This window comes from Oreochromis aureus, linkage group 9, assembly GCF_013358895.1.
Source record: "Oreochromis aureus strain Israel breed Guangdong linkage group 9, ZZ_aureus, whole genome shotgun sequence".
NCBI classification, from domain to species: Eukaryota; Metazoa; Chordata; class Actinopteri; order Cichliformes; family Cichlidae; genus Oreochromis; species Oreochromis aureus.
The window spans coordinates 22,925,264-23,183,237 of NC_052950.1; the positions used below are offsets into that span (position 1 = coordinate 22,925,264).

Sequence of the window (257,974 nt, forward strand, 5' to 3'; positions counted from 1 at the left end):
CTTACATACTTGGCTCCAGGAGACCTTCCCAAGTTGTGTAAATATATAATTCGCCTTTTAAACTTTTCTCCGAGTTCTTTGGACTCAGTATTGATTCAGTATATAATCTCAATATTGCTCAATCCAGTGAGTGCTGTCAAAAAAATCCTTTTTATTTGGCCAAGAGAAAGCACCACCTGTAGTAAATAATGCCTATGTGTATGTGATCTTCTAACCCCAATTTTATATTAAATATCAGTAATGATTAAAGTTATGTTTTCCTTTCAAAAACAAGGATATTGAAAAAACTGGCAAAACAATTAGTCATTAATTTATTTACAAAGACTTTCTACAAAGCCAACAAATGGGTGAATAACACTGACTTTAAATTAAGCTTCCTCTCAGCAGTAAAGCAGGCTTGTAAACAGATTACCGAACTGACGTCAGCATCCCGAGCCAGAGGTCACTTGACCAGATGCAGCACCGGTGCACAAAGAGAAAAATCCAGCTCGCTGCCTCAATGGATGTGCTGTGCTCGGCAAGACTGTTTACAGTGCGCGTTGCATAATCAACAAACAGGTAGCCAGCTAACTAGTCAGAACAAATGAGACAGAGTAATCCATGGGGGTTTTTTTTCCCATTGTTTTATTGCTCAGCAGTAAAAAGTACAGTGTGTATACTACAGTACAAAAAATACATAATGTTGAACACTGCTCCACCGTGCCACTGAACATTTTTGTAAAATATCCACTTTTTGAGCGTGCAAAAAAACAACAAGCCCGGCTGTGAGCATCCAATGCGGGAAATATCAATATGTTTAGCTGTGTTGTTCGCCATCACCTCTTCACCCGGTGATCTCAGAACAACATCATACAAAGCGGAGAATCTTCAGCGACAGTAGAGGCAGACAGCATTGATTACTGAATAAAACTGCAGCGATGCAAAAGTAAAAACAAATGACAGAAGGACCACAGATTTAATAATGAAACTAAATATCCAAACGGACTGTTGATTAAATCGCCTCTGTACGTGCTCACAGCATTCTTCATTTGTCTCAGTATATTTTTTTATTTTTTGTTTTTATTGCCTCTAACACAACCTTTGACACAGTTTGCAATACTGGATAAACACGCCGTTTATGGAGGGAGACACTTACAGTAGCAAGGGTGGTAAAAATGTTTCCTACAGCAGCGAGGAACTCTTTCTCGCACATGACCGGTAGCCACTCCACGATATGCACGAGAGACAAACAGACGGGACAAACGTACAGAGGCACACACAGGAACGGACGCACAAAAACTGAGCTGAACGTCGCACAGAGTCTCGCTCAAACTTTAAAGTAACCGTGACATTTGGTTAAAGGGGCGGCACGTCGCAGCTCGCCTGCTCACACGCACGCTTCAGTGCACCTACATGCACACGCATACTGATATATAAAGGGCCAACTTAAGGAATTAAGACATCTATGTGGTCCCTCTTCGGAGAAGCTGGTGACGCATGAGGGGGAAAGGCCGTTTTAAGTCCGCTCCATGTTTATTGAGAGCTGAAAGCTGCTATTCAAAAATGCTGGATGCTGGACTCCACATCGCCCAAAGACCTGCTCAGACTGACCGATAAGATCCAAGCCTGTATTTATCAAACTGCCGATTGATAAAATTCACCTAAAAACGAACTGCAGAATTGGTGAAAGTGTGTGTTTCCATGCTATCACTGTCTGCTGCACACCACAGCTCCGGTCTCCACTGTTTTTGTCTGTTTTTCTGAGGCTAAGGTGTTTGGATTCATCATCCATGCACTGCTGCCTGTGTCAAAGCCCCTTAGCTGCTATATCATTCCTAGGATGTACCTTAAAGTGTAGCAGCTGTATACCTGATTTCATCTAATGTTTAAATTTCTGTTTAGAATAATATTTTTTTTAAACCAAACTGAATCAGTGAATTCATAAAGGGCCCAGCTCCCAGAAACATCTTTTCACTTTAGAGAGTTTTTATTGCTTTGCTTAAACTGTGACCATGAAGTTTAATTCTTACTTTCAGAATAGAAACATATTGACTCTGCAAATTAATTTTAATGTTTTATTTTATGTATGTTTAATAACCAGGATGCCACTACAGCTTTACACCGTCCCCTCAGACCTCCTAGTCCTCCCGGTGCCTGGCAAAGCTTGTCTGTCTCTGTGTTTTAGCCCTGTGATTGACTGGCTCCAACCTCTCAGTGAACCTACGCTGGAAAAATGGCCAAAAAAATAGATGGATGTTTAATCATCTTCTTATTTAGAAAATTACCAGATAAAAGAACATAAATTTTTAATATTAAAATGTGCTGTACTGGGTAAAATCTTGCAGTTGTCGGGTCAATCTGTGTATCTGACTAGTCTGAGCAAACTGATCATTTGAAAGCCACTCTTAAGGGTTGAGTCATTTTAATGCCAGTCTTTACTTTTAGTTCTAAATGATCACTTTAGTAAGTTTGACAAATACAGGCTCAGATTTCACAACCATTATTCCTCCATATATCCCTGCCTCTCCTCCCCCCCGACTTATCTAGGTGCTTATTCAAGTTCAACAGGCTATAAGTATTCAGGGATTGATTTTAAAGGAAAGTTAAAATTACAAAGAACAGCTTGAATCTTTTTTATAGCACATGTGTCTCTCTCTAAAGCAGATTTCGTGTGGCAACATCCACAGTGCACTCACCATCAAGCCACTGCAAAGAAACAAAACCACATATACTCTGTAATTTTATAAAGACAATAAAAACCTTTATCACAATTAAGCCTTTTGTAGAAAATGTACATCAGAAAAATACGCAGGTGCATCCTCGTAGTAAATAAGCGTCTGTTTACGCCGCTCTTCTTTCAGGTTGCTCTTTGTGTTTGTGATATACAGTATAAAGTCAAAGTCTCTGAATATTTACCACATATATAAAATAGACAAGAACAGCAGGGGAAGAGGAGGACGAGGATCCGCACAGCTTCTCGCCCCTCTGTGTCTCTATATGGCAGAAGCTTTGTCTCTGTTGATGAAGAGGGTCTCCTGGCAGAAAGGGTTAACCAGGACCACGCTGCTGCCGCTGTAGTCTCCATTAGGGGGTAGACAGGTGTCATGATCCTGCAAGAGCACATGCACAAAATAAGACGTAGTGAAAAAAAATGAAAGTAGGTGTAACTGTTAAACAGCAGCTCTAATTCATGATTCACGCTTCGGGGCTCACCGTTAGCGCACACTCTACTGTATCTGAGTCGCTCTACAGGCGACGAGCAGCAAGTTTAGCGTGGAAGAGGACAGAATAAAATATGGGTTTTGTGCACATCAGGGCTTTTAAGGAGATGGTGAACAAAGATATGTGAAAAAAGCTCAGTGATCAGAGATACAAAGGGGAGGTGGTGGGGAAGATGTAAGAGCCTCACAAGTGGAGAAACAAAAAGGGAGAGGTGACTCAGAAGAAGGCAGCAGAGGGTGTTAATCTAAGTGTGCTGAGTGATGGTGAGTCAGCAGTAATGAGGTGGTGCAGGAGGTCGTTGTGAAAAAGTCTTAAAGGGCTTTTTCATCCAATCACATCGAACTACAGGAACACCATCATCATCACCATCACCATCTTCAGGTTTACAATCATTTCTGTCATTTTCCTACAGCACCAGGGAGGCTACAGTACGAGGCTTCTGCTCTACGGACACGTGTAAACAACACCTGAGTGTCACCAAGGGCATCCTACACACGATCCAACCTCAGCTTCCCTCTCCTGACACCTCTGACAGGCAGCAAAGGAATGCAAATTGAGGAGGAAGAGGAATAAAATAAAGGAAACACACAGAGAAGATAATAAACATGCAAAGAGAGCAAGCAATGGTGCATAAAAATATACGGTTAAAAAGAATAGAGGGGGGAATTTGCACAGTATAATATGCCTCTGTTATATCCCATCTTTTCCAACAGATGGCGCTGTCATGCACCTAAAAACAAGATATTGCACTTTCTGCTTTGAGCTGGACTAGCCTACAAAGCCTTATGGATTGTTTTCCTCAGTTTTGCATACATATGAATGGGTTAGTAAAAAATAAAATAAAATTGCATGCTGCCTTAAAGTTTTCAAACCCACTTTAAAAAACACACTGATTAGGGGAATATGTGTAAAATTATCATCATTAAGTGCAAAATATTTTTAATTAGTGGGAGACAGTAGCTAGAAAATGACCTGGTTTGCAGATTTTACAGTGTAAAAGCCTTATATCACTTTATTAAAAACCTGGGAGCTTCTGGCGTGGAGCGTGATATCAGATATAATGATTTGCAGAAGCAAAGAGGATACACAGGATTCAAGGAGTTTAAACTGTCAGATAAAAATCTTAGGTCAAATATGTTGGACATCTTATTATATTTATAGGCAATGTCTGACGAATTATAGGACAGCGAGTTCACGGAAACTTCATGTAGCTTATGGACGACACCGTGAGGTCAATACTGAAGAAACCAGATTGTTTTTATCTTGTTTTTGTGATATATGATTTGTTTTGTTTCTATGGACTATAAGTCTGGAATGAATAAAGACTGAATTCATGCCAACGCACTATTTTAAACAAACTAATAATATAATACAGATGGGAACAAGATGATTTTACCAATCCCAAAGCTACTTACAGCAAAAAATAAGTGGGAGTACATGTGCTGAAGGATTAAGCTGTGAATTTAGTGAATCAATGGAAACGCTGCCAATTAGTAGAATTTCTTGGTTCAGAAGATTTCTACCAGAGCTCAAAGCGACATGAGAATTAAAGAGACCAAAGTTTAGCTTGGATTATCCATTTGTTCACAGCAAAACATAAAATACGTAACATGATGGAGAAGGAAAGATATGGAAGACATGTTATTTACCACAAGACCATGATACAGAACCTTTAAAATGAAAAAGCAGACCTCATCAGCTGCTGGTTTATTGATCTATGAAGCCTAAATGTGTTTTTCTGTTCTCTAAAGCAATTTTTTAAAATAATATAAACGCATCATTGCTTCAAAGATTTCTTTATGTAGTCAAAAATCCTCAACCAGACCAAAAACATTATAAAAAAAACAGCTCAGTGTCATTTTATTAAATACACATATGTGAAAAACCCGATCATTAAATTTCATCATTAAATTATTATCCGTCTTTCTGATAACTTGAGAATGACTGAAGATCTTTGATCTTTCTTAAGGTTTATTTATTGATTATGTTTGACAGATTTTTGTCTTTTATTCACATTTTTTTGTCTGCAGTAATCTGAAGCACCTGCAGTGGGTCGCACCACTCATGTTTATGAAACACTGATCTTGGCTTATTAATGCTTTTCTTTTAAACAGATTTAAATATAATGAATGCTTGTTGGATGCCTCAAAAATATCAGAAAATTAACTTTAATTTTTAAATCTTTGGATTTTTATATACTGGTTTCTATCTTTTGAGCATGCACAGACCGATATTATTGATAAATATAACTAAAATGATGCATCACTAAAAGTTTGCGGTCTTGTATGTAATTAAACCCACTCAGCTGAGGTTTATTAATTACTAATACCAAGTTACTAATAATGTATCAGTAAAGACTACTCAGTATACCGACACTGAAGCCAGTCTTTGAGATTCAGTTGCTGCTGTAAATTTAAGTGAATACTTGATGTGAAGAACTGTCTAAGAATCAGATGCCCTGAGGGGAAATTTGTCTTTTGCTTGTTCCAAATAGCATCCTCGTTAATCGCAGCGGCACAGCGTCATGCTCAAGTGGCTTCAGAAGGCCTCGGGGCTTGCTGACAGGGGAGATTGGACATGGATCCTCTTGTTGTTTCCATACTCATTAAACGCATTCTGCTGACCGATAGCGAAACATCAAGTAAATGTGCAGCCGCTTTAAGTGTGTGCGGTGCAGAGCAGTAACAGAAATGCAGCCTAACAGTGTCAGTAGTTTGTACCTCACTCTCCAGAGTGTGTATCTCTCTGGGCAGCTCCACGGCGTGCCTGCTGAAGTAGTCCATGGTGATGGCGTTGTTCCAGTAACTGAGGTTGTTCTCCTGACTTGACGACTTCTTCTTCCTCCTCATGCAGCACACAGTCAACAGCACAGCTACAGCAGGCAGAGGAAAAAAACAGGCTTAGCACAGAAACGGGAATAGCTGCTGCTTCAAAAAGCCTCTGAAATCACCCACACCTGCTGCTCGGCAAGAGGCTGTCATGTTTCAGGACAACGTGCTGCAGTTGGAAATCAATACTGCAAATTCTGAGCTGCCAGTCGTTCGGTGAAAATATACGAGAAGGCTTTCAGGAATCACAAAGTAAAAGTACTTCATTTTCAACGGACTGGAGTGCACAAAATTATATTTTGCCTTGGGTGGAATGGCTTTTCACCGGTGAAAACTTTTTAAACCAAATTAATTTCATAAGGAACGGCCCTGAAGTGTAACTGGAGGCTGTCAAAAGGGATTCTGGGAAATCTAGGAGCTGACTGAGACAAATGAAGACAAGAAAAGTCAAAACTTAAGAATGAATTAAACTCACTTCAGAAATGTAATAAGATTACTAATAACGGTTAAAATATGCACGTGTTATAACAATGTGATTTACTTGCTACAATATAAAATACTGTGACCTGGTGCGGTGTCATTTAAGGAATTTTTTTCCCAATAGTGAGATGGGAGGATTAACACATAGGCTGCTGCTGAACCATTTAGGGTTAAGCACATTAAAAAAAACAAAAAGTAGAAGATGTCACCTTTTAAATGATTTTCATGCAGTTTTTCTTAAATGTTTTAACTATGGCATGCGTAAGCTTAAATTGGATGAAAGAAGGTGGAAGCTAAATCGATAAAAAACCCTGCCCTAACAGGGAACAGGTCACTGCAAGCAGGTGAATGTAAAGAGGTTAAATATGAATCTCAAGCCACAACCAAACAAGGGAAACCCGCTAACTCAGACATGCCTATCTAACTAAGGGCGTTTCCCTTTTTCTTCCAACTCTTTATGTGAAACTACACTGTGGCTTCTGTGGCTTCTTATTTAATATACAAGTGTGAAGGTGGTATAAATCTTGTCCTCTAACTCTCTGCAGTAAAGCAGACGAGTCAGATTCTTCAAATACCAAACCATTTCTTTCAGACAGAATGTGACTCTCTTTATTTTCCAAGCTGCTCTGGTTTTACTTACAACACGAGGACACGAGCACACTGATGGCCAGCACGATCCACACAATGGCCATCCTGCTAAAGCAGATGTCCTTTTGGGATGACGTGGAGTCGATAGCAGTGCCTGGGATGTGGCCAGGTGTCGGGATGGTGATTGGCAACTGTGTGATCTGGAAGTTCCCGCTGGTTGTGGAAGTGGGCTCTGAGCTGTTTGCCTGCTGTTCCATCTTGACTGATGTGCTCTTGGAGAAATGCTCCCCATATGCAGTTGCAGTTGCATTCCCTAACAGGTCAGTGCTGTTACCTTGAACAGAACCTTGAGACTGACTTTCCACAGTGGTGATGTCGTTCGCTGCAGTGCGAGTGGCTGGCGTGAGTGTTAAATTCTGTGTTGTGACGCCCGTCTCGGTGGACAGGGTGCTGGACGCAGTGAAAGTTTGATTCTGTGGTGGGCTCTTGACAGTGACAACCAACTGAGCAGTGGGGGGCTCGTCCACTCCATGCACCTCGCGAAGGGTGATGGCGTGGTGCGGGGATCCTACAGCATGCTTCCTGAGTTTCAGGCCTCGTGCAGCATCAGCATCGACTGAGAGTGAAGAGGGGGGCTGCAGGCGTGGATCATACCACTGCCCGAGTTCCTCTACACTCAGCTTCTGAGGCCCTGTGTGGTTTGCATCGAGTGCATCCCCTTTGTCTGCTCCAGAGAGGGACGCAGGTGCCAGGGGGCTCGGGGCCCCTATAGCAGCAGATTCCACATCTATATTTGGCATCTCTGCATTAGGAAATTTAGGACTGCTGCTGCTGCTGGCCTGGTTAGTGCTGACTGTAACTGGGTTATGGGCCCTGACCAATTTGTGCATGAGACTTCTGTTTACAACATCAGAGCTGGGCTCTTTGGGGTGATTCACATGACTGCCAGTGCTCACAGTGTTTGGGGTGACTCTGTCATAACTGGGAGGATCCTCACGAGCTAAGTTGGAAGTTTGGGCAAGCCGATGCAAGTGTAAAGGGGGAAGAGCAGCCGTAGGAAGGAGGGCATTTGTGGGTTGCATGCCTTTGGGTGACCATTCCCCGCTACTCGACCCGTCCTGATGCCAGTCTAGGGGTGGAGGTTTGGGTGAGGTCAGGGGGCTGCTGTGTGTGACTGCCATGTACACAGAGTCCTGGGGCGTATGGCTGAGGTACAGCTCCTGTGCTGATGACACCAGTCCTGCTGGCAGTGCTAGGAATGCTAGAACACCTGCAGAAGCAAACAGAATAACACAGAAATCCTTTTTAGTCTCACGAACTCTTGATTGTTTCCTGTAAAGTTGATTTTTTAAAACGCTTTTCTCCCGTGCATTTTGTTTAGCAAACCTAGATGAAGCTGCAGCCCTGCGGCTATAACTGACTGCTCGGCGAGACGTGTGGCATTGTCTTGCATTCATTATGCTCCTTAGCCTTTAATCTACTGAAGCATTGCGTGTGTCAGTCACCTAGTTTAACTAGATTGCTTTATTAACTGCATTATTCACTAGAACAGCGCTACTGCGTGTATCTGTGCATAGATAAGGTGGCAGCTGGGACGGAGAGGATGCTCCTCTCTTTGGATGCGCAGTTCTCTTGTAATAAAACAGCAAGATACAGCTGCAAATAATATTCTTAGCAATCCAGTTTCTATAAATTTTCTTGTTTAAAGCAAGACATCAGGAAAAAAACAGGTTTTCTCATGTGTAAGTCATTAATTTGTCCTTTCAGATGACATTTAGAGTTTATTTTTTCACACATTTACCATTGGACAGACACACAAAATACCCGAGTAACCAGTAAAGTACCATATCTATTAGTTAGTTCATTAGTTAAAACTTGGATCCATAATTTGTTTTTTTATGGAGGGGTTTGCTTGTTCATGTATTAGTCAGAGCCAGATTTATAGCACATTTTATTCCTAAATACATGGACATATATATTGCTCTATGAAGTGTTAAAAAGAGATATTAAAAAATCCCTTCTGTATAAACCTTTGAGTTTAAAATGTCAACAAGCTGAAACTAGAATTTTTAACCTTACTTTAACCAAAGTTTATGGGAAATTATTCACTCTGGTACATTTAAATATATAAGGTCTCATTTGCATATTTAGACATGACGTTTAAAAAAATAGAAAAACAGTAATAGAAAAAGATGATTTTATCATAAAGGAAAAATGCTTACTCCGTTCACCTCTTACAGCGTCCTTTGTCATCATAAAATCGAGTCAACAGTCAGATGGTGAAATGTGTCTTGTTAATAGACATAATGACTTCTAATGATTTTCCTACAATTAATACAGTAGATTGATTTATGACAGTCTCAGTGTCAGTATTGCCTACTTAAAATGCTAAAGCCATCTCTAACAGCCTGACAGATTTGCTTTCTCAAGCTCAATCCCGTAAGGAGGCTGCGTAGTGACAAGACATTAGCAGGTGCCAGTGGGGAATAGTATTATCTAGACAGCTAGAAAGTCATAGAGGGAGGAATGTGAAAGGGCTTATTAATTTCCACATTAACTCTCTCCTCTCCACCCCTTATTTATACTTAATCACAACTAATCCGACACATTAGCAGAGTTCCCACTGTGTAGAGTCTATACATTCAGACAATAGACTATGCAACAATAAATATCATCTAAATTCTTCTCTGGTATACAGTCATAGCACAAAGAAAGCACAACACCTTCTTCAATTTGAAGGTTTTACATATCAAGACATAATAAAAAACATCTTGTCCTTAGCTGGTTTTAAAATTAGGTAAATACAACCTCAGATAAATTACAAAACAAGGTTTAGGTTTGCAAAGTTGCATCTGAACAAACTACAAGACTTCTGGAACAAAGCCCTTTGGATGGATGAGACCAATGTGGAGACGGCTGGCCAGCACCACATTAGCCAAAAACCAAACACAGCTTATCGGTACAAACACCTCATACCGACTGTCAAGCACGGTGGTGGAGGGGTAATGATTTGGGCTTGTTTTGCAGCCAAGGGACCTGGGTGCCTTGCAGTCATTGAGTTGAAGTCCTCCATATAGTTAAGTAAGTAAGTAAGTAAGGAAAAAATTATTTATAATTTTTCAAGACAAGAATCACAAAATGTTTCACAAAAAAAAAAAAAAAAAAAAATTCCAGGGCATTTAAAACAAAACAGACAAAAAGTAAACCAAATGCAATTCACAGATCCACAGAGTCAACAGATCTCAGACGTTCCAGGGAGTTTTTGCTTAGACTTATAAACAATGAATTACAGTATGCTCGGCTCAATGCACAATGCACAGCAGCAAATCTGCAGAAAGGATGAAAAAAGAAAAGAATCGAAGTGCCGTAATGGCCAGTCAAAGTCCAGACCTCTACCTGACTGGAATGCTGGGAACTTTAGAGACAGTAGAAAGTACATAAACAAATGCCTCCAACTTACTGAAGCTATGGTGTACAGGAGAGCGGGCCAAAATTCCTCTACTACTATGTGAGAGACTGATAAAGTAATACAAAAAAGAATTACTTTAAATTACTCCTGCTAAAGGTGCCTCTACAAACTACCGAATCATAAGTTGTGTTTAGTTTTTGACACACTGCTTCTCCAGTTTGTCTTCGTTATTGTTAAATGAATATGACACGGTGTGATATGTCATCCGTGGTTGATCATCTGAGGTTTATTTACCTTATTTTAAAATCTGTTAAGGACTAGATTGACTATATCTTGATCATTAGGAATGAAACAGGATGATTTCTTTTTAAAAAGACTGCGGGTTAGTGTGTTTTAGTCACAGTTACTGAAATAGGGAAGCGATTAAGTTAGTCTGACACCAACTACTGGCTTATTGCTTCAAGGTTAAGACCAGCATTACTTAACATTTATCTTAATGACAACAAATGCCACAAACAGGCCATTAAGCAGTGTGACATCACTTTTCAACTTCTCAGGCCTGTCTGTGGCACTTGGGTCAAATGTCATTCAGTCCTTCTGATGTCCAGAGTAGGAATGTCGAAAAATTCCCTAAAACCACTAAATACTAAAGAAATAGTGTATTCAGTGGAGGCCATATATTTATTTGCTGCTGATAAACTGGGGTTTTATGTTGTTTTGTTTTTTGTCATTAATAAGAAAGCATGTCAGTTTGTTTTAGAGGCTCATTTGAATGTTTTTACCAGTTTATGTACAAAAATCGAGTGCTGTGACCCACTCGAATGAGCTCTATCAGGCTTTAGTGGGATCAGATTTGACTGATTACACTAACGTGCAATCATTAAAAATCTTTTATGAAAAGCTGGCTTAAAGATTAGATGGAAAAAAGGAAAATACAATATATTTATTTTGTTGAAATCTTATTCAAGTCTATTATAACCTTACTAATATGCAACGGTCTTGCTGATGACAAATGAAAACCTCAACAAATACAAATGGACAGGGAAAGAACAGCATGTGTACACAGGCAGAGCTGTAGACCCTCAAGCAAGTAAATTTGAGGTTAATTCATTTTAAAAAAATACCTCAAAACACAGTCATGAGGTACTAATATGACTGAGAGGTTATGGCCATCGTTAAGGAGCAATGGAAAAAGACAGAAACAGAAATCTGGATAGAACGTACAACAAAGAACTGCAGTAAAAGATCGAAAACACAATATTAGTAGTATAATTTATTCGCCACAGGAATATTTTTTCCATTTTCTTCCACGAGGAGTTTAAAATACACTCGGGCAGAACCCCAAAGCACTGACTATTTAAACTCAGCCTCTGAATCATTAATCATATTCCTCCATACTCAATCACACAGACTTGCAGGAGAGAGGGTCCAGGCACTGCCTTCCATTAACCAGGTCTGTCACGTCTCTAATCCACAGAGCCCGCTCCAGACCAATGTCTGGGGAGACAACACGCGGGGCCATTGTTGATTTATGGATGCTGTTTTTTTCTCAAATTATCTTTTAAGCAGGAGGATAAAACGCAGCCTGTCAACTGTAAGGTGTTTAGTCTTTTACTGATGCTGGGTAATGTGAATCGTGTGCATATTAGGACAAAAATCAACCTCCGAAACGAAGCCGAATGACTGAATCGGGACTGAATAGGGAGGAATTAAATAGCGACTCCTTGGATAGGAAGGTGTAAGATGTCTCCGTGCAAACTGAAACCACGTAGATGCAAGAAGGCTTTAAATAAGGAGATAAAAGAGGTAACAGAGGCCGATTAAGAGAGAGGATGTTTATCATGATGGGGTCTGGCTTGAGTCATACCTTCAATCAGTACACAAGCCTGGTTGTCACAACCTGGCAACCTGACACTCTGCTGCTGAATAAAACATAGCGTCCTTTTACAAAGTTATGTCAGAAATGAACAAACTAAATGCACTGGCACAGATTCTCCCGGCTAGTTCAGGTGATCAGAAACCCTGCATAAAACATGGGCTTCTCTGATCTGTAACCAACATGGAGATTAATATTCATTTAGGACTTTGCAGTTTAGTCGAATTATATTTTATTAAACATCACATCTAAAATGTGAAAGGGCAAAAACTGATTTTTTTTTAAGTTAGCATGCACTGATGTCTGACTGCCCAAATATTAATTAGTGCAGGACACAAAATGAGGTCAACGTCAACCTTTAGATTCTGTTTTAGAGGCGTGGAGATTTATGATTTATTAGCTTTTCTGAGTGACGCTCTTTCTGACGTAACCCTGACATTTACTTTCATAATTACTGGGGATCAGTATGCTTTTACACTGGCGGACGCTCATATTAAACGTGGCTAAAGGTTCAAATATTAAGGTCAGTGTAAGCAGACCTGCTGTAAACACTCTACACTTGGCTCTGTATGACGTCAAAGAGAGGATTCCCTTAATGTCGTCATGTCAGGTGCACAGCTCTGTCCTCCAGTGAGATGCAAAGAAAGTTGTCTTAAATAGATCAGGTGGCCAAAGAAGGCAGTAGACATGCTCCTTCCTTCCAATTCTGTGATGTTGTGAGATGAAAGAAAAAAACATTACAGGACTCCTTCAAGGCTCTCTAACTGAAATTAGTTTTGTGGCAAGGTACTTCAGTGGCTAGCACTACTGCCTCACAACAAGAATGTTCCTGATTTGAGTCTGTGGCCTTCCTGTGTGGTTTGCATGTCCTCCCTCTGCCTCCATAGGTTTCCTCCAACAGTCCAGAGAAAATTAGGTTAACTGGTGATCCTAATTTAGCCATCGATGGGCAGAATCAGAGCTCTGGATGGTGCAGAGAAATGATACGTGCCGGAGAGTTTCTCACCGAACCAGAAGAAATATAACTCAATAAAAATAAATAGATTTATTTGGGGTGACTGCATGAAGAGTCACTGCTGCTGAGTTTCTTTGAAATACATTTTTTGAACACCACAAGGCAACTTCAATTTAGTGGCATTATATTTAAAAGAAGACAGGCATCTCCACAACAGTTATCTCCAGATACCCACAAATATCAAAACTGGACAGCTAGCAACAAAACAATTCAAATAGTGCCAGAGGCCAGAGGAAAACAGATATTTGATTTTGTGAGGAGCAGTCCCCTTAAACTTGATAAATAACCCTGTGTGCACAAGGTAAAAACAGTTATGAGACCCCCATGGCAGATAACTTATGCAATAACTTACGCTATATTGTGGCTGAAGCTTTGCCTGTGCATAATTAATACATTATTATGAATGAGGTAGTGGTTTATTATATTGTAATACTAAGAAATCAATGGGCAGCCACCAGAAAGGCTTTACTGCACCTCGGCACTGATCACTGAATCTGCAGGTCTCTGCAGGAGGAATTCTTACATTATACAGTCCGTCATTCTGCTTTGATGGCTGCTGCCAAACACGTCGGTCAAATACAGTTTAAATCTGGGGATGTCCACAGCACACTCATCAATCCATTCTGTGCTCGGGTTAGTTTGCAGTGATCCTCACAGCAAATGAGAGCCAACAGGTCCCCTCATTGTTGACTGCTTTGGATTTTTATGTTTTTTAATTTTTTTATGCAGTATTGCGTAAATCAACTTTCTTATTCAACAGTGGTGTGTTTGTGGTTTGAAAAAAAAAAAAGAGCTGAGAAATGCGATGAGGAGCACCTCCAACTTCTTGCAGATTGCTGTATCCCTACAACTGACTCTTCTGTGTTCAGCTGAAGACTAAAAGCAGCAACAGTTAAAAAAGCATACAGAACGACACAGCATGGCTGAAAGAAAATGTCGGCACTCCAACTGATGGTTTAGCCTTACTGGGCAGATTTAATAGGAATAAAATAAATGGAAGATGGTGACGGGGTAGTATGTCCACTCCTTTCTCTCTGAAATAGACTTTATGTGCAATGCACCCTCTGACGTCTACATAAACCCAGATTGCACAGGAAAGTCACGTGTTTAAAAACAGGAAATATAATAATATAATAATTGAGTTATTGTGTTTTCTGCCCTCTGCTACACCTGCATCTTCATTTTTTTCCTGAAAACAGGAAATTCATCTATTCCTGACCTGTACAGTCTGTGTTGTTGAATTTCTGTGTCTGCAGTGATTACATCTACCTGCTTGTTTTTACACATACACTGTGCTGCACACTGAGCCAAATGGGTGTAATTTATCACGACGGCTGTGTGTCCGGCTGATGGAGAGAGAGTGTGAGCAGGCAGAGAGCCTGGCCTGGCCTCCACAAAGACACATAGAGGAGAAGCAGAGGCGCGGGGTATTAACAAGAGAAATTATTGAAAAGACCGGGGAAGTAACCTGAGCTTCACAGACATCCATTACTGAGTAGAAGCACTGAAAAGAAAACGAGAATACGGAGTGGAAGGACGGGAAAAAGCGTGGAAAATGTGCATGAGCGGGCCTGATCGTGCACATTTTCCTGGGTGTTTGATCATGCTAAGACGTGGACAAAAGCAAAAAGGTTAGACATGAAAAACTGAGCTGGAGCAGGGCACACAGAGAAGCATTTGTCATAGTCAGCGGCACCCGTTTACTCAGCATGATTTTTTTTCCCTTCCACCCTTGTGCATGTTGGCTGTTTTCAGTCTGACATGATATTTTCTCGCAAGCACAAAAACACCCACAAAAGGAGTCAGACCACTTTCAGTGGCGATGATGAAAGAAGGAGTGAGGAGGCGAGTGAGGAGTTTGAATCTTCGCTGGTGAATTGAGGCTCTTTCTCCTTTCACGAGGAGGAGGCACCAACCTGTTGCCTTTGCTATCTATGTCACTCAGCCGATCACCATCAAGAAAAGCACATGCTAATATCACGAAGACAAATAACGCCCGGCTAAAACTGAAGCGAGACTGTGCCCTCGTTTATTTGACTAATGGTGTCAACCTGTTTTCCATTATCAAAGCGCAGAGGCAGAGAGGGAGGGAGGGGCAATTTATGCAAGAAAACCTGCTGAATTAGGGCTCTTTTGAGTGCATAGGAAAACCGGTGACATTCGCTGAAGTCCTCCATTGACGCCACGAGGGACATCAATAAATCATGTCGCAAAGCAGGCTCCCGTGCGCTGATCCAAAGCAGGCTTTGTCCCACTATTCATTCACAATTAGACTGAGAGGCCAAAGCCTCTGACACCGAATCTAAAGTTACACTGTGATAACCTAACATTTGCTCCTGAAGCTCAGGAATCCTGCCTTATGTTTTGAAGCCACTCATAAGCTAAGACTTCAATCCCATGGAACAATAATCTTCAGGTGCAGTGCATCATGAATCTTCCGGCTTAATCAATCATACTGGTGCACTTGGTGTGCGGCATGCAGGCTATCAGTGCTTATGCACTAGCCTGGCTGCATGATCAATCCTAAAGGGGGAGTGGGGGCTACTCGCAGAGGAGGCTGGGATATTTATCTTTCTTTCCAGGGGTCACCTCCTGCTACGTGCGACGGAGAACAATGTGGCTGTGACGTGTACGGCGACAATCTGCCTATGAAGCGGGTTCTGGAGGCAGGTTGGTTGTGCCGCATCATCAGTGGGCAGCTGCCAGTGCCACTATTCGAACTGGAGGCTCTACAGGAAGCCAAAAATAGGAGCTGCAAAATCATCCATCAATAAGGCTCGTGAGTCGTGGTTTGTCAGGCTGTACTTCTGAAATCCTTCTGTTCTGTCATCTCCCTGCTCAGCAGCATAGCGGGGAGTAACAGAACAGTATACGCAGGGAACAAAAAGCCTAGATTCAGTGAGAACCTAGCCAAGGTCAGGTTTAAAAAAAAAAACGAACTGCAGTGCAATGATAAATCCTGCATTAAGATAAAATACCTGACAGTACATTTTCTGTCTATTTTTGCCTTGGGTGCTGTTAAAAATAACTGTATAAGCAGTCTGTCTGTTATCCAATAGAAAAATAATTTGGGTGTAAACTGAATCCTTAGTTAATCAGTTAGGATAACATTTATTGATACCAATACTATTTTAACTTCATTTCAACTTTTCTGTCAGAAAACGTTTTCTGTCTCTAAACAAAGTACAAAAACGAACACCTGTGAAGTGATTTGTGACTCTCAACCCTTTATTTAATCCTTGAGACGAAATAGATGAAAAATAAATATAAATATCAGCTATTTAGATTTCCCACATAACATCACGTCACAGACTATTTTAGCTCCAGACTGTGGTGGTTCTAAAATGTCTTATATAGACAGTAGTTACCAAAATTATTAGATTAGAAAACTGTCAAAAACTTTGACAAAACTGAAAATTAGATTTTTATTTATTAGTTAAATAAAGAAGTGAATTCATCTTTTTATACCCAAATATTGTGCTTGATTAATTTCTGAGAAGTCAGAAATTAACCGAGCACAATATTTAACTGCTAAAACTAATTTTTCTCTTCAGGAATGCAAGTAAATAACTCTAATTTGACATCTTAATAAAAATAATAATAATGTGCTTAACTGTACTATTTACAGGTATTTTTTTTTTTTTTTTTTGTAAAACTGTAAATTTCAGTATTCATTTATAACTACAATATTTATATTTTTCCATTAAAAGTATAATTTCCTACTAACCCTACGTGTGGCTTAACCATCACAGAAACATCAAAAATATTCCTAGTTTGTTTCATTTCCAGCTTAGATAGCAGCTGTTTTACTTCAGAATTTCAAGAACTTGGTACATTTCAAAGGTTTTACTCCTTTATAAAAACCTCTTCAGAGCTTCTTGGCATCAATTAGAATAAAAAAGGTTGAGGTGACACGTTACATGTCGCTCCAACAGGCCGATGACACGTGCACAGTGCTGTGCAAGGCGGAAGATTACCCTCTGATGGCTCTGTGATGTACACAACTAGACCCAGTGCCAGTTTAGTGGATTTCATCCACCTCTCTCATTCCTGTCATTTATTAAAGATGGAAAATCATTTACTGTCACACCGACAGCTACTATAGGATCACCAGTTACACTGACAGGTATCTTTGGACAGGTTCAAACCTAGAGACTTCCGCTGTAAGGCAACTGACGCACCACTATGCTGCACAGCTATTTGTTATATTGGGTAATTTAACTACACTTTCTACCTTCTCTTAGTTTAGTCCAAGGTAAATGGACTGTAATTTATTGTAATTTCCAATATTCACCCAGGTAAACATCAGAGGGTACTTGGCGTTTAATATCTTGTCCAAGGACCGTTTGACCTGAAACCCCGGGGCTGTTTCTGAGGTTCCTCCTTAAAAATGACAGGCCCAAAGTGAATCAGCTATTTGTCTGCGATTACAAACTCTGTGTAAACTATATTGGTATCAAAATAAAGCTGACACTTGTGAGACTTCATCAGCGGTGTAAGCATCACAGCAGAGGCCATTGTGTCAAAGTAACTGAGGATAAAACACAGAAACGTATAAAGGAGTTTTTCCTGGCTTGGTCTTTTATAACATATAGCCCTCTTGAAACTTTGATGCAGTAGATCCTTTGGGGTTCAATAGGTTAATACAGAATTTGGGAGCTGGGGATTGAACTACCAACCTTCCTAATAGTAGGCAACCTATTCTAAACCCTAAGCCATCATAAATGACAAGACTGTGGGGGGCAATGGGTGGGAGCTCTGTGGCTGGAACAAATAGAATTACTTGCACTATTGCACACTATCCACACATCTGTTAACCTACTTTTATTTAGAAAAACAAAAAAACAACAACTTCAGAGCAATTTCAGATTCTAAAGTCGACTTCTACAGTCGATTGTGCATAATTAGACTAGACTAGATTAGACTAGATAATTAGTCTTGATTAGACTTTATAAAAAAAAGGTAAATGGACTAGTTCTTTGCTAAATAATGCTTCTCTACTCAAACAATTTAAAGCACTTTATACAACATGCCTCACTCACAAGCACTTTTTTCTGTCATCCACACATTCACACTCTGATGAATGCAGCAGAAAGCAGCACAGGGTTCAGTATCTTGCCCAAGGATACTTAGGCATGGAAAGTGGAGACCGGAGCACTCTGGGACAGAACAGCCAACTTTCCAATTAGTAGATGGCCTGTTCCACCTCAGGAACTACAGGCTAAACCACAGGGAAAGTCACAAAAAGTCACACAAAAAGTGACAATAAAAGAGTATTGGTACCAATTTTTGGTACTTTCACCCACTTGTGAACAATTCCCTTGGAATCATAAGTTCTTTTTAATAAAGCTGAACAAGCAGCAAAAAGAGAGCCGTTGTTTTTTGTATTCAAATGTTTTTTTAATACATGTAAATGAAGTAAGTTTATTACAACCTCCGCGTGTCCTAAATAGTGACTAAAAGCTGAGATATCTCTTTTGCTTTATAAGAGGTACAGCAAATGTTTTCATAAAGTGTTGTTAGTCAGAAATAATGCCCGTGCTGCATTAACAACCATAAATCCACAAGCAGATTGTTTCTTTGTGATCTCACTGAATAAAATCATTAACCAAAATGTCTGATATGCAAATGTACAAGAACTAAAGGGAATTACTGTATGTCCATTATGTCTCGTAGTCTAATGGGATAAACATGCTGAACCGCTGGTTTAGAAGCTCCAAATCACTAAACCACAGCCCATAATTAAAGATGTCCTCCTCACCGCCCAGCCGACCCTCCGTGGATCATATTTAGCCTCATTTATGCTAATAAAAACTACTCCACGGTAGCAGACAGCCCTCTATGGGATTCCCCTTCAATCCTCTGGGGCAAACGAAGATGGCTTTATCTGCAGCTCTCATCAAAATACCAATGAGCCCATATCACACCAGGCCAGCACACACAGCACGGCTCGTCTCCCCCAGTATAAAATCAGTCCGTATCTCAACTTTTGAGGAATAAAAGCTGACAGAGCCGAATCAAAGTAATCATAAAGCTTAAGAGGAAAGTTTTGTTAAAGGTAATCCAAGCCTTTAATTTAAAGCTTTGACGTGCTGTCACAGAACCACAGAAACAGATCGGATCCATCAGCTTCAGGCTGATAAACCCTTTATCAGCCGAGAGCTGTCTGACTAACTGCTGCTAAGATTGGATTATCACGCCTGGACAGCAAGCCATCAGCCCCGACTGACTTCAGTGGACCCACTGCACTTCTGTAACAGTTTCTAGTAGGCCTGCTGTGGTACTACTTCAATGTGTGCCACTACAGCTGCTACCATTGGTTACTGTACCTATGATACCACCAATATCTGCATTAATATAGTTGGTAATAATAAAAAACAAATAAAAAATAATAAAATAGAGTCTAAAAGCTCCTCTGTGATTACTTTTGAATTTGACCAAGCAGCAGCCTCTGAAGTTTAAAACGTTGGAGTTAAAAGTGGCCTAAAGCTCCAGAAATGAGAATATATTCACAGAAATGTTGTAAGAAAAGTAAAGATCATTCCCAAAAGAGTGCTTACATTATATTAATAGAAGACAATAAGCATAAAAAAACTGTGATGAGTATTGCTAAAGCATATAGTTAGAGCTGGATCAGGTGACCCTGAATCCTCCCTTAGTTATGCTGCAATAGGTGTTTGCTGCTGGGGGATTCCCATGATGCACTGAGTATTTCTTCTTTAGTCACCTTTCTCACTCACTATGTGTAAACAGACCGCTCTGCACTGAATCATACTTGCTATTAATCAGTGGCTCTGTTCGACAGCATGTCTTTTATACTGTCTTCCTTCTCTCTCCCCAACCGGTTGCAGCAGATAGCCCCGCCCCTCAATGAGCCTGGTTCTGCCGGAGGTTTCTTCCTGTTAAAAGGCAGTTTTTCCTTCCCAATGTCGCCAAAGTTCTTGCTCATAGGGGGTCATATGATTGTTGGGTTTTTCTCTGTATGTATTATTGTAGGGTCTACCTACAATATAAAGCGCCTTGAGACGACTTTTGTTGTGATTTGGCGCTGTATAAATAAAATTGAACTGAATCTTGAATTTCTCATAAATGACTGGACTCCTTTTGTGATTCTACCATATGACAAAATGCCGGCACAAATCATGGTTTAGTCAAGAATTGCCATGCACCAAAAAGTGAAAAGCAAGCAAAAACAACAAATAACAAACAAACCAATGAAAAGAGGTTCGTTAGCGCATTTAGAAGTCATGAAAGTTCACCAGAGGCTTCAAACCACATGTAATAACCGGCAGGAAATCACTTGGATCAAATAAGATAAGATTATTTCCATAATCCCAGCGAGAGATGACATCCCTAATATAGCCATCTCACACGCACAGCTCCGGGTGTAAGTACAGATGCTCCACCCACCAGCTTTGTTTACGAGGGGCAGCCAATCAGAAGTAAGTTGGCTATAAAAGGATGAACTGTGAATTATGCAAAGCGCTGATAGTGGAGTAGCCCAAGAATAACAAAGTGGAGCTGGAAATCAACATAATAAGGCCCCTCGGAGACAAGCTTAAGATCAAAATCGATCTGAAGTCTGTTTCATAAATGAGTGGAGCGGCTCAGCAGACAGATGAAATTGGGGTTGCACTGGGAACCAGATTGCAATCAGTGAAACGGAGTACAAGGAGGTATTTTAGAAAAACAAACCGCCACAGTATATAAAATTCCAAAGGAGAAAAAATGCTGAAATACTCACTAAATGCTAATATCCTTTTACTGCATCTATTTGTCACTAATAATGCTGCAGTCCACCTCCTGCTGCCGTTACACCTCCTTCTACCCTTTAATATGTATGGTATTTCTATTCAGAGTTGCACTGAGACGTTTTCAAAATGTTTTTTTTGTTCTGCAGCCCTCCTTTGTATCCGCAAGACACTTTCTTTCACACAAAGGCAAAAAAAAGGCACATGCCATGAGAGGAATCATGTGCCTAAAGCTGCTCAGTTAATCAGGAAAGCCACTCATTTTAGAATTAACATTTCTGTGACTCACAATAGAAGCTAAAACTTAGTATGACCATTGAATTAGCTTGTCAGTTTGAATCTGTGTGAAAGGGCCTTTCCACTGTACTGCTGGGAAGCCGTTTTTATTGCTACAGCTGCTAATCTCGCTCGTGACTTGGAAAACAAGAAAAATCCCGATATTCTTTTGGAACGACATATGCGTGCGTATAAATAAAGTGGCATCTTTACAGTAGCACAAACAGCCAAATTCCTTTGGTTTGCTTCTGGGTGTGTCCCAGCAGATAGACGAGGCACATCCTCTGGGACCTGTGGGACGGTCCTGGAGAAGGCTTCGATATGGGCAGGGCGGTGGAGAGGCGGAACAGGGAGGTCTGCAGATGTGGGCTCAGAGATAAGCGGCAAAGCTTGGGTAACAGGATAATGGCTTCCTGTTTGAATTTGAATTGTTTGTCAGGTTACAGGAGCTTTGAACGGGGACGTGTTTATCTGAGAATCTGGCGGAGAGAGAATGCGAAAACAAGAACAACAAAGGGTCCTTTTGCTGTTTACTGGGATAACGATTTAGCTTCGCCGAGTGTGACAGCAGCACCGGACCTGACAGGAAGACGAGAGATTAAACAGGAAGTTGTCTGGAATCTGGGCAGAGCGCTGAACAGCAAATCTGCAATTACATGACTCCATTAGAGTCACAGACGCTAACAGCGTCTTCGAGAGAATTTTGGCATATTCACTTTGTTAGTGGCTTTATAAAGATGACAAAGTATCCAACAGCACATTTCAAAAATACAAGACAAGAAGAAGTCAGATGGGAAGATTTCTCAAGCCCTGTGTACTCATTCACACATCGCTCCAACTGGCCTTTTCAAATTTTTATTTATTCTAGCTTTGGAGGCAAAAACTCAATTTTCTAAAACAAATTGTGACTCTCAGTTGTTTCAGATGTGTTCTTTCAGTACAACATGGTCATAGTAAGTAGTGCTGATAAAACTTCCTTCTCCGACACCCACTGTCCCGTTATAATATGGGATCATCTGTCCCAGTTCTTCTCTATCTGAAGCATCCCTGTTCATGCCTGCAGCCTTGCGATGTTAAGGCACATCTGTCTCCAGCAGATGGCTCATCCAGAGAAAGAAATGAGAAATTTCTCTGTACTGCACAGATGCAGGTGGGTCTCTCGTCTCTGCACACTTGATTGGGGAAACTCTAATGGAAGAGTAATGCGCCCGAGGAAATTCAGGGCTGGACTCGATCTCCAACTGAATGCATGACAGCAAACTGAGCTTTAGATTTACCAGGACAAATTCAAAAATAAAATCCACACAAAGCTAGTCGACAACTTCAACTCAAACTTCTCCTTTTCAGGTTAAACTGCTGCGGGGTGACCTCCCTCCACCTCTGCACCAGCTTAAAGCACTCAGCTCACAGCGGTCTAGTCCAAGTTTATCACTTCTGAGGGATTGAGGCAGATTTGTCAGACAGCCTTGGGCTCCAGCGCCCTGAGGTGGAGCTTGGGGGTGAATACCAGATATCATCAGCCCTTTCAGCTAACAGTCCTGGAGCCTAGTGGGTTTCAGTGTGACCAACATGTTCCATATTCATGTGACATTCTGTGGCGGTAGCCTGCCAGAACTTTGTACATCGGCTCCCAGAGCCTTGATCCTATCCTGTGAATTTAAAACAGCACAGACCTAAACTATGACAATAACTAAGGGGATCCAGCACTGTATGTACAGCATCTGATGTCCACAAACAGGGGATCCCTGACGGAATGGCCTTCAGCTATAGAGGAATTTATATAAATAATTTTCTTTTCTTTTTGAAGGTAGGTTGCCAAGAGACGCAAGACTTAAAGTTAGAGAAATTATGAAAACACTGGAATAATTCACTGGCAAGCGATAAAGAAACTGCACTCTGGTAATTACCAAATTACAACAGCTAACATCTGGAAAACTTCTCTGAACACTCCAATATAACCAGCTTGGGAATAGCAGCATAGATATAAACTGTATATCAAAGATGGACGTAGCCCCCTTGACATTAACTGTTGGTTGGTGAATTAGAGTTTTAAGGATTTTTTGTGTAAATTCGCATTTGCCACATTGTCCACAAGTCCACATTTGGATGAAAGGGTGAAGTGGTGATGAAGTTATCAGCTAACACCAGACTCCAGACTATATAGGGGCATTACACAGAAATGAATACATGTTAATTAGTGGACTGGACTGCTTCTTGTATAATGCTTTTCCACTCTTACTGATTGAGTATCTCGCTCATGGATGCTTCGACATGCAGACCAGAGAAGTCTGAGAGTGACCTTCTGATTTTTGTATGCTACTTGGTGGTAAGATATAAATATTCAAAATGATATTTTGAATGCTATTTCAATTAAAAAGGCTCCAAAAGGCTCCAACAGCAAAAATAAAGTGAAGGAGTCAAATTCAGTCACTTGAGCGGTGATGTGACTGAGCAGAGAGCCCCCCCCCCCCAGGCCGGTGTGTAACAGTGGCTATACCCATCTGTAATTTATAGAGGCTGTAAAGCTTTGATACACTTTCAAAAAATTAGTCTTTTTTGTGAACATTCAATGTGCGTTTCTGCTGTAAAGTTGAAAATTTTAACATGGGAGTCTATGGGGAGAGCCTCTAGTGCCCGCTCAAGGAAGTGCAGCTTTAAAATGGCTTAATTTTTCAGTCCTCTAGGTTAATGCTTGACTCCAAACCATTTTTTGCTTTCATTTTATCTTCACCTCTATGTTTCTATGTTAATTTCATATAAATCAAGCATGATAAAGCTGCAAATAAATAACCGAAATGTTTTAGAACAATTTAAAAAATGGTTTCTTTCTTCAAAACCAACCAATCTTTCTGTTTTGCATATGAAACGTCCACTGGCTTGCTGGGCCTCCCTTTTAACCCCCCACAGGCTTTACTCACTCAGCAGCTGGCAGCGCAGGACCTGTAGGCTTGTCTTCATGGTATCATGTGATCCGGTTCCTCCTCCACAGTGCTCATGGTTCTCTGAGAGAAACACAGCAAAAAGAAAGCAAGGTGAGACGAAACTCAGGGCTTGGATATCAACTCGCATTTAAATCATCGTTAAACGCCAGTGTGATAAACTGTGACTATGTATGGATAGCTTTTAGCAGAACAGACAGGGAAAAGGACGAGATCCCAGACAACATCGTCCAGCTTAACCTTGACAGCTTAATCCTTGTAATGACTGCCACCCAGCAGTTACACCTGTGAGAGCAAATGAATTCCATATTTCACAAATCCAGGTAGGACTGCAGTGGTGGTCAGCCTCAATGGTCGGGCTTCAAATCAGCATTGGCATCCTGCAGGCTGTGCTGGTCAGTAAAACCAATTATGGGGCATTAAACATTGATCAGTGAGCCTTGTTCTGAGACAGCCACTGCGTGTGTGTCAGCGAGACCAGTACCCAAGGGTGCTCTTTAGGAGAATGACTCACTGATGGCCTTCTGCTAAATAAAAGGCCATACACACACACATATCTCCATTCACCCCCGGAGGAGTGTGCGTGTGTTCATGTTTGCCTCCTTTTGTGGATATGCCCCCTCCAGGTTTAGGGCTCTGGTTGCGGGCAACCTGTGCTTCGGTGGGAGACGTGTGAGATAAGAGGGACGGATAACAAAAGCACAGGGCGCTGATCCTTTCAGAAGACTTTATTTCCCATAAATGTAGTCCCACTCAGAGGAATGAAAAGAGACAACACATTACATCTGAGTCATCCGGTTTATCGCTGTCACTGGAGAACATTTTAATGCTTGTAAACTAGTGGAGACCATAAATCTGAATGCAACCTTAAACAATTTTGTAATTTATTAAAAAGACTGTTAAGTAACAGGTAAGGAAGCAACAGATACATAAAATAATAGATACATAGATGGATGTTTTTTGTAATATATTATATGACATTCAAATATTTAAATTGCATTACAGCTGTGTTGTTAGAAGGATGCTTATATTGATTGACAGCCGGGTGTTGATAGCTGTCTGCTAGGCTAGCAAACAGCTAGCAGGTGTAATATCTTAACTGTGTTTGTTGGTGTCATTTTGAGTCTTTTTAATGCAATTATCTGACAAATAGCATGGGTTACCTTGCAGTCACTGTTGCTAACAGACTGTTTAAGAAGTCTGTGCTTCAGTTTTATTTGATTAGTGTATTAACTAGCGTCAGTTAGCAGATGTGATGCACTTGTATAGATGGACTTGCTAATCAAGCCTGCTAGTGTTAGCTAAACATTAGCAGGCACAACATTTACAGAAACAATCCTGAACAAGAGAAATCAATGGCTGGAGCAATATGGCTAAAGTTTTAAATGGAGCCTATATGTGGGATCAAAAAATAAATATATAAAGTAATACATACACACTTAGCATTAGTACTCCAGTACTGTTAAGAGACTGGAGGATTAAGAGTAGCTCCTGCAGGTACAACTGCCAGATACAAAACGTGGCAGGAAAATTTAACTTGTTAAATTTAACAAGGGGAAGTCATAAACACGAAATAATGGAGACAAGCTTCTATCAAATTACAAACGAGGAAAACAACTGCAAAACTGTAATTCTCCCAGCTCTATTTCCCTGTTACAAAAGACAAACAAAGACTAAAACGACAGGTAAAAAGAACATAATAAAATAAGCAACTAAACAGGCTATCGTGACACATCATTAGATGACATAGACTCTCAATTTTGCTCTCTTTCGCAATGTTTAGAAAATGAAAACAGAGATGCTCGCTGCTTCACTGCTCTTAACTCACAGCTTTGACTATAATGATATGAGCTTGGTTGTAATGGGCTGCAAGAATACAGTAGTAGTTGCAGCAGCAGCAGAAAATGAGTTTTTCAGATATAAATGTATGAAGAAATGGAACTAGCTACAACAGTCCCAAACCCATCTTCACTTTTATATGAACATGAGGATGCTGAGGTGATAGCATCTCACCACATAGCTTTACTCTCTCATGTGCTTTAATTTGTTAGCGTCACATTCCCGGTCTAATGAGCTCAATGGAAAGGTGCAAAGAGAGCAGCTGAGCCTCTCTACAGTAATTACGTTTCATCAGCGCTGCCAAACAGTGCAGACTCATATAGGTGATCCTTAACCTGCAAGGCACAAGTAGTGAGGCTGTGGGTAGGCGGATGGAGGAGACAAGATAGTGCCAGGTGGTGTTTCATGTATACTAGTCATCACAGAGGAGAGGAAGTTTTCGTTGAAATGCGATTCAGCTCTTCTGGCCTCCTGTTGTGGAGCTGGCTCATAGTTCAGCTCTGTGCACACCAGCAGGTAAAAGATAATAGCGCGTGACAGTCGGGGTCACGGCACTGCCAAAAATCCCAGACAGGATGAGAGGTTCATTGGCAGCTGTTGACAGATTTGTTGCTGCAATGCTTAACACTCGTTCACCAACCTGGATTCAATATCACTACCTCAGACTTCTTTGCAGCTGGGATTTGAAGGGATTGCAGGGTGGCTGTAAGTCACAAATGCAAGCAAAAAAAACATCTGTTTGCAGAAACATTAGACATTAGAAAAGCATTAGAAAGCATGTTTGGTTCGGTGGGTTACAAAGTGGCTTGCAACAACTGTAGGCACATCATAGATTAGATTTGTAGTCTGGGTATGCAGAATGGTTTGGCATAGAGAACATAGCTACAAGTACTATTAGCGCTTTCTGCTGTGTCATGTCATTGGACCAGTCCAAACCCAACTCTGTACCTTATTTTTGTATCTTTACTTAAAGCAATACTGAAAACCACAAACTGTACATAAAGGATGGATGTACCTTCTGGGGTCTAAAAAGCGAAGACAGTGGAGAAGAGCCTTAAAGCCTGGAGTTTTTCTAACAGGTGGCGACTCCACTGGTTGCAAAACGGCTGAAAATTAACCTAATCCTCACTTGACATATGATCTTAATAAAAACTTAGTTTATGGTGTGCCGTGTACAGTGACATCCAGAACGCTGAGCTAAATGTTGCAGTAATCATTTCCATCATTTATTTACAGTCTATGCTAACAACACACTTTAGGGTCCTAACTCCTTGTAAGTACTGCAAGTAGGGACCCTGATGTGAAGCATGTTTTCATCGGTTTATGAAAAATGCCTCTTCATGTGTATCTGATAAGCAACATCCATTCCCAGTTTAAATACCCAGTGTCCTAAACTGGTGAAATTGGGGGAAACATACAATCTTTGTCCAACTCTTAACGAATAAAAAGCAAATCAACAACAACAACAATTCACTGATATACACTGGGATCTTTGCACATAGCCACCTAGCTATGTGCTTCCTCTGAAGAGGGAAAAAAGTTGCATGGCAACTGACATGCACACAGCCATCACCATAGCAACCCTAATGGTAGATTATATTGAAATTCATTCACAAGGACATTTTTTGGCTCAAACACAATTGGGAAAAATGTTAAAAGAGTCAGATTTGGAAATTCTCACTCACCACAGGTAGAATGAGAAACCCAGTAGCAACCTGCTTGTCTCTGGGACTCTGCTTTGTGCTTGCAGCCCTGCTGACAGGGCCAGGTCTGAATAGTGTGTCTGGAGGGGGTACAGACTAGAGGCCAAAGCCAAGGTCACCCGAGACGGCACAATGAAATAAACCTGTCACTCCGTTGCACTGTGGCCACCAGCCACAGGGATAACAATGCTTTTAATTTTGGACTTCCCTCTATTCTGCGGTTATGTATAGGGGCTGTGATAGCAGGCTGGCTGCTTGCCCACAGTGGCTGCAGCCTGGCAGCTTTTCCACAACACAAGGAGGGAGGGGTGAGGAGGAGGAGGAGGAGGAGGAGGAGAGGGAGAGAGGGAAGTGTGGGAGTCGATGATGATGGTGTGAACCACACTGTTGGGCTCTCTCAGACAACTGATAACTGGACTTCCAATCACAACTCTTCTAACTGATGCCTTTTGTCCCTCCAGTTTTGATGCTACACCCTCACGGTTTGGGTTATCTCTTTGTTGTGAACTACAGGGAGCTTTCACACAGCTTCTGCTCAGGAAAGAGATACAAACACAAAATGTGGAAGCTGTGGTTTGAGAGTAATTGAAAAAGTGCAAACAGCAAAATACAGAACTGGCAACTGAAGCAGCAAGGCTAATGCCACCTTAGTCAGATCCTACCTCTTAAAGACAGACAGACAGACAGAAAATGTAAAATTCTGGTTACATCAGTGTACAAGTCATTGCATCAAACCTCCTCCTTGGTGTGATCTCAGCGGGTTTAGCTTCATCTTAAGCAGTGCAAAATCAACTTCCCCTCCACCCTGCCCTTCCAAGGCATCCCAGGGGACATGCCCAGTCAGAGGGCGTCACTTTTCCCTTTGATGCTGTTTTACCCTTTGATGGAAATCAGCAAACTGCTCCTGATAGCTGAATTCATGTGTTTCCTGCATTGCCCCAGCAGAGACTGTGGCTGCGCTTGAGGAGCAGTGACGGGAGTAACGCCTTATTGAGTGTTACTGTAATTACATTTTTCTGTAACACAGTAATGGAACAGATTGCTCTGCTAAATCTGGTAATAACACTGAAGATACCAATGAAACAATTATGCTGTTTCGTTTTGCATTAAATAATTTTTTTTCTTTCTTTCTTGTGCTCTTTTCAATCCGGAGGTGATGATGCCACACTGGCACCAAAATGACCATCTACGTGCCAGCATTCGCACGAGTTCAAGCCTGACTGTGCAAGCTGATTAGCGATTACAAGTTCTGTTATAAAACCATTATTCATCAGTGAGAAGTTTAGAAAAAATAACAGTGGCAGTTACTAAAACACGAGAGACTGGCTTACCACTGGGACTTTGAAAACGTAATTATCCAGCCTTTATACGCACAACTGAATGATTACAAGTATTGATTGGAGGCAACAACAGGCCCAAATTGAATACAAGCAGCAGAAAGAGCCGATTTCCAGGTATCTTTTTTAATCCTTCGATCCCTGAATGCATTGCCGTACTGCCGAGTCACTGTGCTGCGCTGTGCATGAGCGCTGCCAGTCGTGGCTCTGGATGACAAACCTGGCAGGATGAGTTGCTGGTGCTGTGTCATGAAGGCTAGGGGAGATTGTGCAGGTTATCAATCAGCACATTCACTTCCCTCCAGGCCCTCCTTACAATAAAGTAACACAGCAGCCATTAAAAGAACATTAGGCTCCCAGCGTGTCGTTCAGCCTCATGGTAAACTAGCAACACATCGTCTTCCACGTCCTGTCCAGTCTCGTGGTTATAACTTTAAAAGAAACATGCATGTATGGTGCTCAGACTAACATTTTGGACTATCTGAATCATATTGAGGATAGAAAGCCATTCATATTCATTTATTTTCTTTTTTTTTTGTTTGTTGTTTGTTTTTATAAAATCTTTTGTGGACTTTTAAAAATCAGCTGTATGCATTTTTTTTTAAGAAATTCTATTTTCTGCACAGAACTGAGGTAGCCTGATTCTAGATATCTAGATCACTGCCCTCATTTCCTGTTTCCTTATCAGTTTAAATAGGGCTGGTGTTTTGCTCTGGTGGTTGTTCTCATGTTTGGAAAGACATCTGCCGTCTCGTTTTGTGAAAATGACCACAAATGGTGCATCCGCTATGCAGATTTGCCACGCAGGTGCTATGACCTACAGAAAAAGCATCTTTTGGATCACCAAATACAGTTAGGTACCTAAGTACAGCTATCTGTATACATAGTTCCCCATTATTAGATGCTCAAAGGTAACTGGAGAGCTGGCTGACAAGCAGTTTTATGGCCATGTGAGGTTTTCTCCAGTTTTTCAGCAGTATATTTCACATTTACCATCAGACTGTGACGATACTGCTTGTTTTCGCATCACTGTCAGACAGCAAATGGTAGAGTCTAAGCAGCTCTGCTGGATAAACTACTCTTTATTTTTAAATTGCAGAAAATATTTTTTACTGTTTTTTTTCTTTAATAAAATATACCGGACATCCATCTGCTCCACGACAAGATCATGATGTCAGAAACCAAAGAGTATTAAGCTATAAATAAAGAGCTTAAAGCCCCAACAGTTCATGATAGCAGTTTGAACAGTTACAAACTAAAATAAAAACAAAGCCCAACAACAGAAACGCTGCATGTCATGTGGCATTGTGATTGTGCACATTGATTTTATGTTTTCAGTGAGCGAGCTGTCAGCTCGTATCCTTGTCTTAGCCATCTGCAAGTTAACATACTGTATATGTCAGAGCTGAAATTCCAGGACAGTATAGCATTAAAGATGACATGCCTGTCAATAATCATTAATATAGAAAGCAGCACAGCACACAGGCACAAACGTGTCTTTGTCGGTATGTTATTACAGATGCTATTGCTCTTGTGCCTCGTTGTCATGCGTGCCAAACACACAGAATGTCAGCGTCATGCTCGCTTCACGTCAGCAATGAATAAATGTGCTGCAGCTCTCGCCTGGATGAATGAATTGAAAATTGAAGAACTCCCACTCAGAAAGAGCTGAGCACCTGTGCTCAGGGGCAACTGAGGAGGAGTAGAACAACATCACCGGCCTCTTCATTACTCAGCACACACACAGACAAACACACACGCACACACAGCCTGGACCAATGACTAAAGCAATTCATCAGAGGAATCGTGTCCAGAGCCCGATCTGTGGGTGTGTGAACACATGTGAGACACAGACAAAGAGATAAATGGTAGCCAACCAGAATTCCTGCCGATTTGTACAGCTGCCGCAGAGTCCATTTATAAGCAGAATGTTTCAGAGTATCAGCTTCCTGTGCACCTCAGAGATGTTTTTACTCTCCTGGAGGTGACGCAAACCAAGCCTCAGCTCTGTGAAAGCAAATCTAGCATTGAATGCTAAAGCCCTTTTATGTTGTTGAAGCCATAAGCAGAGTGCAAGTCAAGATCTCAGCAAGGCAGAACCTCAGGTGTCAAGTAAGCCAAGGCTCACATCACTCAAGGTGAATGAGTTTGTAAATCTTTATAAGATAGGCTCAGCTCAAGTCAAAGTCTCAAATCTGGTCTTCAAGGAAACAAGTCAAATGAGCCCGGCAACAATACAGTCTCACTGCTTTGTTTTTGGGACTTACGCTGTCTGAAGCCTCAAGTCTTCAAGTAATTATTTCTCCAAATTGCTTCTCAGATCCTAATCTTCCATTTTTAAACTGTGTCCTTGTCTAACATCTCGAGTTAGATCTTTCAGGACTAAATACTCAAGTGGGTCAATTCTTTAGTAATCAGATTACTGTACATGACTATGCAGTATTTGTTATCAGTATGTCTGAATCTGTTTGTAGACCCTTTGCACACAGCCTGCGAGGGCAGAGGGATCGAGTTTATTTGATGATGAATTAGTTGGGTTGTTTTTTGTGTGTGTTCATAACCCGAAATCAGTCACATATCAGGACGCCTTTCAACCAAATGTCTCATCTGTGCTATTTGGATATCCAAGCTACACAGGAAGCCATGAAAATTCCCACAATAGGCAAAGTCAGCAAACTAACCATTTTCCTTCCTGATTCGCCAAAGTTCAAGTCAGGGTTTAAGTTTAATTTTGACTTTTGAAAACACTTGGAAAAAAAATGCAGGCATACTAAATAGGCAAACTCCACAAAGAAAGGTCCCAGCTGACCATCAGGTTGAAACCTGAATGAAAACTTCTTCAAGGTTTGTAAACCAAATATCACATAGCCTCAGTCCAGCCTCAGGTCTTTGGTTTTTTTTGGACATATGTAACCCTGAGGCGAACTTCAAGACAACTTCTTATTTACTAAATTCATAGGAAGGTAGTCTGTCCATCCATCAATCCATTTATTTAATGGTCAGAGGGGTGCTGGAGGCAGGGAACACCCTGGATGGGTTGCCAGTCAGACAACCATTCACACTTGTGGCCAATTTATTAACACCAACTAGCGTAGCAAGCATATCTCTGGGCTGTGGGAGGAAGCTGGAGAACCCAGTGAGAACCAACACAGGGAGGGGGAGAACATCCAGACCCAACGCTGAAAGGCTCCAAGCTGGTTGATGGATTCAAACCCAGGACCTTGCTGCTGTGAGGCAACAGTGCTAACCACTGTACCACCGTGCTGCCAAGAGAGTAGCCGATTCTCAAATTCAAGCCTTTGGTATTAAAGTGTTAAAAATATTAAATCACACTTGAGTCAAGTCATTACCTCTCACAAAGAGTGATCTTTACTCTTCTCTTCACCCAGTAGGATGTCGAATTTCGTTTATATATTTTATATTTATGTGATGTTACCTCAGCGTCAACACTGCCAGTCGCATCATCATCAGTGATGTGTCTGGCACGTCTTGTTTATTTATTTAAAAATCAATAAATAAAATATTTCCAAATTCTTTCTCAATTAAGTTTAAATCTCAAAGCAGTCAAGTCTACAGAACAGGTCAAGTTCTCATTTTGTTCACATAAATCCAACCTGAGTTCACGTCTCAAATAAGTGAAAACTCACGTAGAGCTAAATAATCTGTATTCTGTAAGAGAAGGTGTCGGCCCGGGCAGTACGGCATCACGCTGGGAGCTAAGAGAAGGCTAGACCCGCCTGACATACTCCGGCACACAGTGTAACACACACCTAAGGTCGGGCTTGGTACAAAGAGCGAGGCAGGTAACGGAGCCCCAGGGAAGAAGCTGTGACAGACTTGTTATGTCACTGGAAAAAGGACACTGCAGACTGAAAGGCACTTGGAATGATTGAGAGCGCTGTCAGTGGAGGGATTTGATTAAGTCAGACCTGACAGACTTCAGCGCAGAGGAAACACTTTATTAGTGATGCCCCAGCGTTTCTGTGCCCAAAGTTTTTGGATATTACGTCTTTACATACAAATGGGTCAAAAAAAAGCCTGAGGTGATCAACCACACCCCCTGGAGTGCAAAGGGTGGTTGATAGTAGGATGTTTATAACATAACAGCAAAAAAAAAAAAAGGTCAATTACGAAGAACTTCAGTGTACTAAACATGATGCATATAGCACAGTAGCTGATTTGATCTACTATAAAATCTCCCCAGTGGGTGATATTTGGCTTTTTTGTTATTTATAGCGCTCAGACACACACACTCCTGGAGACCTCGACACCTGCAACACCTGCAAATCTCCGCGCAGGCATATACCTACTCTCCTGAGAGTTATTGAGCCAGGCAGTAAAGGAACAGCTATTGGGATGCGGCTCACACTCACCACTGTCTGAGTCGTAAATATCCTCATCTCTGTCGCTCGTCCTCTTCTTCCTCTCTTTCTTCTTTTTGTCCTCACGTGACCCACAGACTCCCCCACCCCAGACTGAGTGACTGACTGATTGCTGCTGCGAGCGGCTCACTGATGATGAAGAGTAACGTGAAACTACAACGTGTCACGTCCCGCTACGCTTGTCACAACCGGTAAGAGAATCAAAAAGTAACATCGCTGCAAAAAAAAAAAAAAAAGGTGCAAAGGGCTTAGGATGACAGTTAAATTCACCACACTTACTGAATGCATAATGACACTTTCCGGAGTCATCCGGGGTTTGAGGCTGACCAAAATCTAGACACTCATAGAAATGCATGAAGAAAGTCCCCAAAGGAAATAATGACACACCTCCTTGCATGTAGATATTTAATCACACGCGAGATTATGTGAATGATCCGATTGATGTTCATGAAAAAGGACATGAAAGACATGTAAATAAACTCTTAATGATGGATTTCTAAAGTAACTTTTAAAGCTTTGCATCACATTTCTTTATTCGTCTACGTGCTTTCCTTTGAGGTTCTGCACTAATGAAGTAAAAAGGGCTGCTTACTGGTTTTTTCAACAATAAGAAAGGACAAAATGGGACAGGTCAGATGTCAGGTTGACTAGTATAAAAAAAAAACAAGGTGTCTGATTGGCTGCTTTGAGAATAAGCGAATAACCACCTGCATATAGAGCTGTGCTGCCTTACTGAGTTAAAACACTACTCTTTGCCCTTTTTCTCTTTCATATCTAAAACACCCGAGGAAAAACATTTGATCAAAGACTCGCTTTTGCCTTCTGTCTCAGAGCCAGCTCTCTAGGCCGTTACATCTCACAGCGTGGCTGTACGTGTCGGGTCAGCAGACAGACTGATATGTAAAATCTGTCTCTCCTGCCCTGTCGCATCGATTATTGGACCTGTGTCACTCGGTGAGGCCACAGTAACGGATAACAAGCACATAATCATTCTCGTAATGACTGTCTAAATTTATACCTGGAAAATAAGCAGGGAGAGCTAATCAACCAAAGACTTTTCATTTCTCTAAATCCTAAAGAATTATGGAGAAAAACAATTATTTGGATTTAAAGAGTGTGGTTTTTGACTTGAGCTTTTTTAAATTTACCTCCCCGGCAGCTAAGACAAGACATTTGCTGGCGATAACATTCCTATCTGTGTGTCCTCCGGCACACATCTTCAGCCATCTGAGCGCCTAAAGCTGGGAGACGTCAGAGGCGGTTACGGCTCTGTAGAGCGATCTCCAACAGCAGTTTCAACACAGGCCTAAATGTAAAAGATCAGGGAAAATAAACCCTGAGCTGCAAGCCCTTTCTCCTCGTTCATCTCCCATCTCTTTCTGCTTCCCACTTCTTTAATGTCATGTCATGCTTTCATCCAAATAAGTATCTTGCTCTTTCCCTTCTCTCATCTTTACTTCAAACTTGGGCTTCATGCTCTAAGTCCCCTGAAGCAAAGAGGGCGTTTTAAATCCGACTCTGGAAGCTGGAAAATGGGATTTAAAAAAAAAAAATTAAATGATGAGGAATAATTTAAAGACTTCCATCCAACATCTACATGAAGACACAAATTTTATTTTTATTTATTTATTTATGCTCTGTGTGCTTCCCTGTGCATATACTGAGTTTACATATATATACACTGTTGAATTGTTTTGTAGCAGCAGGAAAATAAACCAGGGCTTTTCAGCTGAGAAGAAATAAAAGTTGAAATTTTCAACTATGGCATTTAAAATTGTACAAAATAATGTTTTAACATTACAAGTAGATCAAATTGGCATTAATGTGAAAGGGAAACCCACTGAGAATTAACACTCAGATCTCAGAGGAGCAGTTTACACTTACACAACTGTTGAAATTCAAAGATGTGATAAAGAAAACACAGCTAGAGTGGCAACTTAACAGGTAGTTGGTGGAATACTTAACAGCCGAACATGTAGCGAAATGATCTAAAACATTAATGCATCTTTAAAAAAACATTTTAATACCGTTTTTACTTTGTAAGACATGTCGAAAAGTGGCGTATAATGTGTACCCAAAGGTATTCTGCATTGACAGTTATCCTGCAAATGTCAGATCACAAGAAAAAAAAGCCAAAGTGTTATTACAGCTGAAAAATTAAAGGTAAATGTCAAAATTTAAGTTGTATCAAATGCTCTAAAGAGAGAGAGAAAAGCAGACAGGAAGAACCACGGGGGATTTACAAACTAAATCAGATGAAAAATCAGGGCCCTTTGCTTGTATAACAAAAGGCTGACTCCGGAGCAGTACAAGAGAGCATTAGCTTTCCTCTTGAGTACATCTACTGTCCCCCGAATTCCCCGGGAAAGCTCCTCAGACGGTAAATGGATAGAAATTTAATTTGAGGCTATGCCTCCTGTACGTTCAGCTCAGAAAGCATTTTTACTGGCAAAAACAGCAAGGCTGGCATTGTTGTCACCAGGTGAGTTTGTCTGTGTGCGTCATCCTGGGAAGATGGGGTCCTGGTGGGTCCTCCACTGAGATCTAACACAAAGGCAGCTTAAAGCACTTTCGCTGGTATATGTGTGTCTGTCTATGGAAAGATTTTATCACTGCAATAGCATCATAGCGGTGCATGATACAATAATTAAAGATTACAGATGTATTGACTTTAGTTTATTAGGATCACTGTTAATTACAGTAATGCAGTTCCTGGGGTTCAAAAGAAACTGAAGTGGGCTGTAGTGTCAGATCCAAATAATGAGTGAATTTAGAGATCGGTGTGGTCTAACTCCTGGAAATAAAGCAGCCTGCATTCCTGTCACAACTTTATTATTTAAAAGCATTTTTGACCCTTTAAGTTTTATTTGGAACTATTCACTTTTCTTATTACCATTTCTAACATTTCCAAGGAAAAACTCAAAAGACAAAGCGATGCAAAACTTTTGATTGGCAGTGCTAATCTGTCAGAGTGCACAAGGTTGTATGTGTGACTGTGGAGCTTAGCACTACATCAGATTTCCTGTAATGCCAGAGACGTGGTTGTCCTCCATCTGACAGCTCATCTGCAGCAGGTCGAACACCTGTCACACTTCACTGTCTGTCAGGGAAGGTGATGGCAGACCAGCTGGTGGCCAAACTGCCTTTCAGGGCAAGCTCGCACAGTTTAAAAGGTACCCGTCGGTGGACACAGAGTGACTCAGCTGGAGGCTGAATAAAGTATTTTTCCCAATGTTAGACCTTTTTACCGAAACAATCTTTTGAATTCATTCAAACCGTACAAGAGAGGATTTTTGTATGGACATATATTCACCTTTTTAAAATCTACATTAGGGCTGTTCGAGAAAAGAGCCGGTCTTTCTGAATACGATCCTGCACATTTGCCTTAACTTTTGAAATAAATTCAGCACATGAAAGGAAGAAAGGGAAAAAAATCCCCACACTGGAAAGAAGTTGAAAATTGAAAGCAGAATCTTTTGTAAAGCCCGGTATGTGGTCTGCTAACTGAAATGTCCTTTTAGGTGAATACATGCAGGGAAAATGAGATTTAAAAATCAGAATCTTTGAACATAAAAGTAACACAAGGCATAGAGATGAAAGATCCCCAGTGGCAAGGCATTTCGATTCAACTGAACATGAATCTTATGTTCCAAAAGAGGTTTGTTACAAAGCTACACCTGTTTAACTGCTCCTTTAGACAAATATCTAATGAGCCAATCACATGGCAGCAACTTAGTGCACGGAGTTTTATGTAGACATGGTCGAGACGACGTGCTGAAGCTCAAACTGAGCATCAGAAATGGAAGAAAAAGGTGATTTAAGTGATTTTGAATGTGGCATCGTTGTTGGCGCCAGATGGGCTGGTCGGAGTATTTCATAAACTGCTGATCTACTGGGATTTCCCACACACAGCCATCTCCAGGGTTTACAGAGAACGATCAGAAAAAGGGAACACATCCAGAGAGCCGCAGTTCTCTTGAGGAAAATGCCACTATTGCAGTATCTGAAAACACCGATTCGTGGAATATTCTGTCATTGGTTTGGGATAGTGTGAAATGCCACAACATATTTCAGTATTGTTGCAAACATGGTGTGCCTAACAATATGTCCAGTGAGTGTATTACATTCATGAACTCTAAAGGTTTAAGACTAGAAACTAAAGACCTGAGTCCAGTCGTTTCTTGTGTCTTACTGTATTTCCTATATTACATTAAAAAATTAGTCATTTTTCTCATTTTGGGGGATTTTGTGGCTTTTGGTGGTTTAAACCTTTACTTATTATGTTGTTTACATAACACTTGGATTTTTCTGTATTCTTATCAATAACATTCTGGTGATACTAATATACAATAATACAATTTTTACATTTTCTATAGAGCATGGTAGTACTTACAACTAGAGATGGCACGATACCACTTTTTTATGTCCGATACCGATACCGATATCATAAATTTGGAAATCTGCCGATACCGATATGAATCCGATATTGTGTTTTTTAATCAATAAAACTGTTTTTTTTAATATCTTGCTGCATTTTGTATAAGTTCATACTCAAGTTTAAATAAACAACAACACTAAAGCTATTCTGTTATACCTGTGTGTAAAAAATACACTGCACCCAAAATATTTCATAGTTCAGCAACACTGATCAATCTAATAAACCTTACCTAACTTAAAAACCTAACTTAAACCTACTCCATCCTCCCTATTCTGGTATTTTAAAGAGTACTTAGCAGAAATATTAAGCAACCTAACTAATAGGGTTGCAAACTCCCAGCAAAAAAAAAAAAAAATAGGGAACCACCCACCCTCCACCTCATGATGCTTAATCGACGTAATCAACTTTAATTTGATGCAGGGTGGAAAAAATGCACAGAAACAAATTATTTTTCAAGAATAATTAAATAGATTCAACATCTTTCTTCAACAGAATTGCAGAATTCACAGACGGTACCTTCCCAAAGGAAAAAGTACTATAGCTTACTAGGGTATATAGACTTAAGAGTTACTATATATAGTAATGGACTTCTATACATTTTACATCAGATTAAAACTTTGGGTGTAAGATTCAGATAATTATTTATTAAAAGCTACATATTTTAAATGAGAATAAGAAAGAAAAGTATGTCTTTGTGCCCCTTTTCCCTGTTCATTCCCTATCGGCCCCTGGCTGCACTTTGCTAGATCCGCCCCTGCACAGTTACCAGCAGTCAGCTACGAGAAAAGGATCCTGGTGTAGAAAGTAATATTAAATAAATTCTAACAACAGCTTAACAAGCTTAAAGGTGCTGCTGTTGTTCAGCCGCTGGTTTCCTCTTTCTGGTGCAAAGTGGGCCAAAAACAAAGAAGAGAGACGGACTCCCGACAGAAAAGCCGATCAGCTGATCGTTAAGCAGTTTAACGATTGAAGTAGCGGCAGGAAGGTGAGGGAGAGAGAGAGGCAGTCGCTCCATATTTCGGTTGTTAAGCTTAACACGGGAACGCTTTACAAACATTCAGAGATGAACTTACACACTTGCTTTACTTCTCTCTGGGATAACTTCCTCGGAGATGAAATGCTGGTTTGGTAGCGGCTACAAATACACACAGCCGCTCTATCAGGTGAGCACACTGCTCCGACGTGCTACGGTTATGAGCCGAGTTACGCCGTGTTGCAAGTTTTGTGAGATGCTTTTTTTGATACTTAATGGATCGGATTACATTTTTTATTTTTCGCCGATATCCGATCCAGTAATTTAGGTCAGTATCGGACCGATACCGATCCGTAATATCGATCGGTCCATCTCTACTTACAACTACGTTAAACCATGACATACTATTGTTTTTTATTCTGTCGTGTTTTGATCAGTCTCCCTATACGTGTTTGAGATTGTAATTTGAGTACGCTGCTAAATTTGTATCACATTAACAACAGGAAAGAGTAAAATGACTGGCAAAGAGGACGAAAAATGCAAACTAGTTTTATAATGAAGACTTTAAAAAGTAAGCAAAGTCTACAGATGAACTGTGAACTTACAAGGTGTGACTTTAAAGCCTGTTTTTGATGTATTCGTCAGACAAACGTTAGCAGTCTCCGTGGGACAAAACATCCAATCACATCTTACTGTAACATCTGTTTTCTGCTCTGATTGTTAAGGCAGAAGGTATTTTTAGCTCCACATATTGAATAACAGCAGACACTTCTCCAGAGATTTAAAATTGAGACAAACAGACAAGCCAACAACAGAGCAAAATAGCATGACACAGCAGTAGCGCTGCAACACCGAGGGTGCTGTCAGCCGCCATCTATCCTCCGGCTACCCAGTGGACATCACGCTTCCCGCAAGGCCTCCCTGAATGCACCTTAGCCTTTTATACTAAGCAGGTAACTCAAAAAAATCAGCATTTAGGCAAGAGCACAAGCTTTGATACAAATGTTTGGCCCTGCGACAGCAGAAACACTTTTTTTGTGCACTGCAGCACAACTTGCTGCGACATTAAGCAGAGAAGGACCATTTGTCAAAGTGCTTCCCGCCAGAAATCCCTGATGTGACGCCGCTTCTGAGGACACTTTGTAGCCTTAAAACTAGCCTTAAAACTTCTTCCACAGAAGAAACGACGACCTCTGCGTCAGCAAACACTGCCTTCGCGTCCACACAACCTCTGCAGAAAACATTGGTTATTAAAAGCCAGCTCTCATATATAAGGAGGACACAATTTGGTCTGATGTTACTATGTCCAAATGATTCGTGTCATCTAACCAAGTGTCATGCATGAACATGAAAGCTATTTTATTTGCTTTGAGGCTTGCAGATTAAAAATGCAGCAGTGCAAGATGACAAACCAAGGGTTGTGCCTTCGGGGTATGAGCTACTTCCTACTCTTCTAGTTTTTACTTAACGCAGAACAAAAGGCTCGGGGTAGCTACCATCACAGAGGGAATAATACCATAAACATGCTTAATCCCTTCAAATAAACATAAGATGTAGCAGGGTGGGACAGTGTGCTTATTTCAGCATCCTGGGGGGTCGAGGACAAAAAACAAAAGATAAATGTAGGTATCAGTGCTGCTTAACAGACGGAGAACTGCTGAATTTTTAAGGGTCGCAACCCACATAACTGATACTTGAATGCAAGTCAGGAAACTGATGTCACCACCGAAGGAAATAACTAACCTCGGAAATCCTCTTCATCCAGTACTATTCAGTAATCTGGAATTTAAAGATGTAAGTGAGTGAAAATGTGACAATAGGCAGCGGAGTTCACGCTTTCCTGTGGACGTATCATCTGATAATCCAACTGCGAGTATCTATGAACCACACAGCAGCTACGTCTGGAGAATGGCCGGAAACGGGGCCCTTTGGCGCATTCAGGAATGTCCGTGAAGTAGACACAGCAAGTCCGCGTTGTACCCAAGAATTTGCATCGCAAAGCAGGAAATTCAACTGTTTCCACTCTGTCTCAACGCTTCCCGTCTCAGTTAATGGGCCCCAAACACAGTTTCAGGAGAAACAGCAGAGCATACACCTCAGAATCTCCAGGACTTTCCACACTCTGTACACACATTCCTGATTTTACCTCTTGACGCAACCTCTTGTATCATGACAATGGCAGGAACGAAAAGCAGTAGGGATGTTTTTTGGAGGCATGGAGGGGGGCTGGGGTGTGTATTGTACCTCGTTTCCTTGAGTGGTGCAGCAGAGATTGCTGAGAGCCAGCTGGGACGAGCGAACAAGAGGAGCAACATCCGTACGGAACATCCAAGGTCCCGAGATTTCCCGCCGGGTGATGACCACGTGTCCGGAGCCCAAACAGCGAGAGAGACGGAGGGAAAGATGTCGCATTGTTCTCCTCTCTCCTCCTCCTCCTTCCCCCCTCACCCACCACCATTAGTGAGACGGATTAACTCCAAGAGCTTCTAGTGTAGAGTGTGTCTGGCTCGCTGTATGCTGATACACACACAGACACTGCATCAATTAGACCTATTGTTATTCAGAGTGACAGACGAAGGCAGATGCGCTCTACAACAACACGACCAGGACAATTGGCCTGAAGCGGGAGAATTTACTTACGGATGAGCACCCCGGTTGCTCAGTTCACCAAACAGACTAAAGCTCTAATAAGGCAATTAAAGACTAAAACTGTGCGTACTGCAGCACACAACACCCAAACATGCCCGTGAAGGGCACACCCTGAGAGCGCCCTAGAGTCCTCACAGGGGTGACCTCTCCCTTCCAGCCACCACAGGAGCGAGCAGAGCAGCTGTAATGACTTGAATCAACATCTCCTGCAGCTCTGGGGCTGACGTTCACTCGGAGATGACAGATGATATGATGGCTTGGAGACCTGACAGGGTTGACATTTTAAAGTGAGATCCTGCTGATGCTGGTCTAGTGGGAGTCCGGTTGCAGTGCAGGAGGTGTCAGAGGGGAACATGTTTGACACAACATTTGGATCAATATCGCTGAGCAGAAAGCGCCCGATTATGCGGGCACTGTAATCAGGAAAGCAGCAAACGAAAAATCAGAAGTGGCAGAAACTGACAAAGTATCAAGCAGGTGTTTTCTCTCTCTCTCCAGTCATGGGAAAAGATCCACGATCCATCACAGTTTGCAGATTTCTGCCCACAAAATGACAAACATGATCCTGACCTTGCAATTTGAGTGAAGACCCATTAGGTGATCATCGTGTACAGGTTTCACTGAAATCTGTACACAATGAGGGACAATCCATTCATCAGTCTTTCTTCCAAATGAGCTATAAATGACTATTTTCACTAACAAATAATAAAAACTGAAAAAGACATTTACCATCTTAGTTTATCTAAATGCACATTTGTTTGTGCTGGAGTTTAAGTACCTCAGGATCTTGTTCGCCAGTAAGGGGAGAAGAGGGCGAGAGATTGGCAGACGGGTTGGGGGCACAGCTGCAGTGATGCTGATGGTGGAGAGGCAGGTGAGCATTAAAAGTAAAGCTCTGAATTTACTGGTCGATCTGTATTCCTGCCCTCACCTATTGTCACGAGCTCTGGGTAGTGACCGAAAGAACAAGATTGCTTATATAAGCAGTGGAAATAATTTTTCTCTGAAGAGTGGCTGGCCTCTTCCTCTACCTTAAAAAACCTACCTGAAGAGTTCAGTCATCTAAGAGAGGCTCAGAGGAGAGCCACTACTCCTCCACATCGAAAGGAGCCAGTTTAGGTGGTTCGGGCATTTGATAAGGATGCTTCCCGGGCACCTCCTGGGTGACGTGTTCTGGGCATGTCCCACACATTACATCTCTCTTAGTGATCCCCCAGATAGACTGCTGCTCCTGCGAGTCGTCCCCAGATAAGTGGAAGAAAATGGGTGTTTATATACAAGTTTGTTTAAAAAACAGATGTTCCTTGAATGGCCACTTGAAGCTGTTTCTAAATGGAGTCAGTCCATTCCCGTATTGAATGCATTAGTTTTTTACATGACTCTGTATAAAATCTTAAAGAATACAAGGTCATGAGAGGACTGGCACCTATCCCAGCTGCCAGAGGATGAAAGATGGCTTCACCTAAAAACTTCAAATATTTTAATGCAATTATCTGATGAGTCACATGACTTGCTGTGTGATTTGCTGTACTTACAGGAATAAGTCTGTGCTCTAGTTTGTTTAGTAAGTGAAATTTAATACTTATTTTATTTGTACAATAGTGTGCAAAGGTCTTGAGCCGCCCCTCATTTCTTTACACTTTGCTTCCAAGGAAACTTTCTTGTTGTTATTTTAAGTGTTCTCGAGCAGCAGCTCTCCAGGCTTTCTGAAGGTCTCTCAGAGTTTTGTTCCTGACCATTTCAGAGGAATATTTTTGTTGGAAAGCTGCTTAATGCGGACCTATGAAATACTCGATCTCTAAAAAAGTACCTAACTCAAGGAATGAACCAGTGTTGTGTCTACAAATAAAAGACAACTTAGCAAAGAACCCATTTTAAATAGTATCTTTAGGCACTTTGTTACTCACAAAAACACAATTTGTTCCAATTTCGTTATATGAATGTATAAAAAAGCCAGTTTGACAGGCATACAATTGTGTTTTTCCACCAACAAAATGATTCCTAAAGAGCTTTTAGCTGAAAACTCTGCATTTCTCCAACAGAAAAGTATCAGAAAGTCATGTTCAGTTGATCCATCTACTGTTCACTGAAGCATGATCAGACATGGTCTCAGTTGGTGGCTTCCAAGAAGCCAATCTTAAAGAAGGGAAACAGGGAGCAAACTTAAGGTATGCCAGATATGCAATACAGTGGAACCCCGACTTACGAAATTAATTCGTTCCCGAGGGTCTTTCGTTAGTCGAAAATTTTCGTAAGTCGAAGCACCCATCGTGCCTTTTGACTGAACGATAGGCTATAGGCTAATTGCTAACGGCAACAACAATACGTCGTTCAAGTGGAACAGCGAAGCACAAGTACGAAAGCCAAGGGGTTGTCACATGATTCGGAAGGCATTGTAGGCATTCTGGGCTCAGCCAATCAGAGCCAGCGGATTTCGTTACGCGGGCATTTTGCCGTAACACGGGCGTTAAGTGCCTTCGTAACTTGAATTTTTCGTTAAATGGGGTATTCGTAAGTCGGGGTTCCACTGTATAATATACAAGAACTGGACTGAAAATCAGTGGCAACAGCTCTGATGGAATGATGAATCCACATTTGAGATATCTGGTTGAAATCTGTAGTTGTCCATATATATTGAGGAAGTCAGGAGGGAGGTACAACAATGAGTTTCTACAGCTATTTGTAAAACACAGTGGAGGCTTTTTCATAGCTTGGGGCTGCATTTCACCCAGTGGTGTTGGTGTTGGAATTATGAAGACAGAAAAGAACCAACAGAGTTTGATCCACCATACAGTACCATCTCAAACGCATCTGATTGGGAACAGCTTTATTTTTTGTATGTCAATGTTCCCCCCAAAAAACTGCCAATGGAGAAAAGCACAAAGTGGAGCAAAATCAGTCATGGATTGGCCTCCCGAGAGTCTGCACCTCAACATTACTGAAGCAGTGTGGAATCATCTTGTCAGAGAACAGAACAAATGACAGAAACATCCAGAAAGAAGAGTTTTGAAGGTCCTTAAAGAAGCTTGGAGAAATATTACTGAAGCCTGCTTAAAGAAATGACAGGAAAGCTTGTCTAAGAGATTTCTGGCTGTGTTAAAGAATAAAAATGTTCCAAATACAGACTGGAAAGCTTGTTAGAAGTGAACACATTGTGTTTGCTTTACATACTGTATGTCCTGTATGTCTGCACATTTTAACATTCCCAATTCTGCAAAGCAAAATATAAGGAAATGAAGGGTAGTTCAAGACTTTTGCACAGTACTATATTCTATCCCCGGTTAGCAGATATTTGTATCTGTGTTGCATGCATACTTCGTGCATTTTATTAACCAGCTAACTGGCGTTAGCTAATAACTTGACACTTAACCTTTAAGTTAAAATGAGTCTGGGTACGGCAATGGCCAAAATAACACCTTTGAGGCTTCAAAACAGTTGTCCACAAATAAATGGGTGCTGTTACCATAGAAACTTCTATCTTGTATTTATTAATGGACTGTTTTTGATCAACAGTCTATTAGCCAAACACTTAAGCATAAAATTTACTGCACTAAAGCCTTCATCAAACATCTAGCACCTTATAAATTCTCAATTTTTTGTGCTTAAAATGTCCAATTACACACAGCCACTATTTTCTTCGTTGACAAAAATAATCCTTGCGAAACTGGGTTGATAATTGCTGTCCTGCTTACAGTGTCAGGCTGAACTGCTGTGAACAAAACAAGCCAATTATTCTGAAACCATTTTGATTTTTTCTTCAGAACACACAGGATCTGAGCCTTGCTAATAAGCCTCGCTTTCATAACTCTAACACCCCAGACCAACAGAGCACAAGTTATAACAGGATCCGTGTGCTGAGTAACACAATGATGGCGGTTATTTTCACCGAGGTTTGGAGCTCCATTTAACCTGACGCAAGAGGATCAAGATTAGGGTGCAAGCGCCTTAGAGGAACATTTTTTAAATACATGGGCTTGTTCCTATAGGTGTGAAGTAACATCAACAACTGAAGAAATTGATGCACGTACTGTATAAGTGGCTTTAGGATGGATTACACTCAAACAATATCCATCAAATATTTCCCGCTGATGCCAATCTGAAAAATAATGAAGCAATCAGTGCAACCACTCAGCATGCTAATTACCAACGCCAGCCCAGGACACCCACCGGCAGCTTCTCGGAGTGTGTGCATGTGCATGTGTGTCAGTTTTAAAAATGCTTTCCAGGAGAAAAATGTCTCACCAATAGACATTTAATTACCAGAGGATGAGGTGCTTTGGTTCTCCCGTGCCATTATTCACGGCTGAATTAATGAAGAGGTAAACAGCAGAGGAACAAGGCAGACTCTGCGTGGTTTGGATGATATCTGCAACACCCCTGCTCACACAGTCAGCAGTGTTTATTATGAATGAAGAAGCGGTTAAAAACAAGGGATGGAGCAAGAACTGTGGGTGCTTCAGACAGTTTATGATTAAGTGATGAACCACAGATGGTCCACGCCTCTTAGTTTTTACATGAAACAGGTGAGAAAATTAACAGTGTTTAAAAATTGATTGCTGTTTTCATCGGATAATTACACGGGATTGTCATAAATTTTTAAGACTTCCATCAGGGGACAAATAAGGAATGAGTAACAAATTACAGAAAAATCTACATGAACATAGTTAACAAGCGACTGTAACTAAGTAACTGGAGGAATAAACAAGACTTTTAATCAAAGAAGTATAGAAACTGCGATACATTTGTCATTAAACTTTGAACTCAAAGGTTTGTTTGCTGGACATGAATGGCAACTTTCATTTGAGTCATCAAAAAGACAGTTTGGATCTGGAAAAACACCCAAACTGTCCCCCTCTGATGAAAGGAAATTGGTTAGGATGCTCAGAAACAACATAGGAACCACCAAGGCTCAAGCCTGCCATGAACTGGTAGAGTATGGGCCAAGAAGGAAGATCTTGCTTCAAAATACCTTCAAGATTGCCTAAAATTTGCAGCTGCTCGCTTGGACAAGTCAGATCCTTCTGGAACACCGTACCAACTGTTAAGCATTGTGGTAGTAGCATCATGCAAGTGGTACTGCACCATTGCACAAAGTGGAGGGAATAATGAAGGAGGGCTACTTCCAAATTCTTCAACTTAACCTCAAATCAACAGTTAGATGGTTAATGGGCACAGTTGGGTTTTCCCATAGGACAACGATCCCAAACACACATCAAATTTGGCTTTGGAATGGATGAAGCAGGTTAACATGAATCAAAACCTAATTTATATGTTTCATAGTAATTTCCCTCCACACAAGATTTAGCTCAATACATTTTTTGTTTTCTGGACCTTCAGCTTCGGGATCTCTGACATCCAGTTTCCACTATTTTATAGGCCAGTTAATTAATCTAGTAAGGTATCAGTTTAATAAATGATATATATACAGCCAGTACTTTAGTCAGTGTACTGACTTACTCTCTAATTTACACTTTTGATTAGGCAAATTTAAGGTTTTTCCTTTAGAGTTGCTCAGATGTCATTCTGACCTTGGATGAGGTTATGTAAAAAATTTACATAAGTGCCTCTCATCCATGCAGTGGAGCTGGGGCAGCAGTTGTTTCATTTTAACATTGATTTTGTAAGAAGAGATTTTAAGTTAGGTCAAGATTTCTGCCAAAGTAATGATATAAAAACAGCAAATCTACAGTTTTTTAAAGTATGTTAAGCTCACTCCACATATTTTGAGGGATGAATATTGCAAAAAACACCTCTAATTTACCAGCAAGAAGGTGCTTGTGTTCTGATCTCTGCACACCTAAATCTAAATGTACAATTTTTAGAATAGTATCAGTATATATTTGTCTTTATATGTACACAACACCAAAATAACTCATGAACTCTTTCGATGACCAGTGAACAAAATGATTGATATTAGTCTTTGTTAGCTGCTCTCAGCTTGCATTTATTTTTTGGGAGAAAATTCCTGGGCTTACCAATGAGGAGAGTGACAAAAGCAAACAAACTGCTCCAGACAAAATGAATGTCAATGGCATTCCAGTGGCCTGTTTACAGCTATCGTAGTTAAATGTCAAATGGTTGGCCCCGCGGGGAGACCGAGCTGGCTGGGAGTGAATTTGTAGGTGTCTCCATGTCTCCGCCTCCATCATTCCACCGCTTCTCTCTTCTCTGTGATGCCGGACATGGGACAATATGGCGGCATGAGCAGTAGCATCTATTATTAGTTGAAGAGTGAAGAATGGAGCGAGTCCCCAGGGGAAGGCAGAGGTGGCAACCAAACCTCACGGACATTATTTTAGGAGTTTGTGTGTTGACAGTTGTGCGGGAGAGGAATTGTTTGCCACTGATGACAAAGCTTTGTTTGCGTCTTTAAAGGACCATTCCAGTGGTTTTTTGCACATTGTTTCTGTTGATAACTATAACAACACGGCTAACCATAATCTAAAACATGCAAACCAAACTGTAAATTTCTTACACATTCCAGACAGTCACTACAGTCTGTAAATTAAATTTACATTTTTAAAGCTGTGGAAGTCAGCCTCAGCAATATCAGCAATGCAAATAGTCAATGGATGAATAAATGTCATCTGCGCTTTGGAGTGCAAACACAAAAAATTAAACCCAGGTGGAAGGAGAGGAGGCAGAGAAATGGTCCAGCTTTTATAACCTGGAAGGCCTGAGTGAACTGAATTACTTGACAGGCCTCCCACGTGAGCCAGTTACCCTCTAAGGTTGGGATTATGCTGTGTACACACACAGCTGCAGAAACCACAGGTGCTTTGTTGTTCTTGTTATAATACCTTGTTCTTGCTATGCTCCTTAGTGTGCTACTTAGTATAACTGTGTTGTTACAAAAAGCTGAAGAGCTTGCATGCGGGCGTCCACGAGTCTAATCACGAGCCTCGCATTCTTGTGGATACGGAAAATATCCACTTCACACTACCAATGCAGAATGGCTTCAGATCATTTTCTATAAAGTCAGTGACATGAAGCTACAAACGGGCAGCTGTCCAAAGTTTAGCCTCAACTATGTTCAGCAGTGCAAAGATGCAAGGAAGCTTCAGCCATCAAATGCTTCAATATTCACACACAAGAAGTCCAAGTGCTACAGCTGCAGGGACTTGGTGACAACGTAGCTGCCCACACTTGGTTGTTCTATCATTCTGATGCTTGTAATGTAACTTTAGCATAGCATGTCAGCGGAGGGCTAGGACCATAGACTGTGTATAAAAGATGTTGCATCTTCCTGGTCTGAAAGGAGAAGCCTGTGTGAGTGGCTTTAACATGCATTTTTTAAATGGCCAATTAATTGGTTGCAAAAAGAACTCGGGCTGTTTATGAGAAAATGGCTCTCGGGCCCTTGCTCTTTGACCTCAGTAAACACTTTCCTGACTTCCTGGGCTCATTTCACTAGTTTAAAGTCCTACTAAATAAAACATGCTGTCTGTCTCTGTCCCCACCGGAGACATCGAAGCAGCATCCACCCTGGAAGGGATTCACAGCGACGGAGCGACCGGAGACCGTAGAAAACGAATGGCATTCAACAACGGGGCAAATAACTGCTGGCGGCACTAAGTGGGCGGGACCCGAGATAAACTCTTCCTGCTTCAAATGGCTCCCACAAGTGCTTAGAGGGGAGTTGGAATGTGTGCTCATAACATACACACTTATTATTTATTTTAATTTTACCTTTTAAAATTGCATCTTAAACTTCTGTGCTGCTATATCTCTATAGAGAAGGAGAATAAACCAGGGTGTGCTCATTGGCTAACAAATTGTCATTAAAATTGTCAATTTCAACGCCCGGACCAGGACGTCATTAACCAATGGGAGACATCATAGAGCCTTAGATGTTTGGAAATGAAACAGTCATGTAAAAATATTAGTAAAATGAAGGAGCCAAATACTGGTCTAAACCTGTCTCTCTCTATCTATATATAAATACATATAAATACTTGTTTATATGGTTATTTTTGTTGTTTTTTAGCTATGTCTGTGCAACTCAGTTCAAATAAAATCCCATTGGGCATCCACTAGCAGTTAGCATCCAGACTCAGTGCAGAAGACAGTACTATACAATTAACTTACTGTTAATGGATTAGATGTTTGCAACACAGGGATTCGAATGCATTAATTTCTAAAGAAATTTATAACTCTTGCTGATATCTTGTTATCTGTATTTACACGTGCTGCCTAAGCCAATAGAGAGATTTTAGGATTATAAAATGACAGAGCCTAAATTTACAAAACCATACATATGGTCCTGCAAGAGCACATTATGCAGAGGAAACAAGAAAAATATGGTTATTACAGCAGCAGCAGATGCATAAACTCTCATTACAGCGCTGAAAGGGAGCAGAAAAATAACTGCAGTTACTACAGCATGTTTGACATATCGAGCTGCAGTGTGTTTACAGCCCAAACAGCCCGTGGAGCGACCAGTGAGTCCAATTTATTTGCGGCTTCTGACAAACCCAAAACGTCAAGTCATCCCTTCTCCCCAAAGGACACCCTCACTCTCCTCTTTTGCGAGGGAGGAGAGGGGATGAGAGGAGGGGAGTCGTTCCAGCAGCTTCAGCGGCAGTTTCATTGGGTTCCTGCTGCCTGTCATTCACTGCACTGCTATTCTGTATATGAAATAATCTGGGTGTGAACATGGATCTTGTGGGCGAGTGATCCCGGGCCTTCAATTTGTCATTTTTTAATGGGCATTTTTTGTAAAAAACAAAACAAAAAAACAAACAAAACTGATATCTGTCCAGTCAGATTTTGCTGTTGCTACAACGTTGCTCCTGTCTGCTGCCAGTTCTGCCACTCCAGCATCAACGTCCTCCCTACACAATAACGCCACAGTCTCCATGGTGATGTACCTGACACCATTACCAGCATCACAAACACATTCACAAACAAACACACACAAAACAAGCAAAATCCCACTGTGTCACTTGACAGCTTTTTTTTTTTTTTTTTTTAACATGCCGCTCTGTGTATAGTAATTAATTTGCGGGGCCGCCTCGCTCCATCTTATTCTCTATTAATGCTGTCTCAGATTACCAGGCAGCTTTTTAGCCTCCTGAAGACACAAATCTCCGAGCCTAGAGAGGCAGACGGGGGAGAGAATGGAAGGAAACTGTATAAGCCACTCTGTCTAATTGTGGGTGACAAGTGCTGATATTTTCATATTTGAGGCGTTCTCCCAGAGGTGGTTAATGATCAGCTTACAATGAAATGTCAGCTCCTGTGACACCTTTGGATAAGAAGACATCAGAGGCATACTCGCCATAGTTTTGTTCGAATTTTGAACTGTTAGCTGTCTGTATAAATTAATTCCAGTGTTATTCTTACTGATTTTTTTATCAGTTGTACAAAACTGTGAAAAAGTCTTGAGCCACCCCTCATTTCTTTATAAGAAGGAGGACATGCCAGACTTTTCCGCTGCTTTTCCACTCTTTTTCAGTCCAGTCCTTCTACATGACCATTTTCAGGGGAATGCTTTTTTGTCTGATTAGCTGCTTAATCCTTACCTGTGAATCATTTCAAAGTGAAAAACTCACCTGATTCGAGGGATAAACCAGTCGCTACATATAGCATATAACAGTTTTAAATTTTGAATTGTATTTTTAACTGTAATTTTTTGTAATTTTTAAGATGATTTGATAAAAAAAAAAACCTATTAGTTGAAAACTTGAATAAGTGGCAGGTTCTGAAAGACATGTTCTTAAGAAAATGTACATACCTGGATAGAAAAAAACACTATGAAATACCATGAGTCATTAGGATTGCTGAAGCAGTGTGGGATAATCCTGACAGAGAACTGAACAAAAGACAGCCAAGATCCAAAGAAGAGCTTTGAATGTCCTTCAGGAAGTCTGGAAAACAATTCCTGAATCTACATAAAGAAATGTCAAGAAAGCTGTGTTGAAGAATAAAGGCGGTCATGTTGACTTTCAGGCTCATTAGAATTGTACAAACTCTGTTTTTGCCTTTTTGACTGTATTTCATGTTTCAATAAATCGCTGCACCTATATAAAGAAACAAGGGGTGGCTCAAGACTTTTGCACAACAGTGTATTTCATGTACTTAACCATTAAATTCAGCCATCTTGTTCTCTTGCTGATCTATAGCCAAAACATGTGATATTTAATTCCTGGCTCATTTTTTAACACATTACACATATACTATTACTAGAGTGTTAAAACTGTATTAAGTTTTTTAGTAGTACTGACTAGTATTACTCATGTATTTTAATAATTTTTTGTCTTTTACTTACCATTGCTTTTTGTTAACTGTTAACATTTCTGCTGAAACTTGTTAAGGTCCACGTTTTACGATTAGCTGATTTAATGTTTTCATATACTGCTTAGCTGCTGCAAAGGTACCCCCTGGGGTACTTGTATGAAATGGTGGAAATCACTGATATAACCTTAAGAGTTTCTTGGGAAAGAAATCTTTCCTGTTCTTTTGTTATGAAGCACAATCTGGCACAAAGTGCACTCTGTTACACTCGAACAAATCATTTTCCTATCTCCTACATATTTCCTTTTACCTCATGCGACCTTGCTCCGGACTTGGCTCCCACTTTGCTAACTGTGTATAAAGAACATCAGTTCTGCCACTCTTCAGCCCTTCAATCAGACTCTCCAGCATCCATGAAATGAGCCATATGGGGCATGGTCAGGGCATAGAAAGAAAGCAATGGTTTTATATACTCTGGAGCTTTTCTTTTCCCGGCTCCCTCTGCTTAGACCAAGGCATTTTGAACAAGGGTAGTGTAAGTGCTAGGCCTGGCAGCTGGCTGTAAATACACAGATTGTGTGTTTGTACAAGGAAATGCTTTGATTTGCAGAGCAAGAAGAGTAAAGATGACCCAGCATTTAGGACAAGACAGGGGAGTTGTTCCCCTTCATCACCTCAATCCACAAGAACAATTAGCTGCCGACAGTGACACAGGGGCCCAGTAATAAGCTCTAGCATGGCAGTGGGGGGGCACTTCATTCCCAAGCATATGGTGCCACTTTAATCTGCAGCCTCTATCAGACGAGTCTGGCTGGTAGACAAGGTTTCTTTTAACTGATTACATGCTCAAAAGCTTTGAGGCGAAGATAAGAAGCAAAGGACACACAATGTAAGAAATTCAAAGTCAGACTGACACGGGTTAGCAATTGCCAAATCAGAGGATCTTTGTGCTTTTTGGTGGTGCAAGAAGTTCAGAGCTGCTTTTGCACATATCCAGATTCAAGAAGTTGCCAAGGAAACTAGAACCTCTGTTTTTTGTTTTTTTTAACCTGATGGAAAAGCACTTTCCACAACGACAGGGCTGCGATTTGCTTCCTTGTTATCTGTGGTCACAACCTGCCATCCATTAGAGGTTCTGACTAATCCTCATAGGTGAGCCCAGCCTCACACCTGGTAATCACTGGGCTGACACCTTCTAGTATTGTCCCCCTCCATCACATGACCCCCGGAGGCCAGCAGGCTGGGTATTGCAATGGTAACATGCAGCTCCCCCAGGACTTTTCATAATCCTATTAGCCCCAGTCATCTGAAATGCATTAAAAAAATGTGCTGATTGATCCTAAACCACAAACCTTCGGCATCTTGATCGCAGCAGAGAACCTCTCGATGTTTCACTTTTCACATGTGGGTTTAACAAAGCGGATCCTTCTTCTGCGTCTAGTTTATTTTGCATGTGACAGAGAGACAGTGGATTAAAGAGGCTCTCAGATGGTACCGAACAAAATCAAACGCTGTTCAAACAGGATTCTGTAAGAGCAAAAGATGCTGAGCAACTGCGTCATTTAAAGAACTTGACTGTGGAAAAAAATCAAACACTCGTATAGACTGCAGGGGTAATGAACAGAGTTATGACCTCCTTATAAACAAATATGCCTCATTTCTTAGATTTCTTACAACGTTATATTGACTAAATCTATATTAAATAACCTGTGTGGTAAAGTATGGGGAAACACCAACAAGACTACACTCATCAGCCACTTTATTAGGTACACCTTGCTATTACTGGGTCTTTTTACCTTCTTAATTCTGCAAACATGCTGCAAACATTTCGCTCCATGTTGACATGAAAGCATCACACAGATGTTGAAGATTTGCCTGCTGTACCACCATAATGAGAGTCTCCTGTTCCACCACATCCCAAAGGTGCTCTACTGGATTGAGATCAGGTGACTGTGGAGGCCTTTTAGTGCAGTGAACTCACTGTCATGTTCACGAAACCAGGAGATGGATATACTGTGGTCATAAAGGGATGGATAGGGTGAGCAACAATATTCCCCAGGTGGTACTAAGGGGCTCAAAGTGTGCCAAGAAAATATCCCTCACACATTACACCACCAGCAATGTGAGCCATTGATACAAGGCAGGATGGAGCCATGTTTTCATGTTGTTTATGGCCATAATATTTGAATGAGACAGCAGAAATCAAGGCACTTCAGACCATGGAACGCTTTTCCACTCTTCCATTGTCCTATTGTGGTGAGCCCACGTTAATTGTATCCTAAGCTTCCTGTTCTTAGCTTTAAGGAGTGGCTCTAAAAAAGGTCATATTTTACTAAATGAATATAATGTTGCATTCAGCAGGACTCATAACCAAGAACTGAGATCATAAAACTCGTACAGAAAATATTTACGGATCAGCTGAGACGAATGATCGTTTTCCTTTAGGCTTCTTTACTATTAGACTTCATTTTTTTTTATCCCCTGCAGGATGTTTAAAAAATGGAAATTTAGGCAAATTCAGGACTGGCTTCACTTTTTAAGACACAAAACCTATGTCCATAATTTGTTACAGATTATCTGACACAGCACTTTACAGCATTTTTTGACATACATGACAAAATAGGTACTAGAAATACTGGAGTAAATATCAGGACAGTGACTAGCATGCATCTGCTGAGAACAATGAATATCTGAGCTAGCTTTCACAACAACAGTGTTGGATATATTTCAGTCTTGAGCATTGTTGTGGACTGAAAAACAGACCAACATTTTCATCCCTAGAGCCAGTCTGACAGCTGGTCTAAAAATAGCACGTTTGCTGTTGGGGATGTTAAACATGCAGAGCTATCAAACAAAGTTGATCAAGCTAAACCCCCTGAAAGCACCATCATTTTGCAGTAGACTGACTGTGTGGAAAACAAAAGATTTTGGCATTGTTCTCTCTGTCGTTTTATGGAGCTTTTAGTGCTCCAGACACCAGCCATCAATATCGTTAACCCCTCTTACACAACACATTCGCAGCAGCTTTTAACTTTGATAGAGCTTATGGACCCTTTTCCGCCCCTTGGGTCCCTCTTGGTATGGAGGGTGACCATCAGTGGATCAGTGGGTGGAGGTCCAGATTGGAGTGGCATGACTGCAGCTGGGGAATGCGAGGAATTCCTCTTGTAAACACCTCATGCTCGGACGGTCCCCACACACTTATCTCCCCGTGCCCGTCGCCCCCCTTTAATCATCGTAATGGTTAGTTATTCATTACCATTCTGTTTGAATTTCCTGTGACCTCTGCTTGCTGTGGGCAGGTGGGTCTTCTGCTGCTGCCAAGAACTGAAACCCTTTGTTTACCTGAGGCACCACATGGTATATTATTCACTTTGATACCCCCCAGTGGGCAAATAGAGCCTGTTCTGATACTACTATATACAATATGCTGGATTTCAAATGTCAACACCCTGAAAGAGAGCCGCTTTTTCTTTCCTTTCTTCTTTTTTTATTTAGAAGTCAGGCTGTTTTTCTCGAGCCCCGTCTCCTTCTGGTCCTATGGGAGCACTCTTTAACTGATAGGATCATAACCGGCTCTGGGGTACACTTTATTTTTCTTCTAGGTTGAATAGAGCTGCTTTTGGTTTCTTTCAGCGTGGCACCTTCCCCTGTAGTTCCTGTTTATGAACCCCCTCTCGGTTTAATGAAAGTAATTTCCAAAGCAGCTAAGGGGCCTTCGTTAATACTGGATGGCATTTAGAGAACACAGGAAAAGAAACACAGGCGCATGCTGGCTGGCTTTCCTCCCTTTGCTAAGGTAAAATCCTGTTTTGGCCACTTGCTGTTTTGTCGGACTGGAGGAAGGTGCAAAGTCCATTTAGAACGCATAATGTGCAGCGTGAGGGGCCCATGAGGGCCGCATTCCAACTCATAGTGTACCATTCTCTACCAGTCATGAGGGACGCCTGCTTACAAGCACAGGACCAGCTCACACCGCCATAGCCACATTCCCTTAAAACGTTCCCATCAGTTTGACTTTCAGTTTGCAAGAGTCAGAAACCAGATGTCCCTTTCCCAGGAAACTCCCTGATAAATTTGTGTGCAGCTCTGGATGTGATAGCTGATATTTTCTGGTTGTTTTTCGGTGTTAATGTTGGCTTTTCCTGACATTTCTGATAAGAAAGTAGCTGTGGATTCTGTTCAGCTCCTGGCCACTGCAATTTCCTTCTAAAGTTGACAGTAGATAGGAGTAGAAAGGCGTTGAAATGACCGACACTTTGACCTTCATAATAATACAGGGATCAGAAAGAAGTGGCAGGATTTGTGGGCGGTAACCTGTCATGTAACTCCTATTGTTAGCAGTTTATGTATTTGAACAGGTTTTTGGAGGCTTTCTACCTTTGAGCAATCGCGGGTGACAGAAACATGAATAACATAGAGTAAAAACTGAGAACAGATGGAAAAAAGGGCTAAATTTACTTCTCAATATTTGGTGTTTTAGCAAAGACTGTACATACAAGATGTACTGTGACATTACCCATTATAGGCTCTGATTTTAGAGCCCCAATCAGGCCATAACTATTTTGTCTTCTGAGTAAAGATACAGACTGAGAAACAGGGCTGTGCTATATCATTATCATCCGTGATGACCATTGATAAAGGTGTCATATGACAACATCAATGACATAGCGATGCCATATGTTTCCATTTCCTTTTTTTCTGTTTTATTGTGTGATAATTTTGTGCATCTCCTCATTATGTACAAGGTTAAGCTACTTTAGTTACTGTTAAACTAAAGTGTTAAAGTTTTCCATAAAATTTCCGAGTAAAATACTACGTAGGCTACTTTTGTGCTTCGATTTCACTTATGCTGTGTCACTACTACTGCACTACAATGCTGCTGCTGGTACCTTGATAGACTCACACTTTGTACTAAGTAGTCTATCATCAATCACAGTAGCTCACTGTAAAAGAAATGAAAATGTACTTTAATTTGTTTGCAACTATAACTCCATTGATAAAACATCCTTCAGTCCTTTTTCCCTACATAACCATAAAAATCATTATTTCCTTTAAATACCTGGATATAATTTTAAGTCTATATCACCTCCTAGCCAAGAACAGCCAAGAACAGAGCAAACTCAATGCAATATTAGCAGAAGAATTACTCAAACCCTAAAACCATATGTTAAATAATCATCTATTTTACTTTAAAATAAAGTATATCCTGTTGTGTTAAATAAGATCTCAAACTTGTGATAGCATAAACTCACTAGAAAGGTGTTTCCTGAGGTCTTGATCAAGTGAATACCAGAGTAATTTTCCTGTAAACTTCTAAACAATGACTGCTTTCTGTAACCAGAGTAGTCGCCACTCTATTGGCCAACAGGAATAATGCAGATTTAAGGCACTTACTCAATTCAGTTCACAACAGAGATCACTTCTAATATTATAAGACCTGACAATATGAGGAGAAAAGAAAAAAAGAAGAAAGCTCAAATATCTAAACAACTGTTCCCTAAATTGCCCAAAACAACAAACAGTTGATCTACTACAATGCTGTACTAATAATTCAGGTTATATGAAGTTACCAGATCAATTAATTACCCAGTTTGAGCACTAGATTTGGGATACTGTGACTAAAACTCGATGTGGTTTAACATCAACCTCCAACTACAATCAATCAGTTAATTAAGTCCAAAAATGCTGAGAAATAAAAGGTCTCTGAACTCTTGATGCTAACTGAAGCCAAGCTTTAAACTGAGTGGCCGCGTGACACGAATAACTGTCCTTACTTCTAGTTACATTAGACAAATGACAAAAACAGCAGTATTATGTAAAACTGGTGCCCAAGCATCATGGACAAAGAATAAATGTCCTCATTAGTGTTAAGTGCTGTGCTCATATGTTTCCTAATACGCATTCATGGTATCACAGCATGTCAGCTCGCACCGAGGAAGCTGTCAGCCGCAGATGTCAATACTCCTGCTGACCCTGCTCCCTCCCCCCCAAACCATTGCACACATGGCACTGGAGGATTGTCCCCCCAGAACAAAGGAGTGGGGGGTTTCTGTGGAGGACGAGCAACCAAACATTCCCGTTACAATGGGGAGAGTGGCCGGCAGGTTCAATTAGCACACACTTTAAACTGTTCTCTATACAAACCCACTGTTCTTGAACAAAGCTGAACCTCCACACTCCAATGGTGTATTTGGTGATGCAGTTTGTTCTTGGCACTATGGCATTTTAAGAGAGTTTCTTCTATTATCTCCTTTGTTTCTGCCCATGTTGTCTGAGAAATAAAGCACTCGGGACAGAGATCATCAAGCTGGAAGACTCAAGGCTTTCATTGTCTTCACAAACTTTATCCAAGAAAAAAAAAAAAAAATGGACGAATCAATCTCTACTCTCTTCAAGAACTAAGTGTCACCAAAAGTCCATTAAAACCATTGAGGGATGTTTTATTAAGTGATAATGTTCATTCATTTTAGAGGATTTTCAAGCATTTTAAGGCTAAGATCACACAGAATAAAAAAAATAAATAAAAACTATTCCTCAATTACATGATGATTTTTCCAGAAAGCAACACGAGCTCAACTTCTGACGATGGCATTTTCCAGTCTTGATATCAATATTCACATAGTGCAATGCATTATTGATGCTCTGAGCTGATAGGGCATGAATGAGGATATCTTGCAGTGACATGTTCTGCAGCACTGACAGTGATTTGAAGCCCAGACCTTCGTGTCTGTCACCGCTGATCATAATTGCCCGGAAACCGTGAGCAGATTTCAACAAATCGGACGTTTAACATAATCGATAAGCAGAGGTAAGAGCGATCAATAAAACACGCCGGATGCGCAGAGCAGCTGGAGGGTGATGTGTGTAATCTGAAGTACAGGGATGAAGATGTAGCCGACTTACCTACTGCACAAGGTGCGCCGTAACGTCGGGCAGCCTGCTCGGCGTATCCGAGAGAAATGCAACCCAAAAGCCGCCGTGTCACACTTCACACCATCCGGGCGCACATGTTGCCAGTCCCCGCGCAGAAATGTCCGAATCATGAGCTGCAGCGAGAAGCCAGTGGAGCCCAGGCAGCGGACTGCAGGAGCCGACCGTGTCGCTGTGGGTCCCCCGGCCCCTGGGAAGCGGCACTGTGCGTCCAGGCGCTGGACTACAACATGCGCAGGGCGCCACCCTTCGCTGGACCTCTGGACCCCTTTGCGTCCACCTTTCCTCTCTCAGCCCCGACGCCGTAAATAGCGGGACGTGAAGCAACCCCCTCCCAGCCTCAAGGCAGCGTAATCCGCGGCCACGGGTAATGAAACTGTGATCTGTGATCTCCCCTTAATGCTTGATGCGCAATTAAGAGGCGCGCAGGACGCCGGTGCCACCCACCACAGGAGGTTCTCGTGGTGAGCGTACGGACTGGGAATTTTAATGAGGACTGCTGCAGAGTTTTCCTCCCTGATCGCAGGGTCGCGCTGAAATCCCCCGTCCCAACAGGAAAACCCTAAAGTTAGCTTATAGAAAGAGGACCGCGTGACGCAGTGAAACGTCAGTAAAGCTGAACTCTTGGCCAACTGCCAGTCAGCAAAGTGGGACGTTGGTCCACCTCTGTGGGACACCTGTTGATGGAAAACTGTTTCAGACATCCACACTTCCTGGAGAGGCGAGACCGGTGAATATTAATATCGTTGTCGTGTGGCTGCAGAGCTCCGGGATTTTTATGAGCTGCAGTGGTTTATGAAACGATGCGTTAACTCCTGAACAAAGTGTAAAAGAGAGAAAGAAACACTGAAAATACTGCCTTGATTACTGGCTTAATAGACTTATTAGCAAACATTGCTTTTTAATTATTTTACGGTTTTTTACAGACATATAAAATAAGTACATCACAGGCATGATTTAGCTCTGTGAAAACATTTAGTTAATTAAATCATAACTGACTATTTGATATAAATTGATACAATACACAAAAACTAATAAATAAGCACTGAAATGTTTCCCATCACTGCTGAAAGTGTGATTCAGTGCAGGACTTATACTGGCTCCCCATCTATGGAAGCTTGTTCCCACGGTGATTTTTTTTTTTCATTTATTTATTTATTAATTGATCATTACCAAGTAGAACTAGGTTAAAATTTCGTGTTAATCTCTCAAAAATCTTGAAATTTTGAAATAATAACCCAAAATTTCCACTTCCACTGGCATTTTTCCCCAGCTTGCATGTTCACAAAACTAACTTAAGACTCAAAACATGAAAATACAACATTAAATAAAATGTTGTAGGCATTACATAATTTATATATCCGCTTCTATATTTAATTTTTTCTTTTTTGGGGGCGGGGGGGTTGCTTTATCTTTATCTACTTTGCTTTTGCTCTTTTGTATTAAATTATGTTATTAGTTGTTAAACATCGGTGCAAAGCTACATTAAACATGCCTTCCTCATACATTATAATTTAGCTTTGTCATTTAGGGTTTTTATTTTATTTTATTTTGGCAGTCTTCATCTTCCATATACCTGATATTTGAGCCGCATTTTCTGACTATGATATTGGCTATGCTAGCATAAAGTTAACAGCTATATAAGTTATATGATAATTTAACCCTTGCCTTTCCTGTAGGAAAAACTGTATTAGCTTAAAATGTAAGTTTATTGCTGTTCAGTGGCTCTCACTGGGGAACACAAGACTGCAGACTCCATCTCCAGTATGTTTTTTTCTTTAAGAAATACTACATTTTCACACCTTTAAAAATAAGTAACTTTAACAATCCACAACTCAAGGGTTGACTTGTTCACAGCTCACAGGTATGTGCAGTGTGCAAGAACGGGCCCTTTGCCCTATAATATGCAGTTTGATTAAATATGGTTTGGTTATTACCATTAACATTTTAAAATTAGTTGGTTGTAAAATTTGAAACTTGCCAAACTTTATGAGCGACCTTAAGCTGCCCACTGGGATCTGAGTCATGTTTCCCTCCACATTCCCTGTCGGGATTCCTCCTCTAATCCCACACTTCTAAATACTGAATCTGTGGGGAGGCGGTCAGCTGGTCCATCTATTACGAGGTTAAACCACTTAACCATCTTATGGGAGAGAACCGAGGCCTCGAACCTCAGCTGGCACCCTGGTATGAAGCAACACATCAGTGTACCAGAGGCCTACATGAACAGAGTAAACAAAATCTGGTGTTTACTGGACTGGGGGGGGGGGTCGACAGATGATGCAAATGGGCTATAATCAGTGGAAGGGCAAGAAACATGTCAATTTGACAAAATTTGTCAGAGACTCTAAGTTAATAAGTTGCCTTAGGCAGGATGATTTCTCAATAAATACAGAGGCAGGTTTTATTTTGCAAAAGAAAGAAAGTTAACAATACACACTTATAACAGGACATTTGAAAAAAAAAAAATCATAGAAGACTTGGTTAAACCCCTCCAAAAAAACCTAAACAATAAGTAAAGTTATTAAATATATAGAAGTTAAAACAGCACTTTAGAGACTTGAGTTTACATTCTGCTGCTGAGAAATCAGATCTGAGGCATGCAATAATGACACACTACTGCCCTCTACAGGCCAGAAAGTAGCATCGCATGCAATTACAAAACGTGACTCAACATTTCCTGCAGACGTTCATTAACTCATCCATCACAAGCCGAGTCTCGGCGCAAGCAGCAGCTGCAGGGTGCTCTATGAAAAATCCAGTATTACAATACAGGTGCTACATTTATTTTATTTTCATAGAGGTAATAAAAAATAGGGATTTTTTTTACAATCACTTTCACAGTGTTGAAAATATTTAAGACTTGCACTTCAGTTCACACGGCTCTTTTTCAGCCTGGAGGTCTCTGCTGCTGCTTTACGTTTACGTGACGGTGTGCCTGGAGCTTCTTCAGAGGGAGCTTCAGTCAGGTGGTACAGCTCGATGGGTGGTGTTGGCTCCTTAAGCAAAGATGGGACAAAAAAGGCTGTTGCTAAAAAATCCATCTTTAACATTCAATTTTGTGTGGACTTCAACATGGAAGACATCAAACGTCTTTCAAGTGAGAAATTCAGCATCAGACTCAGCTGACATAAGAGAATATATAAATGAAGAGCCCTGCTAACCTGCATGAGATAGTCTGCAATGTATTCTGGCTTCAGGCATGTGACTCCTTGTGAGGTAGCCTCTGAAACATCAACTCTGAAGTCTCCGGGTTTGAGTCGACTGAAGTCTGCAAAAAGATGTGTGGCCTCTTTGTACAGGGATGGGGAGGGACCGGGAAGGACCTGCAGAGAAATGACAGACTGTGTTTGCTGTGTTTGTGGAAAGAAGTCAAATGAAGCAGACAAACGTAAACCTGCAAACAACACAATTCTTTCCCCTTCAGCATATTGTTGTGATGGTTATTTACCTCCATCTAAAACAACAGCCCCGTCTTCTTAGCTCTTATTTTTTTCCTCGCTTTCTTTTGACTCACTAGCTCAGTTTTATTAAGAATTCCAAATTTTCCATCACAGACATTTCTACAGATTATATCAGAAAATAAATATCAACCTACTGAAGCTGTTGCTGTTTTAAGACACTTATAGGATGCTAATCTATCTTGGCTAAAGACTGCATACTGCTGGATGTGCCTCATAAAAGAAAAGCACCGAGAAACCTTCGCCCCGCCAGACTGCAGCAACCGCCTGAATCCCGATTCTCTGCTCTGGTCAATGTTCAGCATGACTGTCCATCCACTGAAGGCGCCCTGAAAATTACAAATGCCTGTTTATAGAACACAAAATGCCTCAGAGCCATGGTGTTTATTGTGTGTATGAGCCTGGTCGTACCTCGTGTTCAGAGTGTCCCTGCAGGCTTTTTCTCCAGCGCATGGCAGCTAACGCTAGTCTCTTTTGTTGGGAGGTGATGGAGGGCAATGCGTCAAGGATGGAGCTATTGCCCCACTCAAACTCCTCCTCCTAGATCACAGATTTGGAGATTTTTGGGGAAAAGTCAAGAAAACCTTTTGTGTGGTTTTTATTAGAAGTGACCCGTTCCTTGTCTAGTCTAAAATAACAGCCTAAGATGACTATTGTGTGGTGATACTTGCATGAAGGACTCTGCTCGAAGGTATTGGTGTTATCCGAGCGCTTATATTCCACATTCCCAGACTTTCTATCATATTTACTTGTGGCCAAGATTGCTCTTCAGATTCTGACCTGAATGAAGAGACCCACAGAGCGGCACGCCTCCAGGTACGAGCGGTGCAGGATCCATTTCCCAGCTGCCATCGCTGCCAGGTACTTCTCATTACGCAAGGGTGTCCCGACGATGATGTGTGTGCAGCTGGGGTCAAAAGACTGCTTATCCAAGACTACACCACCTACAGCAACAGACAGACAGAAAACTAGACACACGGTACACTTGGCCTGTGCAGGGATTATGGCTACAACACTGATAACAGAATGGCATGAAAATGCAATATAAATATGAAGTTTATCCTTATCCACTGACTCTATCAGACCCTCTGATAACATGTTTCCACCACCATGGATAGTCACCATCTGTGCACCTATTTTAAACTGGTAAACTGGGTTGGAGCTCGAAAGGTTGGATCACAGCACATTTTCCATGACCTCACATGTGATCCCTGACCCCAGTGAGTATTTTCATATTCTACAGGATGGAAAGAGAAGATGTGCAACTCAAAAACGGTGGAGAAACAGACTGGTTTTTCAGCATTTATGGCTGATGAAGTAAATGTAACATTACCAGTGTAGCAGACATTGTTTGAATGCAACTTTTTGTTTGGTTGAAACAGGTTTAGTTTTGGTTTAGGGTTTGCCAATAATTAGTGAAGGTTAAACTCATGTGTAAGAGGACTGAGAATGCTGTACTGTCAGTAAATGGCCTCACAGAGACACAGCCAAACAAACACGTCTGTTTGTGCAGGGGTGTGTTTGTCACTTCCTCACACACAGGTAGCAGTCCCTGTAGGGGAAATGCTGGTAACGGAGTAAAGCTTTATCCAATATATGGGAACCGTTTATGAATATACAACCTCAAACTCAACACTCCACTTATTTCGGTTCCCAGCAATACACCCACCAAGTTTAAAGCCTAGCAGATGAACGGCTGTCAAGCTATTAAGCTATTAAGATGCGCTGAGGCAGAAATACACTGTGAAAGTTTTAATAATGATATAATTTGTCATGACCAGTGAAGATCTGATTAATGCTTTTTTTGTCAGAGGAAACAGTGCTGGAGGAACTACTTCCATATCCTGGAGGCAGATCCTCAGTTATAGTCATCAGGGATTAGCTCCTCTGACTTCCAGCCTGTGATGTGCTGCCTTTTGTACTGCAGCACGATGAAACAACGTTAGATCGCTAATTAGATGGGAGACTCACCAAGCTCCTCTATGAGGTGACTGTAATCAATGCGCTCCTGGGGGCTGAGGGAGGACAGCTGAAATCTGGGTGGCTGTTTTTCTTCCTTCTTCTTCTCCTGAGAAAAATAAACAACCTTTTAGCACTAGTACTTTGCTTGAAAGAGACATACAGATTGTACACTGCGCAGTACAAATGATCAGTTCATTATTATGTAACTGAAAAAGCACAAACATGCAGCTGTTTGCATAACGCAGGAAAGTGGAGAGAAGTGTTACACAATGCTGAGCAATTACATTTCATTTAGACCAGATTAAAGCTTCACGTGTTGTTGTCAGTACAAATTTCGAACCCTTCACCTGTGGTTCTGGTGCTACTGCGGGCATGGCGAGAGGAAAGGCAATGCTGGGAGCTTTAGGAGTGAGGATGTCATTCTCTGGCTCCTCGGGAGGAGGCGTCAGGACTTTCTTGTTCATGTGCTGGTCAATGACGTCACAAGCAGCTGCGGGAGCAACAACGGTGAAATGTTGCCAAAATATCAGAAACAGTGTTTCCCTATTATATGCATACACAGACTTTAAATAGACCTGAGACTAACTTGAGAGCTCTATACTAAGATGCATCACTTCTTTACTGTATCTCCAAGTCCTTCCAGAGCTTAGACCTTTTATTTTCATTTGCATGATTCACAGTTCAAAATCTTCTTTATCTGTCCAGGTAGGTGTAAACCTGTAATTTAGCCCATTGTAGGCTTTCAAACAGTTGGTGCAGCTGGATCCTCATTCCTTACCCATCTCCACCAGCTCTGAGTCCGTCATGGAGTCCCTTAGCTGCTGTCCGCTGTCTGCAGTTGGAGCGGGAGCGAGAGGCTCAGAGTGCTGCGATGGGCTTCCAGGCCACTGTAAATTATCAGCGAGCTTGGCCCTCTCTTCTCTGGCTGTGGGGTCGTCCCAAACTATCTGTTCACTCTGGGATGGCTCTGTGTTCATGTCCATAGCCGCTTCTCGAGGAACCCTGAAATCACAGAGCAGTCAGCTAGGTGAAGCCAAAAAAAATACCATCTATGGTATTTATATGGTTTAGATCCTCATTTCAACACAATAGAACTTTTCAAAACTCAATGTGCCCCTACTGCTAACATATTTCTGTAAGTAAAATGACAATATCTAGCATTTCTTCTGCTGTCACCATAGCTCTGTACCCAAACATACATACAGCCCCTTCCGCTTATTTAAAACAAATAAAAAAGCACTTTAAATGTTTTATAGTGGACACTGCAAAACACCCTGAGCTGCTGCCAGATTCCTTAGAGATTCAAGCTTCTTTTAGTTTTAACATAAGCAGCTTCTTTCATACCTCAGAGCTTCTAGAGTCCGTCTGTTACCGCTCCGTCCAACTCTGCTCCCTTCGGGTGTGTGTGGGCCCGAGTCTGCCCCTCCGGATCCCATCCTAGCGAGCCTGACTGAGGTACGCCTCCCTGTCGTCAGTTTAGTGGCTGACATGATCTCCTGCAGTTGTCTTTGCAGGTTCTCTCTCATCTCTAGCGTTTCTAAAATATCAGGATAGCAAAAATATGTAAACCTCATATATAACCATGTATCCTGAAGACCTGCTTTTACTTCTGTGACAGGTTTGGTTTGTCAGGATTACTCCAAAAGTTATGGACAGATTTGCAGATTGGTGGTGAAGCTTGGCCCACCTCAGAAATGATCAACTTCTAGAATCAGTCTAACCTGAGACCCAAACATTTCCATAGAGCAAAATTTGAAATTTTACAAATTTCCTCATAAACTGATGTCAAATAATGAAATAACAAAAAACTGTGAGACATGATCTTCTCGAAGCAACTAACCCAGATCCGAATATCTTTCTCGATCAGGGACACAACTCATGCGTGATAAGTAGCCTTGAGTCTCAGACTCGTTTCAAGTACATGCAGAAGCTCAGTGGAGTTAATTACCAGCAACAGAAAAGACACTCACCCCTCCTTTCTGTGCTATCATTCATCTCTTCTTGGTCTGTGCTTCCATCACTCACACGGCGTTGGGTTGCAGCTTCTTCTGTGGGGTTGTGCACAGACTGCAACAAAGAAAATTAAAGATTAATTAAACAGGAAAAGAAAGATAATTGAGACATCCCAGCATTAATTGAACAATACATCCTGATTTTCCTGAGAAATTCTATTCTAAACCAACACAGATCCCCCACTAACTGTGACTTTCAAATCAGACGCACCTCGTCTTCCTTCGTCTCCCTGATGTCTTTGCGTTGTGTTCGTGTTAAAGGTGGTGACCTCTGAGAGTTGCTGGGCACCTGGCTCAGGTTTAAACTCATCTTAGGGTTGTAGGTGAAAGGATAGAGAGACTCCGGGACGTGCCTTTGCTCATCAGCGCACTGCACAGGAGGAAAACAGAAATGTGTTACTGCACACAGTATTTATCTAGACACCAAAAGTTAACTAAATAAGATGATTATGAGGAGACACACGACTGAAACGATGCTGCGTCTGAATTTACACATCAAAGCTGTTTTTCATTTAGTATTCTGCTTTTGATGAGATGCTAATTGCTTCGCCCGGGGGAAATGTTGCAGGAGAATACAAATAATACCCAAATGAAATCAATTGCATCTTAATGCGGCTTTGTGAATCTTTATGAAGACGTAATTTCTTTAAATGCTTGTTTAAGCAAAGGAAACAGAAGCATGTGGCTTGAACCTTGGCCTTAATCCTTTTATAGGCATGGTTTATGTGCTCAGGTTGAAAGAAACTAAAGACTGAATTGTTTCCTAACATGTGTGTGTGTTAATTTTCTACAGATCAGCTGATGCCTGCCTCTTACTCAGTAAATACTGGGATGGGCTTCAACAGTAGACTGTGTTTTTTACACTACCTTTTATCACTTCAAATAACACGAACACAGTATCACTTTTATACAGCAGACTTAATGTCACAAATGATTAGAAATAAATCAGTGAGAAAATGCTGATGTTTACACTACTGGGAAACCCACCGCCTGCAACCAGTACTGGGAGACCACATGGAGCCCTCTCTCCTTCACTCCTCTGTATTCCCGGGTGTTGTCCCCCACACGGCCCTGGTAAATGTAGTGTGTTACTGTATCGTCACAAGCCCACCTGAAAAGACGTTAGCAAAGATATGTTTGTACTGTTTGCATCATATTTGCAAAAAATAAAATACATTGATAAAGTGTTACTTTCCAGGACTTTCTTACAACATTGATTGGTTACTGATCACTAAACTTTAAAAAGTAAACAAAATATTTCACCCAATTCTTTGTGCAAGTGTCATAATGATTTGGAAGCATTAGACTTTGGCCTTAATCCTTGTGTAAGCGCAGTTTACGCAATTGATTTATTGCTCAGACTTGAAGGAAATCAAAATGAAAAACTGTCATCTCTAAAAATCATATGATGACAAAATGAGAACAAACAGGTAAAACCAAAAATTAAATTCTCATTCTGTGGTTTTAAAATGCTGAGAATGGGAAGGCATGCTTAGCTTAGAATAAAGGGAAAGTGATGACAGATAACACCAGGATTGTTAAAGAAAGGTTTAAAAAAAAATGAAATAAAATAAAAATCTCTTAAGTGAAGTTTACAAACCTGAAATCGGCTCCAAGCGAGGCAGCAATGGCGTTTAGTTCACTCTGCATTTTGCTCAGTTTCTTTCCCACGCAGATCACAACACCATTCAGGGGACCAGCTTCTTTTCGTGGACTCTAACACGCAAACACCGTATTGTTTTTGTCCGTCTTTCTTTTGAGTTGTTATGTTTGTGATTGGAAAATGAAGACCTGTGTGTACTTAAATCTAACACTGATAATCGTTAAGATGTGCTGTGGCTCTGTAACCACCAGGCTCTAACACATTTGTATAGCAGTACTAGTGTTTACCTCCTTCTCAGCTGTCTTTGCAAGCTGGGGACTGGCAGAGACTGCTTGCATTTCTGAGACATTATTGCGGGTGCTATTGGCCAGCGCTACTTTCAGATTCCTGTTGATGACATCAGTGAGTGGAGTCTCAACCCTCTCTCTTGGCTTCAATGCCCCACCTGGAGTTTCCATAGCTCCAAGTGCATCCTAAATAATATAAATACACATATTTAGAGAAACATTAATCAAATATCAGCAAACATGAAATGCCATAAGTGTAAGCTGCTCAGCGAATCCCAACCTTGACGTTAAAAGAGGGCCTGAAGAGCTGGTCTCGGTTGAGGAAACGAGAAGGGGTGTCCAGCTGCAGGGAGGCCTCGTTCTGTGGTGGGTTCCCTCTGCCACCCTCCTGGTTTTGTTTTGGGGTGCTGATGTCCTCTTTGGGCTTCATCTCATCCAAAACAGATCGGAACACTTTGCTCTGAAAGCGGCCTAAATCCAGAGGAGTGACAGCCTTACCGCTCCGGGGACCCAGCAAAGGGATTTCTGGAGAGGAGCGAGCCGGTGGAGGCATAACCTGTTTCTGCGAACCACCTACAAAACTCTCTTCATCCCTCTCTGTGGAAGAACAAAATAAAAACAGCCAGTCTCATAAAGAAGCAATGACACACTAGACAAACTTGAGTCTACAATTACATTTAATAACATAATGCACTCATTCTGTTGTCAGGGTTTTCCCAGCATGGAGGGATTTTTTGGTGCTTACCAGAAAGGTTTACACAAATGCCAAAATAAAATTTCAAATGCTGAAATAAGACGATTATTTTTCTTTAAACAGTTTTGTTAATTGTGTTTTGTTTTTTGGAAATGGATATAACAGACATGCATTAATCAATGTTGTCAGAAACAATAGGAAAACAGACAGATTTCTGTACTTCTATCCCTGACATCTCTCTGAACACCTCCGATATTATGCTAAAAAAATTAAGCTAACTGGAACTAAAACTAAACTAAAATTAAAAACCAATAAAAACTAAACTAAACTATCGTTCTTATGAAGACCCATCCCTAGCCAGGAAAATCTCTGGTGACAGTCATTAGCAATCAGGCCAACTGGTGCTACAAATGAATGCCTCTTAAAACTCCAGCCAAACTCCATCATACGGTTTAATTTAAAGTAATTTATAACTCTAATCGTGTGGTAAGAATTACAGATCACAAAACAGATCTAGCAAAGTTAGCTATCTAACCTGGTGAGGGTGGCAGATCAACTAAAAATCTTCCCTCCTCTGCTCTTTTCCCAGTTCGAGCAGACTCTAGTATCCAGTGCATGGTAACAGCAGGAAGCCCCCACTTTTTTGCTGCCTGGTACTTTGTGCCCTCGGGGCTCTGCAGCACCAGATGAGTGCTGGCCAGCATGCCTTTCTTCTGGTTGGCCAGGCGCACAAAATAATCCTGGACACTGCAGCAAGGAGACACAAAACAAATTTAAAGATTTAACACGCATATCTCCTAATGAGCAGCAGGACTGGGCTATAAAGTATGCAGCAGAGCGAGTGAATTTAAGTTACAGCAATGCACACAGGCCAGGGCTGCTGCTTCTTTTATTAAACAGCTGTATCATCCTACTGCTCAGGAGCACATACAGATAGAAAAATGTACAGAAGACAGAAATTCATCCTCATTACTGCTCTGAACACAAAGCAACTGGCTTCACATTGGGTGTTCATGCATAATAATAAATGCAAATACCAGCTAATTAAAAAGTTTAATCAAATATTCCTGTAGTAATTAATGTTTATGGATATTATGCTTAAACACAACGACTGGTGCATGTAAGGTAGTCCTACTCGGCTCCAAGGTGCTTGGCCAGCTCCACCAAAGACTCCCTCTCTGCTCCGGTGAACTGGCTGAAAGAGAGGACGCAATCTTTGAGAGGAAACTGTCCGTCCATCACTGGGACAGGAGTGAACAAAGCGTGGGAGGACAGCTGCAGGACACACTCCTTCTCCACACACATGACCTGAGGTTTAATGAGAGAAATAGATAAATCAGAAGCATAAGACACTCTCACAACATGGAGCACCGTTAACAAATCTGTAAACTTACCAGCCAGGTATCAGTGACCACCTCTTCCACTGTGGCCTCCACTGAGCACCCCGAGAGAGGGACCACAGCATAGTCTGCTACAACCCGGGAGCGGCCCATCAGCACTTTGCCTCCATGTTCTGTCACCAGGAGAGAGAGCTGCGCCTCGGCCTCCGTACCAAACCCCACAAGAAGGAAACGTTTCCCGAAAAACAGTCCCGCCTCGCTGGCTTCCTGCAGGGTGGATTCTGTCCCATTAGTGTGGTTTGGTACCCAGGGTTCAGGTTCGGGCTCTGCAGCTGTACTAATGGACTTCCTGCTTTTACTCTCTGCTGGTGGTGGAGGCGGCATATCAACTGGAACACAAAAGGATATGAGCATCTGTACCAATATGTAAAACTAACCTAAGTCTGAATCTTATTCATTCAGCTGCCTTATACAGACTCTTGATCCCATACAAACACTGTCAGCAACAGATACTTACTCACTGTAGGGTCATCATCCATGTACTGTGACAGTAGATCCTCGTCTGCTTTCTTCCCCCCCGGAGTGCTCGGGCTGCCAGCGGGCGGACCAGTTGAGATCCGGGATTTGGCAGTGTGGTAACCCGGTACCACTACATCAGCTGGAGCAGGAGGCAGACAGTCAGGGTGGAGGTAGCTGGCTTCTGGGAGCAGAGTGCCCTTTGAGAAGCTGTCTATTAGCCACTGTACTGTTACTACATGGGGCCTGTGAATTACAGAGGAGAAAACACAAGTTATATATTAACCATATTATGTCTTAATCCTTGCCTTTCTTTTTTCATATTTGTGTTTTTAATTTTTTTGAGAATGCTGACATCCAAAAAGCTGGGATGTAGTTGAAGATAGATAAGATTTAAGACCCTGTTCTAATTGTCATCAAACCACATTTTTATTGACCTATGCTGACAAAACTTGTCATTAAGGGTACAGGGAAGCTCATTAAATGTCGTCTTTATGGGGGAAAGATTTGAAGGCTATATTGAAAAAGTGTGTGTGGAAATGTTAGATGGGTAAAATATAAACTTTTTTTTAATCCTCATTTTAAATGAGGCCAACAACAACTTACAAAAAGTCACATTACCTCTTTTTTCCAACATTCTGTGTTTAAGAGCTGAGACGACCAACTATTTTAAAGACAAATGTTTCAAATTCTTGTTTAATATAAGATTTTAGCTCTTCAATGGTTACTTTGACTTACTTTTTGTATTATAATGAGTCAGTGGGTGATGGACCCATTAGCATCTGGACTTTTTTTTACTATAAAGCTGCTGTTTTAATACATGCAGAAAGGATATTAAAGTGGGCAAAAAGCAGCCAGGATCCAGCTTTGACTCCTGGATCAAACCACGCAATTCTCCCTTGTTGCTGAATTCTGTTGAGAATTGGATAAACCTAGAATCTCCATTTCTCAGTGTGTAATAGCCTTTAGTGTAAATTATTATTATGCAGTCCAACCAAACATATTTTGGTATGAAGGGAAACATTAGAATCTCCAAGTTATTGTATTAATACAGAGGATATAAATATCATGAAGGTTATTAAAAGCTCTGTAGTTCAGACCTGTGAGTTGCTTTGGAAAGAAAATTATTGAGGTCCTGGTCCAGCTCGCCCATGACCACATGAGAGAGCTCCTCCCTGGGTTGGTTGAAGCGCAGACCTCCTGCAGCATTTACAAGACGCCGTAACTTCTCCAGTTTCTTCCCTGGCAGGCCACACAGATACAGCTGTGTGACATTTAACACAAAGTGACAGAAAGCCTTAAGTTTATCATTTATAGACTCAACTAAATTCAACTACAGAAATGAAAGGGGAAATACATAAAATCTATATAAAAAGAAAACTGCAGACCATCGACTTACCTTACAGCCATCCAATAAATCATCAGCAGGGCACACGGTAAGATCCAGACTCTCTATGGGGTCTGGAGCTTCCAGGTGGCTCACAGTGCTGTTATTGGTGAGAGCCGTGTCGTTTATTGTCCTGCTAGTGTTCACAGAAATGTTGCTCAAGCCCAACAGTGATGGACCCTCTGGAGATGAAAAACATAACTCTTTAATCATTAAAGAAAAACAGGTTCTGAATTATTGTGGTAAACCTTTCTCATCTTATCAAATGCGACTCACCGTCCTTCTTACTGGTACCAGTAGGTGTGGAAGTGTGTGGCCGAGTGGTTTTTGAAGCATTGCGCTCCACAGTGTACCTGCTTTCATCTTGACAGTAGCCCTTCTCTATGCTGTCAAAGAGCCAGTGCAAAGAAACGCAATACACATTCCACTTCCGAGCACACTCGTACTTCTGACCTACAACCAAGTACGATTGATAACAATCAATGACACACAAATGATGGCATTACATCACTTTTTTAAAATACTGGTGACTTACCTGTTGGTTCATTAACGATGAGGTGTGTACACTCATTCATTTTGAGCTGACCGGTGTAGTTGGCCCCATGCTGCTCACAAAGTCTTTGTACTTCTTTGCGCTCTGTGCTGGACAGACCTGTCACACAAACACTACAGCCACGCAGCACAGGGCAAAGGTAGTCCTCTAAGGGCAGGTCTGTATATCTGAAAAGACTGGAAAAGGAGTACAAAGACATCATTCATGTTTTTGTAAATGTACAGTGATTTAAAATGTGAATTTGTACCAAACAGGAAACACAAGTCTTCATGTATTTAATAGATGTAGCCATGTAAATCACAATACATACCTATCCTGTGATTTCTCCCAGCAGGCTTTGACCCACGTAGGCAACAGGATGGGTTTACTGAGGCTGGCTGCTACCAGGTATTTTTTGCTGCCCACCTCTTCTGCAATCAGGTGTGTAACAGATACGTTTAGATCCGAATAGGCCCGTCCACCCATGAGCTGCACCAGATCCATCAGCTCTTCCTGGAGTGTGAGAGAAAGTATGGACATAAACATGTCACAGTGCTTCATATTTCATTAAAATGTATATAGCAGACTCCGGATTTCTTACCCGTATTGCTCTGTCCATGCTGGTGCAGCAAATGGTGACATCAGCCATGGCCATGTTATAGACAGGTTTCTCTGCTTTGGGGACACAACGCTGTTGCTGCAGGCAGTACAACACCACCAGTGGACTCACTATTCTGCAACCAAGCTGCACAGGAAATCCAAAAAACAAGAGTCAATCTCTGATAGAGCCTCAGGAGTGACATTTCACTGTTTAAAAGTGTATAGTTCAACCTTCTTGCAGTGAAGAAAGGCTGGAGATGTAAAACTGGTGAACACAAACAGAGACTTGTCCTTCTTATCCATGCGCAAAACATCATCTTCTGTGATGGTTTTCAAATGTTTTTCAGACTGCAGCTCCAAAATGGCCTGAATAAACCGAAGACAAACATGATTACAAATTTGTAAAACAAAGAGACAGTAAACACTAAAAGAAAGACTGGGCAGTAGAGCTTACCTCATAAGCTTTGGCAGCACAGTCTTTTTTTGATCCTTCACTTTCCACAAACTTCACAATGAAGGCTTCTTTTTCTGCCTTAGACATGGTGACCCTGTACCAGTGACAAGACCTGGCATTTATTATAATGGCTGTGGCTGGCCTTAGCAGTAGCGTCTAAATTAAAAATGATCACCTACAAAGATTAAGGTATGACTAAGCACCGCCATAAATTCAACACTGGCCTGCTATTAGCTTAAAATAATAACTTACTAGTTACTTACCTTTAATAGAAGAGCTCAAGAGCGCCAGTAAAGACAGCCTGTGTATTCCGACGGGAATCAGTATAAACTCTGATTAGTCATAGGGAGCTAGTTTTACGTTAGTGCGGCTTGTCAGCGAGTTGAAGCTTGTGAAGGCTGCTGTCACTTTTTAGAAAGCCTACACTGACTTTGTTAGCTGCGCAACATAAACTTGCGAGCTAACGTTCAAACCTGCATGTAGCTCAGTTACAACATAAAAACATCCAAAAACTAGCACTGCTCATGTTATCTTAAACCAACAGTCCAACCAAAAGTCCCGAGATATGGGTTTAACTAACTGACATACATTTTAAAACAATTTAATCGTAACAGTTTAGAGATACAAATTGTGATCTTTGTTGATAGTGTTCGCGCCTTTGGCGCAACTTCCGGCGTTACCTGCTAATCTGACCGACTGGAGTGAACGTTTCAAAGGTTCCGCTACAGACACGAGAAAGTGAATCGGGGATGATAAACGATATATTAATGTGTTAAAAATTAGAAACTTGAAAACCTCACTGAAGGGACTTGTTTTGTTTCTTTTTTTAAATTTTGACATAAATATATTAAAACCGTTGTCATGTTTAGCACATTTTCCCTATTCATGTTGCCCTCAATAGCAGCTGTATTGAGTTTTTATGAATTTCCTTGACTTACCGTCAGGCTTGTGAGGTGAGACCTAGTCCCTAATTCATGGCATCTATGTAGCTGGTGTAATCCACTATAAATTCAATATCCACATCCGTGAAAAGTTATGGTTCTCAAATAGACTGACATAATATAAACGACATAACTTTATAAAACATTCGCGTTTATAACAAAGCACAACCATATTGCCCAAGGTCTCAAATATATGAAATTGATTCTTGTATAAAAACATTTTACTGCAAAAGTAATTGGATTGAGAAATATTTTGATATACGCCCCCCCTTCATCTCTCTCTCTCTCAATAAACAGACTTGACATCTATAAACATTGTGAACAGGAAAGACAAGTAGAACAACACTGTGGGTTCCCTTTTATTCTTAAAATTTTATGTACAAGTGTCGACTGATTTTTTTTTTCAATGTACATTCAATATAAAGTTTATATACGCAATATTACATTGAACATTTCACAAATTGCACTAGTCTTTCACATAGATTGGTAATCAGAGTCAATGTCATTCGTCATGTCAGCAGAAGCTCATTTCAGGTGGTTATTATTCACTCATAAATATTCTAGTGCTTTTTGCATTCTGGGGGAGAGTTACTTTAAAAAATATGAGGCAGAAAAGAGTAGCCTTCAAAGAGAGAGCAGAATGAAGTATGAATAAGATCAGAGGAAAAAGAGGCTGGATATTATGAGAGCTCTGTGTCATCTTTGACAGAAGAGGACTGAAGGTGACCTGATCAAAGCAGACCAGAGGTCAGCAGGTCTAAGGGGTTAAAGTGGCATTTTCTTTTGGAGAAACAGGCCAGAGAAATCATACACATCCTTCATGTCCCGTGATTTTTTTTTTCTTTTCCACATGAGAATGCGTTAATATAGACAGGTAAACAAAATGTTTATTTCAGTGGTGGATAGGTCCTGTGCACTTATTCGTCACAAATGAGGCCTCAAAGGAGATGTAAGGTTAAGGTAGCCAATCAGGATATGCCAAAGAGAAAAAAAAAATAACAAAAAAGAAGCCTCAGTCTTCCCATGGCTGTCTAATGAAAAAAAAAAAATCAAGAGTAAAAAATATATTCATACAAAAAGTAAAGTCTTCTCTGTCATTAGAAGAAATAAGAAAAGTAGAACAGAAACTAAACAAATGTGGTCATCCATTAAAACAAAGCATTTCTGAAGACTTGAGTGTCATTTGTAAGGGGCAAAGCAGAGTGACGCTGCAGGAGGTGTCGCAGAGGTTTTGGTGACAGTCAATGATGGCCCGCTCTCTCACTCTTCTTTTTTCTTTTGTTTTGTTTTCCTCTCAACATCCCCTCCATGTGGGGAGCTGAACAGTCCCTCTCTGAGCTGCGGCCGTGAAGCTGCACTCTGGGTGCCTGAGCCTTTCATTGTGCGTGTCCTTCAGCCTTGGTCTCCAGTGTCATTGTCCACAGGGGGTGGGACGTTGGGCATTACTGTGGTGCCCGTTCCTGCTGTAAGGTAACCTGCTACTCCTGGACCTACATATGACAGCAAGGCAGAAGAGACAGTTCAGATGTAAATTACAAGGATAGATGCAGGGCTAATGGGGAGCTAGAATGATGTACTACACACTAAGACATCAAGCATGGATGGGATGATCGCTACACTGGCTACAATGTTTTGCAGGGACTTTAATGTTTTCCATGGGCTTAATTTACTTACTATGTAAACGACTAATTGATAATTTTCTAGAAAATCTGATTTTTTTTAAAAACTATTTTCTATGTTTTTCCCTTGTAATTCTACATTTCAGCCTTTTTTTTAAAAAAAATCTGTATTTCTTTAAATGCTGGGTACATATTGCATACATAACACAAGCTGCCTGTGTTTTCAACACACTGTTGTGGATCCAGAATGGGTGTTAAGAGATAATGAATTATTTTCAGTGTGAGTAAAATGAAATGGGTGGGAATGGAGAATGGCATGTGCAGCCAGGATGGAGGTAAAGAGAAAAGGAATGACGGTAGGAGCCAGGACAGTCTACCTGCATCAGAGCAAAAGAGAGGAGGGCTGTGAGGGCCCAGTTCAGGAGTCTAGAGCCCACCTCGCAGTGGGCTGCTGGCGGCCAGGAGAGAAGGAGTGGAAACCCCTGAGGAGGAAATGTGGAGGAAAAAAGAGGAAGGGAAGAGCAGAGCCAGGAAGTTATAGGACAGCTGGGTTTAAGCACAAGTGAGGAGTCAGCCATAAGGTGTTTTGGCTTTTTAGGGTAAAGCAAAGCATTAAGATTCATCATCAGCTCAGAGAAAGATGCAGAAGACTTACCTTTTAAAGCACTTTATATTTTAACAGTTTAGCTTGTTATTCAGGTTAATCAGCACTTCTAATATGTAAAAAGGAAAACTTTACCTGTCAGGTAACCTGCAGTCTGAGAGTCTGAGATGAAAAGATCGTGTTTCTGGTCTTTGAAGGCACTCCATACTGAAGACTTTGCAAGAATTTCGTTCACCTGTGGGGAAAAAAAGCAATAAGCAAGAGTTTAAATATTTGATTGTTATATAAAAAAATCATACCAATCATTTGATGACTTCAATAATCCGATCATACCTGCTCTCCATACTGTAGACTACGAGTCATGGACTTCAGAGCTTTAACTATCTGGGCCTTAGTAGCTGAAGGGTTTTCTAACGTCTCCAGGCCGATTCCTTCCAGTAATTTCAAGAGGTATGGAACCAGCTCCACCCTCAGAGCCTGTTAAGTTGTTATAGAAAGTTCCATTAAGGACACATGAAACACAGTGAGGGATAATAACAGGTGACAAAGGTGACAGTGCACCTGGGCAACTAGGTCTGTCTGCTCCTTCTGGAACATGCGGTTGAGAGCTTCACAAGCCAATCCAGCCATGTCCGCCCGAACCTTCATCCCGGTCATCAGAGGGCCAATAGTCTCCAGAGAAGCCATGGACCGTACACACAGCTACACGAAACAAAGCATATTTTAGTTGATGTGGGTGAGGTGTCACTTGTACATAAAAAATTTAAACTGGCTGGTTCTGATTTTTTGTAGTCTTGCATTAAAATTAGTTTCTTACCTCATTATCTGATAGTACATGGATGAGGCGGATGGAGCTCTTAGGCACGGCATTGTTCTTGTGGTTGAGTGCCGCCAAGATCCGAGGCAGGTGGCCCAGAGGAGGGACCTGGTCGGCCAGCTGGCACTGTGTGCTGAACAGACAAACTGCCGCTGTGGTAACCGTCTCCAGGGCCTCACCCTGCAGAAGATAATAGAATAAGACAGAAAAAGTCTAACTTCTGCATTCACTAGAAATTTGTACAGTCGTTTCTCAGTTAGGAAGCTCACATTGGGATTGTTCTTCTCCAGGAGCTCAGTCAGGGTTTCCAGAAGTGACACCAGGAACTCTCGAGGCTTGCGTAGCACCCACCCAGGCTGAGCAATAAAGATGCGCAAGAAGACTCCACCAACTTCAAGCTCACCCTGTCCGGCTCCATAAGCCACTGTAAAGTCTTCTGGCAACTGAGCACACAGATTAGGAGTTTAGTTTGACATTCATAGTTCCTACAGATACACCAACTTATAATAATGAGTTCTCATACTTACTTTCCAGTTCACATCAGGATTATCTTTCTGCTGTTTAAAGTGCCTGGAAAAGATTTAAAGTGATTTAGTACAAGACATGAAACATCCTATTAGAGTGTCTAACTATTCTTTATCTGGTTAAAACAGTGTTTGTCACATACTCAAGCATCATCTCCCGGACAGTAGTAGACACTTTCTCCCTTGAGCTGTCATTCCAGATGAGCTCAGGGTTTTCGTGCGTTCCCTCAAATATGTGAACTGCTGCCTCAGCATTGTCCCGCATGGCATCCATGAATACACCAGGGAGGAAACGCATCAGTGTTAGACGCACCTAAAAGAGAAAGCAGAATATGAAACAGCAAAAGTGAGTTGACGATATGTCATGACGCATCATAAAGTAAAAGGGAGATGAGACTGATTAAGCCTTTCATTTATTTTTTTAACTCCAATCTGACCTTTGGCCCAACCAGCTTGTCTGAAGTCATCTTTGAGAAGAGCTCTGCAGTCTGTGTGCGAACCTGGGGGTGTGTGCAATTACAGAAGAGGTCCAGCAAATAGATCAGAGCACCTGCAGGACATAAAGATTAACAGAAACATCTGTGATTCAAAATTCAGATAAACGTAGCCAGCAATCAATAACAAACAAACAACAACAAAAACAAACAAACAGTAGAACACTGACCTTTGGCCATTGCCTCTTTGACGATCTTTGTGTTAGACGTGAGTGCATAGAGGGTTTCCAGCACCATCTGCCTGCCTGAAGGACACAAAGGAGTATTGAAGTGTGAAGATGCATTACAGGGATAGGGAGAAGAGGAAAGACAAAGAGTATGACAGTCAGTTGTGTCTTCTTACTGGAAGGAAGTGAGTGCAGCAGCACCAGAAGGTTGGACAACACCAGAGATTCAGCGATGTTGCTCACACACTCTTGATTTGATGTCACTGTATTCACAACCTGCAGAAGACACCAATATGATAACAATGCAGGGATTCTGGGATTCACAGTAAGTACATGTAAGGACCCAAGACCTGTTGATCTCTACCTCCAAAACCAGCTGTTGCACTCTACCAGCTCCATGAACCCGCAACAAGGAGAAGAGCAGCTTGAAGTGACCGATGCACTCCGACTCCGATCCTGTAATTACACCAAGAGAAATACTTAGAAAGAAGCTCCAAACTCACAGCATTTAAATAAACATAACCGCAGTTAGTCTCGTAGCTCACCAGGGTTGTTCTTGATGACATTACGGAGGGCCTCTAAAGCCATCTCAGCAAAGCGAAGCCTCTCAGCGTGCTGCTGGGACTCTACCTTGTTACTCTGACTCATGGCCAGTAGAGTGTTGAGGTACTGAGCCTGGGAGCCAACATAGTCCAGCAGACTGGCTGCAAATGCTTTTGGGTACTGAAGACAGATTGTAAAACAAGTTACTTATGGATTACTAAAAGTCCAAACCTGAATTTGGTCCTAATTGTCTAATACTTTCTTCTCCTCACCTCCAGTGGAAAAGATGGCTGTTCATTGTAGACTCGGACAAAAATCTCACCCACTATGAGCTCCTTGCTGTGATCACTGAACACAAACTCAGCACCAAAGCTTTTATCATTTTCTCCCTGCCAAGAAACCAGAGAAGTTGCGTGATTCATTCCAGTTTTGGATCATTTATTGTGAAAGGCAGTCTGAAAGCACTTGTAAGTCATTCCTACCCTTTTGATGTTTCCCTCCTGCTGACTCTCCAGGAACTCCAGCAGCTCGGCTCGTGTCCCATTGTTCCAGATCAGGTAGGGATTCTCCGAGTTACTGTTCAGCAACTTCAAGACCTGAATGCAAAAAAGAGAAGTTTGCTTTGAGCACAGCATTTGGCCTCTGCTCACAGATGCTTAGCAACGTCCATTAATGTCTACTTAGCAACATATTCAACTGACCTCAGCAGGAGATGTCGTGCCCAGCTTCCTTGAGATGTATGGAGTCAGCATGGCTGCTAAGCTCTTTCGGATAGTGGGGTTCTCTGGAGGCGTACCCTCTATGCCATTGGTCTCTGAAACAGGGTTGTTTCCATCAGGGCTTTGTGGCGTTGGTGTGTAGCCTGCCAGACGGCTCAGGGCTATGAGGCTGAGTTTGGCCAAGTTGTTAGCGACCTCCTGCTGGTTTGTGTCCTGACTAGCCTGCACGCCACTCTCCTCTAGAGTGTAGTCGTAGTTGAACAGATAGACCAGCAGGTGCCAAAGCACACCAGCGTGGTACAGATGGGTCTGTAGGAAGAAATCCACCGCAAAGGAGCTGACGCACTGAACCGTCAGGGCTGCAGTCTTCGGGAGACCCTGAGAGGAAGCGAGGGGAGGAAAATGAATCACTGTGTAAATTGGAAATTGCTATTTTTAGTTCAAACTGCTGAAAAGAAAAAGAAGAATAAAGCACACACAGAAGATGCAAGACTCTGACCTTTCCATAGTACAAGATGTGACAGAGGTCTCGGATGATATTGGGCATTTCGATGATTTTTTCCCTGCATTCCTCAAACTGAGCTGCTACACTGTAGCACTTACAGATGTGCCCGCACACCTGTGGTACAATTGGCATTTAGAAAGCGTGATAAAATGACAAGATCAAAATGTGCACATACAGAAATGTGACAACAAGGAAAGGGAAATCATGTGTTTTGGCATCACCTGTACAGCCATGTCATCAGGCTTGCTGGACGCAGTTAATACAGCAACACACCGAGACAGAGCCTCCAACAATATCTGAATAAAAACAAGCACAATTTCATTACTCACATACCACAGTTTCTCCACATGCCCCAGTATACTTACACATAACTACATGAGGTACATTTCACTTTATTTCACTTAAACTGCCTGATATTTCACAGCTTTTTAAGATGTTTAATACCTCAATGCCGTTCTCCCGTCGCAGTTCCTCTGCATTAAGAGCCGAGCAGTTTACAGTGTGGAAGGCGAGTTCAGCAGCAGCCGGGAGAAGAGGGGACGTTTTTGAGAAAAGCTGATTATCTTCCGTCTCCATTGTGATTGTTTTGATGAGCATGGGATAACCAGCGTATTTGTAAGGCTCCAATTCTGAGGAAGTAGTGAAAGAATCAGCAGCGTTAGCTAAAACTGCAGCCGGAAGGAACTCTCACTCTCTCTTCTTGCATACTGCGAGGCTATGTTTTACAGGAGGTAGACTAAACAGCAATAAAAACAAACCTTGTTTATGCCGGTTGAACAGGATGCTCTGGGCTTTGAGGATGAGAATGATGTTTTCTGGGTCGGGGCCATCCACGATTCGTGCAGACTTTGTGCAGAGGAACTCATAGGCTTTGTTAACTTTTTCAAACATATCCTAAAACACATTAAAAAAAAAAAGTTGCTGAAATCAAATCCATAATTAGTTTTAACCTTAGCAAAGTCATTTTTGTAGAGCTGGTGATGACTGTACGCACTCTGCCTTCTGGGTTTTTGTCAGGATGGTACTTCTGTGCCAGCCTGAAGTAGGCTTTCCTGATTTTACTCTCTTCATGCCTAAAGACAAAAAGCCAAAAGAGGGTGCATTTAATGACAGTAATTCAAAGCATTCTCTATATATCTATACATCTCTCAATATACCTACATCTATATATCTATATCTATAAATATCTATATATAGACATCTATGATTATAGTAAAAAATGTAATACATGTTGCCTGCTACTTTGAAAACAACAACACTCACTGCCCCTGTCCTTTGGGGAGGTTGAGGACTTCATAGGCATCATCCACAGACATTGAAGGAGGCTTCTTCTCCACTTCCCTCTTCCAGGCTTCAAGAGTGTCTTTAAGCAGCTTCACCTGATGGGACAATCAAATCATGATACTTTAAAAAACAAACATTCTAAACACAAAAAAGAAAAGGTAGAAAATATTCAATATTGACGTACAGCATCTCGGATAGGCCAGTCAGGGAAGCGGGTGCTGTCACACAAATGTCTGAGGTAGTAGATGTTGCAGAAGAGCTCATTGTCCAGCTGAGGGAAGCTAATGACTGGGATGGGACAGTACTGGTAAAGGGCCCGCGTGTTGCTCTGCAGCCTGGGGCTAAAGTCAGCAACATGGGCCGCTATCTTCTCTATCATCATCCGCCTGAAACAGAATTTTAAAAAAAAACTTTTCAAACTCTCAGAAACTAGACAATGTCTTTTACTGCTGCACTTATCTGTACATGGTCTTTAAGTAAGCTAGTTACTAAAGACAGAGACTACTTCTCACCTCATCTCACTGCTCCAAATGGCCTCTGGCGTGTCAAATTCTCCCAGAAAAATCTCAGAGAATCGCTCGGCCTCGTAGTTCTCCAGATAACACACCATGGCTTCAGGCAACACAGGTCCCAGAACACTACGCTGCACAATGTCCTGACCCTTAGACTGTGAAGACAGTGCAACAGGTCAATGCCATTTTCAAAGATTCAAAGGATATCATCTATCGTAAAATATAGGGAACTTCACCTCCTCTGATTTGAATGCTTGTTTCAGATGAGTGTACTTCAGGAATCTGAAGAAACCATACAAAGATCACAGACATCAGTATCAACACTACATACATACACAAAACTGTTATAAAACTCCTTTCTAGAAAAGATTTTGCCAGCTGACTGTGACGTGTTTTCACCTTGCCACAGGAAGCACGTTGGAGCCTGTGTACATCATGATGAAGAAGAAGACACCAGTCAAATAGAGACGCTGCAGGTTGGGGTTGTCCTGCATCACCAGGTACAGAACATTGGCAACCTTTTCCACCAGAATGGGGTCAAAGGTTAAGAGCAGCTGCAGAGGACAAAGACAAGCAATGAAAAGTAAGCATTTTATTCAGTTTACTGATGAGTATGATCTGGTCATGAGACACAACTTCAAGACGAATTGTGCAACTACCTGGACAATGTGTGGGAGACAGGCATTGTCAGCAATCATCCTCTTGATCTTAGGTAAAGGACGGATAATGGCATTGTCTTGGTCCCTGAGTAAAGAAAAAATTAATAAATCCTACTGGATATAACACATAAAATAAAGTTGTAAAAGAGGACAGGTGGCTTATTTGGCGCTAACACAACCACAGAGACAATTTCAATGGGTCCCACCTGCTGGGATAGTACGAGCACATCGTGATGAGCATGTTAAGGATGAGGGTGGCCAGGTCAGACTCATTCATCACTGCCTGCCCTGTGGCCAGGAGGCACCACTTCAATTGAGGAATGGCCTGCAGGGGGCGCCATCCGTCCATCCCCTGAGCCCAGCAGCGTGTCTTTGCTGTCAGCACACCTGTACTCCAAAACTCCTGCATCTGAAAAAGATAGAATAAAAACACAATTAATGGTGAGCAGAAATAGAAGCTGAAAACTAAGCAACTGAAAACAAAGACAAAACCACACAGAAGTAAATGTAGACAATTGCATGAGATCAACAAAAATGAACAAAATGTAACACTGCAGTAACTGAGCTAAAGCAATGGCATAGCACAAATGTCACATCAAATTAAATTTATCTAATAATTGTACTTTGTTTTATTGATTTAACACAAATTATAAAAACCTGGGTTGATGGGATGTTTTTCAGTTTGCTAAATATTGTGGCAATTTCTTCTGTGTATAAAATGACTTTACAAATGAAATTGAGGTAAAATTCTAATGTTTTATTTTTTAATTACAAACCTCCTCAAAGCTGAAAGGTCCTCTTCTCTCCTTGTCTGCATTACCAAAGTACCACTCCTTCTCGCTTTCCCTCTTCATATCTGGTGCTGCCTCCAGCACGTTGCTCTGTGGAAATTGAAGACATCCTTTGAAACTGCACAAACATTAGTTACACAAGATTCAATGCCATTTTAATTCATCTGAAAACATCTGGCTGTGCGGTTGAGTTCATCAACAAAGCTGCCACTTTCAAACAAATTAGAACAATGCTACAGCCCTGTTTTAACAAGTGTTGACCTCTGGGGCTGAAGAAGCTGATGTTAAAGTGCTAAAATGCCATTCTCTCTGTAGGCGACTTGAAGATGGTTCTAAAATGGAGTCAATCCCAATTTGCATTTTTACAAAGCCTTTTCAAAGCCTGCTACAAAAATATTTGTCCTCTATGGATATTTTCCTCCTTCATAACAACTCTAAGGGAACAATGGAGTTAGGGGCACTACTGCTTTCATTGACTGGTGTCACAAAGCCTGCTGGAGACAATCCCTCTGTGCTAGGCTTAACTTCTGCTAACTCAAGTCTGTGAACTAAACCTCGACTTGCTTTTTGGACCGTTTTATTGAAACTATAAGAAATAAGGTAGCTTCTTATGTGGTACAGCCAGTCTGTTACTGAGCACTTATAATCATGTATGTGCATGAGCGCATCACACCCATACATTTAGACAAGCAGCTTGATAATCATGCTCGATAGTGGTAACTAGTCCACATTCTTATTTAAATATGGTTATTTCTGGCTCAAAAAGACTACTGTGGCATCAAAAGTCAGAATCTAAAAACAAAATGAAGTACAAACAGAAACCAATTAGCCTCCTTTTTTTTTTTTTTTTGTTACCTGTAGCGGCACGGTAGCTCTGCTTGTATGCAGATGTGCCAAAGTGAGCAGGTCCACCAAAATACGAACTCCATTTGAGTCCATCACATCCTTCACGTTTTTCTATAGAAGAAAGGGGAATTAATGCACAGAAAAAACAAAACGATGGGTTAAATTAGCATGTAATGCAAAGAGACTAATGTTATAGGTTACCTTGTGGAGAATGAGCTTGTTGAGGAAGAGTATGAGTCTGTCTCTTTCCAGTCTGTCTGTACACTTTAGTGACAAACATGTGTTAGATTTCAGGAGTAATTAAACAACACAAAAGCAGAGTGAAGTGAGTTTGCCAGCATTTACCCGGTCCAGCATCCCCACAATGTATTTTGTGTCGGTGAAGGGGCCAATCTCTTCATAGCACTTGCCATAGACTATTGCGAGTGCCTGCAGGCACAGGCACTTCATTGTAACTTTGGGTGTGAGCAAAAAGCGGTGGTAGAGTTCGTTGAAGAACTCGTATCTGAAAACACAACGAAGTGAAGCATGACTCCTCTTTATAGATTTGGGAGTGAATAATGACGTAGGCGTAGCTCGCTTGGAGGTTAAAATCTTACGATCTCTTGATGGCACTCGATTCTTCGTTTTCGTCCTCCTCAAGCAGCAATCGCAAGTAATAATCCCCAATTTTTATCTCATCCGAAAGGCACTCATATTTCACCTGTAACAAAAAAAATGACACATAGGAGCACGGATTTGAATAATGGCATGTTTATCTGCATACCACTGGAATAAGACTGTGGATTACAATATTCTGGTTTTACCTTACAATCTACAGTTTTCTTGTGATTTAAATATTATACAAGTTTACTGTATAATCATTTTCTAAAGTAAATGACAGCCCAGAGACTGAACCGTACTAATAATTGAGCACAAACCTCAAACTCCTGATGGTTCCAGGAGATAACTGTGGCACTGCCCAGCTCGCGGTCCACGCCGAAGGAACGCATCTCCCCTTCCAGGGCATCACGAAGTTCCTCCCTTGTTTTAAAGTTCCAGATGAGGTTGGAGCGCGCATGGTCAAGCTGGAATCTTTAAAAAAATAAAAAATAAACAGGACAGGGATGTTTGATCATGTCCTTTTAAAGATGTAAGTGGATCATACCAACAAGCCAAGCTTTATGATGCCTACATACAAGAAATTGAGTTCCTAAAGAGGTTTTAAGCCTTGTCCATATATAAACTTATTTGCTCATCACACATCATTTCAAAGATGACAGCTGGCCACTAATAACCATTCTAAGCTCTGGTTACCGATATGTCACTCAACACGGGTCCTTCACTCTCATCGGTATTTGCTTCAATCACTTACCTTCAAATTAAGAACATTCTGCCCACTTCACATCGCCAGTGGTTATTTCTCTGCATTACTGCTTGTTACTTCCTGTGTGGGAGCCCCTTTATTGTGCAGTATTAATACAGCAAAAGTAGGTCCCATACTTACATCCGATTGCAATTTTGGGCTGACATAGTTAGAAATTTCTACCTGTAGTAGAAGAGCTCCCAGTTTGCTTCAATCTTTATCCTCTGCCTCCTCTTTCTCAGGATGACAGGTTTTTGGTTTGGATTCTGAAATTAAATCACAAAGGGACATCTCTGTAAGGTATCCCACATTATTCACAGACTTCAGTGTTTGCTCTGTCACATCACGGCACACAGAGTGGTAAAGATAGCGACAACATGAGCAACATTTTAGACAGAAAAGAATAATGAAGTGAAATTCAATGAATGGATAATAACATGTTGGGGTTTTTTTGTTTTTTTTTTTAGAGTGGAGGAAGTCAGATATTAGAAAAATTAAACACAAATATTAAAAAAAACAAAACAATGAACAGTACAAACACAGAATAAAACAAACACAAAAAACCAAGGTGGGATCCCAAAGTAGGGTGTGTTCAGTAATCCTTGCTTGGAGAACCAGGTCTGTGGCATGTTTACTCTCTACATACCTATGTGAAGCTAATTTATGGTTTCAAAATTCTGAACATGGTTCTCATGCATCTGATGAGTGCCTTTTCAGAGCACTACCTCCAACTCTGAGTTTCAGAATACAAAACATTGTAGTTTAGGTGCTAGAAAGGATAACAACAATTTTTCTGAAATTTCATCAAGGAAAATAAAAAACATTGCTGCATGTGATATTTGTATTGGCCTTACTGTTTTAGGTTATTATTTATTGATAACTAAATATGCAGGTAAGCATATATATAGCTGCAAGCATACTTATAGCTGCAGAGATCCAGTTCAGCCTGTGCTCCACCCTGAACATGCCCTCTGTTGTCAAAAGGAGAAGAAAAGACATGACGTGCTCTTTCATCACACTTTTTTCCTGGGTTCTATTTTAAGACTCCTGGAAATCCCTTTTGGATGTCAATATGCGACTGCCCGACTAAATAACACGAAACAAAACAAAAACACGCGTGATTGGTCTCGTGAAGATGAAAAATGGTTTAATCGAGAGAAAGAACATGGAGAGAATGGAAAAAGGATCCCATTGGTCAGTCCTACTTACCAGGTTATTTCTGTCCTGCTGCAAATTTTGACAGCAGAGAAACCACACAAGACAAGGGGAGGGTGGAGTGGAGACACACAGAGAGATTATTGTTCCTCAGATCAAACAGATGAACTGCAGCTAAAGGGTCACAGATCACGATGCTACTAATATACAAAGTGAGAGACATAAAAGTTACAACTAAATCTGTGATTTAATAGATGACTTTACACAAGATTTCTGTAGTACTGCATGACTAATTATGTAATTATACTCATTTGAAAAACAGTAACAGATCAAAAAATAAAAGGGTGGCCGTGATTCACAGAGAAAGCAAACCAATCATTGTATTTCTCTGTTCAGTAAATCTGGGGTGATTATCATGCAGCCAGAGAAACAGAAAGAAGAAATGTGACTTTATTTTATTTTTAAGGGAGTCTTGATTTAGGGTGCACAAAGAGCAGGCAATACCTGATATAGCTTGGTGGCTGTCACCACCAATCTTGACCCACCCAAACATTTTTTGGGTGTACAAAAACAAAACAAAACAAAACACCTATTTGTGTTCAGACTGAAACACCATGCATCCAAACAGAGGTTTTCCCTAAGAGTAAGCGGTAACCCTTTGGTTGCATTCTGCACCTCGCCATACAAAGAGTCAAGCAAAATTTTCTCCATACCTAAATAAAAGATTTATGGCAAACGCATATGAAAGGAGCACAAGCAGTGTATAGAGCATATAACCGAGGCACATATTTTTCAAAGAAAGGTCAAAGGTGATTGAAGCATGACATATGCTGTAAACTGCCAGCACCGAAGCTCTAACTGCCATACATGCAAAATACCAGCAGCAAGTGGAAAGTCTGCCATTGAGTTTGTCTTTGGATTCTGCAGCACTATTCAGCATCAGCACGAGAATAAAAAAAGATAAAAGTTAAAGCAACCTGAGCAGAACACACTTGCAGCAGCAGCTCTTTTGATAGCTCAGAGGTTAAATAGCCATGAAGTCTTTTTACAAACGAAAAGAAATCATTCTCACCTCCTTCTGGGCTATGCCCATTTTATCTCTCCAGTGCATCAGCACGAGATCAGCTTTCTCCTTGGCAAACTTCTCCACTTCTTTGGCTGCTTTGCCTGCTATCCGCTGCCATTCGGGCACCTTGTTTCGATTCAGCTGGTCCTGTGGGAAACAAAGATATAAAAACAATTACAGATGGCAAACATTTTATTTTTTACTGACTATTACATTAAGGTTCATGTCTGTCCACATACCGTAGCGATTTTCAAGTTGTCACGGACGTGCATTCTGTCCACATCTTTCTCTGGGACAGGGTCAGGACTGTCCAGGTATGCCAACAGGCCTGTTGGCTACAAGCACAGAGATGAAGAAGCCGAAATGAAATGAATGAAGACTTTGAACAAGCTCCCTCAGCTGCCAGCAAAAAGTATGGGCTATTACAATCATCACACTAAAAGCTTCTGGCATGAGTATTGGAACGGCATCAATTTTTTTTTTTCTTAGAGTCTGAAATCGGCTTACCAGTATCCTCTTGAGAAGGTTTATTGCTACAGGGTTCTCTGCTGTCCACAGTCCCACCAGGTGACGACTCAGTTGTCTGAGAAACATTATTTATTGGCAGATATTTATCACCAGTAACAAGTAAAATTTTGTCCTATGATGTTTAACTGCACAGATTTTTACTGAATTACAAATACAGTAGAGGAAAAACCTGCAGCAGCGAAAAGATAAGGAAAAAAAACTACATTACTATGTGTCAGTTTTCACGTTTACTGAGATCAGACCTGTTGGTAAGCATCCGCTGGTCTGCACTAATGGTGAACAGAGATGTGTGCAGATGTCTCGGCAGCGCCCCTTCACTCAAGGCCAGCTCCTGCATCTTGGTGGCTATTTCCTTGTCTCCCTCCTAAATGTATACAAAGCTTAGTTGGTTATAATCATAAATCCTGAGGCGTAACACATCCAGACATCACTGTATAGCACCTACAAAAGACTTACCTCAATAATAGCTTTCATCACCAGACCTGCTCCCTTCACTATAGCCATAGAAGGATGCTAAAGATAAGAACATCACCATTCAATATATTTTATATTTTTGTCTTAATCAGACTAATTGTTGACATTATTCCTAATTTACTTTCCTCTCATTTAGTTTCGTGCTTGTCAAGTTACCCACCTGGAATAGTTTGAAAAGTGTTCGCCCATTAGAGGCGGCCATCTCAAGCAGCATGTCAAACTGCTGCCCCTCAGTGGTTTCACTGTAGGGGGCGCAAAGTGCAAAGGTTAAAAAGTCCAACAAAGAGCTGATGACCAAAGCTCCTGTTCCATGGTCCTGGAAAATATGAGAAATGAAATAACATTAGAAAAATAGTATACATGATGTGATTTTTTTAAATACAAAAAGTTATGAATGTCCTTGTATGCCTGAGCTTCAGAAAAAAGGGGGAAAAAAACAGCTTGCTGACAATAAAAAGACATGTACCACATTAGTAATGAATTTTTCAAGAAGGTTTTCAAGGAACTTCTTGGAGGATAGCAGTGAGGCCTTGTTCAGCTGCTCCTGCCTCAGGTCATAATCATCATGCATCGGCTGGAGAAAAAGATCAAAGAAAAGAAAATCTCAGTCAAACTGCAAACTCCATATCACTGTACAGTCATAGCAAAAAGAAAGTGCACCCTCTATCAACTCTAATTTTTTTTATGTACCAGGACACCGTGAAAAAGAATCCATCTGGTCTTTACAAAATTTTAAATTATTTAAATCCAGTCTTTCAGATTGTTGTGGAGGAATGTTTGCTCACTCTTCTTTATAGCATTGTTTCAGTTCAATGAGCTTCACGGGCATTTGTGTATGCACAGCTCTCTTAAAGGCCCGCAGCAACATTTCAATCACGCTAAGGTCTGGACTTGTCCAACACCTTGTCCTTAGAATTGAAAGACGAGTACTTTCTTTTTACCATGGATTTAAATATGTTTGACATCTCGATACTTAGGTGACTTACACACATAAGAGCACAGAGCATGTCTATAGCAGCATGTGTCACGCCATTGTTGTTCCTTTTTAAAGCTTTTACCGTCTTTACTCCCAACTTTTCCCTGAACCTAAAACACACAAATTAGCAGATTTAAAAACACAACTAAACATTCAACGTAAAGTTAACAGAAACAGAAACAGTATTATTTTTGTGTGTTTTCTTACATACATTATAAAAACAGGTCTGGGGTTGGATACACAAAGAATTCATTGCTTCAGAGGTGGCTTGTCATTTCTCGTACTTTTCAGCCATCTTTTAGAAAAGAGTTTATTTATCACGGTGTGTGTATTGTGAATCTGGAAGGGAAACACCAAGCTACGCCAGCAATGAATCTTTCAGAATAACCAATTCTGGCTCATTTGCTTCACAGGGAAAAAGGAATAAACAGTAAATACAGTTCCTCTCATACATCTCAGTGACCCCGAAAGACTGCAAGGCTCCTGGCTACAGAAATGTAAAGATCAGAATGACCGAAGCAGATAAAGGGAGAGAGATGAAGGCGCAAAAATGAGAGGAGGACATGGGGATGGTGGAAGGTCAAGACAAATCGAGGCAGACAGCTCGACCGAACAGAGTGAAGCAACACAACCTCCCTTTAGAAGTGCTCATCGTACAGCCTGAGATGAAAGCAGAACAAAGATAAAAGAAGAAGGCTGATAGACAGCTAGGACAGACTGTGGAAAAAGATCAAGAAGGATATGAAATACAGACAGAGAAAGGGCAGACTGAGATGTATGGATTCATATTTACGTTGCATCTGTGAGTCCAGACCCTTGACCAGACCTTGGAATGACAGAGCATGCCTGTTACCAGCAGCTCAAATGTATACTTTCAGCAAGTAAAAGGAGATGGGCAAAAGTACATATATGGACAATCTTACTTTGGCAGCTGGGTGAAAGCTTGAAAGCCAGCCTTAGATGCCACCAAGCGTCGTATGGCCTGAAAATGGCTTTCCAGTTCAGCATTAAGAGCCGGCAGCTCTGTATCCTGGCTTAAAAGAGCCAGGATGGCATTGTTGATGAGCTTCTCTTTGTTCTCAGAGAAAAGACCCTGGAGAGAATGAAAAAGGAGACATACAAAGAAATTACTGTGAATCCTTTTTAGGCAAATGCATAGAGATTGATCATACAGAAAATAAACCCACTCACATCTTGGGTTACTGCATGCAGCACTCCACTGTAGGATATGTTGGCGTTGAATCTGAATACTGCATCTGCAAAATTTCCATCTAAGCAAAGGGAGAAGGAATGAAGCATTGTTAAAGAAATTAATAGGATGTGCTGTCTGACCAAACAAAAGTGTGTCTGTCTATCTCAGCAGCAACGCTGGAAGGCTGGCGATCATAGAGAGGCGGGTGAAAACAAGCGTAACTAGTGCACTTTTTCTTACAGTGTTGTCCTCGGTTGTACAAATAAAAGTGATCAGAAACAGCAAAGAAATAAAAAGGACTCAATCACAGTGGGACGCCAGCGTGAATATAGGGTCGCCGGTTCAAGTTAGAGATAATGTGCGACACAGGCAAAACCCCCCATCTTATTTTGGAAAGGCGTGGGGGACAGGAGGGGCATGTGATAAGCAGTTTGATCAGGGTCGGTTTTACACGGTCTGTGTGGCTGTACTTAAGACACCACGTGGTGCCGGTTTTTAACGTTATGTATAATAATTCTGTTAAAATTAGTGAGACAAGGAACTGGTGGAAAAAAAAAACTTAAGGGGAAAAAATGTAATGTCAATTACATTTTTCATATGAATCAAAGAGGTTGAGGAAAATATCACCAGTGCCACCACAGAAGCACCACTTACACTACTGTGTAAAACATTAAAATTTAAATATGAGTGTAAAGCAGATCAAAAACAAGAGATTCATGAATTTGTATCAGATTTTATGAGACAAAGGGCTCTGACTCACTGGGAGGTGCTGCCAGGAACCTGAGATGCAAACTCTCCACCTCTTCATCCACGGGCATGCTCAGTAGGCCCCATCTCTGTCCTCGCTGGGTGGGAGCCATCTTGACACACACATCTCTGTTGCCTGATGCTCTGACTCCATCAAGTAAGCTGGCTAACAGGGAGTCCCTACAAGCGCACGTACAGACAGTCTCAGCAAAATGCACTGATGATCAGAGGGAGTGGCACCGGAAAAATACATTAACTTAGAGATACACGGATCACACATAACATCATGGCCACCTGCTTAATATTGTGTTGGGCCAACTTTTGCTGCCAAAACAGTCCTGAAATGTCGAGGCATGGACTCCATCAGACCCCTGAAAGTGTGCTGTCGTATCTAGCACTATGATATTAGTGAGCTACAGAAGGTCATCTGTTGGATCGGACCACACGAGCCAACCTTCACTGCCGGGGAAGACCCCAGAAGAGCTGCAGTTTTGGAGATGCTCTGACCCAGCCATCTAGCCATCACAATGTTGCCCTCGGCAAACTCACACAAATCCTTAGAAGCCAGAAAAATTGGCAACACTAACACATCAGCTTTGAAGAAAAAGAAAAACATTCAATTACTTCCTAATATATCCCACACACTAGAAGGTGCCATGATTAAGAGATAATCAATGTTATTCACTTCACCTGTAAGTGGTCGTAATGTTATGCCTGATCGATGTGTCATTACGCTTAAAGAGAAAAAACTGATAACTGAAATTAAGCGTGACAAAAACACTGTCAAACATACCTTTCTGTAGAGGAGAACTTCCTGATCTGGCCTCGGATAAATTCTACGGTAAACACCTGAGGATTCTCCACATCACAGATGAGAGCAAATATCTGAGGGGAGATGAGACAGAGCAAGAATGAGCAAAAGAGAGTGGGAGGGGATAGTTTAGCCAAATAATATATAATGAAGCAAAAAGAAAAAAAGTAGTTTATTTAACATTTACCTCTCATTACTGCTGCACACAACATGCTTTTGAGTGAGTGACTATTAGAGTCAAAATTATTCCGACTTTTTGTTAAGGCTCACCTCTCCAAAGGGTTTGATGGTGACTATGTTGTACGAAGCGGGGTCTCTCTCCACTAGACATGTCTCTGTCAGGGCCAGGATACGCTTAACGGGCTCCTGGAAGAGACAAAAAGCACAAACATCTTAACATGAATGATAGTCTCAAAAAAGCAGCACATTTTTCAAATAATCCACTACATAATCAGATCAGACACCTAGTCAATTTTTGGAAAGTATGAAGAACAAAATAAAGCAGAGCGTTCTCACTGGATGTCGAGGGGTGATCTTCTGCACCACAAACTCTGCTAGGGAAGTTATGCTCTCGTCTGAGCTGTATTTCCCCAACCTGTCTGTCACGAAACCCTCAAAAGTTAGAGCCTCCTTCCTCAATCGAAGAGTAATGCCAATAAAGTTCCCGGCATGCTCTATGGCACTACGAATGATTTCATCTCGATGCTCTGAGGCAAACAGATGCTGAAAGAAAGGAAAGGAAAAGGAAGGTGAAGAGAAACTTGCTCATATATTTTTAAAGAAATAATGAATTTTTAAAAGGCACCTTAATATACAAAAGCACAAACTTTATGAACACATACCAGTCTGCTGAAGCCCCCGTAAAGGATGCAAAATCCTCCCTGGTAATCGGAGACCTCGACAAAGCCCTCTACATTTCGGTAATCATAGGAACACACCACTCGGTTAGTGTGGGGGTCGATCTGGTCGATGCCGCCTGGTGTCACCTCTAAACTCACAGGCTTCCTTGTGTCACTCCAGTGGTGCTTGTAGCAATTGTAGCGCTGACAAGAATGTGGCACATGTGTTGTAAGACAATGAATATAATGACCCAACAATGGTACACCTACACTATATGGACAAAACTGGGCCACAACTCTTAATCTTTGAATTGTGGGTGTTTTGAGTCCCATTGCCACTGCTGCATAAAATCAAGCAGCTAATTTAGCCATGCAGTCTGCCTTTACAAACAATTTTGAAACAATGGGTTGCTTCAAAGAGCTCACTGAATTTGAACATGGTACTATTACAGGATGCCACCATTGCAAAAAGTCAAATTGTGAAATTTCTTCCTTCTTAGATATTTCATTATCAGCTGTAAGTGGTATTATTGCAAACTAGTGGCATTTAAGAACCACAGCAACTCAAAGTGGCAGACCACATGGGTTACAGATTAGTGTCACTGAGTGCTGAGGTACACAATGTGTACAAGTCGCCAACGCTCTGTTGACAAACTGCAGAGTTCCAAACCTCCTCTGACATTAACATCAGCACATAAATTGTGCACCAGGAGCTTCATGGCATGTGTTTCAGTGGCTGAGAAGCTCCTGTAGGTTTGACGTGTGGGTGGCCCAGTACTTCGGTACATATAATGTATATCCAAACTTTCATTTTGATCTTTATTTTCTCTTATTTTTTAAGCACAAAAATAAATACTTACCCTGCCAGTTATCTTTCCCTCGGAAAACTCTGTTCTGAATCGCTGTGAAAAAAGAATAATAAGGAAGTCAACAGTGTGCAACCTTACACAGCTAACTGTTAAATCATTAATGACTAATAATTGTAAAACACTGCTTCAACGTTGCATAAATACAACTCCTTCCATAGGAAATGCGTGTTGCTGTTCAGTTCAGCATAATTACTTTAATTGTTTACAACAACAACAGTTCCAATGATTCATATCTTTGCACAACACCGACAGCACATCAAACGCTGTGACTTCCAAGTGTTGCATTTCTTAAAAAGTGCATCGCACATTAAGTGACCTTGTTAAGACACTACAGCTACAATAAGCTACATCAAAACACCTTAGTCAGGATCTATTTTAATAAATGCATGTAAAGTCTATTCAGTCAATGGTGGTACTATAGTACTAGCCATGTGTTTATCCTCACCAGTGCTTCTGTGAGCAGCTCTGTCCGGTGCTCTGTTGAAAACTTGAGCGTTTCCGACTTCTTGCCGCTGCCTTTACGGAATGTGAGGCTGAACTCTGTGCCCTGACCTTTTCCTACCGGGCCAATACCGCAGATGTCTCCATAAGTCCACTGCAGACATAGACAGTGAAAATACAGGATTAAACACATGTTAAAGCATCAAAAGACCAGTTCAAACATTTAAAGAGTTTCAAAGTACTTCCAAATGTACAAGAAGCATAAAGATAAATGTCTTATAAGATGCAATAATGCAGCAGTACAGCAGGGTCAAATTTTGTGCACCGATAAACACTGAAAAATATATTCAGAGCTGTGATACTAAACCGTTTAGTAAATGTGGGCCAAAAAGTGCCAAGAGCAGCACATCCCATAAGCATCTGTGAGGCACTGGTGGTAGAAGAAGAGGTTCCTACATCATGAGGGCGTTCTCATTCATACTGACCTGATTTGTTACTTCTAGCGTGGTAGGGTTGTAAGTGGTAATGCCATGTGTCCCCACTGAGAAGACTCGCTTGTACCTGGAACACAGAGATGGAATGAGTCAGAAACATAGCCTACCCATCACCAACCACACATCGAAGCAACACCTACACCAACCCAGGCAGTCACATAATATTCGCAGAGAGTGTGGGGAACAGGGCGAAAGTGTGGTGGTTTTTTATTATTATGCGAGATCCTAATAATCTTGACAGCCTTGAAAAGAACCACATTAACTTATCTTAAAATTCCCACTCCATTACATGTGACAGGGTTAGAACAATGTGAAATGAAAAGGTCTATTTTTGGCCCTCTGTAAGCCAATGACGAATCAACCAAAAGTAACTTTACAAGGACTGGGTTACCTAATGGCATCAACCATATTCAGGTTGGTTAGGTCAGTTCCCTTTTTCCCCAAATAGGAATACAGGATACAGCGGCATGATTTCCCCATACCATTTGGGTTGCACTTCATTCCACTCCTTCAGGGAACGGAAGTTATAGTCATAACATTGTTTTCAGGTGTTTTGTGAGTCACAGGAAAACCTTAACTCCTAACAGTCCCAAGCTTCACTGGCCCTATATGACAGTGAACGTGAACAATGTGTAGCTTCCAAACATTTAACCATTACACAACATTTACACACTGCCTTCAGTGGGTTTTGATTTTTGTCTGTGTGAGTCATCAAGGTTATATACAAAACAGTGAGGCAAATTTTGGCTATTCATTGAATTTTAGGGCAGGTTCCCTGTGATGCAGGGATTGGGCTCGATATAGGGCATGTCACCTCTAAGTGCACGTCCTCCGAAATCGCTTTTGTTCTAGGAATATTATAGGTCTCTGACATATTACAACAAAAGGATACAATCTTTTGTATGTCAGCAATTCTGTGATGACTCACTGTTAAATAGTGATGAAAACACAAATTCATGAGAAATTAGGAGTAGTGCTTTCTAACATAACAGGAAGAAAGTGCTGAATTCTGATTTCTTAATATTCTAGTATGTTACACTGACAGTGTGCACATGTTAAGTGTGGCAGATCAATGTGCTTGGTTGGAGTTTTTTGGCAATAGCAACATTTTCAGCTGTTTTTTCCCAATTCATACATTTTCATTTTAAAATTAAGTTATTTTTGCTGTGTTTATTAAGAGAAAGTTGTGCAAACACAGTGTGTTTACATATAAATTGTACCTGGTATTGATGTGCTTTCCAAAAGTCTTGAGCTACCCTTATTCCTGTATATTTTGCTTTTAACACAGGAAATAGTTGAAGAGACTAATTGAAACCTGCACACATACATGGAAATACACCACATAAGACAGAAACAGAGTTTGTACAATTCTAATGATCTTTAAACTCCATATTTGGAACAAGCACCTTGATTCTTCAACCCAGCTTGAACTCTCTTAAACAAGTTTTCTTGTATTTTCTTTTAATAGTTCTCTGTGTTTCTTGAAGGACATTCAAAGTTCTTCTTTGGATGTTCACTGCCCCTTGTTCCATTTTCATCACTGTGTTTTACCCATGGCTGCACATACTCACTGTCTTACTGCTCCTCTGACCTCCTATGTACGTATATGCAAGGATTTGAGTCAAAAACTTCAAATTTGTATTCATCACGTCACAAGATTTGTTGTCACTGATTTTAAGTCCAGCTCTTGTGTAATCTGCAATATATTAGCCTTTACTTATCATTTTTGTACCTTACAAATGGCTTCTTGGCAGCCACCTGAGACCATTTCTGCATCTTTGATTAGGCTTCACTGAATAGTAAATGGCTCAACTGAAGGGCCCAGGTCTTTGCTCAATTTTTTCAGTTTCATCAAATTTTTAAAGGAGAATTACAAGAAAGTCTGGTTTCTTTGAACCAAAATGTAAAGACAAGAGGGGTAGCTCAAGATATTTGCACAGTACTGTATGTTTTCTACCAACTGATAGCTCTATTAGTGTGCAGATGGAACATGCTGACTTAGTTCCTTTCCTTCTTGTACATCCTCATTAGGTCCAGTTAACATGAGCTAGTCCAAAAAAAAAAAAAGCTGAGTAAAAGGAAGTTAATATTAGTGGTTACTTTTACATAATCCATTTGCAAATCTGTATGAATGAAATGACTAACACAAGCTGACAGGCAGTTGCTTTAGGCAAGGCCATTAGGCTCGGGCTCATCCCTCAGGATCCTTCTCCTTTATATACCAATGTCATGTCCTTCTTGGGAAGCTTCACCCTTAGAAAACTATATAAATTGCTTCATCTCTCTTGACACCACTGCCTCTTTTGCATCATTGTGTTATTTTAAGGAATGAAGTCTAAAACCATGAGTCTCCCCTGATCTCTCTACATGTCTTGACCTTGGTGCCAAATGGGTGGCTTGAATTGGATGTCAGCACAAACTTCGTTAATTATTAATTCTCTGTGGGCTGACAGATTAAAAAAAACAATCTTGGTACAAAGGCAATATCCAGTCCTCTCTATCTGGTATACCCTTGGAGAAAAAAAAAGCCAAATTTATGCCTAATTTTCTGATTTAACAATTAATTCATGTCTTTAAATTGAACCCGTGTTGAATAGTAGAATGTAGCTGCTAATAAATACCATTATTTTAAATTAAACAATAAAGACTTAAGAACTGACTTTCAGGATGAAGCATACAATAACAGGAAGAAATGCATACACAATGGTAAGATGAAGTACAACTGAGATCAATTTAGGAGAGCAGATTATTAGAATGATTATTATGCAGTACTATGCAGAGATCCTATGATATTAAACAACCTTTAAAGCACTTTTGCAAGAATCCTTTAAAACATTTTAAACATCCGCTGCTGACATTCAGATTTACATTCATACAAAGGTATGAAAATCAAAAGGCCAAGACCTGGAACAAGCATGTGTTTAGTCATCCATCATGGTAACAGAAGCAAAAACAGGTACAGTTTACACCACAGATATAATCACCATTCTCTTCTTTCCATTACTAAGGTTTCATAATCTTCCCATTTGGCAACTTCCTGTACTGTATGTGACTGAACACTTCTTAACCACCTCTCCTCAAAACATGCTCCATTTCTCACGAAGACATCTCAGCTTAAGAGTTGTTAGTAGGGCAACACAAAATAATCTTTCATACAAGATTCAACATAAACACTGGATAACAGAGATGCAGAAAGCAGTGAATAGAGTGCGCTCCAAAACTATAATACTATGAAGGGAGGCAATGACAAGACCCCAAATATAAACACAGAATTTTAACAAGGTGAAAAAGATGCATAGCTGTACTAGCAATAAAAAATGACTGCTTTAAACTGAATAACAATAAGCAGAGATTGTGGCACTGTATTAACACACACCAAAATGAGAAAACTGTCAAAACGGTGCTCACACAGCTCCTGGATGACATTTACATTTCTAATTCCTATGGAAGCCGTAAGGGTGAGCCTAGTTTTTCAAAAGGCTGAATAGGGGTGCTACACTTGCAAATATAAAGCAAGCTATAAAAGAAAATCAATTTGTGTAAAAAGTCAGGGAAACATCTTAATCTAATACTCTCTAAAACTTAAGTCATTTGACCAAATCATGTTCACAAGCATATTTCAGTGGAAAACTCTATAGCAACAGTGAGCCAACGCTGCAACAGCTCAGGTCTACAGTGATACTAACTGTCAGAAAAGTGTCTCGGGCCAAATTCTAACTTGTCTATGAGATTTTCATCACTGTTAGTAAATCTGAAACTGAATCTGAAATGTGTAAAAAAGGAAGCGGGCAAAAATACAGAAACAAAACCTTTTTTTTTTTTTTTTTTTTTTTTTAAATTTTCCCACCACCATCCCTGCAGAAAAGACCACAAATATTGTCTCTGGCCCAGTCCCTATGTTCACACTGGAAAGCGAATGCCTGATTTATAGTACTGTGTTGAATCCCTTAAGTAATGAGCAACATTTATTCTAATGTGCTAGTGTGTTTGTATTGCTCTGCCATCACAAGCGAAACTGAGCCATTCACACTGAACTTTGAGAAAATCTTAAACAGTTACTTTTACTTAAATGGAGGAAGGCGAGACTATGTGAAGAACCAGCCCTGAGTATATGGACTGTTAGAGCTATTATGAGGAAAACCTCCATTTGTCTACACTGGCAGAGTACAAAGTATTCCATTAGCATGTTGAGGAAGACAGATACAGTAATAGCTTAATACATTTTGTTTCACTGAGAAATCATCTTTGTGCTAATCAATAAACTGTGTTTACTACCAAACAGACCAATCACAGCGGAGGTCTGCATCACTGGGATGTACAGTTACATTTCTGGGAAGGTACACATCAGGTACAGCACATGGTACAAAGCTAAGCCATAGCCTACGCTGTAGATTTACTGCAGTTCTATAAATAAAACATAAGGGCTGTCCTACTGTAATTGGTAAAGTGCATGAAGGCTCTCTTACAGACAATTTGAGCCATTTATTTATACTTTCCTTAAGTCTCTATTTCTGCAAACTTTGTCTGTAGGAAGTCACGTTGTAGCACGGTGTTAAAAACTTGATGGTTGATGGAGGTGCTTTAGTAAAGCGTAAGGAAAAAAATGTTAAAGAAAAAATAGAAAACCAACCAAAAGTTATAAGAAATAAAGTTCTAAGAAAAGGGTTTCATTTGAAAATGGATAAATGCAACAACTCACGTATCTTCTTTATTAAATCTTTTTTTTTTTTTTTCCTTAACTGTAATGTTTTGGCAAAAACAAATTGATTAACTGACAATTCGTCCTTTTATTCCTTCTGTAAGGCAACTGCCTGGCATGGCAATGTCACATGACATGTCACAAAGTCTGTCTCTATCACACATTAGAGTGTGACTCTGAGGCACTCCTGTGACAACCTGAAACAGCTTCCTCATACTGCGGGTATTGTAATTACATCATTAAATAAAACCAAGAACATGGTGTCTTGGCATGTTCTCTTGGTGTGGCACAAAAGTGCTTAATTGGTTGGATAAAACCAAATGGTATAAGATATTTCTCACTACCCACTAAAGACAAAAGCCACCCACAATAAAGCTGGTATAAAGCAAGATGAAAACCTGTACCCTGATGAGAATCTTTCTCTCTGCTGATCTATCAAAGCCCTGTGTGGCAGATCCTCTAAACTGCGTTTGACTTGCCCCAGAGAGACTGTTCAACTCAATCTCTGGTTGTCAACGTTTTCTGTCTGAGGCACGGAAATGGGTTACACAAGCACCAGCTCAAGTTTCATTTTCATTTCTCTGTGATCACCCACTCACATAATTCTCTGCCGCCCTACTCTTAACTTTCTGTCACTTTCTCTCACTCTCCTCAGTGAGTCAGTAAAGTGACCTTCAAATGTTGATGGCAATAATTTTCATTTACAAAGGCCATTACATGTGATTCACATACTTTTCCTGCTCAGAAAACCATTCCCCTATGGATGGGAAGAGACTATAAGGATAGAAATTCCTGTTCACTAAAGCGTTGACCTAATGACCTGCATTTAACTTGGGTCAGGAGGGTCATGACGTAAGCCTTGGAAGTCCGATAAACCACTAAAAGGACCTTAAATTGCATCCTCGTGTTGCTCAGGCATAAAGAAGTGTGAAATCAGGAAAAAAGCACATTTAAGAACATGTAAACAGATTTTTTTAAACCAACAATCCCTATGGCTCACTGGTATGCTTTAGTTGCAGCTTGACAAAATTATATAAAATCTAACAAATCTTTTATTTTAAAGGAATTTGGCTACTATATGTTACATTTACTGTCAAATTGGAGTAGTACAAATACATTTCATTCAATTTGCATGAAATGCCCTGCCTAACTTCACAGTTACTCTGTTTCAAAATAATCCCAAACATGATCATTTTTTTTGTAAAAGTAAAAGTAAACTTATTTTATTTAATTTCTATGATTTCAGAGCTGTGATGAAAAGTACCAAATAATCATAACAGGCCAGTCAAACAGAACTTTTCAGTCAATATTTTCTCAAAAAAAAAAAAAAGCCTCTTCTAATAATAAAAGCCTATGACCTCTGGTCTAGGACTGGGTTTAATTCATGTCTGGGAAATTGAGCTCTGGCCTTCTCATGATGGCGGTGTAGAGCACTAGCAAACATATTCATCCCAAGTCTCCCATAGATGTTTAGCTAAGATGGGATGAATGAAAAGGCCATTACATACGATTCAAAATTTTCCTGCTCAGAAAACCATTCCCAAAAGGATGGGAAGAGACTATGAGGGTAGAAATGCTCCATCATAGGATTTTCAATTATCCTTCCCACGCCAGCAAGATTCCTCATAGAGCATAAAAGAGCCACTGGATGTGTTCACTGTAGGGGTCATCGTACATCAACGCGCGTTTCTGCAGGACACTTCAAGAAGCATTAGCGGATGAACCTCTGACGATGGCTAATGCTTTGCAGCCCTGCTTAAGTTTCTCAAGTCAATAGCAGGCCTTAATGGGACAAAGGCATTTAGAAAGCAAGTATTGGTAATGTGATCCCACCTCCTGACTGCTCAGACTAGGACTTGTCCTTTCTATTAGCTTTGAGGGCCTCCAAGTACAGGGCTGCCACTAGTTTTAGACATTTGGCGATTTAAGTGTTTAATTTACACACTGACAGAACTTATATGCTGTATAATGTCCCATAAATCAGTGTATGATGGACTTGAAGGCTAATCAGATACATGTTCACAGATAAGTACGTTGGCTTCATTGTATTGTATTACATCATAACAGTTTTTAATCTCCTTTAAAAATGCATTAACATACAGTGGCTCAGTTACTTCCTAAAGGCATAATTAGGATAAAAATCAGTTGGGTATCTTAACCTTCCTACACACATAAAACATATTAGCTTATAATTTTTATAAGGTAGGTAGTAAACATGAAAGAAGGCATGTTTACCCATTCCAATAGGCTCTTGACATAACAAAAAATGTTTGATGTCTTGTCCCAGCCAAGATGTAATACAGTGTTTACTGTTGTTTAATCTCCAGATAGGCACTCATTAAAAGTGTATTACCACCTACACTGTGTTTGACAGAAAAGGAACACTAGCTCTATCATTTAGTAAAGCAGCTTTTCATGCATGACCCCCTATATTTTCCCAAGATAAAGAAGCCAAAAATAAAGAAAGTGATAATTTGGGGACATTTCCACTTTAGATCCACTGCATTGTAAAGTAATACGCATAAGATGTGAAACAAAAAATACTAAAGGCACTGAAATACTATTTGTGAGTCTTAAAAAAAAGAAAAAGAAAACAAAAGTTGCATTCTTACTTTCCCCTCCAGGAGTGTTTGGTAGTATAGAAACAGGCCAGGTCTCTGTTTTCTTTGACGACATTCATCTTTTCACAGGACCTAAAACACAGAAGGAAAGTTACCATGACTGGAATTTTTTAAAAAGCAAGTTCTTCAACTTCAACAAATACAAAGGTCAAGGAAAAACATGTTTTAAAGATGTTCGTTTAGGCATTTCTTTAGGGTAAGTATTATATTTCCAGTTGTCATATCAGCTGTTACCAAAGTCCTTAACCCAGACTTTTGCAAATCACAACCATACCATGTTTACATAACACACATTCCAGTATACAGTGACACACATGTCACACAGTCTCTGAACATATTTTGACTGAGAGGGAGAGATTTCCACCAGCTACTGAACTAATACAGTGCAAACAGAGATTATCCATTAACAGGGAAGAGTCTTCAGCAGCTGGGAGACCATGACTGTATCATTCTTCACTGTTCTTACTTCGGTTATAAGCTACAGCAGGGACATTCAAAATTATGACAACCCTGTCTCTTCATGCTCTACCTCTATCCTTTATAGCTGCATTCTTGCAGACTCGCTTTGAAAAGTGACACCCCCAAGGAACCAACTGGGATATTGCAGCTTGCTCAGCATAAACAAAGGGGAAGCAAATGTCTCCATTCCATGCTGATAACCATAGGTGCAAAAACAATACAGCAATTCACGAACTGAGCATATGTCAATAAAGTCTGGCATAAAGCCAGCATGGATAATTGAGGCTATGTAAATATACAGAGGTTAGATGGTGTCTTAGGGTTTGGCCAGGCTTCCAATTTGAATTTACAATAGGAAGAAAAAATAAATCACTGTAATTTTACTTCAAGACTAGCTGCTATCAGGACAGGTGCACACGGATTAACAGGTTTGTTTTTCCAGCTGACAAAAAAACCAAAACAGAACATTACTTTAAGTAGCGAACAGTTTATAGAGGGTTTAACGATAAACCAGTCACCAGAACACAGTAGAGAAAAGGTGGGAAAAACTGCCTCTGCTATCCTTAGTGCAGTAAATTGTAAGCGGCTGCAATGTGACAAGGGGAACCTGTGTCAGCACTCTGCCAGGATCCTGGAAAAAAAAAATCTGACTCCAGTTTTCCTTCCTCTCCAGATCGGAGTGCAAATAAAGAAGGGAGCAGCAAAATTATTCATCTATGCATTTATCACAGTTTCTTGTTTTTTACCGAGGACCAGACACAATATTAGGCAAATTTTAAAGTATGGCAACACCAGATGAGGATCTTCCAAAGTTTTAAAGGTTTGACATCGCTGTTTCAGGAGGAATAAAGAAATAATTTATTTACCTCCAAATATACAGTCATGTAACTGTATAATCTCATACAGGCAGATGTTAGCATGAGGGACTGCATAGACTGCGCTTTGCTGCAGCACAGGGCAGAGCAGTTTTATTACATTACTGGGATGAGTGTGCTGCTACGACTGTGGAAAAAAAAAAAAAAAAAAAGGTAGATTCCAGGGCTGGGTCATGTGATTTACCCCTCCCTGTACCCATCTGTCCCTTTTTGCCCTTATCAAGAGCAAATTATTCCTGGTCTATCCTCAAACACATTTTAACAAAACAGGAAAAAGAAATATGAGATAGGCGAACCCAGCACACTGCAAGCAAAGCACATATTCAACATGACAACTTGATCCAAACAGATTTTCACAACTTTTCCTTTAACAAATACAGTTTTTAATAATCAAAGGTCTTGTTATGTGGATGTCTGGGACCATTTCTGCAATCCCACAGAGGACACTGGGGTGTCCTTTTTACCAAATATCCTTATCTAATACCATGTTACTCACAAGGAACTACCCAACTAGACTGCAGCCACAGGTTGTATCCATCACAACAATTTGATCAGGTAACTCTCAGTACTCTACATACTATAAAAATACTATTTAGTTTACAAGGCTAGGTCACCTGTTTCCTTTGGAAAGCAGATGGCTGAAAAACTTTAGCATCACAGTGGGTGCAAGGGTCAAAATATCATGTGCTATGACATCACTATATGGCTCTAACAGGTTTTTTTTTAATACCTTTAGTTTAAATTCTCTTCTCTGCAATGATATTAGTGAAGCTAAAGTAAATCAAAAGGCGCAATGCTCGAGTAGGGAAACACATGAAGGATGTAGACCTTCAGAACCACATAAAATCTTACATCTAGTCCAGGCCAGGCAAAACACATAATATGAGCTTGATAATCTTATTTTCACTTGTTTTTTTTGTTTTTTGTTTTTGTGCCCTGTAGATATATTGCAACACACACCGACATTAGCCAACTATATGAAGCAATCTCTAAACCGAGACGGGAACTTAGTTTGCATTATCTTCTGTGGATCTGCAAGGATTTTATGCAAATACCTTTTCGAAAAATATAATTTCTTCTCTCTTTTTAAAAAAACAGCTAACTAGAAATATAAAACTAACAGTTACACGAAAGAGGCTGAAATGGCAAACAGCAATTCTTAAATCGTGTGGAGGTTGTGCGCTGGCTCCTGATCTGTCAAGTAAATCCATGACAAACAGCATTAACGTTACCAAGCAGCTAGCCAGACTGGTTCATTTCAGCAGGCCTACGCGGTTCACTGTCAGGCTAAGCACGGCGGCACAGATTTGCGACGTCGACAATTGCTGTTCCACTTAACTACAGTGACCAGCCGAGATACTTTGTTATCAGCGTCTGTTTGACAAATGCAGAAAAAGGGGCTGTGGCAGGCCAGTGCTTGGGTTAGCCACTAGCTAACGGCTTACTACCACATCACTCAGGTTTTATGGACGAACTAGCTAGTCGCATTAGCGACGGGGTTCAATCAAGCAAACATTGGAGAAGCAGACAGTGGCAGGCGCTAACGGCCGCGTTTACCTGTAAAATCGCTAACGGGTGTTATTCGTAGCCGTCCCTCAGCCCCCCACCCTCCTCTGACTGTGCCCGGTGCGTCTCAGTTTTCCCAGTGTGATGCTGAAGGTGCTCAGTTACGGCGTATTCCCCCCAACTGGACTCAGGACGCTGCCATATTCCTCATACCAAAAGTGTGCTACTGCGCAAGCGTAAGGCCTGCCTGTCATGCGGCTGTCAGCTGATTGGTTTGTCAGGAACCAACATTGTGAAGATACCTGACACCAGATCGGTTATTACGTCGAATCATTCTGTTTTTCAATTGGTACATACCTTCGAAACTGACCTCGGAACAGTTCAGCGATGCCATATACTGCGGAAGGGGTTTATTACTGGAAACTCTAGTTTCTTTTTGAGAAGAAATGAGCGAATATGCGACCACAGCCATAATAATACTTACATTTCCGTTTTCACCAAAGAGTCGAGCACAGACAGATTACACACGTAAAGCAGAAGTGAAGATACATCTCAAAAATTCAAGCAAAGAGGTATAAATAAGAATAAGTAGTTTGCAAAATTATGCATGATCAGGGAATGAAAACGGAGTACAGCTCCTCTACTTCCAAGTAGCCTGTTGTATAATTATTACTCCAAATAACCTTCATGACTAAAAGTGTCTGCTTATTTTTCATCAAAGTTACCTATGAAGAAAATAGATGGATAGACGACGGGATGCTTGGTAAACTGGACAGTAGATTAAACCTCGCTGATTCCTTTATATTTTACTATTTACCTCTTAGTCTTAAAATTTTTTGCAGAAAGAGAGGGGAAATAGCTGGAAAGAACATATTTCTGAACAGTAGCCTGTTCAATAAAACGCAACTCCTGGGATAAATACAACTATTCTGCCCCCTAGAGACACTTTCCCATCAATGCAGCAATTCCTTTTGTTCAGGCATAGTATTCATACAGCCAGTTTCCCGCACATGGGTTAAGCCTGTTCCTAAAGTAGAAGAAACATTAAATAAGGATCTCCATTTAAAAACACTAGACTGAATCGGTGTCTGACAGAGAAGTTCCAGAGCATAATAAAGGACACAGATATGTCAGGCACACTCAAACAACTTTAAATAAACAGGTAGAAAAAAGTATCTTTCATCCTTCCCCAGTAATCCTAACATGAATCTACATACTGCCTACTGCACTGTGTTATTTTTACACCATTTTAAGTATTTTATTGCTCATTATATTTCATAAAATTTTTTGCATTCATATTCATTTTTTTCTCTTTCCATGCATTTGGTCTTGAAATGACTCACATTCTTATAATATTACATTTCTTTTTGACACATCGTTCATATTTCAGCTGCCCATCAAAGTAAACTAATTGAATACATTGTTAACTGTGAACAGCCTACAAAGAAACAACTGAGATGTATAGCAGGACCATCATAAAGGCCTCTAACAAAAAGTAACAATTTGTTACTCTTTAGCGTGTAACTTTACTGTTTTTCAACCCCTGTCTGAATTTTTAAGTGACTCACCGTGACTGCAGGTAAAGAGGAAACATCTTTGCCTCTGTTACTGACTGTTACTGACAGATGTTGCAAACTAAACTTGAGCAGAGCAGCAGTCACGTTATAAGCCATCTGATTAGGTGACTAACCATGCGCTGCCCGTTAGTCTAATTTAATTAGAGCTAGAGAGACATGAGGGGGAGAAAATAAAAACATTTCCGTCTTTTTCCATGGAGTCAAATGGAGGGTGAAGTTCTTGAGGATGAGAAGACCGTGCCAATCAGTGAAGCTTTTATTTGGCTCACATGATGGCCACTGCGCTTGACTGATGGAGAAACAGACCAGACGATCAACTGAATCTAAAAGACTACAAGAAGACTAACTGTCTAGTAAATGCAAAGTTAAAAGCATTGCAATCTCTTGCTGAAAATATTAAAATCTGATATTTAGAACTTTAATAGTCTTTACAAAATGTATAGCTGAGAGTTTGGCTTTGTTGTTACAACCCTCTGGGTTAGATTGGAGAGGGTTCCTGTGCTAATTGCTGAGGGGAGCAGTGGTTTGCGCTCCTGTCATGCTTTTTTTTCTAGCCAGACGGTGCCACCTACTGCTGTATACTGTGCAAAGAATGAGCACAGCCAGGTACTTGCTGCATAATAAATACTTTAAGTCAACTAAAGCAACAGACAGTGCACAAGAGAGAAGTGAAGATCGTGCAGACAGGATGCAGTGGGTGTCAGGGGTACTTGTGGCAGAAGAGTGAACGTAAACATTCACAAAATGATAGTGAGACCTGCTATTATGTGTGATTTGGATATGGTGGCACTGACAAAAAGGCAGGAGGCCAAGCTGGGAGTGACAGAACTGTGCTTCATTGGGCAAAATGAGTACATCACAGGGACAGCTCAGGTTGAGTGTTTTGGAGACAAAGTTAGAGAAGAAAGGCTGAGATGGTTTGGACATGTGCAGAGGAGGGATTGTGGATATACTAGGGAAAGGGTGTTGAAGATGGAGCTGCCGGGAAGTTCACATAGAAGATTAATGGATGTGTGCTAGGGATAAGCTGAGATGGAGGCAGTTAATGTGGTGTGGCGACCCCTAAAGAAAAAAAACAGAAGATGACAATTTAGGCTTTTTGCAATCACAAGACAAGAGACAAAAAAAGAAGTTGAGAGTAAATGAGAGGAAAAAACTAATTGCATGAAATGATGAAAAGGATTAATTAGTATTTCAAACTCTTACTTGCTTTCCTGGCTCATTTTCTGTTAGTAACACATTTTTAGTTCTCAGTGCAACACCTCCCAAAATTTTTATATTACACATGTAGTGTTTGGCTCATATAAGTGTGAAGGCACTGTGTCTGATCACACTGTCCTCATCTTACATTGTCTGCTTGTGTTTGTGTGTGTGTGTGTGTGTGTGGGTGGGTGGGTGGGGTTGGGGGGTTGAGTGGTAATGTGACTTCTCATTCTGTTCCTATTTTTCTCACATAAGGCTTCACTATTGCAACATTTCTATGACATAAATTTGTCTGTTCCCACAGTCCCACACATTTTATCCTCTGTCTTCTGGGAATCACCCTATATTTTGTCACAGCGGCAAATCGGTGATGAGACACAACAAATAGCAAGATGGTGAATAGATTATCTACTCAGAGAATTTCAATGAGAGAGAAGATTTGAAAGATGAAGGGGGAGAGTTGTCAGAACATAAGTCCATTCTCTCCCCTTTATAGGACAGTGCAGACAATAGACAGCAAGGCAGGGAGAGAGTGAAGGGGAATGACACAGGGAATGGCCTGGATCAGATTCAGACCCCTGCAGTGAGGACTCTAAGCACACCGGTGCTCAACCAGGTGTGCTACAGTAGCGCTGTCAATTCAGAGTCTTATAATGAGTTTATGACTGTGCATCAGTCAAATTCAGTGCAAACCCGTCTGCAACTAGCAAGGGTAGAAATATGGATGTAAAAAAATGGTGAAACTGAATACTCAATTCAATTCAATTCAATTCAATTCAATTCAATTCAATTCAATTTTATTTATATAGCGCCAAATCACAACAAAAGTAGCCTCAAGGCACTTTATATTGTACAGTATACTCTATAATAACAGATACAGAGAAAAACCCAACAATCATATGACCCCCTATGAGCAAGCACTTTGGCAACAGTGGGAAGGAAAAACTCCCTTTTAACTGGAAGAAACCTCCGGCAGAACCAGGCTCAGGGAGGGGCGGCCATCTGCTGTGACCGGTTGGGGTGAGAGAAGGAAAACAGGATAAAGACATGCTGTGGAAGAGACAGAGAGATTAATAACAGATATGATTCAATGCAGAGAGGTCTATTAACACATAGTGAGTGAGAAAGGTGACTGGAAAGGAAAACTCGATGCATCATGGGAATCCCCCGGCAGCCTACGTCTATTGCAGCTTAACTAAGGGAGGATTCAGGGTCACCTGGTCCAGCCCTAACTATATGCTTTAGCAAAAAGGAAAGTTTTAAGCCTAATCTTAAAAGTAGAGATAATGTCTGTCTCCCGAATCCAAACTGGAAGCTGGTTCCATAGAAGAGGGGCCTGAAAACTGAAGGCTCTCGCTCCCATTCTACTTTTAAATACTTTAGGAACAACAAGTAGGCCTGCAGTGTGAGAGCGAAGTGCTCTAATAGGGTGATATGGTACTACAAGGTCATTAAGATAAGATGGGGGCTGATTATTTAAGACCTTGTATGTGCGGAGCAGGATTTTGAATTCAATTCTGGATTTAACAGGAAGCCAATGAAGGGAAGCCAAAACAGGAGAAATATGCTCTCTCTTTCTAGTCCCTGTCAGTACCCTTGCTGCAGCATTTGGATTAACTGGAGGCTTTTCAGGGAGTTTTGCTTCTGTTTTTAAACAAAAGGAAGGTTGGAGATTGGCCTATAATTAGCTAAGATAGTTGGGTCTAGGGATGGCTTTTTAAGTAAAGGTTTAACTACAGCCAGCTTGAAGGACTGTGGTACATAGCCGATTATTAGAGATAGGTTGATCATATTTAAGATCGAAGCATTAATTAATGGCAGGACTTCTTTGAGCAGTTTTGTAGGAATGGGGTCTAAAAGACCCGTTGATGGTTTGGAGGAAGTAATTATTGAAGTTAACTCAGAAAGATCAATTGGAGAAAAAGAGTCTAACTGAATATCAATGGTACTAAAAGTAGCTGTAGATAATATTACATCTGTGGGATGATTATTGGTAATTTTTTCTCTAATGATAAAAATTTTATTTGTGAAGAGTCACCTGATAGTCAATAGTCATCCATTTAGAAAATCATCCTGATCAGGAGATGTTTGATATCTAAATACTGCTCTAGATTCAGTAGCACCAAAAATAAGAGCTGTATTATGTGTGTGTCTGTCCAAGAAAGACATTAAGACGCAGTATACATGCATTAATTGAATGTATACTGGATGTATATGTATATGGAACACACACCAAAACTCTGCTTCTCATGTGTTTAAAGGCTTTCACAAATGGGCTAGTTCTTTAGTGGGGTTGAAATTTTGACTGGGATGAATCTTGTCAAAACACTGAATTGCAAAGCAGACAACTGAATGACTTGATTACCGACTACTTGTGAGGCAGTTAAAGGCAGATAGCGTGTTCTATGTTGAGATCGAATTAACGTAGAACAACAACAAGACTAAACAACTACCCTTAAATTAAAACCAGTAAAAAAAACATCTCATAGTGAATATCACACACGTGTGTATATGAAATGTTGCTAAGATGAGGCAGTTAATGTTGATTGGGGATTCACTTTTTGTTTCAAATCTTTACGTATCGCCATTGAATGCACCTCAGGTAACCAAGGTGATGACGCTCTTTTCCGTTACCAAGGCATTCTCAATGCAAACACTAGCTGCTAGGAGGCTAGCAAATCTGCTTGATAGTCTTATAGCTGTCATATAACCTTTGTTTAGCCTCGTCGAATGTAATTATAAGAGATTTTCAGGAACACTCGATTCCAGCATTTCACCGCTGGTTTTCAGTCTGCTCACTGAATGATCTAAATTAGAGGCAGAAACACCCATTTTTTTCCTCCTTTGGAGCAGCTCAGTCTTCAAGCTAGCTAACTTAGTTACGTTAACGTTAGCTGCACAGCCATCATGGTAAGTAGCTGAAATGATTTGCTGTACAGGCCACCTGTTCGCTTTTAGGAGTTTAGCATGCTAAACGCCTAGCCCTGTGCTCTAAAGCTGAATCAAAAGACCAGTGAACCGCTAACGTTAGCGAGCAACCCTTTATATACATAAATAGTACGCTGGATGTGCAAGCCCATGTGAAAGGCCCTGCTGCATATTAGCAAGAGAAAATCCTCTTCAAGTTAGCTAATTATCTGCTTGTGTATGTACACCTTATTTGTGTTCATTTTTTATTCTGTGTGCCGATCTTTGCTTAAAATCAATTTTCTCTTATCTTCGTGTAGGCTGAATTTGGATTTAATGAACACCATCAGAATGAAATCATCAATTATATGCGATTTGCACGTTCAAAGAGAGTTCTAAGGCTCAAAACTATCGACTCATGCATCGAGGAGCTCAAGGATAGCAGGTGAATGGTCATTTCTTCTCTTTTCTCACGTTACTTCCGCTCAGTTGTCTATGTAAAGTAGATATGCAGGAAAAACGAAGACGGTTCAGATGTACCTGAAACATTTCCAATTTACGTGTATTTATGTGAAGGCTGGTGGAGGAAACCTTCACAGTGGACGAGGTGAAGGAGATGCTGGACGATCTGCAGGCGGTGGTGCGTGGGGAGGTGGAGATGGAGCTCATCAACACAGCCCACACCAATGTGCTGCTGCTTAGGCAGCTTTTCTCCCAGGCTGAAAAGTTTTACCTACGACTACAGAGTGATATCTCGGAGCTGGAAAACAGGTTGTCTATCTAGATTGCTTAGTTAGTGGTCTATAACAGATATATATATATAGACAAACGGACATACAATGCTGTGAGAAAATATTTGCCCCCTTCCTGATTTCTTTTTTTCTTTTGTTCACATTTATATGTTTCAGATCATCAAACAAATTGTAATACTAGACAAAGATAACCTGAATAATTACAAAATGTACTGCAGGCCTTACTTGCCTCAGTTAAGGTCAGTGTTCATGACTAAACAATAAGAAAGATGCTGGGCAAAAATGGCATCCATGGGAGAGTTCCGAGGTGAAAACCACTGCTGACCAAACAAAAAACAAAGGCTTGTCTTACATTTACCAAAAACATCTTGATGATTTATGACAACATTCTGTGGACTGATTAGACAAAAACTGAACTTTTTGAGTGCCGTTATGTGTGGCATAAAAGTAACACAGTATTTCATAAAAAAGAACATCATACCTGTACAAACAGTCAAAAATGTTAGTGGTGGTGGTGGTCTGGAGCTGCTTTGCTGCTTCAGGACCTGCATGACTTGCTGTAATTGATGGAATTCTGTTCTCTACCAGAAAATCCTCAAGAAGAATATCTGGCCGTCAGTTCATGCTCTGAATCTTAAGCACATTTAAGTTATGCGACAGTACAGTGATCCCAAACACGCTGACTTGGACTGGCCAAGTCAGCGTTTGGACTTAAATTAGACTGAAATGGTTTTGCATGACTTTAAAGACGTCATCCATGCTGGTAAACTCTCCAGTGTGGGTAAACTAAAGTAATTCTGCAAAGAACAGTGGGTCATATTTTGTTACACTGAAGCTGAAAGAACCTCCTACATGAAAGCACTCTTCTGTCTGACCACTAGGTTGTGCAGGGGATGTGAAATGTTATTCATTATTCTGAGGTCTTTGTTCAACACCCTCCTCTCATACGCTAACTGTAGGGGCAGCAAAGTAGTTCCCAGCCCAGCGCCAACTTTCCTGATCATCTTATCAGGACAATGGAAAGATGCCTAAAAAAAGTAAAATCTTAGGTGATACAAAAAAATACAGCTTTTTTTTCTTTTTTTTTAGCAATTTGAATATATTTGAATATATTGTCTGATACAGTGGCTTGCAAAAGTATTCGGCCCCCTTGAATTACGCACACCCCACTTTTCAGTTATTTATTTGTAAAAAATGTTTGGAATCATGTATGATTTTCGTTCCACTTCTCACATGTACACCACTTTGTATTGGTCTTTCACGTGGAATTCCAATAAAATTGATTCATGTTTGTGGCTGTAATGTGACAAAATGTGGAAAAGTTCAAGGGGGCCGAATACTTTTGCAAGCCACTGTAAGTGATTCCTCTAACAGATAACATAAAACGTCCCCTTCAAGTAAATGGACTAGTTTTACCAGATGAGAATTTTTTTTAAAAAAAGGAAGAACAGTCTGTGACATTTTTAATGTCTACGTTTTTATTATGTTTATTGTGGGATTATTTATCATTGCGTGCTGAATGGTGGGCTTATCTGCACAAGCCTCTCAGCAGTTAGGCATTTTTGCATAGACGGCAGGTCGTTTTTAAAATGATGTGATAGGGGTCATGTCACAGCAATGTAAAAAGTAAGCTTCATGTTAAAGAGAAAGGTTCCACCACACTGTATCATAGACCACTTCCTCTGCAGTGCTGCTCAGATTTAGATCGTGTACATGTTACATGCCAGGTAAAAAGGTCACTGCCAGCCCTCGCTGTCAATTTAACCCTTTTTTTTCCATTACGCTTGTTTCTCACTCTTTTGTTTGTTTTTTTGCAGGGATGTTCAGTTAGCCTGAAAACCACAACATGCACACACACGATGCAGTATGGGTAAACTGAGCTGTGAATTTAGATAAGCCTTAGCATTAAAAGTAATATTAAAAAGCATAATGGAAACGTACAACCTCAGAAAAGTGCATGACCTTTTTTCTTTTTATAATTTGCAGAGGAGACCGTTAGGCCTTTTAACATTTGAACATTTTTCCAAGGCTATTTCTGGATATGTTTAGTATCAGAAACAAATACAGATATATTTGTAGGGTTTTTTTTAAACCGTGAAACTATCTGCAAAAGATTTGGTGAATTACTTAAGTCTGCTACTTTAATTTCAGAATAATTACAACGTTAATATTAACATATGTATTAATTAAATCTGAAAGATAATTCTTGTGTTCTTCTTTAACAAGTGTGCCAGATGTTCTTCAGAGAGTGGGTTTTTTTCATATTACAAGCCCAAACATGGAGAAATGAGGGCATGCACATGTGATACCAGAAACAAAGCTACATCACATGTGAACTGTAGTCAGAATATTGCACTCTTTGGCACAAAGGTATCAGGGCTTTCTGGCTCAAGTATGCCTATATCTCAGAGCAACAGAATTGGGTATATGAAGGGTGCAGAATGGTACGGAGCCCCGCAAGAACGCTGGAGAAAAAAAATAAGGAGAAACCTTTCCGAGATGTCGCAAAAGTTCATTGTCATTTTTTTTTTCTCCAGTGTCTTTTGCAGGGCTCCGTAACTTTGTCTTGTTGCATGTGCATGATGTCCTCTTGTGGGACCTCTCTTGACTGCAGGAAATGCTCTAAATCCTCCTCCATGTCTACTCCCGAAGGAGATCCCGAGTTACTTTTGCGAGATACCACAAAACTAACTCGGGATCTCGCAAAACGTTTTGCGAGATCTTGCAAAAGTTCATCTTCATTTTTTTTTGTCCAATGTCCCCTGCGGGGCTCCGTAGAATGGGACTTTGTGGGGTGACAGGACAGTTATCGCTTTGTGTGTTAATCTTATTTGGCAAAAAAGTGTATTGTGCTTGACCCCAAAGAAAATGGATTAAAGAAATCAAAATTTTTATTTACCATGCTGCTGATTTTTCTTTGGTCTCTACTAAAACCTCTTTGGGTTTTATATACACCCCCCACCCATCACCCCGCACTCCATCCCTCTCCTGACAGCACTGACAGTGCCACAGGTTGTAGGCTTCACTTCTGAAATGAGCAAGCATTTGATTTAAATTGCAAATTTCATGGTCACGCTTAAGCCCAAGCCGCACGTCGACCGGTCCTTTTTTTCACGAGTGAGGATATGAAAGCAACTTTGTTTCTTTATCTCAGTCAGATAACATCAGCTTGCTGTCCAAATGTCCTACTTACGATGACCCTAATGACCGAGACCCGGGGTCCGGGTTGCTCAGTGCAGCGCCCCATGGCTCATACACGAGTATAAACGCACTGCCTGTTTTCTGTGACACTCTGATGAACTTGATAAATGAATGTGACCTCTTCTCACCTTTCACCTTGTTAACACACTGTGTGTGTTCTTTGGAAAAGTAGTTTTGTAATATGCGCGCAGTGGGTGGATGAATAACCTCCAAAGCCTTTTTTTCACAGGGCTCAGCTGTACGTGACTTATACGGTGTCTAAAGCTAGGAATACGCCCCATATCACAGGCTACGTGTCTTCATCTGCTATTTAAAACCACATTACAGCTTTTCAGAAGCCTGATCTGCTCACCACAAGCATGCATCTTAAAACATGAGTGCTAAACTGCCACCAAGAAATAGGGTGTTAAGTTTCCCTGCCAAACATTTAGATGGTAGATCGCTGTAATGTTCAAAAACATAAACATCGACATTGTGGTGACAAGATAGCTGATGTGAGGAGATCACACAGATTGTCATATCAGTGCACCCAGTGTCACATTTAAGTGTTGTTTACAGTAACCTGACATATGTCATATTTTACAAAACTGTCATATTTTTTCTCTGCATGTAATATTTTTTATTTTCAGTCTTATTATGCAATATCATGTCTTCACTGTTGTTCAGCACTTTGTGACTGTTATGTCTGTGAAAAGCACTGTATAAATAAGTGTTACTTCTATCATCTAATGCTTTGTGGTCGTCTGACCCGTACAGGGAGCTGTTGGAGCAAGTGGCTGAATTTGAGAAGACTGACTTTAAAACCACCGATAAGGTGAGCATAAGGTGGAGTTTTGGCATGTGTGAGAGCTTCAAACATTACCGCTGCTATATTCGTCATTAATCATGTGTCTCAGCGTATTTGTACCCACAGTTAGTAACTAGAGAGGCATGCAGCTGCTTCTGTGCATTTTAAATAGCTTTATGTACCTGTTAATAGTAGCCTGGTGGTTACTTACTCACACATCATTGAGGCTGACAAGTGGTTTTAACACATACCGTTTTATGACAAACAAATTAACTGCTCTTTGTGACTTTTTCATGACACTAGTCTTCATCACATTCACGTGAAAGTGAAAGACTCGCCTAAATGGTGTTGATTTTTTTTTTTTTTTTTTTTACAGTTGCATACCAGTTAGATAAAGAACAACTGACCATCTAATCTTTGTTATTTAAAAATATCCCCCAGATAAACAAAGAAACAAGCAAACCCAAGTTGGCCCCTCTGAATGAAAGTGGGGTGTCTGAACTTCTCAACAAGGTAAAGAAATGTGGTACATTATATGGATTGCTTACATAGATTCACTGGGATGTTGGATAGTCTGTATGTTTACATAGTAAACCACAGCTACTGTATCTTCAATACTTCTTCAGGAGATAGTGAGACTACAAGAGGAAAATGACAAACTGAGAGCAAGGCTCCGGACTTTAGAATCCCAGGTACACAAATAACATTTTAAACAACATGCTGTCTTACTCGTACTTGATAGCGATAGTTGTGTTGTTAATTCTCTTCCTGCTTGATTGTTTAGGCCATGAGTGCACTAGATGAGAAATCCAGGGCAGAGAGAGCCCTGAAAGACCTTCAGAGAGTGCAAGGTGAACAGCAGGTATGTTTCCAAGTGTGGCTTACAGTCAGCAAGTGTCACCTTCTCACTTTTTCTTTTTTGGGATTTTGGTTTGCGTTCTATTTCGTTACTTTTGTTTGTTTAACTTTACAGTTTTTCGTTTTCATATAAATGTTTTCTGCCATTTGCTTTTATCTGCCAACTTGGACCTAAATGGTATGTATCCACATGGTCAAAGTGTGTATTTTGTCGTCGTTAGAAATAGATTTTTTAGTCTTGATGTCGCAACTCATTCAAAAAAAGTGAGGTAACGGTGTTGCCGTTCCCTTTAAGGTGGCCGCTCAATCCAAGGAGATCAACAGTCTAGAGGACACAGTGGCAGCTCTGAAAGAGGACTACGAAAGGTCTCTCAGCGCCAACGTGGCAACCCAGAAAGATTTGCAGGAGAACCTGATCTCTTCCAAACATGAGCTTCTGCGAGTGCAAGAGCAGCTGGCCTTGGCAGAGAAAGTGAGCAACTTTGGTCTCTTCCGGGAATTGAAAGTAACAAGCAAACATATAGTTAACACCCACAAAATGTCAAGTGTTGCTGTTGCTGTTCTACCCAGTTATTGTTGAAGTTGTGAGACAATGAGGGTGTCGTGAAGTCTGCGAACATGACACGCAAAAGGCCTTTCTTGCTGTTTACGAATCTCTCCTTGCTCTTTATCAGCCAGTTCCTATTTTGCAAGTGGCATTGCGGAAGCAAATGTTTTTTTTCATGTTCACTTTCCTGTCATGAGTTTCTAAGCAAAAGGTCATGCAATTGAATGTTGTACTTGCCGCCTGATGCCAATGGGACAGTTGGTCAGGTGCACTGAGCAGTCTGTGCTGTTTTTCTCACGTTTGAATGCGTGTGTGTTGCGCGCAGGAGCTGGAGAAGAAGTTCCAGCAAACTGCGGCCTACCGCAACATGAAGGAGATTCTAACCAAGAAGAACGAGCAGATCAAAGAGATTAGGAAACGATTGCAGAGGTGAGACGATGATTGTGAAATTATTCAAATCCAGGAGGTAAAAATGAATCAACACCTTTGAAAATAAAATCATACGGCATCCCAGTTTAGTCATAATATATAATACTAATAAGCTAATTGTGAGATTTTCCTTCTCTTGTTTATGTTTGACTAATTTCAGATTTTGCTCTCTGTTTCAGATATGAACCTAATGAGTGAGCTCCACCCCGGACAGCTGGTTTAACAGATGTCTGTGGGGTAAAATGGGACCAAGATTTACGACTGTGGTTTGGATACGAAACCATCTGATCTTTTGCTGTAAGACAAGAGAGACAGAAAAAAAAGCTCTTCCACAAGGAAACTTTGATTCACGCTTTGTCTGGCATTTTCACTAGTAATCGGCTTTAGTAAAGAGTAGGAGCGGGAAGCTGGAAGCACACACAACTACACACACACACACACACACACACACAAATGTAGTAGTAATGGCCGAGCTTTCTTTTTCCGTGTCTCAGTTCAGAGCTCACTTACAGTAGCTAGCAGACTTCCCTCTGTGCTCTATGCAATTACCAACATGTCCCAGTTTGAAGAGGCCTTGTCTGTTTGCTGAATTTGACAGATACGTTTTTGTCTGCCGGAAGCTTTGCAGTCTTATTATTGTGTGATCATAGGTTAAAATATTTGGCATTCATGCATCAGGTGATTGATTACTGATATCCTGCTGATTAGTCTTAATCTCAGCAGCCCCGTTTTCTAGTGAACTTGGCATCGCTGTTGAGTTACATGCAGTTTCAAGCAAATCCAAGCCACAGAAAAAAGTTTTTTGATCTGTTGCGGTTCATCTGATTTGTTACTTAAGCATTTAATAGTATTTCACACCAAATACCTACAGTGTTTCCTTTTTGGTTTTTTTCCCAATGCGTGAAAACCCGGAGCTTTTATTTTTCTGCTCTTGCCTATTAAATGACATGAATAATGATTTAGTAATTTCCCTACTTCCCCTACAAAATCGCATAGAATATTTTTGTGTGGAATCTTTATCCATGTACTTTTCGTATTGCTGTGGGCGATGGAGTGTAAGAGGAAAAAAAAATATATTTACATGATGTTCATGAAGTAATGCTCTTGTAGAGTATGACACATCTACCCTATATTACACTAGATGTGCGTTTGTTTGTATTGTGCAAAGTATGGGGTAATAAAAGCTGGTACTAAAATATGTTGTCGGTTTTATGAAAGTTTCTTCTTCACATTCAACTTCAGCTGATATCATACACTAAACAGACACTTTACTGCATGAACATGTTACTAGTGCACTAGTAACCGGACCCTCTTTTCGCCTTCAGAACTGTGCTAATTCTTCTTGGCACAGATTCAGCACGATGCTGGAAACATTCCTCAGAGATTTTGGTTCATATCTATGATGTGACTTTTTGGTTCCACCACATCCCAAAGATGCTCTACTGGATTGAGGTCTGGTGACTGTGGAAACCATTTGAGCACAGTGAACTCAGTGTCACGCTCAATAAACCAGTTTAAGATCGCTGGAGCTTTGTGATACACTGATGTCTGTGGTCGTAAAAGGATGGACATGGTCAGCAACAATACTCAGGTAGGTTGAGGCATCAAAATGATGCTCAGTTGATATTAGGGAGCCCAAAGTGTGCCAATTCAATATCGCCCACACCATTACACCACCACCAGAAGCCTGAACCACTGATACAAGTAGGTCGGATCCATGCTTTCATGTTGTTTATACTAAATTATAACCCCACCATCCGAATATTGTAGAGGATCATCCGACCTGGCAACAATTTCCTGTTCTTCTGCTGTCCAATCTTGGTCGTCCTATGTCAGTTACAGCCTCGCTGTTCTGTCATTTAGCTAACAGGAATGCCATCTTTAGCCCATTTGCTTCGATGTTTGATTTGTGCTGCATTCAGAAATGCTCTTCTACATACCTTGGTTGTAACAAGTGGTTATTTGAGTAACTGTTACCTTCATATCAGCTCAAAGCATCTGGGAATTTTTGTCTGACTGGCACTCACTGTATATTTTCTCTTTTTATTTTTTTCTTTGTAAACTCTAAAATGGTTGAGTGGAAAAATCCCAGTAAATCAGCAGTTTCTGAAAATCAGATTTGATGATTAGAGAGTCCCCTTAACAAACTGTTGAATAGGTCCACCTAACAAAGTGGGAGTTAAGTGTGTTTGATTAAAAATATTCACCCTATTCATTTAAAAATAAAAAAAAGTCGATGTAGTGAATGCCATGCCACACACGGCACGTTTGTGTAACCTGTACCAGGGGGCGCCACAATGCTATAATACAAAAATAAACATGCACAAATAAATATCTCATTATAACCTTGAAAAAACTCAGTTTGGGCAACAGGTGCTTGATGTCAGTGACTTTGCAGCCTGTTGTCACTGCACTGGTTACTCACAAGTACTTAAAATATTTTTTTCTTTTCTTTTTTTTTCCAAGTTACAGATGCAATTGTGTTTTGTGTGTTGACCCATGTATGTTTTTTTCTGGCCAGTAAGTAGGACTAGATGCTAATGCTGTCACACTGAGACACCCAGGAACCAACAAAGCACAAAACTACATGTTTTTAACTACAAATCTGTGGGCAGGACTATTATTATGTTTATGGATTCTGTATTATTTCATGCTAAATCAGCAAGGGTGACCAGTTTTAGTAAAGTACCACCAAAAATAAATAAATAAAAAAAAAATTACCTGTTAAGAAAACTCCGGGGGGTTAAATGACCATGAGGTAAATCTCTCTGGTGATACTCGTAATAGTAGTGCTGACTGGTATTATTTGCACAAAAGAATTGCTGTTGTTGCTGTAGAGTTAACCATATCTAATCTGCTTTCCTTATCTTGAGAAACATGTTTTGTTTCCCTGTTTCTCCTAACCAAAGTAGACCAAGATAGCACCAAAATAAGAAGCAGTGGTCACCAGCAAGTCAACCGTCAAACCCTTTTTGTTTTCACTGAAACCCTTAAAAGCCACAGCGTCCTGAATTAAACTCATGTGAGTTATGCATCTTGCACAGAACTTATGCACACGAGGTGGTCCTCCTGTTATAGGTGTCGAAGGAGGGAGTAGGTGAGAAACACACTACGTGCTTATACGAGCTGTAAACTCATAACAATGATGATGCTTTAAAACCTATTAGCTCTGTTCTGATTCAGAAAGATGGCATCCAAATTATTTCTTCTCCACCACCTAATGAAAGTTGAGTTTAGTAAAAAAAAAAAAAGAAGAAAAATACTTGCCCTATATTTGCATGTTGCGTGCTTGTGGTGCAGCTAAAGAGTAAACAAGATGGGGATTAAGAACTGCTGGTTGGTTCGGATAGCTGCTGTACAACAGACTGACAATAAATCACAGCAGCAGGCACAGGAAGTGGTGGCTTGTATGTACCAAGCAGAGTCTCTTGCACTGCTGAGAGAAGTCACAGCACTTTCCCACAGTATGGGGCAATAGTTAATTTAGAGTAGTGAAGCTGGTGAAGAACAGCTTCCTGCTCACTGACAAGGCATCAAAGGGGTTTTCTCAGTTTCACTCGCAACGCAGAAGCTTCTGGTTTTCTACAGAATCATGAAGCAGGCATTTGCTGGTGCTGGTGGGGAGAGTTTCAGACTGTAATTGTCCTAAAACAAAGATGGTTGGATTTTTAGGGGAAGAAAAGACTGCGGCAATCTACGCTAATCTCGGGTTTCGATGTTAGTGTTGGCATATTTACACCCACATGGCGTTCAGTAACTAGAGAGCAGTCTAACATTCCTGTTCAATCTTGCCCTGAACTTGTACCAGTGTGATTTAGCAGTCACGTAAGCCATATTTGATCAGTATTTGTCCTACAGGTGATGTTAATGTAAGTGTAAAGGTGTATGGCAGTGTGTTGATAGCTGAGATATTACATTTGTCTGTTAATCCATCCATGTTGCTCGGATTTGTTGACCAAAAGACAAACGTGACGACGCTGCCGTCTCTCAAGATTTCTGAATCACCCCAGTAACCATAATGTGGCAGAATCATAACACCGTGGAACCAGTAGGTATGTTTTATCTGACATTGTTACATCAACTGCTGCTTCCAGGTTGGTTCACTTCGCCCCTTCTCTCACATCCTTTGTCTCTGCCTTTATCTCTGTAACGCCGGCTGCCTCACTGTCACTGTGGGAACATTGTTGTAAAACGGTTAGGCCTGCATATCTCAGCTTCCAGGGACTGCTCGATGTCACTCAGTAACTGGCAGTTGCTAAGAGATGACACAGATGACGACAAAGAGATACTGGAAGCAGCTTTTAGTCACTTCTGAGAATAATTGCTTAACGCAGTTGTTTTTTATCTTGCTCTTTCTGTGAAATAAAATGGCACATATATGCTGAGTTCAGAAAACGGCTCAAAGTTGGCCTCTCCGCGCTGCGAGGATCTCCAGTTGTAAATGTAACACACATAATCCTGGTTTAGCTGAAGTGATTGGGAGGTTTTCCCCCTCTTATCTAGATGCACAGCTCTGTTGTAACAGTGTCGTGATCACCTCATTCTGGTGACTAATCTACCACCATCATTCAGATCTGTTGCTTATGTTTTGTGACTTTTTCTATCACAGTGGAAATTCATTTCACACTACAAAACTTAACACAGAAACTAGACTGTTTACTTTGCTTTTACAAATGGGACAATCCTTTGTTTCTGGACTTTCTGTGATTTTTTTCATGTTTTTTTGTTATGTTGACATAAATAGGTATCAAAACAACATGTTCAAAGTCTTTTATTCCCACAAGGGATGAGTGGGTTGAGAGATCTAGTATCTTTCTGTTTCGGATTGTATAAATGGTCATTCCAGGGTGTTTCCCCTGCTTTATATTCTTCAGAATCTAAGTTTACCCTTCACAGGTGGAGATTCAGAAAAGGTAACAGAATATGCAACGTGAGGTTTTCTGTTCTACGCCTCTCCCACCAGATGATGATGGGAATATCCCACAGACTGCAGCATGACATCAGCAGTTGACTTCTAGGCACATTTCAGAGCCTCAGCATTTTGGCATGTGGGTTTTTTGTTGTTTGGAATTGCAAGTGACCACATATGAATGAGGAAGTGATGCGCTGTATTGGTGCATACGCGGACACATGAGCAGTAAGTAAAAGCTCCCGTTTAACTGGAAGAAACCTCCAGCAGAACCAGACCCAAGGAGGGGCAGCCATGAGCAGCTGGGGTGATGGAAGGAAGACAGAAAAAAGGCACACTGTGGAAGAGAGCCAGAGATGGATAATAACTAATGAGGAAATGCAGAGTAATGTGTAAATAAATAGAAAGTGAAAAAGGTAAGTGAAGAAGAAACACTCAGTGCCTCATGGGAACCCCCCAGCAGACTGGGCCTTAAAAGTCGAGAGGGTGTCTGTCTCTCAAATCCAGTCTGGGAGCTGGTTCCAAAGAGAGGGGCCTGGAAGCTGATTTTTAGGGCCCAGTACAATAACTTCAGTTTTATCACTCACTAAAACTAAAGCACAAATGTTTTTTATAATGTTTCTCTGATCATTTTGGTTAAAATTCTCCGCAAATGAAAACATGGATGAGAAATCCAGCTCAGTGGCTCAGATTGGCTGAGCTGGCAGCTGCTAGTTGCTCCTTCTATATTCAGCACACCACTGAAAGTCAGCCTTGGAGGTTTCTCCTTTGCATTTGTGTGTGTTTCAAAAACAGGTCAGTACTGACGGTTGGCCTGAACAAACCCCACCACACACACACAGCTGGAAGACCTCTGCCTGAACCACAGTGCCACCACATCACCTGATACGGCTGAAAAGATGTGTGATTGGGCAAAGTGTGCCGTCCTGGGTTAGATTTTCTAAAGCCCGAAAACAGAGCATGGAGAAGGTTCATAATTCTTATTACAATAAACTTTGGATTTTTTGTGCCATCGAAATTCATCCTTAAAGTTCAGAAACAGATCTGTTAGTTTTATTGTTTTTTCCTGGACTTTTAAAAACAAAATCTCCTTTGCATTTCATGTACATTAAATAGTTTGATTTATTGGTTCAGTCCAAACACAAAAATACAAATACAGTTAAATTAAGCAGGAGACCTGCTGTGATGCATTTATTATTTTAAAAGGCTCTTGTAATCCACAGCTAACGGCTCAGCGTACGGTTCCTTTATGACAGACATTACTATCAACACACCACAAAGGTTGAAGAGCATGCGCCTCAGTGAACAAAACCTTCACCACACACACACACACGTGTTACACAACAACGAAAGCACAAAGCACGCCCATGGCTACAGCAACAGTGAGAGCTATGTCATAAGATGTCATGAGATGCATGAAGCCTTAAAGTGTGTCATTCAGGCAGCAGTCTGTAGTCGTGTTGGGTAAACTACCTCGTTTAGTCACCTTTAAATATGCATTGCTGTGGTTACAATCTACAACAGCTGGCTACATTAAACATTGCTTGATCGCGTTGTTATTCTATGCAGTATTTTTTGGGAGGGACTCTCGAAGCTAGTTTTTGTTTTTATAATCCGTGTATGTGATTTGTGGTTAATATGGTGGCGCATTGGTTAGCAGTTTTGCGTCAAGGCAGAAAGGTTTCGAGTTTGAATCAAACAACATTTATGACACAGAGTTTACGTGTTCTTCATGCATCTACATGGGTTCTCTCTGTTTACTCCCACTTCCTCCCGCAGTCCAAAAACACGCGTAGGTTAAGTTAACTAGCAATGCTAAGTTGACTGCACTTGTTAATGGTTGTCTGCGTCTTTGTGTTGACCTTACCTGTACCCTGTCTCTCACTCTATGACAGCTATTGGAGATTGATGGATTGCGATGTGTGACTTTGCCATTTTGACCCTGACACTGATACTGAAAGGGCAGTAAACTTTGATTACGCATTCATTATGTCCACTGGTTCGTTTTTCATAGAAAGTTCCCAATAAAGCCACTGCATCAAAGATTAGAAAGGTGATCTCATCTTCAATTTGGAAGCTGATGTGGCACTGTCATCAACCGATGCCTACCAACGAAACTCTCTGTTTGACGGTACGTAATAGTCTTTTTGCTATGCTGCTTTTCATTCCCACAGATCAAAGCCATGCAATTAGCCGCACTTTGGCAGTTGGTAGATGGCAAGTAGTGAGTGAAACCTCTCAGGCTGCTACACTTTCAACAGTCTGTTCCCAGAAGGTAAATACTGATCATGACATATTCATTTCCTTGTGCCTCACGCCGATCAAAACCGAGAAACGCAACCAGTGAGCAATTGGTAGAAATTTGAAGAGGTAATGGCTCGCACGCTCATCCTCTTGATTCAAGAGCTAAAGATCCATGCCAGGAAGTGAAACTTTGAGAATACAACACAGTCATACGGAGGGCCTTCTGAGAGGTCAAAATAGCCCCACAAGAGAACGCTATAAGGAAGCAAAAACAGACGAACTATTTCAATAATTTGATTTATAATCATTTTCAAAGTGTGTCAGGCTCTTGTTGATGAGCGTGTATTGCCTCATTCGTGGCACAGTGTGATCATCATCTTCCATCCCGGGTCACAAGATGACTTTATGTGTTTTCAGTTTTGTTTGGATGTCAGGTGGTATGTCAGGGACTTTCTTCTTCATTTGTTTTGCACCACTGTGGTCAGCATCCAGCATGACCGTGTTTTTATTAAACTCCCTTTAGCCTAGTCCAGGCATTACCAAACGAACTTTTTACTTCCCAGATTTGATTTCCTCGTACTTCAAAGGAAAATCACGGTTTCTCTCATACAGACAATGAGATGTTTACTGAGTAAGAGCACATGTTAATAAGAAACAAGATGGCTTACACACATACTATTATTCTAACACAAGCCCACATCGTCTGAATTTCAGACCACTGAAACTGCAAAGGAACAGCAGCGCCCACGATCTTTTAGCTTTAGGCTTTAATCGCACTTTGGTTTTCAGTTTCACGCATCACTCATCTCCTGCGCTAAGTGCTCCACACCTGTGTGTGCAAAATGGGCCACAACTCGATCAAACCTAATCAGCTGTGGAGAGAATGTGCTTTGGTTCCAGCCTGATGGTCAGGGTTCAGATGGTGCAGCCTAAAAATCACAACTTCTCCTTTAAACTGGTGCAACGTTGTCAGTGTTTGAAACCATGCATGTCTGATACTAGTTTTTGAAGTTCTGCTAGCTGTAATATAGACATGCGCGTGCATCAACAAAGGCCCTGTCGAATGAGGGGAAATGAACTGATATCGTCACGTGATTCTGTGGTTACAGAGAAACCATATAAGTTAGTGAAGATGAGTCGCGCTTGGTAAAAGTGACAGCCCTGTGACTGTGAAGTTGCTTACTACGTCCTTACTGAGTGGGTAAGTAATTTGTTGGTCTGCTGAAAGGACATTTCCATTTAACATTTAGTTAAGCTCCAGGTTATATTTAATTTGTTATATTTAATGTTTATTTTATTTCATCTTTTAACATTTTATTTTATTTTTTTAATGTCGTTTTTAATTTTTAACATTTTCTGGTTCCTTTGTAGCAATCATGGAGGATTTCAGTTATTTCAATGAAACAACATATTCTCCAGTAAGTATTACTTTGACATAACTCATAAACACTAATGTCTGTATTCTATATATAGTAGACTTGCCATTTTTAGTATTGCCTGCTTACACATGGAGTGCTTAAGTGACATTTTGTATTGTTTTGCAGTATTTAAAGTTTTCAAAAATACTGTAAAACTTAATTTGAGATGCTGTTTAAAAATCTGTATGTACATAAAAGGATAACGCTTATGACCTGGGTTTGCTTATTTGCCATTATATATCTTTAAGTGTAAAAGAATCCATTTAGTGACCCAAGTGTAGTAGATTTATCTAAAGCAGACATCTCTAGAATACTAAATTACCACAGAGAGCCACGGCTGTAGTTCGCATCAAATTTTCCATTGTATCTCAACACCAAGACGCCGCTGTTTATCTCTGCCCTATATCTAAATGCCATGCTTCTGGGGGTACTGTGTTCTGCAGGGGGCCCCTTTCTGGAGCCCCTCGGGATCGTTCGCACCCCCCCTTCGCCTCAGGGTTGGATAGCAGCAGGAAACTGTGCAGTAGTGTGGTTTCTCCTGTACAGACACGGCACCTGCACCTGACGGCAGTTTTTTTGCATACTCTGGTTAGCTTGCACGTCACAGACAGTGTTTGATGTAATTTCATTGTATTCCCATTGTAAACATGTTATCTTATGTAACCGCCAACGAGTAACCAAGAGAGAGTGAGCTGGGTTTCAATGAGAGAGAGAGAGGTAGAAAAAAGAATGCATGACAGGAAACTCAAAGCAAGACAAAAAAACAGTGCATCTGTTGCAAACAGTTGTCTTTAATACCTCACGAGACAACCTGCTTTCTGATTGCAGACCGAGGACTATTCCCTGCCAACTGACGAATCAGGCATGTGTGACAGAACCTGGGTCAGGGAGTTTCGTGGGCAGTACGAGCCGCCGCTCTTCTGGATCATCTTCATCCTGGGTGCAGTGGGTAACCTGCTGGTGGTTTGGATCTACACCACTGTGCGCAACCGCCTGAAAACAATGACCGATGTGTATCTGCTAAATCTGGCTGTGGCTGATCTCCTTTTCCTGTGCATGCTTCCATTCTGGGCAGTCGATGCCATTAAAGGCTGGGATTTTGGCATCACTCTCTGCAAAATAGTGTCCGCTGTCTATAAGATCAACTTCTTCAGCAGCATGTTCCTTCTCACCTGCATTAGTGTGGACCGATACATTGCTATTGTTCAAGTTATTAAGGCCCAAAATCTAAAGAAAAAAAGGCTGTTCTACAGCAAACTTGCTTGCCTTGGTGTCTGGTTTGTCTCTGCTCTCCTCACACTCCCCGAGTTTATCTTCGCCGAGGTGAAGACGTCTCCAGAAATGCCGTCATCTTGTACTCTGGTCTACTGGAACAGTACAAACAATCATACAAAGATCCTCGTGCTGTCCCTGCAGATTTGCATGGGCTTCTGCATTCCTCTACTAGTCATGTTCTTTTGTTATTCTGTCATCATTCGCACACTTATGCAGGCCAAGAGCTTTGAAAAGCACAAGGCCCTCCGTGTCATCCTTGCTGTGGTGTTTGTTTTTGTCCTCTCTCAACTGCCTTACAATAGCCTGCTGATTGTGGAAGCCAGACAGGCAACTAATATGACTTACACAGATTGTAGCACTGTAATTAGTTTTGATATAGCTGGACAGGTTGCCAAAAGTTTGGCATATACACATGCTTGCCTCAACCCCTTCCTCTACGTCTTCATTGGAGTTCGGTTCAGACAAGACCTGCAAAGGATGGTGAGGACTTGCATTGGAGGTGGGAGCAAAGGAGGCCTCAGTAAAATGCAGGCAGTTCCCAAACGCCCCTCTGTCATGTCAGACACTGATACTACTCCTGCCCTTTCCATATAACTGCCCATTTTCCCGTACCTGAGATCTGAGCCCAATTCATGTTTTCCACTATGTTCTTCATGCATTACTCCACACTAGAGGAGCAACAATAGCATATACAACTTCAAAAGCAACAAAAAAAATTCTAAAAAGCCTTTACATTAATTTCAACCACATACTGACAGTCACAGGCACATTTTTATCTGAAATTACTGTAAAAACTGTACATTACTGTAAATACTGTTTGCATTTTTTTAAACATTTGTTCCATCATGTATTTGCTGTGTGCTGCTTTAAATGACTACGAAACATTAAAAAAAATGATTCATACTCCAGTTTATGCTGCTTATGTTCAATACTTCACTGCACAATAACAAACAGGATGAGTCTTCAACGGTCGGTTCATGTACCCCTGTCTGCAGGGGCTAAGTGATGAGATCAGCAGTTTATACCTGGGGAAGTATTTGAATGCTTTCACTAGTATAACGTACTAAGTGTGGTGGGAAACATACTCGAATGTGACAAGTTCACTGTTTTCGATCTGAGTACACATCCTCATATTAAAAGTCTATGCCATCCTGTCTGCTGACACTGTTTTATGATTGAACCTTGTTTGGGTATGACTTGGCAGTTTCACAGTGAAAGCTAACGTTAGCCATTCATACTGCCATGAAAGACATTTCCCACAGCGGTCTCACAACGGCTGTAGCTCAGACAGGTGACAGACATCCGTGCAGGCAGGTGTCACAGCTTGAAAAACTTTCCAGTTCTACTGCACCTCATGCAAAAGGTAACGTTTCAGCAGGGTGCACTAAATACACATATGCGTGGTTTTTAATGACATGTGCAAGTCAATCCCTGCATAGTAGTGCTTGTTTCTAACTTATCTGGCCTGAAAACATCAAGTCATTCAAGTATCAGTAAGCTGGCATTTAAATTTGCTGTTGATGAGCTTCGAGAAGTTTGTTTACCCTTCCCAGCGCCCACAATCAGAAGCAGCAGATGTCAGATAACCTGATCTTAAATTCGATTTTAAACCAATACAATACAAATTCCTGTGCTGGAAGACAAAAACAAGAGACAGGTGGTAGAAGCAAAGCACACCACAAAGTACCTGTTAGCTGCAGGAAACAAAATATGAGGTGTTTTTGTGGTCACCAAGGTGACCACAAAGACTGCTGCATAGTTATATACCTGCTGGATTCAGGTGAGACCACAGACACGTTCTTTCAAGTGCCTCTTTTGTGCTGTTTCTTCATCTCACGACAGGAAACCATCAGTCAAGTCAACAACAAGATGTTCCCACTTAAGTGCAGAGCTGAGGCCTCCCTACAGATGTCCTCAATGTCCCGGTCATATGAATTCAAGGGAAAGGAATGTTACGCAATAACCGAAGGGGCGCACAGCACTGTGGTAAGATGAAGTGGTTCGTTACAGGCTTTTCAGTGTCTTGTTCTCAAGTCGGGGTCAGTCCCACGCTTTGTCTTAGAAGCAGAAGTGAAGATCTGTTTTTTGCATCAGTGCTTTTATTTCATAACTGATGCAGTGAAAAATCACATTGGGCTTGGGTTACAAGGAAAAATAGTCGTTATGGCTTATTAAGGTAAGATCTAACAGCAACCTCCCCTTAATGCATACACACGCACAATTAAATGGCATTAGATGGGCTTAAATGCCCTGTTTTAGTTTCCTGTTCCTGGTTTAAACAAAACTGCAGAGCTAACATAGGATGTGCTGACTGTACATGTTAGTCTACCCTCACTATCCACTTTATTACGTACAGCCTGCAAGGTAAGGTTATTCTGGCACAGATTCATAAAGGTGCCGCACATCCATGATGTGAATCTCCCGAACCTCCACATCTCAAAGATGCTCTATTGGATTGACCTGTGATGGCTCTGGAGGCCACTTATCACACTGTCATGTTGCAGAAACATGTTTGAGATGATCTGAACTTTGTGTCATGCTGCTTTATCCTAGAGGAAACAGTCAACAGAAGATGGGGACACTATGGGGTCAAAATGTGCAAAGAAAATATTTCCCCCAATACCATTACACCACCACCTGAACTTACTCATGCAAGGCATGCTTGCATGTTGTTTATAGCAAATTCTAACCCATCACCATCTGAATATTGTAGCAGAATTCAAGGCTCAACAGGCCAGGCAACGTTTTTCCAATCTTCCATTGCCCAGTTTTTATGAGCCTGTGTTGCTGTAGCCTTGGTTTCCTGTTTTTAGCTGACAGGAGTAGCACCTGGTGTGGTCTTCTGCAGCTTTAGTCCATCTGCTTCAATGTTCTGCATACCTTGGTTCGAACAGGTGATTATTTGAGCTACTGCTACCTCCTATCAGCTCATTGTCATCTAATTACTCTCTCCTGATTTCACCCAGAGAATTGACGCTCGCTGGATATTTCCTCTTTTTCGGACCATTCTCTCTAAACCCTCGAGATGGTTTTGTGGGAAAATCCCAGCAGATCAACAGTTTCTGAAATAACCCAGTTTGTCACCAACAACCACAGCACACTCAAAGTAATTTAAATCACCTTTCTTCCCTATTCTCATGCTTAGTTTCAGCAGCTCGACCACGTCTACATGTGTACATACACTGAGTTGATGTGATGTGATGGATGATTAGACATTTGTGTCAACAAGCAGCTGAACAGCTGTACCTAACAAAGAGGCTGGTGAGTGCCTGTCAGGGATTTGCATGTTTTTAGGCTTCATGTCTTTTTTCCTTCATAGCGTTCATACATTCTTATCAGTTGATGTTGCAAAACCCTGATCTTCCAAAGGTTTACTGATATATCTGAGAGGGTCACCCAGTTAGTGTGAGAAGAGAAAAAAGTTCATCTTAAACCTACTGAACTACTGAATAATACTAATTTATATTCCCATTTGTGCATATATTTGTCTTACAAACACACTGAACACTACAACACCCTCAACTCTTTATATGGACAGGCCTTTTGTTGGGAATTACTGCCATAAAAGTACCAAACTGCTAGTGTATACAGCAAAAGCTTTGCTATATTGCTTTATTACAGACTGCTACTAATTTCAGCCACAAGGTGGTGTGATGTGCACAGCAGAAAGCTCCTAGTTTAGGCTTCAGTAGGGTCAACAGCAAACAGACAAGTTGGAAAAGAAATCAACCCCATCTAGTGGCGATTTTGGTTGGGAGACCAAGTCTGGGAAAGCAGGGTTAAATATGAAGTCAGTGAGTTTTTCTTTGTTTTTGAACATCAGTCCATTCCCACTGAGCTACAAACAGACTGAACGCACTGCCATACATAACTCTCAAAGCAGGACTGAATCGTGCAGTGAAGAATGCAAAAAGACTCACAAGTAGAGCAGCACCTGTGGTTGGGAACATCCCATCCATCTTTCTGCACAGGGGGGAATTGCGTGCGTGTGTGCATAAAGGAGAGGTGAGTGAGAAAGAAAAAAGAGGGATGGAGGGAGGATACTGTGGAGTCTGTGAGTAATAGGAGAGACAGTGGAAACATATGTGACCCACTGACATTGAGCAGACTGCGGTCTGTTTCTTGTGGACAGCCGAAAGCTGCAGGGACAATGGCTTACATATCAGCAGTGACCCACCGGCTCTGAGCTCCATTTACTGCTAGAGAAAGTCACAAATAAGCTTTGCTGGAAGTTAGGTTCATTGTTAAATTCGAAGCTTGTTGCTGTAAACTGGTTCATGAGGAAAGCAAGAAGCAGCTTCACACACCTCTGAAAAAAAAAAGAAGAAGAAATGTAATAGAACTTGGACCTCCGCAATTCCAGCCCAAACAGGGAGCCGCTTATCATCCACCATCTCTCCCACAGCTAATATTTCACTTCAGCTCCCAGGCCCACAGAATGAGAGACGTTTCCATTTCATGTCAGTCATTTCCAGGCCTGTGTGTTACCTGTGTGGTGATAAGTGTTTGACTGACTGGGAGTGTCGTTAGTCACTGTCCGGCTCAGAGTGACAGCCACAGATTGACGCTGATGATGAGAGGAGGAGAGGGCCCGGTGTGTTCAGGGACGACAGAAAAACCGGGGTTGATGCAGGGGTGGGAGTGGGTGGAGGGGAGGAAAGACATTGCACACTTATAATGATGAACACAAAGCCATGTGTAGACATTCAGTGCACGACAAGGTGTATTTATTTGCAAAATCATGCTTTGCATAATTCTTGGCTCTCATAAATAAAATCTGCCATTCTTTTTAATGGTGAACAATTACTACCAGTTACACTTGTTTATTATAATAAATTAGATGTATCAAGTTAATAACTGATCTACCTGTTTGGTAACATTTTAATTTTCTAGAGAAAAATTTAATTTACAGATAATCTGACATTAAATGCAGGAATAGGAAAGACAAAGCTCCCTTTTCTATTTTTTTTTACCAGTAAAATTTCAGTTTAAGAAAGAAAATACGGTTAATTTTCAGTTTTTAGAGATAAACATCCAATTTTTCTAATTAAGTGCATATTAAATATTTTCCACCCTAAATTTACAGAATCCTGTGGAGGAACAATCCTACAAATTCTGCATTAACTCTAAGTATCAACTACTTTATTACTCTTGCTTGCTGCAAAGGTTGTTACAGGATAAAATGCAACTGGAACCTTATTCTAGTGATTTCTAATCAACATTTTATGTCCACATTGGGGCAGGAAACAAATCTGGCCCTGCAGCAAAAAATATTAAGCACCCTCTTATTGCAGAAATTAGCTTTTTCGTCATAATGCTTCACCTATGTAAATTTTTATGACTGTCTATATTGAGGGCTCATGCACATGCCAGTTGTTGTTACCACATACGTTGTGATATTATCCACTGTGTGGAGAGGAAAACCTATCCACTGTTCCTCAAGTAATAATAGAAGTATCTCACAAATGAAATTGTAGTGTAAATGCATGCCACTGTTTAGCGTCTGGGATTAAACATCTAATTTGTAGCGCAACACAGACAGGTTTTCTTTTTCTTCTTCTTTTATTTTATATGTTATATATATACAGTGGTAACACCTACATCCTCGTCTTCACGTGCAATTTGACTTTTCACGAATAAAATAAACGCATTTCGGTCATCGTTTTAGTTACCAGCTCCTGTGCTGCTGGCCACTGCCGTGCAGAAGGTGTAAGAGATGCAGTGAGGATGTGGTAAGCGTCTACACCTGGGCTCAAGTCTACACCGAAACACCTGCCACAGCAAAGGTAGTATGGAGAGAGATGGGTTGTGTTTAGGTACATTTCACAGCTCTGATCTCACCACTACTGAAGAGCAAGTGAGACAGCACAGAAGATCTGACGTTCTCCAAGAAACGCAGAACACAGATCTGCCGTGTCCCCTGAAAAAACTGTTTTCTGTTTAGATAAATAACAACTAGCCCCGGCACGCATGCCTGAAATTGTTGCATTTTCTGTGTTTGCTGAGGTGAGTGTGTTGAAATCAGTTTAAAAAAAAATTATTGTTCATAAAGGGACTTCAGCAGTCGTGGTAAAAACCATGTCATGTACAATACAGCTCATGATTCAGTATCTTGTAGAACCACCTTTAGCAGAAGAAGTGATGGTTGTCTGTATGACTTTATCAGTCTCTCACATTATTATTGTTATGTTGTTTCTTTTTGCCATGGCTGTGAGCTCATTAGAAAAATAAGAAAAACAGCACTTTTAGACAGTACTGAGGTCATTTTCCAGCATTTGCCATTCATAACATTGTTGATGTCACACAATTTAAAGCTGACAGACAACAGCAGTAAATACTAACATTCATCCATCTATTTTCTTGCACTTATCCTTATATTATATCCTTATATCCATTAATTATTGAAAAAATACATATTAAAACAATCATATTTTCCCGAGTTATTAAAGAAAACCTCCTTACTAGCAGGTTGTGTTGTACTGCGCTGCTCTCTTCCTTCTTATTCTGTTATACATGATACTATACAGTGCTTAGGTGGTAACCATTAGTAGCACACTTCTTTTTTTAAAGCATTGTTGGGTACTTTGAGTGCACTTTATAGGTTAATAATGTATATTAAACATTTGGATAATACTATCAAATGGCAAACTCACTATACAGTGAGTACAGCTTACATGTCTGTTTTGTTTACCTTTTTAGGCCCCAGTTTAGCTGAAAGTGGGGTTTTTGGAGGCAGCAGGTGCAAATTGAAAGCACAAAATTGACATATTTAATGCTTTTTGTGTTGAACTTAGTAACCAGGTGCTCATTTAAACTTCAAGCGCTTGTGCGACAACAACAGCTTTTATTTAGAATCTAGCTATCTAGCGACTGTGTGTGCTGTTTGATGCCTCTGTGGTGAACAGCACAGTTTTGGAGCATTTTCACTGAAAAGAGCTGCCTGCTGTGAGAGTGCTGAGTGTGAACCCAACGCATTTTTTTTTTTACGCATTGATTCTGTTTCACAGCGTTTCTAACAGCTGCCACTTTAATATTCACTTTTGCACTCTTTTTGCGGACAGGGGAAATATGTATATTGAAAATGAACTCAGACTGTAATTGGTTAGCCCTGAAGAACAAAATAGGTTGTAGTTTGGTTAGATTTTAGTACAGCAAGTGCAATTGTGAGCTTCTTTGCTTTATCATCAGAATCTGCTGACTTTAGCTGCTACTTTGACTGCTCTCTTATTTACAAGGGAGACATGACTCGGGGTAGCTCTGTATGTTTGCTTTGGCAGGCTTTTTACGCCGTATACCCTTCCTGACACAAACCCAAAGATCTGTGTCTCATTTGAGTCTTAAACAAAAAGAAAACTAGAAATATAAAATTGTACAGTTAACTGTTTTGTACTTTTTACTTTGTGCACATGTATGCTTGATTACTGCAGTGCTGTGCAAACATCTAGCTTGAGCCACCCTCATGTCTTTATATTTCATTTCCACCGAGCCAGGCTTTCTTGTCACTTTTAAGGAGGTTTTGAGGAGTAGTTCTCCAGGCTTTCTGAGTCCTTCAAAAATTTTCTTTGGGCAATCTCATTTTAAGTCCAGTCCTTGCTAAACCACTTAACACTGAGTTGTGAGTCTTTTGAGCACAACAACAGTATTGCACTCAACAAATGAACCAATAGATGAGTAAAAGAAACAAAAAAAATGTATCTTTTGACACTTTGTTACTGACAGTCTGCTAGAAAAACACACCGCCTTAGCTCAATCTTTGAAGAATGCCCATAAGGGGATTCCCAGACTTGGCACATCTCTCCATAGGGTGCAGTTTGTCCTTAAAATGTTTGAGGAAACTGGACAAATGAAAGACAGAAGAAAAATGGCTGTCCTTAAAAAAAAAAAAGCTATCTGCAGCAGATGACAAGCATCTGAAAGTCATGTCCTTAAGTAACAGGGGGGAAAAATCCAGCAAAGACCTGACACAGGACCTGAGAGATGCATCTGGCTCTTCAGTTGATCCATCTGCTGTTCACTGAAGCCTCATAACAAATCGTCTCAGTGAGAGGGTGGCTGTCAGGAAGCCATTCTTAAGGAAGGCGAACAGGGAAAAAAAGGCTGAAGTGTGTAAAACTACACAAGAACCGCACTGAAAATCAGTGGCAACAAGTCTTATGGAAAAAATTTTGATTCCACCTGTCATCAGTGTTTGTGGAGCCATGTGTAAAACATGGTGGGGGCTCTGTCATGGTTCGGATTTCAGCCAGCGGTGTTGTAGATCATCAGTAGATCAAAACTGATGGGTGTATAAATACAGAAATGCACCATCAAGTTTTGATCCACCATGCAATAACATCTGGAAAACATCTGATTGAAAACATCTGATCTGATCTGATTGTAAAACTATGTTTGCTATAAACCAAAATTATGGAGGATATATTATCAGTTATGTAGCTTTAAACCATACACATGCCTAAATAGCAGCACTAATCTCTATATTCATATGGTGGGCATGCACAAGATGTTTCTGCTGCACTCTTTAATCAAGAATTTGCACAAATCCAACAGAAAGGAGAATATTGCATAAAAATATTTTGGTGAGAATGAAGCCAGCACTGGCAGTACTTTATAATATAGCTCAAAAATAAAAGAGAAGTAAGAGTAAGAGCAGTAACTTGTTACATTACTGCATTTTGGACCAATGTGATTAGTTATGCTTTGAAATTTATTACAAATGCCAGCCCTGTAATTCCAGCATTTTCAATAGGAATCATGCACTAAAACAGTGGAAAGGATGATGGTTCAGGTATCAGTGAGGACTGATGCTGGGAAGCCTTTCTAAAAGATGAATTACAACAGCATTGTTTTTACTATTAGTCTCACTATGGGCAAAAGTGGAAAAAGGAAAAAAAACAGGAAATAATAAAGCACTACAAGGCCAAGAAGTTCAATCTCTGGACATCTCTGGAACATGTTTTCACCCTCACAGTCTCTACTCGTGCCTTTTACCGCCTCTTCCAAAAGCGAGGCAGCAAGCGGCGAGATGGATGGGCTGAGCGTTGCAAGATTTCCAAAAGCGAACAGAGTCTGACTGCTGCTCTACCTGAGGAGCAAAAACAAAAGAGCCATCTCTACCTGTAGGACTGTGGGAGTCGAGGCTTTGATCTGGACCAGAAAGAGAGAGTAGTTTGATGAAATATTGATGCTTTTTTTTAACTGTGTCCTGTGGGAGCTCAGTCTGCTCTCAGGATGTGTGCGCTGATCCACAATACCGCTGCGTGCTCGGCTGTATGAGAACAGACTTGACCGTGGAGCTCAAGGAGTGTTATCGGCCCTAATGGGCCCGATGATGACCCCCCACTCTGGGCCTGAATTGGTCAGGGGCTTCTTCTACTGATCAAAAGAACAGGTGCATTTAATCAGTCAGCACCCATTGCAAAATACATACACCGCTGATATGTGTCTGACATCTAAACAGAAGCTTGACAGCAAACCTGCACAACGTAAATCTTCATTTGGTGATGGACGGGTAATTGTTTGCCCTTGAAACAAAGGTGCAACAGCTTCAGATGTGCATGCAGTGAGCGCACAATTAAAACTGAATAACAGTGTTGGAAAACTGTTTTTAAATAGCCGGGGATTATTCACACTGAGGCTGTTTTGGCCGAGCATTCAAATACTTATTCAAAGCAAGCATCGTGTAATATCCGACTGGATGCTCGGAAAGTTTGATATAAGCTTGTATGAAAGTGACCCATATTCTTCAAGCAACAACGTCGGGAAAAAAGGAAAAAATCAGAATGTTGATAAATTGCCTAGAGTGCTTTTGTCTGAAAGTTAAGAGGCCAACGAAGCCCAATCAGCCTGGAAAAGAGTGTGAAAAACGAGGATTCATCACTCCCATGCCTACGTCCATGTACAGATAGACGGCGGGGCATAATGACTTCTGTGGAAATAGCAGAACGATTATTTAAACTTAAAGGAAGAGGAGAAAGAGGCAGAGAAACGGGTCGAGTGGGGGGGGAGGAAAGACAGGGTCTTAGGAGGAGCCAGGGGCAGGAGATAGTCTGGGAAAGGTCTCGCGTTAAAGTAGAATTAACATGCCTTTCCATTGGAGTCCATTAGATAATCATATTCATACCACACAAGGCTCCAAAACCTCTCTCTGTTTCATTATTCCCTTTTAATCCAGCCTGATAAGGGGGTGCAGGCGTCGTGGTTTTATTATGTCGTCATTTGGAATCCACATGAAATCCCCACGGGATGTTATCACAGGGAAATTGCTTAAGTAGCCCAAGTGGATATAGTTTTGGGTTTATTATTTCTGACGGATTCAAAATAACTGCAAATATCATTTTTTCCCCCCGATTATTGGGGGCTAAGAGTCTTATCAGTCATTCACACTAATGGCCCACTCAAGCCACCCAATACCTTCCGGCAGGGGGGAAAAAGGAGGGATGCTGAGAGGAGGAGGGGTGTGAGGGTGGGGGGGTTTGGGAGTGCTGCGTTTGAGAGTGTCCTAAGTGTACAAGTGCGTACAGGTACAGTACATGTGAGGAAACTGAAAGCAGGAAAAACAACAACACAAAGAGCGACTGAAAGCGGAGACTTCTGAACAAACTAACATGCTCCTGACGGTAGATTAGAGGCTGCTGGCGTTCTCCTTTGCGGCCCCCAGATCTTCCCTGGCAAACAGAGCAGATGTCAGATTGCTCCTGTCGTTTGTGGTTCGGCACATTTGTGGTCTTGAGGAAAGCAAACACTTTGATTAAATGCATTAGGGCCTTTATTAGACAGACACTACACAGGGAAGAAACACGAGGCAGGAAATATATGGGCAAACAAACCTTTAATTTAACCTTTAATAATGAAATATGTGTAATTATTAAGTCATGAGGGATAAGGTATTCATGTTTACAGTCTTCTTTTTCTGTTTCTTGTTACAAAAAACTCTTGTGCAAAGTCAAACGAGTTGTCAAAGCAACGCTGAAGCAAGATCGATTTTCTCTGCTGGGAGTTTTTAGAAGTTTTGAACATTATTGCAGGATTTTATCAAACTATCCTAAGCTTCTGGAGTCACAGGTTAAAAGGTCAGGCCACTCAAAGCAAAGGAAATCTGTGTTTTTGCTCATTTGCATGTTAAGGTACGTGTCCATACACACACATTTCGCTTTTATACGCATATATTTTTGAGATATATATGGCTCCTCAATAAAGAATAACAGTGCACTGAACTCCAATACTTTGAAGGAGATATAGGGTACCCAATATATAGACCTGGCACTATATACTGTGATGTTTGTCTTAAACTACACCGCTGATGGCTTATTGCTTTCCCTTTAATATCTGCAATTAAATATTTTTCCAGAAAGTGCAGTGTTCTCTTCTTGTAATGATAAAATGGGCAAAAAAATGATGTTTGACTGGTTTATATCAACATGTTTGATAATATGTATATTTTTAAATTTCACTCTTTTTGTAATTATTTTCTTATATTAGGTACAACATGATAAAGACATAAATGCCTGGGCATGGAGTAAAGAACTGAATAGTAAGTTTTGTAACCAAGTAGCCACCAAATGCCTAAGTCTTGGAGTTTAGTGTTAAAATGTTTTCCTTTAATATAGATGGGCTGGTTCCAAAAGAACTGCTAGCCCTTATTTCCATTAGAGAAGATTAAAATACTAATTTGAGAGCATAAAAGGATTTAATAACCTGCACTTTGTGTCATGTGTAGGCAGAGATCAGCAGAGATTTGGTTGCTTAGTAAAAACTTACTGACAACTTTACTCACATTCAGCTCCTCACTACTTCCCGCCTGTGTTTGTCTACAGCCGAAAACACTTCAGATACTCTGTAATCTTATTACAACTTCTCCATTTTGCAGTAAACAGTACAGTCGCCCCTGTCATTCCTCTGTTTCTTGCAGCCGCTCCATTTCCAGCGGTCACATCTGTGTGGATATAATATGCTTATTCTGCTGTATCCATTTCACTGTGACATCTGTCCAGCAGAGACGAATTAAAGGCCAAAAAAAATCCAAATGCCTACACAACACTCTGCCAAGTATTGATTTACTGTTACATGTGTAACATACAGTACGCGGACAAACCGAGCGCTACATTTTATTTCAGTGAGATCATCTGAAACTGGAAACACGCTCTGCGGGGTTGGTGATTATTTGAGAAATGAGCCCAGATGCTGATCTTAAACGCACGGCGCTTCTTCTCGATTGTGAGCCGGTGAAAAGTAAGACTGGGTGCGCAGGGATAAGATGTCTGCATCCCGCGTGTGTGTCAGTGTGTGTTTGTTTGTGAGCACGCCCGAGCGTCCACCTTAGTGAGCGCACCTCCCTGTCTGTAGATCTCAGGGTCTGGAACAAACAGTAGTTCCTTCTTAATTGGGGTGAGAGCTGGGGCTTAAAGAGGGCCAAGAAGGGACCTGAACCCCTTTCTTTCTCCTCCAGAATCGCTTTGGCTACAGAGGCGCTTTTGATGTGTGCTTTGGCTCTGTGAGTCCTACTTTGGAATATGTTCTTGGGAGACCATTGGTTACTTGCCTCCAGGCAGAATCTCAATCCCCAGGATCCTGGCCCTCTTTGATGAAATACTTTCGGGAGCCGCTAACCCCACTGATGCCCATGTGCACCTCCTCCCTCCTCCTTTACCCTCTTGTTCTCCCCTACCTCGCCCCCATCCTCTTTCCACCCTTCACCCCCCCCCCCAGCCTCCCACCTCTACTACCACGTTCCTTGGATTCTCTTTGAGAGATTCATAACAAGGACTTTATCTCTGTGTAGTCCGGGCCAGATGAGCACCGCCTGACAAACTGACAGGAGAATTAGCGGCTGTCTTACAGAGCACCTTTGACTGTCTCCTCTCTCGGCCCGACTTCCTGTAGCTACAGACGTGAGCGTTTTCTATTCATATTCTCATACTCCATTCTTGTGCACGTGGAACACTTCTATATTTAGTTTTATGACCTCTTAACCTTGTTTATTTTGTCTGTTTCTCTTTAAAATAATAACTAAACATAAATATCTTTTAAGCATTTTTATGGATGCCAAAGAAACTTGACACCCATGAAAACCAATATAGTCGTTCACACACTCATCATAGTTCACAGTTTTGTCACCTTGCTCCACACTGACATCCGAAATCCATCTTCACATTGCGACAAAGTCAGAATCTCGACACTTTTAACGATGACAAAGACGTTGACAGTTGTGACAGAAGATCCTGAGCTCTGATTGATTGGGCAGTAATTAGTCATTGCCGACTTTATCAGCATAATAAGTGTCAGGAAAGTGATTATAAGGCAGCCTTAAAAGACGGATATTTGTCTTTAAATCAAACGGTTTAGTCATTTGTCACAGCAGCCGATTGGATGTGTGTTACAATGAGGAACAAATAGACTTGACGGACCTGACCTCTCGGCCACACACACACATTCAAATGCTGGTTAAACGGTTGATTTTCCTTCCCAAACTCCCACCTCTTCATTGATTGAAACTGCACCCTAAAGACCTCTCTTACCACATAATTTCCCTGTATATTGATTATGTATATTGATTACACCTAACCCTACAGGAGGGCTTCCCTCTGCTGAAGCATTAGTAGGTATGACTCTGAAGGCTGAGCCCAGGAGGCTGTTTTAGCCCTCATAAATCTGCAGTTAAATGTATGTATGAGTTTCTACATAACAAAGTGGGTGTTTTCAACTGAGATCTATGAGATTATTTCAGTTTCTTTTAGTTAAAACTTGGATCCATTTAACTCTTGGTCCCTAAAATGCAGTCATTCATGCTTAACCTGGACCTGTTTTCCTCTTCTTCGTGGTGTAAGGACTCAAACTTGAGTTTTATTTTGTTCTTTCTCTCCTCTAGGTTTATTTCTACTACAGAAATAGTACTACTGAGGAACAAGTCTTTAAAATGCTTACTAAGGAAGAAAGAAAGAAAGGGGTAGCCTGCACAAAATAAAAAAGGAGTAGGCAGTGAGTAAAGGAGGGAGCAATCCGAAGGGAGGAGTCAAGCGAGGGAAGGAGCAGCTGGAGTCCCACACTTCGCCCTCACTCTCTCTCTCTCTCTCCCTCTTCCCGAAAAAAACCGCTCTAAATGTAATAACAACTCTCCATGCGCTTCTCTGACGCTTATGTTGTTTTTACGCACATCTGCGGTCTGCTATCGGCAGATATTATCGGCAGGCTGATGGTGTTAGTCCGGCGGTGGTTGAACACAGCAAACTGTGAGAAGGAGGAGAAAGACAGACAAGAGGAAAAAGTCTGGCAGCGCCGTTTTGGAGTTGGAGTTGCAGCGTAAAAAAAAGAAAGAAAGAAAAAAAAACTCCCAGGCAACTCCAGAGGCACATCTGCAAGTTAGGAAGAGGAGAAGAGGAAAGAAGACAAATCTATATATTATATTTTTTTTTTTTTGCCTGAGAAGATTTTTTTTTAAAGTCGAGAATTAGAGGGGAATTCACCCAGAGAGAAGTAAGTAATCTGCTGAAAGCTCGCGCACACCGCACACAAATACACTTTCTTTTTCTTTCTGAATATTGTTGCGCTCGTTTGTCTGCTTTTAAAGTTGAGAAAGCCACTCAGAGTTTGTGAAGCAGCGGAGGTTTCATATTTCAAAACGATGGAATTTCATACAAGTTCAGATGTAGACGTGAAGTGCACCAACTGCGAGAACAGTTTATGAAACTAGCGAAGAAAGCCTCGATCAGGGACTCCCCCCCCCCTCCAAAAAAAGAAGAAAGAAAAAAAATACAGCCGTAAAAGCGTAAATGCACCACTGTCTGTTTTACGCTTGGCCCGGCTGTGATTTAATCTCTGTGAAAGAAGCGTCGGTTGTTAGAAACCCCCGGATGGCAGACTTAACAAGTATCCACCGCAGACAGATGTGCATTTTCAAACCAGTTGCATAAACTTTCATATTAATGAACAACGTGTTTTTGTAAAGTTTAATAAGACAGAGAGAGAGGGGGAAAATCACTCTTAGAGTTTGGAAGTGAAACTTTATTGGACCTCAAATAAGCGCGCGCGGGGGTGTGGTGTATAGTGGCGTGGGATGAGACGGGGGGGGGTTCATATATATGTGCATTTGTGATCATATTTCAGGATCTGTTATTGATTTGCTTTAACAAGTGAGAGACTCGGGGAAACACTTAGTGACGGCATACATGTTCAACTTTTTATTTCAATCCATCCAAAACCTGTGGCTGACCCTCCCCTTGACCTTTGACCTCCCCTTGCTTCACTATCGAGCACCGAGTCATTTATAGTTTTGTAAAATTTAATTAGCTGAAAACTTATAACTGGAAAAACTCCAAAAAAAAATTGACAATAAATTATAACATTAAAAAATTCCTCATGAAATTATTTTTAGTTATAAAAAAGGAGAAAATTAAAGTATTTGGATGATTTCATATAAATCTTAGTTTTCCGTGTCTGCATCTGCTAACCTGATGGAGTTAAAGAGGCTCTCCAGAGCTTCTGACAATTTGATTTGCGTTGGAAAATTTTTAAAATGATGTTCTTCCCCTCAAGAAAGAACATATTTAAGCGTACATCACAGTGTGTTTGAAGGCATGCGCATGTGCTCAGAGAAATTTAAGCCCATTACACTGAGGTCTGTGGCCCTGCGGGGGTCCATGGGGGAGGTTTTATGGGGGACCCAAGCAAAATTAAATATAGCATAAATCCTCTGTATTTTAGTTGATTAGAATTTATTAGTATTTAAAAGCTTGTGGATATACTTTAAATGCAAGGTGTCATTTAAAAAGTTACATCAATAATAATAATTATAGAAAGAAGAAGAAGAGTAGAAAGCTCTCACATGGGCTTGTGCAGATTTAAAAAAATGTGGGAACAGGGGAACAGAAGTCTGGTGTGTTCATTTTGGGGGTCCAGGACATGAAAACGTTTGGGAGCCCCCCGCCCTCGAGCGTCCACATGTGCAGATATTTGTTTGAAACTTTCCCTCCTGTTCCTCGCCAGCTGTTCCACATTTTATCTGCTTGTCTGCTCTCGGGTTTCATACAAACGACGAGGGTCCGAGGTGCTCAGCCATGCGGTGCAGCTCAAATCCTCCCTTTTTTTGTGAGTGTTGTGTGTGTGGGGGGGTTTTTTTCTTTTGGCACATGGCAAATTATTAACGGAGGTTTGGCCGCCTTGAGACGGAGCAGCGAGCGAACGCACGCGAAATAAGATGTTTAACAGTTCACACAGATAAAAAAAATAAATCTCCTTTCGGGTGTTTTTTATGAGGTTGCTCTCATCATTCATCTTGTCTGAGGATTTGGCTTTGAGCGGGGTTTTTGCAGGTCTTGGTAACATTTGTCCAATAAAATAAAATAGGCACTGTCACATAAACTGTCATTTAATATTTCCCCCATTCTATTTTATTAATAGTAACAAAATAACATTCGCAGGGCCTGAAGCTGGAAAATTTACCACTGCACTCAGTTAAAAAAATAAAAGCAGACAAGTCAGGCCTTAAAAGTCTGAAAATTTTAGGCCTAAGCTTTATTTTAAAATGACAACTTGAAGACAATTTATAATTACATTTTTTTTGCATACATTTATGCATTTTTATGGCCTGTGACTTCTTAATTAAGCGTTTTGAGACGATGCCTGTAATTAAAAATATTACACTGATAAAAAATATAGTTGCCTGTATATCATCATAGGAGGCCCTTGTCATTTTATTTTCAGAGTATAAGACATCACATTTAAATTTGGCGATTAATCAACAATTCAGTGCTGATAGATCAAAATATGTAACATTTTTAAATGGTTAAATCAAGTCAAAAATAATGGCTTCAATTTCTATAGTTACACAATAATCTAATGTATGTAATATATATTTTCCAAATATCTAATAAATAATAAATAATACGCAAGGAAGTCCATGTTGTGAAAAATTGTAAATGATAAATCTGCACACTGTCTGTGTGTATATCTAATTTTGCTGTTGCTGCTTTTGCACGATACTATCTGAAAGTGGTGCACCTTTTCCAAATAAAGGACTTTGTCTCATTACAATGCAGCAGCAAGGATGAATGCAGCACTGTTTAAGATGCTAATCTTCTGGAATGAGATGCACAACTTAGAGCCATTCGCTTACTGTAGCCAGGAAAGATGTATCGTTGCCGCTCTGTGCTCCATAACTCCACGCGCGAGGAAAAGGCGGATAACGTTTCCCTCTGCAGGAATCGGTCCGTCAGATATCAGCGGCGGCAGCATCAGCGTGCCGCTTTATCTCAACTTTAAGCATTTCTCTTTTATGCATGGGGACGTTGGCCCAGGACACCTGTGACCTGGTGACCTGGCAGAATAGGAGATGTCATGTTAATGCAGGGAGATGACGTGCTATTAGCTTTTGAGGTATGGCCTGCTCCTCTTTGTAAGGGCCTTACATTCACAGTTACAGGCAGTTTGTGTCCTCAGGCCTTTTTCACCCTGTTGGAAGTATACCTGTTATCAGGTTTGTATGCAAGAAGCCCTAATGAGCTGTTTTGTTGTGCTAATGCCACAACCTGAAGCACTCAAAGAGGTGGCAAATGTTTTGTTAAAACGAGGGTAATGTGAGGGAAGTTGATTATCCGTTAGATAATGAGCACAGATGTGAAGGTTTTGTGTAATCGTGCTCGCTTTGTGGGTTTTCCTGCAGGTTGCTGTTGGTTTGGTGATTTTTTCTCCCTCGCTTTTTTGTACTTTTCCTAAAATTTCCTGTTTCCTGAGAGGATAAAATTGACAATTCTAAGTTTCATTCTATGTAATAATAAAAATCACCTGACCAGGGAAAGTTGGAGGGATTTCTTGTAGCCTACATTGTGATTAGCTGTTGCTTTCCTTGCATACGGCTGGCGTAGTTGAATAGATGGCCCCCAAAAGAAATCTCTTACTCTCTTACTTTGATGATTTGGTACTTTGATATGTTGACATCAAATGAAACAGACACAGTGGGGAAAGAAAGAGGACAAGTCAGACAGAGGTAGTGATTGAGGGAAAAAAAGGCTGTTCATGAGAGCGGGTGGAAATGTGTGTGTGTGTGTGTGTGTGTAAGTGCAGTTTGTGAGGCACGGAGGAGTGCTCTGAAAACTTGGGCTGAGACAGCAAACCTGAGGAGCGTCAAAATGTCTGGATGCATTTGCGTATGAGCATAGACAAGAAGGGGTCTTCGGGTGTGCGAGGGCTTCTCCTTGGCCTCCTAATCCCCAGGCCCAGCCATCCCTTCAGGGCATGCCTCAGATCTGGCTCTCTGGCTCTGTGCGTGGACGACCCAGCTCCGCCAGCAGATTTAATATGCTATGTGTTCCTGCTCCCCCGGCTCCCCTCCACCTCAACCATCATTGTCCCAGAGCGGGACCCTCACTCGCTGTTTCAAGGAGCCTGCTAAAGGCACCTTTCAAGCCAAGGGGTGATGTCTTTGGATAAGTCGTATGGCGGGGAAGGAAAAATAGTGATGAAGGCGATATGAGACTCGAGATGGGAAAAATGTAATTTCACATATGTATATGAGTCGCATTCAGGGATTGTAATTCACTTGGGTCTTTGGTAGCCAGCAAAAACAGTCCTACTCTGAGTGCACATGCATTCTCGTGCTCATTCACACTCTTATTTCTCTTTCTCGCTCTCTCATTCATACAGTTTTTTTTGTTTTTGTGTGTGTACTGTTCTCCTTCTTACTGTCCTTTTTTGTCTTTTAACTGCATGAAAAATAAAAAGGAAAAAAAGTTGGAAAAGTTTTTTTTGCTATAGCTTTCGTCCTTTGGAAACTCCATTTGGACCTGACAATTTGCCTCCCAGAGTGAGGTGAAGAAAACGGCAATAAAAAAAAATGGTGGGGGTGGGAAAACATTCACATAAATTTGAATCAAGTGGTTCGGATTTACGGTAGATGAAGCTGTGTTTGACAGCTCAACATAAGGCCTGCTGTAGGAGACGGTAAATTTTATTGCGGCAGAAACGCAGGCTTGTGTGCGAGGATCCAGTGGTGTGCCAGCTCGTGACTGGTATTTTCTTTTCTCACACACTTTGGAAGAGAAGCGGGACAGGTCACGCCTGCGCGTGACTGCCGCTCATCTCCTCCTCTGTTTGCTGTAGCTGCTGTAAAAATGTCTTTAAGTCCGCCGCGTGAAGTGTAGCAGCGAGAGGTGAAGTGCTTTTAGTCCGGGGGCCCATTTGTTTGTGTGTAAAGTTTGTGCGCCTAAAGAGACAGTTTCCTGGGGCTCTGGGGTGGTGGCGGGTTTGGTGGGGGCTCTTTCTTAGTGCAGATGTGGCATTGTGTCAGCTTTGATGGGAGCCGGTTGTGGCATCCGTGAGGGGGTCTGTGCTTTCTTGTCAAGGGTGGCGATTGGGAGACAGATGAACTGGCCGCTTGCTGTGAACAATGATCCGTCACGTACCGCTGCTTCTTGATGTGTGGGGCTAGGCTGCACCGAGGCATCAGTTTGGGCACTAATTTTTTTTTTCTCTGCCATAACTGTTTAAACTGAGCACTGTATAGTGCATTTTGTTGCACAAAACACCTGCCCTCACAGCAGTAATTAAGTTATGTGTTGTCATGCAACGATGCTCGCCCTGTGTGTTTGCAGCCCCGTGCTGCTTGTAGTTGTCTTTCAGTGGGAGTTATCGCCGAGCCTTGGTGAGTCCCCGAGTGGAGGTCAAGGGGGTGTCTGTTGTTTGGATGTCACATGTAAATCCCAAGGTTAATACCTGAAAGAAGCGCAGGCCCAGACATTCTCTTTGCTCTCCAAACATGTTTTAGATGAGTACCTCTTTACCCGCTCTGCCCCCTTCGTTTCCGTCTGCCGTAGACTTGGGGCAACTTGGAAAAGGAGGGGCGTGGGGGGCGGGTATCCCGAATAAACCCCTTTAGTGTGTTCTTTTCAGTAATGAATGCTAACAGACTCTGGCTCTAATAATGCCTCATCTTGGAAAAACAAAAGGGGAACTCTACTATCTGAGCAAATTTCTACCCGAACCTGAAAGAGCCCTCCTTTGACAGCGCAGCATTTGAAGACTAATCGTTTTTTCTCATGCAAAGCACGCTGTTTTAAGAGCCCGGGCCACGGAAAGAGAGGGGGCTGTGTTTTAACAATACTCCGCAGGGAGTGAGGAACAGGGTTCGGGGAGGGGAGGTAGGGTTGTAGAGAAGAGGGGTGGGGGGGATTCCTCTCTCCTTTGCTCCTCAGACAAAGCCCGGTTCCTTTCAGTTTTGCATGGGGGGTAGGGTGCGTGGAGAAGAGGAGGGAGCATCCAAGAGTTTGAGTTCCTTGAAAGAGATGGACTTGAGCCGTTTTTAATGACAGTTTGTCACCGTGGCCTCTCTACTTTCCAGGGAATTTGTTGGGCTGGCCGTGCAGTGACAGGCCTGGAAAGAAGCAGGCCTGAGAAAATTTATCGAGAAACAGAAATATTAACGTGTACATGGGGCCCTAAAACGGCTTTGGCTATTCCTGCCAGACTGGTGTTTTTATTAAGAGGGGTCGACATGCTTTGGAAATATATCTTATTCATGAAGAAAGCCAGGTTAGACTTCTCAAAGAATTCATTATGTTCCCCCAGATGCGGCTTTGCGGGTTGCAGCCGTCCCTTGGAGGACGTGGAGCGTGGCGCGCAACATTGTAAAAGCTCCCTCAGTGGGCATGGGAGTGCGAAGGGTTCCATTTGTCAAAGGTGCAAGAGTCTTTTTCCCCTCCTCAACACTTTCCCGGCTCAGTCTCAAACTCATTGTCTGAGCAAAGGCAGGACATTAGTCACTGCAACGCCACGGGAGCCTGCGGGGGCTAAGGACCAGCGCTCTGGAGCCCGAGTTGGACAGAGGGGAGGAGAGAGGGGAGAAGGAAGAATGGTGGGAGGGAAGGAGGGAGGGAACGAGTGAAAAAGGTGAAAGAAGGGCAAGAAAAGTGGAGGAAATGTGGGGTAGGTGGAAAGTGAGGAAGAGAGAACATGGGAGCGCAGAGTATGTGTGTGGGAGAGGGAGAAAGACCGTGGGGGGGTTAGAGGGAGTGGAGTCTGTAGCTCTACCTCAGGGCTCAGTATGTAAGCCCCTGTCTACCCCCCAAAGCTGCTTTCACAAAGAGATTTACAAGACAGGTCTCCGGTGTGCTTTGCTGCCCTGCATTATGAGTGAGTGTGAGTGTGTAAATGTGTGTGTGTGTGTGTGACTTGGAAAAATGGGCCTTTCTGTTTTTCTATTCCCTGACTTATTTTCTTCTTTGCATCATCTATGCAAAAAAGATTTGGTCAAATTTACCAATCCAGACAGGTCAGACTCTCAACAGCCCCAGTGGAGCGGTGTGAATAACCTATTCCCCCTGGTGGCAGTGTGTGTGTGTGTGTGTCTGTGGGTGTGTGTGCATTCACGTGTGAATGTATTTCACAGATTCACACATACAAGGGATCCTGTTAGCTTTTGGAATTATTTATAAAGCCTGGCTTTTGTGTGGCGCCCTAAGTCCCTGTCTCCTCCCATTACTGCCTATGACTCTACCTGGGCATCCTTCAGCCCCCAAATGCTCCCTCAGCCACCCTCCCAGCCGAAGGAACCGAGTTTGGTGTTAAAGCTAAACCCTTTATCTGCTGCTGCTACTTTTCTTTATGTGCAATCGCTGAGCATTTTCATCCTCTGTAAAAATCAAAAAAGTTTTCTTATTCAGAAAGTCATAATGTGCAGAGACAAACACAAGTCGTGCACTTCAGAGAGACACACAGAGTTACCCAGAACCATCCCATATGGCCCTGATTACCCTGTAATCCAGGAAAGTTTTTTCCCCACCCCTTTTTTCTTGCACACACGGAGCGAGGGGGTGAAGGGTTTTTTTATTTAGCGTGTTTTTTGAGATGCTTTATGTTAATGCTTGTCTTTTATTGAAACAAGCTGGAATGTGATTATAGTCCTGCTTGGTACATATGAGCAGCGAACTGCTCTAGTTTCTCCATCTCCCTCTGGCATAGAGATCAATGCAAACCAGCTAACACAGGGTAATAAGCCATTAGTACACACATTGTTGCAGAGATTTACATACATCGACCGGTGAAGTGATAAACTAGGTTCCGTGTCCTAGAGGTAAGAATTATTGTGTGTGTGAGTGATTAGCTGAATGAACGCTGGGTTAGAGTAGGTGTGTGTGTGTGTGTGCGCGGGCACACGTGTGTGTGTGTGTGAAGCATTGCTGGGTGATCTCCTCCTTGCGACTGCCAGTCCTGTGTGATAGGTGCCAGATTGCGTAGCTGGGAGCCAGGTTGTCTCTGCTTGTCAGGAGTGCAAGGTGGAGGAGGGGAGATGTGAGGATGATTACAGTACACTGTTCCTCTGATCTGATTCATCACTAACTGTCTCTCCTGCAAAGGGTGAACTTATTATCCCTGTCTCAACTTCCACGGTGGAGCCAGCTGCTCTCCATGCTTCCCAATTAACCCCAGGCGCCCGTCAAACGCTCCAATTAAGGCCTCCTCCTCCTCCTCCTCCTCGCAAATGTATTTGCCTGCGTTTGCCGGGCTGCTGGAGACGCTCGAACATGCGGCGGTGAGCGAGCCGAGCGTGTTTGTTTAGGAGCTGTCCTGAGAAATGGCGTTATAGCTCCCAGATTTATTTGAGGTGGGGTTGCTAACAGCTGAAACAAGTAAATACACCCAGATGTTTGGCTTCTTCACAATCAAGTCGGCAGGCCCGGGGGGGAGGGGGGGGGGGGGGGGCTGTCTGTCTAACGACAAGTCTTGTTCCTCGGTTTCTATGCTGGGATTTTCAGGGGGCCATTTTGTGCCTGCTCTCTTTGGAGTTTATGGGAAGTTTTATTTTCACGAACACTCGGCAGTACTGTTAGGTTTATGGCATCTCATCCCGGCGTCGTGCCGTGTGATATTGCCTTGGTATTTGAGTTGCGTGAGTCTTTCTCACTGGGCTGAGAGTTTCTTCCGAACTCGGTGTTTCAAAATCCTGTGTGTTTTTGATGCACGGGTTTCTGACGCACAGCAGTGTGCGTGCGCGCTTCCATGTGTAGGAGTGTTGCTGTAGGTGGTGGGATACAGGTTTGGCAGCACTAGCAAATCCTCGGAGACTGCCTGTGTGTGTGTGTGTGTTTGTGCGTGTGTGTGCATGTGTGGAGCCTATGAGCCAGTGCAGGGAGAGGTAGTGGTGGTGGTGGTGGTGGGGAATCTGTGGCTGATATGAAAGTGAAGGGAGAGAGTTGTCTCCCGACGCTGCCGTGGGGAGAGCCGTCAGGGAGCTAGAAGTCTTTGGGACTCCCTCTGAGCTTCAGCTGTCTTTGATCTCACACCTCCGCTGCGGTATACTCCACACTGCTCTATAGAACACCCTCACCTGCCGCCGATCCAGCAACACAGACTCACAGCTCGCATAGATGAGACTCTTAACTTGTATACTTGCACTTACTGCAACGCAGGGCTCAGTGCAACTGCACTTAAAAAACTGAGGTGGAAACTTTGCAAGCAGCAACTGTCAGAAAAATATATGACAATAGAGACTACACTGGTTATTTTTTTTTTTTTTTTGGATGTATTAATTACTCGGGTAGTGTGTAAAGTTTGGGAAAGTTTTTAAAAATCAGGAGAACTCATATTGCTCATCCTGTCTGATAAGGAGTCTGAAATGCAAACTTTTAAGGATCTAGACTCACAGATTTAGCACGCTTGGGTATTTTTTTAATAAGATATTGTCAACTATGGTGTAATCAGTAATGACAAAGGTAGCGTGATTAAGAGTCCTGCTCGTTTAAGCCTGCACATGTGAGTGCATTCCCTCCTCTCTTTTTTCCTGTCTATTACTGACATGTTGAATTAAGGTTGAAGTGCTGACCCTTTTTTAAGGTATTTTTTAATGACTTGTGATGGATAAATGCAAAACAAACAAGCAAACAAACAAAAAAAGCCTAATAATTTTCTCCATCTGTGGAATATGTGACTCAGTGCTACCCTTTTGGATCACTTCCCATCTACACAGGAAGTCTAGCATTAAAGCAGTGCTCCTCCTTTTCTCCATGCATTCCTTTGACTGACTGTGGCACATTTCTGGACAGCCTCATTCAGCATTCCTTTACATCCCGATTTGTTTGCCCTCCCTCTCTCCCTCCCTCCTTATTTTTTTTTTTCAAGTCTTCCTGCGTTAACGTCCGGCTTTATCATACGAGAGCCCAACACCAAGACAACTTCATCTCATCCAATTTTCACCCCTTTAATTCGGTTTAAATGGCATGGCCGCGAGGGCCAGGGCGGGAATTAATAAGAGCCAATAAAGCTCGCCGCTGGGGCATCGAGGCCAGTCTTTAAGTAAACATTATGACTTCTTGAGGGGGGATTCAGGCGCGGCAATTGATGAATTGCGGCGGAGCTTGGGAAGGGCTAATTTCTCACTTAGCCGTCCTGATGGGGCTAGCTAATAGGCCTTGCTTTGCCTGGCTGATTGTCTGCTGGCTTTATTATTGTGCATTATCACGCTGCCCCCTGGCTGTTTTTAGCGTTCGGCCCCGGAGACGCCAGAGCACGTCATTAATCACATTGCGGCACTGACTCATTCCACTTCAACACTTATTCCAATGACACAGTGGAATGAAGGAAAGCAAGGAGGGAGGGAAAGAAAGGGAGTGTGCGCAAAATGAGAAAGGAGGAAAACTGAACTGAAAAGAGGAGGAAATTCAAGTCCGAGTGGGCAGGACAGCTTCACGATAACACTCTAACCTGTAGCTGTACAGCCTTCGGATTGCACTCGGTAGTTCAGCTGCTGCAAACAGCGCTGGTTTGACTTCTGTCTGAGGTGCAGAGGATAAGAGGAGTGTATTCTACAGTCCCCTGGGCTAAGTGGAAGATCTACTGTCAAAATCATACGTGCTGCCACTCCACTTACACAGGACCCTCCATCTGCTTGATCCTCCTCTGAGCACAGAGGAAGAGAGAAAGATGTGTGTGAGGAGGAATTTCACTTCCTCCACTCATCCCCTCCCTTGGGCACCCCCTCTTTCTTGCTCATGTTCTACACACAGTGATTACGCTTGCATATTGAAAGGGATGTAGAGAAACATATGCATCCACTTCTATACATACTGTTAGACAGCCGGTCTCGCATACTGTCAAATCTACTCGAAACATCTCCTCTTTTCCTCCCGTGCCGTGTTCACATACACATGGGTTACATACAGCCGCTGTTTAACATTTACTTTTTTTTTTTTTGCTGTGAAAGCACGGCGAAGGATGCTGTTCTTGCGTCTCTGGTTGTGGCATAGCGTAGAGTGCCTTTTAATGACATGTATGAAGAATGCCTCCACAAACACAGAGCTGTTCTCGCTGCAGTTTGGAGGCCCGCTGACGGGATACAGATCCCGTTCTCCTGTGCTTTATAATATCTGCCATGTGCATGGGCTAATTGAATGGAAAACTTAGCTAAGAGTGTAGCGGGCTGCTGCAGTTGGCAACAATTAGTTTGAAAACTAAACTCTTTAGATACAAAATAAGGTGTGCAGTAAAAAAAAAACAAGTCTAGCATTTTCTCTTCTTTTCAAGGACCTTTGGGATATTTTGCTGAAGTATTAGTTTGCATTGTCTGCGAAAGGCTTCAGTAATCGGCTGAACAAGCATCTTTTCCTTCTCCTTAAGAATCAGAAAAAGTGTCTGATCAAACAAAGGCTCTGTGTTTTAGCATGGGAAGAAAATGGATAAAGTAGGAACAAGGGAAACCAATACTGCATAACTGGGCCACCGCAGCATCAAAGCTGCCCGTATTATCCATTGTCTCAGTTGTCACAGCCCCACTTGCCCTGAAACAAGTGGTTCATGAACAAATGCAAAGTCAAAAATATATAAATAAACAATCTAATAAGCATGGGGCTGTGGGGAAAAGGAGCAAGGCTTCCATTGTGGTGCTCGCTTTATTTGCCCCTTATCTACTGGGTAGCGAGCGCAAAAGAGGCGTTGTGTAAGCGTTGTGATTACATCGTGTGGGTTTGTTACCCAGGAATGTAAGATGCGCTCGGCTCATTCTGCTGTGCAACACACAAGGTCCCTCACCAGCCCTCCAAAGCATCTTAAGTGGAGAGGTCTGAGGGACCAAGACGCATGCGAGGATAATCTTATTAACTGTGGTGAAAGCTACTGATGCTCTGTGTTGTTGCACTGTTTGTCCTTGGAAAAAAATACAAATAAAATCAGTCTTCATTTGAAACAGGCTTTCCATTTTCTAATTTTTGTGCAATACACTTGTGGTAGAAACCTGGTTGTTTGCTGACGGGATGCTTTTAAGACCACGTATCTTTAAAATAAAGATAAATCATGAACATCAGTATGTTTAAAATGTACAAAAACATCAAATTGTCATTCATAAGTAGTCTCAATAAAGCTTTGCAGTGTACCTAGAAAAAGCTCAACTCACACGTGACACAGTAACGTGTAAATGACTAACAAACTTAATGACTCAGACATGCCACACTGCACAAAAAGGGTGAGAAGATCAAGTACTAAACCAGTTTGCATGTGTGTATCTGGGATTTGATATGTGTGTGTGTGTGTGTGTGTGTGTGGCAGGGTGTGACTAATTCTTGCTAAATGGCCCTTACTTGAGAGTCTGGTCCCCATCAGCTGTAGGCCAGACTTAGTGCCATCTGGGCACAATGTTAAGTTTTTGCTGGTGAATGAGAGCCACAGCCCCCAAATCCCCCCCAGCCCCTTCCCCTTTGCCCTTCAGGGCCAAGGGCATGCTGTAAAAGTGCAGTATTGAACACGAGGCCTAAGCATGTGAAGCTATTGAGCCTCCTCGGTAGGGGTTTTGAACCCATTATAGGTCCTCTAACCACCACCAAGAACCTTAAGGTTACAGTCTCCTTAAGGCATCTCATCCCCTCACACTGACCTGATCCAATGCAAACACATGCAGTCCATAGGAAGCACACTTTGTTTTATTGCTAGATTCAGCTAATCCTGCCGAAGGGCTCACACTCCTCCTCCTCCCTCTTCTTCTTCGCCCCTCAGTGTTTTAGTTCTTCCAGCTGTGAAGGAGCTTTTAATATTGTTGGCATAGCTGCGCGACGTGCAAAACACACATTGTGCATACAGGAAAACATGTGCAGGCACGCAGGGGCACAGTGAGGTGCACACGGACGCATGCATGCATACGTGAACACTCGTACACACGTGCACGTATAGTCTCAGTCTCACACTCCTCCCTTTCTCCATTCATTTTCTCCCTTATCCCACTTTTGCTCACAATCTCCCTCAATCGTCTCCATCTCCCATCTCTCCCCTCCCCTCTAACTCGCTGCGCCGCGGTGCGTTTGTGCAGTGTTGATAAGCCTAAGATAGCAGATCTCGGTGGTCGCTGATGTAATGATGATGAATGCTGCGGTGCTGCCAGTCTCCCCCTCGGGGGGCCCTCGACACTGAACAGTCGCCCTAATGAAATGAACACAAATACAGTACCCTGTCTGTGAGGGGGGGGTTGCCAAATCTAAGAAGACACTTCAAGAGTTTATATATAAATGTCCTCCAGTTTCTGATTGTGTGCGTGCGTGTCTAAGTGTGTGCACCATGCAATTGCAAATGTGTTCCTGATGAGAGCATGCAGGTACACCTAAAGCAGCTTTATAAAATTAAACTTGTGAAGTTGTAGGCTTTAAATAACAAACCTCGGTGATTTTTTGATACCATTAGTGCTCGTTTAAGCCTGCGTGAAAGAAAGAAAACAGTTTTTTTTCTATCAAAGGCAAAAGTTTATTTTAGTGTTTCACTTTGATGTGTACAATTTGCAGATGACTTTCAACTCAGTGCCTTTTTCACCGAAGCGTATAATTTATGTTAAATTGATTTGCTTAATGTGCTTATGAAATAAGATTTTTTTCTTTTTTTTCAGAGGGAACACTTTGAATTGTGGTATTTTAAACCTGTTTAATCGCCTCCCTTTCTGTGCGGAGGGATTACAGTTGAACGCAAATAATGATACACCCTCTTTTTCTAATTGGGTGTAGGACATTTCAACGGCAGAAACATTAATGTGAAATTAAGATTTATTCTGACTAACAACGGCATCCAGTGCCTACTTGTGAGTCATTCTTTATGTGTCAGGGATCTGTGAAGACAACTGTGGGGCTCTAAGTCCAGGTACAGGTGATTGTCTCTGTGATACGCTGTGTAAATTTAGCAACGCGATTTCTGGCGAGGGGGTCAAAGGGCCAAATGGCAAATTAAAACTTCTTTTGACATTTTACGTTAAGGGAAAAAAAAGTTGTAAAGTTTCTCTAAACATAGACTGATGTGTCTATATGAGGGTATGATTTTGAGTGTTTGTGGACGGGGCAAAAACGAGCAAACATGAAAAATGAGGGCACAGACAGCAACATCTGCACGACTGGGTGTGGGCGTCCAGGTCAGAGGGATTATGGGTGAAAAGGTCCTGCTTTTAATTGCTGCTTTGGAACTGTGGCCTGCCTTGTGGAGCACAAAAGGCCCGTCAGACACGCTTCAGTGGCTTGGACTTGTGAATATTTGGCCGACCAGTGGAATGCCCCGCTTTCTTCTCAGCTACCCCACTTCTAGTATGATCCCCAATCCTGAACCTCATATTTACTGCACTTTCAGCTCATTTGCTTTGGTCTGACTCACCTGGGGTGTGATAGGAATACACACATGTTGTTGTGAGCTAGAAACACGAGCATTTTTGGGAGCTCAGGTCTCCTCTTGTTCTTTTCTCCTTCACTGATTTTACCCAAGTTCAGCTGTACGGATGATGTAATGACAGTTTCACCGGGGCAATGGTGAAGTTTTTTCTCACCGTGCTCTTGCTTGACTTAATGTTGATGAAGTGAATGAGTGGCACCTACGAACTTAATATGAATGCACAGTGCCACCAAAAAGTATTTGCCCCTTCCTGATGTCTTTGTTTTTTTGCACAATTCTCACACTTAAATGTTTCAGATCAACAAACAAATTTTATATTAGACAAAGATAACCTGAGTAAATACAAAACACAGTTTTTCTGTCCAAACCTACCTGACCTTATGTGAAAAAGTAATTCTCTCACTTTGTTAAATCATGAATTAAGTGAGATTAACCACATTGTTTAGAAAGAAAGACTTCAAATTCACTAGCCAGTCTCAGGCCTGATTAACCCCACACCTGTTGATCAAGAACTCATTTAAACAGAACCTGTGTGAGAAAGTAAAGTTGGCTAAAAGATCTCAAAAACCATAACATCATGGCTCTCAAGTATACTTCACAAACGAAGAAAACTTGAAACAATGGTGAAACCTTCCAAAATTGAATATCGATGACTCAACCAGGAGGTCATAAAAGAACCAAGAACAACATCTAATGAACTGCAGGCCTCACGTCTCTCAGTTAAGGTCAGAGTTCATGATTCAATAAGAAAGAAACTGGGAAAAAATGACATCCATGGGAGATTCCAGAGAAACAACCACTGCTAACAAAAACAAACACAAAGACTGCCAAAAACATCTTGGTGATCTCCAAGAAAAATGTGTGAAAATGTTCTGTGGAATGACAAGACAAAAGCTGAACTTGTTAGAAGGTTTTGATTCCATTACATTTGGGATAAAACTAACACAGCATTTAATAAAAATATTATCACACCAACACTCAAACATGGTGGTGGTAGTGTGATGGCCTGGTGCTGCTTTGCTGCTTCAGGACTTCCTGTAATTGATGGAAACATGGATTCTGCTCCCGGAGAATCTCCGGCCAGCAGTTTGTGTCTCGGAAGCTCAAGAGCATTTGGATTAGTCCATCTCTGAATATCACAAAAAAACAAACAAAAATACAGAACAAAGTGAAGGTTTTGGAGTGACCTCAGGAGAGTTTGAGTTAAATCAGATTGAGATCCTTTGGGACAACCTTAAAACGAGCTGTTCATGCTCAAAACCCTCTAATGTGGCTGAATTAAAACAATTCTACAAAGAAGAGCGGACCAAAATCACTCCACGGTGATGTGAAAGACTCATTGCCAGTTAACGTAATTCTTGATTGCAGTTCTTGCTGCCAAGGGTGGCAAAACCAGTTATTAGGTTTAGGGGGCAATTACTTTTTCACACAGAGCCAGTTAGATTTGGATAACGTTTTTCCCTTAATAAATGAAATCATCGTCTGAAACCTGAATTTTTACTCAAGTTATCTTTACTTAATATAAAACGTTGTTTGACGATCTGAAACATAAGTGTGACGAATATGCAAAGAATTAAGAAATCAGGAAAGAGGAACATACCTTTTCATAGCACTGTACATGTATTGCACACGCTCTAATGATTATAACTCGCTCAGGCTGCGTAACCCCCGCCCCAGAAATGAAAGCATTCACTCTATCAAACACATGCAGCAGTGATTTGAGATGATATCAGTTCAAGTAGGACAAAAATGTCTTTGGTTGGAGATGACGGCTACGCATGTATTCATGTGGGAGTGATTAGAGGACAAGCTCTTGTTTAATTCTGTTTTGATTGGTAGGGGTGTAATTGCATTGTGTTTTTTCTTCCTCTCCTTTTTTTTGTAAGCCAGCAATTGCTTACAGATGTTGTTGTCGGGTCAGAATGGATGACAGACTCTGGTTTTTCAGGGGGTGGGGAAAAAAACAAACAAAGCGCACAGTGTTTGTCTGAAGTTTACCCCTCACCACTTCCCCCTTGCCTTCCTTCCTTGGGGAGTTGGTAAAAATCAGCTCGCCCCCCTCTTTCTTTGAGCAGCACTACTCTCTTTGCATTACAGCTGACTTTACTGCCTTTGTATCCATGCGTGTTTACAGAGAGGAGGACAATTAAATAGTACAGTTGGGTAATTAGCTGCTCTTTATTGTAAAGAAAATCAGTCAGACTAAATATTTCCAGTAATTATCCAAGAATTACGGGGTCTAAGTAAAGGCTTTGTAACGGACCAAATGAAACTGTCCTGTACTTTGTGTAAATGAGTGGTTGTGGTGTATCACCATGTTGTCTCCATAATCAGAGACCTCCATGACCTAGATAGAGTTGAGCTTGTAGACAGCCTCTGAGGTGCTGAACTGAGCAGCATGTCTGCTAGACTGTTGGCTGAACCCCTTCTAAATCCACAGACAGTATTAACTTGAACCACCTTTATTCTTTGAAAGAAAAATTGCCCGGCACCATGATATTCCCAAAAGGGCCTTCAAACAACCCTTGTTTTTTCAGGACTGTGAATGTTTCTCTCTCTGTGGTATCCCCTTAAGGTTTCTCCTTTCTCTTTGGAAAGACTGCTAGAGTAGGATTATCAGTATATCCACAAGCTGCCTTTACTTCTATTCTGAGATATAAAACCTAGTCGGGATGTCCTGCCGCACTCTGTTTATAGAGTTGTTGTATTTTTGACAAGAAGTCAGAAGTTTAGCGTGACAGCTGAAAACAGGGCACACTAAATTTTGGTTTTGGATATTTAACCGCAGTTAGCGAGGAAGGAAATCAGGCCCCTGACAAGCAGATCAGAGCCCAGCAGGTTTGAGTTAAAATAAATCAGTGTGAGCTCCTGGATTGACCCTCAGTGTGCTCTGGGCACCATGAAAAGGGAGGACTGGATCTAAAGTTTTCCTCACAGGGTTCACAGTTTACTTCTGAAGCATTCTACAGATAACATTAGAAAAAGTAAACTTATTGCTAACTGATTAATCTTCTAAATATATACTTCATCTTTGCATTCACTGGCTTTATCTTCTGTTTTTTCTCTATTAGTTATCCCGTCTCCATGAGGTCTTGAGGAATGAACAATCGTCATGGAAACCCAGTCCCAGGCCAGTTCAGCAGCTGAGAAGAAGAAGAGGGTGGAGACCATCGTGGCTACCAAGGGCTCATTAGCACGAAGTGACATCAGTGAGAAAGCAGTGGCCTCCAGCACCACCTCAAACGGTACAAGTCACCTCTAACTGAGCTGCAGTAATTCATGTCAATAACCTTTTGATCTTTTGTAATATAGCCACAAGCCACCCCATTAGTCAGATTACTCTTTGAGTAATAAGAGTCCACAATTGAAAGAATGCAATGCACACATCTTATATTAAGGTGTTTTTTCAGCTGGGACGACTCAAAATAAAAAGTGCATTCAGGTTAACCAGATCAGATAACAAATGATATCCTAATGTGTCCATGAACATACCATTGACTGAAAATTTCCTATCCATTTTCATCTTTTATTTTACTAGAGTCAAAAAAAAAGTAAGTGCCAAAACCTGCAGTTCCAAAAATAGCCACCAGCTCCAAGCTGGAACTGGGTTACAGTTGTCTTAGACTTACAAGACCAGGTTTTACAGCAGAAATATGGATATTTACTTGGGAAAAGAGAAATTTAGTAGTTGGTACCAATATCAGTAGAATTATCTGGTTCTCAATAATAAATTTCATGCCCCCGGTAAAGGTAAAAAAACAAAAAAAAACCCTCAAAACCCCCAAATGATTGATGAACTTAAACATAAACTTCCTTATTAAAAAGTCATTTTAAGTCAGAGGCATAGTGTGGCAGTGCATATATTTAAAATGGACTGCTGCTGACAGGCAGCCTCATTACATACACTACACTTAAAGAAACAAGAACCTCTGAATGTTTGTATCAAAAGGTATTGCAAGCATTGGGTCTGGTTCTAATTGTGTCACGGCCTAACATTTCGAATACTTAGGCCGGGATTATGCTTTCCGCATCCACAAGTTCCCTAGGATCCAATAGGATCCACTTGGATCTGCGTGATGTACATTTCATCATCAGATAGTTAGCATGAGGGTCTGTGTGGATGTCTGTTTTTTATGACCATGCGGACTTGTCAGCAAAATTTACATTACAATGCGTGCGCCTCAGGAAGTGGAGTTCAACAAAGTGTTACAGGAATGACTACACATGCAGATCTCCAGCTGTCCGAGTCTACAGTGGAGTATACAGTGGTCCCTCGTCTATCGCGGGAGTTACGTTCCAAAAATAACCCGCGATAGGTGAAATCCGCGAAGTAGCCAACTTTCTTTTTTACAATTATTATAGATGTTTTAAGACTGTAAAACCTCTCACTACACACTTTATACACTTTTCTCAGACAGACATGAACATTTTCACACTTTTCTCTTGTTTAAATACTCTCAAAGTTCAAACCTTCGTAGAAAAAAAAGGTCCAGTATTATAGTCTGAAACCAAAGGCACCCGGAGTTGCCTTTGACGGTGCAAAACCTTTGCATGACTTTTGTTTTAACTCCTATATTTGATTTCATCACCACTTTCCCGCTAGGCCACTATGTAACGGCTACCTGTCTGCTAGTCATGTATGAAGCTACTTGTACTAACAGGCCAACAAAGTAGTCAGTGTTCCAGTTTTTATACATGTATTTTATTTGTATCTAACTCAGCATTAGTTAGCAGGTATCTGTTTCTGTGTGATGCATCCTTTCAGGCAATGGATGCACTTTGCTAACAAGCTAGCTTGTACTAGCTAATAACAAAGACATATGATCACATATTGGTCCATGAAATCACAACAATGACTGCTGCAAGGTCACAATAAAGTCCACAAAGGGTGACGTGATGGTGTCTACATCCATCTTCTATCTACAGTCTACATGTGTCAGCGACCATCACTCAACATGTTTGAGCTGTAGGGCCACTGAACTAACCGGCGGTCCAATGATTATTATAGGACGTAAACGACCATCTAAAGATTTAGACACCCACTGTTTTTTTCACATAACTCTTTCTTTATTTTCATGGCTAACAGTGAGTCAAATACAATGCTCACTGGTAGCAACTTTGACATGTTTACATAGCAATGTCTTTAACACTTGCTATTAAAAGCTGCACGGTGCTTGCGCTTCATTAAGCTTGTCGTCATTCAGCCTTTCATTCCCACTTCTGAGCCTTGGAGTAGAAATATTAGACTTTTCTTTTGTTCAAATGAAAGTCATAACAAAATCGGAGTTGAGATCACCATGGCCTAAGCTGCAGCTGCGCTCATTAGCAGTGAGAGGATTTGGAAGGTTTTTGGGGGTATGGAGATTTGACTCTCGGAGGCAGAGCTGGTGGCCTGATAGAGTGTTTTGTGACTTCCTCTTCATTCTGCTGATGTCAAACATGATCATTCCAAGTGTGAACGGAAGACAAACAGTCTAGGAAGGGGTAAATAAGTCGCTGTGACTTGCTCTCCATATGGAAGTTATCACAGGAAGTAGGTAAGCTAATGCATCCTGAAGCATCTTGGGAACACTCTCACTCTTACTCATTCCCAGATGGCTGGCTCTGTTTCATTCATTAAAGGGACAGTAAGAAAAAGTTTGTTACGGAAAAAGCATGGCTGTAATTTGGAACCGTGATTGTTGATTTTTCTTAGTAATGTGCTGATAATTACAGCTGTAAACGGCTCAAGGTTTGTCTTAAAAATCTGCCGTTTGCCACGTCAGAGGGCATGCTACGACTTTGCACTCCCTAAAATACAGTAGTCCCATAACTCACTTGACGAGGGGAGGGATGATACTTATCTGAAGAGAAAGGTCCCTTTTAGATCCCAATCTCTCTCCTGGAATCATAAGATAGCTTACACATTCTTTGTGTGGTTATAATTACAGCACATTCCCCATTCGGCCCCAGAACTCATAACCTCTTATCAGGTGTAACCCTACACTCGCCTCAACTTTAACCCTCGTAGCCCCTGCCCCAATGCATCCATCCAAACAAAAGGTAATTGTGAGCAGCTGTGGAACCCCAGTGACTGGTTCATCTTAGGAAGGCCCGGCAAAATATTTCCCCCCGTCAGGCAGAGTAGCGGCCCCTGATCTCAGCACAGCAGAAACCCCCACGGAGCGCCTGGCAATAGCGTGCTATGATAAGTTGTGAAAAGTGGAAAACAATTAGGGAGGGCAGGTGGACTGGTTAGTGCGGATGTTTCCAAAGATATCTCTGCTACCAGGAAGCACAGCCGTTTTCTGTAACTCTGATTCAGCTCGGAAGCAGGTATTGATCTGATCAGAGCTTATTAGTGATGATAACCTTAAGCTCCAAAATCCTCCCTTCGTGTGCACTGCAGCGATAATTCCCAACTTAAGCATTCCTTGCTCCTTTGCTCTCTTGTCCCTAAGTTGGGTTTGTCCAGAATGAACAGGCCCCGGAGTAATTATTGAGTCCTGGTAGAGCGTTCCCACATGGTTAGCTAAATGGTGGCTTCATCCTGTGTACCATTCATCTCTGTGCCCCCTCCTTTTAGCAGTGACAGCTCAAAAGAGCCGACTGTGCCACAACAATGCTGTGATTGGTGCTCTTTAGGAGGGGTTTGGAGATGACGGGGGGGGTGGGGGTGAAGGGGGGAGCGGGGGTCTCTCCCCGCCAATCCTCATCATTCAGCAGGCAGGTGGACCACAAAGTCCCTTGATTCTTTTGTTAGGTCCTACGATTAAAAAAAAGATGTCCATGCTCCTTGGTTGGATAAATCCCGTCGTCATGGGATAATTTGCTAATAAAAAAAAATAAAATAACAGGGTGGGGGGGCTAAAGGACTGGTTATTTGCAAAGGAGAAAAAGAATGGTAAAAGTTTCTGGTTGGTTGGACTTTTATGATATGAGTGCTGCCGATCCGGGGAAGGAGAGGGAGCGAGTGTAAATAATAGGATGGGAATTGAAAAAGCGGGCTCAGTTTAGAAGATTGTCAGTGAACGCCGCTTCGACTGCAGAGCCTCTGCAAAGCATGTTATTAAGTGGGCGAGTTGGGATGTTTTAATGGGCGTGCTTAAAAGGGTGAGAGAGTGAGGGTCTCAGAAGGCAAACAAGTTAAGCCTTAAAGGGCAACAAATGTTAGGCTTTCGTGTAGGTTACTGCAGAAATCCCCAAGCAAATGGAGAGCGTGGCTAAAGTGTTTAAGGAAGAAAAGGAGCACTTGACTACACTGAAAAAAAAAGGAAAAAATCTTCAGATGGGCAGAGAAGGTTGAATGATACAGAGAGATGGGTGGGGGCGGGTGATAGAGGAAGAGTGAGGGGCCTCCTTCTTTTTAGGGAGCCATTTAAATGATCAACAGTAAATAGAGGGGAATGTCATCTGACAGAAATAAAGTTCCCGTTAACAGCAGGGATGGAAAGTAATTTACAGATACGCTGTCCCCGCCATCTTTGTGCCTCCCAGATAAGGTTTCATTTCAGAAACGGATAGGAGACATTTTCACTTACGGGCCCCCATTCTGGGACACCTGTGATAACAGCTTGTGGACCCCTAATTGAAAATGGGTTTCAAAATGGATTTTCACTTTTCTTCCTCCCTCTTCTCCCCCCTCTCCATTTGCTCCCTCCCTCATGACTAACCCCCTCCTCCTTCCATCCCCACCAACACCCAGCCCCCCCCCCCTTTTTTTTCTTTCCTTGGCGTTCCCTTGTCGTTGGCAGAGGGAGGCAATATTGGAAGGACAGGAAGGGAGGAAGGGAGGGAGGCTTGAAATGGAGCACTGGGAGCGGATCATCCCTCAGCCCGTGTCACAGCTATGACAGCCGCATGATCCGTCTTATTAATGAAATCATTGATCACTTGATGGGACTCATAATCAACTGTTTCTCCACTGTGTCCTGCCCCATCTCCTCCCCCTCCTCCTCCCTGCTCATGCTGTCACCTCTGCTTTCCACTTTTTTGTCCCTGCTGCTAATCCCCCCCCCCTCCACACACTCACACTCACACACACACACACAAAAAGAACAATACCTAAATGAAAGTTATTCATAAATGCATAAAATTAATAGGAACACTCAAACACAGCCTGACTATCAGATGACTCAGCGTCATCAGGAGATCTAATGGGAGGATTGATTCCTTAATTATTTTAAGTGCTGTTTTCTTTAACTGTAGTTTTTTTTCTCTTTTCCTAAAAGGTGACCTGTGTCATCTGTATTTGTGCTATATGTTTTTTTATGGGGACCAAAGAGGGAAGCAGGGGCCTCTTCATGTTATCCTGCTGGGGGCTCTGCCTGTGGGGGCTAATGAGAAAGAACTGATGGAGGGATAAGGGACCTCATGGGAGCTCTGCCTGGCCCGTGGGTCAAACAGCACAATGGAGGAGGCGTTATAGACCCTGACACGCAGCCCCACACAGGAAAAGTGGCTTTAAGTGTCAAAAGACCGCTGTATGCTACATGCATAATACATAGAAATGCATAAAAACACATTGTGTTAGAATTAGAAGGTATACATAGAAGATGACAAAATGTAACCATAGCATGCTCTTTTATGATTGTACATTATAAGCTTTCAAAGATAAATATTGAAGCTACCTGTAGAATTGTAAAATCACCATGTGCACACGCAGCGGATGTGCTTTGCCTTCACTGGTGAGCCATAGCCATTTCATGGACTTCTGCACTGAAGGCAATTTCCTGCAGCAGCAGGAGGACAGACTTTGGCAGAGCCACCTCACAGGGGCCTGAGGCGCAGGATTAGCTTAGCCTCGCTGCTACTCAGGGCGGAGGGGAACCTCAGCAGCCCAACCCACTCCAGCGCTGCCTGGCCTCTCTCGTCTGGCACACTTCCGCCTGCCCAGATCTGCCTGCTGGGGCTTCGCTGCTCCCTCACTGCTGCAGGATGCATATAAGCCGCTGCCTCAAGACCTCTGAACACTGCAGTGGTGCCACCAGAATTTAGCTGTAGTGGAATTGCATCTTTTTTTTCTTTTCTTTTTTTCACTCAGTGCTACTTGTTGTAGATAGAACAAACATCAAGTTAATTACAATGTAGGTCTTCTTTTTATGCTAGCCAGCTGTTACAGTAACACTAGACTTAATATAGCTGCTGAGATCCACCACAATATCAAGAGACAAGGCAAAAGGCAAAAAACAAAAACAGGAAATGATAATCGATAGAAACATCTCTGAATAAGCCACATGCTTTTAACTGATTTGCAAAGGAAACTGAGTGAACGCACAGCAATAAACCAGGAAGTCTGCAAACTGTATTAGATAAGTTCACCGCTTGTCCTTATCTTCGAGTGAATTTGGCAATCTCAGCGTTTGTTAAAAATTGTGTATTGTTTTTCGCGTTAATGTCGTCTTTCAGCAATGATGCTGAATTCAGTGGTGTTTCTTTTTTTAATGTGTGTATCTTTAGATACCAAGACAAACTGTAGTTAAATGAGTCAGAATTCATGGCATGCATGCATCTCCACTCTTAGATTTTTAATATGTTGTGAGAGTTCATGCCACAGCGGCTCCTTAAAAAAACAAAAACAAACCTGAGGTCATTTTTACCAGAAAGGCCCAGGGGTCAAAGGTCATGCAAGTCTAAACCAATGACCAGCAGTTTAATGACAGATCAGCTTGTCTCGTGAGAGAGGATTGGTGTGTATTGACCAGCTTCACTCTGCTGAATCTACGGTCCTGCTGGCTCCTGCTGCTCCCCTCAGAGAGGGAGGCTGAGGGACGACCGGCGGCCCCGTAAACCCATAAACCCATAAACCAATAAAGTGGGGAAACAGTAGCTGATTATTCTACCATTCTGGCCATTTGTCGGGAGGCATCAGTGGCCTCCCACCTGCCAGGAGGAACAAAGCAGGAGTGTCACGACCCGACCGGGAGGATTTATTGTGGCGTGTTTTTCTCTGTTTGGTTTGTTTGTTCTCTTCTCTTTGGATGAAGGAGCAACTAGTGGCCTTGCCACCAGGGTTGGATTTTAGAAAGAAAAATAGGCTTCGATATTGTCTGTACAATTTGATTTTATTTACAAAGATGTATTTATTATGCACAGTGAAATATTTTCATAAATAATACCAGCTGGTTGGCTTATGAATAACTTGTGGATTCTTTGTTTACTGCAAAATAAATACATAAATAAGCCAAAAAATATAAACAATTAATATATTATAAAGTTGTGGAATCATGTGTTATGTGCACATCAAGATAAAAAGTGGTAAAAGAAAAAAGCAGAAAAGCTAGGGTCAGTTTTTTTATATATATTTTTTACCTTTATGAGGTACTTACTGCCCTTTATAATTAGCTTTTTGCATGAAAGATATTTCCAGGCCATTTGCTGCTCTGTGCTCTAAACTCACTGGATTAAATCAAGACATGCTTTCAGATTTGAGAGCGCAAAAGGCTCTGTACTCCCTAATCTCTCTCCCCTGACCTCTACACCCTCTGGGCCTCGACTCTCACCCTTCCCTGTGCTTTCCCTCCCCTTTCGCCGCCCAACTCTCTCCCTTTCAGTGCGAAAGAGGAGCTAGGATCAAAGGCCATAAACCATGGCAGTGATTTCTGGTGATTGATTAGAAGCAGAGGTTGAGAAGCAGCAACTCTCTCCCCTCAGTTCTTCCCACCCTCCGGTGCTGTGCACGTATTCTCCCAGGGCTCTCGTAAATAGCTCAGGCTTTAAGTGTGAAAAGAGTTGCCACGATTGGCAGACAGGACCCAGAGAACACATCCGTGCTGAGGCGGCTTGGCCAGTTTTTCTGCCTTTTCTTTCTGGACGGCGGAGGGGGTGTCAGTTGATAAGAACCATTTGTTGTCTTGCTCGGATCTGGGGAGGGACAGTGTAATCCCTTCGCCCTGGTCTGTTCGCAGACCTGGAGGAAAAGAGCAGAGGAGAGGAGGAGGAATTGATTTTCAGAGTGAGGGCATGCGGAGAATTGAACTCAGATGTGTAGCACAGACAGGGTTTGAAAGAAGCTTTCTACTTGCGGGGAAACAAACGTCTGTAGCTTACAGCAGAGGAGGCCGTGCAATTTGAACTTGAGCAAGTCCTTCTAATGTTAATCAATTGCATAGCTGTCTTTCACCATTCCCGCCTCCCGCCCGCTCTGCCTCCCTCCCATGTCCCGCGCACAACTCAGCCCGGAGGCCTCTTGACAAGCAAGTGGTCCTGTAAAGGCATTTTAATAGGCCACGGTCATTCAGTGGCATGGAGATGAATGCTTGAACCAGATCTCCAGCATGCGCGCTTTTGCACAGACACAAATACACTTGGATCTTTCGGTCTTTGCTACCCTGCATGATCTCACCTGGAGCTGTGAGTCTAATGATGTTCAGAGTGTGGGCCTTGCAGCGACAGCTCCGGTCCTGGGGAGATGTGTCTCATGTCAGACTTTGCGCCAGACAGACTCCAATGAGGAAGGCGGGGGGAGGTGGTTGTGGTGGTGGTGGTGGGGTGGGTGTTCTGCATCGCAGCTGGAGCGAGGCCAAAACTAAAAGTGCAATTCTCTGATGGTTTTGTCTCTCCTCTGTGGTATTTACGCAGTGATTGAGCGCATTTTTGGGTGTCGTGGAGTATCTCATTACGCCCTTAAAAGCTTTTTGTCCGTCCACATGCTCTAAGATATGTACACACGCGTTGCAGACTGTGGAAACTCAGTCATGCGTGCTTGCAGACACCCTCGTTTTCTCTCACTTTTCTCAGCGGCACCAAAACTGTACACACACATTTGGTGCAGCTGGAGGATGGGCCGTCGTTATTAACTGTTTGGTGACCTCATGACTTCATCTTCGGTGCTGTCAGAGGCGGCCCACATTATGTCTCTGCTCGGCTCAATGGGCTCTTTGTTCTGGCTTGGCTCTGGAGGAGCTCAGCATGGGGCTGCGTGAGTCCAACAGTCCCACTGCGACCCAAAGGGGGGAGGGAGAAGGATGGAGGTGCTGGGAGGTAGTGGATGAAGGGAGGCAGAAAATGCAAGGGGAAAGGGATGAGAGGAGATGGAGGAAGATTGAGAAGATTTGGGGAAGACATGGGAACAGGAAGTAGGCTTGGAGTGTGAACTGAAGGCCAGGAGTGAGTGAGAATGCACTAAAGGAGGTGGGGCGTTGAGAGGGAAAATTGAGGGACTTAAGGATGGAGAGGAAAAGGAAAGCAACAGGCTACAGGTGAATCCTGTGGTAGCCTTAAGCATTTTAAGTCAGCTTTCCCTCATCACACCGATTCATTCCAGTTCGAGCAGCGGTTTATGATGGCAACGTGTCACATGAGCTCCAACGGCCGAGTGTGGGATTAATGTAAAAGTAATGCAGAGATTAGAGAAGGAGGATTCCACTGGTGGGAATGACAGGAGAGGTCATACATGAGAGGAGCTTATTACTGAGAGGGGACATCCACAGGAAGGGGAGATGCAGGGGGGAATAGTCGGGGAAATGGGAAGTGAGGTAAATGGACGCAGTGTAGACGGAGGAGATTTGATGAGAAAAAACTGAGGAGTGAAAAGGTCGAGAAAACAAACACGAGGACGCAGACTGCAATACATCTGGTCAAAAAGAGGAATGTGGAACGGTACATGGAATGGTTTGATTTGTAGATTTAAGGATATTTTTATAAAATATATATATGCATTTGTTAGGTGATGCTAAATCTGGGTCAGTTATCATTCTGACATCATAGTTTCATTAAAAAAAAAGCTAAGTATCTATTAAAAAGTTTATTTTTGTAACAATGGGACCAAAGATGCTTGTTCCACAGTATTTGCATTTGCATCCCCTTCATCGTCCTCAAACCACAAACCTGACTTACTCCATGAGAAGTGAGTCCTTCACATATAAGTATTGCTCTAAATATAACTGCAGATAAACTTGCCAGACGCTGCTTTGGAGCAGATTTATTCATATTGCATATTTCTCTAGAACAAGTAACAATACCATTTTTCCACAATGTCTCAGTTCACCCAAAACATTGCTTTGACTTTACTGACTGGACGTTTCTTTCCCCAGTACTCATCTGAAGTGGATTTAAATTTTAAAGTCTTGGACCTAAATATCACTCAAGAGTGATATGTACAAACAATCTTTAACTTCTGGGATCCTCTCAGATAAACATTCCCTATACTCCATACTACACTTTACGTTAAACGAGCATATAGCCCCTCAGTCATACTTTACGCATCCCGTCTGATCTAACCTGTGACATATGAGACAATTTCTTCAGCAGCTAGTCCCATAAATTGTCCACACCTGCAAGTTTCACTGTGTATTGTGCTTTCTCTCGCATTACAGAGGCATTTATCTAATCACATAGAAATCTTGTGCTTTTCCATTTCCTCGCTCACCTCCAACCTTCAGCCCCTTCCCAACAGACAGTGGTTAAGTCTGTTTGGCCAACATGGCAGATCCTCTAATCTGCAGGGCTTTCCCTGCCTGCAGCAGACACTATAATGAAGTTGTCCACATCTCACCTTTATTTTGAGAAGGAGAGGGCTAAACTACCCTCTGTTATTAAGCCGGCACTCCCGCTGATATCACACATTGGGGGCAGGTAAGGGTCAGGTCTTCTGTAGGAAATGTGGCCTGACTATTGGGCGTCATACAATGACAGCATGTTGGAAAATCTTTATGAAGTGAACTGTTAGCTGCCCAGTCTTGATGATTAAACTGGAAAATGAGCCAATGTTATTTTAAATAATTAGAGTTGTGAAAGTAAAGTGTTGATTCACTTTTTTGAAGCCAGGGTGGATTAACGTGCATGCCAAAGAACAGCCCCTCATTGTGGGAGCACAGTGAAGTGAGTCTGTTGAGTTGTGTTATTTTTATGGCATTTGGCTTGTAGTTTGGAATTCTGATTGTCATGGTCTCTGAAAAAAACAAGACCTTTGCGTTTAAATGTGATGGGTTAGAAACTGTAAGCATTACCAGCTGCAGCATCAAAGCTCCAGGCATGCTGTTCGTTTAACCCAGATCCGTCACACTCACGTGTAGCCCCCGATTCAACCTGTAATGTAGACATTCAGCAGAAAGCATGAGACTGGGACTAATGCAGATTTATGGTTGCAAATTAACTCTCCTCAAAACTCCCAAACTGTGATATGTCAACGATGGCTAGCTAAATTTAAATATATTTGGAAAGGTACTTTAAATAAACACACGTAAATGTATCCCTGTAGGTTTGCTTCACTTGCGTTGGTTGACTGTTCAGTTTCACAGGTATGACAAGTTTGAAATCAGCAGTTCATTCATCTTGCAGCTTAAACAGAAAAAGATTTAACTGCGACAGCTGAATTGTGATTGGGGGAAGTGATGACAGAAAGCAGGAGGAGGCAGAAAAAGGGTATTCTCATGAGGTGTTTGCTGAGATAAACTAAATCACGAGGTACTCCGTGAGAAACCTGCATGAGTCCAAAACTGAATCTACTCCACTGGCCTGCTAAATTGCATTGCAATGGTTGATTGCTTGTTATGTAGCATGCAACATTAGCAAGCTAAACAAAGTCAGCTAACAGTTTGCACAAACTAAGATAAGAAACTTGAATTACGTCCAAACCTTATGCTTCTCAACAAGCTTAGCCTGAACACAACAAAGCTTACTTTGGAGGAAAGAATGTTTGCAGTTTGTTTAAATACAGGCCAATAAACCACCTTTAGAAATGTACCGATGCGGTGACTAGCTTGCTTGTGCTGTATGCTATGCGAAGCAAACTCTTGATAAAACAGTATTTAGTCAGTCATGTGCCCTTCAGTGTGTAACTCCAGACTGATTGCTGTGATGCTGTATGCTAAGCATCGACACTAGCAACTTTCACTGTGTTCTGGTTGAAGTCGGAAGTCAGAATTTTCAAGACAGCAAGTTGGAACAACCCCACCAAGCCCGGCTAAGTAAGCCAAGATGGCGGCTGTAGAACAGTAAACAGTAAAACTGTAAGGGTTAGATTTATTAAGCAAGGTTAAGCGTGGTTGCGCAATCCCCAAAAAGTGCTTATAGGTGTGGTTAGTTTTACGGGTTATTTACAAAAGTTACGCCGTTTTGGAAACAAGGTTATTAGTTAACTAAAATATCAAGCGCAAAAAACAAGACGCTTCTTTCTTGCATTAAATATCGACAAACTTAGCACTAAACTATGTGTTGCTAACGTTAATAAATGATTGATTTAAATATTTTCCTCCTTAAACTTTGCATGCTGACAATAAAAACTCCCCAAAATATATACGCAATAGGTCATTTACAAAAATCTCAAAAGTCAATGTGCTCTCTACGTAAATATTGATAGTACTTTTAATGAGGCTCTATTCATGAGTGTGCTGCAGGGGTGCTAAGTGTAAGGAAAAAAAACATTGTTCCGTATTGCTTGTGGTGGATGAGTGTTCTACCTTCCTGAGCAGCTCAATTCCAGAGTCACGTCATTCCCAGCTTCAGCATCCGACTCCTGAGGGAAATGTAACGCAGCATTTGTCGTTGTATTGCTGTAACTGTAACATGTGGTAGTTTCCTAATCTGGACAGCTTGAGGTTATGATCCTACAGATGCTTATAGTCATTTTTTGGAGTAAGTTATATCTATTCTTCCTGATTTCTCTTGACATCTCTCCGCATTCATTTCATGAGAAGTCAACAAACTTTTCTTTTCCATCTCTTATTTTTTCATGCTACTGCTGGTTTTTTTTTTAATTTATAAATAAAAAAACTGGTCGCTTTCAACCTAAATTAATCCCCATAGAGCCCCAGCAGTTTTTTCTTTTTTCTACCCAGAAAATGACCCTGAAAGAAGTACTGTGCATCCTGCAGTAGGAACGTGCACAAAGCTGTGACCCACCCTAAAACTGCACGATAATTTGTGCGGTGGAAAATGGTCTACTCAGTCACTGAAATAGGATGGAGACGATCAGCCTTCTTCCTACTGTTAGAGCATTTTTAAATCATTTGGGAAGTGCTTTTTAAATACAGTTTCCAAAGTAGAGGCTTCTGGAACGACTTCACCTATTTATAAAGTGCATAGTAAAAGAGGAAACGGTCATGACCGTGATAAAAGCCACGAGCTGACATGCGTTGAGGTAGCAATAGAGCTGTACTATTTGTACAAGTGTTGCTGGCATTTTGACCTCATCAGATGCAGTTTAAATTGGATGCGGTATGAATGATGTTCAAGCTTGACTCTCAAAAAAGTTTCACCTCTGTTTACTTAGCTGTTTTGCAGGTGTGAGAAGAGATCAGCAGCAACAGCACAGGCAGTGAATTAGACAGACAGATCTGAACATCCACGGGCTTAATCACCATGGAGGAGTGAGGGAGGGAGGGAGAGAGTCCACTCTGGACTTAGATGTTCACTAGTCATTGATAAAGTGCTTAGCAGCAAGAAAATTAATGAATCCGGCCTGACTGGTGGAGCGGGGGGGGGGGGGGTTTGGGTTGGAACGGCTGGGAGAGGAGGAGGGGTGTGTGCGGGGGGGTAATCCTGTTCCAGCTAAATGGCTGATCTCTCTCATTCCTCAGATATCAAATGTCAAAAGTTAAATTAGCCTGCTAGCCTCAGATACGAGTTAACATGCTTTTAAACGGGTCGTGGGGCGGCGATTTCTGTCTCCCCTGGGAGGGCGGGCAGGTGCCTTTGAAGTGTCTAATTATCCAACTCCCAGTAAGTGTGGGCAAACTATCTTAATGGGGTTCTCAATGTCTCAATGCATTGCACTAAAAGGCTCTTACAAACCTTTACCCCAATGAGTGGATGTGTTTCTCCACGCAAAAAATCAGAGAGGATTTTAATTATAAATGCACAAGGTTTGCACTAATAAAAGCTGATTATTCATGCTTAGAGCTTTATAAATTCTCATTCTATTCTAAAAGGTGAGATATAGCCACAGTGGAATTTTGGATCATGTTTGATGTGCTTGAAATTACTGTATTATTTTTTTTATAATTTTATCCCAACTGTTGGCTCTGCATTTCTTTGCTTTGGCTGGATATTCATTTCTCTTGGCGAGCCGTTCCTAATCTGAGTGCCACAGACTTGGTCCGGATCACTGTGGTGTCAGAAGCGGGATTCCAGTGCTATGGCCCAGTGGAAAGCTGGCCCACTCTGGTCTGGTGGGCAGTGTGCCCAGATCCACCCTCGAAGACACACTATCCCATGCGGACATGACTATGCCCTCATCTGCCCTAGCACATAATCATTTTATATTGTTGCGGAGGACATTATAAAGGTCTAACAGGTTATGGCTGATGATAGCTGGCTTGTGACAGTCTGAAGCAATGCTAATACAGTCTATGAGCCAATCAGAGCACTAAATGGCATCTTTTTGCTTTGAAGCCTTGATCAAATGCATCTCTTGGTGTTTGATTCCTCAAAGAATACAGGCCAAGGTGCCCTTTGAGTGAAAAACCTTAAAAGCTGTAACTATCCGTGGTCAAAAACGCATCAGTGTGCTTTTTACAGTCAGGGCTTTCAGCTCTCTCACTGCGATGCTCATTGCTCCCTCACAATGTGGCCCTGATGAAATGGTAGTGGGGTTTCGGGCAGCTCTACGGTGGGCCTGTGCCCCTAATGGGTGAATAAGGGGTAGCTTAGGGCAGGGGGAGGCTTGGCACGACACAACCCTGCTGTGAGGCTGATTTGAGGTGAGCGCAAGGAAGGAGAAAGGAGCCAAGCAGGCTTTGATTTGCCCCTCCCCAGCCCCGGGGCCTGGAGGCTGGGACTGCGAGATGCTGAGGCTCTGGGTGCGTCCCAGAAGACCCCCGGCGGCAGAGAGAGCAAGCTGGGACCACGAGTGGTGGAGCAGGGGGCTGGGGCGTAGGCTGCCGAGAGCCAAATTGAGATGTGGGAGTCGTCAAATTTGCCTAGATGAATATTGAAGAGGGCATTTGCGGACGCTGTGTGGGAAATCAGCCGCCGACAATAGACTGCTAACCAGGAGAGGGAACATCCTGACCTCTCTCTGCAATTCGTCCAAACATCAATCAGGCACTGATAGTTAAATAATGTACCACAGCGGGTTCACTCTGCAGAGACAGAATCAAACACGAGTGCAGAGTGAGAGGGAGCTAACTTTTATATTTGCTGAGGTTCCCCAGACGTTTAGACTGGGGGATTGCTAACTATCCTGCCCACAGATATCAGAGTAATGACCTCATTCTGCCTTCTGACATTTAGATGTCTTTGTTAAGGAAGTTGTTCGAAAGTCAACCTTTTTAGGCAGATACAGCAAGGCTCGCTAACCTTCACATAATGCATAACTGAACCTTGTTCTGTAGAAGGCCCCGAGCTCCTTGTGGCATTGAGCCTATCAGCCAAGAAGTTGATCAGAAAAATACCTCACACAATTGCAGTAATCCCTTGCGCGCTTGCTGTTGGGTTTGGTAGAGCTTGAACGGTCTCTCGCTCTCTCCCTCGTATTTCAGCCTGCACTAATCGTGAATGATTCCCTCTGTCTTTAGCTCCAATGCCAGGGCCGGTGAATCAGGTACATAAGCCTAAGCTGCTTGGAGAGGTAGTCTTATTAAACTCTAGCCAGCTGCTGGAATTTTTCTTCCCCCTCTCATTGTTAATTGGGGAGTCTTGAGTCTTTCCCGGGAGTTGATTTGCAAGAGAAAGAAAAAGGGAGCAAGAGATTATTGCACAGGAGGAGAGGAGCTTTGAAGAAGTGTTTTGTGATTTCACCGCATATCCTCCACTCCTCTTCTCCTTGTTCGCTCTCCATGTGCTCCCCAGCCAAAACTTGTTTGTGCCACTGACAAACAGCGCTTTGAGAAGTTCGAAGGTGGAATACAGCGCATGTCTGGCTTTGGCTCAGAGGTACAAGAACACCCCTTCTGATATTTTGGGCTTTTAGAAAAAGTGGTAACTGGGGGTGGGGGGAACTACAGTGCGCAATGGCCCTTTGTACAACATGCGTGCCCCAACTCTGGAGACTCTGACTGAGTTCAGGCCGGAAGGCGAATCAGATGGCATGTGGAGGAACAACAGTCCTCGTTCTTAACCTGCGCCTCTAGAAAATGCCTTCAAAAACAACAAGCTGAGTGTTTTGTTTCACTTGCTGTTTCTTTGAATTGGCTGGGCATCCTTAACTTTAGCCCCCCTCTTGTCCCAGGGCCCAGCTCTCAGAGGTACTGGCCCCGCTCCATATCTCATTATCTCTTTCAAAATTTCATTTTGTCATTGCATCCACGCTGTCTTTTATGCTGCCATATTAAAGGCCATGCATAGGGTTTTCTTGAAAGGTATTTGAACCAGAATCCTACAATAGACACCCCAGACAAGAGGAAAAAAGGGAGAAACCTGGGTTTTAGGATTTAATGAGCGGCTTGCTGGGGGTGAAAGAAGGATAGAAACCAAGTGAGTGAGAGCAATACAGAGTGCATTTGTAGAGGGTCAGAGAGAGAGAGAGAAGGAGGAGAAAGAGTAGTAAGGGAGGAAGAATGCAGGAATGGAGCACCAGGTACCATTATAGTGGCAGAGAAAGCTCCTGAAATACTAGAGCTGGGGCGTGTGCTCTGATCAGGACGGCAGTGAGCACAATTACCTTCTTTTCAAATCCTTCAGTGACACTGCGGGAGGAAGGAGGACTTTGAAACTTGAAAGGCAGGAGCTCGCTTTCAACCTCAAACGCGAGCAGGAAAGGGCTCTGAAATTTGTTCAGTGCTCCCCATCCACCATTAGCTTGTTTCTTCCTCTCGCCTCCAGGCATTTAAGCGCTTTTTGAAAAGATGTTAAGAAATTCAATCACCATAGAGAGAGCGGGATAGTTCTTTTTTCTGTTTTTTTGAGAGGCATGCTTTTCCTCTGGTCCACAGAGGACCGGCCTGCTGCTTTTGTGTTGGGCTGAATAGACCTGCAAACTGGTAGAGGACTGGATGCGGCAACCATGGGAAAAGAGAGGGAAATAAAAGAGGAATGAAAAATGAGGGAGGGAAAAGGGGAAAGGGTCTGCTGGGCTGATGGTCAGAGTTGGAGAAGTGTTGCAGGGTTGAACTTTTCAAAGTTGCATGTGTTTACCTGTGTCTTCTCTGTCTTCATTACCTCATTTTTTGACAGATGCTCAACACGTTAGAAGGATGTAAAAAGTTTCCACCCGCCAGGTACAAGCAGCATAGAAGAAGAGTCTTACCGGAGACTCGCTTTCCTCCACTGAGGAGTCAAGGAGTCAATTGACCCTTGTGCTGCAGAGTGTTTGTTTAACTATTTAAGGTCCTATGAACTGATGTAATGAACTCCCTCTAGGTGGTATATGGTAGAATGATGAAACCCTCCCAGGGCTTGCTGGGGTGACTGGAGGGGGGATGGTGGTACTGTGACAGTGCTGTGATTGAACTATTAGTCGCTTGACCTCCCTTGAGGGAGAGAGACACATCTGAATAGCGGTGGGGGTCACCGAGAAAGTAAAAGGAAAGAAAAAGACAGCACACGAAAGCTCGAGGACAAGAAGAGTAGTGCTCACTGAAATAGTTGGCAAATAGAAATGTGAAGTATAGATTTTTTTTAAAAAGTAAACACTTGAGTCTCCTTTGTAGTTTTTCATAACTTCACGCTACACCATGTCAAGCCCCAGTGATGAATGTATTTATAAAACATCAAATATATGTATGAAAGTACGAAAACGAGCTCATGAATATGTAGACAGTTTCTACTTTCCCAGATGTAATGCTAGATTTTTCTGGATGTAAAAGAATTGCGAGTGCACAGTAGGAGCCGGAGCTGCACACAGCCACACGCTCTGCCCTTAGCATCGCTCGCTCCCCGCATAGTTTACAGTCTCGACTTCCTCAATTCATGTCAGGAGATGAACCCAATTCTGAAATCCCTTTATGTTAATATTGCGCTTTGCAAGCGCAGACCTATTAATCCAGCTTTAACCGTATAAGTTGCATTATTCCCTTAATAAGATCACTGGCTGTGCAGTATAGGATTAAATACTTATATCATAACTGACACTGTCATTTCCCGGGGATGAGAGCGCCTTGCCTCTCTGGTTGTCAGTTCCGCGTTAAGAATCCTTGAAACTGCTGCCAGTGCTGCACGAGGGCACGCTGGTCCAAACGCAGGTAATGGATGTGGGAGAGTGAAGGGAATAAAAGCAGGACCCTTGGGTTGCTCCTCCTGCTCTCTCGCTCTCTTCGCCTCTCTCAATCTCATTCTCCCTCTCTGTTTTTCTCTCTTAACCTCCTCCTTTCTGATCGCTTCTCTTCTTCTGTGAAGTGCTACAGCTCTATAGCAGCACTCTTCAGTGCTTAAGGTAGTGTGCTCTTTAATCTGGCCCTCTCCTCTGTTTCTTAATTGGCAGTTGGATGCTGTTGGGTTGCGGCACATAGTGGGGGAGCTGCTCACGCTGTTAGGCTGCTAATACTGCAGTACCTCTGGCGCCAGCACAACGGTATTTTGCCAGGTTCCCGGTGAGAAACGTTAATACAAGAAAGAACATTGGAGTGTACAGATGACCAGCAGCCTTAGTGGTGAACTCATAATTGCATATAACCCGGGCTGAACATGGAGACCTGCGGGCAACGCTAGCTGGAACTGAAGGATTTGGCTCAGGGCAAAAAAGCAAGGGCTTGCTCTTGACAAATGATGATTTTTTTTGAATCTATAACATACAGATGCATTCAATCTCAGTTCAAAGCAAAACCTAAGAAAGTATCCAAGTCCCTAAGATCAAGTGTTATTGAAGATCATCTGGAATTCATGTGCTATGCAGTGGAAACAAAAGTTTTGACCCTTTTGATAGTGCAAAATGTCAAAATATATATAAACAAAATAACGCTTAAAATAGGCCATGTAAAAACAAGCTCACTCTTTTAAGGTCTGGCCTGCCTGTCTAGTTAGCATGTCACCAGTGATTTTGCAGAACTTCCCACAAACACATTAAAGTGCTATTCACTAAAATATCCCAGTTCAGTCTGCCCCTGAGCATCATGACGTTCGGGCCTAAATCATCAGGCAGGATTTATGTCCTCCTGTTTTAAAGATGAAATCAACCCAGTTGAAAAAAAATGACATACTTTCGATGGCATGTTGCTTTCTGAGTTAGTCTCTGTGGTATCAGACTACAGAAAGGGCTAATACCAGGTCACGAGGATAACTGACCCTTATATATGTCATCTCAGAGGTCAAGCCAAGGGGTCAGAGGTCAGGTCTTTCTGGTGGAGCTTAGCCCTTGAACTCAGCTCCACATTTATCCGCTTTATACAGCATGCCAAGCAGCTTTCTCCAGAGGGCCTCCTAATTTTCCCCTTAGACACAGATAGAAAAAGAGAAAAAGATTTAGTTTAAGAGTGAAAGGTGGGGGTTGGAGGGGAGAATGGAGACTGAAGCAGGGTGGGGTTGGTGTAGCCAATGATGCTTGTTAACAGGCATCTTTGAATGCTGACTGAACGCCTGAGTTGTTTCCTTCATGAAAATTTATTTTTATATAAAAAGAGCAGACAGATGTGAATTTAAGTACTTGTTCAGATGTATGAGTTTGGAAATTTTTCCTCCATGGTGTCCGTTAGCTCATACACTGACTGCTTCTGAACTCTCATATCCAGGGGCTGAAGGAAGGCAGATTTACCGTAGGTTTCAGGTGTGCAAAGCTGATCTCCGGCTCCTCCTTTTATCAGCTTCCCCACAACGTGAGCAGCATTCATAGCTACAGCTTTTATTCTGATATCTGTTTAAAAGAAAAATGTGTTGCCCTTCCAAATTTATAACACTGGATTCTTCTCCTGTCTTTCTGTCTTCATGTCCACGCAGAGGACGAGAGTTCAGGCACGCCTTACCACCGTGAGAGGCGCAACGCCATCAGCTCTCAGGTCCCGACGCCTGGCGCCCCTGACAGAAGCATAAATGAGGAGCCCTCTACGTCTACGGAGGAACGCCCTTCCCTGCTCAAGAAGGAGCAGCACGGTTCCCTGCCCCATCTGGCTGACCATGCACTTCCATACCGGGGCACGCTGTTTGCTATGGACCCCCGCAACGGCTACCTAGACTCGCACTATCGTAAGTCTGCGAGCCACAAACACAAGAGCCGCTCACTTAATTTTAAAATGGTAAACTTGAAACTTTATCGTGTAAAGTTGAGAAGCTGCACAGCTCAAGGACATGCTTGCAGAACCCCGAATGCTGAGGCCAAGTTTCCCTTTTTTACTGTAGGTGAGAGGCAGGGCCGCCAGATGCTTGATTAAGTCTGACAGATTAGTCCTTCTCTTACACTCCGTCTCTCCTCTGCACACAGATACAGGCACACACAATTGTGAACGCACGCACGCACCCTCGCCTTGTGTTGCGCTTGGGAAGTTAGTATGGGGAACGGCCAGCGTAGCTTCTTAATTCCCTCATTAGGGGCCTGTCTGAACACAGTACTCCGCTTTCTCTCATCAACACACACTTCAAAGCCCAAAAGCAACGCAGAGTCAAACCTCACCACCCCCTACTCTGCCTCTCGGTCTCTCTGGGACTCAGAGACTGTATGAGAGAAAGGCAGAGGAAGACACAGAGAGGGAGAGAGTGCGAGAGAGACTCACAGAGACAAAGCCCGAGAGAATCGGGTGAAGGAAGGAAGCTGGCAAAGATAATGCCAAGAAAAGGTAAGACACATAGCAGCGGTTAGGTAAAAAAAACGCTGGAGAAAGGTGTTTGGAGAGCAAAGGGGCTGATTTGGAAGTTAATCTGGTAGCCAGGACTTTAACTGCAGACAAGGATTTGATGTGATAGCTTGTTTAGTTTGGTTATACTGGCGCTGAAAGGGAGCAGGCAGAGTGCGCCAGAAGGATTTTAATCCAGTGGCAGTAATGAAAGTCCAGTGGACCCCAACCTTATACTGTAACTCTATTTATTCAGCCACTTCATTAACTGCTTCTCCATCGTGGTTGGGTGCCTGAGAGTCATCAAGGTGCCTCTTTAAGGTAAAGGTTACTTAAAACCAGGCAGTTCTTTGGACAGAACCCTCGAGGGCAGAACATTACTGCCCATTACATCCTGACCTAACTCAGCAACACTGCCACTTCTCATTTTATGTATGTGTGTGGGTATGTGTGAAGGAACTCTGGTGGTTCCAGACCACTGAAGCCTTGGGGTAGGAGTCAGGAAGGTTGGAGGGGTGGGGGTTGGGGGGAGGGGGTTAAGTCTGAGGCTTGGGGTCATGTGGAAAAGTCACAGTCTTGAAATGGAGAGTTCAAAAGCAGCAGGAAAAGTCAAAAGGGCTGTAGAGCTTCAAGAGGGATTCTTTGTGCACGAGGACTCGAGAGGGTGGGAGACTGCAGACGTATGGAGCAGACTAGAGTAGAGGACTGTGATAGCAGTGATGCTGGGATGTGTAGGCACGTGTAGGCATGATGCACAGAGATTTTAGTCTCCCTCTGCAGCAAGGTTCCTGCAGTTTTTGGTTTTTCAAGACAATTATTTACTATGTTTCTCTCTTTTCTGATGTCGACCAGGAAAAACAAACAATTTACATATCATGTTGGGATCTGGGAAATTATCACAGGCATGACGAAAACATAATAAACTAAAATTTTGATTACCGGTGTTCAGGGAAGAGTCAAAACACCAACAAGGTCGGTGTCAGTGACTTCTGGTGTTTTTCATTGATGTTTCTATGATCTCTCTTGCGCTCAGGAAGACTTCTGATTTGAGATGAGAGCATTGCTGTGTAAAACACCTCCTTCTGGCCCCAGGTGTTGAGGACATGGGGAGTTCCTAAAGGCAGCGGTCCCATTCTGTCTGATTGAACCCAGTACCAGAGCTCAATCCCCATGAGCTCTGACGATCTGAGGGTCAGCAGATTGAAAGGGGTCCCCCTTAAACCTCTGCCACCCCCTCCCCAACCCCTGCTCTTCGGCTGCTTTGAACCAGGAGCCTGTAGCATCTGTCGCCACTCCTGCACCACAAGGTGTAAAAAGCTACGGGCTCCTGTTCTGGTTTCTGGTTCAGTACACAATTGAGCACACGTATTTTACACACACACACACCTAATTCTCCTGTGGCAGTCCCTCTCTATGAGGGCTTTGTCACCTCCTTAATTCATCCCAGGTGTGTGCATGTGTGTGATGGAGAGGGGGCCCTAAGCCGTTGTGCTGCGCTTGCACTGCGCTCCACGCCATGCAGCAGACAGCCAGGTAAATCCGATTACTCTTACCGCTAGTGTGTGTCAGTGCTTAATGTGCCTAAATGCGATGGCACCTGCAGCCTCCCCACACCTGGCCGATGGGTCGTTAACATGGTGGCGAAGCTCTGGGAGGTGTGGGAGTCGAGCAACCACAAGAGACCGAAAGGGGGGTTTATCTTCAGGGCCTGGCGCTCTGAGTAAATCTGCGCTATTCACCCAGACTTGTGATCTCCCACTCTTCTTATGTCCTTGGCCTAAGTCTCTGTTTACTCTGGTTTTAACACCCACTTCAGCGCAGAAAAGAGGAGGCACCAAGGAAACATTGCTCCTATTGTTAGCATTAGCTAATCGTGGTGATGCCTGAGTCTTAGCCGCTTTTCTTGGGCAAACACTGGATAAGAGTCCATATCCTTCTTACCACAACGCTAATACATGAGGCTTTGCTGCGGGATAAGGAGAAAGGATTGAAATGAGGATTAATGAGGGAGAAGTCTTTTTTTTAAGATCTTTAATTGTGTAGAAGTGTGAATGCGACGCTGTGCGCTGACATCTGTTTACATTGTGTGCTGATTAGCCGGTCAGTGGCCGTGCAGCAACAGTGAGCCCACTTGCTGGCGACGCATCTCTGCTTCCTCCAAAGGAATCCTCTTTTTTTTTCTTTTTTAAAGTTTCTCATCTTTCCCTTCTTTGCCAGCCTAAACACATCTATGGAGGGACTTAAATCGCGTGCTTTTCAATGGCTTTCTTACAAATGTTGAAACTGCTCTGAATGGTTGATGAATGCAACCAGTAAATTTGCAAAGCTTTAGAGATGATGCAAAAGAATTTCGTCCCTGAATTGAGAAGTTTTGTGGCTGTGTTATATCTAGTCTGGGCAGAGCAGGCACAGCAAGCGTCTTCAGGCTGTGATGGATAACTATCAGTTCAATAGTCTTTGGTTTAGCTCCTTAAAAATCTAGCCTAGATCTGGCTGCAAGGGCTTAATCCCCACACACCAAAGCCTTGCTGTCCTTGACTGATCTCAGAAACCAATTGAGTTAAGCACAGGCGGTGGAGGTATGGATCTTTTGGCCGGAGGAATCCTGCTCTCTGATCCTGGTCAAAGGTGACTGCATGGATCATACTGGCCCTGTGTTTGGGGAAAGCTACCGGGAACGCTGAGCCGTGGTGTAAAACCTGTTCCACGCTTTTATGGTTATAGGGAGAGGGGGTGGGTGTCCAGTCACAGGGGTTAAACTCTGAACCGCTGCGCCGAGCTGATCTCAGGTCTACTCGGCCGTAGCACGCCGGCCGCTGCCCTGGCGTCATTCTGTCTGCCTCTATATCAAAATGCAGCTGACCACTGAACTGAATTAGCTGTCATCAAACTGTACGTGATCCACACAACAATGGCCCTGGCCTCGCTACAGTTAATTACAGTCCTTGGTCGCTCACTTCGTATGGACTGCACAGGGCCTTTCTATACGTGGCAGAGAGATGAAGGACTGTGCGCTATGTATAATGTAAAGTATAAAGTGTGTGCATGTGTACGAGGAGGAAAAAGTAGCAGAGTGCTCTCACACAACAAACTTTCTGGTCTCTTGTTGGTTTAAATGTGACAACCGGCTTGGATGCAGGTTCAAACATCCTCCCCCCTCAAACAACTGAGGAGAGCCTGGGGTGAGAGGACACGTGCCTGTTTCAAGGGTAAGTGTTTGTCTTTGTGATTGTTTCAATATTGGCTTTTTGAGCGTGGTGGCATGGTGCAGTCCCCCAGTGGTGTGCCGGCACAGAGAAGCCTGGGGCACACTGCAGGCGATGGAAAGGGATCCCTTCCATCCACCTCCTTTCATCAAAAAAGAACAACACGGGCCTGTGCTCTGCCGTGGCCCCTTGGTCCAGCACACCAGGGATAATCAGATGATCCCCTTTTATACAGCTTATTAGAGGCATCTCGCACCGTAAGATAGGCAATATTCTCACATGCATGTGCCTCTTTGTAGTTCTTGATGATTTAAGAGGGTTAAGCGGAGTTTGAAGTGCTTCAAGAATGCACTTTCATACCATCTTAAGGTCATGTGGCGCTCTTACCACAAAGCTGATGTGTGTGTGTGTGTGAAAACGGCATATCTCTGAATAATGGCAGTTCCTATTAACAATGACGAGATTAAATGTGAAGGAGCTAAGAAGAATTAAGAAGAATTTCTAGAGGACTGAAGATGTTCTCAGTGTTTCTCAGTGCCGTTGTAGCATCATCTGCCAGTGTGTATACCCTCTTTTCCAATGTGATTGGTTAATCGAGTCGCAGATGCAAATAGGAACAATGGCGCTTTGTCGACGGGAAAGCTTAAAAATGAAGATTTGTTGTGTCTTGTCCATCCAAAAGGAGAATAAACACTCCCTCCTGCTTACATTAAGCACCAAATTATGAAAAGAAGACGACTAAATACCCATGAGGGCTTCTCCTCAGCTCTCCGGGTAAAGCCACAATATCACAAGCTTTTCCTCTCCACTTTGAGTTACCCCGTAGTCACCAGTATGATAGAGTCCGACATGTTTCTTCTGAATCCATATCTCATCACTTTTTTTTGTATTTGCATTCCTCTCACATAGTGCCAAAGATAAGCACCCTTATCCCTCCAACCAACAACCCGTATCTTGCTCTTGTCTCTGGAGGGTCACAAGTATATATTGTTCTACATGAAGAAGAGGCTGATGAACATAGTATAATTAAAATGTTTCTAACGGCGTGGTGAAGTGCAAGATATCGCTGGAGAGGAGAAAGAGGGAAAGGGAGGCATGGCTGAGTATGAGGGTGTAAGTGAGACAGAGGGCTAAGAAGTAGAGAGAAGAGCCAGAGAGAGTGGAGGGGGTGGGGGGGTGTAACAAAGCAGAAAATGAAGAGAGACATAAAAGAATGGGAGCTCGAGGAGGTCAGGCCCATCACAGGCTTTAGTGTTGCCTTCAAAGATGCCCGGGACAGGTGGCAGCTCCAGACAATCTCGCACCACAGAGCAGCATCCTCTCAGGACGAGATAAGGGATTCCTCCATCCCGGCACCCTCCTCCCACCTCTCCTGCGTGCACACACACACACTCCCCACCTCCCTCATGCCCGCCCCTCCCCCCCCTCCCTCCCATCTCGGGGTTCTCCCAGACGGACCGCTTTGATGTGGCTCAGTGTGAGCGGGCAGCTGTAGGCCACGGGGCTGCAGCAGCGCTGCTGGGCCACTGGGCCGGCGGACCGTTGGGATCCGACTGGAGCGCGGCTCAATCAGCGGGGCTCTCCGGTGCCCGGCACTTTCAGGTCTCATTAAAGCGCTCCGGCAGGGTTAATCCTCTTTTAGGTTTACATGGGCCTCCGTTTGTCTCTCTGCCCAGACTGAGGGAACCCCTGGGCGCCACCTGCGTGACAAAGACTCAAATCACTGTGACACAACTTCCCTCCGTCTGTACTCCTCCACACCCCTTGTATGTTCTTCTCACTCCTCCCTCTTTTCCTGCATCCGTCCCCTGTGCATTCCGCCTCCTTGTTCCTCCCATTCCCTTGATAGCACCTAGGCCTGGTTCTGAGTCTTTTAGGATTATTTGGGTGGAATCTGTTGACAGCAGTGTAGTAAATGGATTACAACTTTGTCCTTGTTTAGGGATGTTGTGAGGAGGGAAAAGGGAGAGATCGGGGAGGATGTGCTTTGAATAACAAGAGAGGCAAAGAAACAGAGATAGACAGAAACTGGGATTAACTGAAGGAATTAGGAATACAATGCAAGAGTGAGAGGGTGAAAGAGAGGGTAAGGTGACAGCAAAGCACACTGTACAAAGAGTGAAGAGGAAGGAGACTCAGAGTTACAGATGGTGTTTTACTCATAAGACCCAAATGGTACAGAGGCATCAAACTGTATTTGGTCTTACAGAGCCCAGGAGCCATTTGTCTGATTGTTGTAACACTGGGCTTTGTCTTTACTCTGTGACACGTAGTTTCCTTCCACTCGCCTCAAATAATGGCCACATACCCCCAGAGACCTGAGCAGACTTTGTCTAATGTCTGGATTCAGTGGAAGATAGAGCAACAGCCCCTCAGCCCAGGGAGAAAAAGCCATTTCTGAGCTAGATATTTAAAGGACTGCACTGGTGGTTTTGAATGTTTATGGTGATAAAAGATTTGGGCAATCAAGTGGCACTGCATTGGTTGGCACTTGTGCCTCACAGAAAGACGGCCATGGGCCTGAAACTGCCTGCCAGCTGCAGCCTTTCTGTGTGGAGTTTACCCCTATGGGGCCTCTCTGGGAACTCCCGTCTTCCTCCCACAGTCCAAAGACGTGCATGTTAGGTTAATGGGTGATCTCAAATTGGCTGTTGGTATGAATGTGAGTTATCTGTCTCTCTGTTAGCCCTACGATAGGTGACCTGTTCAGGTCATACTGTGCTTTTCGCCCTGTGTCAGCAGGGATAGCCTCCAGTCCTACCAAGATCCTGCACTAGATAAGTGGTTACGAAAATGGATGATTAGTTAGATTTAATTCACATGTTCTAGCCGCTGGTTTCACATCATGAAAAATGCATGAAAATCAACTCACATTGGCTTTCGACTTGCCAGCCTGTTTTGATTCCCAGGGCGTCAAATACCATGCAGTCAAAGCTGCTGGCATATCACAAATATGCATGGTGGCCCGTGGCCTCGGTGCCAGGTTTATGTCAGTAGTGAGACAGTTCTCATGTCCAGCTCATCACATACACTATATTTAGCATGTTCTTCTTAACAACCCGTAGGTGTTTCATTTAAACGTTATGTGAAAGTATAATTTTTCCATGAGCAGAAAAAGTATTTTGAAGAGGCAGGTTTAAACACGCAGGGTTATCTCCTGGCATCCAGCAATAAGTCAAGACACAGGTGCCACGGGACTGCTACGCATTTCTTTGACACCAGCTTTTATATAATATCATGGATTTGATCAAATCAAAGATTCCCGGGCATGTTTTGAAAAAAATGAAGTGGAACAGAGTGTTTTGCAGTTAAGTAATGTGATGCATTTTGTCTGCTCATACTTAAAGCTCTCAGATTGTATTTCCCACTTTAAGTCACATTATTGGGCTTTTCTCACTCACTGTGAGGGATTAATTCTCTTAATCAAGACCCAGAGGTGAACTAGCAGCAACAATGGCTACCAGGAAATGCATTTAGCAAACAAAACTACATTAACATTGCTTGCTGCGGTCAGTGGCCTCTCAGCGTTAGTCAAAATTGAATAGTCATCCATTTTCCCCAGGCGGCGGTGTCCAGTCTGTGTGTTATTAGAATGCAGGTGTGTTAACCTTGCGGTCACTGTCACACAGCCACATGCAGTTTTGGTATCACCTGCATATAGAGGCCTGAGGATGTGATGTGACACAGAACTGCATAGAGGGTCAGCCTGTCCTGGTAGCCTGATGCAGCAGGGACAGTCAAGAACACACTCTCTAATACGACCTCGGCTTGCATCAGAGTAGTTTATTGTGCATTTTCTCTAATACAGGCATTTAAATGCATCAGTGGACTCTTTTCTAAATAAAGACCTCAAAAAATTCCAAGCCCAGTATTGGCCTTGTATTTGAGTGGAATAAATCATGCAGCTGAAGCAAAATAAATGTAGCCAAGTCCTGCTGAGTTAACCTGAGGTTTAAATCGACTCCCTTCTATCTGAGAGTCGTCATTGTTTGGCGAAAAGGAGATAGACAGATGCAAGAGATACAGAGAAGGAGGTGGAGGGAGAGAGAGGTGTAGTGTGGAGTTTTAGCTGGTAAACTGCTGCGTCTTTCCTCAGCCGAGTCGGGGAGAGGAGGCTGGAGGGTGGGGTGGGGCAGAGAGGGTGCGGGAGTGAGGGGAGAGGGCCAACGCATAGCTCTTTGTTCTACTCCCGGGCTTATCCCAATCTGGAGAAATTCGGGAAATGTAAGAGATAGATGGGTGCTCCAGAGAGGCCCCGTGAAATAACCTTACTAGGATACAGGGGAAGAGAAAAAAAGGGTGCATTGCTGAGGTTGGGTAGTGCTGGGGGCCCCTGGCAGAGATGTGTGCGTGCTTAGCTCCACTCTCTAGCATTAAAAAAGTCCTTGGATTGGAGTGCAATTTGTTAAGATTGACTCTGGTTCGTAAATGTTTTGCACATGTGGAGCTCTGCTGAGTTATTTGTGTAACTTATGTCTAAATGTCCTGCAATTGGATACATATTTTAATGGGTAAAGTCATCTGTAAATCCTCTAGAAATTTGAGATAAAGTCTGGCAGGGAATTGTTGCATGTCCTGCAGGTGGTGTATGAGCAAAGTGAACCCCTGGAGGAAAAAAATAAAAAGATCCAGTACTTAACAAATAAATAATCTGTTTGAACATTAAGTCTCAGAGCAAATATGCACAGACTTGCGGGCACTGACTGACTTGTTCAGTCGACGTCTGACAGCGAGTAGCGATGGAATGTATGCTCAAACAGAAAGCCTGTTATCGTGCAGACGTTTCTCTCTTTCACGCTCGCGTTCGGTTCTCTGCCTTGTTTTTCTTTTCTGCTGTGTTAATTGCTTTTTACCAAAAGAAAGACTGCTTGTGTTTAATGGTGTGAGAGCAACTGAGCAAGAGAGACAGAGAAAGCATGAACAGAAGAGAAGATAAAAAAAAAATCTATTGACTTACAGAGGAAGGGCAGAGTGTGATCTGCCAGCCTCGTACATATGATGAATGGCAGAGAGATTGGCAAGCCAACACTTAACATTTTTCTTTTATTTAACCTCTCTGCTTTCTTTCTTCTGCCTCATTCTCACTGTTGGTCTTTGCTGAATAAAGGCTTGTTTTTATCTTTCTTTATTCTCGTGCCCGAGCATTACATACAGCGGAGAAAGCTCAGCACAGCACGAACATTAGGCTAATTTATACAGCGGTAATTAGGCCATTAGACCTGAAACAATCTGGGACCTGTAATTAAGCAAAGCGCTCCAAAAGTCAACAGCAACTCCCATTGAGCTTAGCTAAACAGTCTCCAAAAGTGTTATTTACATGTCCAAACAGCTTGAGGTCTCAGTGTAAGCAAACATGATGAGAGGCGGGGTGTGAAAGGATTGATCACAGGGGGAATTTAGAGGCAGCTTCCAAACTATGTCTGCTGATAGTCTGTTGAAGGCTTTTTTTTTTCAATCTCCATCTCCGGCCAGCCTGATAATGATGAGAGGCTCAGCGTCACATGTCTGGAAGCAAGTGTGATCAGAAGTGTTAAACACACCGAGTCCTGTAATAGTTCGAGCAGACTCTGAGTACTCACGGTAAAGCTTGTCTGCAGATATGCCATAAAGAGGAAAGTATGGTCTAATACTCTTACAATTTTATATATTGGAAGCAGGGATCGAAAATAACACCTGGCAAGCACCAAATGTCGCAAGTAAATCTTGAAAGGTTAGCTTAGTTAAAACAATACTAAGAGTCTCTGTGATGATATCGATTACAGATTCAGCCCTGTGTTCAACAAACCCTGTTCCTACTCTGTGTCTGTGCAAAAAAAGAAGCCCATGAGTCTTCTAGGGTCTGCTTGTAATCAAACAGTGAGTGCAAGGGTCCCCGTGGACGTCCGGATGAACGCCTAATTTTTGTGACTGCACAGACTCGTCCACCCAAAAGTTCAAGCAGACTTTTAAGAAAAAGTATAAGAGGAACGTGGTGTCTCCAGCTGTATGTGTCCATGTGCAGCATAATCAAAGCTTGAGGAGCACACCATGAAAGAAGCTGGGGGTGGAGTTGGGGTTGCAAAGTGGCTTGCAGATATGCAACAACTGTAAGCAGGCTTAAATAGCATCAAAATAGCATCTGATCAACCAATCTGTCAGGAATGTTGCTGAGCTCGACTTTGTTGACTGATTTATTAGCAATAAAATTCAGTTGAATTTTGAACTCACGACTTGTTAACCTTTGACCAATACATTAGAATAATTTTGCTACACAGCCTCTCCTTTTAAAGACATTTATTTTAAATAAATAAATGAAAAAAGTTAATTGTACATATAAACGTATACATGCAAACAAACATATAACCTTAGCACAGATGTAAGGAAATGCATTTCTGCAAACCCACAAATGCATTTTCCTGTGCTCAGTTTATTTTAAAAAGTAAAAAGCTAAGAGTTAACCAAAGCTAGGGTAGCAGTTCCTAATATGGGGACTTTTGTGGGGTTACGCTATTAGACAAATCAGTTATAGACGACTTTATTCCATAAAAATATGGAATGGAAGAAAGCTGGAAAAACAGCTGTACAAAGACCTGACCACTGTAGTCTCTCCTTTAAACACATTCATTTCCTTTAGCTTGAAAAGTTATTCAAATGGACCAATCGAAGAAAGCACTGTCTGGGTTGCACATCTTCTATTTCTAGAAGTCACAATGTAGCAGGAGTGAGTATAACACTCTCTGTCTTCTTTTCCACTTGTAGTTCCTTCCAGAAAGGAGCGGCACGCACGTGCGCTATTAAACGTGCAAATACACAAAGTCTTGAGCATCTTTGACGCGCTGCAAAGTGTTGCAGAGTTGGGTTCTAACTGTGGGCTCTGCTGCAGACGAGCATGCCTGAACAGTGAGATCACGAGCGAGGAAAGAGGTGGCATAATGAAATCTGGCACTCGCAGCCCCGGCACAGGCTTCATATGTTCCACATTAGCAATTCACAAACCTCTGGAGCAGGCCCCAGCAGCCCTTTTCTCACTCCGCCTTAGTCGCTTATGACAATCTGTCACTGGCTCTTTGTGCTCTCGCAGTGGAGCGTCGATGAGAAGTGCAGCGTTTATGGTGGAGTGTTTCGTCCTCGGCTGCGGGTGACACTGTGCGAGCAGAGTCAGTGAACCCTCACCGCGGGAGAGGAGGAGCCCAGGTTTTTGCCGTCAAGACAATAAACTCACAATGCTGAGTTGACAACAAAAGAGCAAGAAGGGGAAATTGTTTGTATTATCAACACCCAAATCAGAATTGCGAGTGACAGCTCAAATTCTGCAAAAGTATCAGCTCGCACTCGTTCCGGAGCACGTTTAAGACGCTTTGTGCCAAAGCTTCCACTATGAAAGGAGATTAACCAATAAGGATATTGCAAATGATGTGCTTTAGGCTTTATCCTCCCCTCGTCCTCACCCCCACCCCCCACCCCATTCTTTTGAAATTATTCAAGTGTCCAATAAAGGACAAGTCAATTACCATCCTCTCTTTAATGAGGTGGAAGCTGGCTTTTGGTCCTGAGTACAGAGTGTTTGTGTGAATTAGAATTAATGAGCCTGGTCAAAGTTTGCTTCTAATTGCCCTTTCATTAAGACTCATTTGTGATCATGTCTTAATACCTTCCATCCTTTCTCCTAAAAGACTGAAAAAAGAGGGGGGCAAAACAAAAATGAATACTGCTGCTCTGAAAAGTTGCACAGAGGTCATTAAAATGTTTGAGAGGAGCTCTGAAGAGCTAATGAATTAGTTGAAAGTTATGAAAGACGCTGCTACAAAAAGTTCCCGATTCTCAGTATTTGATTGGCTGACATACTTTAAATACATAATTAACTTAACTATATGTAACGGGGAGAAAAACCGTTAGGATTACACTTTCTTCAGGAATGCTCGAGCGGCCGTGGTGTGTGTGGCCGCAGTGGGAAGGTAAAAACTGTGACGTGTGTTTTGGCTTCCCGTGTGCCTTCCAGCTGTATTCTGTATTAGACAAAGAGAATACCCGGAATATCCAGAGAAGCAGGGGCAATTTAGTTTGGGAGTAAACAGTAAGGAGTCCCTACAGGAAACACTGGAGATAGATTGCAGGATGGAGGCTCTCCCCTCTTTTTCTCTGCTCTCTGTTCTTCGTGACTGTATACATTCCCTGTAGTGACACGGGTCGGTTTGCCTTGCTAATGGGGAGCTGTGCTTGGTGTAAAAGAGGTGGCAGGCTCTATTTAGATAGGGCCGTGGTAAAGTAAACTTCAGACTTGGATTTAAATAAACCTCAGCGGAATGGTTTGCCATGCTGTAAAGTCGTGGGCAGCAGAAAGAGTAGGAAGGAAGGGAGGGAAGGAGTGAGAAAAAGGCTCTTGTTTCAGTACAGGGCTGTGCTGAGTGAGTGGCTCCAGAGACATAAACAAAAGGGGGATCTGGGTAATTCAACGAGGAGCGGCGGATGTAGGAATGAAGGTGTACGTTGCAGCGGCGAAGGGGTGGAGTATTTAAATTGATAGCACATTTTTTAACCTCAGTAGCTATCTGTTATTGCACAACATGACAGAGGCTATAATAAAGTTCCTGCTATGTGGGCAGGGATGAGTAAGATTAGAGAACATGAAGCTTTTACTCCCATAGACGCTGGTAAACCTGATGCTTCGTTTCCGAGTTTGACAGCCAAGGGCCGACAGCCCGGGAGTGGAGCTGTGGAGAGTAAACAAAGCAGATTCTGCCCTTGTCTACCAGCAGCCCATCCCTTCATCCCAGCATCCCCTCATCCCTCCCGCCCTCAGCAGCTCTGGAATCAGCTGAGGTGAGCCAAGCCAAAACTGAGTCATCAGGAGAGAACTATCAAACAGACAGAGACGGAGTGGTCAGATACTTGCCAGAGCTGCATGGAGGAGGCTTTTACCACTTATCTCTGCTATTGTGAAAACAGGATAAAAACCCACGAGCGCTTCCTAGAAGTTTGCTTAAGTTTTCTCTTCACTTGTTGAACAAATTTTCTGTGAAACTTTATAGCGTACTGTTATACAGCATGAGGCACAAGTTGACTTATGACTTGGATTTAAGAGCTGTTTGGACAAGGGGTAAATATATATACAATTTCATCCTGAAGTCTGACTGGCATCCATCTCACTCATCATCACAGGGGTGCAAACCTTGCAACTTTGCCCTCAGTTTTAGCAACTTCCTTTTCTTAATAAACAACTTGTGCGTCTCCACAGATGAACCACCCCATTAGAGCACGTCTCTCTCAGACTGCGGGCTTACATGTGGTTTCTAGCATGTTTAAAAGTAGAATGGGAGGTAAAGCCTTCAGCTTTCAGGCCTCTCTTCTGTGGAGCCGTCTCCCATTTTGGCTTGAAGCTTTCCTTTTTGTTAAAGCATGCCATTATGGGCTGGATCAGGTGACCCTAGGCTGCTTGGGTCTTCCCGTGACGCACTTCTTCAATCACCTCTAGTCCTGTCTCCCTTCCCTCACTCCTTAACGTTCACGTCAGATGGCTGCCTCTCCCTGAGCCTGCTTCTGGTGGAGCTTTCTTCCTTCCCACTGTTGGGAATAGTGCTTGCTCAAAGAGTGTTGTGTGATTGTTGGGTTTTCTCTATGTTATTGTAGGGTTTTTACCTTACAATATAGAGCACCTTGAGTCTCACATTGAGATGACTGTTGTTCTGATTTGGTGCTATATAAAGAAGATTGATTGGAACTGAACTGAAAGCCTTGCTCTCCTGCTGCAGACAGGCTAAAGCAGGCTAAAGCTCCAGGTTGTTTGTGTTGATCATCACTGAAGCTCTGGAGCTTCCCAGAAAAAAAGATATTTGACACTTAAAAGTTCAGGACCTATATTTTTCTCTCGCTCGGTTTCTACTGCTTCATTTCTCTTATTAAGACTCAATACATCGCATTGCTGTAAGCCTAAGCAAAACTAAAGCGACCACCTCTCAATTGTAGCTGTTGCCCCAAGCTGGCAGTGATCAACCCAGTAAATAAATGAGCCATGAGGTAAGCAGAGACCCGAGATCAACACCTGGTGTATTGCCCAACGATGCAGCTGAATCTGTCATGGCTCAACACTTGCGGAGCATTTGGGCACCTCACCGTTTGGCAATGTGCCCTTTTGGCTCACGCTTCCAAATGTTTACAAGCATTAAAAAAAAAGATATAGCTAGCAGCCTCAGAGACTTGCTGTGTGACGTTATACAGATGTTGACACATGCTTAGCCTCGGGGGCATGATAACGCAACTTGGCACTGGTCTCAGTAACACAGGCAATAAAGTGGCTAATGTTCTAGCAGCGAGATGCAGTTAATCCGTGCGCAATGGTCATTTGCTGTTTCTGCCTTGATATACACACTTCAACCTAAAGTGTCAAAACTTAAGCAGACACCTTTTGGTTGCTTGTTTCGACTCGTCCAACAGTGGGTGCACGGTTGCGACACACAAATTCAGCTTCAAGTTACAACTATATAACAACGAGTGCAAGTCAGGGTTCGACGATGAGTGCGTACGTGTGCAAAGTCATCCTGGTTGCGGCGCAGCAGTTTCAATTTCAGGGGTAAAAATAGAGAAAGGCTTGGAAACTCATGTTATGCAAATATTTTAATGTTTTATCTGGAGGGGGGGTGAGAGAAAGAAGCCTCTGGATTCTCTGTGATAAAACACACCAAGATGGAAAAGGATGTTTTTGTTTCCCATTTTGTTCGTTTCAGTGGTTGTACTCAAATGTTATCCTTTGTACAAAACCATATTATGCTTGGCACGGTGAGAAATGTGCCATTTGGCTGCTTTTCTTACGCTTATTTATCGCTGTTTATTTTGAGTTCTCTCAGCCTTGAGACATGTACAAAGACTTCCTCGGCTAACATTTTTCGAGCGGCGCAGCTTTTAGCTCGGTGCGTTTAATGAGGTCTCATTTGGGTGGGTCCGCTGAAAGATAGCCATCAACCACTGCCTTTCATTACTGCTGCTATTTAGATTAGCCGAGGAGGGAATGGATCCACTTGCAGACGTATTTTAGGAGAACTGGGACTTTTATAAACTGTAAAGAAAAACAGCTCATGTTTCTTATCTTTTCTGTCCCGCACAGCTGCTCCACAGTTCTTCCCCACCTTCCACCCTCCCGTGCCAATCGACGACAGACATACCCAGGGACGGTACATCTACGATCCTTCGCCTGTGCCCCCTCTTCACGTGTAAGTGTCTCGCACTCAAGCAAAAAACCACAGACTTCAATTTTGCTGATCATAACACAGGAGAACACATTTGACTCAGCCGCATGGTCCGCTACTAGCGGCGATACAAATCGAGCTTCGAAACTTCCTTCCGCCTGTGGGCGTGGAGCATCCTCCTCATGGGTGCAGGGGCGCCTCTCTTTGCCTTTTCAGGATCAAAGGCCACGGCCCCGTACGTGCGCAACATGATCCGCATGTCAGAGACACGCAAATGAACATGTGTCAGAGACAGGGAAATGAGAGCAGGGCGAGGGAAGCCTGGGAGCGCGCAATTCTCATAAGAGCAGTGATCAAGCCCTGTCAAGAGAAGGAAGCAATGCCTCTGCTGACATCTACCCATCTCTGACAGACACAGATGGGCTCCTGACACATGAACTGTATACAAGTAACCTCCCTGCCTCTTCCAATCGCATTCGTGTGCATTCGATTCATTTTGAAGCGAAGTAAAAGTGAGGCCATCTCTGCTCTCCGGTGGTAAGTTATTATAAACAGGGTAACTCTTATTGCTTTAGTCTGCCCCTGTGGAGTGGGTCCGATGGTGCCGGCCAGGTCAGCAGAGAACTTCAAAGTGCTCAGCTAGCTCGCTCGCACGCTCAAATTGCTCCTTTCTCCTCACTATTAGTCACTGGCTTCTCTTCTACTCTCTCGGTCATTTGTATTCTTTGCATCCAAACAGTGCAGGAGAAGCTCCGTCGTCCTTGCGGCGCTTGTTTCCTACCCGCTGACACGGAGGAAGCGATCAGCGTGCGACGAGGACAAATTGGATGGGGCAGCTACTTGGGCCGCATTATGTTTGATATTCTTCATCATTATCAACTCCCCCCTTTCTCCTCCTCAGGAGTCATATCTCTCCCTTGCTGATGTGCCACTAAGCGTAATGAATTTTTTATGTCCACCCACCCCCCCCCCCATCTCCGGCCCACCCCACCTCTCAACCCCTCGTCTCCTGCTCGGAGGAGGAAGGGGGGGGTCGAGGCGAGGAAATAAAAAAAACAAGGGGAGGTGATTGATGCCTCGTGTCACTGCAAACAAAATGGCAAATATAATTTAGCATTTAGCTTATGCGCAGATAATGGGGCGAACACGCTCAGGCAACATAAGCTCAAACAAACAGCCGGGCTTGTTATCCGTCAGGAGCGCTTTGGTACGACGCGGAGCAGCAGGTTAGGGGGGAGGAGGAGAAAAATGAGGAAGCAGGCGGGGGTGGGGGGTTAGAGGGACAACACGGAGCTGGAGAATTGAATTAAGGGGGAGAAGTTACGCAGCAACGGTGTCTTCAGTCACTCTGTCCGGACAGGAGTTATCTGCGCGCTTGGTTTGCTGTCACTGGAGACACGGCCGTGCTCCTGCCACGCTACTTAGGGCCTGTTTATCCAAACCATTAGGCGTGGAGCTGTTTAATATGACACGCTGTGCTGAGGGAAACTATTTGTCATGATTATAAAACAGCTGTTGAGTGGCCAGCCTTATTTAAATAAAGTCTTGTGAGCTCACTGTCATGCGCATTATCTGCGGGCCCTACGTGGGTTTCATGCAGAAATTGTTCTCATCTACTTTGGATTCTTTTGCACAGGGAAGCAGCAATATTGCCTGCTTGATTAAAAAAGCAGCCCTGAATTCCTTAGTGGGAAGATGCGCTCATCACTTGTGGTATTACAGCTGCGTCCAACCACCTGATGGCAAATTGGAGTTAATTACACTCCCAGATTTCAGGTTTTGAGTGAGTTTCAGCAACTAAACTTTACGACTGTGAAACTACCGCCAAAGCGTAAATCTCTGCCAGGATTTAAGCGATGCGTTCTGTTCGGTAATGCTGCTTGTAGGCAGCCCACGCAAATAGAGGCAGTCAACGTATAGCTGTCGCTCCGGGGAAACGGAGGACAGGAGGCGGCTTATGGAGAAATATTGAATTGTTTTAAGACAAGTTCTCCTCGGTGAGCAGAATTAATCGTTATTAGCCCCCTCAAAGATATGCCTAAGTACACAGGGACTATTATTGCAGTACTTCCCCATGCAACCTCTCATTAGGGCCTGTAATTACAGTTGGGTTGGCCCTGCGGCAGTTCCATCAATCCAGCCGGCTTCCCCCCGCCACGCACACAAGCCAGCCACCACCGGGCATCCGTGGCCGGAGAAAAACACCACAAGCGCCCGGCAGCTTGTTTCCTCTGTGCCACAATGACACATACACCATCCGTATGTGGCAAATGAACAGAATCATATCCTATTACTGTGAAGGGCCTAATTGAAACGTGTTTATTTATGGCCCTCGTTTTCAGACGAGGAGCGGGCGTTAGCAGCGCAGCTAACGGGCTCCAGCGATATGAGGCGGTGGAATTAAATTAAAAGCTCATAAAATGAAATATGCTCCGTATTAGCTGTTTGACACTTAATTTGCCTTCAAATGAGCAGAGGAAATCACAAATTAACTGTCCTTTGTTTTTTTTTCTCTCCCCTCTTTACCTCACCGCCCCTATTAGGCAAGGGAGAGTGCAATTACAGACAGAGGCTAATCGTTTAGTTTATGAATTCTTGTGGGGAAGGTACCAATGTGCCATTCAATATTAACGCCTCGGGGTCAGGAGGGGAGGCGGGGGGTGGGGGGCGATTTCTCTTTACTGAGAAATTTATATTCACGTGCAAGAACAGCACTTAACAAGAGTTTCAACAATCTCAGTCTGAGTTGAAGCTAATCCCAACAACCAACAAGAAGCGTTTAACAGGTTTCTTTCTTTTTTATCTGAGGTAACCTAAAGTTTACTGTCCTGCACTGATCCGGGATCAGCTGGAGTCTTTTCCTCCTTTAAACTTGGCCAGTTTTCTGTGTGTCTGCGTGTGTCTCTGGTCTGGAACCAGCTTAACTCCAGACTTAGCAAAGAGAGAAAGAGTCTTTCCTGCCTAAATAAACACATTGATCTGTGAAGAGCAGGCTCTCCATGGGAGCTCTGGTCCCCTTTGTGCTGGTTTGGCTTAATGGGAGTTTGGTGGTGGGGTGGGGGGGGATGAGGCCAGCTCCAAGAGAAGAGACCGCTCCTTTCATTCCAGCTTTATTGCCTGACCGCGGTACACAGAAAAACAAAACAGCCCTCTCATGCAGCTCAACGCCGGCTCTGGGTCACCCGGAGACCGTGCAGAACAAACAGAGGTATTCGTCACAAGTCAATTATCGGCATCAGAATTTACTCTGGAGTCCCGGGCCCTCGTGCTGTGAATGGGGGGCCACTAAAACGACAAAACATTCTTAGGGGATAAGCAATTGACTCACAACCTTTCGCTCATTTACCGTATGTGGATTTAAAAAAGAATTAGTCAAGCCAGCGGAGTCAATTAAAGAGTCTATAAAGCTGTAAAAGTAAACGAGCACTCTAAAGAGATTTTTTTCATGAAAGGATTTCTTTGTGGTAACTATTACTTTAAATTGCTTTCCCCTCCTAGAAAGTTAGGTAAAACATGCATATATATTCCCCACTGTATATGTCCAAACAAAAAAAATGCAAAATTAGCTCAGATGCTGTCACTTTTCTATATTCTAAAGGTATTAAGAGACCTTAAGGACTCATGTGTCTCATAAATAAAGTAAAGCGGTTTATTTTTCTCTATATGTGGAGTTAGGGTACAGGTGGGTTGCTTTGCGGGTGTGTTTCTGTGTTCCCGGCCTGTGTGGTTATTTCATTCAGGACCAGTGTTTGTTCAGCTGCAGGGCTGAGCTGACTGGAAGGTATTCTGGAGGACCGGAGAGGCTGTGGGGGGAGAGTTGTGGCACATCTCTGTGATCACAACAAAACCTCAGCTCAGAAACGATGAAGCAGGGAGGAATTAATTGGCTCCAGGGCTGCGTGAGCTGTTGCTTCTCAAGCTTTGTTTCATTTAAACATGGCACCAACTTGACTGAGTCACCTTGTTACCCTCTAAATCCAATCAGCTCAGAAGTAAAACGCAAGAGTTCGGGCGCATCGCCCCTTACGCACTTCTTCCTCCCCGCTGTCCTCACTGAACGCGCGTGCATGGGTTTTTGTTGTTTTCTTTAAGATGTGCGCCGAGTTCCTTTTGTTATTTACATAAACTGTTGTCAGAGCGCCCAATCTGCTCACAGAGGAGCCGAGTGTTGCTTTGCATAAAGACCACGGCCTTATCTCAACACCTCCTTCCAGACGGGATGAGAGCGAGCATCGCAATACGTTGCACACACACACACACACACACATGTGCACACAAGCAGCATAACAATAACACAATAAACAATAAAAAGACAAAAAAGGACCTGGTGTAGCTTTTCTAGAAGCTGGTGGAAACGGAGCGTTTCTTCAGTGGCTACTTACGGTGCGATTTGAGGCCTCGTTTAATCATTAAAATGTTATTTTCAGCCACTTTCTAAAAATATAGTCCAGATTTTCTACAGAAAAATAATATATTAAAAGATTTTTTTATGATTATTCACTTTTGAATCTGTTTTCGACCAACATAGAATGGGAAGGGTAGCCATAAATTGCATCCGGTGTAAATGACCGCTCCACCATCACATCTGATAATCTCCATCCAGATGTGCTTCTGTCACCAGGAAGCAGTGGCTGAAAGATGAAGGCTGCTTTTTCATCTTCCTCTCTTAACTGTCCAAAAAACCCATTCTGTGTGACTTCATAGGTCACCCCTTTCTGGTGGAGTCACCGGTCCCCCCCCTGCCCCGCCCCCTTCCTTAGTCCCCCCCACCCCCCACACATGCACACAACCCCCCCACCCCTTCTTTAATACTTTCTCTGTGGAGTAAGTCGGGGGGACAGGCGGTCACGCAGTAGCTGGCTTCATGATTAATGGTGTTTATTCTTGACAGAAGGCTCCTTTATTTATCTGCATTGCAGTTTCACTGATACTATCAGTCACCTGAATGAAAAATATTCAGTCATACCAATTTTGCAGTATAATTGAGTAGAGTCACTTCCTTTCAGTCCCCCCCCCACCACTCCACCCCTTGCTCTCTTTCTCCCACTCTATCTGGCAGCCTTATCATCGCCACAGTAATTTTCGCGCCGCGTTGTTTGATATGGAGAGGCTGGCTTTAGCCGTATTTGACATAAAGCCTCTTCAATTTTCACAGGAGGGGGAGAAAAAAAAGAGCAGGGGAAGAAAGAAAGTTGCACGCCACTCTGTGAAAATGTGCGAGAAAGGGGGAAAATACCCCCCTCTTTTTTTTCTTTTTTTTTCTGAGGCAATTTCAGGATTTAGAGAGAAAGGAGATAAATGCCTAAGCAGAAATGTGGGCAGATTGAAGTTACAGTATATCTATTTTTTTTGTAATACACTAGTTTCAGAACCCTAAATGGGCAGCGTAGCCTCCCTCCCACCCCCTTCTTCACCCTGTGCACAGGACCGTGATATTTTGAAGGCACCTGTGTAGTTTGAGAATGATGGATCCAGCAGGTTGAGAGAAAAAAAAAAAGAGGGGGGAAAAAAACGAGTTTGGCACAGCAGATATTTGACAAGGCCTGTAAAGGTTTTAGGGTTGAGTCATTACTTGTGGAGATCTGTTAAGACATGTTCCAAAACTCTACTTACCAGGCTAGGATTACTTATGCTGGGGCCACTGCTGCCAGGGCTGCTGCTGCTGCTGCTGTGTGTGTATTTGTATGTCTCCCTGGTTATTAAATATCACATGCATTTCTTTTAAATGTTTTTAATCCTCTTTAAATAGTTTATTACAGGTTTAATACGTCTTTCAGGCAAACGGGAATTGTCAAAGAATTTACAGCATTTCCAGTCTGATCCCTTTCACGAGCATTTTATTCATGCAAATCAGTTCCTGTCTGGTTATCCTTTCGACAAATATTTCCTATTAATTATATTCTCTTCTGTGTTTGGTTGAATTTAATTTGAGGCTCCATTGAAAAAAGCTCTGAAAAAGGTACATTCTGATAAAGCAGGAATACATTAATCGCTAATACGAGGGGCCTGCGAATTTGCACATGTAACACATTAGTGGATTTGATTTCCTGTACACAAGTCATTTGCCCCCTCTTCATGTTTGAGATCTCAATTTGTAGCTCTCCCAAGGAGCACAATGAAAAACCAGGTCTGAGGGGAAGAGATAACAGGCAGGTGCCAACAGCTGTGTGTGTGTTTGGGCGTGTGTGTGTGTGTGCGCTCGTGCAGCCGTGCTCGCACACGCAGATAGACACGTGCTTGGAAATAATTTTAGCATTTATTCCGCTGCCATTTTTGTTGTTATTTTGATCGCCATCCGTCAACTTTTATTGTCCTCCTTAATATGACATTGAGACTAAACTCCTGCTCTTTGTTGTGTTTGCCGCTCACCGTTTTCATTGTCCGCACTACATTGTTCAGACGTCTGATAATTTATCGTCTGCAAAATAAGATGTCTATTAAAGCATTTATATACAAATAACAGCGCTAACTGTATTTCAGTAGTCTCTGTCACTATTGTGGAATGCATTCATTAGATATGATGAAACACCAAATTCTCAAAATGCAACTGTAACAAAAATTCCACTTTATGGTATTTTATCTTGAAAAATAAGAGGCATAATTAAGAAATTACATAAAGCAAATGCATGCTGATTAATTTTGTGTAAGTCAGCTGATTGATTAATCGAGTAATCTCGAATCTGCTATAGTGCATGCAGAGTAGAGAAGTAAACGCAGTGGCTTATTTGGTGGGTGTGGCCGACTGTCACTTTTACGAGACCCTCCTCTCATTGGCGGGGCCCAAGATATAACCTCAGCACAGACGGCGTGCCGCCTCACATCGCCTCCCCGACCTCAGGCTGGTGTCTGCTTCGCACATATAAGTCGCGTTTAAAAGAGCCTCCCGGCAGAAGAAGCCATCACTTAAGTGCACCTTTGCTGCCGTTTGAGGAATCGCCGAGTTTCAGAAAGGCTGCTTCTTACCTAATGCAGAAAAATCAATTCTGCTTCCAGATTTTAAAAAATTGAGAGTCAGTTTTCAGCTTTTTTTTTCTTCTTCTTTTTTCGAATCAACCTGTGCCCTAAAGCCGTCACGCTGTAGCAGTGTAGAAATGTGGAATTTCCATTACTCTGATCTCTGGGCTCTGAGCTCCAGACCCTGCGATCCCACTCTGGGGGCCAGTTATAGCAAGTAACGAGACCAAGGGAACAGGGTCATAAATCCTCTCCAACTCTCCTCATTTTCCATCCTCTCTCAGTCCCTCCCTTCCTTCTTTCTTCCCTCTCTCCTTCGCCTCAGACTCTCCTGGTCGAGCCTTGGGTAAATGATTGAAGGGAACCCGAACGCAACAATGCAAAACGTTCCCACATGTCGGTTACAAGAATGCTTTTAGTCATTGTGCTAAAGACCAATGAAAGTTTTAATGCTGGGAGGAAATGAGTTCATTACAGCTTCTGGACCTCCTCTCCTCCCTTTCTCTATTTGTTTATCTTCTGAATCACATTTTTTTCTTCTTAAATCGCTTCTTTTACACTCTCCTCACCAGTGAAAATTAATTCATATCACATAAAGCGATTTCTTTTCTCTCAGCCCTTCCTTATCTCCCTTATCAGATGTGGCGTCCATTACATCTGATAGCCCGATAGGATGGTTTCCTCTAATAGTGCAGTTTGCAACGCGGGTCAAAAGAGAAGCCCGTTGCTATTTCTGTCTCCCATGGTGCCTCTCTTTTCTTTGAGAGGGCGTCAGCTTGTGAAGTTCTTTCATTTATTTATTTATATTTTCATGGCGAGTGTCCGGAGGGAGCTGCTTGCAAATATGCAGAGTCATGCACACAGCTGCAGGGTGCTTATAAGACAGAGCAAGGTTTTTTTTTCTTCTTTTTTTTGTCACATTTTCATCATTTCTCTGACCGATTTGACTAAATTAGGAATGAACGTTTATTTAAGGGGATCGAGTAAAGCTGGGAAACTTGTTCCTGGAGCCAAAGGAAGTAAAAAAAAGTGTTTCCCTTATTAGGATCTCCCATTTCTTAACAGTTTTGCTTCATTTGGGTAGCGAGGTTTGTGAAACGTCCTCCCTCTCTTTGGGTTTATCCAAAATTTCCTCAGGTCTGTGTTTAAGCTTCCCAAAGCTTCATCGAGCCTGCGTTTGGCACCGCCACGCATTCGGCCCCTTCATGATTAAATATCAAGGAACTCCACTTGACATTTTATTAGCCCAACAAGATGGATGAAATGGGCAGAATAAAGTAGGCTGTGTCTGTTCACTTTCCCACCAGCGCTTGCCTTTCTTCTGTCCGGCTTTTCTTTTCTCTCCCTTCCTCTGCATGAAGTATGTATTAGGAAAACGTGATGGATTTCACTCTGAAAAGGAGATTTTTGGTGCCGAGGAGGAAACACATATTTCTGTCTCGTACCTGATGCTCCTGCTCTGCTTCTTCCTCTTCTTCCTCTGTGTCTCGGCTTTCCCTCCCTTCCTCATCCTCCTGACCCCCACCTTTTTTTTTCTGTTGTTCTACCTCAGATCTCTGTCTGAAGGATTAACCATCTCCAGCAGTGTGTCTCTGCTGTCTTGTAGCGCTGTGTATTGTTTGTGATTTGCTCAGGCCCATCCGTGCGGCTGCTCATTTCGGCAGCCCAGTGTGACGTGTCGAATTGCGGGGGGATCATGCGGAGCTGTCTCACGGATCCACGAGGCTCCTCGCAGCCCCTGGGCCACACTCATTCTCCAACACCGCCCCTCACCTGTGGGCCGTACACGCAGGCACGCATGCTCATTACCTGACTCGTCGGGTAGCGAGAGCGATGGGGTGTGGAACCCTGAACCCTGTTTAGCTGCAGGCATCAGCTGAGTTTCTGTGTAAAGGCATCGGGGCCATCGAGACACGGCTTGAGAGGAAAAAGAAAGGTAGATGTGTTTCCTCCATGTTTTCAGAAGTTTAACACTTTAACACCCAGGAGTCCCCCTCCTGTCTTCTCTCTTGCCCGAGGCATGCCAGAGGAACTCAAAACACTGACTGAGAGCTAATTCCACCTGTACTCACTCTCTTGCTTTGAAAAAAAAGAGAAAAGTAGGGGAAAAAAACAGCAATCAAGTACGTAATTGGTTGCGCACAGAGATGAAGGTGTTCTACTTGTAAAAGAGCAAAATCAAGCATGGGAGACGACCAAAAAGAAACAAGAAAATCCTCTTTTTTTTCTTGTTTTTTTCCCCTGAGCTCACGTTTGTTCCCTGATTCCAGCCCCCTTGAAATTACAGGAAAAAAGGCCTGGCTCATTTTGTGCAATTTCACTTTCATGTTTTCATTTTCTCGCTGTATACTTAGTTGATTCGTTTTGGTAGACGTTCTTATCGCGATGGCTGAAATTACGTTTAATTGCAGTGCGTTGAAAAAAAAGGCTTTAAAACTGCCTGCGAACAAAAAAAAAAAAACACAAAACAAACACAAAAAAACCCAACCCTGCTGCGTGGCAAAGCCAAATATAAACTTTTCAAAAACGACGACTGTTTTCAGTCACATTTTGAAACCAGCACGAGTGGTGAGAAGATTTGAATCTGTCTTGTATTTTTGTTTTTTCTCGATAAAGCCCAATCCCTTTCTTTTTTAGCGTTTCGCCTTGATCTCGAACAAGAAGCATTTTTCACGTGTGACTCAACTTTTAAGGTTCATGACTCCTCTGGAGTTCACAGAGGTGGCAGATTCAACCAGAGCCGCTGACACCTGGACCCGTGTGTTATGACTCAACCCTGTCACACTCTCTGACTCCTGTTAATAAACATGTCTTACCGCTCCAGCGGCGTGGAGTGATACGTGCCCACAGAGATGAGCTATATGCTGTTCTGGCAGAACGAGTGTGTATCTTCTGCTTGCGTGTGAATGTGACTGTAACGCACACTTGTAGGAGTTGGAGGGGGTGGGATTGAAGGAGGCTGCTGGGAATTGAACTGCACAGCGACTGAGTATGTGTGAACTGACGACGCAGTGTATGGGAATGTCTGGCACGCCCCCAGAGGTATCCCGCAGAGAGGGAATCCTGCTAGATGTGACCATGAATAGAAATCCTTCCCACCCCTCGGACCCACCCAGGCCTTTGATGTCGGAGGGTCACGCAGAGCCCTCGCAGCGTTCAGGGAACATATTTCCCTCGAATGCCTGGCAACCTCGCCATACCCTGCCAGCTCTGCCGCCTGCACTGCCCAGAAGAAAAGCTTAAAGCAGACACTGCTGCTGGACTGCAACGAGGAAATTCAGATTAGATGCACGGCATAACTGTTGGTGCTGACAGTAAAGGCCAAAGAATTAGTTTTTCATCCTTATTTGATGAATCACTCATTTGATTTTTGAAGTTTCTAAACTTCAACATTTGACTAGGCAACCAGTCTGGAGCTCAGTTAACAAGGTGCATCCATACACTGCATATAACGACTGTTATATCCAGCCATTAATCTTCTTGACTGCTTATCCTGTTCATGGTCATTGGGGTTGAAGGAGTCTATCACTGCTACCATAGAGTGAAAGGTGGGATACAACCTGTAGAGGTCCTTCTCTTTAATATGGGGCAATTAAGATAATAATGAGCATTTCAAAAGCAAAAAAAGTGGAGAACACATTTCTTTGAAGGGGTGTTAGTAAAATTTACTGCATATAAAGTCTGTTATTTCTCAGATATTTGCTTTAAAAGGCACCAATAGAATAAAGTCAAGACAAAGAAACTGCACGACTCTTATTGGCACAGTGTGGAGAAAATTCTTTTTATTATTCTGTTCGCCATCCCAAGAAAAATGGTTTGTCACAAAGGCCATGAAGGATTGCGGTGGAAGAGGGAGTCCAGTTTGCGCTGGAATGCGTGTTAGCTGCAGGTCTTAATGAAGCCTTAATGAAGGAACCCCTGAATTCTCTTTCCTCTGTTTGTGTCTCTCAGTCTCTTTCTGCCTTCCCTCTCTCTCCCCTTGTCTCAGCTCCCTCTCCTCTCTCCTTGGGTCTCAGCTGGCTCAGTTCCTATGGCCCTTTGATCTCAGTGAAAGGGTTTGGAGCTTTAAAGTGCTTGTGTTTCCGCTGTCAGGAGCCTCTCTCTTCCTCCTCTGGTTTAGGCTTTCAGAGCGGTGGCAGTGCTGTGCTGTGGCTGGGTGGGTTAGAGGGTTGAGAGTGGGTGGGGTGAAGGGGTGGGGGTAGGAGTGCCGGCTTCTATGAGGTGGTGAGATTGAGGTGAGGTTTGAGGGGGGGAGGTGGGCATGTGATGCTGTCAGCCTCGGTCAGGAGAGGTACTGACACCTGACAGATCCCAATTCCCTCTAAAACTCTCAGTTCCCACCTCACTCAGCCCCTTGTGGCCACGTGTGTGTAAACTGCTTCTTTATTTTTCACTAATATGAAGTCCTGTGCAGTGTTCTGTTGCTAAATCATCCATCTGCTACTAAATATTGTTAGAAAAAAAAAGAGAGAACAAAAAACTGTCAGTTCACAGTACTGCAATGTTTTTGTGTCAAACAGAGAAAATAATAGAATCACAGAGACCTTTGTGATGGGTTAGGCCTTGTTCAGACTGACTGCAGCAGCACTCCTTGACAGTAGGGGTGCATACGGATAGGAAACATGCTCAGGTTTTGATATATGGTGAATAAAGTTCCATCCTTATAACATATTAAAGCACTTTGCAATATTTTCCCATCTTACCATCAATCAGGTGCTTAAAGTAATCACAGTCATGGGTTTTTGGAGCCAGTGTAGTGCTAAGCTATTGTCTAACAATAGCACAGACCAAGGTAGCTGCTATCTTTTAGCATAGTGCATACTATCATACTAAAGTGCTGCAGATACTATCTTTAAAAAAAGAAATTTATTATACTCACATTTATACAGCACTTTATCTACCTCTAATCCTCACAGAAAGGCGTCGACTGGGATATGAACCGGGAACCTTCTAACTGTGTGAGGCGAAGCTGCTAATTATAGCATCCCCAAGAAAGTTAGCATACTCATTAAAAAGGCTAGAGTTAGCTACAGCGCTCAAATGTTTAGAACAAGTCTAGAAATGGACATTTTAGCAGGGGAGTGTGTGGGAATGTACTGACTTTCGAAGCCAGCCCATCAAGTGATCTTATAGGGAAACTGCAGTTCTTTGTCGCCCCTAATGCTGATTGTCTACAAGTCTAGAGCATTAGCCATCACTAGCTTTAGCTTGAGCTTCTTCCACGCACTTGGCTGCTTATAATTTCCATTTACGAGTGTAAAGAGAGAGAAAAAAACCTTATTATCAAGTTGATGACACCTGACTATGTAATAATATGTAATGTATATGTAATAATAGCTAAATGCTATATGGACTGGTTCTTATGTAGCACTTTGATACTTTGCCCCGCACATGCAAGCACTTTTTCTATGGCTAATTGCTTTCTATCTATACACTTTCACACTTCGAAGCATCTTGGGATTCAGTATCGTGCCCAAGGACACTTTGGCATGCAGATTGGATCAGCACCACAAACCTACCAATTAGTGGGTGACCTGCACTACCTCCTGAGCTACAGCTAGCTACAGTATAATATTATTCATAGCTGCAGCTACAGGCAGTAGTTAACTGTGAACATGAGATCATTTTACTCAGGATGCATCTATGCTATTTCATATTCATTAGTTCCTCTGTAAATGTGACATCGAATCAATATAATTGTTGGCCTGTGTCATGGAAAAGCTACATTTTCCAGCACTCATGAACCGTTGCAGTGTACAGACTGGTTTTAGTAAGACTTCCTCTCAATTCGGCAGGGTCACGACTGTTGGCTTCAGTGCCTTTTTTTTCTTTCGCGACTCTCTGTGGGAGCAGACTGGCAGCTCACAGATGAAAATTTGAAGGTCCATGAATACAGTTGTTGGGTTATTGGATTTGGACTCGCCAATTTCCTGTGCTGGTCACCAAAGAACACATGAAGAAATGTTCATGTTTTTTTCTTTCATGCGCAACGATTTCATGCTTGAGCTAAAAGTATTTTGCAGAGCCCGGTTCCTATTTTAGCACACCGCTATGTCAATACCACCAGGTCAGGCTGCTGCACCACAATGATACCTTGTGTGCCTAAGTGAAGTCATCAGCCTTCACCGCAAGTGCATGTTTCTGTAGCTTTCTCCCCACTCCAAAAAAAAAAAAATTATTAGTGTTGATATAATCTTGTTCCAAACAAAGATTCAAGGTCTCTACACTCCCACTCCACAAAAACTCAAAATCTTTTGGGGGCATATTTACACTTGGCAAGTGTATATTCATTGGGTGAAATAAGACGACAGTTTAAAATCCACAGACCGCCCCGTGTAAACATGGGATGCCTTAAAGAGGAGCTGGCTGGTTTAAGAAAGGCCACGTGAAAGGAAATAGCTTCCATATGTCAGGAGCTCAGGCTTTCCTTTGCCCGTTTTGCAGGACGTCTTCTTTAAGGGTTAATAGGAATTTATAAACATGTGAAGGACGTAGGAGAGTGAAGTTTTTCTCTTCTAAAAAGAAGTATGTAAAACCCTGCAGGACAGCTTTGATGTAAATCTCAAATCAGGTGTATCTGAGATGGTACTTCTCCACACACACCTACTCTCACATCAGCACACACACAGGGCGAACATTCCTGCAAACACACGCTGCACATTGTCAGACCGCTTCCTTTTGTCATGTTGATTAATGCATGCTGGCAGATGCTGAGATGATCACGGCCCTACAGAGAGCAGCTGAGCACGGAGGATCGGCCACTCGCTTGCATTTTCTTTTAAAGACGCGCTGAACCTCCTCCGAACTATCAATCTCTCTGCTGTCCTCCTTAAATCCCCTCACACCTGGCCGCGGACCCCTTGAGACGTCTTTTTTTCCCCTTCCCTCCTTGTCCAACCCCCCCCTCTGCCCTAACTCTTCCCTGTCCACCCTTCCCTCCCAAATTCATAGGTCATATCTTCACATACTCCCTCCTTCTCCTCCCTGAGACTACTGTTCACAGTCATCGCTACCTCATCCTTTCCTGAAGTCTCCCTCTTCCATTTGTCACGATTTTCCCACCGGTATTCCGGCCCTGCAGGCAATTGCTCTGATCTTATTTTTAATTAACTGGAAAAAACTAAGTAAAAGTAGAGGCATTTAGCTTGGGTCGGTGTACAGGGACGCAGCCAACACATGACAGGGTTAATCAGTGTCATGGCAGCCAGAGTGGATGTCTGGCTTCCCTCAAACAGGCCATGAAATTCCTCTGCTCTTCCTCCTGGGTTTTTATTTCAACACAGAAAATGTGAAAAAAGCTTCCAGAGATATTAGTTGCGCTTACTTTGCTGCTAAACGAATGCTTTTTTTTGCAGGTAATGGTTAAATGGTGTTTGCATGTCTGTTTCTCTTCTTTAATGACTGACAGAGCAGGTTTTTTCGGTTTCCCCCGTGCTACATATTTCCCCCGGGTGCGTACGTGTACGAGCTTCAAGGTCTGCCGTGTGACAAGAAAGCGAACATCACCCTGCAGCTATGTTGCGATCTCTGCAAATGAGGCATATAATGGTGGCGTGGGGGCACATGACTTGCTTATCGTGAGCACACTCTTTCGTTCACAGGCACACCTGTTTTGAAGTGCCCGTTTGCTCTCACGATAGCCTTCTCGGCGAGGAGGAAATGAATAATTTATCGGGAGATTTCTGATGGCTGACGTGCTAAAAGACACCGATCATATGGAGGTGGAGAAAAATTCCACGACCGTTTGTGTTGCAATGTCAGGTATGAGCCTGAAAGTCGCCACCTTTGCGCACTTCAAACAGAAAAGGTTTTGCTCAGGATTTCTCTTCTTCCTCTGGAGAGCGCCGGCGTCTTTTTTCTCGTCCACCTGCTTCAGCGTCGCGAGACATGTTGTCATGCTGTCGACCGCAGTACAAGCCTTTAAAATTGCCCCATAGCCCCTTTTTGGTCTAATTACAGAAAGGCTTCTGAAGATGAAGAAGTTCACGTGTGTCTGTGTGTGTTTCTGGGTCTGCTCCTAAGTGGGTGTGTGTGTTGTTTCCACTCCTCAGTGCTCATTATTGACCCTGGCCTGAGCTCTTTCATTAGGGGGGCTGTGAAGTGGAGGGACGAAGGGGCCAGGAGGGGATCAGGGGATGGGGCAGAGGTCGTAATTGGGCTGTTCCACTCCCTCTGGCCTTGCTCAAGGTCACTGCGAAACAAACGTTGGGCCAGGCTTTTTCCTCTCCCTCTTTTCGTTCATCCTTTCCTTCTCCTGGGGTCTTTTGTCACAGTAGACCAGTCCATCGGGGAGCCCCAGAGAAGCAGAGGGGCTAATTCAGTCTAATCTTTTAGCCCGTTAATGTCTGCCTGATATGTGGCTTTCTCCACATCCTCAGGGGAAGGCCTTTGTGGTGAAGGCCATCATTATGAAGTTTCCAGGCGCTCCTAACCAATTATAAGAAGTGGGCACAAATTAGTTCACCTCAAACTCGGCTGCTAAGAAGTTTTCCTGATTGTTCTCAACTTTATTTCACATCTCGCAGAAAAAAGAGGCAGTTGATAGTAAAGGTTTCTGATAAAGTGAAGCCCGATAGCGCTCACATTTTCTATTTAAAGAATGAGATTTCGTATGAGACTTGCCAGTGGATTTTGTACAAAATTGTATCCGTCATGTGCAATTCTGTACACGGTTTCATCTCCAAGCCAAGTTCGAAGCCATCTGAGCAATGTAGCATTGCGGCGCAGCGTTGCTTGTCTGGCCCTGGCCAGCGGTGAGCTCGGTCTAACGTTTCCCTCTGATTAAGACGCAGTGGTGAAAGCTGCCTTTGATCTGAGGAAATGTCTGCGTAGGGAGCAGTTGGAATGCAGCACTCTCCTCTCTGCTTTGCAGATGGAGGGAGAGAGATAGTGTCACAGCCTATTTGTTTGGTCTCGCCACTGCCAGTCTGCCAATCGAATTAACATCTGGATGTTCAGGCTGAAACAAGCCTGACGTCCCTGGTTCAACTGTGGAGAAACTGACTTATTTATGTTTAATTTACTCAAAAATGACAACATAGTGGAATCAAAAGATCTTATTCTTGTACACATGTTGATTTAAATGGTCTAACTGGTCTCTAAATGGTGTCAGATACAGGGAGTCTGTGACAGCAATATTGAACTAAGTTCATATAAAGTCAAAGAATGAAGGGATATTAGGGCCACTTTAAAGAAATCATCATTTAAAATTTTTTTTAATGTTTTAATTAATTTTTAAATTTAATTTTTAAATAAATGTATTTTTAAAAAAATATTACTTTTATTTATAGATACATAAAAAGAAGGCTTTTTACTTTTTTTTTTTTTTTTCCATTTTGACTGTAAAGTCTAGATGCTGTTAATATCAGCTCCATATATCCATCACATCAACAGCTGGCTAATTTCTGCTGAACATTTCAGATTAGGTTAAAAATACCCCCCAAAAAGTAAGTAAGTTTAATTATTAAATGCTTTTTACAGACAAACGGTCACAAAGCGTTGTGCACAAAAAGAGTAAAATAAATAATAAGTACCACGATAGCCAAAAAATATAAGAAATAATAAAAATAAACTGGTAATTTTTAAAAATAATAATTCAGTGAAATTCTCAACAGAAAGCCTCCTTTAGTTTATTTTTATTTTTTCATTCAGTTTTGATCTTGTAATATCAAGTTTATTTGTGACTTTTCAAATATATATAAATATATATTAAAAAATGATAAACATTTGTTCCACAGTGTGTTTTTAATATTCCTTTCTACACATATTTTTTTTATTATTCAAAAATTTTTCCTGTAAAAAAAAAAAAAAAATTATGTTGAAATTTCTAGCTCCATACTTTTGTTCTTGAGTAGCTTTGCATGATTCACAATTTCAAGTAATCCATATTCATCTCAACCCTGTTCTTCTCATTTTAAGTCATCTTTTAATCTGATTGGCTGCCCCTCATAAACAGATGTTTTTTAAAGCAGGTTGGTGGGTGCAGGTTTCTGTGCAGATGGCCAGAGATTTGTGGCTAAGATCAACAGTTTAAGGATATTTCCTCATTATTACATCATACTAAGCGACTACTTCATCCCTCATTGTATCACTGGAACCCCTCTAACAGAGTTCAAATGCCAGAAAATAAAGAAAAGCACGATACCACCCCCCTTTATGTGACGCCTTTAGTGAAAACCTGTGATTGAGTTTGTATCACGTGTCATGTTATCTTAATATTTCCTTCTCTGCAGGCCTCCTGCTCTGGCAGGCAGTCCAGCTTTCTCCGACATCTCCCTCATCCGGATCTCGCCCCAGCGGAACCCGTCCGTGGGGGCTGAGTCGCCCTTCCACCCTCCACACCCGTACATCAACCCATACATGGACTACATCCGCTCTCTCCACAGCAGCCCCTCCATCTCCGTTCTGTCAGCCACCCGCGGCCTCAGCCCTGCAGATGGTGAGTTAAATGAAACATACACTGATACACGCACACACATAACGCATGACGCATGCACACTCACACACTCAGCTGCACACAGCCCCAGCAGAGGGTGATAAGGCCTCAGAAGACCCTTAAAAATAACGGCTGGAATTGATTACGGAGGTTCGATTGCTATTAGGGGGAATCTCGGTTGTGTGTATCCGTTTAATTCCTGTTTGAGATCAAAAGAGGTCAGGTGAGAGGCAACCAGATCCATCTCTATTAAGACCCAGGGTTTGGCGAGATGCTATCTGAGTGAGGGGAGCGGGTGGATGGGAGTATTATGAGTGTAGCGCCATCCGTGTGGGTGGGGGCTCAGATTGGAGGGAGGCTAATCCTTTTGATCTGTGAGTCATGTCGGAGACCTCTGGAGGATGCATCAGTGAGCGGCAGGGTCACGTACAGTTACACCGCGCACACGGAGGGAGGGTCGGGCTCAAGTTCACAGTTTGGCGGTGTTAAGCGGGGTGATTCGTATCGCATCCTACTGAGAGCAATCTTACATCTTAATATGGATTTTAATTGGGAAATCAATTGATCTGAAGTGTAGCAGTTCATTTATTTGATACCTTATTTTATAAATATATAAAATAAGTCTTAGCAACTTAGAGAAAAAAGAAAAAACTTTAGATTAATAATAAACATATTGAGTTATTTTCATCATGATTTTGGTCATATTTTAAGTAAAAAAAAATATATCTTTTATTTTTATGTAAAAGCTTATTTGTCCAAAAATTTCTACATTCGCCTCATAGATCTCCAAATATCCCAATAATCATTTATGGCCCTCACCTCCTCAGCCATCAGCCTTTTGGTACTTCAGCAGCAGCAGAGACCCACTTTAGCCCCCAACCTTGCACTGAAGTGTATTTCTGAAATGGCAAATAGCTGGGACATTTCCTCTGCACCCGTGCATTCGACCTCTTCTCATCCAGGTCTGTTAAAAGCTGTGACTAAGTGACGACCAAGAGTTTCAGCCTGCAAACCTCACTCAACACCCCCCTTTGCTCCTTTTCATGCACTAGAGCGATCTACCGAAGCTCCGACTCTCTACCCTCCAATTTTCCATTACCGCAACATAATGTGCGCCGGTCTCGGATTGCTTTAAATCAAAATAGTTTCTCCAACCTACCACATGATCCCCTTTTCACTCCATAATGCTGTGAATTGTGAATGAGGCACCTAATTACTCCTTTAATCAATCCGGTGATTAATTAACCCATCAGCTTTTGTGTTGTTAGTATATCACCGCGCTTACAGGGAGCCTCCTTCAATATGCAAAGATTTTTTTTTCCCCAGCAAAAAGTACATTTGAATAATGATGAATTAATTAACAGAATCTAATGGAGATTTAAAGTGGGTGGGATTTAGTGCCACCCTCTTGCTGCCACACATTTGCTTTCACATCTCTTTTTTTTGTGCCCCCCTCCCGCCTTCAATATTCTCTCTTTTCTATATGAGACCGAGTTCAGAGTTAGGCTCGCCCCTGTTCCTATTGTTGTGCTGAAGGAGCACCCGGTGGCTCACGGAGTCCTGAGGCATGTCTCTGCCTTCCCTACATTGAGTGCCACACTGACAGCCTTCCCCCACTCCCCCATTTTGCCCCGAGGATCGCACTCGGATGCCAGCGTTTCTGATTTAGAAATTCTGCAAAGCTCTTTTCTGCGCACGGCTCCTGAATGGGACATATTATGGTTGAATGCAAAAGCAAAGCTAAGGCGGAACACTGGAGACAATTAAGAAACTCCCCCCTTCCACTGAAGACATAAAAGCCAGATCGAATTAATTTAGAATTTTTTTCTGCCATTCATTTAACCAATCATGGATGCGTTCTGCAGGCATACAGGCCAGCCTTAAGAGGAAATCTCCTCATACGCTGTTTCTTTATTTATTTTCTCTTTATTTCTTCAATTGGGGGAGAAAAAAAAGATCTGCAGCACTCAGTGGTCTGAACCGATTCCATATTTGCATCCAAAACCACAGTGTTAGTCTTTTCCTCTCTCTTTCTTAGAATATTTGCATACGGAAGCCCACCGCCAGATGTTTATTTTTAGGCTATGGTTCAAGGACTTACAGTACTCTATAACTAAGGGAATGACTTGGAAAAAAGAGACATTGTAAAGAAAGAGAGAGAAAGTGAAGTGGAGGCTGTATCCACATGCACGCAGATCTATCTGGGCAGATTTAGGCCTTTTGTTTCCTGCAGAGTTTAAATGTGCAGAGTTGAGGAGCAGGTTGCATATCTGCATCTGCAGCCCCCATGCACACAACACACAAGCGCCGTGTTTGGCAAAGGATGCACCAGCCCACGTACTCTTACCACACACACATACAGTAAATATATATATTCATGTACACGCTCATGCCCTTTCTCCGAGTGATCGGCACGAAGAGCGAAGGCTGTTTAAGAACTGCATTGTATTGTAAGGCGATTGGTTCTGGTGTTCACAACACGAATGCATCAATCAAACACTAATGCACACTCACTGTAATCTCTGAGCAAGCATCCGGTAATCCCCAGTGAGGCTCCTCACTTCAGGTGATGCTCCCTGTGCAGCTGTTTTGCTAAACTTGATGGTGTTGCTAATGTGCTCATTACTGTTCTGCTGAGCTGATTATCATCTAATGTAAATGAATGCAGACTTTATAATGCAGTGCAGGTGCTCAGCCTGTCATGTTTTTCTAACTCGCTAATAATTTTTCCCCTTCCTTTTGCATCTCTCTCTTTTCCTCTTCCGCCTCTACCCAGCCTTTTTTTTTCTTTTAAGTGTTTCTTCCGTGGGTGCAGATCAGTTTATGTTTTGGTTACTTTGTTTTCTTCTCCTCCAGCCCCTCACACAGGTCTGACCACAGCTGAGTATTACCACCAGATGGCTCTGCTGGCGGGCCACCGCAGCCCTTACACGTCTGACCTCCTACCGTCAGTGGCATCCGCCGCTGGGGCCAGCAGTGCCAGCGCCCTGCACATGGAGTATCTGCAGGCGATCGACAGTAAGTGTGCACTCAGAGGTGTCTCATATATAAAACAACAAATAAATATCTAATAATTCTAGGATTACACTGAAACACTGCCTCACACACATTGCACAAAGCAAACCACATTAGTAGGCTTCCTTTATGCATTCCCCATTACATACGTCCAAAACTTGTCTGAACTCCTTTTTTTGTTGTTTTGCGTCTAGATTTCATCAACTTTTCATGAACTTTCTTTATAAAAAATATTAAATAGATTTAATAATATAGACAGTTTTTTCTTTTTGGGCTTTTATTCATCCAATTAAAGACATTTTATGTGGTTTTGCAGTTCACAAAGTTAAAACCCTGATTAAATATAGTTAAAAAGTGAAAGGTTTTACACCACTGAATATTATTCAGACTCCGCCCAAAAGGGGTAGCTTTGTCCACACAACCTACTCACACAATCACACTAAACTCTAGTGACCTACAGTGTTGCACTTAAAGGCACAGATCAACAAAGAATGAAGTCAAGAGATAAATAGCAATAAATAGTAAAATACATGAAAAAATACATAAAATAAACAGATTGACAAAGAAATTAAAAATGATAAAAAGAAGTTAATCTAAAGGTTAATCTAGAGGTAAGTGATCTATTTGTTCTGCACTGGGGTACTGGTGAGAGCAGCTTACTGAACTCAGATGACAGAACATAATCAGGGTGGTTAATAATGTTTTTAATAATTGTTCTTTATCTAAATCTCTCTGCCTGACCACCAGGATTTTAAAGCAGGTGTTACCAATGGTGCTGAGGCGGTTTCCATTCTTAGCAATTAAAACACTAAACCAGCAGATAAAAGTAAAAGTTCAAAGACTCCTTATTGACATTAAGAGTTTAACCTCCGTGATTTACAGTGGCTCTGAGTTTACTGGGAATTATATGTCAACTGTACCAGGCGCCAAAACTGGACATTTACAACGTAAGTGAATAGACGCCTACCACATTCATCCCTACTGCACTTGCACCTTAAGGCGAGTGCATACCTGCACATTAAAGCATGAGTGGCCCCAGTGGGAATTCAACCCTTAAAAGTGCACTTTCATAACTCACCTATCTTGTACTATATATAGATCAACCACGGCGAGGAGGTATCTGCAACTTTTTCCTCTGACATGATTTAAATGAGCTATTGTCTTAATGTGTTCGGCTCAGGTCTGTGTGCAGAGGACTTATGCTAATGAGTTATTTTAAAGTGTAAATAGGAAATTAAATGCACACTGAATCTTAGAAAGGTCGGACAGCCTCACCCCGCTCCCTTTGATGAGAATGTATTTAGTCAGTCAGACGCTGCTTTCATGGAAATCCGGGGTGAAGTTCCCCCCGATTCCTCAGAACAAACTAATTAAAACTAGCCAAACTTGTGCGGGTATCAGAAAATTAATTGCTATTAAGTGGGAATTGGAATGTCCCACCATTCATCACTGCAGAAATCCTTTCTTCTGTGTCACTTTTTAAGATTAATAGACTGAAACAAAACAATTAGGGCCAAATTTAAGTAGAGATGCGGTGCTCCTCACTTTTAAAAAAAATCGCCTGTGATCATTGCTGGTAATAACTCATCATGTTTCAACAATGTGTGTTCCTGCGCCTGAAATATTAACACTTTAAAGCTTTGGTTGGATTTCAGAGAAAAAAAAAACACACAAAGAGCGGCGTCTGTCAAGAGGCTTTCGCTGATAATCTGGGCTAGTACGACACTGCAGCTATTTTAGTCGATTTCAAATCAGTTTAATTACCTTCAGAGAGCGCTCTGCTAATGAAACAATGGGCCTGTCCTGCCTGTTTGTGCTCTAATGGGCTATTGTCTATGCTCATACTGCCTAATTAGCACCATAGCTCTCATAGATTACTAAAACTAAAGTCTACACTGCCATAAAGTCTTTATTTGTGGTCTTTATTAGCTGACTTTAATCTCCTTGCTATTCTCCACTAACAGCTGGCTGTTTTTCTTATAAACAGGCTTGCTTTTAGCAGCGTTTTAGCATTTTTAACACCAGAGCTGTTTTATGTAACCTGATTAATTGTAGCTATTAATTATATGGTAGCACGTTAAGACTTCCTGTTTGGAATTCATAAGCAGTATAAACATTTCATAAATATTAATAATACATTAAAAGGTAGCTGTAAGCATACAAACATATTTACTGTTATATTACTGCTATAACTCTCCAATAGGCACCTTTAAGTGGAAACTTGTGTGTAAACAGATGAATAACAATGAAAACAGCTTTTTAAATATAAAATACGTCGTAGAAAAAGTTATGATGTCTGACACGTTGAAAATTAATAAACCTTTTAATGTCCTTTACACTCTAGCTGCCTACAGCTACATTACTGTTTACTGTGAACTGAGTATTAAATATTAATATACCGCTTATTTATGAGAAATGATGGAGAAAAGATAAAGTAAAAATGTAGTTTTAGCAAATAGCTGTATCTGTTCAGAAACAAAGAGATTTTGACCAGATTACTCGTTTATATCGGCGTCCTTGGATCTCTAAAATCAAGTTTATATCACGCTAAAAAGTCTATATTCATAAAATCCCTCTCATGTGGCCCTCAGGTGTGTTCGTGACGGTTCAAGCACAGTTTCGGAGCCACGTTTTATTTCCCCCGCCAGTCAGTCTTGCCCGTCTGAACCCTCTCTGGCCGTGAGAATTAATGACGGGGCAACTAACCAGCCATCCCGTCCATAAATCAAGAGGAAATTAGAGGGACAGTCCCGCAACGAGCCAGCACGTTTCTGTCTCGGTCTTCCCCGGTTGGCTGATTTATCATTTGGGCTGTGCATTAATAAATACCGCTCCCATGAGATTTTGCAGTGGTGGGACACAGACCCATCTCATCAGCTGTATTCCCCACCACCAAACACCACCACCCACCCCCTCACCTAATTCACCACAAACAGACGCTTTCCCTCTTGCTCGCCGCTCTTCGGCTTGCGTGTAGTGTCGCAAAAGTTGTGTAAAATCAGATGTGCCATGTAGTGTTCCTCCACAATGTGAAGGACCCCCGTCAGAAACACATAAAAAAGATGGCTTTTCCATACAGTGACATTATTAAGGCAGTGTTGCTCCTCTCCTTACGTGGCCTCTGTTTGCCAGAACACCACTGCTGCCACTGGAGCAGCATCCACACACACACACGCGCGCGCACACACACACACTGTGATTACCATGTGAATGGAGCGTTCTGTAATCGCTGGATGTGTCAAACGAGAGATGGAGCATTTACGTTTGGGAGATGGATGGATTGTGGGGGACGTAAATATGGAGGGGGGTTATCGGGGCTGCCTAAGCTGGTTTTGTTTGCCTTTATAAAATAATTCAAAATGTTTTATTTCCAAATCTTGAGTCACAAAGTCATTGTGTCAGTTCACGCACAAAGCACGACATCCCCTCAGCGCTTTTTTTTTCTCCCCCTCCTTCCATCTCCCCCTGTTTTTTCTCTGTCTTGTTTGTGACATCTCCATGTGAAAAGACAACAAAAGTCATGTTTTAATCTCTACCCGTGGCTCATTGTATGTGCGCAGAGAATGGTTGCGCCGTTTCCGCCTTTTACCTTTTCAAACCCCCTTTTTCGTATTTCCAGTCAACACTGATTGCATTTGAATAACGAGTCAAATTGGACTTGATTAAATATTACCATACACAGTCAGAGCATTTCTCCAACATAAAAGGCATGTTTTCTCATAGATGAAATGCAAGCAGTGCATCAAGTGACAGCCGAATACTCGTTCAGATGAGCCTTTTGTCTGATGATTGACAAAAATGTCATCTGTTGGGGTTAGATTAGGTTAGAGTTTGGATGAAGTCAAAAGCAAAAAAAAGGGTAAAAACCAGCAAATGCTCGTTTCATTTCACACATTTTCAGAGTTTACCTGATGCTCGGATATGGGTTTATTTTTAGGTGTACCGTCTTTCTAAACCCAGATACTTGGCGCTCAATCTCCACCTCTTTCCTCATCCCCCGCAGGCTCTCGTTTCCCGAGCCCGAGGCTTCCGTCGCGACCCAGCAGGAAACGCCCTCTGCCCATCTCGCCCCTCTCTGAGCACAGCTTTGACCTGCAGACCATGATCCGCAACTCGCCCAACTCCCTCGTCACCATGCTCAACAATTCCCGCTCCAGCTCGTCTACCAGCGGCTCCTACGGTCACCTCTCTGCTGGGGCCATCAGGTAAAAACTGCCCTGAATGTTCTTATAGCTCCTGGTTCATCGTTTTATTTGTTATTAGAATTTTGAATGGTCTGATATCTTTCTATTGTGTGTATTTGTGTGGAAAATGTGGATGGTAAAAGGAAAGGGAAGTCTAATTAAGGACAAGTGGATTTTATAGTGCTTTTCTATTCAATTGTAACACACAAAGTGCTTTCACATGTGCTTTTTCCCCCTATTTTAACCCAACATTCAAACTCTGATAGATGCATTGGGCTGACTCAGGGTTCAGTATCTTACCCAAGGATACTTCAACATGCAGTTAGGAGGGATCAAACTGGTAGACGAGCTACTATACTCTTGGCCTAGATTGATTGACTCCCATGAAAGGAATTGTGGGATTGACCCATAATAGGGACTAAAGCGTATATATGCTGTCCTCTGCTTCTCAGATTTTGACCATTACTTAAAAGTAAATCACTCAGTTGTGAGTCACTTTTATAGAAGTGCTTTGTGCATTTGGTTCTTTCAAGGTGGTCATTCTGGAACTAACATGTGTCAATAATGAATGAATGGATGGAACAGCTGACTCTCCCCAGGGGGGAATGATGCTGTACGTGGTGTTTCCGATGCCATCGGTGCTTATAGTAAAACTCTCCATAAAGTTCAATAGGATCAGTGTGTGCAACAAAAGTGTACCAGAAGTGTGCGGTGGTGTGGAAATAAGTGTGTACGTATCGTCCATGTCAAGGCCCCGCGTGGGTGACGATCTCCCAGCCAGCCAGTCAGCCTGCCTCCCCGGCGGCTCGTGTCAGTCATCCGGTGCACCTCATGGAAACGTCACATACATCACATAACCGAGACTAGCAAAGGGAAGCGAAAGAGCAGAGTAAAGAAGGGAAAAGGAAAGATCCATCGCCCCACCCACAGACATTGATCAGCAATCTGTAAGAAGAGCCTGATCAATCACGCTGCACACTCAGCCACTGTCCAAGTGACAGGGCCCAAATAGCCAAAGCCAACAGACTGATGAGTGATATGACAAGCGGATGGGCCCCCAAATGTGTCTCGGCTCATTGATTTCCACTCGGCTCGTAATAAGATCAGCAGAAATATGGGTCGCAGCGAGAGCAAAGCGTCAGAGCGCAGGATGAATGGAGGCCTGTGCTCGGAGCCACACAGATCTGTGTTTATCTGGAGGTCCGTCAGTGGTTATACAGACCCCAGGAGAGGTTTTGGGTCGCTTCTGGGATTTTTATCATCTACTAAAAGTTAGCTCAGGTTGCAGGTTAAGAAGCTACAGAGGAAAAACAACAAACTCTGCTGCAGTAGATAAAAAATAATTTACATGGCTATAAGATACACCTCAGATTATTTATCGTGTGTATCATTTGCCTGGTGGAAGAATGACATACCGCCTTACACAGACCACATGATAATTCACTGTGTTAACAAGCTGAACATTCATTGGCAGGGATTTGTCGACGGTCCTGTGGTTCCAGCATTACCGCACCATCTCCTGTCAGATTGTCCTCAGGGATTGAGGCGCTATCCAGAACAATCCATTTACTCACTATCTTTCCCCCTTTTGTGCCTCATTTCCTTTACAGCGGATGTTTTTAGTGAAGTAGTTTAGTGAGGATTTTTTTCCCCCTGCTCTCTCCAGCCCAGCATTAAGTTTCGCCTACCCTCCGACCCCGGTGGCTTTGCATGTGCACCAACAGCTGATGGGCCGTCAACCGGGCATTGTTGGCTCTGCCTTTGGCCACAGTCCACCTCTCATCCACCCAACACCAGCCTTTGCCACCCAGCGACCCGTGCCTGGCATCCCACCATCTGGACTCAGTGCCAGCGAGCGCTCAGTCATCTCCAACGACTCCTCGCAGGTGAGAGCGATGGCTAGTGCCTCTGCGATTCATCATTGCAGGTAATAGATAGCAGCGTCTGTGCCAGCCACATCTGAGGGAAATGCAACGAGCTAACGTGGTGTAGGCACGACCCCCCCCTCCATGTGTGCCTCTCCTGGGAGTTTCTTCCTACTTGTGTTGTCTCTTGTTTTTAGACTGCCGAGCGTGGCCCAGAACCTGCCTGCAGCAAACAACAAGGGGCTTGTTAGCATAGAATCCCACTGCTGACTCCATTAATCACTAGAGAGAGAACAAGAATATAGAGAGGGAATATTGACATGGATGGATGGATCCAAAGGGACTTTTTCCTCTCATTCCTCAGCCCTTACTGTATGTGCGGGCCTGCATTTGAAGTGAATATTCAGTGTTTATTACCCATCCTCCCTGCTGTTTCCTGTGCCTTGAATTTTATGTTATCACAAATGAGGCCTCATTCAAATCGGGCACACCAAAATTGCCTTTTCCCTTTTGCTAGAGTCAACAGAATATTGCTTTGAGGCCACAGCTGAATATCAAATATTGGACAAATTCTGAAGAGACTGAGCGAACAGAGAGTCCTGTAAAACACTCCAAATTATGGGAAAAAAACATTTTCAGGAATAGAAAGTCAAAGAAAAACTTGTCTGTTTTTTCCCAGAAGTTTAAAAACTCTTTGTTAATTCTTTTATTTCTTCTAGCTTGATATGTAACAAGAATTCCCTCTTGGGCATATTGAAGCCAGGGCCAAAGTCAGGTCATTCATTGGTTGAATTGGTTCATGTGTGTTTTTTTAATTGCAATGATTAGGGTAGCTAATGTGATACACTGAATTGCATTGCTTTTCATTAGCTTGGTTAAAGCTCTTGTCTGGGACTTGGGACTTGCAGGAATCATTAAGATTCAACCACGGTTGTTTTTTTTTTCAGGCTGATTAAGTAAATGACTGATTGACTTATAAGCATCACATACATTTTTAATAATACCATAAAGAATAAAACAAAAATATATATATGAGGAAATATAAAAATATACAGTACTGTGCAAAAGTCTTAAGCCAGCCCCCCTCATTTTCTTTGTTTTGCTAAGAAAATGGTAAATAGGTGCAGTTATTTAAGTAAATATACGCAAACACACATGGAAATAGAGTGTTTCAGTCAAGAAAACGATTTCTACAATTCTAATGAGCTTTTAAAGTTAATATTTGGTGTAGCCACTTTTATCCTTCAACACAGCCTGAGCTCACTTTAGCAAGTTTTATTGTCATTTCTTTAAGTAGTCTTCAGGAATAATTCTTCAGGCTTCTGGGAAGTAATTCAAGGCTCTTCTTTGGATGGTGGATGCCTTTTGTTCTGTTCTCTGACGAGATAATTTCACAGTAATGTTGAGGTTCGGGTGCTGGGGAGGCCAATCCATGACTGATAGTGTTTCACCAGCTGTTTTTCTATTCAGGTATGCGTTACTGCACTCGCAGTGTGTTTGGGATTATTGTCATATTGACAGGCATAATTCCTGTTCCCCAACACCACTGATTGAAATACAGCCCAGACCATGACAGAGCTGCCACTGTGTTTTACAGATGGCTGTAGATACTGAGCCATCTGTTGGATCTCTTCCATACATACTGACAATGATTTGAACAAAAAATAAATTTGGATTCATCACTCCATAAAACCTGATTCTACTGATTTTCAGTCCAGTTCTTGTGTAATATGACAAACCTAAGCCTTTTTCCCCTGTTTTACTTCCTCAAGACTTCAAGACTGACTTCTTGAAAGCCACGATTCCTCATTTCTCATGAGGCTTCATGTGTCTTTGCTAAGTTGTCTGTAACGTGTAGACACAACACTGGCTCATTCTTTTAGTTTGGCACCTAGTGGCTAAACAAAGAAAAAAAACCCACTGAAAATGGTCAGGCACAAGGACTGGACTGAAAGTCAGTGAAAAAGCAGCCAATGTCCAAAGAAAGACTTTGAGAGACCTTCAGAAAGTCTGGAGACCTACTGCTCGTGACCAGTTTAAAAAAGTCTGGCTGCTTGGAAACAAAATACACAGAAAAGAGTGGTCTCTTAAGATTTTTGTACAGTCGAGACAGTGACACTTTAGGCTCAAAGAAATACAATCTAATAATGTAATCATGTAAATACTCAAATATTTCTTCACAGGCCAAACCAACGAGTGAATCCGCTGTGAGCAGCACAGGAGACCCGATGCACCACAAACGTTCCAAAATGAAACCAGAGGAAGAATTGCCGAGCCCGGGCGCGGTGAGCATACAGGTGGGAGTCGCCTGCAGTAACTGCAAACATCAAAATTAGCTTTCATTTACTGACTCGATAGGTATTTTTCACTTATATGAGAACTCCACACATTATGGGGAAAAAAGGAAGCAAATTACTGCAAAATCCACCAGCTTGATTTTATTTTTAGACCCCCCAGAATAACAAGCCCATATAACTGCTGGTCACCTGCCAACATGGCTACAGCAATAGGCAAGCCTACCAGCCACAGTTTAGTGTTTATTTACCTGCATCTGGCTGATTTTCCCTTTTTTCCCCCTCTAATCAGTTTCAGTTTCCGAAGCAAAACTATTCATTGATCTTCGGGACACTGGTAGGAAATTGTTTTTGCTTTGGTTTAATCAGAATTTAAATGGCTGGGGTAAAGAAAGAGAAGTGTGATAAGAGTAAGTGTCTGCATCTGGAGCAAAAATCTTACGGGGGTCGATTCTCAGGCAGCAGCAGCAGAAGAAAGAGCCTGAGGTGTGCAGTGGAAGCCCGGGCTCTCCTGTAAAGCCCTCTCCAACTCCCTGCTCTACTCCGGCATCTAGCTGTGACAGTGAAATATGTCTGGGCTAATAGAGCAGCCTAGAGAAGGAAGAGGGGGTTAGATTCCTCAAATACTCACCTCAGTCCTGTCGTATAAAAACCACCAAAACAGAGAGGGGCTTTCAGCGCTACATTTCCGCCCTGTACTCTTTTCTCCCAGGCAGCCAGGTGAGGTCAGCTGTACGGGGGCACTGCGGCTACACCACTAACCAATAACCTTCAAGGCTGTGCCTTTCATGTGAAAAATGGCTTTTGTGACAGGTTTACATGGACGGATGTCAGGAAGAGGAAACGGTTACTTTTGCTTTCTAACTTTTATCTCAGCATGTTGTGCCGGTGATACTGATTGTTGTGCTAAAACTTGTTTTCCTCAGGACAATCCCGACGGTATGACTTTGGTGAAGGAGGAAGGGGACAAGGATGAGAGCAAACAGGAGCCAGAGGTAGTTTACGAGACAAACTGCCACTGGGAAAACTGCTGCCGTGAGTTTGACACGCAGGAGCAGCTAGTGCAAGTGAGTAGTTTTTAAAACCCACTAAAAATCACAAGATGTGTTCAACAAAATAACTATAAATGACTTAATATGAAAACAATTTTTCGTTGCCGTCTCACTGTGCTCATACTGTCAGTTTGAGTCACAACAACAGGGTCATGAGTACAGGAAAAAAATCAGCTTAGCATTTTAACCAAACGTGGAAAGCTGTTTGTGTTTTTGGAATGCATCACACTCACAAAGATACCTGATAATTAATATTTAGTAACAGAAATAAATGCTACAATTTCACTCACAGACTTTTGTAGACTGTCATAGTATTTGACAGGTAATGCCTGTAAGCAGATGTATCAATATGAGTATGTACAATATGTGGACAAAGGACAAGATTTCTATTATTGGAAGCTTTCTGGCTTCTGTCCACAGAGAACCTAAAAGAGAGCTGGCATGTGTGCAAAATGCATTGGATAAGCAGATGGAAACAGAACTCATAAATTAGTTTTTGTTAGACAGTTGCCTTAAAAATACTTCAAAAGTTTTATCTTACAACTTAAAGTAGCTGAGGCGACGTCTTTTTCATGGTAACACAGGATAGCGTTGCATAGGCATTCAGTCACATTTGGAGCCCACCTCTTGTGGCCATTCAAGAAACTGCAGGCCTGGAAGTTGCTGTTTGGATTGTACATAACGCCTGGACACGCAACTAAGCAACTTAGTCACAAAAATGTTTAGTATTTTGTCATATCAACTAAAAAAGTGTTCATATGTCAATGTTGTGGCTCCACTGGAGAAAATTTCATTGTCATTTGAAACTGCCCATCCACCTGCAGCCTTGGACTTGCATAGACTGTTGTTGGTCCGTCAGCCAGTGGCAGAGAAGATGTTATAACACAAACTGTGAAAAGTGACCATTGCCGCCACTGTCTGTACATGTCATGCTTCATTTTTGGATTTTCATTTTAACCGATCAGCATTCGACCAACGTGTAGGCCATCCTCCTCCAGCAGCATGCAGCTGGGATTTTGGAGAACTACACGGGAGTATGTTTGTAGTGGGTGAAAATCCCTCTTTGTATGCTGTCTGTACAGAAATCCATACGCAAACATTTGCAGTTCCATAAATGACACATAATGTCACTAAACTGTGCTCAGAATATTTGCTTTCAGTGACTTTTACCGCTTTTTTTTCTTGCTGCTGTTAAGCAAATGGCTGCTATTGCACTCAGGTGTCATTCATGGCTTACTATTGGGAGAGAAGTTTCTGCACTTCTCTGACAGGAGCAGCTTGTCTTGCAGGTAACAAACAGCGAGACACAACAGGGTGTTTGCATCTGTAAGACGCAGCAGAGCTACCACCACCAGTCTGCTTTTATTGGTTTCTATGCTGTGAGAGGTTTTTGCTTTCCCTTTTCTCAAGCTCAGTACATCCTAGCACAATCTACAGAAGCCGTGCTATTCTGGACAACGCCTGCTATCAGCCAACAACTTCTGCCTGCGTGTTTGAACACCAGCAGCAGCTGCAGCAGGGTCGGAGCTGCGGGCATCGACTGTTGCTGCCGCTGGATAATGCTTTTGGAGATCCGTGGACGGTGGTAATGGGCTCAGAAGCTGAAAAGCACATCACACAGCTGAACGGTGCAAACTGATTTGGAGGGTTAAGCCTTCCAGAGTGAGCTTTGTGTATTACACTGACTTGGCCGAACCCCCCCACCCAGCCCTCCGGTCTCTTATCTGAACTCTCACACAGCCCGGGAGATGGATGGCTCTCATCGTCTTGTGCCCGAGGGTTCGCTGTAAAGCTAAATATTAATGACATCACGGCTGTGTCACCCCCGCCGTGGCTGCTCACACTGGCACCATTAGCTTTGGCCCGTGAACAGCTCGGCCATCAGCTAAGTTGAGGAAGCAGAAGTTCCGAGCGAGCGATGAAATTACAACAATAGAAGGGGACGGTGAAGCGCGCACATCCGCTCACACGTGTGCGCACACATCAGCACACATCTGATAGAAAGATCCTCAGCTCTCCACAGCTGTCTACTTGCCGTCTTGACATTGCAATCCTCAGCCGCGGTGGTAACCCCTATCTATAATTGATATCCTCAGCACGGAATGGGCTGCCTCCCGTGTTTGAAGGGCTCAGCTCAAAGGTTGAGGATCTTGACAACTTCTTGCCCCGTGTTTCAGGGGGCGGGGGGCGAGCGGAGATGGTGGGAGAGGAAGTGAGAATGGCTTATTATTAGAAAACCTTGCCCACATCCACCCACCTTCTTTAGTCACGCCAGGTGGCCACTCGAACAAAGCCGTGTCCTCTCATTCCTCCACATATACTATCCCGCCTAACCCCGCCAAGCCGCTCTTATTATCAGATCGCCGTGTCGACACACGCTAACAAAATCCTTATTAGTTTTCCATTTTTCCATCCGCCTCTCCAGCGTTTGACTTTTTGATATTACGTTTTATTTCTCATTTTCTATGCACATGCAGATATGCTGAGAGATGCCAATAAAAGTCTTCGCCTACAGAATCCCTGCCCTCTAATTCAGCAGAGCGGACGGGAAAATGCTCTTATCTCTCCGCACCCCCACCCCCCTCAGTAATAGGATAAGTACAGTATTTGGACCACAGTGGCTCTTCTCACACATTGGGGAGGGGTTTGGGGGTGGAGGGGGGGGATTTCCATATAACTAAACAATGGAGCGTCCCTTCCCCCTGTACTTGTCTTCTGAAATGGCTTTGGGGAAAAAAAACATGATGAGAGGGAAAAAAGCCTTTTTCTCCTTGGTTGTAACTCTTTGAACCAACACAAACTTTCTAAAGCGACAGTCATTAAGACATCCGGCCGCTGTGTTAAGAGTCGCCGTCGTACCGTAAACGCCTTTTAAGTTTTAAAACTGGCGGCTTCACTGATTCCAATCCCCCCCCTTCCTTTTTCTTTGTGGTTGGCCTAATTTTAGAATTAAGCCTTTGCACCACCCTCATTGCTCTCCACCTTGTTCAAAAGCACTCCTGCCGTGCTCTTGATGCATATTTTTACACTCTCAAACGTGCTTTCACCATGACACGCCACGGCGTTCCTTTATCATCTGCGTTTAAGCGCTCTCGGTGCCGCCGATAAGATAAACATCAGATCTGTGCAATTTGGCTCACTTATCTGGCCTACCCAGTCAGCAAAAGCGAGGCGGGCGTCAATTTTCGTTTGCTGTATTTATTTCATTTATTACATTTCAGCTCTTTTGTACCTCTCCCATCTCACTCTCCCCTCAGCTACACATTCTTTTGCTTCCCCATTTTTAATTTTTTTTAATTTTTTTGAGGGTGGGGGTGACACAAACCTCTCCCTCTCTCATTTTCTCTTTCATTTTCTCTGCCTCCCCTTTTTCCCCCTCAGAGGGAGTACTTTTAAAGATAAGGCCTGGTGGCTCCTTTAATGTCTCTCTTGAAGTAGGCTTTTTTCACTGGGGTTTGTCGCCGGAGATGTGAACCCCACTCTCCCAAACTTCCCTAATATGGCCTCGCCGAAGAATCTTTTATTTTTTCATTGATCTATTACCGATACTTCACCAATGAGAAGTCTAAAATCAAACTCTACATTTTTGCCGCTATTTAACACTGAAAAGATTTTAAAAACAGTGGCTTTAAGGTCATTGCATATAATGCAGTTTTACTCGATGAATTTCCAGGTTAATTGTTTTTTTACCCTTCAGCTTTTTTCCCTATTCAAAGCCTGTTTATTTTAGAATTACGTGAAACAAATAGGTGATGCTGGATATCAGTACTTAAAAAAATTGTGGCTTCTGAATTATTTCTCTCCCAGTATTGCAGGTATGCACAAATAGCAGGCTTGTTTTGGAAGATATGACAGACTTTAAACTGAGGTGTCTGAAGAAGTTGGTGGTCTGCATGTGTGCGATTTTTTTTTTTTTTTTTTTTTAGCTAATAAAGCCTTTTGCATCCTCCAGAGCCTACTGTTATGTTCCAGGTCAGCTTCATAGGTGGCGCTGTGATGTCCTTGTTCTTGGATGGGGAGCTGCCTTTGCTCAGCCGGTGCGCACCCTCACTGAGGTGACTGCTGCGCGCCTTCCCAGTGTTAAAGGGAGATAAACGCAGGCGCAGTCTGAAGGCAGCCCCCCACCCACCCTCTCCCGCCTGCTGGCGCAGGCCTTTAATTGGTAAAATGCAGATTTTTTTTTGATCAGGAGAAGGATTAGGCCTCTTATCTGTCTAGAGTATCATACTCTAAGATGAAAAGAGTGTGCTGAATTACACATGCCAATTCTGGCTCCCTCACTTACTCTCTTCCCTTCCTTCACTCACTCATTCCCACCCCCCTCGCTTCCCATTTACTTCCTCCCTCCTTCCCTCCCTTCTTTGCCTTTTTCATTCTCGCTCCCCCCCCCCCTCTCTTTACACAATGCACTTCACCAACTGACATCACAAAGGAACATATGATTTATTAGGCGGCGCTTGATAAAGCTAAACGGTGTTGCGGGTCCCACAGCTTAGTGAAATTGCCTTGTAAACAGGCCCTCTTTTCATGCACGCTTGCATTCTAATGCATGGAGGCTATGTCCCAGAGAGGGTTTGATAAGGAGACATGGAGATGGATACTGAAGTGGGCAAAAAAAGAAAGGAAAAAAGAGAGAGAGAGGGGGGTGATCCTGTGTTTTAGTAATGCATATAAGATGTGAGCATTTGAGTATTTTATGGAAACAAATCATGCTTTTTTAATTTATTTTATTTTATATGTATATTAGTTATTTTACATATTTTGTTTACATGAATTGGAGTGTAAAGTAATTGTGTCTTTTAGGGCTATTTATGTTTATTTAAAATATTTGTTAGGGCCAAACAAGGATATGGACCAAAAAACAGTGCCTGCACCTCTGTGTGTGTGCGCGTGCACCTCATACGTCACAGACGGCTTCACTGTCCCCTGTGTCCGTGTCCCTTGCGTTCCCTGTTGTGCGACTCCCTCCTAAATCCATCTTGGTGGCGTTTTTACAGTTGTTGGCCGATAAGCTGGCAGGGGGAAGATGAATAACCTGCCGCGCCGCCGCTATCAGCACCTGTTTGTCGATTTAGCCGGCCAACGGGACCTGTCTGCTCAGCATGGAGATTATTGATTCAATAAGAATTGCCATTAGATCTTGCCATTAGGTTTCTCGGCGGCCCTTCTCCCCCGTGCTGCCTGTCCCCCTTTTTGTCAGCCCGGAGGCTCATGCATCACGCCCGTCAACGACCTCCTTCGTTTTGTACAAACAGAGCGTGACTGTGTATCCATCCGTGTGTGCGAGCGCGCACTGCGCCGTGCCAGCCACCGGCATGATCCAGCGCCGCGGCCCCTCTCCTCATCGCTCTCAGCCGGCGGATATTGAACGCTGGTCACAACAGACCGATCGCTTGCCACCGGGGTTCCCTCACGGAGAGGAAGAAAAAGAGAAGACGAGTCAGGTTTTTCCGAAGCTCGGACCAAGGTGGGGGAGAAGATCAATCTTGGGGAAACTTCGCTAACGTCCATGGTCAATCAGGCTCCAATCATTTCCCCTGGAATTAGTCTGGTTTGACACTTTAAAATTAAAAACTGTCAAGTGAGAATAATGGAGGTTCCCTGCCGATATATTAGTGTCAATTTTACTCTTTGCTTTTGCGCTCTGCTGTTACTGTTTTCACTCATTTGTTGGTACTCATCCTTTAGTATTGCTGGGAAGGGAAAGGCTTGGGGTCAGAATAAAAGAATGATTATAAGAAGCGCGGTGTCTCTTTGATGTCATGGTCATGCTTGCGCTTGGGGTCATGATCTAGCCAGTGAGCGAGGAACTGAGAAGGTACAAAGATGACATTGTCAGGGCAGCTTCATGCCTGGAGGGTAAATGACCCTGGGTACTTTATCTGCTTTGGTCCTGCATGTTTTATAGCTCGACAATCTTGGATTCCCCAGACATTTAAGAGCGTTCAAAGTCAAGTATGTATTCATCTCCCTTCCTCTGTCCCTCCTCGTTCAGCCTAAAGGTATAAAGAGTCCTCTCTGCTGCTCAGGAATGTAATAATGCTGGTTTCTTTCAGTCAGGATATTGTCTGTCTCTGTGGGTTTAAATTGCTCTCGGATAGACACTTCAGAGGCCACCACACACTGTTGTCTCTGAAAGAGAGCCAGATGTTGACTTCTTCCCCAGAGCGTCTACATCTTCACATCCCCCCTCCTCCCCTTTCCTCTTTCATTCCTCTGTAACTTAGACCACTTATCCCATTTTACAAGACAGTTTGTGAGGAAAAAGAAAAAAAAATATGGAGTAAAAGGGAAGAGAGAAGGGGATGGAGCAAGGGAAAGGTGGTACTTGCAGATATAATGCTTGGCTGGAGTTGTAAAGCCCTCGCATTTCAGACGCCTCGACTGAACTTTTGATTTCTTTCCCTATCCCCTCACCTCGCTCCCACCTCCCCCGTCTTCCTAAGCCTCAGATTGGAAGTTGCCACGGCAGCACAACTGTCAGCACTTGTCATGGAGGGGCGCGAGCCCAGTGTGATGCGAAGTGACAGGGTTTTATTTGAAAATCCCGTTCAGATCGGACACCGAGACTCACACGTCTGCCTTTTCTTTGCCTGCTTTTATGCAGATTTCAATAGACTGTGAAAAGGAGAAAGACTATAGAGGAATGAGACTGAAGAAATTAAATGGAGATTCGCCAAACGAAATATTATATTTCCCCCTATGTGGTGCAGAGGAAAAAAAATTGCTCAAGCTGAAAAACAAATGCGCAAAGTGATGTTCCACTTCTCACGAGAGCGGTCCTGTTTTAAATTCTCTCATCTTCTTTTGCAGCACATCAACAATGACCACATCCACGGAGAGAAGAAGGAGTTTGTGTGCCGGTGGGAGGAATGCTCTCGAGAGCAGAAGCCCTTCAAGGCACAGTACATGCTGGTGGTCCACATGCGCAGGCATACTGGGGAAAAACCGCACAAGTGCACGGTAAGGGACGCTCAGATAGGCTCAGCTGATGTCACATTATTGCAGATTAAAGCTGATTTTGAGGGGCACGACGTTTGTGGTAAAAGTATGTGATGTGTGAGTGAAACTGTCTTCGTCTCCTCAGTTTGAAGGCTGCACCAAGGCCTACTCTCGTCTGGAAAACCTGAAGACTCACTTACGCTCCCACACCGGAGAGAAACCGTACGTGTGTGAACACGAAGGCTGCAACAAGGCTTTCTCCAATGCATCAGACCGGGCGAAACATCAGAATCGAACACACTCCAATGAGGTGCCAACAGGTTCTTTCACACATTGAACATGCCAAAAAAACAAAGAAAAACAAAGAAACTCAATGTTCGTCTCTCGTCTCTCTCTTAGAAACCGTATGTGTGTAAAATCCCGGGATGCACAAAACGCTACACAGATCCAAGCTCCTTACGAAAGCATGTTAAGACGGTACACGGGCCGGAGGCGCACGTCACCAAGAAACAGCGTGGCGATTACCCGCGCCCGCCGCCCCAGCCCCGGGAGCCTGGGGGGAACGGCCAGGGTCGCTCGCCAGGGCAACTTTCCCTGGGCGGGTATACGGACCAAAGGGAGTACAACCACTCTACCTCAAAACAGGACGATTGTCTGCAGGTCAAGTCTGTCAAGACAGAGAAGCCCATGGTAAGACTTCAGCTTTTGTATCCTTCTTGCCGACTCGCATGTGTTTAACTTCATTTTGATTCCTGCACTTTAACTTTCTAACATTCTGACTACTATTTACTTGAACTTAGTGAATGAATGCCTAGTATTTAGGGTTGATATAGCATTTAATAGGGGCCATGCATGTTTAACACCATAATCTTCTAATGAGTACATGTTTCCTTCTATCCAATGCTTCGGCATTTCTCTCCTTGCCTTTCTAAGGACAGTGGGTAATCAGGTGAGATAGGTATCACTTTATATTTTATTTGTAAAATATTCTCATGTTCTTTGCTCATCATCCTATTTCCCATCAAACGTTTAACATCCTGTCACAACTGCTCCACACGTTGACTTTAAAACATGCCAGATGGGTTCCCATTCCTGGTTTCTCTCATCCCTTAAATTCATGAAAATACTGTTCTTCTCATTGCATTGTACGGCACTTTGATATTGACCAAAGGCATTGTGTTACTATAAGCTGAGAGCATGCCTTTGGGGAGAACTGCAAGGGCACTGAAAGTAAGCTTGATACTGCTCAGGGCTGCACTGTGCAGCCAAACTTAATCGCTAGTAAACAGGATCAAAACCACTAAATACTATTTCAACTTGATGCCATAAAAAAAAGGATCTCATTATTCCCATGTGCAACTTAATTTGTAACATTCCGTTAAATAAAATCAAAAAACAGGAGCTCAAAAAGATATTTGACTATCCTCCATTTGCCTCGTTTTTATCCAGATGTGGTCACATGAGAGGAGTTATTGATTAGACCTCTGTTACAAAAAAGATGCTCGGTGATCCACAGACTATGTGATGGTGGTGATTTCTGTTCCATGTGTACAATACTCGTCTGCCTCTCATGTAGCACCACAGCTGAGCAGACCGTGTTAGGGTCCAGTAGATGTGGTCACAAGTATTCTAATAGATTTCTGAACAGAAAATAAACATTGACTCAGTGATGTTCTGTTTTCAATATACGTCTAACATTTTGCATCTGTACAACTACTGGCTAATATATACAAAAGTCTTAAGTTACCCCTAATTTTTTTTTTATATTTTGCCATGAAAGTGAAAATAGGTGCATGTAAACATACATGGAAATACAGTATATAAGGCAAAAACAGACCACAAATATTCTTCAACACAGCCTGAACTCTCTTGGGTAATTTTCCAGACTTCTTGAAGAGCATTCAAGGCTCGTCTTTGAATGTTGGTTTCCTTTTATCCCATTCACTTACAAGATGCTGCGTTGGCAGTGTGTTTTTCAGTCAAAGGCATGCGGTAAAATGAAACAGTTACCAAGCAGATGCTTTCCAGATGTTATTGCATGGTCAAACAAAATCTGATGGTTTTTTCCCCCAAAAGATTAAAAGTAACTTTCACACAATCATTACACACACACGACTACAGTTGTGTTTCATAATGGTTCATTTTCATGAATAATGATCATTGTCCAACATTTTAGAGAGTGCATCCTCATTTGTCATCATTTGTAACGCTTTATATCTTCACTTGTGTAACCTGGAGTCATTGTTTCTAACTATTTAACTAATATATTGATTGTTTTTCTCACCTCTCTTCTCCTATTCTTATTCTTCTCTTTCTTTCCTGGCGTGCATCAGACGTCTCAGCCAAGCCCTGGCGGTCAGTCTACATGCAGCAGTGACCAGTCCCCCATCAGCACCTATCCCAGCAGTGGAGTCCAGCTTGCTGTGAGCGCCGGACGCTCGCCAGGGGAGGGGCTGGAGGAGGACGAAGAGAAAGAGGAAAACGAAGAGGAAGTAGAGGAGTGTGAGGGTGAGCCAGCCCCCATCATGGACTCCACTGTCTCCACAGCTACCGCGGCTATGCTGACCCTCCAGGCGAGGCGAAGTATCGGCCGCCCTCTGCGATGGATGGAGCACATCAAGATGGAGAGGCTGAAGCAGGTGAATGGAGCGCTGCCCAGGCTGGGGCCCCTATCCCCTACACCGCCCCCCAATGCTTCTGCAGTACCCAACATGTTGGGGAAGGGTAAGGTTAACTTTTACATTTTTAAATGTCATTTTGTCCATTTTATTTGAAGCTTAAATGGGATTGTGAAGGATTAAAAAAAATCCTCTTATAATGGAATGGTTTAGACACATAGTAGTTAAAGAGCACCTGTAAACAGAATTCACACCTCACCATGACCGTGCACACAAATCACAGAGATAAATTACCCTGAATTTCATCTTCTGGCTGAAGGATTCAGGCAAAACAAATGCTTAAAATTTACTGTTCTGCTGGAAAATGGTATCAAGACCATATCAAGCTGTATATCATATCAGAGAGAATAGCATGTAATGTGATGTTTCATGGCCCAACTGCTGCCAGTTGTCTGTCGTAACATCTGTTTGAAAGATCTCTCCACACTTAGACTTAACTTATTTGGCTTCTCCTCATCATCTTTGACTAATATCCCGTTTTCACCACACTTTTTTTTTCTCCCTCCCCTTGTTTCTCTTTATCGTGTCCAAACTTTTCTCATTCCCATTGTCTGTGTGTCTCTCCTAGGAACCTGTCTGGGCAGGCAGTGGGGGGTGTCTGCCCCTCAGCCACCTGCTCATGCTGAGCTGGGCAGCACAGAGCTAACAGTGCTCAACTTGCTCAGAGACCGGCGTGACAGCAGCGGCAGCACCACCAGTTCAGCCTACCTGAGCAGCAGCCGGCGCTCCTCCGGCATCTCCCCCTGCTTCTCCAGCCGTCGCTCTAGCCAGGCTTCCCAGAGCGAGGGTACGGCAGCAGCCGCCCACCACCGCCGCCACCACAACCTCAGTTCCACCGACTCTTACGACCCCATCTCCACCGATGCCTCCCGTCGGTCCAGTGAAGCTAGCCAGTATGGAGGTGGGGTGGGAGGAGGGGGTGGAGGGGTGTTCTCAGTTGGGGGCTGTGGAGGTGTGGGAGGAGTAGGGATAGGGGGAGGAGGAGGGGGATCACGAGGGATGCTCAATTTAACCCCAGCCCAGCACTATCACCTTAAAGCCAAGTATGCAGCAGCAACAGGTGGCCCGCCTCCTACGCCTCTACCCAACATGGAGCGCATGAGCTTGAAGACCCGCATGGCCATGATGGATGAGGGTGGTAGCAACCACTGTTTGCCACCTCTAGTCAGGCCACCTCGCTGCAGTGACGGCACCAGTGGGTACAGCAATGGCTACACAGGACATGCAGGTAACAGGAGGAGGGTCTTCTACCCTGGCGAGGGACCACTGAGTGGAAACCGGAGGGCTAGCGACCCAGTGCGGACGCAGGCTCCTGAAACTTGTAGTTTCCCTCCGGTGCAGCGCTTCAGCAGCCTTAATAACCTCCACCCTCTTCCGCCTCTTGCTCAGCACTGTACGCCGGAGTCTCGCAATTTGAACCTACAGAACTACACGCGCTCAGAAGGCAACCTGCACAGAGGCCTGCAGCACTCGCCATACACCCCTAGCATTGCGGAACAAGCGGCCTTAGAAGCTCTGGCAATGGAGGACAATGGGGAGGCTGAGCTGTTGCTTGGGGATGAGGATATATTACCAGATGATCTGGTGCAGTATCTCCACTCCCAAGTTCAGTTGGACAATGGCTCTCACATGCACAATGAGGACCAAATAGCTTCTAGCCAAAGGGACACCTCCCACCTATCTATGGAGGAGATAGACCAGATCCAAACTCCGGGGTCAAATATGGCCTTCCCTGGGTCCCATAGTCTTCAGCAGCAGCAGCAAAAGTTACGAGAGAGGAAGAGCCCCAGTAAGCTTCCCATCCAATGGAATGAAGTAAGCTCTGGGAGTGCTGACAGGTCTCCTCCAAGGGATCAAAACCACCATTCGCAGTGTAGAAGGTGGCCTAGCACAGAACACGGGCCTGTGTCTGCACCTTTTGGCAGGTTTGGAAACATGGTTATTCAGCAGCAAGTACCCGTTGATTTCCAGAACAGTTGCGCCCAAGCTAATCAGTCTCAAAGTGCTTGCTGCGTAAACCCTGGAGTGAAGCTCGAGACATCACCTAACTCCTGCTTGGAAATGAGAGGTACTGGTCACAACTCTACAAACAACTTTAATAGGCCTAATTTTACACAGATCAGCAATGGACTTTTTCCCCAGGGCTTCAGAGAGCAGGCCTCCAACGGATTTCAAAAACAGAGCCACTTCCATCAGAAGCACAACAGCAGCTCTTGCCAGGTAGGAAACAACCTAATCCTTAGCAGAGCCTCCATGGATTACCTCCCCAGCCTCTCCCAGGGGTCTGCTCTTCATCACAATCGCCCGGTACATGTTCCTCATCCACCAATCAACAGGAACTTGGGCAGAACCCAGCAATACCTCAGTCCCGGGAGCACCAATGAAATCGAATCTTGCGTCACTCAACAAGCACAACTGCAGAGGAGCGGCGAGAACTGCTCCCTTGCGAATCAAGTTTCTGGGCTGAAGCTGGAGTCCCAGGATCATGGATACTTAGAGCAGGGCTTTGTTGACTGCCCCTCTTACGAACCAGCAGATCATAAGGCCTCCACGTTCCATGTTCTGGAAGATCAGTGCTTGTTGGACTCCATAGCTGCATCTGAGGGACAAGGTGGTGGAAGTGGCAACGGGGATTCGGTTGCTCTTCTCTCCCCTGGTGCAGATCAGGTGACCAGCACAGTGGACGGTAGTGTTCCTGGTGTATTAGATGAAGGGGTAAGTCTGGACTTCGGTGCCATGCTGGAGGATGGCTATGACCAGGGCAGCTTGGTCTCAGGAGCGTTGAGTCCCTCCGTCTTCCAGGGTCTGTCCAGGACCTCCTCACGCCTCACCACCCCTCGGGCATCCGCTGCCTTCCACAGTGTGGTCCCTGGCCTAAACAACATGGCCATCGGAGACATGAGCTCGCTCCTCACCACCCTTGCTGAGGAGAGCAAGTTCTTGGCTATAATGCAGTAGCTGCTCTCTTTCTCTCTGCTTTCTCCTCCCGTAGAAAAATAAAGGAAAAGGAAGAGGAAAAACTCTGGTGTATGTGAAGACAAAGTTAAAAGCGGTAATTATGAGAACTTTATGTACTTAGAAGTGTTCTGAAACAGGCAGTTGCCAAGCCCTTGCTTTTTTATTTTGTAAAAATGTCATCCTACGCAGAAATGGGATGTGTCAAAAATCGTGTATAAATAAATAGTTATATTCCTTTTCTGGAATGAAGGCTATTTTTGGAAGCCCTTCTCTTTGTAAAACTACGTGATGGTGAGCAAAAGCTCACGCCCTTGAATCAGTATTCTGTGTATTGTTACTGTTTTTGCTGTACGCCCTGTTGGTAACAAAAAATATAAAATAAATGCATGTACTCAAGTGAAACATTCAACACTGTCTATACGGGTGCATAGACTAGCCCACGTGCCCACGTATCAGTCGTGTACTGCTCCCACTGGTACAAAGCAGATGAATCCATTGTCATCATAGGAAGTGAGACACAGGTCATGAATTCAAGAGGCCCCGAAAGCAACTTTATATATCATAGTTTTTAACAAGTGGTATATTTACATTTGTTGTTACATTTTTGTCTGTACGTTCCTTTTGTGAAGCTGTAAATGTTTCAGTGCTTCTACCAAGTTTTGCCAAGTGGTGTTTTTCCTCGAGACGGTATCGAGTCCAAAACGTGGACCACACATCCGAGTGTTCAAGGCGCCGTAGATTGTTGTCTACTTGATATCTAAATGGCTTGATTTAGTTAGTCTGGTAAGGTACTCACAAGTGTATATAACTGTTTTTATATTCTGTTCGTTTTGTTGACGTTGGATTGCACGGTTGTTCGAAGCTGATGTGTAAATGGACTTTCTCTCCTTGATTTGGTGCTTTTTTTAAGAAAAAAAGAAAGAAAGAACAAAAACGAAAAATGCTTACATGGATTGATTTGAGTACTTTCTATGGTTTTAAATTGTCTTAATAACTGATGGCGGTCCACAGCACACAGTTTTCCGCTCCCAATGAAAAGTGCTGTATAGTGACGTGTTTTGTTTTATAGGAAATCATGAGTATCGTTTTCTCCAAAGCTCTTAAATTCAGAATGTGTACTGCCATTAAGTATTGCAGTGACTTTGTCAACAGTGTTAGTATTGCCTTGCAGTCTTGTGTGACTGCACACAGAATATCGAGTAGTTTACCTTTTACTCTGCATCAAAGCAGTGAGGTACAAACTGTTTTATTGTTTTTTGGTACTTTTTTGGTCATTTTTGTAGCTGTGCATTGATGGTGTTTCCTTTTTTTGGTTTTGTTGTGTTTTTTTTTTTTCATTTTTTCAAAGAAGTAGAAATCATTTCCTTTGAAAGAAGGAAATGTCAGAGGTATGTGCCTTATATGTATCTGCCTGTCAGAAAAGAAAGAGATCACTGCCAATCTTCCATTGTGAATTATGAAAAGAATAAAAGTAAACATGTAAAGTGTCTTGTGGGGTCTGAAAAAAAGAGAAAAATCACAGAACATTTATATAAGAAAAGTCTGAATATCAGAAAAGTTGAGATTTGCGAAATGCATTCTACTTTTCTTTTTTTTTCGTTGTTGTTTTCACATTTATTGTGCTTTTATATATATATATTATGTAAATACATTACTCATGCTGTAGTTTTAGCAGAGGAACTAGGGCGGGGGATATCCTGGGCCAATACAGAACTGACTTTGATAGCAGGGATTCCCAGGCCCTGGGCAGAGACCAGGCAGATCTGGCTCAGAGCGGAGCTTCAAGTGCCCAGCGCTGCCCCTCCGCCAGAAGAGCCACTTTGCTCTTTTATAACTGACTACAAATGTTTGTATGGTTTTAATAAAAATGGAAATTATATTTTAAGTGTCTTCCCTTCTTTATACTGCAGTTTTGATATTATATGAAACATATTGCTTTGAACTCTGTGCCTGTTTTCATAAAGACACAAGCCCAAGATAAGAACCCGAGCTACTTCAGTAACTCTGGACACATCCACCTCAATTTACTATAAATCAAAGTCACTAAAAGGAACAATATTATGCAAGTTTATTTAAAAAAAAGAAAGAAAAAGATTGCAAGATACAAAATAAAATAGTCTGATGCTACTTCAGACTACTGTGTGGAAATATTCTGCCATTAAAAGTAAACACAATGTTCCAACATGAGTAAATTCATTCAGAGAGGCGCGAGTGTTCCTGATGCCCTCTTTTGATCATCAACAGAGACTACACTGTAAGGTTGGAGCTCATGAAGTTGATGGATATAAATTACATGTTTGGTTACATATTCACATTAGAAGCAGTCACGTCCTCATCTATGTTGAGATTAAAGCCAGCAGGTCTATAGCCCACGTCTATTTACAGGCCCCTTAAAGCTGACAGCCCATCAGCTCCAATCAGAAGTCCTTTTAGTGTGAGCACAGTGAGATCTTGCATCACTTCCACCCCCCCCCCTCTCTCCCCGCCTGACTTTCCAGAGCGAGAAAAAAAAATGGGAGTCTTTTCTAAGCGAGACTCCCATTATGCTTTTAAGGAGCTCGACACAAGTGCAATCATGCAACGAGAACGAAGGCTACGGTTAGACTGTGGAGAGGGAGAGCAAGAGACCTTTAAATTGTTCCAATGGGATACAAGATGGTGCGCTTTTACTTTTGATGCGGCTGTCTCAACAATTTTTTCCCTCCCTCTCAAAAAAAAAAGAAAAAAAGCTTGCCACCTTTTTCCAACACCCCCTTTGCATCCTTAAGAGTTCACTTAGCGGAGACGGAGGATCCTGTGAAGTAAGACACCCCCCCTCTCCATTCTCAAATCTGTTCATGCATCTCTACACCAGAAAAGCCATTAAAGTTATGGATAAACAAGCTAAACAGTGCTACGTCACATCCAAATGAAGAAAGGGTGTTTGGTATACAATAGGAAACATTTTATTACTAAAAATTTCTTATACTGAAGGTGCTCTTTCAGCAGCGTTTCCACAACTACTCTTTATTGAAATCACAAGATTTTTTTTTTTTTTTAACCACTTACTTGAAACAAAACAAATCATACATGAAATGACAGTAACTATGGACTATATACAACAGTGGGAGAGAGGTGGGGTTGGCTTCAATCGGCCAGCATTGTTTGGTGTTTTAACACACTAGGCTCGTACAGGAGGCACTTGAATGTGAGAGCCTTAAGAGCCACGACCTAGCCAGAATGCTGGAGGGAGAGGAAGGTTAAAAATGGAATCGACCGGCAACAGAAAACAATGACTACCTGCTTTAAAAATTAAGAAAAAACAAAAAAACTTTTTGTAAGGAGTTCATAATATGCATCTATTCCTTCAGCTCAGACCTCGAGGCCCGAGGACTGGTTAGTGGAGCGGGGAGGTTGTCGTCGTCACATGTGGGACACTGATGCACATACAGAGCATTTTTACAGGCCTGCACCACGCAAATCTATAGCACAAAGGGTGCACATTCAAAAGCATGCATCGCCCCACAATGAGCAATGTGGTTATAAAAGAGGAAAGGTGTGTTTATGTTTAGACGTCTGCAACTACGACAAAATTCAACTGTCTGCTGCTCGAGATTGTTAATGCAATAGACATACACAGTATTTACAGGAATCATATTTTTTCTTTTAAACATCTGTTTCTCTGATGCCAGTTAAATTAAAAAAGAAACTGTAACTCATTGGATATCAGGGACAAGTTTACAGTGACAATTGCAAAAAAAACAAAAAACCTATGTTTTCAAGAATGGCTACCATTTCAATGATCTATTTACAATAAAACACAATTATGCATCCATAAACAAAATGATGCTGAGGACGAAAAAAAAAAAATCCATGACATTCTGAACAGAAGTCTGTGAGTTGGCTGCCTCACTGCAGAGTTCCCGTCAGAGCAGGTTTAGTGGTTGGCTCTGTCTGTGTTGCTTTGGGAGTGTGTGGCATTCAGCGTTTCAGATCTTCTCCTGGATAAAGGGGTGCTGCAGAGCCTGGTTGATACTGATGCGCTTGGCAGGGTCCAGCATCAGCGTTCCATCCAGCAGGTCCTTCAGCTGCATTACCTTCTTCCTCTGGTCCTCGGGCAGCCGCTGGCCTCCTATCATGTCTGCCAGCAGGTCTTTGGTGGGGTTGATGGTGCTCATCACTGTCACCTTCTCCTAAAGGCGTCGAGCAACAAAAATATTAAACTTTTAAAACTTCTATTAAAATAGCAGGACATGTAAAAAAAAAGAAAATGGTTTAGAGGCAAGAAAGAACACCTTACCCTTTCAGTCACTTTGTCTACTTCAATGTACAAGAAGTTCAAATTCTGATCGAAGTGCTGGTCTTTGAACAATCCTTTACGGATCATCTGTGGAAAAGAATCCAAAACATTGCATCAGTCTTCTTGAACAGAGCACAGTAGAGCAACACATCTCCCTTCATCTAGAAAAGGGGAAACAATCACTGAAGGAACTGAAATTATATGATGCAATTTCACCTTGTTGGGCATCTTGCCCTTGAGGTCCATAGCTAGCTTGAGCATGTGATTGTTGGAAGATCCGGGAAGCAGGATTTTGCCCGTGTAAAGCTCGTACAGAGTGCAGCCGACGGACCACATGTCGATGCCATAGTCGTATGGCTTTCCTATGACTGAGAAGGAAATTATGAGCAACTTCAAATTTAAAAAGAGCTGATTAACGGTGAACGTGGAAAAAATAAATAGTAGTACTTACTAATTTCTGGAGCCCTGTAAAATCTGCTGACCAGATATGGTGTGATGTCATTGTCAGCAACATGTGATGCCGAACCAAAGTCACACAGCTTCAGGATGGTCTTTGACTCGTTCACCTTTTAAAGACATGAATAGAAGTCACGTGTGGCACAGCTACTTTAGTCATTCTGTGAGCTGATTTAAGATGACTGAGCATTTGAGTCATACCAGGATATTATCTGGCTTGATGTCGGCGTGGAGAATGTTGCATCGTTTGAGCAGCTTGAGAGCCAAGAAGAGCTGCTGGCTGTAGGAACGCACAGCTTTGATGTGAAGCCCAACATCTTTACCGTACTTCTTCAACACCTCTCGCAAATTCATGCTGCAAATGAGAATTTACAAACTCATGAATTATGCTGAGGTAATTAATGAAAAGCACACCTCTCAAAATATGATGAAAATGAATGTGATGTCCTCTCTCTGAGTACCTTAGAGGCTCAAACACCAAACAAAGATGCTGCTTGTGGTAAAAGTGCCTGAAAAGGCGCAGGCAGTGGAACTTGTCATCGGGATCGGCGTCATTCAGCTTCTTCAGGAATTCCAGCTCTTTTAAACCAGTCTTGTGCCTGTTAACCAAACATACATGCTGTCAGGAGTGAAGCCATTACAGCATTTAAACAGATCCATAACTTTCACATATGAAATGCTAACATTCATGGGAAGACTCACATGAGCTCGTTGTTTCGGATGATCTTGATTGCCACCTCCTGGCCGGCTCGGGCAGTGTCTCTGGCTCTGATCACATTGCTGAACACACCTTGTCCAGTGTAGCCATACACGTCGTAACGTTTGTCCAGCGTCTCCCCGATGTTCACTCCTAAACAACCACACAATTTACAAATTTGTAAAATGAAATGAGATGAAGTCTCTCGTTCCACTTAAAAACCAACTTTGATGTGTGACGAACGCAAACAGGCTACAACCTTCATTCCTGGTGACATTAAACAAGCATAAAATGTCACCTTAACCTTCCGTTAACAGAAAGGAAACACTTACGGTAGTAACCCTCAGCATCAGTCCAGTTGTCCCTGAGGTTGGGGTTCTCCTTGAAGTCCTTTCCTACACCGGCTGCTCTCATCCTGGCACTCTGCAGAAACAGCATGAAAAAACAGAGGTCAGTAATTCACTGGTGTGCCACAATAATTTACACTCTTCTGAAGAACGACACAGAGACACGAATTAAAAATAAAGTAAGATTTTAAGACGCCCTACTGAGCTCAGTATTTAAATACTTACGTCAAAGTCTGCAGCAAACATGTCATCTGACTCGGTAAACATGTCTGGAGCTGAAGGCTTCTTCGGGTTAGATCCTGAGACACACAACAACAACAACAAATTATACCAGCAAAAGATGAGTTTCTGCTCATTCAGCATGTTGTAAAACAGTATATCTGGAACTTGTGTTTGATTCACATACTCTGCAGAGATCAAAACATGCTGCAGGTGGCAGAGACACCAGGCTTTGGATTACAAGCCAGCAACTGAATGAACACATGACAGAAAGAAACAAAATTAAAATCCCTGCATCACAAAACGCTGCATTTCTCACACAAACGAGCCACTAAATACCCTTTTAGACATGTGTACTTCCTGTACTGGACGTTTTTTAACATGCTCCTGTGTTAAAGTGAAAATACCAAATTGTTCCAAACTGCAGGGAAGCAATATTAATGCAGCGTCCTAGCTCCAATTTCAAGTAATGTAAAAACGCTTTTTATCACATTTCACGTTTATAAACTTGATTTGATTCATTTCTGCTGAAGGGACCGTGACAAAACCAAAAGAAAGAAAGAAAAAAACCTGAAAAGTGCCATTTTGCTTTCAACAAAAATCATAGCCAGAAAACTGGGAACAGACTGTCCAAAAGATTGCCATCTCTGACAGAAGGAGCTTTTAACTGTTAGGTTTCATCTCTCCGCCATGCTCACAGAAGACTGTGCTCTTCAGTGATCAAGTAGGCACAGGCAGCGACTCAAATCTCTTTTCAGAAAAATTTCAAAGGCTTAAGTGAGGGGTGAAAGTAAAGGAAGGACAGCGCAGGACAGTCTGTCGTTACCTGGGTCAAGCTGTCTCCTTTTTGCTAAGATAACACATGAAGGCACGTTTGTATTTGGCCTAAAACTGACCATTTTAAACGAGCTCCGTGTTTGTCATGTGTTTTCAGCGGTCACTTGTATTTAAATTTGGATTCTTCCGCTTCATATGCAAAACAAAAAATAAACAGCATTGCCATTCGCAAAGACCAAATGTGTTGATTTAAACTGGTGGGAAGTGCAATGCATTTCATATGTTAGCTATGGCAGAATTAAAACAATACAGATGGGGTCTCACACTTTTAATTCATTCATTCTGCCTGTTAAAATTCATAATAACATTCAGTAGCGCATAAAGGAGGAGAGTATACTTTGCAGCACGTCAGGTGTGTATGCAGTCCTGTAGAATGGCCAAGGACACATCAAAGAACACGCTGCTAAAAACAAGTGGCTCTAACACACCCAGACCTCCTGCAGTTCAAGCAATCAGACATTACTGTGTCCTGAATGCATTCACTCCTGTGCTTAAGCTGTTCACTTGTGATCAGATCAGCCAAAACATCCTCCAGTGTCAGGTGCGAAAAGATATTTAAACTTTGCCTCTGCAGTATTTCTGGAAATAACATTTCAGCTAAAAAAAATAAATAAGTAAAATAATAATAAAAAAAATAATAAAAAAAACTCTCAAAGGCTTCTGCTTGCTCTTATTGTGACAAGCAAGTAATAAGGTAACATACAAGAGTCTTTAAGATTTAAAAGTCCTTCTCCATGCTAACAAGGAGAAGGAAAAGAACATATCTGCATCCTCCCACTATAATCCATTACAATCCTGGAGTATTTTAAAGACATCCCCTGAATTTGCAGCTAACCAGGATGCTCACAGCTGACAGTGTGGTTCATTCAGTTGGCCTTGTATGCTAACAGTCATCATTCTGACTGGAACATTACCGTCTTTCTCCTGGGCGATGAGGTTGTGCTTGGCTTTGATGTTGGCCTCGAAGGTGTTGACATTCTCACGCTCGTACTCCTTCACGTCTGCGGCTACTCGCTCCAAGATGTCATCGGGTGAGGGCGAACGGCTACGCGTGCTGCTCTGGGGGCTGCTGGGCTCCGATGTCTGATTGGTGTCCTCGTTCACGATTTTGTACTTCTGTAAGATGGAAAGAACAGCTGATGTTTGTAAGAAGGTCACTCATCAAATCCACTTATAGAAGTTACAAAAATGCCAGACATGAATTAGCGTGGGTATAAACAGACCTGGACGATGGCCATACGCTGTTGGCGGCGCTGCTCAATGAGAGCTTCTTCATCTATCTCCTCACCATCAAAATCCTCCAAACTGCAAAAACGTGCCAGAAATTAAAATGACAAAGGAAACACTTTCCTGTTAATGACCAAGCAACAAATTGTGTCCTGATGCATTAATGTGAAACAGGATATCATATCAGCTACAGATTATGGACGTCCTCAAAGACGAGATGGTAAATCTTGTCTCGTTTCTAATCGATATCTACAAATGCTAAGGACTCAACTTTGTTTTGATTCATTAGTGCCAGCATTAATTCACCAAAAGCGGTTGATATGAATGGCTGCATAGAAGTTGTACCACACCGTTTCACAGCAAATTTGAACTCTGATCGGATCTTAGTTTTTATATCACTTTTACTTACACTTCTTCCTCTGAGGACTCCTGATCGACTTTCATGCCTTCTGAGAGACTTCCCTTAAACTTGTCTTCATCTCTGCCGCGTCGCCTTCTTTCCCGATCGCGGGACGTTGAGCGTCGATACTGTCGGAGTCGACCATATCGGTCTCTCTCCCCAGACCTGTGAGGCATAGAGATGATGACAGGGATCATCATTTACTTCAAATAGAAAAGAGGGGAAAAAAGTACTAGCAGACAGGTATATAAACAGAATTCATATCTAAACAACTGTCGAACCACCAAAAACTAATTAAATTAGAGAAACTCAAGAGTTCTCCTGTGATTTTTGAGAACTGCTTTGTTGTTGAATAATGTCTTCTGTCACATGTAGACAAGTTGAGTGAAAAGTGAGCTGCCATCACCTCCGTCTCAGTGGAGACCTGCTCCGTCTGCGGGGGGAGGAGCGGGAGCGGCGGCGTGGCGATGGGGACCGTCGTCTCAGAGGCGAGCGACTCATCCTGCGGCGAGACGATGATCTCGGACTGTTATCGCGCGATCGGTCTCTGCCTGGTCCAACATCTGCCCGAGAGCGCTTCCTGGAAGAACATAGAAAATAATATTTCAAAATCTGTCATAACTTTACGTTTGCGCCTTTATGACTTTTTTTTTCTCTGCAATTTTGGATCAGCATTTTAGCTAAGTTAAATATATCATTATCTCCCAGTTCTGAAAAAAAAAATCTTTCGTTTTTATAAATGAACACTTAAATATTTTACATTTTTGCAAACTCACTTTTATTCATCTGAAACTGAAAGGCAATTCTGTCATCTGTCACAATCAGCTTATTCTGGGAAACGTTGGAAAAGCCAGAGGTGTGCACTAACCTCAGTGGTGACTCCTGCCTCTCAGCATCTCGCCTCCTGACCTCTGGTGAGCGGCTACGGCGTCTCTGGGGCGAGAACCTAGTTCTGGAAGGAGAGTGGCTCTGTTTTGATGTCCTTTCTGAGGCACTAGCCGAAGGGTAGCGGGCATCTCTATGGCGAGGGGAAGCGCTGCGTTTCCTTGCAGGGCTGTGAGCCCCTCGTCTATGAGGGGAACGGTTTTCCTTTCCTAAAGAAGTGTCCTTGGATGGTGACTTGGCTGGCCGTTTGTCCCGGTCAGCGTCTGAGCGACTTGGCCGTTCCCGTCCAGGCGATCTGGACCGTCGGCTCACTCTTTCCTGGTTGGGTCTATCATCCCGCTGCGGAGAGGACCGTTTATCAGTGCGGCCGACTTTCTGCTCTGCCCTGAAGCTGGAAGGAGAGTTGGACTTCCTTCTCTCCTTGGACCTATCAGTGCTGTGTGAACGCTTCCTGTCTTTTGACCTGCTCCTTCCACGCCCTCTGTCTTTTACACCTGTGTCCTTGGTGCTTTTGGTCACCTTGTCCTGCTTAGACTCCTTGGCCGGCTTGTCTGCAGACTTACTCCGACTACGGCGTTTGGAGCTAGACTTACTGCCCTCTGTTGAGTCCCGTCTAGATTTGCCACTTTTTCCTCCTCTGGGTGATATAGGTTTACCTGAGCTGCCCCTTTGTCGTGGTTCTCCATTTCTGAACCTTGCATCTCCATCCTCTTCAGATCCAGAGTTATACCCCTGAAGGATCAAACCCATGCCAGACTGAACTTTTCCCTCCATCAACTGGCTGTCAAGTTCAGCTTTGATCATGGCCCTCTGTTTCTCCAAATCCTCCAGCAAGGCCCTGTCATCCAGACTTGGATTTCCAGAAGAAGGAGAAGATTCAATTTTTCTATGAGTAGAGGAGCCAAAGAGGACAGCGGCGGAGGGAGAGGAGCCCTCTTTGCGTTTGTGTTTCCTATGTTTGTGACGATGCTTGCGTTTGCGGTCCTTGTCCTCATCAGAGGCATGTTTGTGCTTTTTGTGCTTACTGCGATGCTTGTGTTTTTTCCGCTTGTGTTTACCGCTACTGCTGTGATGTTTGGACCCCTCCTCTGTCTTCTCGCCGTTAGTTTCAGCCTCCTCCTAGCATGTGAACATACCAGGATAACAATCAATTTAGTTGACAGATGATCTCTGTAATTCTTAGTTATGGTGTAAACATAGATACAATCTTGTTTTCTTTGAGTTTTTACCTCCTAACAAACCTAGACTGTATTCAGAATGACTGATATAGACAAAAAGTGTTACTAAATTTTGGTTAAAGGTGATCTTACAGCAAGTTATAGTAGCACAGTTTGTTATAGTTTGTGATTTGTGTTAAAAGAGATGACACCACTGATGGCATTTAGGTCCTCACATTGTCAACCCCTACCTCCTCCTCCTCCTCTTCAGATATGTCGCCGCTGTCCTCATTTCCACTTCGTTCATGGCTTTCCAGATCTTGCTTCCTGTTTCAAAAAAAGAATATTTAATTACTTTAGTGCTAAATTATTTGGCTGACTGAAGTCAAAAGGAAACAAAGGTCTAAAAAATACACGCAACTGGGTTAAATATAGTTTTTGTACTGGTAGTAGGAACACACAGCCATAGCAATGCCTGACCCTGAATGCAACTGATAACATGCCATAGAATGAGACACACAGAGTTCTGCCATCTGTCCAAAATACTGACAGGTGCTTAAGTTTAAGTACCAGTGTCTGGGATATAGAACACTATGATAATCAACTAAAAATTTCATTTACACATCAAATCTTCTTTAAATCTGGCAAAATAGGAAACTCTGTCCAATTATTATTTCTTTAACACACAATGAAGTGAACACAATTCACAGCAGCAAACATCATACAATATCATCATCAGTGGTTTTAATTTTTATACATGCACATAAAAAAAGACCATAAAGCTGGCTATTCTTTCCTCGAGGTAACTTGCAGACATCGTGAGCATTTAGTCTAAAAATCAGTCCATAGATTACACAACATTCATTTCCGAGTTTAACCCATCATCGCCCGAAGTGTAGCATTTTAGGTTACCGTAAGGTGTTTAACATCAGGTATACCGGGATTATATAATGTGGTCAGTTTAGCAGGAAACTGTAGAAACACTCATCAGAACCGCTCGTTGATGAGAAAGTGACACTCGGTAAATCCCCGTGTAACCTTCACTTGCTCCCTCTTTCCCCGAGCGAGACCGCCAAGATGATTTTCACTCATTAGCTCTGACATGCTAACCGTCTTTAGCAAAGTTAGTGCTAACCAGCTACATCCCGCGAATAATTTTAGCTATGCTAACTTACATTACATGATAGCTGCTTGGGAGGGAGTACAAACCTTACACTGTGTGTGGCTTAGCAGGTACACTTTATTGAGGCAAATACACACAAACGCGGATGAGGTACACTTCTGCATGCTATCACCGAAACTTAATGCTAGCCGCGCTAAAGAACATTAGCTAGCTAGCCAAGAACGTTAGCCTATCGTGAGCATGCCCCGGCAACAACGTGAACCTGCTACTCCGTTAGCCCCGGCGATGCTAACACTTCCCTTCATTTTCGACCTGAAAGAGGCCTATAACTTACTGCCACAAACTTTAAGTATCTGTAATTTAATAACTTACACGTGCTCGTTGCCATTATTCATTCTCCTGGACGAGATGTCCATCTCAACGTCGGCCATTTTCCTCGGCTGAGGGGGCTTTTTCTTCTTCGGCTACTTTCACCACATGGGTACAATGATATCAAAATACTGACACGTTCCTCTGGTGTTTTGGCGGCGCATCGCAGTCAGGATTTGTGCACTGAAGTCTGTTCTTTGTCCACTAGAGTGTGTGCTCGTGTAACTTGAAATTTTCATATTAGCCACTTACATCACACACATACACCCCCCCGAACAACTGCCAAATTAAAAATTTTTAAAATTTTTGGTAATTATGTCAAATCTTTCACCTATTAAGCATCTTGAAATTTCAAGTTATTTCTGAGTGGAAAATTTGTAATAAGCAATTCGAAATGTAAAGTTATTAACCAGTTTTTAAGTTGAGAATGTTGAAATTTCGTGTTATTATCTCAGAATTTCGAAATGCTAACGTACAAATGGAAACATTGCAGAGTAAGTCAGTGTTCTGAGATACGCAACTCAAGAAATTAAGTCATTATCAAGAAATTTTAAGGTGCGTTACTCGAAATTTATATTTACTGTTTGTGTACTGTATGTATTGTCCTGTATGTATATTTAAAGGAGCGAGAGAATAGCTCTTTTAGCCAGTGTGACTGTTTTTAATGTGGCTTTTAATGATCTGCTATTGTGTGTTATTCACGTTTGTGCTCACTTGTCCGTATGCAATATATTATTTGTTTTTTACTTGTCATATTATTATGCGTCGTATTTGCTGTGGCTTTTGCTGCCCTATTGGCCAGGTCTTTCTTGGAAATTAGATTTAAATCTCACTGAAACTTTTCACCTGGATAAATAAAGGATAATAAAAACAAATGTATAATAAATACCCCACAATGTACTTGATCTTTTTAGAATTTTCGTATTTTTTCTGTATAAATCTATGGGCGACCTGAAGACTTGGATACAGGATTTTAAATGGCCACATTGGCTCTAGAAAAACTGAAAACATAGTCGTGCAAAGGACAGGCTGTTGGAGCCTGCTCGGTCTGCTTTTACCACAGGATGGCCCAGGAGGTTAATTACAGGTGGATCATGTGTAGTGGTTCACGTGGTTGCTGAAAACCCCTCGTGCGCGTCACAATTGCGCACCTCAGTGTGCGCCAATGGTCAACAAAATGACACATGAGTGATTACAGTTTTATCTCCAGTGCAACATTTTAACAGCAATGATTTTGCGGAAGTTACTTAGTATTATTGTGATAAAAATAGAACAAGTAAAAGCGTCTCACTGTGTGATACTTGAGTTCTGTGCCTGAACTTTATTGCCTTTTATTTAAAGAGGATACTGTAAATAAAAGGCAGGTCATTGGTCAGGTTCTTGTACCTTAGAGGAATGTGCTTTTTGTGTGAGTTTGTTAAGCCACTTAACACTGACCTATGAATCATCCAAGCATAAAAAGACACATAGCACAAGGGATGAACCAGTATAATGCCTACACATGACAGACAACTTAGCTAAGATATTTCCATACATCCTAGCAAAAAATGCAGAAATGATCAGCGCTTCAACACTTCTACACAGTTCTATAAATAGCCTTTTACTTATGGTAGTCATCAGACCTGCAAAAACAAGAACAAGTCCAGTATCAGAAAGTGGTAATCCTTCTGCAAAGGGGAAAAACAGCATGTGACTCTGAAAGACAGAGTTAAAAAAATACCAAACACCACATCTGCTTTATCGTGTTGCTTCATACAAAATGCAAAATCTAGTCAGACAGATCTGAGGCATCATGTTCGCAACACAAAAAGTTGCGAGCTGTAAGCGGTAGCTTCTGAGCACAGCTCTGTGAAACCGCATGACTTTCAAGGATGCAAGCCCATTCAAGGGCTGGGCATTATCCACTGACAGTTTTATATCAAGCAGTAAATTGTGGTATTGTGAGACACCTGTGGCTGCTCCACAACAGTGACGAAGTAATGGAAGCATGAAGACATAACGGTGTTAATGCTGACATCCTGGCAGATGGGATGAGATTTTCTGGCAAATGATGATACTGCAGATGGTACTATTATCATCATGTGTTTGCTGACATCTTGATTTGTGTATGCTTGAGTACTCTGAAATTTTGTTTACAAGTACAACAAGTACATACCGAAAAATACCCAACGCGACTTGAGTTTTACTGGAACCCCTCTCACATAAATCCACACTGTATGTACAGAGTATAAACACAGAGAGTCTCAGGATGTAACTCGCAGCCTGGGCCTTCTGTCGTGCAGCCTATCTCAGATTTATATGGTAAAGTTGCAAGCTGGAGGTCTCACAACTGATTAAAGTCTCTGTCACAGAGACATTAGATATTCCATTAGTTCACAGCCCCATCCCAGTGTCCCCAGTAAATCATGGCAGTATACAGTACGAGGCAAATGTTGTATACTCCATTCTGCTGTGCAATCTAAAGACCAATCTCTGTGTCTTACATTGTATGACTTATGAGGTGTGTAACTACTTATATCGTGTAAAGCTTGAAGTTCTTGCCTAAAATAATTTCTGATGCCTGCGTTTCATCAATATCATTTATCACTTTTTACTGTATTCATTTGACTTTGAACAAAGCAGCTTAAGAACATTTAGTTTTAAGATACCAGCGTGTCCATAAAACTATGTTGTCAGGCCTTGTTCAGATGCAGGAAGCTTTATTTTAACATTTCCTATATCCTTATTTTAGGTTAAAAATCTGATTAAACTTTACATCTGTACAACTGTAAATCTAGAATAAATCCATCTGACTTTAATGAGAGCATATAGAACATATAATGTACCATTTCACTGTTTGGCACAAGTGTTGAATAATAGCAGCAGTAAGCTGTAATGCTAGAAGCATAAGTAATGATTACATACTTTGGGAGAAGGTGCTGATCACAACATCCTGTTTCAAGTCGAGAAAGTCCGAAGCATCCTGACGATTGCTGCTATATTTCGATCCATACCCATAAATGATGAGGCCCTTAATCAGAACATTTGTCACAGAGTTAGAGCCAGATTGGATAGGGCTGTGTGACATGCCAGCTACCCAGAGGCGAAGCCAGGATATTGTGAATGTTCCTCTGTGGCTAGCTGCAGTATATGTCAAAATCAGTTGAACCAGTTCATTTATAACTAATTTGTTTTCCTTCATATTTAGTGATTATGTCTTTTAGAGCTCCAGTCTTCCTTTTTCTCGGGATGCTTTTGATTAGCATTTTGATGCTATTTGATCAGCATCATTGTGATTACAGAGAACAACATATGCAAAATAAGCTGCTGATGAAAAATAATGTGTTTCATCTTGTGAGAATACTTGTTTAAAAGGTCATAATGCACATATGGGCTGCTCAACCACGTACTGATACATGGACATGCTGTTACCTGTATTAATCTCTGGCTCTCTTTCACAGCATGTCTTTTGTACTGTCTTACTTTTCTCTCCCCAACCGGTCGCAGCAGATGGCCCCGCCCCTCCCTGAGCCTGGTTCTGCTGGAGGTTTCTTCCTGTTAAAAGGGAGTTTTTCCTTCCCACTGTCGCCAAAGTGCTTACTCATAGGGGGGGTCATATGATAGTTGGGTTTTTCTCTGTATGTATTATTGTAGGCTCTACCTTACAATCTAAAGCGCCTTGAGGCGACTGTTGTTGTGATTTCACGCTGTATAAATAAAATTGAATTGAATTGTTAGCATGGGTAAAAACTGCACCTTTGCACAGTTATACAATGACTGTGCTCTAAGATCTGCAGCCACATTACTGATGAATGGACATTTCACAAATAATGGCGCACTGACACGGTAGATCTGATTCATGACTGCAACTCGTATTTCCCTGAGAAAAAAACCCAAGCAGACATTAAGCCTACCTTGACTTTTCAGCCCTCTGCTCTTTGAGTTTTACTGGAGACACAATAAGGACGGGGCCATAAAACATGGGGTCCAACAGATGCTCGCTGAAGACAACCACAGTCCATTATAGAGCCTGTTAAAGACACTCAGGCAGTTTGCTAACCCGCTGTCACCCTAGCCTCTGCACTCTTCACTGGGTTTTGTCTGCTGCTGCAGACAAAGATAGAGTTATAGCTCAGAATGACTTCCTCAATGTGACGCTTAGGCAGCTCTTCTAAATAAAAAAAGAACGCCTGCTCCTATCAAGCAGGAGCTGGCATACAATTTACAAGGGCAAAGAAGTGGGTTTGGGAGTATGGGCTAAGCATATGGCCATACTCCCTGAATCGGGGGGATTCAGTTGATGTTTGCTTTAAGGAAAGGATGAGAACAACCAGAAAAAAACCCTTCTGAAATCCAAAACAGCTCAGACCAGTTGGGGCAATGGACACTGGGTTTGTTCCACTGTGTACTGCAAATGCCTGATCAGTACTGGGATCTGGGAAGTTGGAATCAGTTTTTTTGTGCTGTTCTGGGTGGGGTGCCTTTTCCATGGGGTGGGGTGCTTGCTTTGCAGTGTTTAGGTGGGTGGCATGTGTCAAAATGACATCCACATGAATACCAGGAGCCTAGTAGATTGTAACATAAGTATCAGTGTTATTCGCCGTTGGTTTCATTTTTAGGTTTATACTAATTAAAATTAAAATTAAGAAAGTCTTGTAACTTCAGCCAGACTGGGCGGTGACTTGAAGTTCATTGTGGACGTTAAGATCATCAGTGTAGGTGCAGGGTGTGGCAGAGGAGAACGTCTGTGAAGGGCTGACAAATTAGAAAACAGGAGTTGCAGAAACCCTTAATTTTACTCCTCTCAAGTGCTTAGTTAAGCATGGCTGTAAAATTGCATATGGGTGACAGTCAAAGCCTGTAATGGCGATATTTAAGCAGTGCTGTAGGTCCAACAGCTGCGTCACAAAATAAACAGTGTAAAACCACCCAGGTTACAAACTGGAACTAGTGTACTGTATCTTATAATACTGCCTAATTCATGTGAATTATTTTGAACCTAAACTTGCATTTGTTGGGTGTGATCATCGTTTAAAAAGGTTTCAATCACAAGCTCCTTTTCATTAAGGGCGCGTACACGCATTAGATACAACACAGACATGGTAAAAAGAAAGTACATCCTCAGATCAATTGATTACACCATGTCATTATTTATTAAACAAAAACTAAGCCAAATGAAGCAGAGCGTGAAAAATAACGTCTTTGTTCACCTCAGGTTGAAGTTACCTAATTTCAAAGCCTTGACAGTTTTTTATGCTCTCATTTGCAAAATCTTAGAACTGACAAATGATGCTCTTTGTTTTAAACTGTTAAAAACACTCAGATTACCTTTTTGGCTTAGAGTTAAATTGTATAATCATTGCTACTGTCTCCCTAGATCAGCCTGGAAGCAAAGAGAAACAGAAAGCCAGGCTTTGACCAGAATTAACATAGTGTGGACAGACTAGTTGATTTCCTATCACTGTTTCCTGGCTCCAGCTATAATTACACTGTGAATATATTTAATGGAGCGATTTCATCTCAATATTCTTGTCTAAATGTTTTCAAGAAAGGAAAGACACCGCTTTGTTCAAACCTTTTTGTCCTGTGAGGACACTGAAACACAAACATACCGATGACGTGTCATTCATGCATCAGACCAGGGGTCCCCAACTCCAGGCCTCAAGGGCCGGTGTCCTGCAGGTTTCACCCTGGGTCAGTACACCTAAATCAAATGATTAGTTCATTACCAGGCCTCTGGAGAACTTCAAGACATGTTGAGGAGGTCATTTAGCCATTTGAATCAGCTGTGTTGGATCACGGACACATCTAAAAACTGCAGGACACCGGCCCTCGAGGCCTGGAGTTGGGGACCCATGCATCAGACTAACCAAAGCCGATCAATCCCTCCTGCTCTCTTGCTTCTCCCCTCACAGAGCTTTGGCATTCTCACAACTGTAATGGGAGACAAATGTGCTAGAACGCTGCGTTAAACGGTCTCTAAGAGTGAGTGGGCAAATATCTATTTTTCCATTTAAAGTTTATGCTTTCAGAGGAATTACGTATATTGGAGCGAGGTATTGGGGCAGAATGTGCTGACTCTATAAATGTGGCCAAACCACAGATTGAAGCCCTGCTCAAAAGAGATGTATCCCATTATTACACAAGGGGAGAAGGGGCTTTCTGATTATACCGAGGTGGTTTATTCAAGTAATATAATCATTCGTGCTTAAAATGAAACATGTAGCTCTTAGCATCTCCACACTTGGCTTATAGCTGAGAAAAGAAACCCCCAAACTCTTTTTCAGTTGGAAACTCTTGCCACAATGGCAGCACAGCGAGTTGTTTTCTAACAAATTAAAAGTCTGATACGTTCTCTGATTTCTTTTTAACTTTGGAAATGACTAAAAACAGAAAATGTTTCAATCTTAATAGGTTGGGCTATTTGCTAAGAATATATTTTTAGGTAATTTGCAGAAATAAAAGGCAAAACAGCCCAGCTGAACCTGGGTTAGGTGCTCAACATTCATCCCAAATGAAGTTAAAATGCTAAACTGTGATCAGCATTCTAATGTTGCATCTTAGCATATAGGTGTTTTTGCCTATAGTAGCATTTGGATGCGAAAGAACTGCTGGCTTGTCTGCAGACTCTTGTTTTACTGCAACTCACTTTTGGTTTTGTATATTTGGTGAATTAAAAAAAGTAATCAATAAAGAAAACAAACAAAAAATGATGACACAAATATGAAATGTTTTTAAAAACGGCAGAAAAGTTAATATCACTAAACCCACTAATAATAAGGATTTAAAAAGTGGGTTGACATTCAAGGAGACAGAATGTATCTACTTGAAATATCACCCAGGCTAATAGGTGAAATGTTCCTCCCTCTGCTGTCCACTGGTTATCAGCAATGACAACTTGGCTCTTATTGATTCCTGTGTGTTTTGCATGTGTCATTGTGACACAAGGTAACCCCGTCTGTGGACAGATTTCTGCAACACAATAGGGCTGTAGCCATGCAAAACACAGACTTCCCAAGTCTGCAGTTGGGCTCATAATAAAGAGTGCGTTCTGCTGATGGGTCTGTCCTATGAGCACCGAGTAAAGGAGGCCAAGAGCTTTTTTTTTTTACACGAGAGCCTGGTATCAGTGGTACATTTTTAACTTCCCTCAGTTTCATGTTTATTTGTTGTGTGAGCATGAATTTAGACACGTCTGGTCAGTGTCTGGTTATTAAAGCACGATCAGACATTAGAGGTGTGCAACATAACCTTCATATTAATGTCTGGCCTCTAAAAAGCTAAAGAGATGGCTAACTGAGTTTGGCAGAGAATGTTACATTTCAGGATGCCTTTGTGAACACTTATAGATAAAACAACACGGCACGCCTCCACGTGACAATTCAACATCCAGTGCTTGTCAGAGCGACTATGATATTAAATGACAGTCATTTTCTTTCCACCCTGTAATTTCGGCTACTGCTATGATGCAGGTTAATGGTTGGTACTGTGTGAATAGCAATCTGAGAGAACGCAGTGTTTTATCCCAGCTCTTGACGTAAACAACCACTAAAGCAAGCGATCATCTAATGTTGTATGCCTCGTGCGATGCTCCGTAACGTTTCTAAGGCTTTGTTTTAGTTGGACATTTACCATTTTTCCAAATCAGATGTATGGAGGGATGTGCAGTTCATGTAACTGTTACAAAACAAAGTACAATGAGGATCCAAGTACCCCAAAAAGCATCTGAATCATAGAGTGGAAAATTGAAATAAGGTTTAAACCAGGTTAGTTTCAGTCTTTATATTGTTCTAAACAATATTCTTACAAATCAATAATTGGCCACTTCTATAGGATACATGCTGGCTACCCAGTATTATACATTACAAGGAGATTACAGCGTCGTTATGACCAGAGACTGTAACTCTGCTACTTACTTTCAAAGAGACGGCTATTCGTATTTGTGGAAATCACTTTCGGTAAGTAGGCTTCAAGATAATAAAACTGTAAATTAGAGGGAAAAACGTTTCATGGGAAGTGCAAAATGAAATTCTATCTGTGGTTGACAATGTTGGACCTCCAGTGAAGTGGGAATCCCTCGAGTCTTTTTCCATAGCAGCCTTTCTGTGCAGACAGTATGATAATGAAGAGTGCTCACTGGCAGCGAGGAACTATGAAACAGCTTGATATTAAACTGTTAAATATGAAGGGATCCTCTCTGGACAGCTTCAGTGTGGCAAATTGAAACTTTATACTTTCACGACTGGCTCAATTTCCTTGTTGGGAGTGCTCGTGTTTGCCATTATGATCCTAAGTCACTCACAAAGGTACAATTGTGAGCAACAAACGGGGCACAAAGGCGGACTCTGCACCAACCATCTGCTCGGTCTCATAAAACGTAATGTGCACATTACGCATCTCAGAATTTCTTTCACCAATCTCAACAGAACAATTCTCAATTTTCTGTAACGATTCGTGTTACGTGTGCAGGTGCAATTGTGTTCCTGTACTGTAAGGGGTGTTTTACAGCTTGATTTTACCAGCAATTAACGTGCTATTTCCTGCGTGGAATTTTTATGAATTGCTTACCAGAACTGTTTGCAGACAGTCCTTTCCCCCACTGTCTTTTAGTACAGCTGATTCGCCACTTTTTGACTTCCTGCAAAGCCTCTTTAACCAGTCTCGCCACTCAGCTAAACATCAGTGAGCAATGCAGAGAAAATCGGCTCTCTTTAGGTTATTCTCTCCCAAGATCAACATCATGGAGCAGCGCATCGTTTTGCTGTGGTTACATATTGGCAAAGAATACCAGTACTTTGTGAAGACGGGAGTTATGAAATAGTTTGAAATGAAGAATCTTGGAGAAGCATGCTCCACAATTTCATTGCCCTCCTGTGTTTCTGCCTGCTTCACTAGAGTCAGACAGTAAGGGCTTGTTCTCCATGTAATGTAATCAAATGACTGCAGAAAGGAGCGTAAAATCAAAAGAGACACAAACTTTCTGCAGACAGATGCAAAATGACCACAGAAATACAAACCAGTTCCCCGAAGCCACGACAGGACCCCATGGAGATGCAAAGACCACAAAGACACACAAACAACTGCAAGAAAACACACAAAAAGTTTCTCACTGCCAAGAACCAGGACCTTTAGTCCATTCAAAAGTTGTTTTTGGACTCCTTTCT

The 257,974-nt window shown here is 42.3% G+C and overlaps 7 protein-coding genes and 2 long non-coding RNA genes across 13 annotated transcripts; 3 read left to right on the top strand and 6 right to left on the bottom strand.

Annotated features, from left to right (window-relative positions):
- Window positions 1-596: 596 nt before the first annotated feature.
- tmem108 (transmembrane protein 108) lies at window positions 597-59,406 on the bottom strand. The gene is made up of 5 exons (XM_031751678.2): window positions 58,827-59,406; window positions 24,343-24,426; window positions 7,150-8,367; window positions 5,922-6,073; window positions 597-3,089 (listed from the first exon to the last, which is right to left on the bottom strand). Exons 2-5 carry the CDS (start codon window positions 24,380-24,382, stop codon window positions 2,973-2,975), a joined length of 1,527 nt encoding a protein of 508 aa, XP_031607538.2. The 5' UTR covers window positions 24,383-24,426; window positions 58,827-59,406; the 3' UTR covers window positions 597-2,972.
- A 1,815-nt stretch (window positions 59,407-61,221) lies between these two features.
- On the bottom strand, window positions 61,222-74,369 carry topbp1 (DNA topoisomerase II binding protein 1). Of its 2 annotated transcripts, none has more exons than XM_039617652.1 (28): window positions 73,965-74,369; window positions 73,702-73,795; window positions 73,479-73,613; window positions 73,249-73,392; window positions 72,979-73,160; window positions 72,651-72,844; window positions 72,392-72,568; window positions 72,128-72,297; window positions 71,829-71,992; window positions 70,730-70,974; window positions 70,267-70,601; window positions 70,008-70,180; window positions 69,408-69,619; window positions 68,459-68,775; window positions 68,179-68,364; window positions 67,889-68,004; window positions 67,276-67,399; window positions 66,500-66,658; window positions 66,247-66,343; window positions 65,621-65,813; window positions 65,055-65,278; window positions 64,624-64,766; window positions 64,286-64,379; window positions 63,095-63,258; window positions 62,726-62,854; window positions 62,554-62,643; window positions 62,018-62,179; window positions 61,222-61,852 (listed from the first exon to the last, which is right to left on the bottom strand). In XM_039617652.1, the coding sequence occupies exons 2-28, from the start codon at window positions 73,786-73,788 to the stop codon at window positions 61,724-61,726; spliced, it is 4,545 nt and encodes a 1,514-aa protein (XP_039473586.1). In that variant the 5' UTR covers window positions 73,789-73,795; window positions 73,965-74,369; the 3' UTR covers window positions 61,222-61,723. The 2 variants fall into 2 exon arrangements, with proteins under 2 accessions (XP_039473586.1, XP_031607544.2); XM_031751684.2 differs by having other exon boundaries at window positions 61,223-61,852; window positions 64,286-64,382.
- Window positions 74,370-74,983: 614 nt separating this feature from the next.
- Window positions 74,984-106,042, bottom strand: LOC116329637 (dnaJ homolog subfamily C member 13). Of its 3 annotated transcripts, XM_031751693.2 has the most exons (57): window positions 105,875-106,042; window positions 102,975-103,055; window positions 95,655-95,730; window positions 95,174-95,323; window positions 94,720-94,761; window positions 93,863-94,063; window positions 93,537-93,743; window positions 93,291-93,386; window positions 93,003-93,094; window positions 92,223-92,389; window positions 91,462-91,541; window positions 91,194-91,363; window positions 90,281-90,380; window positions 89,761-89,868; window positions 89,455-89,610; window positions 89,277-89,333; window positions 89,063-89,184; window positions 88,800-88,875; window positions 88,532-88,627; window positions 88,299-88,439; window positions 87,281-87,298; window positions 86,255-86,337; window positions 85,647-85,800; window positions 85,326-85,429; window positions 85,072-85,231; window positions 84,928-84,990; window positions 84,736-84,837; window positions 83,866-83,970; window positions 83,296-83,498; window positions 83,090-83,174; window positions 82,830-82,984; window positions 82,667-82,712; window positions 82,431-82,585; window positions 82,103-82,304; window positions 81,898-82,013; window positions 81,629-81,707; window positions 81,393-81,528; window positions 81,079-81,263; window positions 80,856-80,930; window positions 80,629-80,748; window positions 80,112-80,507; window positions 79,893-80,006; window positions 79,683-79,799; window positions 79,413-79,590; window positions 79,232-79,323; window positions 79,044-79,143; window positions 78,871-78,945; window positions 78,644-78,756; window positions 78,350-78,519; window positions 78,210-78,252; window positions 77,952-78,125; window positions 77,683-77,862; window positions 77,427-77,567; window positions 77,199-77,342; window positions 77,001-77,100; window positions 76,639-76,743; window positions 74,984-76,132 (listed from the first exon to the last, which is right to left on the bottom strand). In XM_031751693.2, exons 2-56 carry the CDS (start codon window positions 103,040-103,042, stop codon window positions 76,688-76,690), a joined length of 6,744 nt encoding a protein of 2,247 aa, XP_031607553.2. In that variant the 5' UTR covers window positions 103,043-103,055; window positions 105,875-106,042; the 3' UTR covers window positions 74,984-76,132; window positions 76,639-76,687. The 3 variants fall into 3 exon arrangements, with proteins under 3 accessions (XP_031607553.2, XP_031607552.2, XP_039473173.1); XM_031751692.2 differs by lacking the exon at window positions 76,639-76,743; XM_039617239.1 differs by lacking the exons at window positions 76,639-76,743; window positions 87,281-87,298.
- Window positions 106,043-111,222: 5,180 nt separating this feature from the next.
- On the top strand, window positions 111,223-119,280 carry lztfl1 (leucine zipper transcription factor-like 1). Its single transcript, XM_031751690.2, has 10 exons — window positions 111,223-111,513; window positions 111,831-111,955; window positions 112,087-112,281; window positions 116,220-116,277; window positions 116,692-116,763; window positions 116,877-116,942; window positions 117,035-117,112; window positions 117,404-117,580; window positions 117,981-118,084; window positions 118,264-119,280. Exons 1-10 carry the CDS (start codon window positions 111,511-111,513, stop codon window positions 118,280-118,282), a joined length of 897 nt encoding a protein of 298 aa, XP_031607550.2. The 5' UTR covers window positions 111,223-111,510; the 3' UTR covers window positions 118,283-119,280.
- A 7,039-nt stretch (window positions 119,281-126,319) lies between these two features.
- ccr9b (chemokine (C-C motif) receptor 9b) lies at window positions 126,320-128,833 on the top strand. The gene is made up of 3 exons (XM_031751685.2): window positions 126,320-126,438; window positions 126,609-126,655; window positions 127,484-128,833. Exons 2-3 carry the CDS (start codon window positions 126,614-126,616, stop codon window positions 128,522-128,524), a joined length of 1,083 nt encoding a protein of 360 aa, XP_031607545.2. The 5' UTR covers window positions 126,320-126,438; window positions 126,609-126,613; the 3' UTR covers window positions 128,525-128,833.
- A 13,133-nt stretch (window positions 128,834-141,966) lies between these two features.
- Window positions 141,967-238,714, top strand: gli3 (GLI family zinc finger 3). The gene is made up of 15 exons (XM_039617629.1): window positions 141,967-142,399; window positions 159,607-159,780; window positions 179,264-179,509; window positions 194,377-194,482; window positions 211,645-211,850; window positions 214,704-214,865; window positions 218,866-219,067; window positions 220,713-220,932; window positions 223,095-223,208; window positions 224,132-224,272; window positions 231,071-231,220; window positions 231,345-231,509; window positions 231,599-231,889; window positions 233,533-233,923; window positions 234,446-238,714. The coding sequence occupies exons 2-15, from the start codon at window positions 159,648-159,650 to the stop codon at window positions 236,833-236,835; spliced, it is 4,917 nt and encodes a 1,638-aa protein (XP_039473563.1). The 5' UTR covers window positions 141,967-142,399; window positions 159,607-159,647; the 3' UTR covers window positions 236,836-238,714.
- LOC120441969 lies at window positions 205,806-206,649 on the bottom strand. The gene is made up of 2 exons (XR_005614425.1): window positions 206,292-206,649; window positions 205,806-205,855 (listed from the first exon to the last, which is right to left on the bottom strand). It is a non-coding gene; the product is annotated as an uncharacterized LOC120441969 (long non-coding RNA).
- A 1,043-nt stretch (window positions 238,715-239,757) lies between the features above and the next one.
- Window positions 239,758-249,067, bottom strand: prpf4bb (pre-mRNA processing factor 4Bb). Of its 2 annotated transcripts, none has more exons than XM_031751679.2 (16): window positions 248,835-249,066; window positions 247,576-247,666; window positions 246,166-247,301; window positions 245,704-245,877; window positions 245,307-245,462; window positions 244,894-244,975; window positions 244,585-244,786; window positions 242,840-242,913; window positions 242,600-242,690; window positions 242,273-242,420; window positions 242,032-242,169; window positions 241,772-241,925; window positions 241,566-241,680; window positions 241,331-241,482; window positions 241,115-241,201; window positions 239,758-241,007 (listed from the first exon to the last, which is right to left on the bottom strand). In XM_031751679.2, exons 1-16 carry the CDS (start codon window positions 248,891-248,893, stop codon window positions 240,804-240,806), a joined length of 3,063 nt encoding a protein of 1,020 aa, XP_031607539.2. In that variant the 5' UTR covers window positions 248,894-249,066; the 3' UTR covers window positions 239,758-240,803. The 2 variants fall into 2 exon arrangements, with proteins under 2 accessions (XP_031607539.2, XP_031607540.2); XM_031751680.2 differs by having other exon boundaries at window positions 240,804-241,007; window positions 247,591-247,666; window positions 248,835-249,067.
- Window positions 249,068-249,424: 357 nt separating this feature from the next.
- Window positions 249,425-252,864, bottom strand: LOC120441708. The gene is made up of 3 exons (XR_005614216.1): window positions 252,725-252,864; window positions 251,736-251,841; window positions 249,425-250,453 (listed from the first exon to the last, which is right to left on the bottom strand). It is a non-coding gene; the product is annotated as an uncharacterized LOC120441708 (long non-coding RNA).
- Between the last annotated feature and the right edge of the window lie 5,110 nt (window positions 252,865-257,974).

Coding starts and splice junctions, on each gene's coding strand:
- tmem108 (XM_031751678.2), bottom strand. CDS start 24,382: ATGAAGACAAGCCTACAGGTCCTGCGCTGCCAGCTGCTGA. Junction 8,368..24,342: donor CCTGCGCTGCCAGCTGCTGA/GTGAGTAAAGCC, acceptor TTGCTTCTGCAG/GTGTTCTAGCATTCCTAGCA. Junction 6,074..7,149: donor TGTGCTCGTGTCCTCGTGTT/GTAAGTAAAACC, acceptor TGCCTGCTGTAG/CTGTGCTGTTGACTGTGTGC.
- topbp1 (XM_031751684.2), bottom strand. CDS start 73,788: ATGTCTAAGGCAGAAAAAGAAGCCTTCATTGTGAAGTTTGTGGAAAGT. Junction 73,614..73,701: donor GTGCTGCCAAAGCTTATGAG/GTAAGCTCTACT, acceptor CGGTTTATTCAG/GCCATTTTGGAGCTGCAGTC. Junction 73,393..73,478: donor CCTTTCTTCACTGCAAGAAG/GTTGAACTATAC, acceptor TTTCCTGTGCAG/CTTGGTTGCAGAATAGTGAG.
- LOC116329637 (XM_031751692.2), bottom strand. CDS start 103,042: ATGAATGTCGTCAAAGAAAACAGAGACCTGGCCTGTTTCTATACTACC. Junction 91,542..92,222: donor GTTCCTGGCAGCACCTCCCA/GTGAGTCAGAGC, acceptor CCCTTTGCTTAG/ATGGAAATTTTGCAGATGCA. Junction 85,801..86,254: donor TGGGAGCTCTTCTACTACAG/GTAGAAATTTCT, acceptor ATTTTTTTAAAG/ATTCCAGCTTGACCATGCGC.
- lztfl1 (XM_031751690.2), top strand. Junction 111,956..112,086: donor GAGGAGCTCAAGGATAGCAG/GTGAATGGTCAT, acceptor ATTTATGTGAAG/GCTGGTGGAGGAAACCTTCA. Junction 116,278..116,691: donor ACTTTAAAACCACCGATAAG/GTGAGCATAAGG, acceptor AATATCCCCCAG/ATAAACAAAGAAACAAGCAA.
- ccr9b (XM_031751685.2), top strand. CDS start 126,614: ATGGAGGATTTCAGTTATTTCAATGAAACAACATATTCTCCA. Junction 126,656..127,483: donor ATGAAACAACATATTCTCCA/GTAAGTATTACT, acceptor TTCTGATTGCAG/ACCGAGGACTATTCCCTGCC.
- gli3 (XM_039617629.1), top strand. CDS start 159,648: ATGGAAACCCAGTCCCAGGCCAGTTCAGCAGCTGAGAAGAAGAAGAGG. Junction 159,781..179,263: donor CTCCAGCACCACCTCAAACG/GTACAAGTCACC, acceptor ATGTCCACGCAG/AGGACGAGAGTTCAGGCACG. Junction 231,221..231,344: donor AAAAACCGCACAAGTGCACG/GTAAGGGACGCT, acceptor TCGTCTCCTCAG/TTTGAAGGCTGCACCAAGGC.
- prpf4bb (XM_031751679.2), bottom strand. CDS start 248,893: ATGGCCGACGTTGAGATGGACATCTCGTCCAGGAGAATGAATAATGGC. Junction 244,976..245,306: donor GAGTCCTCAGAGGAAGAAGT/GTAAGTAAAAGT, acceptor ACGTTTTTGCAG/TTTGGAGGATTTTGATGGTG. Junction 242,691..242,839: donor TGTTTGCTGCAGACTTTGAC/GTAAGTATTTAA, acceptor CTGTTTCTGCAG/AGTGCCAGGATGAGAGCAGC.